General features: G+C 40.2%; 6 protein-coding genes and 1 long non-coding RNA gene across 29 annotated transcripts in view; 1 reads left to right on the plus strand and 6 right to left on the minus strand.

The window, feature by feature from the left end:
* LOC118495369 overlaps positions 1–1,830 on the plus strand; it is a 20,992-nt gene extending 19,162 nt beyond the window's left edge. Inside the window, exon 3 of the long non-coding RNA XR_004897748.1 lies at positions 1,741–1,830. This is a non-coding gene — a long non-coding RNA (uncharacterized LOC118495369). The remainder of the gene's footprint in view (positions 1–1,740) is intronic.
* A 55,169-nt stretch (positions 1,831–56,999) lies between these two features.
* On the minus strand, positions 57,000–61,879 carry arl8bb (ADP-ribosylation factor-like 8Bb). The gene is made up of 7 exons (XM_031279743.2): positions 61,637–61,879; positions 59,917–59,997; positions 59,689–59,762; positions 59,298–59,391; positions 58,783–58,850; positions 57,434–57,504; positions 57,000–57,346 (listed from the first exon to the last, which is right to left on the minus strand). Exons 1-7 carry the CDS (start codon positions 61,757–61,759, stop codon positions 57,297–57,299), a joined length of 561 nt encoding a protein of 186 aa, XP_031135603.1. The 5' UTR covers positions 61,760–61,879; the 3' UTR covers positions 57,000–57,296.
* A 3,514-nt stretch (positions 61,880–65,393) lies between these two features.
* LOC116036368 (N-acylethanolamine-hydrolyzing acid amidase) lies at positions 65,394–68,665 on the minus strand. Its single transcript, XM_031279909.2, has 11 exons — positions 68,413–68,665; positions 67,650–67,814; positions 67,388–67,511; positions 67,130–67,220; positions 66,933–67,018; positions 66,667–66,839; positions 66,507–66,569; positions 66,347–66,413; positions 66,188–66,216; positions 65,799–65,868; positions 65,394–65,669 (listed from the first exon to the last, which is right to left on the minus strand). Exons 1-11 carry the CDS (start codon positions 68,583–68,585, stop codon positions 65,652–65,654), a joined length of 1,059 nt encoding a protein of 352 aa, XP_031135769.1. The 5' UTR covers positions 68,586–68,665; the 3' UTR covers positions 65,394–65,651.
* Positions 68,666–72,855: 4,190 nt separating this feature from the next.
* bhlhe40 (basic helix-loop-helix family, member e40) lies at positions 72,856–76,268 on the minus strand. The gene is made up of 5 exons (XM_031279897.2): positions 75,855–76,268; positions 75,672–75,738; positions 75,473–75,580; positions 74,969–75,092; positions 72,856–74,814 (listed from the first exon to the last, which is right to left on the minus strand). Exons 1-5 carry the CDS (start codon positions 75,929–75,931, stop codon positions 73,976–73,978), a joined length of 1,215 nt encoding a protein of 404 aa, XP_031135757.1. The 5' UTR covers positions 75,932–76,268; the 3' UTR covers positions 72,856–73,975.
* Positions 76,269–79,605: 3,337 nt separating this feature from the next.
* itpr1b (inositol 1,4,5-trisphosphate receptor, type 1b) lies at positions 79,606–183,563 on the minus strand. Of its 23 annotated transcripts, none has more exons than XM_031279792.2 (64): positions 183,372–183,563; positions 181,113–181,226; positions 174,898–174,968; positions 167,414–167,529; positions 167,133–167,219; positions 166,380–166,538; positions 164,397–164,495; positions 164,147–164,230; positions 163,725–163,871; positions 163,359–163,463; positions 162,341–162,385; positions 162,199–162,228; positions 161,460–161,614; positions 157,377–157,476; positions 157,132–157,292; positions 156,808–156,949; positions 156,570–156,728; positions 156,310–156,482; positions 155,767–155,886; positions 155,491–155,682; positions 154,852–155,103; positions 154,615–154,756; positions 154,368–154,521; positions 152,554–152,750; positions 152,345–152,471; positions 151,880–151,934; positions 151,621–151,786; positions 151,349–151,516; positions 151,140–151,211; positions 150,916–151,053; positions 150,630–150,755; positions 150,266–150,466; positions 149,782–150,033; positions 149,212–149,337; positions 148,850–148,978; positions 148,640–148,657; positions 148,106–148,132; positions 147,601–147,721; positions 147,305–147,489; positions 140,637–140,785; positions 139,718–139,829; positions 137,933–137,968; positions 130,604–130,639; positions 129,428–129,475; positions 128,594–128,723; positions 125,426–125,610; positions 114,703–114,886; positions 113,615–113,877; positions 112,559–112,759; positions 111,287–111,397; positions 110,084–110,179; positions 109,878–110,012; positions 109,243–109,350; positions 108,536–108,728; positions 105,753–105,875; positions 99,473–99,648; positions 98,855–99,019; positions 98,324–98,513; positions 97,899–97,991; positions 96,480–96,628; positions 94,960–95,125; positions 93,790–93,950; positions 82,715–82,876; positions 79,606–80,839 (listed from the first exon to the last, which is right to left on the minus strand). In XM_031279792.2, the coding sequence occupies exons 2-64, from the start codon at positions 181,202–181,204 to the stop codon at positions 80,753–80,755; spliced, it is 8,352 nt and encodes a 2,783-aa protein (XP_031135652.1). In that variant the 5' UTR covers positions 181,205–181,226; positions 183,372–183,563; the 3' UTR covers positions 79,606–80,752. The 23 variants fall into 23 exon arrangements, with proteins under 23 accessions (XP_031135652.1, XP_031135614.1, XP_031135632.1 ...); XM_031279754.2 differs by having other exon boundaries at positions 108,497–108,728; XM_031279772.2 differs by lacking the exon at positions 162,199–162,228 and having other exon boundaries at positions 108,497–108,728.
* Positions 183,564–192,215: 8,652 nt separating this feature from the next.
* On the minus strand, positions 192,216–198,966 carry setmar (SET domain and mariner transposase fusion gene). The gene is made up of 2 exons (XM_031279911.2): positions 198,767–198,966; positions 192,216–194,416 (listed from the first exon to the last, which is right to left on the minus strand). Exons 1-2 carry the CDS (start codon positions 198,854–198,856, stop codon positions 193,619–193,621), a joined length of 888 nt encoding a protein of 295 aa, XP_031135771.1. The 5' UTR covers positions 198,857–198,966; the 3' UTR covers positions 192,216–193,618.
* Positions 198,967–216,786: 17,820 nt separating this feature from the next.
* Positions 216,787–231,036, minus strand: lrrn1 (leucine rich repeat neuronal 1). The gene is made up of 3 exons (XM_031279915.2): positions 230,613–231,036; positions 217,755–220,970; positions 216,787–216,880 (listed from the first exon to the last, which is right to left on the minus strand). Exon 2 carries the CDS (start codon positions 220,802–220,804, stop codon positions 218,651–218,653), a length of 2,154 nt encoding a protein of 717 aa, XP_031135775.1. The 5' UTR covers positions 220,805–220,970; positions 230,613–231,036; the 3' UTR covers positions 216,787–216,880; positions 217,755–218,650.
* Between the last annotated feature and the right edge of the window lie 55,787 nt (positions 231,037–286,823).

Raw genomic sequence — 286,823 nt, forward strand, 5'->3', positions numbered from 1 at the left:
TGTTCAACAAGACTAAATGCCTTGAGACTGTGCACCAACGACAAAAAGAACAACCGTGTAAGTTTATTGCATGTCACACTGTACAACATGGGTCTAATAAAATCTTGGTCACAATCTGGGTCAGACTGTAGTCTAGTGTGTCAGCATCTTAATACTAGGGGTTAGGGGTGGGAATCACCAGGGGCCTCACATTACGATATCATCACAAGCATTATGTCACAACATGATATTATTGCGATTTTAAACATATTGCAATATTCTGCGATATATTGCAATTTATTACCTTTTTTCCAGCTTCAAAATTTTCCCAATTTCAAATTATGTCCCCTAAAGGAAACTTTGTCAACATCTGTTTTATCTAAAAAGATACATTTCTCTGTTTGTTCATCTCACTTCAATTGTATTGCTGCAAAATGGGATTGTCAAGCAGACAAACTGACCAAAACATATATAATAATAGATTGCGTAACACTTTACAATAAGGGTACATTAATTAGCATCACTTAATGCATTAATAATCATGAATTAACCGTTAATTACAGTTAAATAAGGTGTCTAATACAAATTTATTAACAATGCTCATGTTTGTTCATGTTAACTAAGATAGTATTTGATGCATTATTTACCATTAGTTAATGCCTTAACTGATTGTTAATTACAGTTAACTCTTTAGTTATGGTTTAGTAATGCTTATTCAGTATTATTATACATTAATCAATTGATAGTTAATGTGCATATGTTCTCAACTTTCAATAAGGCTATCAAAGAGCATTAATAACTGTTTAGTTATGGTTTAGTAATGCTTACTCAGTATTAGTATACATTTATCAAGTGACCAGTTATGGTTAAGTGATGCTTATATAGCATGCACAATCATTTATATAGGTTGGGCTTTAAGTTAATGTCTACATGAAGACAAAGGAACAAGCAAACCTGTGCATGGAGACTATGGAGTCTTTTCACTGATCTCACCCTCTACCAAAAGTAAGTCATATGTTGGAGGATGGACAAATATAGTGGACAAAAGTATGTGGACAACCATAACCCGTAAATAAACAATAAAAACAGTTTTCTCATAATGAGATGGCTTGGCTATGAACCTTAAGACATACATGCTATCAAACTTCTTTATCAACCACCTAGTAATATTAGGACATACCTTAATTAACAAGTAAACCCTTAGTTGATGTTATCAAGAGATGTTTGTCAACATTTACCTAATGTTTAATATTGTATGATTAACTGTTAAGTGATGCTTATTACTGTAATAACTCATGTAAATAGCATCTTACAAACTAGTCAAAGCTTAAAATTGTATTTACTAATGGTAAAATAGACACCTTATTTAACCTTTTGCTAACAGTTGGTAAAGGCTTATTACTACATTAACTAATGTAAAAACACACCTTAGTTAACTTTTATTAACAGTTATTCAAGGATTAATATTGCATTAACTAATGATATAATAGACACCTTAATTAACTGTTATTAACAGTTAGTCAAGGCATTAACAAATGGTAAAATAGACACCTTAGTTAACTGTAATCAACAGTTAGTTAAGGCATTAAATAATGGTAAATAATACATCAATTAATACCTTAGTTAACATGAACAAACATGAGCATTGTTAATAAATGTGTATTAGACACCTTATTTAACTGTAATTAACAGTTATTTAATGCTTCTTAATGCATTAAGTAATGCTAATTAATTTACCCTTATTGTAAAGTGTTACCATAGATGGATACTTGGCGTCCGTGTGTCGATAAAGTATTGCCATGGAAAATATCGTGATACTATGCTGTATCGATTTTTCCCCCCACCACTACTTAATACCACCGTTTTGGATTGATTTTCAAAGATTTTATCAAGTTTCTCTCACAATGGTTAACTTTTCTCCCAGACAGCCCAAAATCGCACAATGTAAAGAAGCCTTAAAGGTTGAAATGAGAAGTTTGTATGACGTGCTGTATGGGCAATGCATAACACACATTTTCTTGCTGTCTGTCCTGGAAGACATCGTGTTACGCTCGGTTGTTCACATGAAAAGTTGTATCAAGAGTTAAAAAAAGGGAGATAGAAAGAGAAGTTAAAATCGCTCACCCCCTCATAGCTGACCAATCACAAAGCGAAGTGGGGGTGAATGTTAGATTGTCTGTTGCGGAAAGTTTTGCAGTTTTCTGCCCCCCAAATCTTCACATCATATGATCTTGGCGCTAGATGGAAAGTGAATGAATTGGTTATTTAATTGGTTGATTGGTATATGTACCAATTGTCATGGCAATCCATCCAACAGCAGAGTAACCACAAATCTTAACCTAATGGTGGTGCTAGAGGAAATGTCCAGGGACCACCAAAGATTCATCCCCTGGGGACCATGAATGTCTGTACAAAATAGCAATCCCTGTTAAATGGTTTGATATTTCACTAATAGCTAAATATATCAACCTCGTGGTGGTGCTAGAGGAAAAGTCTGGGAAACAAACTCCACAAAATTCAATATCAATCCACCCAATAGTTGTAGAGAAATGTCCATCTGGACCAAAGGTAAATAGTAGCTCTCACGTCATTTTTTGACCAACAACATGCTTTTCCCTCAAAACACTGTTTTATATCACAAAAAAATCTAGACCTGATAGTCTTAAAATAATATATCAGGTCACCCAAGTTTCATTCTTGTCATCAGATTTCATTTTTTAAAAGTCCATTTAAGGCCCCTTACAGCTATGTCATTGTTCCTGAGACTTGCAACATGTAGCCTTGATAACACAGTCCTGATAAATCCACCGCTGATTGAAAACAGTGAACCCTACACCTCTGGTTGTTGTCTGGAAATGGAGAGCCAGGGAGCTTGTTTGGCTGACCTTTCCCATCATTAATCAACCAGGCCAGGCACGACTCTGCGTGTGTCTGACATGCCGTCACAAACAACACCATGCTGCAGTTAAGCCTTCGAATACTACACAGATAATTTCTAATCAATGTTAGCATGCTAATGAGATATGCCATATGGGTGAGCCAAAAGGTCATTCCTGTACAGATTCTGGGTGACGGCTGGCTAACACAGCCTCTGTTTCAACTCTATGATCCATATTGTGTGATAGAAAACATTTTTTTGGAGGTAGGCTGCAATCTTCTCCCTTTAAAAACATATGTATGGTGCTTTGCTTTCTTTAATAAATAATGTCATCCTACATCAATGTTGGCTATGTACGTAGTTTTGATATTTAATTCACAGTTGAGAAGTCAACTACCTCTAAAATAGGACACAGATCATTTTAAAACTATAGCACATTTCTAAGATCAGTGCGTTCTGTCAACCAAAGTGTTAGTCTGATTCATATGTACGTGATCTGGTTGCATATTTTGAAACAGGTCCAGAAAGCACATAGAACAGGAAGGTTCACCAGAGGATCCCCTTTCTTTGGAGTATTTCCAAACTGCCATACTTGGAAAGTAACTGATGACCCCCCCCCCCTCCTTACAACTTCACGCAGTGCTTTGCATCTGCCCTTGGGCCATCATTGACAGAGAACCGGCCATTCCGTGTAACACGAGAGGTGGCGACTTGACCGCGGTAGAAAAGCTGGAGTGGTGAGCTATAAGAGGCGTCACACGTCACCTAACGGGGGACTTCATGCAGGGAACGACAGACAAGAGAGCGGGGAGACGCCATGAAGATCTGAAGGAAGATTCTGAAGGAGGAGCGGCCGGCTGCTGGCAAGGAGATTGGGTTTCCCAACAACTTGTTGCCTGGTACTAAATAAACGCTGGCATGTTGTGTGGAGACACCCGACACCCTGGCTGAAAGGGTTGCTCACCCCAAGTTGTTCACAGCACCCAATGTCTGATTCTCCCTGTGCCCTCTTAACCCCTTCATTCCCGTTTCTATTTGTGACCTATCATTCCTCTCTTGCCCATTGCTGCTCCTGTTATGTCTGACCTGCTAGAAAATTGCTTCCTAACTGGTAGGGCATAGTCGCCTGTCACTAACAAGGATGTAGTTTAGTAACAGTAATGTACTGTATATGTGCTAGTATGAGCATCTCAGTCTTGGTGATCAGGCATTAAAATGTAATACTTTTCAGAGAATTTAAAAATGTTAAAATGTTCTGCCTGTGCACAAGCAAACTGTTGACCATTATCCCTAAAGTGCTGCTTGGCCTTAAGACCCAAAACCAATTCCAGACAACACATCGAGAGGCGCCTCAGATTCTCCTGATTCAGAACTCCAAGGATATGCCCCAATATGTTTCTTTTGCCAAAACCATTTCACAGAGAAAAGGTCTGCCCAGTACTACAGACCTCACTAACTGGCTTCCGTAGCACAAAGGGAATTTATCATTAAAGAAGCACAATCAATATCTCTCACCCCCTGCATGGCAAAAGCAAAGCGAGGCCCTGATAGCGAAGCCTGGTGCTGAGCTAAGAGAGGGGAATGCGGGGTACCAGAGGAGCTAATTAGAGAGTGAATGTCGGCTATCTTGTTAGCCCACATCCAGCTGTGGGAATGGTGCTAATGAGGCGTGCTGTACCAACATAGACAGGCTGTTATTGCAACATGGAAGATCACTGCACTTCCTAATCCTGTATGCTTGTATAATCATTCAAATACTGCATAATTGATGCATTTATTCCCTTCTGGAGCTTCATGTTGGCAAGCAAAGGAATTCTGCCAGCTACATGGACACAACATGCAAGATCATGTCTGACACCATGTAGGCACTTCAGAAATGCTCCAAACATTCCTGAGGCATTCAGAAACAGCATGTAGGTCTATGCATATGAAAATACTTACAAGACATATTTTAAATGTGCTAAAATAGTTTGGTTTGTTCATTAACTTTTTGTTAAGCGTATCAAACGATGTTCCAATGTGTTTGCAGTCACCAACAATCTGAGTCCAGACACAGCAAGTATTTAATACTAAACTTCCACAAATTGAATAACCTGCGTTTGAGTGACTGCTTGAGAGGTACCTTCTCTGCTGAGTAATCTAGTAATTACCAATTAGCAGTGGTAATGGCTTGCATCCAGGCAAAATGCTGTTCAGCGTGCCTGTTTTATCTTCATTAGAAGGAAAGAGGGCTGTGAGGAGCGAAGCACATTTTGACCCCTCTCTCCTGGGATACAGCACTTGGCAGCAGGTCAGGCTTCATATCAGAGTAAAAGTCATTCCTTTTTATCCCTTCCTTTCCTTGTTCTTAAAGCACATGCTTCTTGCGTGCTCTCTTGGGAGAGGTTAAATAAAGGTTCTCCGAGATTTTCGTAAACCAAAATTAGCTGTTCAAATCAGCCAAATAAGGTTAATATGATAAAGTGTATCATCAATCAGTATATCTCAACCACACAAAGCTCATCAGGGAGCTGTAATGTGAAATAATTGCAGGGGCACTATAAAATACTTACCTGAATCATAGTACTCTATACTTTAACCCCTCCGGCTATGGGCTTCAGTTCATAACTGCCAGTTCTTGAACAACATCTAATGGCCGCCTCCTGTAGTTTGGGTTTAAACTTGCTCCAAGCCTTTTCTGTGAAATTACAATTGCAGCAGAGCTTTTTCAACACGACCTCTGAGATTGAAAACACAGAATAATTCTGAGGCCAATTTCTGCTGCTCCGTCAGCGTCGCCAGTTTCATAGGCTCCTCACCAGGATAAATATTTACAAATGTGCACTCAATAACATCTGCGGCGGTTTGGGCTCAGCAACATGGTTGGAGCAGGGGAGATGATGCACATCATGAACTCATGGGAACGTACATGGTTTTAGGTTCCATCCGCTCATCGGGAGGCTTCAAATGCCACAAACAACTGGTCCCAGATGTATGCCATGATGCAACACAGATGAATTAAAAGCTCAGGGATATCTTTGATTGTTTAGGGTAAGGAACAGATAAGTGGCAGTTGGTAAGATTATCGTAGTGTAATATAGATCAGCAGATGGGATTCATGTAAAACATCTGGGTAAACAAAGACATTTTTCTACTAATCTAACATATGAGGAATGAGTGTGGCAACTTAATTAAAGAAATTGAGCAGAACAAAGTCTTAATAAAATAATATAACAAGTTAAAGGGAAGTCCAAGTTATTATTTTTCCTAAAATATAAAACTGTTTGGCTCAATGACAGAGAATATGACACACATTAAATATCATTAAATATCATTAAATAATATTTTCTTACAACCATCAAAACTGTCTTTCTTTAATCTACAGATAAGCTTGGGATATTCATTTTCTTCCATGGCTAAGGCTTGAGGCTTGCTTGGATACTTATTAAAAATCTTGCAATGTAAAATGTTACAAATCTTTGAATTTGAATCTATGTATTTATCTATTTTATCTAAGTCCATGCAGCATGTTCTGTTTTCTACTTTAAAGACAGTTGTAGTACCAGTAATGCTTAAAGCAGGTGCAAAAACATCCAAGTCCTAAAAAAAATGTGTCCCAACATCAGTCTTGAACCTGTCTTGAACCTGTGCATTCAGCACATAATGCTTCAGTGTACACTGAACAGGTGCATGAACACACCCTGGTAAAGGCTTTTTCATGCTTTACCCTGGGAACCTAACAGTAACTGTGCACTTTCATGAGCACAGGGAAGCCCAGTCAAATGTTAAGCTTTGATGGAGTGAACATATGGGACATATGGGACTTCTGGAAGAAGAGACACCTGCTAGGATACCAGCTACTCTGTGTCCGTTCCAGCCATACCAATAAAAAGTATTCTTTCTCATATGAATCACTCCTTAAAGGAAAACTACAATTTTTTTCAACCTGGAACCTGTATTATTTACCTTCACAAAAGTGCTCGTTTTGCCACTGACAGGCTCAGATTAATATTCTAAGTGTCTAACAACATTATGGAAAGGATTTCTAAGGAGGTCGACCTTTCTGTTCAAGAGTAAGATCCTTTTTTTAAACAAAAATAGCTGCGAAATTGCGTTCGCTAAACCCACCAGACTCAATGTAAATAAACAGTAGGCCTAATTTTAGCATCGTAAAATACACTTTATTCAAAGTCGACAGAAACAAAATAAAACTATGAACAGCCGTTTTGGGTCATCAAGTTTCCACTTTTCCAACCATCACAACTCTAGTTTTGGTTAAAATAAGGACATAGTTTACCGATTTACATGTGAAAATATGTTACATGTTATACGCTAAAAGTATTGCTTTTTTAAATGGAGTCTGGTGGGTTTAGCGCTAGAGACCTCAGAGCTGTTTCTGGTTAAACAGAAAAGTCTCAAAGAGGTTTTAAAGGTCTATCTCTGAAGGGATCCTTTCCATAATGTTGTCAGACACTTAGAATATTAGTCCGAGCCTGTCAGTGGCGAAACAAGCACTTTTGTGAAGGTAAATACAAGCTGGACAATTGCTCTATTAACTTAAATTGAATCTTGCTTAATACTGGACCAATGTCAAAGATTGTTGTTCCCATCAGTCACTTAGACACAAAAACACAGGAAAATAGGTTCCAGGTTAAAAAAAAAAAAACTTCAAAAAGAGTGTAACACTTTTAAGTGGTATGTACATTCATGGGTAAAGAGACACATTTAAATAACATTATACATCCCCATTAAACTAAGAGATGCAAAATGGTGACAGATTTTCTCAGATTTGAAAAAAAAACTTTTGTCAGATATTGGATGTTACAAATCAAGCAAATATATCCACATTTTAATGTTTTTAATGCTTTTTAATGTATTACCTGTTCCAATTCCTGTTTCAGCTTCCTATTAATTCAGACAGTGAATCTTAGTTAATCATTTCTGCAGGATATACTGTAACTAAGGGTTAACAACTTCCAATGAAGCTTTCTGGAAAGAACTATGTCATTTTGGCAATAATTATAGGTAAAGAGAGATCGTGTCCATTTGACACGCGTCCGATTAATTTGTTCAGTTTGTCAGGCAAGCATATAATTCAGGAGAATAAAGTTTCCAAACAGGATAGTATTGGGAAGTAATGGACTCCGGCTGTAAAATACAGCATTGCCCAAATTTCCCTCTTTTAAATTATTTTTCTCTTACACACATTAACACACATTCAGTACACAGCATGAACCACCAATACATATCATGTGCTTTAACCATTAACTTCCAAACATTATTGCATTAACGTATTTGTATTTTTTTATTTATTATTTAGATGCTGTTAAAATATAGACAAAAGAGCCAAATTAGCCCTCACACCATCACAGACAGGGTGTGCATTGGGTTTGGAAAGATGGGTAAAAAAAAGGCTGTATGTAATCCACAATGTCACATAGCTGCAAAACAGCACACAGCTCTGCTAATGCAAGTTACTTAACATGCCTTCTTTATTGCCCTGTCCTCCTTTTAATCATTATTGTGCTGCTTGGATGATTATTCCTATTTCTTCAGCAGTGGAGAGAGCAGATACTTCTGACAGCAGAATATTTTATGCAGTTTCCGTACAAACATATTTACATTTTTATCTCACTCTGTGTTGCTTCCTCCAAAAAGCCAAAATGAACCAGAACCTGATGCTTATCTATCTATAATTTGAGGAATCTCTGTATGTGTGTCTCCACACATGCGCAGTACAACAGCACGCAGTACAGCAGCACTCAGCAGAGCAGCACGCAGTACAGCAGCGCAGTATAGCAGCACGCAGTACAGCAGCACGCAGTACAGCAGCGAGGGGCGGGGGTTTGCTACATCCCTACAAGGCTCATTGATTGCGGTGCACTGGCTACCGGTGTCAAAAAGGATGAAAATAGGGAACACGCTGACTCTCTGGATGTGCCGCAGCCTAGCCGCGACTGGTTGAGCCGTGCTGCATTATATGTTACAGGTTGGGGCTCTCCAGCACGTTGTTTTGTTGCCGGCGGTTGCGAACATTTCTCCAGCCGGTCTGCGCTCTACTGTGCCGGGTTCCCTGCTTTTACCGCCCGGGCCACGTCGCCTAAAAACTACCACGACGTGTGACTGCTACACGAAAAAAAGGGGACACGCAGAATCTCTCAATGAGCAGCAGTCGAACCGTGCCTGATTAAACTGTGCTGCAACAAGTGTTGCAGGTTGAGTTTTATAAAAAACTAATTACAAAAAACATGCATTCACAAGGTGCTTTACCTACGCCATATGGTAAAACCGCCTCTGACCGCACAGTACAAGTTCTGCTTTCAAATGTTTAGTTAAATTAAAAAGAGAGGCATTATCAGCCCAATGTACTTCAAGGTGGAGATTTTAAACTCTAATATAATGCTGGATAGTTTACTGCATCATATTTTAACTGTGATATTTTGTGAGTAGAATCTAAATCGGCAAAATTCTGTCAGGTAGGCTAAATGTTAGGGGTGCACGATTCAGAAAATGTCACGATTCAATATCGATTTTTAGGCTCACGATTCGATTCAAAATCAATTTTCAATTCAAAAACGATTCTCGATTCAAAAAACTATTCACAGTATGTAAATGTAGTTACTTTTCCCATGTGATTGCAGTAGACATACAATAAAAAAAATATGAATCGATTTTTGGAATTCTATGAATCGATTTTGAATCGGTAGAGCTTGAATCGTGATTCAAATTGATTTTTTTGCACACCCCTACTAAATGTAGTAGTACAATGTTTTCCTCTGAAGTACAAGTACACAGTAAGTCAGTAATATAGGCCCACAGTTGCTTTGGTCCCTTTGTAAGTTATTAAGGGGGGAAGACATGCAGCAAAGGGCTCAAGGTTGGAGTCGAACCCGCGGCCGCTGCGTTGGGGAGTCAACCTCTACTGTACATATGGGCGTGCACTCTAGCAGGTGAGCTACCCAGGTGCCCAAACAAGCAGGTATGTTTTAAACGGGCACTGCACTAATGATGCCAAATAAATGTTCAGTAGTCGTAGTGAAAATGTGGGTATGAGGTTGACATGCCTCAGGTCTGGTCACAGCTGAATCATTCACCGACTGAGGGATGATTCAGCGGCGGTCTGGAGCAAATCAACTGAGGCTCTAAGATGTGGATTTGTCAAGCACACTTATGTTGCTCATACCACAAACATACACTTACATCCTGGCTAAGTACATCCGATACGGGAGAGAGATGAGCAACAAGAGCTTACGATCAAGAAGGTCCAACAAGTACATAAATTACCGTCTTTGCTTAGGTTACTATTAACAGAGGTGTAGGAAGATGTGAGCTTTTGGTTGTGAGCAATATGTGGATATGGCCATTTTTATGTGTGTATATAAAAGGTCACAAAGGTCATGGTCTCTGAGGCTCCAGCCTCCACTCTCACTTTGGACAATGCACCATAAAAAAACTTCCACATAACCTGATGGTTAGCCTCCTTTCCCACGCTGGTGTGAGCTGGGGCCCCTGGCACCGAAGGCTTATAAAACGGAGCCCAGGTTGAACCCCTCCAGCAGCGTGACAGACAGGGCACCAAACTATTCTTACCACCCCCCATACACACCCCCAGCATAAATAATGCCTGTGTAAGTGAGCTGCGTCGCCCCCACAGCTGCTGTGACCATGTTTTTTTATGAGTCGTGGTATGACACTGTGCCCCATGTGAGCCGTAATGAGCCTTCCTACCACTGATCAGGTAAGGATGGGGATACTTTGTTTTAATGGGGTATGCTGTTTAGTGTTAAGTTACCCCATCATTAAAGTGATATATGGCAATTAAGGTGTGGATGGTGCAGGCTGTCTGCTACCATGCTGGCCTACTGCTGAGCAACGAGGAAATGAAAATTATTCCAATGTACAAGGCAGGATGGTGTTAGTAGTTATTTTACTAGATGACCTGTTTGTTTGTTTTTTTCACAAAATGTGCAAGCATGCATACTGTAGTTAGAGGTACAGCAAAGTAGAGGTAGACAGTAGGATCACATACATTACGTAACGCAATACCTATCATACAAAGCAGATATGGCAATATCAATTTTCTAATATATTTTCAGCTATGTGTGGAATTCAGCACCATCATAACTTGAATTTCTGTCAATGCTGGAATGTCTTTGGACACACATCGTGGAGGTCAGAGTTCAATTTAGTTGAACTTGAACGGGCAGAAAATTAGATCATTGTGTGCTATGCCTCGCCCCGGCACGAGTACCACTGCAAAATAATGGCAATGCTTAATGTTGCACTTACGCGATTGACGTGAAAGCAGATTAACAATCCTAAAACCACTTGGATATTTTTTTTTCTCCAGTGATACTGAATAGACCAATAGATCAGTGAAGAAGCGAAGAAGCATAATATAAAATCTATAAGAATTCTTTTTTTTTAAGATTATTTTTGGGCATTTTAGGCCTTTATTTGGATAGGACAGCTTAGCCTTGAAAGGGGAGAGAGAAGGGGAATGACACGCAGCAAGGGGCCGCAGGTCAGAGTCGAACCCACGGCCACAGCGTTGAAGAGTAAACCTCTATATATGGGTGCCTGCTCTACCAGGTGAGCTAACCAGGCACCCAAAGTTTATAAGAATTCTAATGAAATTTTCACTTATAATACTAATACTAATATAACATTAGGCCTAACTGTCTTTACCCTGGACTGACTTGTAGGGATATGTACCTATTGCATCAGTCTTTTTGCATAACATGATGTACAGTAGGCATCAAGTTCTTAAGACTCTTTTACAGGCTTAGACTCATTCACACAGCAGCGTAATGTGTTCACTTAAGAAAAAGATATTTGCATTAAGCTTCCGTACACTCTAGTGTATGAGTCAGTTGAAGGCAAAGTTTTAAACCAACGCTTGAAGCTAACATCAGTTAGCTAGCTATGGCTGATCAAATCTACCAGCGACACCCTGCTTTTATCTACCTCAGACGGAGGTAGATAAAGGAACCATTGTTTCAGAAATAATATCGAGTGGTAAATCTACCATCATTATCATTGTAAACTGCATATTTGCTTTGTGAGAATGGAAAGCTTGAGGCATAGCAACAGTAACTAATGGGATCAGGGCTAACGGTCAATTAAACTATTGTGGTATACATTAACCACATACCTCCATACTGCATGACAGACGATAAAGCAAGAAAACTGAGGCTACACAATATGTAAACCAATGAATGACCTGACAACTATAATCTATAAAAGTCATTGTTAATAGACACAGAGGGGAAATGTATGTCTTTTGTGAGGAAGGAAGGAAAATGTTTGAAATGACTTGTTAGCCAACACACTGGAGAACTGAAGGCTCGAAGGTGGAGGCTCCTCTCTCCCTCGTTTCCATTAAAGTCACACAAGCAGTTAATGCCCTCCAACTTGTGGTGTAGCATTACATTGAACCCCATGAAACTATCCTGGCTGTGCATTAACCAATGTCATATGTTTACTGCGCGATGGGCCGTTCTGCCCCGAGACGTCTTAAAACCCATTCATGAGTCTAAGACGGCAGGAGAGCTTTTAAATACTGATTCGAGGAGGCACCGAGAGACAGGTCATGTGAGTTTGAGAAGTTATTGTATGTCTTTGTCAATCTGAGGTGAGCCAATAGTAAAAGGTGCTCTATAAGGTGAAAGTCTAACCTTACGAGTGTTAACACAGGTAAGCATCTCGAGACACACTGTTCATCACTTTTATGAGGGTCAAGTGGCCATGGCTGTGCAGAGGAGACATAGTGGCTAATGACTCTATGTTTACTCAGGGACACACACAGCAAGACCATTGGCTCATTTTATACCCTGTTTGCACCACCCTAACCCTATGGCAACGAACAGGAACCATTTACAGTATATTTACTTAACGTAACGGACTATGTTACACATACGGGATGTTTATAATCGTGCTTCACTCCGCCCAAGACAAGACCCAAGCTAACTTTTAAAGGTCTTTGCTCAGCATTGTGCCTCTTAAAGTAATAACCTCTAAGATTTTCATTCAAATAAATGTCTGTTGAATCATTATCTATCTGCAGATGAGGTAACACAATGGTGATTGAGCCTATGGCCTACTGACGAATGCCCTTGCATTTGCAGTATTACGAACTAGGTGTCAGAGGCGACATTCCCAGGAAATATTACAAGCGGCGCACATTTAGTAACATTAGATTTGCTCTTCGACTAGCTTGTGTGTGAAGCGGCGTACTGCTTTTTTTCAGTCTCTGCTAACATTGCGAGTAAACAGCCCCGGTGCCAACTGCCAACTGATGGTTTGGATCTCTGGGAATTACCTGATATCGCCAAAGAGAACGCAAACAGAGATGTTCGAGATTTCAACTTTAACAGCTACTGGCCGTTTTGTGTTTGAGAAAAAATATGTTTTTAGGGCCAGCGTGCGTCATGTGATGAACGTGGAAAGTTACAATACCCAGTTTGGCCACTATGTCAAAATCGCTTTGCAGTACAGTTCCATTCCTGGGTGTTTAGGGGACATGTGCTAGTGAAGGTGTGTTTTTATATATGACTGTTAAATCCAAACAGCTTCAATAGCTGATGGTTTGAAAAGGCTATGGGGCCTGTTTTGTATTACACAGGTTACTTTGTCATGTGTCAAACTGAGAGAGGAAATGTTCATTTTGATAGACAGCAGACTCGTTCCTCCCATCCAGTTCATCTGTATGCCTTTGTAAATGAGCGACTGTTAAGTATTTAAAACATGCAGAGGGGGCCCCTTTGACAGACACACAAGTTGTAGGCAGGTTCTCTAAAGTCATTCTGAGTGACAATGTAAAGGGGTAGAGGTCAGCGGGGACTTGGTACCTTTGCCTCTTTCATTTCCTCCAGGGTGAAGCGCCGGTCCCCTCCTGCCTCCTCGTCTCAGGCCAAGAGACGCCTGATGAGACCCAGAGTGAGGTCAAGCCACATGCTCAGACACAGAAACCTCTGTACAAATTCTGCACATACCAAGCTCTGTTCGTCCATAACAGGACCAATGCACTCTGTCCCCTCTCTTCTCTCATGGGGCATAACACTAAAGGAATCAATAGACTGCACCAAGAAAGTGATACAGTACGTAATGTGCGGTCAGGTGCTGTTATTCTTTCCATGCTTAATCTGCAAGATGACAATGTGCGTACCGGAGCATAAAGATTATGCCAGGAAGTGTCCTGAAGCAGGAAGACTTAAGGAACATAAATGTTCACCGTCACAGCACAAATCCTATACAAGACGTCTTTACGCTACTCTCCCTCACTTTGTTCCTGTAAGGCTCAAGGATTTCCATCCTCACCAGCCCCTGAAAAGTATCAGTTCCAGGTCAACCAACCAGAATGTTCTGCCTGCGGCACCCAAACTTGTCCACTGAACTGTTGCTTCCTGTAATGAGAGATTTGTTGTGATTTTCATCATTGTCAGCAATGGCTCATTTACCACTCCGACAGATAATGACCTTCTTTTGGTGTCTGTCTCCTGTGAGGTGGGTGAAAGAGCAGGAGGAGAACAAAAAGGTGGAGAGCGAGTGAAGATGAATAAAGTTGTTTGTTCTGTGTGTGCTGGGTCATACAGTGTGTGTCTTTGTGTCTACCCGAGGGACTGCAGAGAGGTCAGGACACTGACAGACACGCAGGTGTGGCTGCACTTGATGAGCAGTGCTGCCAAGTCTGAACAGAGAGATAATACTTGACCTCTGAAGGGCTGACAACAGGAAAAGAGCAGAGGCAGACTTGTGATGTAGGAAACATGGACTATAAGTTTTGATAAAATTGATATGAAAGATATTTACTAAATTCACAAACTCTTGTGTGGTAATGCAAGCAGGTATGTCATGTGTTTATGTGTGGATACAGGCATCATGGAAAGTAATAAAAGATCCCATGTAGGGCTGGGCGATATGGAGAATATCACAATATTATTGACCAAATATGTCAATATTGCGACAATATTGTAGGGTTGACAATTGGTGCTTCAACAAAATAGTTTAACAATTATTTTTTAGATAAATTATCATCATTAATGTGGATATAATGACTAAGTGGTAAAGGCAAATAATAGAACAGCTAGAACAGTCTGGTAGGTTCATGTATATTACTCTTCCATGTGCATTCATTTGCCATTCTTAGAACACAATTTGTGTTCTCTCCAGTGAACTGGGACTATAATTTGAGAGAATTGTACAATCGTAAAAACCTATCCTAATTGCACAATCCTCCCAAATTATAGTCTTATTCACTGGACCAGTAACTATATAGATGAGGATGAGGGTAACTATGAAACAACAGGGAGAGGACATCTCAATGGTTTTAGACCTTATATTTAGCTGGGGGGGGAATAACTAGATGAATACTCTTTGTTACAGTCATGTTTACAGTGTGCATTGAGTTTATCACTTAATCTAGATTTTGGAGTCCAATTTTTCAGCGTCTTTCTTTTCTATGTCCATATATACGAGGAAGCAAAGCATATTTGGGAAGAAGCAAAATCGCTATAATAAAACAGCGAGAAAATGCGTGGCAGACAATAGCAAACGGACTAAATGATAATCTAAAAATATACATTTACGAACCACTTCTCTTAACTGAAACCATTCTGCTCACTTTTAATCCAAAATATACAACTGTTAATGTGTGCAAATGATTAGTAGCCTAACTCATTGAATGTTATAATTATGACGGTTACAGTTCAGAGTCGTGGTCACATAATGTCTATTTATAGACTACTTACACATTCAGTCGGTCCACGATTGTTTGCAACATTTTCTCTCGCCGTTTCATCACAGCAGCCGTGTTTCCGTATTCTCCACTGTTATGCAACACTGTGGGACATCGACTAAATGGAAGTTTTAATCATCATCATCATCATCATCAATTATCTTCTTTTGGGGCCAAAACTGTTTCAAATGTAAATAATGCATTTGGTGTCTAAATTATAATGTTTTAATCTTTGTTAAAATAGTCATTATTGAAGGAAAGAAGAAAAACATCAATACAACAGGTGATTCCAAACATTTCAACGGCAGTATGGTTGTATAATGACGTTTTTCCATGACATGGTACCTGCTCGACTCGCTTCGACTCTACTCACTGCCAACAGGTACTTTTTTTAGTACCACCTCCGTCGAGGTTCCAAGCGAGCTGAGGCGATACCAAAAGGTGACGTGAAAAGACTACTGATTGGTCGGAGAGAATCGTCATTAATCACTGCGTCATCATTGCTAGCGACAGACGGGGGTGTCCTGAACAAACCCGCCATTTTTAAATAGTTTAGCCAGCGGTGTTTTTTTTTCTTGCAGAGAGTAAAAAAACAACACACCTTCGACGTTCTGTGCGAGTGTCGCGTTAGGTCACGGCAGTTTCCTGCGGCATCGCTATGACGACCAGCCACGCTCGCCTCAGGCATGAGGGGGTACTAAATCTGCAATGGAATATGGGGCACCGCGGCCGAGTCAAGTCGAGTAGAGCTGGTACTAGCAGTAGGTAAGCGCCATAAGTTTCATGCAATTAGTGTCTAATGCAATGTCATGCAGAGCACAAATACTGTATGTTCTTATTATTAGTTTTAAAACATTAGTTAAATAGGCAATATTTAACTAATAACTAATATCGGGGGGAAAAAAAACAAAAAAAAACTATGTGAATCCACAAGAAATAACTTTGCAGTGTGTATCTCTCACTGCAACCCAGTCTCACGGCAGTTCGTGAAATAGTCACATTATTTAATCTATTGATTTGTGTTTACGGGGACGGTTTTCTCCTTTTTATTCGTGGTGGCCAGCACGAAAATGTAAAGTAATGTATTCCCGTTCTCCGTTGTTTTTTTCCTAAACCTAACCTCAGCCGTCCTGTTGTTGTCGCGTGTCCCCCAGAGACCGCGGATCGTGTCCCGGGGTGTGACGTTTGCTTTCCCCGGTAATCTTTTCCTAAACCCAACCTCCGTATGGATGGTTACCATTTCCTGCTGGCCACCACGAAAAAAAACGAGATAAACGCGTTGTTGTACACGAATCAATTGATTAAAAATAACATGACCATTTCATGAACTTCCGTGAGACCGTGTTGCTCAGAAACCGTGATAGTGAGACCATGTTAGTAGTTCAGTCTCTTGTAGCCAGTAAAACACTACATGGCCCTGATAGATCCAGAGGAGACTCATCACTTTGATCCATCCATCCATTCATTCATCCACCCATTCATCCATCCATTATTTAGACCATAACAGGCAGGTAGTGTTAAAACCTTTGATCTGTTTCTTTAAAGGAGAAGTTACTGTTACTGCTATACTGCTGCCATCCAGCTTCAGCCTATTAACACATCTGCAACTGTGGGCAAACCCATACAATCCCTTCATTGTGCTGGACCTTCAACCTGTCAAGACCTACTTTTGTTTTCAGTGTCCACACTACAGCTTCTACTGCCACATTCCCACAGCTCCACACAAAAACCCAGCCTTCTGCGGTCAGAGCTGCAGTAGAAAAACAAAACCCCATTGCCAGCTTCACATGAGAACACTGTGAGCTCCTCATGCGATATTGATGAAAGGCTCCACCCAGACGGGTTATAGATTTTTCTCTCCTTTGAAGAATATCAGAATCTCTTGTTTTTGTTCAGAGATTTATCAGGAATAGAGATGAAAACCTGTTCTCTGGGGACTGCTGCCGAGATCAGAGATATGTGCACTTCTGTCTCTCAAACATAGATGCACCCACGTGGTGAGGAGTCTTTCCAGGGTTAGCAAAAACTGCACGAAATGATCAAACAGAGCTGCAAACTCTGACTTGAGAGTGCTGTCCAGTTGTCCAAACTCCAAAGTCTGAATGAGAGGAAGGAGCCTTAGCTTTGTCTTGTATGCTCTCATCCTGGGGATGAATGACAGCTAAGTTGTCTCTGTCTGCATCATCCTTCATCATTGCCCAAAGGGCATATATAACAGTGAAGCAGTGGTGGAAGAAGTATTCAGATCCCTTATTAAAGTAAAGCCTGGTTCACACGGCAGGATTTTAGCCCCGATTCACCCCTTCCGACAAGCTTAAGGATGCTCCGATTATGGTAAAATAATCTGATCAGATATTCCTGCCATGTGTGGCGTGTTAAGACTGCTCTCGTCTGCTCGGAAGGACGTCGGGACCGCTCCGATCTCAAATCGGGGATATCCAACATGTTGGATTGTTTTGGCCCGATTTCTCCTCGTGTGTGGTGTCCCCGGGGACAAACGAGCACGCAGCCTGTGGACTGTGGCGTGTAGCCAATCAGAAAGCGAGGTGACGAGGCGGCGAGGAAAGCACCGGGAAACAAAATCAAAACAGCAGGTGGCATGGCGCACCAGAAAGTCCGGTGGATGTCGGAGATAAGTATAGCAAGTATAGTCCATGCTCGCATTGTCTCCACTTCTTTGACCATCGCCTTTTCTTTTGTTAACGTTTTTTTTCGGTTAAAAACAAACTACAAATTATCGCCACTGCATCCTCTTCGTCCGCCATGATTGTTTACTCTGAAGTCACGTTTGATCTCGAGGGATTTTGCGAGATTTCCCGTCTGACCTGGGAATGCTCGGGAGTCAAATCGGTTCGTGTGTGATGTGTTGATTTTGCCGTGTGCTGCGCACCACACGCTGTACGACTAAAACTGTTAGACCCGTGATTTTTTATCGCCGTGTGTGGGGTCTCTCAGGATTGGAAAATCGGCCGACAATTTTAAAATCGTCCCGTGTGAACCAGGCTTTAAAGTACTAATACCTAGGGTTGGGTATCGTTTGGGTTTTTTCCGATACCGGTGCTAAAACGATACTTTTAAAACGGTGCCTGAACCGGTGCTTATAATGGATATAATATAAAAAAAGGAGTCCAAAATGACAGTTGGCGACATTAAAGAACGGCTTGTTTATTGCTAAGGCCGTATGGTCAAAATTAAATGATTGATTAATAATGTAATAACAGTAACTTACAATGACTTATTTCACCAGTAAATTGCTGGTATACGACAAAAACAAGCACCAGATGGGAAAAGTGTATTTTACAATAACTTAAAATGCACCACGAGGCTGGCGAGTTTCAAGTGAACGCACCGTCTGTGTTGTTTTTCTGACAACGGCAGCTGCGGTCAGACTGTTACGTCCCGGTGTTGGAATCCTCTACAGGGAACTACAGTCACACTTTACACCGCTTAACGTAAGCTGTCAGCATTTTAACCATTGTTTTTAATCCAGCTACTAGCTAACGGTAACGTAGCGTCCCATGCAGCGATGCTTCTGAAAAAAAAAGTCAGGATGTTCTGTGTTTATTCGCCTAATCACTAAAACTGTAAATGTAGGCCTATATTTTTTTTTTTTTGGATAGTTTAATTTATAATAAAACATCATATTTTATAAACTACATGTGTTTTGTGTGCAAAAATCTTACTTTGTAAAGTAATGCTGTCAGATTAATGTAGTGGAGTTAAACGTATAATATTTCTCTCTGAAATGTAGCGGAGTAGAAGTAGAAAGTGGCATGAAAAGAAAAGACTTAAGTAAAGTACAAGTACCTCAAATTTGTACTTAAGTGCAGTACTTCAGTAAATGTACTTAGTTACATTCCACCGCTGCAGTGAAGACTGTTTTAAAGCGTGCTCAGCAAGACATCATACTCACTCTCAAAAAACTAATTTTTTTTATTTCTCATCCTAAATTAGTATCTTTACTGCTCCTTTCCTTTCCTCTCTGTACTGCCGTCTTTCTCTAACCACTCTGTCTGGTAGAGTTAACCATAAGTCTATCCTGTCACCCTGAATCTACAAACTCTCTTGGTGGCAGACCGTTCCTTGCGGCAGACCACAGGTACATATACTGAGGGCAGCCCATACTTTTCCAATTCAGAGGTTTTGGCTCCAAATTCATCAACTTATCAAGAACGTTTCCTTTTAAAAGTGTGAAGAGTTTGGATACTGACCATGCTTGGTCCCACTAACATCCCAAATAGCTAAACCTTGACCCCCATGATCACAGGCAGTGCCAGCATATATTGTACTAACACAAACACTTGAACACACAATTCTTATCTGCCTTCTATTTTAGTGAGGTCTTGGTACTGAATAGACAAGAGAGGCACTTGGACATAGAGCTGTAACATTTCCAAATTTTGCTGTAAAATTAATTGTCTCAGAAATCATTGTGATTAACAATATAATTGTCTCTTTCAGTCAAATTTTTAAAAATATGTGATTGCCATTATGAACGTGTATAGTGCCAACAACTAACAATTGAAATAATAATTAAAATATAAAGTCCAACCAATAATCACTTCTTTTTTTTAATTATAATTTGGCACATCTAAACAAAATCAACAATTAGCAGTCCTACACCTTAAGACCTTAGCTAATGTTAGCAATTAATTGCAGTTAAACAAAGAAACCGTGAAAATGTAAAAAATATTGACAATTAGACAATCATGTAATAATTGTTAGGCTAATGATTACACAAAGTGAAATCTTCAAACTCAAGACACGGAGATGTCATGTGCTTTGTTTGAGAGATTGTTTTTAATGAACCCAGAATGTCATTAGCACTGCAATGCAAATTCTAATTTTAAATTATTTTATTATGTTAATTTGTATATAAAACCATGCAGGGAGAGTGGTATGGACAACTATTATTTTGCGGCTACGTTTACATGAGTTGTTTCATCATGAAACAAGATATCATTAGCTTCTATTAAACATTAAAATGTTGGTTGTTCTATGTATATATATATATATATATATATTAAAAAAAAGGGTTAGTCTGTAATGTATGCATCAGCCTAAGAATGATCATTTTTAACCCATATTCTCTAGTGGGAAAAACCGTCAGCTGAGCCAGATGTCCTCAGGTCTGCCACACTACTTCTTAACTCAAGTCAAACATACACAGGTCAATAGATAGTGAAGTTCAATGAAATAGGTTTATTGTACTGTTAGCACAAATACAGCAAAAGTGAGGCCTGTTTACCCAGGAAAAGCTGCATCAAAAACCACGCCTTTTTAGGGAGTTGCAACCTATAGTTAAAAAAAACGTGCTCATATCATGAAGATGCTTCCAATTGAAAGACATTAGTTTGGAAACGTGCTGAGAGTCACGAGAAAAACGTGTCCGTGTACACAAATCAATAGTTTAAATTTCGTGACTATTTCACAAACTGCCGTGAGACTGGGTTGGGAGTTAACTCTGAGTCTGGCTGTCACAGCAAAAAGATTACCCATTATTTACTCATTATTTTCTCAACATCTGTGTAGAGTACCAAACATTTTTTTTAAAAGTCATTTTTAGTCAAGAGCTAAAGCCACAGACGTTCCTAAAGCCTTTGATGTCATTACACCACTAATGAGCTTATAGCCAGAGGATTTAACTTTTGGGGCATTTTTAATCATTTCGTAAGAGCATGTGCACAGGCACATATAGCACAAATTACTCATACCTACTTTAAAGATCTTCCAGCCAGGGTTAAGTATGTCATCTGTATGATTATGTGATATTTTATAAGTGGATTCTTAAGGTACAGTTCTTCAGTTTACAGCTGTCTGGGGTTGATGTCTTTTCTCTTCCTGTCCACATTTCCTTCTCTTTGAAAACTATAGGGTCTTGCCAATAGAGCATTCCCTTGAGGGAACACACATGAGGGATGTGACTGTGTCAGTGTTTTAACCACTGTATCTGTGCTGAGTGCTTCTCTTCACAGAGTCATCCACGTGCCTGACATCATCCGTCCCAGCAGCCACATCTGGAGGCCACATGTGTTCAGGGCCAGGGTGGACTGGAGCCAGGACCCAAAACAGCTCAGGGGGACATTTTATGCAAGGCTGGGATTGCTGGATTAACCTGGCTGCATGTCAATCATTTATAATTACCAGGACTGCTTATTGATGTGAGCTCCTTCACCGCATTTTGACTGAAAGTATTTAGTTAGTAGCAGGGGGTACAAACAGTACATGGCATTACCTCTGACCCGACTTGATTGAGCTCTACTTTAACAAATTAGGCTCCAATTGTTTAGTTTAGAGGGTATGACTTAGGTTTTGATTCATATGTATTCTCCATATCGGCCAAAGATGTTCCTGGTTGTCAGTGCTTTGGTTTGAGTTTAGTTCAATCATCAATCACCAAAGTATGGTTAACACTTGTCTACCATGTCATCTGCAATTGCTTTTATGCTTTTATCATTTCAAGTGTTCATTGTGAAAAGAAATGAACGGCAAATCTTTATACACCCAACACATTCACTGCTTTGCTGTGACCTTTTTATAATGCATTATCATTCCTGAAAATTAAGGGAATTCCCCAAATCCAAACACACTGCTCTGCAAACATGTAATGCATTTAATACTAACTTTCCTCTTTTTTTTATAGCTAGTACTATTTGTTTTGGGGACAGAGGAAGATGTAGTGCATTGAAAATCACTTTATCTTTTCTTAAAAGACCAAACCGGGGTTCTCGCATGTTTTAGCCATACATCACAAATCATTTTCCAAAGCACACCATATTGTTGTAAACTGTTGAACATGTTTTTTTATCTTCAAAAGAGCCATTGGTGCCCCTTTTATTTCCGTACGCAAATCAACTTGCAAATGCTTGAAACTTGCTTGAGCTAGGTAAAGTCTTACAGTAAATGTGTCATGTTTTATGTTTGTCTGACTTATGGTGCGTTTATGTCCTGGGAGAAGCTGCCTCCCTCCACTTGTAACCAAGAGAAATCATTTAGGTGTGTCACCAAATTGTTAGAAATACAAATGGTTATGTGTAATAGGCTCTGCTTTAAAAAATATTTCAGTGTTTACCCCTGAAGAGGCAGCACTTCCGTAGTAATAAAAGTCTCACTTCATGTCCTATGCTATTTAGAGCAACAAGCAGACAAATCGGCCAATGCATTTCGGGGAGTTCTATTTTTACAGGACACACAATACAATTATCAGGAAGGTGATGCCGTGATGGTGCAGTGGATATGACACATGCCTTTGGTGTGGGAGCTCTGGGTTCAATTCCCACTGTGATACATCAACCAGTGTGTCCCTGAGCAAGACCCTTAACCCATAGTTGCTCCAGAGGCGCGTTACCTCTGACATATATAGCAATTGTAAGTTGCTTTGGATAAAAGTGTCAGCTAAATGACATGTAATGGGAAGGAAACATTTTGTGGCATAAAGAATGGATGGAATGGATACAATGTGTCGTCATATATATATATATTTTTTTTTCAAGTAATGTGGACGTTTAATTGGCTGATGCTAGCCGTAGAAGAGTCATGATCTTCTGGCAAACGTCTGACTGTCATCACATCGGCCACACTTCCACATGTACAGCTACAAATAAAACGTTTTGCCCATGTTTCAACTCATCACTGTTTGACTCACAATCCCTGGATTGTCATGATTTTTGTTAAATGTTTGACTTGATATTGATCTCAGTGATGACAAAAATTACTTTTTTTAAGCCAACTTTTATAAAATACGGATGAATCGACTCGGGTTGTGTGACACAGGGTTCATAAACAGAGATCATTCAAAATCATTCCAAACAGTGACGAAACATCAGCCTGATGCACAAGCAACAAACAATGTTCTCTGCTTTTTGATCAATGTCAACTCTTCCCCTGGTGCTTGTGAGCACCACTTGTGTGTGTTGACATATTTACAACTGTTGTGGAAGTTATTTTTTTTCAAGTGTTCTTGGAAGTTGAAGACGAGATGAAGAGACAATGAGGAGTCTGTCAGCTGCCCCAAGTGGAAGCACAAATCAGTCGTTTTGCACTTTGACACTGATTTTGCTTGGTGTCATGTGGGAAGCTGATATCAACTGTAATCAGATAATAAGAACCAACATCCAATGTATTTAGTTTCTTGGCTGTATTGCATACAGCCTTTTTTTCACATGACACACACGACTAAAAACCTTAAATCTTACTGCTTCATTTGTAAATATGTACATATAAATCCCCACATGTACTCAAAGGTATTTCTAAAACTATTTTAATGACTTATTGGTGCTGTAAAATCAAAAACTATAGCGAAAACATTCACATTTGCCAATGCACTCATGCACATTGTGAGAATTTCCAAGAGTTCACCGACATGTAAGCTACATTACAGAAGAATATAACAGCCCTGTCCACTCAGTTGGAAAGAAATGGATGTACAGAGGGACCTGAAAAGCTTTTTGCAGCTAGCTGTTGGGTCTTGTAGCAGCTGGAGACTTTCAGTGTACATTAGTGTCAGCAGGTAACAGAGTGTGGAGCCCCTAACACTCCTGGGACTGGCATCTGCAGGCAGGACAACAGCAGGCAAGGAAACAGGAGGACTTGAGGGATGGAAAAAAATAGAGACACACAACAGGAAGAGTTGAAGAATCAGACAGTGGTAAAAGGCTATGAATACAGCTCGAGTTTAACACTTATAATGGTAGATTTGATCTTTTATCCACTAGGTAAAACCTAGATTGATTGTTAAAGCTGCAGTACGTTGGCCAAAGGACGGTAGCTAAAAAATGAAAATATATGTCAGAATTCCAGAAGAACTGTGGGCTACATTCCACTGTACCCTGATTTAAAACTGAAATGTGCAGAAACCCATGCAGATCCTAACAAGGTCTGAGGGCAGAAGGCCTGAGTCGATCCTGTCAATCACTCCTAGCCTATTAGACAGTCAGCGGGGGGCTGGGAGGAGTGGGAAGCGTATCATGTCTTGTGCTGGTTTGAATTTCTGGAAATTGAAATTCCTTTCCTCCCAAACATTCCTTAAGCAGCTTTGAGATGGAAAAAAAATCTATTAAAGGATCTAATCCAAGGTTTAAAGCTAGTGTTAAATCCATCCTTCCTTAATGGCAGGAGCTCTTTTTGTTCTATTATAGCAGCTATAATGCCATATAAATTGGAGCATGTCAGATTTGTTAAAAAAAAAAAAAAAAAAAGGCAAGAAAATGCTGGCATCCTTTCAAGTAATGTGTGTCGCTGGAACAGCTTGTCAGTTTGAAAAGGTTAAAGTGACTTTTTTGTATCTTGTATTTTTCAACTTAGAGTGACTGCGGTTTTTCGACAACCCTAATTAGGTTTTCAAAGAGAACAAAACTGCTTTGCAAAGTGCTTTGCAAACTGCTGCTCCTTGTGTTTATGCTTGCAACTATGTTTCAATGCACATACGGATCATATTTGCAAGTTTGTGCATGGGTACATGTGTGCATACTATGCGCAGACACTGAGCAAACTTCGTTAAATCACAGAGAGCTATACCATGCCTGGCACTGGTCCCACAATAAGAGGGAAATACAATCTTTAAAGCTTACTGTATTAGAGGAAAAGTGCAGTGCCCCTCTACGGAAAAGTCTTTATGAAAACAGGTCCTGTTCAGTGCCTCACTCTGGAGTGTGTAATCGCAGGTTACAGGGGAAAAACAAAATGACATTTCATACACACCCAGGTCCAAACAATTTTTTTCATCCTTGCTGTGTGGCACTACTCACTCAGACTCACTTCATGTTTTGTGGAGAGAAATATTTACTGTATGTCATCTATTGACACAAGTTTATAACCGTCAGTACACATCAAGTCTGTAAGACTAAGGGCCCTATCTTGTACCCGGCGCAGCACAAAGCCCGACGCAAGTGTCTTTGCTAGTTTAAGAATGATGCAGTTGTCAATTTCCCGTCCAGCGCACATGTCGTTTTAATAGCAAATGCATCCATCTTTGCGTCAATGGGCGTGCTGGTCTTACAGGGAGGTGTGTTCAGGTGCATTCTTGGCGTATTGCTATCTTGAGGCAGCGGGAAGTGATCACGCCAGTGACCAACAAAAACCTGGTCTAAAGTCAATAGCGCAGCATTTCATTGTTATTTTAACTGCAAATTAGTAAAATGCGCCTAGACTTATGCACAGCGCGCGCACACTATGCTTGTTACACATACACAGGGAAGCGCAGCAGTACACAAACATGTAAAAGATTACAAATAAAAATATTAAAGTGCAAAGCCGCCATCATAATAGCAATGCGCCAAGGTCCAAACGCGCCTGGCTTTTAAAGGGAATGAGAGATGACACTCTGATTGGTTTATTGCATGTTACGCCAAAAACCCACCTATGATTAATGAAGACACTAAGTACAACCCTGTTGAACCATGCGCCCGGCGCACAGACCCTTTTTTCTGCCGTCAAACTAGCAAGTGGATTTGGACACGCCCTAAACGGATGCGCCATGCACTTCACGCGGTGTGCTTAGATCGTTAAAATAGGGGCCTAAATGTTAGTGATGTTAGTCGAACATAATCTACTTGACACTCAAAATGAGAGAACTGGAGGACTTTTTTTGAATGTACACAGCTTTATGGATGGCAACATCGGTCAGTCAATCACTTTGGTCCAGATTGAAATATCTTAAAACTATCGGATTGATTGCCATTGCATTTTGTACAGACATTCATGGTTCCCAAACATGACTTTGATGATCCCCTGACTTTTCCTCTAGTGCCACCATGAGGCTGACATTCATGATTTTTAGTGAAATGTCTCTTTAACTTTGGATTGATTGCCATGAGATTTGGTACACACATCCATGAGCACCTCAGGATGACTAACAACTTTAGTGATCGTCTTTACTTTGACTGTAGCATCATATTCAGGTCAAAATGTAAATGTGTCCAATACTTTAATTTATGATCTAATATCTGTAAAAACTAACAACATTAATCAGCTTTAGCTGTACTTTGTGTTTAGGGCTAAATGTTAGCATGCTATAACGCTAAACTAAGAAGTACACATAGCAAACATTAAACCTGCTTAACTTTAACTTAGCATGCTGTTGTTAGCATTTAGCTCAAAGCACCATCGTGCCTAAAGACACAGAACAGCCAGCATGGCTCAATCTTGGTAATTAATATTTTATTGGTTTCAATGAAACCGTTTCATTATATTATTATTTTTACTTATTAGAATTACTTTATTTGTCAGAAGTATCATAATTTGAGATTACTATTACACTCCCTAGCTTTAATCATGTTTGGACAGCATGGCTGCCTCAACAAAATCTTCTCAAATTAGCCTCTGTGTGTATATACGTCTATTCAGGGATCTTCTTTCAGACATTTCAGCACATTTCTTAGTCCTTTTTATTTTACTGTGACTTTTATCTGTATCTTACGGTGGCCGACAGGGGCAGACGCCCTGCAGTTTAAGAAAACACACGCAAATAGACAAAACACAAGCAAATTAAGAAAACAACTTCATTAATTTGACAACAAATGTGCAGCATTCAGCAAACGCACTGCAAATACAACAACACAACCAAATACATAAACGCACTGCAAATATGAAACGATGCAAAAAGAAAAGCACGTAAGCCCAGAAAACAAATGCAACAAAAAAAACGCAGCATCCAGATTACACAACGGAAGTTCTCCAGACCTCTAGGGGGAGCAGCTAGTGGAACAGCTGGATTTTCGACCCCACGGGGAGAGAGGGAGAGAGAGAGAGAGAGAGAGAGAGAGAGAGAGAGAGAGAGAGAGAGAGAGAGAGAGAGAGAGAGAGAGAGAGAGAGAGAGAGAGAGAGAGCGTTCAATCTCAGAACGGTGTGCAACGGTGAGATCATAGACTGTAAATATGTTACAGTCTATGTTTGAGATCTGTTTTCTCTCGATTGGTGGGTGTGTCTCGGCTCAGGTCACAGGTGATACTCAGTCAGCAGAGACGTCTGTAACCTCGTGGTGATAAAACCCTTAAAACTGCATCAGCGTTTAACGTTGACGTTTGTTTAAGCCACATGAGAGGGTTTAATTTCGAGGTCCGAAATTACAGAAGTGTAGGCCTCCTCAAGTGTAATATTGTGATTATACAACAACGGTTACCAACAAAATAAGTGATCAATCTGTATTCATATTGTGGAGCAATTCGCTCTTGAAATACAAAAAACAGACAGGATTTCTAGTCCCTCCCTGTTAGTAAACCAGCCAATTTACCGTGGGATTTATCAATCTGAATAAATCCCGTTCGCACATATAAACACAAACTGCTTTGCTAACTCCAACGTGTAGTAAGTAAGACATCTGCTGAAAAAGTTATTGTATTCATTAGTATGATTGCCATTCTGTTTAGTTCACAAACATCCAACACACCAAAGTACAAAGACATAGCGGACCAGACGCGAGCTTTTATTTTGAAAAGCCGAAGCTCGGGGACGGCACCAGCCGGGATGGCATGAGACGGGAGCATAGACTGTATATTAATAATATATTATGTTATTAATAATAATAATAATAATAATATGAATTTAATATTGGTTAATAACGGTCGAAAATCCAGCTGTTCCACTAGCTGCTCCCCCTAGAGGTCTGGAGAACTTCCGTTGTGTAATCTGGATGCTGCGTTTTTTTGTTGCATTTGTTTTCTGGGTTTGCGTGCTTTTCTTTTTGCATCGTTTCATATTTGCAGTGCGTTTATGTATTTGGTTGTGTTGTTGTATTTGCAGTGCGTTTGCTGAATGCTGCGCATGTGTTGTCAAATTAATGAAGTTGTTTTTCTTTTTGCATCGCTTCTTTTTTCGGGGTTTGCGTGCTTTTCTTTTTGCATCGTTTTTTATTTGCAGTGCGTTTATGTATTTGGTTGTGTTGTGGTATTTGCAGTGCGTTTGCTGAATGCTGCACATATGTTGTCAAATGAATGAAGTTGTTTTCTTAATTTGCTTGTGTTTTGTCTATTTGCATGTGTTTTCTTAACTTGCAGGGCGTTTGCCCCTGTCGGCCACTGTAGTATCTACTCTAAAGTGGTTACACATTCAACCTGTTGTGAGGGTCTCAGATCCAGAGGACTAGACTAGGGGTGGAATGGTACATGTATTCGTATTGAACCGAAACAGTACGGGCGTCACGGTTCGGTGCATGAATTTACATGGAGAATACACAGTATAAAAATAAATAAAACTCGCATGCAAATTAATTAATGTAATGCGGAACTACGGTTAGATACACGGGTTCTTTAGGGACATCTAATCTGTAGCCCCGCTTTAGCTCTGAAGCTGATTGGCGCGCTGCCTATGTAGCCGATCTCTGCCTATGTATGCAGTTTTAGTGAGTCAGAGATAGCAGCACTAAGGACAAGTATGGTGAGTGGTGCCGACCCACAACAGTTAGAGGACCAGTCAGTTCCAGTAGTACAGGCGAGAGAGTGGTGGATAAGACTGCTGTTGCAGATTAGTGGTACTTTTCCAGCGTCGCGGCTCCGAAACGTAACGTGAGTTGGGACAGACGCCTTGTTTCTTTAGGCTAACTATATTAGCTTTAGCCAGGCAGGGAGCAGCTTTCTGCGGTGAAAAATGGCCGGGAGACGTCGTGAGAAAGTTGCATTAATTAGGTAATTTAGTTTGTCTTTGCAGAGAACAGAGATGCTGTATTTTATAGCTGATTGTCTTATTTTGTTTACAAGTTACAGATGGAGTCTGGAGATGATTTGGGGTACTTACTGTTTACATCTAACTTTACACACTTCAGGCTGTTGCAGCTAGCTCAGGGGAGAGACTGTATGACACTAGGTGGTACAGCCTGAGACATGCACAATAGAATAAGGTGACCAGATTTCTGAGACAAAATCCGGGGACATTTTCAGCTCAGAAGTGTAAATACCTCCAAAACAGGTAATGTTTTTATCTTTGTAAACTTAAAACGGGGACACTGCCCCAGGGGCGTCACTAGACCTAGAGCTGCACAGGGGCACAAGCCCCCCTAGGGGGGGTCCATGGGGATGCTCCCCTGTTAGAAAATGTTGTCTATTTTAACGTTTAAATGCCTCAATCTGGTGCACTTTGAAAAGAAATTCAGACAACAACCAGGAGGTGTTCTATGTGTGGAGTAGTTTTGGAGACATGCCTCTTTGTAATTATGACATATATATATATAAAAAAAAATGATGGCAAAAAATACTCCCCCAAATTATGCATATGCCTATTTTTGAAAAGTAAGTGATGTAGTATAACCAGCAGAATACTAAGTATATGTGAGGGAAGTTTAGAGACACAACTCTATTTAATTATTCAAATATTAAATGTTTTTGGCAAAAAAATATTGCCCAAAATTATGAAGATGCTTATTTTTTGAAAGGTAAGTGCTGTAGTACAACCAGCAGGGGGTCTTCTATGTGTGGAGTAGTTTTGGAGACATGACTCTGTAATTTTGACATATTACATTTTTTTGGCAAAAAATATTCCCCAAAATTAGGCATATGCCTATTTTTGAAAAGTAAGTGCTGTAGTACAACTAGCAGGAGACAAGTTATAATTGAGGTAAGTTTGGAGACACTACCTTATTTAATCATTAAATTAATAAATATTTTTGTTGTATCTCTTTTCGGTGTTGTAGTTTGTAGACCGACTTTGCAGACATTTCCGGGGACAGCTCCAGCCGGGGACAGGTCACCGAAACCGGGGACTGTCCCCGGAAACCAGGGACGTCTGGTCACCCTACAATAGAAGAAAAAAAAAATTGCCTTCTGCATTTTAGTTTTGCTTTTCCCTCCATTGTACCGAACTCGTACCAAACCGTGATGTCTGAACCGAGGTATGAACCGAACCGTGACTTCTGTGTACCGTTCCACCCCTAGACTAGACATCATCATATAACACACTCAACTGAAATGATACCAGGAGTAAAGGTTTAGATAAACAGACAAACACAAACACACTTAATCAGAGAGGGTGAAACTGTCCCACCACTACAGAGACCCTGCTGATTTTACAGACATCAGTGTCTGCTTCACATCAATCAAAAAGATGAAAGACAGGGTTCTCCCTCTTTGCAATCAAGATGCACACTAAGATTTAAAATATGTAACCTTTTTTTTGTCTCCAGGGGGAAACTGAACAAAGCAGAGAGGTTTAATCAGTTTGGACTGTGATGAGATCATGAGAAAAAGATACGTATCTTTTGTTTTGTCCTATCGTGATGAGAACAAACATTTTGAGTGAATGCATCAGACAAATGCTCAACTTGAATGGATGGCCCTGGGAGATGCTGGATCCAATTTAGTTGAAGTCTGTTTCTCACAATGGCACAATGAAAGTAGCAAGAGGCACATGAGCTGCTCAAAATCACCCAGATATATCACATATTACACAAGCTTAAATCAACTGAAATATTTGTATACTTGTGCTCGCATAATGCAGTTAGAAGATGCCACCATGATGACATTACAGTATACGTTGTCATGGTTGGCTTCCATGTGGTCAGTGACATAATGTGCCTACAATGTGACATTGTGCAGGGACAAAGAAATCATAGCTAGAACCATAATCTGATTACAGAGACACAGAAATACTGCTTAAAAGTTCAAAAGCTCCTCCTATAGAGCCTATTGAGTGGGTGGTCTTTTGGAACATAGCATCATAATGCAATGTTGAATAGTGTTCTTTTGTCTGCTTAAGGCCACATGTAGCATGAATGCTACAGTTACTGCTTGTACATGGTAGAAGGCCCAGTGGCACAAAAGGCCCCACATGTCACAAAGAAAAAGGCACCTTGAGCGTGTAATGCAACTCTGAAGTAGTAATGATCCCTTGCAGGCTGTATGGGAGGTACATGGATGTACAGTAAGCAGTCACATGCCAGCAAGAGGGTAGAAGTAATGCCCCAATGTCAGATCACCCACTTTCTTTCACCAACATCTACAGCTGAAATAGCTGGAACCTATTATAGTTATTGGTTCATATTTCAGATGCAGTAAAAGATCGTCAGCTTTATATCTGCTTTTTTTGTGTTGGAATTTTAAACTCCGGCCGATTTCTGAGGACTATGGTTAACTGCTCCTCAGATCTCTGCAGGGTAAATCCAGACAGCTAGCTAGACTATCTGTCCAATCTGAGTTTTCTGTTGCACGACTAAAACAACTTTTGAACGTACACATGTTCCACCAAAACAAGTTCCTTCCCGAGGCTATTTTTCAGCGGCACCGTGGCTCCGTGCAGCGCTTAGCGCCGCTCATGATGATTGTGATTGGTATAAAGTAGGGCTGTCAATCGATTAAAAAATGTAATCTAATTAATTACATACTCTGTGATTAATTAATCGAAATTAATCGCATACATAATTAACGGTGCTTGAACCGATACTTTTTAAGAAAGTAAAAAAAGAAAAGAAAAAAAAGGGTACTAAACAACAGTTGGTGACATTCAAGAACGGCTTGTTTATTGCTAAGGCCATATGGTCAAAATTATTTAATAATAATGTATAACAATAACATTAACTTAGTTCACTAGTAAATTGCTGTTGAACGACAAAAACAACAACCAGATAGGAAAAGGACATTTACAACAACTTCAAATGCACCACGAAGCTGTAGTTTACCGGTTTCATTGAACGCACCGTCTGTGTTGTTTTTCCGACGGCAGCTCGGCAGCTGCAGATTGTTACATACCGGTGTTGAATCCTCTACAGTAAAACACAGTCAAACTTTACACCGTTTAGCGTTACCTGTCAGCATTGTAACCTTGTTTAATCCAGCTACTAGCTAGCGGTAGGCTAACGTTAGCTGCTGTCGAGTGTAGTGTTAACTAGCTAGCGGTAGGCTAACATTAGCTGCTGTCGAGTATAGTGTTAACTAGCTAGCGGTAGGCTAATGTTAGCTGCTGTCGAGTATAGTGTTAACTAGCTAGCGGTAGGCAAACGTTAGCTGCTGTCGAGTATAGTGTTAACTAGCTAGCGGTAGGGCGTTTGTGTTGCCTGTAATGTCTGTTTCAGAGCATCAGAGAGAAGCGCAGACATATCAGTGGCACCAGATTTTCGTCTGTATGCAAACGTCAATATAGAATGGATTAATCTGCGTTAATTTTTTTAACGCGTTATTTTTTCTCAGGTTAATTAATCGAAATTAACGCGTTATTTTGACAGCCCTAGTTTAAAGAAATGCCAATAAACTAGAGCACGTATTTCTCCCATCCCAGAATGCTGTGTGGACTAGCCAGACCGTCCTCCACAGCGCTGTGAAGGAAGGTCTGGCAATGCAAGACTAATCTCAGGTAAAATGAAGGTGATTCATAAAAGCATATGCTATTACCTCCAAATAAAGTGATTTACTGTAGATACAGTAATATGGTTAAATTACTGGCTTGCTTTGCTGAGCACAATGTTATCATAACTGATAGAAATGATGGCCAAAAACATTTACATGTTAAATGTATAAAGTCTCCAGATAACATTTTTGTCTTTAAAGAATTAAATAAAATGCATTTTTATTTGCACATAAAAGGCAGAGTGGAAACAGCGGAGTGAAATGTCTTGGCAGAGGTGGAAAAGTTGGGCTATTATTAAAAAAATAAATCAACAACATGCAATGGAAACAGATCTTCTGGAAATTCAATTAAAATTTGTATTTCATTTAGAAGGAAACCTGACTTATTGGATAAAATCGGTTTTAAATATAGTTTAAGTTTCATGTTTTACCAGACACATCCATTTTGTCTGCTGTTTCTCTGTTGTGTATTTTGATCACTGTTGAATGTAGAACTAAAACAAACTAATGCCGACCTTACACCAAACAACTTTTTAAGCAACATGATATCATGACTTTGCGTAAACATACACGCCCACTTTCTTAAGCCAAATGGTTTGTTATCTGTACGCATTTTGAGCTATCTGCGTGTATGTCTACGCTATACAGCCGGCGTAAACATACACGCCACTTGGCGTGTTATCACGTAAACGTACACGCCACTTTTTTGTTATCTGTACGCATTTTGAGCACCGTATACAGCGGACAGTTGGGTTTAGGAAAAGAAGAACTGGTTGGGTTTAGGAAACGTGATACGCGGGTTGGGTTTAAGAAAAGAAGAAAGCGACGGTTGAGTCTAGGAAACGTGACACGCGGGACACGACACGAAGGAAACGTGACACGCGGGATACGATCCCCGCTCTCCTGGGTGAAAGTCTTGTGTTTCACCCTTTCATACTACTCGCTACGGCGTAACTTCACACGCAATCGCAAGGTAATGTAAGTCAATGGAGGCCAAACGGCGTTGATAAACACGCTAAAAAGCGAGTATGCGTCTTGATAACACGCCAAAAATGGCATACGAATTGGCGTGTCATACAAATGCCACTTCATGAGATCAGTCTGTTTTAAGCGATTCCAGTGTCGCAGACAAATGTTTTAAGTCTTGGTAGTTAAGTCTTTGCAAGACTAAGTCTCAGTGACATAAAAGATTGTCTTTAGATGTGAGATGGCGTCAGATTTTAGTCTTTTCAGTCAAGTCAAAGTCTTTTCAGAGTCTTCTAGTGTATGGTAGGTATAAGACACTTAGGTTGGGTTTCCCTGTTATGTGCATGCTTTGAATTTTTTTGTAACCTTTATTTATCCAGGTAAGTCGATTGAGAACAACTTCTCATTTGCAACGACGACCTGTCACATTCACACAGTTCCACATTCATACCTGGAAGCTGCCCAGTACAACCACAGTCTGATCTGCTGGCCACTGAGCAGCTCCACTGGAGCGGTTGGGGTTAAGGGCCTTGCTCAAGGGCACCTCAGTGTTGATAATGAGGGAGGGACAGGCGCTGCTCTTTCACTTTCCCCACCCAGATTTTATCCTGTCATTCTGGGGATTGATTGCCACCACTGCCCCAATATTGTAATAATTTCCATCCAATTTTATTTGTAGTATATTAAGTATAAATTGTACATCCTTCCTGTGAGGTATTTCAAATTGGAAAACTCTGCGAAACTGTTGTATAAGTACATTTATGTTAGACATTAGAATAAGGAGGGGAATACTAGAGTTTAGAAGAGTGACCTCTCATGACCAAGCTGACTGACCACATACAAACACATTTACACAAGTCCTTAGTTCATGCAGCCACAACATCCTCTGACCCCCTTCTCTATCTCCACCTCTGGACAATCTATTACTCACCTCTCCACCAGCACACATTCACTCCCACAGCTGACAGGCATCAGGGCCCCAGATCACAACCTCTGTGTAATTTATGCTCGACTGTGCTACGAGGCCACGTGCCTGTTCATGTTGTTTATGTGGAAGCTGCCGACACGGTTTTGACACTAAACTCTGAGGTCCTGCATGGTGCAAACCAAATTTTTTTCGAAAAAACAAACAGTTTTAAAGGTCTTCTAGGACTAGGCTAAGTCTATAATTTTAAGGTTCAGGACGGTTGTGTGCTACAGAGAGACAAACAGAGGCGATGTTACTGACATTTATTAGTGAGGGAGGCGAGGACCTGGAGCATTTAAAAAAATTTTAAAGGCTTGTTCCAGGGAGAAGTGGGGAGAACAGGTTTGGGGAAAATCAGCGAGGCGCTCTTACGCTGCACTATAACTAATGGATGCTAGTCATTCACGAGGCACATATCAAAACTGTCGTACGAAACTTTTAAATCTGACTTCAGGGGCCTCTGCTTTTTCTCATTTTCTGTCTCATTCTGTCTTTTCAAGAGCCCAAATTGCTCTCGACAGCTGCTGGGAAACTTGGAAGATAATCTCGGGGGAAAAAATCCTCTGTTTTGACATAATTACCTCTGTACAGAGAGCGACTCGGACCCCCTCTGAGACTACTTTCTACGCTTTCTGCACAAGTAAACAAGCTGTTTCTGAAAGTGCTGTGTGGAGGATTTTGGCACTCAGTTGCAACATTGAGGAATAAAAAAAAAAAAAAAGTGCGAAAAGAAAGTGACATCAACTTTTCAGTGAGTAATGTGAAAGGGGAGGATGGAAACTTAACAGAAGAAATAGATGTCCTGTCTGTGAAATGGCAATTAGCCTGTGATTTTTGTCACATATGATGGGCATGCAGAATAAAAATAAAATGAACACATTGGACTGTTTACTTCAACTTTTTAGTTTTGAATAAGGAAAACAAATTAAAATGCAGAGTATGACATAATCACGGTTGCACAGTACTTTTTTTTGGTAAGCTTTCTAACTCTTAGAAGTGACACACGGAGCTGGTGGTGACCACGAGGATCCATCACTACTCTCAATTTAGCACTGCGTCAAGCGCCACCCTCTGTCCTTACACACATACATAAAGAGTGATGATATTTTCATAACCCGGTTATGGTGAGGTAACAGGCTATAAAGGAAGGCCTCCACCAACAGCTGCAGTGAGGATGACATTGGCCCCAGACACTGGGATCTAAAATGAACTGCACCCTTTCCCTCACACCTAGGCCCTGAAATCCATTTCATTTACACAGAAACCACAGAACAGGAACAGAAGGAAAGGGTGCCACTCTGTAGCCAGCAGCTTGTCAGCAGTGGGAGGGGTGGAGTCGTCTTTAGAGGATTTCTACACAGGATAAATATCTATCATTTGTCATCAGTCTTTTAGGTGTAGTTTAGATCTAGTCTAGTGGGTGTAGTACCTGCTCAAATTATAAAAGGTGCAATGTCAAAAGCTGACTATTTAAAAAGGTGTGGTGGCTCAGAACATGTTTTCCTTTCCTCCTTAATCATACTTTCCAGAAAGACCCATACACAGAAAACAGCATTGATGACCGTAAAATGAAATACAGATTAAGTATTTATTTGACTTGTAAATGACTTTGAACTGGAAAAACAGCCGGAACAATTAGCCATTAATACATTCATAATTGAATTTGACAAACAGGGTAATGACACACTTAAAAGACTGAGATAATAAATAACGCTCAGGAAATCCTGCTTTAGTCGCGAGTCAGTCATCTAAATATACATTACTCACTGGCAACGGTATAATCAGCCATCATGCATAAAATAAACACGGTTCACCATCTTTATTTTGAAAAGTAAATGGAAACAATTAACTTGGAGCTGTATTGCCCAGAGGTTCAGCCAACATCTGTATGTTGTCGCAGCTGTCCACATGAAACACGATGAGCGCGTTTGTGTGTTTATGTGAGTGTGGAGGAGGAGGACGAGGAGGAGAAGGAGGAGGGTGGTGACACCAGCCATTCAGGTCATTTTAATCCACAGATAACAGAACTTTTCGAGAGGGTTAAATTGTTATCTGCTTTGGCCAAGGCAAGCATGGGTTTAATGAAAGGTAAATTGTGGCAAACTAATTTAAATGCTTTAGGTTTTTAATTAAATCAATAGGTTTTATCAATATTGATTTAGAAAATAGGTATCTTTTTGTGTACATCATGCAAATGGTTTTCTGTTGGAAGCCTGACTGACTGCACTAAGAATACTTATTTCGGGTGACCATCTACAAATTGAGGTATACTGTGGACCACAGCGGTGTGTTTGTTTAGCTTTGACATTCCTCTCAGTGTGTATCTGTGGTTGTGGTAGCCGTGGGGGTCCTTGGGGACAGTCGGGGCAGTCATCCCAGAGCAGAAGGGAACAGGTGGCTATTCCTGTAACCAGGCCTTTCCCTAATACCAGTGAGCAGAGTGAGCATGGTGTTAACACTTTTACAGCTCCCCTGGGCAACGTAAGACCCATGGCAGGCCTGTTTAAAAGCTTGTGGTGACAGGTCACCTTGGCAGAAGGTGGCACTGTCTGCCTGGGCGCTCCGCCAGGTCACACGGGTCAAATCGGTGGACAGACACGCAGCCTCAGAATCGAGATGCTGCGCACAAACAGGTAGTGTGTGTCTAGTGACGCTTTCCACTAAGGACTGTATTATCATTATATTAGTCTATATCCACGTTTCACTTCTGGGATTGCTCAGATGCCGCGGAAATTCCGCTGTATGTCCTTCTTTTCGGCCGGATGTCCGTCACCTTCCGCTTTCTCTGTGATGGAATTTTAAACGCCGGTGGATTTATGAGGACTATGGTTAACCTTTTCTCAGATCTCTGTAGGGTAAATCCAGACAGCTAGCTAGACTATCTGTCCAATCTGAGTTTTCTGTTGCACGACTAAAACAACCTTTGAACGTACACATTCCACCAAAACAAGTTCCTTCCCGAGGCTATTTTGCAGAGGCTATTTTGCAGAGGCGCTTAGCACCGCCCAAGACGATTGTGATTGCTTTAAAGAAATGCCAATAAACCAGAGCACGGTTTTCTCCCATCCCAGAATGCTGTGTGGACTAGCCAGACCCTCCTCCGCAGCGCTGTGAAGGAAGGTCTGGCAATGCGAGACTATCATTATACAGATTTCCTACTGTCAAAATGACTATATTTTTAATTACTTCACAATACAAATGTTGGAAGTTTGGTTCCTTGTTCAGAAAATATGGTATTTCATCTTGGCTCATTGACTGTCATTGTGATCAATATTGTGTCTCTGTAGGCTGAAGAAAGCAGAGAGCAACTAGCCATAACATAACCATAACTAGCCAGAGGGAAAGAGATATTTTGATCCCCTCAGTCGAGTCAATCTGTGGTTTGACCCAGGGAAAAATGCAATAGTAATCAATCAAGGCTGTATGTGATCCCTAGGGACATCCAAATAATATTAAAAGTATAACATTATATACTAGTGAATCAAGGTAAATTCACGGGGAGAAATTTTGGGCCTTCAGGCCACAGCGTCACACAAAAATATGTGTCTCTGCTTCTGAACATGCTGTTTTCATATAATTCATGTCTACACATTGGTACACTAGGGTGTTCTTTCACATACAACCATCAGATATAACCTGTTCTGAATACATGTGCACTTTGGAGGTACCCTTACCCCCAATCATTAACTATTTATTATCATTAAATTTTCTGCACATACAAATTTGTCTTAGTAATATGTTTTCCATGTGCATATCATCACACAGATTAAAACCTTAAATTAGACCAAGCATCAAACATGCCTTGACTGTAGGCCTACAGATGTTGTGTCGACATATTCGCGCACACACTTCTGCACTCTCAACAGGCAAGGGAGCAATCAAGTCCTTGACGATGGCATTTGCAGCATATAGTGCCCCAACCTGACTTGCAATTGCAGCACACAAGCTCCAACACGGATTGAAGAGCAGGGTCCTGGTTGAGATGGATGGGAATGAGGCATTAGTCTTCCATGAATTTCCCATCCATTCCTGAACCTGATGGTACACTCTGAAGCTGCAAAACATGGCAGACAAAGATGTTGGTGGTAAATTGTGAGGGTGGATAGCCTAATGCTCTCAGTTAAAAAACATTTCAGCCAGAGGGAGTTGAGAGAATCAGTTTTTCCACCTTTGTGGATTATTATCATTGCCCTTTCCCCTGCAGCAGCAATTTCATCCTTGGTAGCAGATTGTTCTTGAAAAATGCTGGCTTGTACTTGACTGTATGAGTGGCTTTTTCTAACCAGACGCAACTCCAAACGCACTGGATGTTGTATCACAGCCAAGCATGGCACGCTTGAATAAGATGTGTGTGCTGTTCACTAGTTTTATAATAAACCCACATCACAGCTCAATTAATAAAATATTCCAATAAAGTGCTCAGTGTTTATGGCCAAATAGAAACCTTAAGACATATGTTCGGGAGAAAGCTTATGAAGTACGTGTGACAAGTTTACAGTAACCTAAATACAAAAAAAGTATTACTGAGGAATACACTGAAATACACATCGCTGTGTACTTCATTGGGGCACAGACACTCACCAGTGGATTACTTTCCAGATTTATGTTTTTAAGTGTGTAGTTTGTAAAAGTGAATTTAAGTGGGCTAATTGTTCTATCAAGTACAAGTGACAGCACCATACTAGTACAGTGATTCCTCATACTATAGATACATACATCACATAGCTTCTTGCCCTTATCTTAGAACACCTGCAGCTACTTAAAAGCTTGACCTTAGCAACAGAATGAGGTAAATGAATTTCAGTTTAGCTACTTTCATCGTGTGGCTCCTTTATTTCAGCCATAAACGCATCACTTCAAGGTGATAGATATATGTCCTTCATCATGAGGCTTGCATTGGGTGAGACATCAAAGGCATTACAGCTTTAAAAATACTGTTGCCTATACCATTAATCTAATAACCTTTAAGCTCATCAGGACTGTGTTGCTTTCACAAGATAAAGCAATCTTTTGATTTATGTATCAGCTAGAATAAAGAAAGGCTAGGACTTCACAGGGAAACACTATTAAGGACGACTTAATGCTTAGAAGATCCTAGTTAATGTTAGAGGTCCAGCCTGCAGTGATGTATATGGGCTGTCGACTGACATTACAAGTAATATTCTCCTGGCTCAAAAGGCTGGCTTGGATTAGTATGTGAAGTGCTTCATTTGTATACTGAGAAAGCTGAGCCTAGCTTGATCAAAGAAAGATACTGCAGCAATGCTATACAGCCAAACAGAACTGCTAGCAAGCCTGTTGACTTTTAGTCTGCTTATGTAAGTTACATTTTTCAGTTTTTAGTTTGACTGTAACTGCAATTTAAGTGAGTTTTTGAAGGTAAATTAATTCCATATGTCTCATATCAATACATGAGATATATATTAAAGGATTTGTTACTCTCTTACATTTGGTCTTGATTTCCCAGAACTAATATGTCCAGTGCGCCCTGGGGCGGCTGTGACACAGCAGCTTATTGAGAAACTAGCCAGTCTATCAAAATTATGAGCAATATCGACCAACCGAAGGGAGATATCATACATCAACGGGGTGTATTTTTCTTTCATAAGTTCAACAAATGTGTATTGTCTCCAAACAAATTCCATCATCTAACACAATACCAAGTTTCACAGAACCATCACAGCAACAATTACAGGGAACAAATGGGTACAATACAGCTATTGAGAATGGTTATATAAGCTGCAGGCTCATAGCCAAACTGTCCACACTTTTTTTTTAACCTGCACAGTGATATTTATAATCTGAAGGTCTTGGGTAGTAAAAAAATAGGAAAGGAAGGATGAATAATAAGTTCACTTTAGAACCTTTCCTAAATACAGTATGTTTAGAGTAATGCAGGACTATAAGTGCCTTTGTTTGGAATGTTTCTCACACAAATGTACAGAAGGTTGATCATTTCTTCCCGCAGGAGCTTCTTCTCGCTCTTCCCAAATATCCCTGACCCTGACTCTAGAGGGGGAGGACATAAATCTCACCCTTTAAGAGATTACACACTATTAAAGGCATATGATCCAGGTTGGATGGAAAGCAGAGCTGTGGAGGGGGCTGCAGGAAAGACTCCAGTTTGCCTGGAATGACTCTTGCTGACACACTGGCCCCATTCTGTGCCTCATTCTCAGTTTTTACTGGAGTCCTGCCAGTATATTTGATTGCTGATGGTCAAAATCTAGTGTTGCATATCAAATTTCAGTGAAGGGTCATAGTGAATCTTTAAATGAATGATAATGTAATGGCCCAGTGACCCACATAGTCAAACAGCACTGGACATGAGGAACTTTTTGTATTTGTGCTCTCAGATATTCACAGATAGTAGTTAGATATATACGTCATTGTGCCAGTTGATAAAGCAGCAACACACAGGAATGGATGGATGGACAGATAACTGGACTAAACACAATTCAAGGGTGAAATCTTCAGTCAGATATTGTGACTCTTAAAACCTTGGCTCCCTGATCATCAGGAAAAAAGCAAACTATCAGCCTAGCTTTCTGTTATCATACTGCAAAAGTTAGTTATGACAATTCCAGCTCTGAAACAAAAACGAAGATGCTAGTCCAGCCTTGCCAATGCAACAAGCAAACAGACACAGCGTGTAGCATGCAGCTAAATACACAGGGTGATGTTAGTTTACCGGTAGCCTGCAGCTTGACTATTCCAGACACCATGACCACTGTCGGAGTTGGAGATGACGGAGAAACAACAGAAAATCCTCCTGCTTCCCTAAAGTCACCAGTGTGGCAACATTGTGTATTCCCCGTGTGAGTTATGTAAACAAACAACGAAGGTAAAAGTAAGTGGACTCTGACGGGACTCCATGATGCCTTCAGGTACAGTCACTAAAAAAAAACTGACAAACTCAAACTGTTGTTTCAAAGTACCCTAAAATGTTTAAATCGAAAATGGCATCGAATTGTGACCTTCAAAAATGAGATATATATATATATATATATATATATATATATATATATATATATATATATATATATATATCATGCTGATAATGTGATCAAAAAACACAGTTTTGCTTCATTTAATCTAATTACATGACTAAGACTGGTCTAGCCATAGGGCAGATACAATATTAACAATAGATTATTTATTTTTCATAGTTATTCATGGTTCCATCTTTAAAGTGTAATCCCCAGGATGTTGTATTGTCTTGACTAAGAGAGGAGTCAGACGTGAGATCTGGAGATGACAATCTCTATATAATCATCCTAAAAGCCATCCTGAGGTTAACCCTTTCAACTTAATAATAGACCTACTTCTTATTAGATACAGACTGACACATACACATTCAAAATCCCATAAGTTCTTGATTGATGATGGAAACAGTATGAACCACACGTCTAACTGTGTCTTTATAACCTCTGTAAAAAGTAAATCAAATAAATGCACATGCCGTGTGTTTGTGGTTACTAAACACACTCCGACACACTGTGAAGCGCTCCTTTTCTGACAGTTGAACAAAAGCTGCTCTGTTTGAAACAAAACATCAGAATGTGCAAGAGGCCCCAGACTTTACTTGGCTTCCCCCCAAGCTCTCCAATGGCTCATCAAAGTGAGAATAAGGAAGGAACTCCGCTGTGGTTTCATGGCAAGCTCAAACATGGGCTCAATCTTTGAAAAGATGTTTGAAAAATTGCCATCTTTTTCCTTTTTACCATTAAGGGAAGTGTAGTAGTAGTGTTAACACCAGATAAAGAAACATATCAGCATTGCTATTAAAAAGTGTTTGAAAATCACGTCTTTTGAGTATATCTAAAATGAGAATATCCATGCCTCATCTGGAGTTAATATCACTTGGCAAAAGAGAGGCACTTACAACAGACTGCCTAACACCCAAGGGTGGAGCTGATGAATCAAGACAAGTTTGTTAATGTATCTGTCCCTGGGTGGGAGGCAGGCGTCTGGCCAGTCAAGCAGAATGGCCAAGGTCCCTGGATGGCAACATGACAGACAGGAGGGGGGAATGGCTGGACAAGATGCCTGGGAACCTTGCTCTAAGAGGATGACAGCTCTATAAGTCAGGCCCTGATAAAGCAGTCAGGAGTGACAATCTCTGGGCCCCAGCCAACGCAGCGTCCGTCCTGCTCAGATAAAGTCAGACAGGCCATCCATCAGTCCGGAGACAGAGAGCTGGACCCATGCTCTCCCACCTCAATGGAAACAACTCAATGACCAGCCGCTGCTGGAATGCGCGGAGCCTCCTGCTCTCAAGAGGCAGCGATGGGAGGAACAAAGATGGCTGTGAACCCTCTCTGGAGAAATCATGCATAGCGATTAGTGGGAGTGTATGACGCCTAGCCTGTTAAAAGGTAGAGGTGCCACGTCTCTGGAAGAAAGGGTGAAGATGGTGGTTGACAATGGGGGGACATGGCACGTCTCCAGCTAAGAGGACCACCACGGCTGCAGACAGCAGGCCAACACTAGAGAACCTTCATACCATAATGAGAATGCAATAACCCATGGAAAACTAAAAATGTCACACAATACATTCCACACGTCAAGCCTGTGCAAAGGCTAACAAAGCCAGTGTCATGGTGAAATGAAATACAATACCATCTCCAAGTCCCTTCTGCAGATACAACGTGTTACACATTTTCAGACAGAGGAGATAAAAGTGATTGGATGCACAAAGAAAACTATTTTGAAACGTAAAATTGCCAAGAATCCTGTGAATACACACTACTGTAAATTTAATTATTCAATGCAAACATCTTCACCTGGAATAGCCTTTTCACTGCATCCTCTCTATGGACAACCTCTCTTGCTTTCTGCTCTGTCTATACCCACACAGCTTTGTATTGTGGTCTCAAGCCAGGAACTTGTCTGTCTATCGCTCCAAAGAAAACATAACCAATTTCACGGAAACAAACCATAATTTCCCTCTCCTGTTTACTGAGAATTAGCCTCTTAAGGTTGCACGTGACAGAAGTGGAGCAGGGGGTTTGCATTAGTGAAGGACCAAGCTAAATATGGTTTGATTCTTAAATTAATTTGCATGCTATAAAATATATTAAAATAAAGGCTACCAAAAGCCATCTATTACATGTGTTTTTGAACCCCTCCAATAAATGAGCTCATTGTTTGCCTCAGTGTTTACAATGGCTGGTTAATGTTTCTGAGAAGTTATGGAATGGGAGGTGTGTGGCTGTTGAAATGGCCCTGTCACTGGCATCCGGTGTATGTCTCTGGGACTGTTATTACACTGTTTCTGTATCAATTCTAACATATTAAGGGAATAGTTTCACATTTTGGGAGATATGTTATCACTTTCTTGATGATAATTACATGAGCCTTCTGGAAAAGGGTCCTATGTTCCCCGCAATCTATCAATCTTTACGGTAGGGTTAGGGTTAGGGTTAGGGTTAGCCATGGAATTTGGCAGTAATGGTGGAAAAAGTAACAGACCGGGGAACATAGGACCCTTTTTTGAAAAAGGGTAAAGGGTCCTATGTTCCCCAGTCTCATACAAAGATGGGAACATAGGACCCAGGGAACATAGGACCTGGGGAACATAGACACGCTCCCATATGAAGCTACAGCCAGCAGCTGGCTATCTTAGCTTAGCATGAAGACTGGAAGCACGAAGGAACATCTAACCTGGCAATATCCAAAGGTAACACTGTTTAATGTGTTTAATCCGTACAAAAACAAACATGTAAAAACGGCAAGTTGTGGTTAATTAAGGGGGTCAATGCCAGGTGAATTGATTTCCTCCCTTGTAAAACCACAAATTGTAATTTTTTACATTTTTGTTTCTATACTGAACGGAGATCAAACTTGTTAATTAATGAGAGGTGCCGGTAGCTGGATTTTGTTACATTTAGATAGAGTCAGGCTGTCAGGGTTTTGGTATTTTGTTGTAGACACTGGCCCAGCTGATTCGTCACCTGTCTCCAGCTCAGCTGACCCGTTGCCTGTCTCTAGCTCAGCTGACCCGTTGCCAGTCTCCAGCCCAGCTGACCCGTTGCCTGTCTCCAGCCCAGCTGAACCGTCACCTGTCTTCAGCCCAGCTGACCCTTCGCCTGCCCGGCCCACAGAGGGGTTTAGCCTTCGCTGGCCCGCCACGTCTCCCGAGGGATTCAGCCTTAGCCGTCCTGCTTGTCCGCCTGAGGGATGCTGCCTTCGCCACCGGCCTCCAGAGGGGTTACGCCTTCGCCACCGGCCTCCGGAGGAGTATCGCCTTCACGGACGGCCTCCAGAGGGGATTCGCCTTCGTGGATGGCCTGCTGATGGGTTTCGCCTTCGCAGCCGGCCTTCAGAGGGGTTTCGCCTTCGCGGACGGCCTCCAAAGGGGTTTCGCCTTCGCCTCCGGCCTTATGAGGGGATTCGCCTTCGCCGCCGGCCTTCAGAAGGGATTCGCCTTCGCCGCCGGTCTTCAGAAGGGATTCGCCCTCGCAGACGGCCTCCAGAGGGGTTTCGCCTTCGCCGCCGGCCTCCAGAAGGATTCTGCTTTCGCCGTCGCCCTCCAGAGGGGTTTCGCCTTCACGGACGTCCTTCAGAGGGGCTCTACCTTCGCCGACCTGTTCGGCCACCTGAAGGATTCAGCCTTCGCCGCCTGAAGGGTTCTGCCTTCGCTGCTGGCCCAGGTGCCCATGGTTCCCAGTTGCCGAGGCCTCTCTGTTCCCTGTGCCCCAGTGACTCTCTGTCCCCTGTTGTCGGGGCCTCTCTGTCCCCTGTTGCCGAGGCCTCTCTGTTCCCTGTTGCCGAGGTCTCTCTGTTCCCTGTTGCCGAGGCCTCTCTGTTCCCTGTTGCCGAGGCCTCTCTGTCCCTGTCCCGGGGCCTTCCTGTTCCCTGTCCCGGGGCCTTCCTGTTCGCTGTCCTGGGGCCTTCCTGTTCCCTGTCCCGAGTGGCCCCTCTCTGTTCCCTGTCCCGAGTGGCCTCTCCATTCCCTAGCCCCGTTTGACTTTTTTGTTAATCTGTTTGGCCCTCTTCCGGTCCCCCTCCGCCCTCCCTGGGTTGTCTTTTGTTCTGTTTTTGGGACATCTGGGATCTGTCCCTTGGGGGGGGGGGGGTACTGTCAGGGTTTTGGTATTTTGTTCTGTTTTATTGTGTAGTCTTGTTTCTCTGTTTTGCTTGGTTTCCTGTTTTATTTTGTAGTCTGTCTTGTCTCCCTTGTCTTGTCTAGCTTTCTTCCTGTCTTTGTTTGTTTCCCGCCTTTTTTGATTTGTTCCACCTGTTGTGTCACCTGCCTCTCGTTCCCTCGTTACCTTGTGTATTTAGCCTCTCTGTTTTCCCTTGTCTCTTGTCGGATCGTCTCGTCTTCTTTGCTGTGTGTTCTGTTTTGTTTCTGCATTCCCTGTCGTGGATTTCCCTGATGTATTGGATTATTGCTCCAGTAAGTTTTTGCTTATCTTTAAATAAAACTCTTTAAACTGCATTTGGGTCCTACCTTGCCTGCCTTCGCACCAGCTGTGACACAGGCTAGCTGTTTCTAGTCTTTATGCTAAGCTAAGTGTCTGTGGGTGGTTACTTCATATTCAACGGACAGTTATCAGAGTGGTATCAATCTTCTAATTTTTTGATTTATTATTTATTTACTAGGATAATGCACATTAATCAACATTTCTGTAAATGTGCCAGTATTAGCCAGTCAGCTAATTTTTAACTGTAGTCCTAGTGACCTAGAATGCATGTCTTTATGTATGGAGGAAACCGGAGCACCCGGAAGAAACCCACGCAAACACGGGGAGAACATGCAAACTCCACACAGAAAGGCCCTGCCCGGACCGGGGATCCAACTCTGCCTAGATCGGGGATCTGCAGTGTCTACTTGCTGTGAGGCAGCAGTGCTCACCGTGCCTTCGCCTACTCCGGCAAGAAAGCAAATAAGCGTATTTCACAAAATGTCAAATTATTCCTTTAACACTGATATCAAAGGGTATAAAATAGTGTGATAACCCTGCTGTAGTTGTGAACTTTCAGCAAGTCCTAACTTTTCTGTTAGAACTGCCATCAACACTTTCTGTTAAGTCCCAGCCTTGCAAATCCTAGGACACCAGGTTATTGTTTACCACCAAACTCTATTACGTGTCACCTTCAGAGGGGATTGTGCTCATTGTAGCCTGGCACAATGACTTGGAGTCGTACTCCACCAGAAATAGCAACTTGTCCTCATTTCAGAGTCAAATGCCAATGCAAGGAAACCGCATTCCTGTAAAACAATAGCATTCCAGTCTTGCTTCATCATGCTCCTTTACGGAAGGACTCTCTGCTCAAAGACATGCATATGCTGTGCTCAAATGTTGTTCTATAAGCAACCTTTAATCATGCTCTCAGAAATGCTTTTAACTCGGCAGCAGAGCGAGTGTGAAGGACATGCTACAGTATGTCAAAGAATGTAATTCTTTCTTCAGCTGTGATTGCCATGCCTCGTCTCCTTTCCTGTGTATCCAAACACTTTTCTTCATCAGATCGTGTTCAAACACTTCTTTAATTACAGCATAACACATAGAGGTGGTTGGGCTGGCAATCCACACAAAACACGGCAACTGAATTAATGACTGGAAAGTTTGCTTTGGAAATGTCTCAACAACAACATGCTAAAGCAAAACTGCCACTTGGAAACCATTGCAGGCAAGTCAGTGAAATTGAAATGGACAATCCATTAAACTCTCACACAGAGAATACAGTGTGGAAAACATGAACGTGTTATAGGAAGGAAAAAGGACGTCATAAGTTAAACGCTGTATCTAGTATGTATTAGTAAGACTTTGCTGTCATACAGCACACTTTCCTGTTTCTCTCGGCAGGCTGCTTGTAGCTGAACAGAGTGTATGTTCAGGCAGGTGGTTGAAAGTTGCCAAAGTGCTATTTTTCCTATTTCTGTGAATGAGGTAGCTTAGGCAACAGCTGTTTCTCATCAGCAAAGCTTCAGCCATATCGCAGTTTATAATGGAGCACAACCCCCAAAGGGAAGACTGTTGCTTTTACTGTATGAGCAATAGTAAATCATGTTGCTCAAGAGACAGTGTTGCAGATTTTTCCCTCATGTAATAAAAAAATCTGAGAAAAAAATGCTAACAAATGTAGCCAAGAGGATTAAGCCAGAAGAAGAGCAGCAGATCACGGCATGCCTCTCAAAATGACATCACATACTGGAGGCCTCTTCACAAATCACTTTTCATCTGGAGCTATGCTAACTAGCTATCATTGCTGCACATGCAATGTGATGCGTAGCCATGAGGAATGTATGATCATCCTGTGTCTGCTCTGAACCTGGGAAAGTTGCAGAAGGTGTCCTGGCAGGGGATCAGACAAAGGTAAAGGCTGTTCTTCCATCTGATGGGCTTCACGTTGTCTGCCAAGGCCAGCTACCTGCAGAGGAAAGGTTCTGCTAATATCAATGGCAGGTTACCTGGTCTGAATCCAGCTGTCACTGGGTTTCCAGTTTCTGGCCCAAGGGAACATCTGTCCCTCTCATTGAACTGAATCCAAAGTCTCATTAAGGCCTTATTTAGAGGTGGTGGGGATGGTGCTTAACTCATTCTGGCTTTAAAAACTGAGCTTATAGGTAGCTACACTGTTTGCACTACATTATTTTGCCTCTATTGTTTATCATCATTTTCCCAACATTCCAGCCTGCAGTGCACCATTTGTCCTGGTAGCCTCTCTATTCACAACATACAGGGTGTTCAACCATTGTCAACCTGAAACCCCAGTGACTGCAGGATAAAGGGCCCCGTAAAGTCCTCTTAAACACACTCACACCTGATGCTGCATGCAAACAAAGACCTGTAGATTCGTCATGCCTCCAGCCAGTGAAGCTGCGAGCGCACAGTTAGGGACATCCTTTGTAAGGATTTGGGCAACGTTTATCAGAAAAGACACATTGTAGATTGACATGTTGTTTCTTCCCCCTCATTTTACAATCCTCTTGTGTAGTTTAAAGACCTCTCAGGGTCCAGTATGTTAATGAATAATCCAGTCTAATTACATTGAGTTTGAGGCTCAGTTTTAGACAACAGTGATAGGGTCACACTGATAAATTGTCACTTTACGCAACATAAGGAGACACAATGAATACATGAGGAAATTAATACACAATCAGACCAATGCTGCCCTTTATGAGCAATGCTGTCATGTTACTGATTGGATATAAAGTGGACAAAAAATCTCAGCTTATCTGACATTATTGAGAAAAATATTAACTTTCTTGCCAAGAGCCAGGTGAGAAGATTGATATCAGTCCTAATATAGAGATGGGTATTGATCCTCTCCTTTAGACAGAAAATATTTTTACCATTTTCCCAAAATATTGAACTGTTCCTTTAACTGTGCTGACGGTAGTAATTATTTCTCTGGACTCTATGTGCTTGGCATCCCAGTGGAAGAGAGATTGTAGAGGGCCTCAGGGAATATGTGTGACTTGTGTGTTGTGGCTAATGATCTATGTCACTTCCATCTGCTTTTAGATCAGAATAAAGAAAGTGAAGATTGGTATTTTATAGCCTTAAGAGATACAGCTACTGAGAGTAGAGGTGCAAAGGACATTATACTGACCAAACTGACTTAACCACACCAAAGACACTTGAAGACTTAGAAGTTCAGTTGTTCACAGCCGCTGCATTACTATTCACCCCACATACCAAGTATACTCCCTTGTTCAAAGAATTACACTCCCAACATCAACTTTTCATTAAATATACATAAATCCAACATGGTTATAAAGTGGACGACAGTGAATCTGCCTTAAAATGCAGAATGATAAATACTCAATCTATATGTAAATATGCGGTACATTGGGAAAAAAATCAAAACGCAGGAAAAATGCATTAGCCGCCCTATTTGATCAGAGCCCCAGGACCTGAAGTTAGGATTTTTAATGGAATCTGAGGAGAGGAGAGTGTCAGAACCGAGGTAGGGAGGTGAGACTATGAAAGTGTTCACAGGGGAGCTGGCTATCTGAGAGGACGCCGGATAACAGAATGGACCTGAAAGATTACTTGCACTGAGTGGAAATGGATTTATTGCATTTGGAGGTCTCAGCAGCTTTTCTGCACTCCCACAATCACAAAAAAGATGAGAAAGTCATGGTTTACGTCAAACGGAAAGTAACTTCTCGTTTGACACTCAAACAGTGGTTTTCTGTTATGGCTCTCAAACGAAAACCTCAGTGTTCCTTGTGTATAAAACATAAGAAGATGGTTAAGTTTCAACCATTTTAGGATATTTATGGCGATCCAGACAATAGTTGTTAATGTATTTCAGGCTGGGTCCAAAATGACTCCCTGTTTACCATATAGTGCAGTATATTTGTATGCCAGCTCTATGTATGAATGTCTAAATTGTGAGTGTGAAAATGTATCAACTATAGTGCCCTCAAAAATTCCACAATTGAATGAAGAATGTGTAGTGTCCACGGCATGGACTTTCTGCTAACAATCCCACAATGCAATTCTCCACATTTTATAGAAGATAATTGTGACTCAACAGCTGTCAGTGATGTTGCAAAATGATAATGATTCAAGTGTCCGCAATTTCAATGTACCGGTCACTATTTAGTAAACTATTTAGGTACTGTTATATACAAAGTATATAGAATAAGTATAAATGAGCGAGGGAGTGGTTTCGAAAACAGACTCAGTCTGGAAGTGGTGGACCAACCAACAGACCTTCATTACCATCCATAATGTCATGTCGCTGACAGGGCTACTAATTATCTGCTGCTGCTCTAAGCAAAATTTCATATTGTTATTACTTGTCTTTAAAGTAAATGAAATAACTATCAAAATGTGATGAAAAAAATCATCAAATCAGATTATTTAAAAACAGCTGAACTGAAAATCACACTGGGTCAAACACACTAAATGGCCGTGGTCAACCCGCTAATTGAGGAATGTATTTGTCTATGGAGTCTTATAAAGAGTCTCATAAATGCTGTGTGTGCATGTCACCATCTGTCTTTTACAGGGTGTGGAGCAGTAAGGGATGGCGATATGTGCCATGTAGCTCTGTATGAATCATGTGACATTCCACACATAGTGATTAGTGCCAAATTATGGTCCACACTGGGAACCTGAATGAAGTGTTTGCAGATGCCTGCTGATGCTGGGGCTTCAAACCTCTAATCCCCAAACTATAGTTTAACAACTTTGGAACAACTTATTTACGTCTCATAAAACAGAGACTTTAAGATCCTGGGACAAATTACCCCACAGTTAGCTCAGCTAAAGACAGTGGTGCTCTGATGTCATCGCTGTCATATGAACAAAGAGGTCTTACTGGCAAACAGCAGTAAAAAAAAAAAACAACTGATGCCTGGGCCAATTTGAAATCACGTCTTAAATATTTTCATGTTGCACATATGTATTGAAAACTGAGCACCACATATTGTAGAAAGAGTAGCTCCAACCATGCTTCATTTCAGATTCCACCAAGTCAGGCTGCGTCGCTTTGTAATTCTCTGCTGAATTTTAGATTTAATATCTTGCTGTTTAAAACTCATTCTGATACAGGTGCTGTAAATCAGACATGAAAAGACCTTCACCTTGAGAACCACATGTTCACAGCTTGGGGATTTGGTGAGATGCTCTGTGGGTGCACTGAAAATGCTGTATATCATAAACATTATGATCTTAAAGTCTAAATGCTGGAAGTGAACTAAATATTGTTACAGGCCCGTCTGGAAGATAGATAAACAGTTTGTAATGACACAGGGAATTAGAGAGAGGAGGAAGGAAATGGGTATGCTTCAGTTTTGACAGGGATAGTACAGTAGTTAATGTGTCCAATCAGCATGCTAAATAAACCAAGATGCGCACACACAGACACACGTATAAATCATACGCCATCACAAAATCTTTGATTGGACAGATAATAAACATTTTCTCATTGTAAAAAATGTCCTAGTGACATACACAGATAACAAGGTGACCGCTCCTTTGCACATTTCTGCACATGATATGTAAAATAAATGATTATGAGGCTGCATAAACTAGGTGTGATGTGTTCGCTTGTTACAGCGATTAAGCAAAAGTAAAGCGCAGGCTTCCTGCAGTGACTGTTGAGTGAGACTGTCCAGGGCTGTTTGCTGGAAAGACAGGAGTGAACTAGTGTATGTAAGTGGCAGCAGCTTCAATCATGAACCGTTTATGTCCATTAGACAGGCAGGAATTATTTAGACAGGAAGCTGAATAGATACTTGTGATGTCAAATGGCTGTTTCATGTTGCAAACGTTCAAATATTAATTTAGGGTAAGCTAAAACGTTGACATTATTTGGACCGCAATGGATTGTAACACAGCGGACTACCCACAGTGCCATGTAGATGTGTTCCTGATTATATCATTACGAGCAGCCCTGTTGAAAGTTGGGTTACATCCTCATAATGTAAGACATCCATCAAGATTTTAGAGCGGATTTATTAAACTCTGAGTTGTAGTAATTAAGTAAAGTGAAAGCTATGAGGGAGTGAATCATGTCTGGACAAATACGTATTTCATAATTTACAGCAGCCCTTCAGGTGATGAATAGTCATTCACAGGACTGGCCAATGCATTTGGACATTTAAGAAATGCAAATAGCACAGTTGTGACATGTGGTAGGTGCAAAACAAGTTGTATACCTAATGGTAATGGAGTGTAACTACATTAATAGTATCTCACGCCTTTGGGTCTTCTCCGTGACCTCCTCACATAAATCTTTGTGGCATGTTTGTAACCACTACTTAATAACCTGCGGTCGTTGCAAATGCAAACCCCACACATACATACGAATGTGAAGTTCCCGTGCAGGCATACACGCCACGGTCTCCTCTGACCCATGGAATTCATCGGATAACACGTAGACCTGTCCACACGTTCTAACTGCCCTGGTATACAATAAATGGCAGCAGCTGTTCTTTAAAAGCTGTGTTTAACAAATGAGATTAATTAAAGTGTTCTTGCTTTAACAGCACAGGCCTCCTCTCCCCGACGGCTCTGTGCAGCGCCAGCTGCGGGAACGCGGCTTGCTTTATTGCCCCCTAGCTTGTGACACACTTCCTGTGCTCGTCTTAGCATTCTGCTTAGCACCGTGATAAATTCCTTCCTTCCTTCTGCCAAGAACCACTGAGAAGGTGTTAGACATCTATTATGGGATCTGTAAGCAACAATAGCTGCTTAATGGAAAATACAGAACCATATCTATCCACAAAGGTAGCACAAAGTTAAGTCTGCATATGGAAATTATCATGGGAATTGTGGGCGCAGGTATGCTGCCTGATGATCATCTCCTTATGAAATGTTTTGTGGGTAAAGGTGCTGTGAAGGTTCAAGTAAGAAACAGTGATATGTGAAAACTGAGCTGGAATCTGTCATCTCACTCTTAACTTCTACTTACACCTATACACTTCTCTTAAAGATCACCATTTGCCAGGCCTGCACTGAAACACTGCCCTACTATATATATATATATATATATATAAAAAAAAAAAGAAAAAAAAAGAGGAAAGCAGTATGATGCACCAAAGGAGAACTTCAGGTGAAACTGCAGTTTAAAAGCTAAAAGAGACTTTAACGCTCCCACCCTTTACTATTATCCCTCCAAAGTCCTCTGCTTCCATCTAGTGGTGACAAACTAAATTGACCACACTCCGAAGAATTTGGATGCCAAACTTAAAATCCTTAAAAATAAAAACAAATTTATTAGCAATCACAGGGAAAGAATGCATGACATCTACAGGAGCATTTGTTGAAATAAAAATGCTAATCTTATTTACAAAGTCTGCGATTGAATGTGTTCAGCACATGCACATACAAATTGCAAATAGGCTATATTATTACACCGGTAACAAAGCTTTTCCCCAAATAACCCACAGTCACCCAAATTTGACAGCCCCTCACTGCCGCAGTCCCAACAATCCGACATTTAGGATTACGAAGATCACCAACAGACGCAGAACATGTGAGATAATAGTGTGTGATGGATTTGTAGAAAACATTACAGTAAACTGCAGAAGCCACGTAGCCATACAGCATTGTAGCAGAAGGGATAACTCACCCAACACTCACACACACAAAAATACTTAAATTGATCACGAAGCACTGGCCAAGCAAGGGGCAGTTTAATATACAGTGATCAAACCATTGTCTTGTCGCTGACAGGAAATGATCAATACATCGCTTTTAGATGACACAGCGTTGTTCTTTGGGCTGCTAAGGCTTCTGCAAAAAGACATCAGGATTCAGAGGGTGTGGCAAGCCATGGATGACATTCAGCATCCGACGCTTTGAACTAATGGACTGTCGTCTGTTCTCCATAAGCTCAGTCATCATGACTAACAATGGCTTTCTGTTATCCAACCCGGACAAAATGGGGATTTTGAAAACACTTGGGCACACCCATACTGTGTTCAGACAATAAAAAAAAAAAAATAAAAAAAAAGAAATCCTTTAACAACCTGAGAACTGCAAGAAAAAGTTAGCCTACATTTCAAGCTTCATTAAAGTGTCACAGGCTTCACGTGAAACAGCATTCAATTTACCCACCAACCAAACCAAATGTAACATTTTCTCATTCACCTCACATCAACCATAACTTCATTTCTCTCTTTTTTTTTTTAGACATCATAATGCATTTATGAGATTACAAAACATAGAATGAGATTGTCGAGGGGTGGGGTTAAGTTGATGATGGGGGATGATCAAGGGAATTTATACTGCGCCGGAAAAAAGTGTTTATTTATAATAGTGGGTTAGAAGTTGCATTGGACAATCTGATTGGAACACACACTTAGCCGAAGGCACTTAAAACTCTGCTGACCTATCTTAGGATTTTGCCTCAGACAAAACCATTCACAGTCTTACCTTCTATTCATCTTCACGTTATGTGTAAACTTTGACTGTAGTCACTTAATAAAATATATACTTTCTCACGCCAGCAAATAAAATGCAGGCTATATTGCGAAGATTTAAATCAAGAATTAAAAAAAGGTATTAGCATAAGCTCATCATTTGGCAAATAACTGTTAAAAACTACAATCACAACTTAGTCACGTAAACACCACATGTTGACAAGCAACAGAACGGATGTTTAAATGTGGAGGAGGTCCATCCTAGACTGGGTAAACCCAGTCCGATCTGCCAGCGATTTGATTTCGTCCTGCAGCTCAGGCTGGAAACCTGTACATTATTCTATCCTGCTTCCGTTACAATTTTGCGGGGACCAATCACAAACTGGCTTATCCACCTGGCGCGCTATTGGCGGGTTTAACATGACAATAGAGAAGCGACCAAGCAGCTACTTGTTTACATTCAACATTGCGGCCACCGAAGCGCAGCAACCCGTTGATGCCGTCGTCGCTGCTACATCACTTGGATCGTTGGTCTGATTGGTTGAAGGACTATCCAATTGCGTACAGAGTCATTTGAACTATGCCCGTTGATCACGCCTCTTGTGCAGTAGAAAATACAGAGCAGACTCCCCAGACTAATGTTCAATCTTAAAAGATTGAGCTTGGTCTGGTGATATCCAGACTAGGTCCATCCTGGACCAGCTGGGGAACACCACACACTGTAACATCGTTAAACGTGCAGTATACTCGCCATTCCCGACCTGTTGCACGACAGTGTGATGTCATGGGAGCGCCGTAACTATTTATACTTGCGTGTGGCGGTCGCGACACTAGTTGCAGTCTTCTCCTGAACAGAGGTGTCGCAACTGAGGAAAGGCTACCGACGTTTGCCATTTCTATGGACTAGAAGAAGAAAAGGGTAAACAATGGCAGAACTGGCAGCAGCAGCATTGACGTCAATGTCAACAGTGGCTAAGATGATATTGGAGTCAATGGATGAGGAAGAACAGCTGCTTTTGAGCCTGCTTGCAAAGAAATGAAGAAAAAGAAGGTGGAATGTTCATCCTTTGAATAACGCCAGACATAAATATGGTGAGTTCAATATCCTCGTGAAACAAATGAGGATGATAGACGAAGGGAAGCACTTTGAATACTTCAGAATGTCTGCACAACGATTCGATGACCTACTTCGTCGGATCAACCTTTCATTCACCATAAAAGAACTCATCTTATAGCGTAACTCTCGCCAAAATGCAACCTAGGGTCTTTTTGTGAATGTACCCGAGTCAAACTTTTGTTTAAAAGCATATTTAGGACGGAATCACCACTTTTAAGATTTACCGTATTTTCGGTCAAATGGCCTTTTGAATGGGAGTGCTAGGGGCACTTTTATGCTAGCCTCAAAATAGCTATTTTTAAAACACTAAGAAGGCTCGACACAACATGAGACTTTGCTCAAAGTATTGCCAGGGGCTCTACACCTTAACGAAAGCATTGACAACATTGTTTGTGTACCCAGTTTACTAAAAAGAAAGGTTTTGAGCAACTCACTGTAGCTGTTGTTGTTTACGCTATCCAGCATCTTCCCAGTCAAAAATAGGCGATCTCCGAATGCGAATGAACGGACTCCATAGGAGGAAATGTCATTCTTATAATCAGGCTCCTTTTTCAGCTACAAGGTCAATATTGTGTTTCACTAACGACAAAACAACGAATTATCCGTGCATTTATAGGGAGCTAAGCTTTAGGAGCTTTCCATCTTTACTCTCCTCCCTCGACTATTTTTGACTGGCTTGATAGACGGCGACCGGGCGAACAACAGCTACAGTGAGTTGCTCAAAACCTTTGTTTTTAGTAAACTCTGTGTACACAAACAATGTTGTCAATGCTTTCGTTAAGGTGTAGAGCCCCTGGTGATACCTCGAGCAAAGTCTCATGTGTCGAGCCTTCTTAGTGTTTTAAAAATAGCTATTTTGAGGCTAGCATAAAAGTGCCCCTAGCACTCCCATTCAAAAGGCCATTTGAACGAAAATACTGTAAATCTTAAAAGTGGTGATTCCATCCTAAATATGCTTTTAAACGAAAGTTTGACTCGGGTCATTCACAAAAAGACCCTAGGTTGCATTTTGTCAAGAGTTACGCTTTAACCCAGTAAGTTTACAAGAGAGAACTCGTCCATGCTTCCTGTTTGCGCTTTGTCGTGCGCCGCTGAAAAAAAATAAGAGTGGTGCGCGACCTCTGGTCGCGCACTTTAAATGCTGGCGCGCCAGCGAGAGCTACGTCATTTTGTCACACTGTCGCGCGAGGTCGCAGGTCGGGAACGGTGACTGTAAAAAGGCCTTTAGACTCTTGTTTCGAAGGGAATAGAAGCAATTAAAAGAAATTTTAAAAAACTCAGACACGAAGCATGTCTGTAATGACTGGCAATAAGGCATGATGGGTAGACAATCCACCTTCTAGCACAGTACTGTAACAACTTTTCAAGACTCCAGATAGTTGGGGTGGGGGTAGTGCTGTACAGGGGGCTACACATGTATGGTAGTGTACTGGGTGGTGCAGGTGGTGACGGTAGTGAGCAGATAGCTGGAATTACTTCACAGAGGCAGTGGAAAGGATGGCTGTCGAGGTCCCATGACTATTAGGGGGCTGAGGCCAGAGCTGCAACTGGGGGGGGGGCGCTTCATTTTCAGCTTCTCCGTGACTTTGAATGCTGGATGAGCCACTGCAGCGTGATATCTGCAGAGGGGAGGATATTAATACATTTTATATCCTCAGCAGGCCCAAATAGATGTAGAACCATTTAAACACTGATCTGCACTTTACCTATATTGTCCTTCTCTTTGCAGGAGACAGAATAGCAGCAGATCTCTCGGTCCTGAATGGCAGACAGATTCCTGAAAAAAGGAAAGTAGGAAACATGAAACCTCTATGGGGAAATTAGAGTCTTATGTTGAAGTGGATAAAAAAAAAATAAAAATAAAAAATTCCCCAACAATAGAGACGTCCTGATCAAGATGATCCAATACCTCCATCAAAACATTTGTCATTTTAACCAGATAAAAAATGTAAAATGATATATATAAAAATGTGGTCGCAAGGGTGGCTATTCAAACATGGCAGGTTTTCGCAGGATGTCCAGGATGTCTCGTGTCGCGCAAGTTACAATTATAGTGACGGTTCTCTCTGACCAATCACTGGTGTGCAGTGTTTTAATTCCACATTTTAGTATCGGCTCAGCTCGCTTGGAACCTTGAGGGAGGTCATACCAAAGAAAGTACCAGGTACAATCCACCACTTTCGCCAAAAGAAACCCAAAAAAGAACATTTTCCAAGCCAGACGAGTTGAGCCGTGCCATACCATGCAGGGGAAATAAGGCAAATGATTCACCTACACCATATGGCCAGAAGTTTGTGTTCCGTGATTCCATTTAATTGTGCCAAAACTATGGTCATTAATATGCTGCTACAAACAGGCTCCATTCTTCTGGTAGGGCTTTTAGTTTAGTTTAGTTTAAATGTCGTGGACAATCCCCTTTAATTATTTGTATAGTAAAAGGAGCAGCTTTAGCCTCTATTGCTAATTTCCGGCTGTAGTCCCCGGCCAGTTGTCCTAAAATACAATGCGTGAGCTTAGAATTATAAGGTTCTATCTCCGTTTAGGGTAGTTGTGAGATATTGAGCATCAAAGTTTTTACATCCCAGCTGGCAAAACTGTTATGTAGTATTTTATTTTATTAATAACTAACTAAATATTTTTTTTTACAAAAATAACACCACATAGGCATTAATAAACACCTAATGGATCAGATTATGTCATAAACTCAATTTCGACCAAAAGTGGAGATAGAACCTTATAATTCTAAGCTGACGATTATGGTTAAAACATTTTTTATTTAAATTCACAATATTTATGTATTATTTAAGTATTTTTGATTTAACATAGTTATGTGGATACCCATGTCCACATTCTTTTGGTCAGACAGTATATAATTTAGTGTGTTGAAATGTCTGATTTTAGCATTTTTGGATCACCACTGGGAAAGACTCACATGGTACTCCTGACGATGATTTATCCTGCACTAGTTATGACTATAGGATACTTGACGTCTGAAGCAAGTCCTGACATTTGTGCAGGGTTATCAACAAAAATACTGTAGTCTTGAGTGCCTCACATTTTTTCAATCAGCTGCTTCTCATCAAGTGCGTTGGGTAGGTCTCGTTTGTTGCCCAGGACTAGAACCTGAAACATGGAAAGAAAAAAAAAAAAGAGAACGGGCTGATCAATATCCACCACAGCAATGTATCAGCATTATCTCACAGTGTGAGCAGTCAATTAAAGGATTTTTTTCAACCATGTGCTTCACCAATCACAGAATCCTTACTGTTAGGAAAAAAAGAACTGTGTGTGGTGTCAAGACACCACACACACTCTGCCAATTCAATTATCCTGTCATCTTAGATATTGAAAACTCATTAAAAAAAAAAATCCTGGCTTGGGCTCAAATGACCACTTAGTGTTTCATCAAGCCTGAGTCACTGCAACCCATTAGTCGCAGTGATTACTAATTATGAGTTTAATCCGTGTGTGTGACCAGAGTCACCAGACCCTCAGAAATCAATGTGATGAACTAAGGTGAGGCTGGAACATTATGAGCTTTTGGGCCAAAGACCACAAGTGTCCTCTTACGGGAATTCCTTGTAGCTGTGGTTTGTCTAAAAGGTTGTGCAGTTCATTTCTGGAAGCTTCTATCTTCTCTCGGTCTGCAGCATCCACCATGTAACTGCAAATGGGAGAAAATAAACACGACTTAGAGAGTTTGGTAACAATAAATACCAGTTTCACTAAATCAAAATTGAAAACCAAATATTTAAAACTCTTAATACGACAGGAATTTTGTAATGACAATTATATGGAGAGATACCAAGCCAAATGTAAACATATTGAATTAGTATTGTATTGCAGCAGTATGTATCATTTCCATTCAGTTTTCCAGGATTCCAGCGACCTTAGGAAGTCAAATAGTAAATGTGTGGTCATAAAGGCCACCTGCTCTACTTTGTACTGTCCACAAACTTACACTATAGCATTGACTCCTCGACAGTAGCGCTCCCACATGCTTCGGAAGCGAGGCTGTCCCCCTATGTCCCATATCTGAGGCGAGAAAGCACAAAATCTAAAATGCAGTCATAGGCAAGACAAAAGCCTTGTTCCAGGGTGCAGACCAGGCAGGGCTGGCACTGGTCCAGTGGAAAACAGAATTCAGAGTTTTTTTTTTCCAACAGTGACATTTTGCTTGTTAGCCTACCTTTATTGTCACATTGCCTTTAGTGACTTTCCGCATGTTGAAACCAACTGTGGGAATCATGTCTTCACTGAACTGGCCTGACTGCGCAAGAGAAATGGAAGACAAAAAGCAGCATGACATATTAAGTGTGATGAAATGGTATTAGAAATATTCATCTCATGAGCCTTTTTTCTATCTTGGTGCTATTTAATTACTACCATTTGTGTACTGACATTCATACAATGGCAGTGTCTTTCCATCAGTATCACCACATAAAAACGTTTCTACATGTAATTAAGTCATGTCAGTATGGTTTGTTTCATCTTATTTAGAAGTCACATGAAAAGTCGTGCGGAATTTCACAAGAAAGAAATTATTTGATTACAAGGGTAATTTTTTGCTGATTGAAGCCTCTAACTGAATTTAAACATTTGTCCTTTTACTCCATGAATCATGTTAGGATGATGGCATCTATGCATCAGCATACTTTAGCTTCCAGTCAAGCTTTCTGCAACCAACTAGTGCTTTGTAACCAAACATTCCAAAAGCTTAATGTGCCATACAAGGCATTTATCCTAAAAGCGGGGTCACCCGGTAACCTGCTTTGATATCAAATATGCCTGACAACTTTAATAGCCTTGGTTGTATAGCTCATATACAGCCTGGGTCCAGTCCAATAGTCTTGCAAAGTGAAGGAGAAGGCAGCTTTGTTCAAACCTACTTACAGATCACCTGATGTGACCACAACAGAGTCAGAAAAAATGTGTATTCATGAGATGAATCCAGAACACAGGGAGCCTACAGTACTGTGGCCTACAACTTGACTTAAGACTATAGTGTGGTCTATAGACCTTTTTCACAGCAGACCGGTTGACCTGTCATAGTAGGCAAAGCACAGGTGTATTCAAAGCCATTAATGATGACTGCGTTCCACTTAGGAGAGGCCCTGGTATTGGGCATGCTGACTCACTGAAATAGCTTACTGGGATACTTGATGGAACTGAGCCATCGTTAAGGTTATCATATTTCAGCTGTGTTTTTCCTACTATGACAAGTCAAAATGTCTGCTGTGAAAAAGGTCCATTACCTAGAAACAGAGACATAAACACTGGACTACAGAAAATAACCCTTATACCCCATATCCACCCAAGGTTGTGACAGGTTAAACAAGCTAGACATGAAAACAAACTGGTCAAACAAAGAAAGAAATATTTACAAGTTTTAACATTAACAGTGCTAGACCTAACAACAGAGGAATATCGTCTAATGCAATTCCCCTGAGGGGATCAATAAAGTGTTCCGATAGCTGGCATGCTGCGACTAGGTGACCCAGGCCGCTTCAATCCACCCTAGCTTGATGACGTAGCCAAGACAGACTGTTTACTAAGTTATAACGTGTGGCCCGTGTTGTCAACTTCACTCCGGCAGCTATCACAAAGCATTCCGTTCCCATGACCGGTTTCATAAGTATAAAGGCACAGTCATACCAAGAACTTCGTCACTCTAGCTAGCCAAACAACAACTGAGTGAAATACTTCACCACAGCAAGGCACCAACACTATCCAGTCATACAGCCATGACTCATGCCCGTGATTTTATTGGAACAATTAGATATAAATGTTGCAGCGATTAAAAATATTTTTTTAAGATTCAAAGAAACCTTCGTGCACAACCTCTCCCAGGTAGTAACGTTAGCCTGGGCCCAATACCGACAGTGCTTGTTTGCTAGCTAGCTACTTACTGCAATCACATTGACGAATGTGGTTTTCCCAGAGTACTGAAGTCCCACCAATGTAAGCTCCATCTCTTCTTTCCAAAAGAGGGACCTGAACCAGTCCAAAAGCCTGTTTATGAGGGCCAGCATCTTGGATGTTAAGGTAGTCGCAGTCTCTGTGGCAGTCTGGATGTGAACTGGCTAGCTGTCTACATAGGAAGTAGCTAGCTGCTTTGTCATATCATGTGATCTACTGACTGTTGCTAGTGCCTGCGCGTGCTACTGAGAAGCGCGTGAACCTCTCGGGAGCGCGCACGTTAAAAGGGGAGAAGAAGAAGTTTATGTTTTTACCATAGACTGTTTCAACACTGCTCTGTCATCAGAACTGGTCACAGATAAGTGGTTAAACAGGATTTCAAATCTATGGCAACTCAATGTCACCCCATTTGTGGTAGGGTGAATACAGATATACTGTATTCTGACAGACGTTATGAACATTCTGGTCTGTAACTACTTTTTTATTTTATTATTATTTTATGATATTACCATATTATAAACAAATCTGTATCATCTGCATTTCCTCTGTTTAATATAAAAGATGTGAGATACATATTATAAAAAGAGAAATATTATAGTTTTAGTGATTTCTTCTTATGTGATTATGTTAGTGATCTTACAATAACTCTGCTTTAGACACTTCAGATACTTTACACACTAGGCATTTATTTTTTTATGGCATTTTCCCATAACAGTCCACTAATGAGCTGTGTTAAAACTCTCAATGATACTCTGTCTCTTTGTGTGTGTGTGTGTGTGTGTGTGTGTGTGTGTGTGTGTGTGTGTGTGTGTGTGTGTGTGTGTGTGTGTGTGTGTGTGTTCTTTTTTCTGTGTGTCACAGAATTCTGCAGGACAAATCTATGTCTTTAAGGCATCACTGTTCTAGAACCTTATGTCACAGGCTGCAGTTGGTGAACACAGCCAGACACAGCTTCAGAGGTTAATTGCACTGGGACTGGACTGGACTTGGTTATCATTTAAGGAGAACAAATAATTCACACATTCAGCAGGATTGTTTTTTAGGAGTGTCTGCTGTGTACATGGGCAAGAGGAAACAACAGTGAAGCGTTCATGCTGTAAAAATGGACAATAGTTAACAACAAGAATGTCCAAATCACTGGTAATGTTTTCAAGTTAAGTCTATTTTTTATCATGACTTTGGAAGTCACATTTGCAGGTCTGTCACCTTCACAAATTACTATGCTGACTTCCAAAACCAATACCTTTCCTTCCAAAGTCAATATAGAAGATTTTCAGTTGTTGTGTAGCATGACATATAGATTTTGGAAGTTATTATATATCGGTATAACATACTTATTAGGAAACCTCTGTATGTATAAGTGGCAGTAATGTATTGGTTGTGGAAGTTAGCATATTTGTTTGGGAAGTTTTCATTATGATTTTTGAAGTCACATGTCCAGGTCTTTCACCTTCCCAATCTAAAATGCTGACTTTCATAACCTATATGAAAGTGTTCGTTGTTCATCATTTGCATATTGATCTGGGAAGTTATTATACACTCACCTAAAGGATTATTAGGAACACCCTACTAATACCGTGTTTGACCCCGTTTCGCCTTCAGAACTGCCTTAATTCTTCGTGGCATTGATTCAACAAGGTGCTGGAAGCATTCTCTAGAAATGTTGGCCCATATTGATAGGATAGCATCTTGCAGTTGATGGAGATTTGTGGGATGCACATCCTGGTTACGAAGCTCCCGTTCCACCACATCCCAAAGATGTTCTATTGGGTTGATATCTGGTGACTGTGGGGGCCATTTTAGTATGGTGAACTCATTGTCATGTTCAAGAAACCAATTTGAAATGATTCGAGCTTTGTGACATGGTGCATTATCCTGCTGGAAGTAGCCATCAGAGGATGGGTACATGGTGGTCATAAAGGGATGGACATGGTCAGAAACAATGCTTAGGTAGACTGTGGCATTTAAATGATGCCTAATTGGTACTAAGGGGCCTAAAGTGTGCCAAGAAAACATTCCCCACACCATTACACCACCACCACCAGCATGCACAGTGGTAACAAGGCATGACAGATTCATGTTCTCGTTCTGTTTACGCCAAATTCTGACTCTACCATCTGAATGTATCAACAGAAATCGAGACTCATCAGCCCAGGCAACATTTTTACAGTCTTCAACTGTCCAATTTTGATGCGCTCATGCAAATTGTAGCCTCATTTTCCTATTTTTAGTGGAGATGAGTGGTACCCGGTGGGGTCTTCTGCTGGTGTAGCCCATCCGCCTCAAGGTTGTTCGTGTTGTGGCTTCACAAATGCTTGGCTGCGTACCTCAGTTGTAACGAGTGATTATTTGAGTCAAAGTTGATCTTCTATCAGCTGGAATCAGTCGGCCCATTCTCCTCTGACCTCTAGCATCAACAAGGCATTTTCACCCCCCAGGACTGCCGCATACTGGATGTTTTTCCTTTTTCAGACCATTCTTTGTAAACCCTAGAAATGGTTGTGCATGAAAATCCCAGTAACTGAGCAGATTGTGAAATACTCAGACCAGCCCGTCTGGCACCAACAACCATGCCACGCTCAGAGTTGCTTAGATCACCTTTCTTTCCCATTCTGACATTCAGTTTGGAGTTCAGGAGATTGTCTAGACCTGGACAACACCCCTAAATGCATTGAAGCAGCTGCTGTGTGACTGGTTGATTAGATAACTGCATTAATGAGAAATCTTACAGGTGTTCCTAATAATCCTTTAGGTGAGTGTATATCAGTGTAACATACTTACTTGGAAATGTCTGTGTGTATAGGTGGCAATACCCTATTGGTTGTGAAAGTTGGCATATGACTTTGGGAAGTTTTCAGTGTGATTTTGGAAGTCACATTTCTAGATTTTTAACCTTTCCAAATTGTTATGCTAACCTTCAAAACCAATACTTTTACTTCAAAAATAATATATAATATGATTTTTTTTTTTTATTAATTGTATGTCTATTGCAATCACATGGGAAAAGTAACTACATTTACATACTGTGAATCGTGTTTTTGAATCGAGAATTGTTTTTGAATCGAAAATCGGTTTTGAATCGAATCTTGAGCCTAAAAAGCTATATCGAATCGTTACATTTTCTGAATCGTGCGCCCCTATATTATATATCACTGTAACATACTTGTTAAGAACCCTCTGTATGTATAAGTGGCAGTATCCTATTGGTTGTGAAAGTTGGCATATTACTTTAGGATGTTTTCAGTATGAATCTGGAAGTCACACTTCTAGGTTTTTCTCCTTCCCAAATTACTATACTAACTTTTAAAACCAATACTTTAACTTCAAAATGTAATATGAAACTTTTGCATTCATTGTGTAGCATGGCATATTGATTTTGGAAGTTATTAACATACTTATTAGGAAACCTCTGTGTCTATTGGTGGTGGAAGTTGGCATATGACTAAGTATGATTTTGAAAGTCACACTTCCAAGTCTTTCACCTTCCCATATTACTATGCTGACTTCCAAAACCAATACTTTTACTTCCAAAAGCAATATTAAAGTACAACTACACAAATCACAATCAGATCTGAATGATGTAAACAAAGAGGCAAATGTGAACAATGATAGTCAGTGACTAAAATAAGTTAACCAGAGAAGAAGAGGCAGAAAACTGGCACACCAGGTAGAAGGGATTTTCTATCCTTGTTCTGTATTTCAGGGTCTCTCAACCTTTCTTCAGCTGACTCTAGATGATCACAATCATTAAAGTAGCCAACATTTTGTTAAGCTTGACATATACATTGCAGGTACATAAGTTGACAAAAATGATCCTAACACATTTTCTTTTAGTAGAGGCAGAAAAACACTGTCACCTTAAAACTGCTTGAGTCCAATTTCCTTCTAATCTTATTGATTATATAATCTCCACATGATCATAAATCTGCATGAATCAATAACCATGCAACCACGCAAAGACGTTCTGCAGCAAAAATCCGTGCATTGTTGACTGCTCAAGGCCCGTCACTTCGGTTGGCAGCCCTTGAACACGATTGACAAAAAAGAGATGAGTGAGAGAGGGTCTTATTTTCAGTGACATATCACCCCTTCATTGCTTATTATTATAAATATATGCTTTTAAGATGTAGTTGTAAAAAATAATGTAATTACCTGTGGTCTGACAAGTGTATTGTACTTCTCGGGGGCTGCAGCACTCATTATTGTTGTGTAAATAGTACCTCTGGGGATTATCAACATAGACAATATATACTATCAAATGTCATGCAATGTATTTAACAAGCTGTGTAAAGGTTCCTTAGAAATATAAATTTAAATAATAACTTGCACTCAAAAGGTTATCATATGTTTTCACTGAAACTCAACTATTGCTGTTCTATATGCTACTTGCTATGTGCTGAAGCATGGTGTCAAACAAAGGCCTACTGACATTATTGCTGAGGTGGGGCAAAGGGAACAGAAACTGGTATGCACACAGCTGCCCCATCTCAGCAACATGAACATGTCACGTGATCATAATGAACAGATAACGTTCTACTTACCCATTACATACTGGAAACTGTGACAGAACCTGTGGGGCAAGCCTCTGTTAGAAATCAATTCATTGTCGCTGACTTTCAAATTGTGCAGTGTATCATCTCTCTCAGTATCACGTTTACATTGGTCCCCTGAAATTGATGGATTTATTAGTCCATGCTTGCCTGATACAATGTCTCCATGTTGATGTGATCTTGGCCAGTAGCATTTAGTGCTTTGTTGGCTGCGTCTCTACAAAATGAACACATAACAACAGCATTATAACATATTATAACAGTAACTGCAACAATTTTGTGGAAGTATAAATCACATAAGATGACTCACCTTCGATGATCCCAGGCTGGGGGAGGAAGCCAGTGGTCAAAGTTGGTCTCCACTCTGTACCATCTAAAACAGGAACACACAATTTTAGTTTGGGTTCACTTGTGCAGTCACACTTAACATACACCTTGACATATCAGATTCTCCTCAGATATTTGCCTACCCTCCATTTACAGGATCCAGTGGCCAGATATCAGCGGGGCCCACTCGGTCTCTGGTGATGACAGCCCCTTCCCCTGCTCGCACCCCGCCCACAATGTAATACACCCCAGTGATGATGGGTATCTTGGAGAGACGCATCACTGCATCTTGAAAGTTCTCTGCTTCCTCCAGTATCTGTTGGTCACACACAACCGGTCAAAGTTTCAGTTCTTCATTCTTCATTCATAGCAAACATCCTTATTATGCTGACTTCCGTAACATACTCACCTCCCTCACCAGCCAGCTGACTGGGGATCTCCGAAAAAGAAAAGCAGACACCACATTCTTCCACCAGTTCCACCAGTGTTCACTGCCTGATGAGCACAAACACGAATACAAACATGAAAACACAAAAGAAACAATAAAATCTGACAATTGCAACATTTCTGGACAATCACGACTGCTGGCAAAAAGAGTGGTCTTACCTCGCTGGTCGCCAGAGACAGTAAACTTGTTAGGACTCTGTCCCGTCCACAGGCCAACGTAGCCAGCAAATGAAGTTCCACTGTACGCCACCTTAATAGGTGTGTAAAAACTACAGAATTGCATCATTCTGCAAAGACTTTCATTTTGGACCTGATAAAACTTACTGACTGGTGATTCTGGATAAAATATTGTTGGGGTGTAGCTTGAGGAGGTACAACAGTTATTTAGTTTTTAAATGCTATGAATACATACTGTACCTTTCCATTCTTGAGGAAATTTACGTTGATAGTCATATTCCTCAGAACAGGATGTGGATAATCAAGATTCCTGCCGTGGTACACATGCCCATTTTTGTCCTGAGCTACGATGCTTGTGCAAAACCTGGGAATGCATAAAGTTTGTTTGCAGACATAAGAGGGCTTTCACCTTAACCCTGCATACTTGTTAGAAATTGTGTGCCTATGCATTGTATACAGGTTTCTATTATAAATGTGTAATTATATTTAAAATCATACATACGCAGATATTTCATAGGCAAAGTTGAGAATGATGACATCTGAAATGCTTCCTCCCAAGTGTGAAGCCATGCCACGGATCTCCCCCGCATAAGGCTGAGGAACGTACTTTTCCAAGGCCTTCACAATAGGTGTAACTGCATGATGCACCCATTTTGGAACTGTAGAGCTGACAACAACATAAAAAGAAGAAGAAAACATTTCTGTATCAGCACTACTGAAGAGATACTGAAGATAACACAGTTCTCATTAACCCAGAAGTAAGTTTAGCTGCTGATTCAAAGCTGGCATGATGTGTTAATATTAAGCACATTATATTAGTATGTTAGCTTTCTAACAGAATAATTTTTTTTGTAGCTATTTGAGGTTATGTGCCTTTGATACAGTTTACCCTCCTCTGTACCACCAATGTTGAATGTAATACAAACGGAAACCATACCATCTGTAGCCTGTTAGTTACCTTAGAAGTTTTCTATTTTTATTCTGACAATCCCATTTTTAATAGCCTATTTATAAATTACTAATAATATACTATTAAAATACCTTACCTATGCACTATTCATAACTAATGGATAACTTCTTAAACGCCTATAAGCATTACATGAAATGAAAAACGAAAGTACTTTCTAGAAACAAAAACTGTAACGTTAGTAATAGGCTAACTAACGTTACCTATATACAGTTATTGTTTCTAGAAAGTACTTCGAATTAAGTATTCGTCCTATTTAACAACATGGTATGCGAAAAAGAGCCTCTGGCAAACTTACTCAATGACCTCAGCAGCGGCTTTTTTCAGGTAGTCTACGTCAAAGACTTTAGTTAGAGGCATCCATCGCACTTCTGGGTCTTCATCCAGACTGATATTCAGTGTGGGTGGAGCGAACTGTGCTCGGCACGACACGACGAGTCCAAGCAGCAGCACCGCAGACCGCACCATCATGCCCGGTCCAGTCCGAGCCCGAGCCACCCGCAGGCTGACACTGACACCAGAGACGTGCCTGTGAATTGCAGGCAAGAACAGGAATGAGACTTCCGATCTGAGGTTTTCAAAATAAAAGCTGTAGTGCGCACTTGCTGGTATGTGTCTTGTCTGTGTGCATGGGTCTGTGTTGTCTGTCCCCGTCTGGTTCGGACCTGATCCGGGTTGGGTTGGGTTGCGGGTGGGTGGGTGGGTACGGGATTTGGGGGGAATTGACATGCTGTTTCAACTATGCCTCGTTCACCATTGCCTGTATGATGTATGACATTTATTCTGAAATTTAAATAAAAATAGTTGGAAGGAAAAAAAAATAAATAAATAAATAAATAAAGCTGGTCATACGGGCTTACTAAGTAACCAACCCTAACCCAAACCATTAAGTACGACTACAAAAAAAAAAGTATCAAAAGTGCAGAATGGCCCCTGTCAGTGTTATATTATTTGATCATTATTATTGATAACTGCTTCATTCTCTGTTGGGTAGTTTAATAACAATAACAATGCATATATTCTTTGAACTGATTGTGTTTTGTAAGTAAAATCTTCCTCTGAAAAGTACCTCACATCTGTACTTTACAGTACTTAAGGAAATGTACTCTCACCTCCCACCACTAAATAACTACTATACTACTACTACTACTACTACTACTACTACCACCACCAATAATAATAATAATAATAATAATAATAATAATAACAACAACAACAACAACAACAGCTCATCAATATTGTACTTTCCTTGCTTCAATTGTGGAACTTAATAGGTAATTTCATACAGGAAATGATACAGAAAGTCAATTTGAGGAATAAGGGTAACTGAGATTGACAGAGGAACTCTTTGGGTTGGTGTGAACTTATTGATACGCATATCACAGTTGTTGAGGCCCTGCCACTCATTTTCCTGCGAAGGTCTCATTATTAGATTGTACAGTATTTAATAATAATAATAATAATTTGTTGAGTTTTCCACAAGCACCTCACATACAGATGTCATAAGCTTCTCTACATGATGTTATATTTTACTAAATGTTAACTAATACAAAGTTTTGTGGTCCAGCTGCTGCTCCTCCTCATAAGGACACACACACACACACACACACACACACACACACACACACACACACACACACACACACACACACACACACACAGCTGAAAGTGTCATGTCATGTTAACTGATACTTTTGTCTTTGGTGACTGGAAAATTGTAATGCATTAAGATTCAAAACAATCTTGGAGGCACATTGCACACAAATGCATGAATATGTACTGTACTGTAATCCATTCATTAACTCATTTTGCATGTGCAATACGATGTTCAAATGTGCATGTTGTTTGACGGTAGATAACTATTTGCTGCTATTTGAGATTAATTAATTTAATACTTTTAGCATTACAGTAATCTTTTTTTCTCTGTTTTCAAATCAATAAATTCAGGAAGAAAAGCTCTTGGTAGCACAAGCTGTTTTTTACTTGATGTATGAAGTTGTAACGTAACCTGTAAACCTAACAAACCTAACAAAAATTCATCAAGGTACTGTGGACTCCATTGACCGAACCTGATGATCAGTAAAACTAATCTGCAATTGTGAATTGCAAACTGTTTTATTGTTTAAAAAAATAAATAAAAAGCAGTTGATAAGTCATACATTTATTATGCTTAATAAAACAGCACTATGCGAAGATTTTTTTTGGAGTAAGCTAACACCAGTGACGTTAACGTGGCCTACGGTCTCTGTACTGTCCCATTTGAAAGAGTTGTCGAGCTTCTTGACCTCAGCTAGTTCTCCATGTGCATGGCAGGATGAATGGAAGCTTTTTGGCTTTTCTCTTTGATGACTCACTAAGTGTTTTGAGCCTAATGAAAGATCAGCCTCTCAGCAATGCCAATTCTCCCCGCTGCCTCAGTCACAGTGCACACTCTGTTCTCAGCATAGATACCCACTGAGGCCATATCACAGTCATCCCAGCCGTTACGTCCTTTGTGACACAAAGTTTCAAAGTTAGCCAGCAGCTCAATAACAGAGTCTTCATTTCTATGTTTTTTGGAAGCCAGTCTTTATCTCGTGACGATTTTTTTTTTTCGCTGTCTCCTTAACACTGGGGTCAGTGTTTTCTGCAGGAGCCATAAGTGTTGCCACTTCATGCAGCGAGGCTCCAGGGAGGCCACATTTGGCCTCGGCTCAATCATGAATTCCCTTCCAGACAGTAGAAGGTACATTCAGATAGGATTGTGCACCAATTGAACTGCCCTTTGCATCATGAGAAGCTGTCTAGGCTCTTCTGTGGCTGTAGCTGCTTCATCCATCATGTTAGTTATCTTTGTGGGCTTTCAAAACCACATTAACTCATTTATAATTTATTTGGCCACTTGGAGGCAGCAGAAACAAGCTGTAAACATGAGTCATGTTTTTACTACTGTAAAGTTGATAGGATGAACTTGTAATAGCAAACAGTTGCTAATTTATACATTTAGCTTAAGCAACTTTAGCATTCATTTGGAGTTGAGTCTCTAGTTAATTGTTGAATACGTCCAATATTCACTCTCATTTAAGCTCTGGTCAGGTTATATCAACTCCTGGGAAAAATATATGGCTCATTAGCTGCTAAATGCTCCACTATGTTTACTAGCTCGCTGCTACTGTTAGGTATTTGGTGTTTGGCGCTGAGCAGGTAGTGTACAGTAAAGTTGCAGGCAGTACAACTAAAACAAAGAACTGAAAGACACTCCGTCTAGCTGAGAGGAACTACAGAATTCTCTGTGGTTCTCTGTGTTGTCACTAGTTCACCTGTGGTGTGTGTGTGTGTGTGTGTGTGTGTGTGTGTGTGTGTGTGTGTGTGTGTGTGTGTGTGTGTGTGTGTGTGTGTGTGTGTGTGTGTGTGTGTGTGTGTGTGTGCAACCTCTTTCGGATTACATGAAGTAGCCTGATTTGATCCATTGTTAATATATAAATGTTGTTCAGAGCTGCCATCCATGATTTTATCATTTTACACTGACAGTTAAATAGTTAAGGCTGCTTCTTCTAAATTGTTTGTGACATATTCTAAGTTGGGGTCCCTAAAGGCAGCATCATATCACTTGTGATCTAGCGCAGATACATTTCAGTGCAGTATGAGGCACTAATTCCACAAGGTGGTGCTAGTACTGCGTTTTGAGCACATCGGGACTTTCAACAGGCCTATGAAGAGTACTAAATCTCAAAATATTGTGTTGGAATTAATTCACTGATCTGCGGACCAAATTACAAAAATACCATTGTGATTACAAGAAAAGAAAAACAGCCATTTCCACATTTCTTAGTGAGGCATGGTGGGTGGTAAGCACATGATTTAGACCTTTTCATTTTCACTATTACTACAACTACAGCAGTGTTACCACCCAGAAAACAGCACCCAAACAAGCAGCAGAGGTCGGACCAGAACGGTATTCCAAATTGTTACATATGAAAGTAAATCAAAGACATAAAGTCCTTTCTCCCACAACCTCAAATGTCATTTTCATCCACTGTTGGTGTTCTCAAGTTGCCAGACACATTTTCTGCTTCTACTCTGCACACTTTTAGTACAGTGGCTGTTATATGCTGCATGGTAGGCCTACCTATGGTATATAAACCATATGGACTGTAAAGGGGCTGAAATTACTAAACCACAAAAGTAAAATTAAGTTAATTCAGTGAATTTGTAGTTAACATTTACATTTTTACCAAAAAACATTTTTACAATTTTTTATTTTTTTTTTATTTAGTTTTGAAACTAATAGTGTAGATTGCATTATAAGTGGTTATTAGTGTATAATATTCATGATGGTATTCAGTAAGCACCACGATTATCCCATTTGTGATAAGCTCAACGTTGCACTGTTAAAGTCAGTAACATAGATATATAAATGTAAAATAAAATTCATTGACATCCTACAGACAATTTCTTAGAAATGCTTTTGAGTTTGAAATGTTTACAGCCTGTAATCTAAAACATGCTATTGATTTACAGAAGCTGTGCTGCTTTAGGGGTTATGTAAGTGTTATGTAAGTATGCGTTGTTATGAGGAGCTGTCAGGTTGTCTGGCTGCAACACATTTAAGCCATCCGGCAGTGAAACACAAATTTCACAGGGGAAAAAAAGCTTTATTAATATTTTAATATATATCAATAATACTTTATATACAAAATATGTACAACAAACAACTTTTGTTACATTTCAAAATAGAAATCCGAAGTACCTCTTTTTTTTAATACAAAACTATTATTTTTGTTTGAACTTTACATTCGCGCTCTTTGCAACGGACACAATTTAAAGCAAAATACATTTAAACACCTGCCATCGTTGTGTCTGCGTTATATGAGTAAAGGCAACAGCATGAGCTAAGATCAGGCCTTAACTTGACTGGGAATTTGTGGGCAAGATGCAAATCTGGTTGAGCACAATGCTATATACTGTACACGGTCTCTAGGCATACAGCAAATGACTACCTCAACCTTCCTCTGGTAGTGATGCAGGTACACTCAATGGGTCACGTATCAAAAATAGATATATGAGTAGTATAAACAAAAATAATTGCAAGACATCACTTCACAGGAACTCCATCTAGATGCAAATATAGTCATGAGTCACAAATGAAATCATAAAAGCAGGTATGGCCACATCACTTTTAAACTGACATGAGTGACACACCTTGTACAGTGACAACACCCTGAATTCTTTGAACACGGTGAACATTGTGTTCATTTAGCTGCAAGTTAATTGAAGGATCTAAGGAACAAAGTCTTTTGTGACATTTTTCTTTTTTTGGTAACATTCCAGTCTAATCAATGGTTTGTTGTAGTTACAGGAACACAAACACTAAAGGTAGATCCTCCATTCACAGATCTACAGTAGGTAATAATAATTCAAGCAGCATCTACAAGGGACTTTTGTTCAATCTTTACATTCATTACAGAGTGGTGTGTGCAAAAAGTAGGTCCAAATCATTTTGGGTGGGCTTATCTGTGCCTTACATTCTATGTTTGCCTCCAACATTCAACACTGAGTAGATAAACCTTACTAAAAAAAAAACCTCTCGCAATCTCTTGTGCACTCATCGTCTCTACACTGATCTTCACAGTGTTTCAGAGCTATGCAACAGGTGATCTATGAGCTTTCAGGTGGGCACTCCAGGTTGCCCCTAAAAGTCCTGTTTCAGTGTGTGAGGAGCTGATGATAGACGACAGTGACCATTGGGGGTCTTTGTTGGGGTCAATGTTCTGATGGGCCAAACAACGGCAGTGGTTTGAACGGATACCGGTGCATTTGTTTACCCTCTTTTCAACCCCATCAACATTCAGAGGCCAAGATTCCAACAGAAACACATCTGTTCAGTCTTTAGATTCCAAGTTTAATGAGGGGACCTGCTTTAAAGCTTTGTGAAGAGCAGGGGAGTCCATGCGGTGCTGGTAGGATACTGGAGACCCTGTCCTTGGGGACATCACCAGAGATGAGGGAAGTGTCTCTGTAGAGCCGCTCATGCCTGGGTACATAACCGGCATGTTCCCGGGGTACCAGCATTTCTCCAGCATGGGCAGATAGGCTGCCGCTGCAGGGGGGATGAGGTAGAAGGGGAGACAAAACGGGGGCTGGTTGGGGGAGAAACTCATATAGCTGCCAGGGCCTCCTGCCATGTGACCAGAGAGAATGTCATCTTCTGAGGATTCAGACCTTGATTTCTTGGCCCGAGGCTCATCATCCTCCTGCTTGATGACACTGGGCGTCCTCTCAGACGTGACGTACTTGTGCTCCCCCTCCTTTGCATGGCTCTCTGACCACTGGGCTTTGGGGTCACGCTTGTCAGGTTCTCCACCATAGCCGCTGTCAGTGTCTGTGTCGCTGCCGCTCTGCTCCCCCGTTGCATGCGGGTTAGTCCTTTGAATGACAGGAACACAGTTCTTAGCTGATCCCTCATGCGCCCTTTGAGGCTCTCCAGCGGGTTTCTTCAGTTTCTCCGAAGATTGAGGGATGGACTCGTCTGGGTGTCGGCTGCTTTGATGATGCAGGACTTCAGCTGCTACCTTTTGGATGTGGCTGATGACATGGGATGGAGTCAAGTCAGTGCTGCTTTCTTGGCTGGCCAGATAGTGGAGGACCTCTTTTGCACACAAGTGAAAGCCGGAGCGGAACATCTCCTCACTGCTCTCTGCACTGTCACCTCCATGATCACCTGGTCGATTGGAACCACAAGGTTAAAAATAATCTTCACGTCACAACTTTCTTTGAAGTAGTTCTGATAGATGCAACAGATCGCAGAGCTGTTGGTGCTTAATGAATAACACCTGTATGGAATTTACGTATACACATCACAGCATCAAACTTACATATTTGCAGGTCGTTCTGTAGCGCGATAATTTTCTGCTGTTGCTGCTCCAGGACACCACTCAGGGCTTTCACATGCTTGAGAGTGAGTTCCAGCACCACGGCTTTCTCCAAATGACCCAGCGTCTAAAACAGGAAGACCTTCGATAAGCATGTTGATCTTTCTTATGTAACACATTCTGCAGCTGAACAGAGGACAAGCATCAAACACCCGGGAAGTCATGTAATCCACGTACACACAAAATTCTCAACAACAAATTAAAATCTAAAACATTGTTAGCATTTAGAGAATACAATTTCAAAATTCTATTTAAAAAAAAAAAATCTTTATTTGTTCATCTCTGCTTTCCTCTTAAAATGCTACAAACTTGTATTGTTTTGACACTCCAAAAACTGAATCCAAAAGCAGGAGCAAACAACTGCTAGCAACTGCTCAGCAGAACCATGTGGCGTGTCAGATTCCCTGGCTGTTAGCAGACATGCCATATGTAGAAGATAATACTCACTGTAAGCTTAAGATGTTCTGGCAACAAATCCTTCAGCTGGGCAATGCATTCGTTGATTCTGTCACGTCTTTTCTTTTCGATCAGTCGGTGTGGCAACTTGTATGTCTCCTGAAGGGTTGAAATGTTGTCAGTGAAATCCAGGCTGCTCAGTTTTTAACCGATAATGGCAGGAATATTAAGTATTTTATCTTGAATTTACCTTGCTCTCATCCACACGCTTCATGCCCCTCCTGGGTTTGTACACATTATACATGGGAAAATCGATTCTTTGGAGACGAGATAAAAAATAGTTAGGTTTTAGTTTGGTAAGGGTTCAGTTCAAAGTGCTTTATATATGTTAGTATGATAGAATAAAACAGAATAAAATATAAATTCCTCTTACCCTTGCATGTCAGCTATATCCAGCGGTGGGTGTCTTGGCACACAGGGAGGTGGTTGTGCGCTGGTAATTCTCTCCATATTACTTAACTGTGAAACCCGAAGAAATAACTTCAAAAAGCTTTAAAATGTCCCAAATGTATATCTGCAGTCGCTGTTCAAAACGAGAAAACAAAATGAGAAAAATCATACAAATAAATAAAGAAAAAAGTGTCCAGTTATCCAGTGTGTGTGTGTGTTCCCGCTGTGAGCTGGAGTCGGGCACTGCGCAGTGTTGTCACTGAGGTCCGGACTCGGTAGTAGCCGTCTAGGGAAGCTCCACGCCCGGCTGAATGTGTGAGCTGGGAGGGTTTTGACTACGTGTTAAATAAACCCTGTGACTGCAGGCACGTCTCTCGGCTTGAGACAGACTCGACACCGTCACATGAGCCTCACGTGTTGGACGAAGCTTTCAACTCCTCACCCCCCCCCCCCCCACACACGCACGCACGTACGCACGTACGCACACACACACACACACACACACACACACACACACACACACACACCACATACCTCCTCCCCCCGTCCTGCTGCTGTAGTAGGCTCCTCCACTGGGGCCGAGTCCCATGTAAAAGCTACCACTATAACGCTCCGGCTCTCGGGGCAAACCGTGTTTGCAGAACTGACCGTGTTTACAAAAACAGAAAGTAGAGCAAGAGTTAAAGAATCGGTGAAATATTATTACTGCAAATACGGCAGCCTTTAGGCTATATTAGGGCTATCATTGTGAAAATAATTACTGAAAACATAGCCTCTGGAATGACGTACGGCAATAACAAAACGACTTGTTTTAGCATATTAACCATTATAAAGCCCTGTGCCTGGTTATTACTGTAAATGCACTCATTCCAGCAGAAGTGTGATAAGGCCACAATAAATAATGATTGTTAGATGGGATGTTAGACCACACGATATAAGTTGTCTTAATAAGAACAACTAGCCCATACAACAACAATAATAATAATATTAATAATAATAATAATAGTAATAATAAGCTAATCTTAGACTGTTTGCAATGGTTTAGTCAGTTATGAACACTGGACTTAAAATGGATTTGATAACTTTTTAAGGGCTATATTTTATTATATTTGTGTATGTATGTGTGTGTGTGTGTGTGTGTGTGTGTGTGTGTGTGTGTGTGTGTGTATATATATATATATATATATATATATATATATATATATATATATATATATATATATACAAATACGACCTATTTATTTTGAAATATATGGGCTTTAGTACAGACGTGACAATCATAATAAATAAATTATAAAATCTTAATAATATGAGCAATTATAACATGAGTGGTGCCTTCTAATACATGTTAGTGTTTCATTGCGGCCAACAGGGCAATCATTTCTACTTTTCATATTTAATAGACTGGCATGTGTCACGCGCTCAGCTACTGTACCCACTTATCCCGCTTGCTGTGTGGCACGTGCACCTGCGACGAGATGACACTGTTGCTGCGCTTGGTTTTCTTTTTTTCTCCACCTGCTGCTGTACTATAGCATTAAACCTGACCGTACCCTGTGGGTTGTCACGTTGATCTCCACATGGCCCGAAGAGAGCCGAGGAGCAGATCCCTGCCCATGACATCACACGCGCAGACAACCGAGAGTTCCCGAGTGGTCGCTCGGTTCCACCCGACGGCGTCCCGAAACAGCCAGATACTATAGATAGAAACAGATCCAAAACAACGGAGCGCCAGGGCGGAAACGAGGGAGCGGGGAAAAGGGGCTTGTTTTAACGTTTGTTCTAAATCCTGACAAGACCTTGAAGAACATTAAACAGGGGTCTCCGACACATCCTTTTTGATTTTGTTGTTCTGTGGAAAGAAACAAGGGAGAAAAAAAGAATGTCAATGAGGCAGGGGCGTAACACAACATTCTGGACCCTGTATGGATTCTCTATGGGCCCCTCCCCGCATCCACGGCTATTCATTTTAATATCTTTGTGGGCCCTGCTCATATAAACTCCCACCCCACCCCCCAGTATGATGCCCTGGTTCTCCCCACGTTTTTATCATTTAGCCTATATAGGAATGATAGCCTTCCTACACATGAATGTAACATTTTGACCTAAATTTGCTGTTGCTGCACTTTTCTAAGCTGTGCCAATGTCATTGTCCATCAGGCCAGAGCATCTAAAAAGATAGTGTCCCCAATATTCAGCGGGGGAGCGGGGGGTGGAGGGGGTGGAGATGTATTCAAGTCATTTACTTAAGTAAAAGTAATAATACCACACAAAAAATGAATACTCCATTACAATAAAAATAGAAGTCCTGCATTCTAGGACTGTAGTTAAAAACTAAAAGTCCGAAATGGCCCCCAGTTGTCAGGCATATATTAATATCACATTTTTTAATGATTATTTATTATTATGTAAACTGTACTGTGTTGTAGTTGGTCGAGGTGAGGTGGAGCTAATGTTACCTAATTAATAAACTGTTGGGTAGTTTAATGTATAACCATGCATCATTTTATAAAAGTATAATTTTTGTGTATGTTAAATCTTAATCTGAAAAGTAACTAAATGCAAATGTACTGGAGTAACAATAATAATAAATAATTAACAAAACATTTCCTCTGAAAGGTAATAGCATAAAATGGGAATACTCAAGTAAAGTACCCCATTGTACTTAAGTACAGTACTAGAGTAAATGTGCTCAGTTAGTTTCCACAACTGTGTATACTTATATTTATATATAAGTGTCACAGCACTCATTTTCTAAAGAATACGTAAAAGATTGAAATGGAGACACTGTTAGCTCAATGAAATGTTCTCTGTGCACTAGTAATAACTGATAATCAATGTTACCCTATTGCTAATTCTGCTGAAGCCCAACTCATGAGTCCTTGGGTGGAGCTCAGTTGTTGCACTGATGCACCCTCCATTTCAAGCTGCAATAAGGACATTATATTGTGAAGGACATTATAGTTGGCAATAATCTACATAATGGTAGGTACCCTATATTATGAGCAGATTTGATCTGATTTAGTGTTTGATGTTTTTTACACATTGCACTGTTTAAATGAAACCCTGTTTTTTGGTGACACACTGATTAGCAGCATACGCATACTATTACTTCAGTTTTAGTTTGACTCAACACAAAACAGTGTCTTGACTCCGGAGTATGAAACTAAATACGACAGTGTCATTTACAAGGCATCATTTTTTGCTGGACACATGGTAAAAGACTGAAAGGCAGATAAACATCAGCTCATCTGGAGATGAGTAGAGCTTGATAAATACTTGGCATGCAGAGAATTTTTCAAGAAAGCCCCTGATTAATGAGGATATAAGCAATTTTAGATCCACCCGATTACAGACATTCCACTCAAACTGCCAACATTTGCTGGTTTCAGAGATGCACGTTTCCAGTTGACAGAGATATAGTTTCTCTGAAAGCTGAAAGATTAATTCAGGGCATGATCTAGTTTAAGTTCTGAAGTGGCTGAAATTCCTGTATTTTACTTGTGGAATATATTGTATATTGTCAATGTGTGGCATTTATAGTTGCACCTGAAACATTATTTACATTGTGCATATGGAATTGAAATTTGAGTGATAATGTATGTGGGTGTATAAAAAGACTTTGAGGCAACCAGATTACAAAAAACTAAAAAGCACATTACTGATTTACTTTATATGGATATTTTCTAATAATAATCCTATAATATCACCTTAACAATAAACACAACATACAGTAAAGGATAATTACATCAATTTTATTAAATAATTCTACTTTAATATACAAATTGACAGTGCTTAGATTTTTAGTTAATCTTAACATTCAGGAGGAACAGTTTCATTCTCCATCTCATTTTTCTATACAAAAGCAATGATAAGCAACAAACCTTATGTACACATAGTAGTCCAAAAAAGAGATTTTGTTAGTGACTCCGCACAAGCAGCAAACGTGTCAGACTTTAAAGACAAAAACAGGCACAAATGGAACATTTTTGCTGCCAAACAAGAAATTATGCTAAAGACGCTTATTACAGTAAAATCCTCCTGAGCATGAGTGATACTAAACACATTACACAGTATATTTGACCGACAAGTCAAACATTCTAAATGTCCTTTAGAACCCAATTAAATAAGAAATCAATCAAATCAAAATTTGATTTACACAGGTGAAAGAAAACTATCTGTATATGTTGCTCTCACACAATATACTATCTCTATTGAGTGCACTTGACACTCAAGAATTATGCACATTTTCAAGAAAAAAAGAAAAAAAATGAAAATAGAGTAAACCAGCTTATTCAATATTATCTCTATATTTATGTAAGTAAAGACAACCAACTACTCCCTATTTTATCCAGAGACAATAAGTACAAACAAAAAATTGGCCCACGCTTTTAAATAAGATTGACGGAACTTAAATCCACACACCAATTAGGTTGCATATTTAAGTTAATATATTGCACAACATACAAAAATAAGACATGTAATACTGCTTGTTATGCTAGAAATATAAATAGAAAACATTAAAATAAAATAATAAATAAACAAATGGGACTAATTCCTCCTGTCCAGTCAGCTATACCGTGTTTCAAGTTCAACCAGTAAAGGCCATGTGAGAAAATCCAATTTATTTCTAAACAGAAAACATTTGGCACCAATTCCAACTGGACTGAACAGAACGAGGTGGGTTAGTGTTACTGTTTGGAGTAACACATGCGTGGGGTAGAGCTACACATCGCCTTATGACTACCTACTGTATGTTACAGTATTTCCCTACACTCACACTTAGTGCAGTATACATTATGTGCATTCGCTGAGTGGGAAATGCACACTCTGTCCAGACACAGCCGATGCTAAGCTGCTTCATGGCCGTGTCACTTGACCTTATGCAGGCTGCTGGGGGTTGACGTTCATGTGCTGAGGGTGTCCCAACAAGCCAATCCGCTGCTTCTGCTTCCTCTGTTCGGTCATCTGAAGAGCACAGAAAAGACAGATTTAAAAAAAAAAAAATCATTCCACCTGTACCTCTGTTGGCACGCACATCCTCTTCCAGTGAATATGCTGGCAGCCTCCCTGTTCTATAGGCTTCATCGATTCATTCTTTCACATCCCTTTACAGAAACTAACAAACGCTGCACAAACTCTGCACACTGCTGAACTGAAACGGATTCTTTTGAAATTCTGCCAGCCTCGTCATCCACATTGCTGTGTCCTCTGACGAAAGCAGTAGAATACAAACTACTAATACTGAAACTCAGTCAAAATAAATTTCAGAGATCAAGCAAAGCGCATGAGTCATAACACAGGTGCTAACCTTTATACCAGCAGGAACAAGAGTCGCCTTTCTGCCAAGAATTGACTTTATTTAACATAAAGAAGTGATTTGTACCTCAGCACTGAAACACAACAATATCCAAAGTGAGAAGATAAAGTGGTCTTGTAATGAGTGTTACAGGAGACATAATTCTGCATAGAGTGACGTGTTAGAGAACATATTATTAAAACACATCAAGTGGACAGTCTAAACTCAGTTAGCATTAGAATGCTGGCTTTCTTTTTTTTTACACTATAATTGTCCCATTAAGCCAATTTTACAGAGAACGCCTGCAGCACAAGTTTCCTGTTTGTGGTCTACTCTAAATGAATGCCAGTTTCTTCCTGAGTAAAATTTAAATCAAGTTGCTGACACTTTTATATGCCTGCACAATCATTCTTATTTGAATTGTTTCTTAATAAAATTAGTCAAAACAGGCTTTACACATGTGGAATTTGGACTGCAATGTGGCCGATGCTACATTGCCCTTAGCAGCTTGCAGCAACCCAATAATCATTTCCCCCTGTCTGGGTCAAAATGTCTCATTGACATTCACTTCCTCACAGATAGTTCTCATTTCAAGTGTAAAGACATTTTTACTATTCTGTTACTAGAAACGGTGGATTGCAGCAATTGTGCAATTTGAGCCTCATTTGCCTTTATACACAATATCAGCAGAATGTATTCTTACACAACATAGAAGCACTCAAGTCTAAGGGGATGTTTAAAAAAAAAAAAAAAGTCTTTTAAAATGATTCTCACATTATCACTGTACTGTCCCACTAACCAGTCTAATGAAAAACAATTATTTTGAAGGAAATCCCTTTCATAATTCTGTGCTTGTCTAAATATTGAGAAAGGCTTAATCCAGTACATAAATCAATGAATAAAAAGACAACCAATACAAACTAACCAATTAGGTGAGCAGCTGCATCACAGGCGCTAAGCAGAAAGGCCTGGAGGAACTTTATCAGAAGCAGATGCTAAGAAGGGTTGAATCTATCCTGTCAGATAGTTCTCATCCCTTACAGGCTGAATTTCAGATGTTGCCATCTGGATCACGCTCCCAAAATTCAGAACCAACAGATATAAACACTCTTTTGTACCTGCAGCCATTCTACTTCTTAATTCTATAAAGAACCATAGATAACTTAATGACTTACTATTGATTGTTTACTGTTTTTATTGTTTTTAACTATGCCTGCAAGGTAGGCAATCTCTGTACAGTGTGTGATTGTGTGTGATTTGGACTATACTATCTGCTGCACAACAAATTGCCCCATTGGGGGACAATAAAGGAACTTGAACTTGAATTAAAATCAGATTGAGAGCCTCATGAGCTGTGATGTGAATTATGACTCACCACCTTTGCATCTAAAGGGCAAAGAGTGACAAACAAACAAACCTCGAGCAACGTCTGCTGTCCACATCTTAAGAGAAACTTGTCTCTCAATCATCAAAGTTACCCCATGATGAAGTCAGAGACGTCAAAGTCTTCGCGTCTGTCAGCGTTTCACTTTAGTTTAACCAACCTGTTCTTTGAGCTCTGTTAGCTGGCCGGACAGGTTGGACACCAGTTTCATGGTGGACTCCAGTTTCTCCTGCAGGTTTCTGATCTCGTTCTGCTCCCCGTCTGCATCGCTGCTGACCAAAGACATGGCCCTCATCCGTGGGAACCAGTCCAAGTTGTGCTCCTGGTAAACACAAATCTGAATGGTCTTAGCAAGTACATCAACACAGTGAAACTTACGTATCAAATTCTTTACTTTCTGAAAATCGGCTGTACAAGTGATTTTTTTTTTGTTCTTTCTAAATTTAATTTCTGCAATTAAACTGATGTAATTTCAACTTCTCAGTGTAACTGAAAATGCTTCACACATTGCAACACAAATGGTTCAAGTGTGAACAAATGCCAAGCCCTATTTGATTAGCGTTTTTCACTGTTTTGTCTCCTTGGCTGTGGGAAGTGATTTCAAGCACTCTAAAAGCAGAATCAAACTAATCATACATTTAAGGGACTTTCCATATTACAATCTCATGGGATATGAGGGCATTCTTGAAATGACTGGGAACAGGCTGTTCACTTATCGGTGATATGTTTCCATCACGTCTAGTCCTACCATACACACAACAAAACTTACAAAAGGCTGTAAATCAAGACGGAGAAAGAAACATCCTCATTTGATTATACATCGCCTCACATGCAGCGCTGGCATAGACACACAGCTCTTGAATGCTCCTGTGAGCCACAGACAAGAACTGCCATACGCTGTTTCACCAAGTGCTGAAATCAAGTATACGAGCCACAGTAGCTGGACCAACAGAGCTGGTGTTTTAGTTGGAGTTTCTGCAGTTATGTGTGTAATGCTGAGGTTTTTCAAAGTGTTGGGCAGAGAATTACATTTGTTTAACTTAAGAGTACACTATTGAAATATTGGCTGTAGCAGTGATTTCTACTGAGAAGAAGTTACTGAACAATATTTCCTGGCACGAATGACACCTCTGATGAAGTAATACTGGCACACTGGTGTCAGCAGAAACCAAAAAAAACATCCAAGTGAAATGTATAGATTCAATCAGTTACTTTCATAACTCAAAAAAAGTAACGAGAGCTATTAACTGCCAGAGAATGCTGACTGAAAGTTGAGGTGTTAAAGTTTGGCATACTGTACTGTGAGCACGAATGGTTGGAATATGGCTGATGTTGTAAACTGATTGTAACAGTTAAGAACAAAAAGGCAGCTTTACATAGTGGAAGGTGTTAGTACCAGTTGGAATTTCAATTAATGTCTATATATGATGAAATACTGAAGCAAAAACAAGTTATAATCATTCATTTTATAAAATCAGACCCTGTTTTTGATACTGTATATGGTCGGCATTTTTTTCAGCAATAGCCATTTAATCTATTTACATATATCTATCTAACTATCCAATTATAAATTGAGAACTCTGTGTGTGTGTGTGTGTGTGTGTGTGTGTGTGTGTGTGTGTGTGTGTGTGTGTGTGTGTGTGTGTGTGTGTGTGTGTCTCCCGCATGCGCAGTACAGCAGCGGGGGCGGGGAGTTTCTACATCCCTAGACGGCTCATTGCTAGTCTTGCATTGTCAGACCTTCCTCCTCCACAGCGCTGCGGAGGAGGGTCTGGCTAGTCCACATCCGGCCGAAAAGAAGGACATCTGGCGGAATTTCCGGCAGCACCGGAGCAATTCCGGAAGTGGAACGTTGTGGCTATAGACTAGCTCATTGCTAATTCTAACCTAACATTTCTCACTGCTTCTGCGTCACATTAAAAGCATTCAATTAATGAAATACAGGGTGGGGTTTATTGTGACACATACACTGGAAACACAATGTATTCGTCAAAGAGGTTAGCACGATCCTTTATCAAAAAGCTGCTCAACGAGTGTTTGCGGCCCCCAGAATTCTCTGGGACCTGTAGTATTAAACCCCACTTGCTGATACCACCAGTAACCACTGGGGAGTCTCCAAATTAACTGGGACTGAAATCTTTAGGGAAAGTAATAGCATTTTGTTATATTCTTCACTGTTTCATGTTACTAGATATAACAATGATAACCCGGACTACGACGGGTTATTAACCGTTTATTGGCCCAACAGCGTGTCTTTGCAGCAGCATGGCTAAATTTCCCATAATCCATCAGGTGTATCTCACTACGGATCTGATAGTAGCCCAAAATACACAACACATTTTCTTTTTAAATATTAGAAAATAAAACTAGTACAGATTAATCAAAATAATATAAAGTATTAAGATATGGAAAAGTCTACTTTATTGTAGCTTTAACGCACTTTACCTACTAAAAATGGACCCAAGAAAGAAAGAAACCCAGCAGCTATCTCAGGGGTTGCCGAGTTCAAACAGGGCTGAGGGCCACTCGGCTGCATTCTTTCACACTTCTGTCTCCTCCGGCACTTGACCAACACATGCCATTGTTATTGAGTGCTGTCTGAACCTGCTTCCAAATAAGCCACAGTCATGGGAGCGCATTTATGTTTAATTCTTCACAACATAAACACACTCTCCAGGCCATGTCTCTATCATGTGTCCTCAATCAGCATAACCATCAAGGCCTAATGCAGCATGAATGAAAAGCGAGGATGCTGCATAGACCGCTGAGGTCAAAACAGCGCAGTGCAGAAGAACTGGTCTGGAAAAGTCCCGTAAGGTTTCAGTGGTTGATATGGAGGCGTAGGGGCAAGTGAGGTGGCCGTCAGAACCACAAACCAGTCCTGGGTCAGGCAGCAGCCTGAGGGGAATCACATAACACTAAGATAATGAGCAGCACACACTCATTCTGAGAGGAGGAGAGTTCCACGTTGTGAATGCAAAGAGACAGAGGCTGTGTTTACCTGGTTAGTCTATTAGAAAATAAACAATTACAGATTTAATACTTAAAAAAAAATAAATCTGTATTTTCTTTCTGTATTTCATACACACAAACAGTTCTGCCCATATGCTTATTTCCCCATTTTGGGTCCTGTCTGCCGGCCAAAGGCCCACGTGTGTTTGTTTGACGACAATTGTCACCAGCAGCTCAGCCCTCTTTCCATCCCCAGTATTTACAAATGAAAGCAATTCCAGTAAACTGAGAAGTGAAGCCACTGCTAAACACTCTACATCACGATGGTTCAATGGAAATGACGGAAGTACATTTTTCATTATCAAAACCACATGGGCATGAGAAAGAAACAGGATGCTGTGTGGTTAAAACAGCAACAGAAAACGTCACAGTCACGCCACAAGCCACCTGACAGCCCACTCAATCAACACATATGCAAATAAATGCCCCCAGAAATGTCACATATCCGAACAGACAGATATTGTTTCAGCATATTTTGCTGTACTCTGATGTTTTGAATGTCTGCGGCTATGGGTGTTTCAAATCAGCTCGTGAAGCATCCTGCAGTGTTGAACGCATTAAGAATGAGAGAAATGAGTTTGAGCCAAGCATCATCTTTTTACACCTTAGATGTGACACTTCACTCAGAGCCCTCCGTCATTGACGTCAGTCCCAGTCATTGTCAGAGTGATCTGACTTCTACACCCCCCTTCAGTCCTTACTTCCCCTTCCAAGTTACTGCAGCATCAAATACATCGAAATACGATGGGCAAGATGCAATACAGATTAAAGGAATTGGGCCTATTAATCATGTTGTATAAATAGTGTGGGATAAAGCTGTAATAGGTTGCAAAAATTACAACAGCAAGATATATATATATATATATATTTGTTTTTAGATCTTGCTGGATTTGATGTGTGTGTGTGTGTGTGTGTGTGTGTGTATATATATATATATATATATATGTGTATATATATATATATATGTGTATATATATATATATGTGTATATATATATATATATATATGTATATATATATATATATATATATGTATATATATATATATATATATATATATATATATATATATATATATATATATATATATATATATACAGTGCTACTCATAAGTATTCATACCCATGCTAAAGTTGACTAAAAAAAGGAATAAAAAAATCATCTTTTGGAAAATTATCTTAATGCCTTAATTAAAAAAATGAGGAAAAATCCGACCTTTTAAGGACACCAATTTGTTTTGTGAATGAATAATGTATTGTAAATAAATAAATGTTCTTCCTTAAAATACCCCTATGTTAAATTCCTATAGAGGAAGGCAGATGTTTATTTTTAAAGGCCAGTTATTTCATGGATCCAGGATACTATGCATCCTGATAAAGTTCCCTTGGCCTTTGGAATTAAAATAGCCTCACATCATCACATACCCTTCACCATACCTAGAGATTGGCATGGTTTTATTTCAGTTAGCCTAATAGCTAACTGAGATAAGATCCATATCAATGCAAATCAAACCAGCTATTAGGCTAACTGAAATAAAACCATGCCAATCTCTAGGTATGGTGAAGGGTATGTGATGATGTGGGGCTATTTTAATTCCAAAGGCCAAGGGAACTTTATCAGGATGCATAGTATCCTGGATCCATGAAATAACTGGCCTTTAAAAATAAAAATCTGCCTTCCTCTATGGGAATTTAACATAGGGGTGTACTTGCTTATACCCCCTGTATTTTAAGGAAGAACATTTATTTATTTACAATACATTATTCATTCACAAAGAAAATTGGTGTCCTTAAAGGTTGGATTTTTCCTCATTTCTTTTAATTAAGGCATTAAGATCAATTTCCAAAAGATGATTTTTCTATTCCTCTTTTTAGTCAACTTTAGCATGGGTTCAGTAATTTGAACACAACACAATACAAATAGTAATTAATCCTCCCCAAGTGTTCTGCATTTTATTTCCAGATATCTACATTTATAATGCTGTATGAACATTTGTATGGTTATATCACTACGGTATTACTCAACACTATAATACAAATAGTGTGGGTCAAATAAAATGTAAATATATACGTTATAAGTTCAATAAGTAAAATACAACTAAATCTATATAACCACAAAATAGAAGACAGTACTGTATGTCAACTTCAAATGTGAGAAATAATAGAGAAAATGTATGGCCTAGTAACACAAAGAGCTTGGCTAAAGTTTGTCACAAATGCTACTGCTTAATCAGATTAGAAATGTGTGTTAGAAACGTCTTGACAGACAGCAAGATAGGTATACGTCTGCAAACCTACTGAATCCTAAATTAAATTATTTAGACATTGTGCTTTGTATTTTTGCATGCATAAATACCTCTTGCATCTTGTCCCTCCCTGTCCTGTCTGTAACTCTGCTATCACCATCAAATAACAACAAAAAATAATCTTAGAATCAAAAATCTTTGTAGACAACTCAGACAATAAGACATGGAGGTCCTGCATCAAAAACCTGCATGTTAATCTGAGAGTTAATGTTAAGGATGACTGAGTCAGCTGATGGGTCATTGGGGTCTTTTGCACCATGTGTGCCTTTTCTGCTCTGCCTGCCCCTGGTCAGGACGCAAGATTAACAAACTAATTTTGGCTCAGTGGGGTGTAAGGTTAATGGGAGAGAGGATGGGGGTTAATCCCAAATCAGGTGGTTCCTCACAAGGCTGAGTGTAGCAGATCAAGGCAAAAGGCAGCGGCGTGTGTAAAATGGTATCTAATGAGAAACTGTGTCAGAAACTGACAGCAGCACAAGTGCGTCAGGGAAGCAACCACTTCAGAAGAAGGGGTTTTCCTCTGGCAGTTAAAAAAAAGCTTTCTAATTGCTCACAGTCTAGGAGTATGATGCAATAATCAAAACAATCAATTTAGTTTTTTTTTGTTTTTCAAATGAAAAAATTCCAGAGTTGGCTTGGTTGAATCAATTGTGACATAAAAAGCCGGATTTGATGTGTGTGTGTGTGTGTGTGTGTGTGTGTGTGTGTGTGTATATCATTTTATGATAATATAACATTTGCTAGAACTTGCACCAGTTTTGGATTTCATTTAGAATTTTTTCAGTTTAAATTGCACTGTTTTAAAGCACTGTTTTTGTTTTGATATCAGCATGGGAAAAAATAAACTACAAAGAAAACATATAAAAAAAGAAGTATAATACACACATCATAACATATATCAACTCTACTCACTTTATTAGGTACACATTGTTAGTACTGGGTTGGACAAAGTGCTGAAAATGTTCTTTTAGATATTTTGGTCCATATTGACATGACAGCATCACGCAGTTGCTGCTGATTTGTTGACTGCACATCAATGATGCAAATCTCCCCTTCCACCATATCCCAAAGGTGCTCTATTAGATTGAGATCTGGTGACTCCGGAGGCCATTTGAGTACAGTAAACTCACTTTTAAGAAACCAGTTTGAGATGATTGGAGCCTTGTGACATGGCTGGGTATACTGCTGGAAGTAGCCATTAGAAAATGGGTACACTTTGGTCATAAAGGGATGGACATGATACATCAATACTCAGGCATGCTGTGACGTTTAATCAATGCTCAACTGGTACTAAGGGGCCCAAAGTGTGGCGAGGAAATATCCCTCACACCATTACACCACCACCACCAGCCTACACCGTTGATACAAGGTAGGATGAATGCATGCTTTCCTGTTGTTTACTCCAAATGCTGATCCTACCATCTGATAAACAGGCATGAAAACGGGTCAGGGGTGAAAAAGGTGAGAAGGATATTACCCCTCTAGGGGGGTCCGGGGGCATGCTCCCCCAGAAGAAAATTTTAAATATTCCATATTTTAGAGCATCAATCTGATGCATTTTGACATGCATTTTTTGCCAACCTGGGGAGAGCTGGAGAAACTTAACTTCAGGCATGAGCAGGGCTTAAAGTAAAAAAAATCCTGAGCCTGAAACTTTTTAAAGTTAATTTGACTGGCAAAACAGTTAAAGTCCTTCTGACATTACACAATAATAAAAGTCATAATTTTTAAAAACTAAAAAGTTTTGGATCAATTTTTACTTCTTCCAACCATATGTTGACTCTTAATTTACAGAGTCAATGTAGATTTACATATTGCAATAATATCATAATCCTACAATGAATCATTGTGAAAACAAAACTTTCTAGATGTTGTGTTACTTTGGCCCGGTCATCATTAAAAAAGCGAATTAGTACATTCATGATTTTGTCCATGTTAGCTGCTTTATTTACATTTATTAAAAACTTTGCATTGTCTAGCTTTTCATATAGGTCAGGGGTCACCAACCTTTTTGAAACTGAGAGCTACTTCATGGGTACTGAGTCATACGAAGGGCTACCAGTTTGATACACTCTTCTGAAATAACAAATTTGCTCAGTTTCCCTTTAGTTATATATGATTATTAATGATTAATGATAGTCATCTATGTGAAGACACTGATCACGTTAATGATTTTTCACAATAATTATCAACAATGACTTAACAAGGTGGGAAACAGATAATATCAATATTCAATTTTCATTTTTAGAACAGGCCTGAGGGCTACTCATGTGGTCCTTGGGGGCTACCTGGTTCCCGCGGGCACCGTGTTGGTGACCCCTGATATAGGTAGACGTCTAAACTCTGGGACAAGGCCGTTATGTTTAAATAACTGCCATGCTAATTCCAAACAGACAGCTTTGTCAAGGCAGTTTGGGCTTCAATAGTAATAGTTTAATAGCTTTTACACAGTGGCCATCGTTAATGACAAATCATGTTCCGCTATGAACGTGCACACACATATTGTTTGTATCACGGTCGGTCAGTGAAGGCGCAGTCGCAGTGGTAGCGGTAGCTGTCGTTGCCTTACTAACTAACTACTACCAAAGCCCGTCTACGGAAAGCCGTTCCACTCCCTATTAAGCCCCATTGTACCTACTTTGGTTGCAGTTCCACCAGAGTTCCACTGGGGGTGATCACGGTCCAGTGCAAAATGAATGGGACCCTATGGAGCTAGACGGCTAAATTTGTCTCTTTCGCCTGATTGTCGATGAGAAATCTCAGATTTGATTGTAGTTTTTGCAAGTTCAACATGGATTATAGGTCGAAAGTTGAATGAACGAGTACTTATGCCCTTTCGATTTGTTACAGGTTGAGTCGTTGTTGCCCATAACACGCTAGCATTCTGCTAATGAATGCTGATTGGTCAGTGAAGGACTGATTACGATCGGAGATCCCGCTTGACGGCATCCGAAGCAGAACCAGAATGCCAGAGTGAATATTTCGGCGTGGTCTTTAAAACATTAGCAAACCTCTTTCTAGTGTATTGACAGGGAGAGTCTAACCCAGGGGTGGCCAACCAGTTCAGCATAAAGAGCCACAAAAAAACCTGCACCATAGCAAAAAGCCACACAACACATGCACGTCCACACTACAACAGCAACAACAGTGACTTCCAGGTCTGATGACAGTCATAATACATAGCAGTTTTCATAGTTTTTTTTTCTTACTTAGATTGACTCAGTGGGAAATCTGACAGTCTTTGTTATCCACAATCCTTTTCAGGTCTTGCTAGAACTCGGTTGTGCCACTCGAAGCGACTCTTTCACTCGTTTGTCACTAGAGGGGCTTTCAAACAATCTGATTCAGCAGTGAAAGGGTTAATGAGGAAAGTGATCTGTGGCAGCTTTTTTTTTCCTCGGGTTGCAGAATTTGTCCTCAAAACTCTGCTGCATTATTTTTTATTTTAAAATAATTGGCAAATGTATTGGCAAGTGCATTCCATTTTTTTGTACTTATCTGAAATGTTTCAAAAAGTTAAAAAAAAAATTAAAATAAATCCACCAATAACACAGCTCCCAGCCACACAGTAAGAGCCTCAAAGGAGCAGGCAAAGAGCCGCATACAGCTCAAGAGCCACAGGTTCGCCACCCCTGGTCTAACCTGTCAGCTGTGTTGTCGATGCTTCGAGAGAACAAAGGAAGTGACTCAGAGCTTGCCGTAAAGCAGAATCTCTGGCCGTATATGTGTATGACGTCATTGACATTTTAAAAGGCTTTTTAGAACAAAAAAGCCACAAAATACACAGCAGCAGTGTGTATTTTCTTAGCCTCCCCTTTCAAATGCAACATTCAAATTACTAGACAAAAAATTATATCCTGAGAAAAGTGGATTTTGAGGGGTATAGCTCCATAGAGTCCCATTCATTCTGCACTGGCCTGTGAGCGCCCCCTATTTGGAACTCTGGTGGAACTGCAACCAGTTCAGAAGCCGGAAGTAACGAGAGAGTGGAACTTCTTCCCATATTAGAAATTCTTTGCTACTACTAACTTACTGGTATGACAGAGTGCACGGACCGAAGCTTTGTGACTAGCATCTAATGACTAGCAAGCACTCTCTTACCGCTGCTGCCGTACAGTATCTTCCTTCAACATGTGCTGCAGAACTGCACCCGGCTCCCTCAATTTGAGGCAAAGTGCTAAACGGCTTCCCGTCTCCACCCTTTTCCTCTTGTCCTCTATTCGTGCCCAGCGCCATTTGTTTTTAACTACTTTCAACTAAAGCTGTATCTACATGCTCCAAGTTTGATAAACTTTGCCTCCATTTTTTTTAGCCTCGTTACCACGGAGACCACACCGGCACCGCACTCTCACATTTCGGCAAAGACCCGCCCTGCTTTGCATCTGATTGGCTAGAACTCGTTTCATTGGTAGGTGGAAGTTCGATGATTGGTTAAATCCAGCACCCTTCTGGCACGCGTACCTGTTTGCAGTTCACTGATTCCTACCCCCCCCAAACATTTTCTCATCGAATCTACACGATTCACGTAGGTCACCTATTTTGGTTTCAAAACGGCGAATTTCGCCGAAAGATGATCGATTTTCATGTATGGATAAAGCAGCAAAAATCGAGACTCATCAGACCAGGCAAAGTTTTTCCAATCTTCCATTGTCCAATTTTGGACAATCTGCGACACAATTGTAGCCTCACTTTCCTGTTTTTAGCTGACAGGAGTCAGTAGACCATCTGTTTCAAGGTACAACGTGCGTTCAGAGATGCTCTTCTGCATATCTCGGTTGAAACGAGTGGTTATTTGAGTTACTGTTGCCTTTCAATCATCTCAAACCAGTCTGGCCATTCTCATTTAACTTTTGCCATCAACCAGGCATTTTCACACCGAGAACTGCTGCTCACTGGATATGTTCTCTTTTGGACCATTCTCTGTAAAATCTAGAGATGGTTGTGCGTAAAAATCCCAGGAGATACTCAAACCAACAACCATGGCACCAACAACCATGCCACAAAGTCACCTTTCTTTCCCATTCTGATGCTTGGTTTGAACAGCAGATCATCTTGACCATGTCTACATGCCTAAATGCATTGAGTTGCTGCCACGTAATTAACAAGCAGTTGAACAGTAACAAGTCGCTGGTGAGTGTATATCATAATATAAAAAAAAGCAGAAAGATTGTTGTACGTTTTTTGACAGTTCAATAACTGTTGACTTTCTTATTTTTTATTTAAAAGGAGTTATCCTCACACTGCTGATAAACAAAAACCACGAGGCTATGTCCTGGGTTGCCTATCATGAGGTTATATGCAGTGTAAGACCAGTGTTTTTAATAATTAAAGCAAGGCATTGCTGCTTCAGGGGATTAACACATTTTGTGCCGATGGCAGACTGTCTGAATGTTAATTCTCCATTCACAAAGCTGACTGATGCATTAATACTTTGAAAGCATTCAAGGTCACGGAGGCAGGGATTACAAAATGCAGTCCTGGGACTCTGGGATAGATGAGGTAAAAACCATCGCTGGTGCAGAGAAACAAAAAGGCTGCAGTAATCAACCCTGTCCAAACCTATATAAACCTGGAGTCACAGCACTAACTGTGCGTATTTTTTTTGGAGTGAAGGTTAACCTCAGTAAAGACCACAACGGTAGCGGATACAGTGTTGCACAGTACTTCTGCATGTGTAGTCTCTAAAGCGCACAAATTGTTACCAGCAGTAGCAAACAAATGGGGACATGGGGGCTTAATTTTTTAAAAGAGGGGAGCTTGAAGAATTGAGGATTTGTTCACAGCAAGTATATTTTATTTATGACCCTCTCTCAGTTTACCTATCATAAGCCCTGCTGCGTATATTGGAAAGTTTTCATTATAGGTAGGACTTTTAAACAAAAAAAAAAGCTAAATGCATGTGCATGACGACATTCTTACCCTGATCATCTCGGCCACGTAGCTCTCAGGGCCAGTGTACTCTGTGGAATCCTTCACCTTCACCAGGACGATGAAGAACAAGTAGTGCCACATGTTGTGCTCAACTTTGATGTGTTCTTCAAAGGTAACCGTCTTATTGTCAAACTTGTCTCTCTCCAAACCTAGAAATTAAAAGCACAACCCCAAATGCACCACACACACACACACACACACACACACACACACACACACACACACACACACACACACAAATAAACATCTCATTTCTTTGGAAGAGTGAAGAAATATACTTTGTGTGGAAACATGACATAATCATTCTTGTGACCTAAATGAGAGTGACTAACTGAAAAAAAAACAAGAGGAAATGGGGTCACAAGGCAATGGCCAGACAAAACAGGTCAGCTGAGATCTGCTAAAAATGTTCATTTATTTATTTATTTTTTGTTACACCATATCTCTGTAATCCATTTACATTCTTGCATTTGCAAAAGACAAATAACCCTTAATACTGCTGCCCAACACAAAGCAGTAAAATGACCAGAACTGACCAATGATTGTTCAGAAGTGACTGTTTAGTGACAGATGAAGCCAGTGTCTGAGTGAGTGTACAGTCTAACATGGTCAAGACCCATATGGCAACAGGAAGAAACACTCCTCCACAGCAGCACCTGCCATGACTAACCATTCATTCTGGGAAGAGGAGGCGTTTCGTTGTTTATACTACTCAGAAAAAACAGCCCCCATTTTGCACGGAGGCCTGATGGGAAGTTGCAACACGGCAATCGCACTCTCATACAAAAGCAAGCTCAGAGCAGACCACTGGTTTGATTTGTTTTGATTTCATCATCATCTGCAAAGCTTGGCATTCACACCTGCTGATTGTACTGCACGATTGTACGGCTATACAGCAGTGTTTTAAGTATCGCTTGCAGCTTCGACTCAAATGGAACTGCAAAGCATTTCCGCCTTATTTATTCTAAGAAGGGAGTACGACAGTATACAGTGATGCTGGGAAAAAGACAGGAAAGGTGTTTAAGGTCTTGAGTCACATTCTCCATGTTAGACGAACAATAGTGCGTTTCTATAACTGCTGAGTATACAGAATGCCTTTAATGGGGGGGGAAAAAAGTGACTAAGACATTGAAAATGCATCTTCATTCGTTTCCTCACCGCAAATAAAACATGTTGTCTTCAGGATTTCCTCTTTTTTCTGCTTCTCACTCCTCAGGTCAGCAAATGTGTCGATGATGACACCAAAGATGAGGTTGAGGACAATGATGATGACCATGAAGAAGAAGAGCATGTCGTAGATAACCCTGGCTGCAAAAAGGGGCTCCTGTTGCAGCCAAAGAGGAGACAACTTGTAAGAGCAAGCATTATCAGCTGGTGTCACACTGGGAATGCCATTGTCACAGTGGGAATATGGGCCTAGTTTAGAAATGCAATGTACAGTAGGTTGCAGAGAGCTTGACTCACCATCCTATTGAACTATTACTCAAATATTTAAGTTTGCGTTTCCTAATGGTCAGAATTTTGACTAAGAACCACTTATCGTATTTATTTTCTCATTAAAGACTTTGAGCAAAATGGATTTAACTCATATGCAGATATGCCAACAAGGCTGCATGTTGACCGTATTCATAAAAAAAAAAAAAAGAAGTTATATCTCCAACTGGCATTATAAAAAAAGACAGAGATTTAGATGTTGATGTCATTTTTTGTTGAGCAGATGACATCCGCTAAATAAATATTAAGTTGGTAATATTAGACATATTTATTTATTAGTAATATGTATTCAAGAATTTAGCTTACAGTGAATGCTCATCATTTATGTAGACACTGATCTGTTGAGTAATATTTAAAACTGAGAACAGAATTTAAGAAACTATTCTGCAGTTTGTAAATCTAACATTCAATCGGTGAAATGAGTTTAATTGCTAAAATAAATCATATGTCAAGGAAAAAGGTATGTTTATGGAAATATGGAGCCTATTTATATCACATTCCACTGCTGTCACTGGTGTGACTCATAATGCCCTCTTTGCATACAGGATACTATGCATGAGCCATCCTTGTGTATCAAACACAACCTGACACAACTGAAAACAGTACAGAGAATTCACATGGCTGATAAGCTAACTGAGGTTTACATTAGCTTGTTTGAGTCATGCCCTCGTTCTATGGGTCAAGCTGCAGATGTTAGAGAGCGTACATGCTGGACAAGTGTCATTAATGCTTATTTCTGGCATGTTTAATGTTATGAAAATCCTACGCAACCTCTGACCTTTCTCTGACGAAGAGTCTTATTAGACATATTGTAGCCTTCACTGCACTTCCTACAAAGCACCTTATCCTTTGGCTATAGAATTAGCCAACCACCTTTTTTTTGCTTATTGGTTCAAACATGTTATGTACAATCCTTTTTGTTAAGTTATTGTTAATACGAAACAAAATCATCATTAAAATGTTCACTATTAAAGATCTAATATCACATTTTCTCCATCCACTTTAATTTAATTCAACTTAAATTAATTTGTGTGTGTTATAAGGCATGTGATGTTTGAATTTTGTTATTGAGTGGTAAGATGTCCAAGTTCTCTATAATCTAATAGCGTGTGGACTGAAATTGTAATCTAAACTCAACTTGGGTGTGATTTCTTTCTTATTGTTTGTGTTTTGGTGCTTCGTACCTCTTTGGATGGCTTCCGCAGGACGTCCCCAACACCTCCTCCACTCCTGAGGCCGTGACTTAATACTGTGACAATGCACATGAGCAGGGAGTCACATGATCGCTCCTTGTCCTCAATCACCACCGCTGACGGCTGGATGGCAAGGGAAGCTATGGAGACACAACCAATATGGTCAGATAGTCATTTCTTGTTTAGGCTGAATGCAAAGCGTTGTCTGCTCCATCAGCTGCATTGCTACAACTAGTCAACGATGCCTTTAACCATAAATCCATAAAGAATAGAGGCCATTAAGACTTTAGATCCAATATACAATCAACACTATATATGCATCTGAACCCTCACATACGGGGTCTGAGGGGGGGTCAGTGAGTTCTTAACAAGTCTGGGAATGTTCTCAACTATCTACAAAAAAAAAGTCACCAGACCATTAATTAGATAGCGTGGTGGTGATGGATAGGGAAGCTAAGCAGTCACGCACACTGCACAACATATCTTTTTTTTTTTTACCGTTATCGCGATATCAACTTGAACACACAATGAACACATCGCAAAAGGCTGCAACATATCGCGAAAAGACCCTCAGAGATGTTTTGAGTTAGTTGAAAGAGAGTATCAGAATGTAACTGTCATTCTTTTTTAGTGCTGCATTTTATGTTCAATTCAATGTTCAATTTGTTCAATAAAATGTTGAAAATTATTTTTTTCTTGCTTTTTTAAAATTCAACAAGCAATTTGCTGTATTTTAGCAGAATACTGAAAGCAGCATAAACACAGAACTGAGTACACGTTAATATCTGTTTATTTATCGCAAGTAATATCGTTATCGCAATATTCAACAACGTTATCGCATATTTTCCTCATATCGTGCAGCTCTAGTGCATGTGCTCATCTTTGATTGGAGGCTTTTCTTATCAAGGTCAGTAGGTTTGCAAGAACTTGTTTGCTGTGAGCAGCTCTCTGCGCCATCACTGGGTGACCCATTGACCTGCTTGTACATGGTGCTAATTAATCCCTGACCTTTCAACCCTGGGCCCCTGTCCCCTGAGACGCACAATGAGCCTAAACTCCTGGTGTTTGACACAGCTCCCTGAAAGCCCCCATTTGGCTCAACCGGGTTTAATCCCATGACCACCAGGCCACCCAGACTTACAGCTCAGTGGGACGAATCTCCTCTGGCTGAGTCAGTCGTCTGCGAGGACATAAAAACCTTCACATACTCATACAAGCTTGCCCTTACACATATAGACAGACAGACATAAGGACACAGTCACACACTTGGGAATCTCTTGAGAGTCATGCATGCACAAACACGTGGAGTCAAATCTAAAAGAACCTTTGATCCTGACGCCCAGTCAGTCACTCACACACACACACACACACACACACACACACAGTATCCTTTCATTTTTGTCAACCTACCATCCATCACGGCCTCTGCCGAACAGTTCTCCCCATTCTCTTTTTGGCACACTCCACCAGAGAAGAACTCTCCCACCATACTGGCTCCATGCTCTATTTAATTGGGAAAACAAGACATTATGCAACTGTACAATTTGTATTTACAATTTGTACAATTATTTTTTTTCCCAATGCAAATTAATGTTGAAATCCTTCATATGCACTTATTGGTGATGCTAAAAGCAAGATAGGTATGGTCATAAAAGGAAATGCATGTGCATTAAACTGGACACAAACTTTTTGTATTCACACCCAACCAGTGTGTGTGTGTGTTTGTGCTGCAGAAAAACAGTCCATGTTTTACGTTGACTGTCTTGGTCAGGGAGGGCAAGTACTTTATGTTCAGCCTGGTAAAGGAGTGAGAACAAATCTGTATTTCAACATACCTAGTGTTTTGTTGGGTATCCTGTCGACAGCCAAAATGAAATCGTCTTTGAAGAAGATATAGCCCACAATGGAGAAGAGGTAGACGAGGATAAGAGCCAGCACAGCTGTCAGAACAATGGAGCGCCCATTGCGGGTCACACTCTTTATTACGTTCAGCAAGGTCTCTTCTCGGTAAACCAGATCAAAGAGCTGAAAGAGGAAGGATTCAGAGATAAAATGGGTACACATTATTTGTTTGGATCATTGCCTTTATTTAAATCTCCTTGCCAACATCTCGTGGTTAAATGATGTTGGCGGAGAATATGTGAACCTTTATGACCAATCAAATGGCATCTAAACCCCATTTTTATCTCATGTTTCTCTGTGTTACAGCGGAAATTAACAGCGAAAACGTCTTTATTTCTAATCAGGATAGGTTAGGTACATTGCACTGTTAGTATACCAATATCTAGGAAAGGGCGTCTAAGTCGGTACATATGCATATAAGGTTAGTAATGGTAAGATTATGTGTTGTGTGTGCGCTCACGTACTAGCAGACTGTAAAAGAAGACATGAACGAAGACCCCCAGGCTACAGATAATCAGGTAGAGCAGGTGGTACAGGAACTCCACGTCCATGATCATGGCTATGTAGCCACGTGTGAAGGTTCCACGGTTCCCAACGAAGCTCGTAAGGAAGATCACCTTATTACATAACTGGAGAACAATGGAGAACACAGAGAACACAGAGATGACATGTAGAGAAAGAAGCCATGTTATGATATGCACAGAATGTTCAAACTGAGAAGGGGAAGGTTCACATATCAGGAATAATATATTTGGGTAGGATTTGGCTTATTGTTCAGACCACTAAAAATGCGTGACATTTCTATTAGCAGCAGTAATGCTACCTCAACTGTTAAACCAGTGTGTCCACTTGAACGTGAAATCTGGCTGAATGCTTGAGTTGCCTCGGTCCTGCACTGTGCTGTGCACACGCAAGTCCTGTATCAATAATTTTATTGTTTAGTTAATGTTTGGCATGGGACTGCGCCGGTTGCCAATTTCAGTCAACCGTCTACCGGGCAACAAAGCATATCTAATTGCAATACTGCACGTGAGTTCTGTACAAATGCTAACTACTTTCTGAACACACTGTTACACACTTACATTGAAACCCCCCAGCAGGAGCAATGTGGGCTCCAGGCCTACAGAGAAGATCAGGCGCAGGATGGTTGAAGCAATGAGTGCCCGGATACCGTGAGGCTGAGGCAAGATGATGACAATAGCCAGAGAAACCAGCATGGCCATCCACAGCAGGGCAGACAGATGGGGCTCCAGGGTACCTGACGATGAAGGAGGTCACATTAGGGAGAGGTCTGACTCTTTCCATTCAATCATTAATTATGCAGCCAACTATTCTTAGTAAAATAAGTGTATTGTTCTCTTTTTACCATGTCAACAAGAGGCCAAATCAGTTACTCCCTGAGTAACTGATCCACTCATCTGCAATTCTACAACACACTTAAAAACAGCTTAGATCATTAATGGAAAAAATGGGTTTATCTGAAATCTAACTTTATTTTCGACAGCTTTACTCCAATTTATCTTTTCTGCATATTTAGAAAGAGTTGTGACATGTATGCTATGTTTTATAGTTGCAGTAAAAGTATGGTGAGTGGTATATTCTAATAAGCCAGCATGTGACACAGAAAGGGAAGCCAAATCTTTATGGCTTGTTGAATCCCATGTTTTCTGATCTAGGCAGCCCACAAAAACTGACTGGGTTGTCTTATTTCACAGTTTGTGGGTTGGTAGGCACTCCAGATACCCAAATATATGTGCACAAGCACTGAAAAGGTGAGTTTTTCTTTTTTCCCTTTAACACCCAAATGCATTTATCAAGTTAAAAAGGTCAGACAGGTTTTCTTTTCACTGAGACACAAATAACGCTACTCTGAACATCTCTGCTGAGGCCTCGTTCTTCACGTCTCTCTATGTACAGATCACATGACAGGTACTTGTTACATAACCCCCCGGTTGGCTAAAAATACACCTGGCTCCAGCTAAATTCATCGAGATGGTCCTGGGCACTGCATCGTAACATGCTGCCTGGGCGCTTGGACTTGGCAGCCAACCTAGACAGAGCAGTTTGGACGTCACACACCTCCAGTCTAAGACCATTCATCTCTCTTACTTGCTTACTCTGCAGCTATAAGAAGATAGAGACAGAGACTGGCCGTTACACTAAACCACTTACACTTCAGTAAATTCTACATTCAGCCTGATGTTTGCTACATGATGAAAATTGAGATTTTACTCTGCATATCTAAGTTTCCCTTATTGTTGACAAGTATCTGAGCTATAGCTCCAGTGTCTACTTGCACGGTCACATTCGAGCAGAGCCTGTCACAGGGTGGAGACTGGCACTTTGACTACTACTGGTCAAGGGTTACCCGACTAGTCTTTACTGGGATTCTGAGATTGCTCCGGTGTTACCGGAAATTCCGCGGGATGCACCTCTTTACGGCCCGATGTCCGTTTCTTTCCGCTTTCTTTGTGTTTGAATTTTAAACTCTGGTGGATTTGTGAGGACTATGGTTAACTGCTCCTCAGATCTCTGCAGGGTAAATCCAGACAGCTAGCTAGACTATCTGTCCAATCTGAGTTTTCTGTTGCACGACTAAAAGAGCCTTTGAACGTACACATCTTCCACCAAAACAATTTCCTTCCCGAGGCTATTTTGCAACGGCACCGGGGCTCCATCTGGCGCTTAGCGCCGCCCAAGACGATTGTGATTGGTTTAAAGAAATGCCAATAAACCAGAGCTGTGGATGAAGGTCTGGCAAAATACATCCACCTGACTTGAACATCGGCATTAACCTACAGAAGGTGTACAGAGGACTTATTCAAGGTGTTTGTTTCGAGTACATCTGCACTACTGGCCACTACAGGGAAAAGGTCCCAATCACAGTTTCTTTTTAATCAAACCACCTAGAGAAAACATCCACTTACGGATGTGAGTAGCCGTTTTCCATTCAATTGTCAAAGAAATTTTAGGCAAACTTTTGAGACGTCACAAAACAAGAAATGCTAATAAGGATGTGTTTCAAAACAAATCTCCTTGGCCATTTACGATAACAAATAAGAGAAGTCTTTGGTTCAATTTAGCAAGTTTTAATTGTTCTTTCATGTCTGCGAGTATTGGCCATGTTTCATGCTGTCCGGGGAGCTTTATGGAAATATCCAGAAAGACAACGACAGCGGAGACAGGTGATCAGCCTAGCAAATCCAGTTGAATTTGCTTATCAGAGAACTACCATGACTTGGATGACTGAGAACCTTTACAGACATACTTCACTGGAGTAGTTTGGTTAATTCAAGTTTTACAAGCAGTTGGCTTGCCTATTAACAGGAGACTTGCATCCAGGACACAGTGTGAGTATGTGTGTGTAGACATTAAATATTCACTATTGAGCAACTTAACAGTGGCTGAACTTTTTTATTTTCACATGAAATGGCTTCAGTTTGGACCCAACATTGGCGTGTCCTGGAATGAACTGTTAAGCTCCCCAAAGACCTTTAACACTGAAGACCACATGAGGTTTCTAGAGCTAAGCTAACAACCTTCTTTTTTTTGTCTCTTCTAAACCGCTGTGAGGAAGTTCAAACAAAAGGGACCTCGCCGTTTGACCCCAGACAGAACAATTGGAAGTTTATGCGAATCACAATGTGCATCTTCTCTCTGCTACTCTGCAATGGAACAATGCAGGCCTTAATGGCTGCGGCTTTTCACATCCCCACAAATACTGCCCTCAAGGAGAACTGAGAAAAAAAGGAAAGGAATAAGAGACAGCAAAACAAACAGAAAACTGAAACTGCACGTAAAAATTCAGGTCTGTCACCACATTCCTTTGGTTTGTGAAAAACCTCCTGTCATGCAGGAAGTGGTATCTTAGACATAACCCTTTGAATGGATATTGTATCTCTAAAGTAATCTTAACACTTAATTAGTGATGCAACACCAGACTTTTCCAGATTTTCCCAACCTAAATGTGGAAATTTAGGCCACATGACCGAGCGTGACTGATCAGGGGTTAATATGGCAACAAGGTCAAATATGTAGATCCCACAAAGGAACTGAATTACCTTTGGTTTTTGTAATTTATGGTTAAATAGCCAATTTACTTTGTTTTTGTTTTTCCTACACCCTGAAGAATGCTGCTTTGTGCCGATACGCGTGGGTTGCTGCCAAGTTCTAAGATTTCAATATGAAATATCCATCTAAATAAAAGTTTTCACAAAAAGAGTGCCTTGGACCTTTTTTTTGCTCTTTGAAGTTTTTGTTCCCTTTTCAAAGAGCACCTTCATCATTTGTTTTGAACTTCTGAGCCCTTTTTTTCCCTTAGTTTGTTTTCTATTGTCCACACTTAGTGTGGGAGAATGGTTTAGTTCCATGTTCTTTATGCATATTCATTGAACTATATCTGAGTTTACAATGAAATCTAAAATATTTCAGGGTTGGCAAATTAATGAAAATGTTTTGTGATAAAAATATATATATAGTATGATGAAATCTAAATTTGATTGATATTTCAGAGCTGACCACAGCCAATAGTCTAACCAATTAAACACATTGTTACAGCTCGGGTCCACGTTTAGTTGTCAGCAATTGCTACTTGCAAACACAACAACTATGTGACAGTGACAGAAAGATTTAAATACTGCAGTTGAGCAGTTTAAGTTTTATTTGAATATATGTTATGCTATATTATTACAAAAGCCTGTTTAGTAAATGTTTGTTTTTTATTCTGTATTTTCTTCCTCAGAAACATGTCAAACTTTGAGGATATTAGAATTCTGGTGTTGTCTCTCAGTGGTGGCCACTTCTTTTTTTGTATTATGACCAGGGCTTTTAAATTGACACCCGCCAAATGCGGAGAAAATGTAACTTTGGCGGGTAACATTATAAAGTACAGGCTGGTGATGAATGAAGCAAATAACACTGCGTCTGAATCGGCAGGCTGCAGAAACGACACGACGTGTCCGTGTTTTCCGGCAAGAAATTTGGGCGGTTGTGTGTATGTTTGGCTTGGAAACATAATCTTTATCTGGCAACACTGCTACTACCACAAATCCTACATTTCCCATGAACACTATGTCGTGACGTGTCATGCAACCGATGGCTACATGCCTAGTGTGTGTGGTATCAATAACGAGCTACGCTGAAACGGAGAAGACGAACAGAACGGCGCAAAATTAAAGTAAATTTAGGTAGGAAAAACAAAGCAAACATGTGGAGATATTTTTCGGGAGTTAAGAAACGAGAAGAGCCAAAGAGGAAGGCTGCAGTCACAGGGGACCAAGATGATGAAAGAGGAAGGAATATATCTGCCATCAACCCAAATAAAACAATTTAAAGAAACATGGATGCTTAAATGTATTCAGTGGCACTCATAATCTGGTTTATTTTCCCTGGAAAAAAATGTGGCTAGCCGCTAGTGGAAAGTCTGATTGGCTGGTTACTTTCTACTACGAAATCTACTAGCCACATTGGCTGGTGATCAAAAAAGTTAATTTAAAGCCCTGGTTATGACACGGACCTATCCTTCTCCTGCACCAATACAACAGGCAAACAACTCTGATCTATTAAGAACATTTAAGTTTAAACCTGTGAAATGATTTATAGCAGCTTTGACACAGATTAACAGATAAATTATAGTATTTAATGTTGTGGATTAACTGAGAGTGTATGTAGGACGTCTGACTTTTCCCTGTATGTAAATCTATCTCTTATCAGGTAGGTGTCACTTTCAGTGGTATATTCAACAGTCAGTAGCATGGTATTGTTTCCTGCTAGAGTTTCTGGCCTCATTGGGAGACCACAGTATTAACGTAAGTCTGTATACAAAACACACAGAAACACACCTTATTATCAGAAGATTACTCAAACTGAGACCAGAGAATAAGACAAGAAACCTAATAACATGTTACGGCTTGTGTTGGTCAAGCTCAGAAAAGGTAAAAGGCACTGCAGTTCAATATTAAAACTGTGCTAGATTTTTATTCTCATCACAACTCCACTTGTGGTGAAACTCACTTTGAGAGGTGTAAGGCTACACCTAAACCACAGTCACGAGAACACAGAGTGTTCTGTAAATTCCTGTACATACGTAACACTAATAATGCATCTAAGGTACATGTTGTGATGCCAGGTCGCTGTTGCAAATGAGAACCTGTTCTCAACGGCCTACCTGGTTAAATAAAGGTTAAATAAAAAATAAAAAAACATCCCAACTGCTATAAATACATATTCTGTATTATTGCAAATGCTGGGATGTGACTGCTCAAGCTACATCAGGTTAATTAAGGTACCATGTGTCCAGGGGAAATCAAATGTTCTCATGACTGCACTCCATCTTCTGTAGATTGAATCTGTAGATTTTGAGGTTGTTGTTTTTTTTAAAGCTGGCTTAAAGCAGATCTGAAGCTTGTTGTCAGAGCAAAGAGTCCTTAAATGAGTACCCCACAGATTTGGCATTGAATGCATATACCATTGATTGATTCAAGATATTTTTTATACCACACATAATCTTCTTTGGCAAAACCTGACCTACATTTTTAGGGTGTGTTCGGGTATTTCGGGGTATGTTAGTAGCAGCTAATATCGCCTTAGCCACTAGCCTCAAGCAGAAATGAGAAACATCAGATTTTACACAGCTCCCTCTGGAGCCATAAAAGGCCTTATAAAACTTTTCTCTCATATGCGGTACAACTCCCCAACACCTGTAAACAGACTTTGATTTGTAAAATAGGTGGAGTTACCCTTTAGGCTCAAATCTGAAAAAGTGCAAGCCCTTTTTAGGTTAATTGTCAGTTTCCGACATGGACAGAGGAGAAATTGACTGTGGCAGGACTACGCTCATTTTCAATTACTGTGGAAATTGGTTGTGTCCGTCAAAATATTGGTTTTAGAAACCCAAAACTTAGAAAGAAGTTTTCAGACTAATCCGAACAGAACCTCTGAAAGATCATATTGGCCTTAACTTTACAGTTGACCTGGGGTAGTTGAGTACAACCTCCTCTTAAACACACTAAGCCACCAAATGTTTTTTACCTGGCAGCAAGGAGCTGCACCTGGAGGGCGTCAACGTCCAAGCCTTGACCCAATTTCCGTTAATCTTTGCCATACAGGTTGTACGTGTTGTTTTGTACAATATGCCTCCTGCCCCACCCCTGGCCTTGCACATTTAATGTTTGTGCCACTCACTCCCATTTCTTGAGTTGTAATAGTCACACTTATCGTGTTAACCACAGCGCGCACACACACACACACACACACACACACACACACACACACACACACACAAGATCACAACAACCTGCTCCAAGTGTTAAAGCGCTAAAAAAAAAGAGAAAGTTTAAAAAGTGAAGAATGTAGCAGACTGACCTCCACGGACACCCTCCAGCGGGTAGAAGAAGGCCACAAGCAGGTTCATGAGCACAGCCAGGTTGAAGGAGATGCTGCTCCAGAACGACATGTTCCTGGAGCACCAGTACAGGATGGGCTGAGCTGGAGGGCAGGGTATTGAATTTCACACAGGTCATTGTACTGCAGTGAGATTGCGCAGACATCTCTATATTAACAGTACAATACGCCAAGCACAATATATCCAAGAATTTCACTGAACACTTTTACAGTAAAAGTAAAACACAAAATGACTGATCAGTGTTTCACATCAAGGAGGAGCAAAACGCATAGAATGTCTGCTACTAATTAATTTCCAATTAATTGCAGTCAAAGCTAAGAAAGTTGGGGATGATTTCCTATGTAATGTAGATACCCCATGTTGATGAATTTGTTTTGTGTTTGGCGTGAAATAAATCATCGTGGTGGCAAATTTCTTTCATATTTTTCCACTGCAACACAACGTTTTTGCCACGTTTTATGATCTACACTTGAATCACTCAAAAGTTGAATGAGGAGTAATTTCAGTGATTTTAAAAATGTATTGAATTTAGGGTGAAACATTATCAGTGGTACAGAATTAGAAGGGATCTATGTGGTGTCATTATCAGCACCAAATCTGTAAACAAAGGATTCACTTTGAACGGTAAAATTAAGCAAAACTTAAATCTATTTAAGTAAACAAAACCAACTGTCATGCACATTTCACACACACTACACAATTTGCACACACACACACACACACACACACACACACACACAGTCAGGAGATCAGTATCGTGCCAATGCTATTCTGAGCCAGACTGTTCATTAGAAAAGAAGAACTGCAGGTGGGGACTTCTAGCAAAAGAAGTCACTATGACAAGTGATTAGCACCAGCGGAACAATATGATCTCCTCCTGATTCATTCAGATAGGAGAGAGGTGGTTGTCGTCACGTGTTATCACATTATAGACAAACCATCCTCCTTCAGGCCTGACCATGAGACAGGCCACAACATGCTCCTAAACCAGTCACTTCACTGCAGTAGCTGATAGAATCACCCAGGGGGTCAACAGGGACCTGCCCTGCTAAAAGGGAAACTCAACATAGTGTTCAGGCCTGCACGACTATGGCATTTAAGATTAGCGAAAAACAAATGCTTAGTTTAAAATAAAGAATGTCTTATGAGATTCCTCGTCAAAAAAAATCACACATTATCTTTTCTTGATCGCCTGTGAAGAGCTTCTCCTATCTTGGCTTGCTGTTCCTGATCTCCCACCTGGTGATTCGGGAGCTATGCTGTGTCCACTACCCTGCCTTGTTTTTTCTCAGTAAGGTTGGGCCATTTCAGAAGTGAAAAATGCGTGACTGAGCATGACCTCAGACTGGCAGGTAGATGACCCGTTAATCCCATTAAGATGGGACACTCTTGGAGCATCCTGCTAGCTCAGTTGAATAAAAGGCAATATGAAATCACAACATCCTGAGTGTGAATCCAGTCAAGGATCTTTATCACGTTATATCTATTTTACTGCCATCTTTCATGTCTCTGTTTACTGTCCTAATTTTGCTTATAATAAAGCAGGAATACCAAAGAAAGAACTTATTAAATCAAAGACTGGCAGCAGGCTTCACGCTCCATCCATAAGCTTTCTCCCTCCAGACAAAACACAACATTCTACACTGTGATCTCTTAACCCCCAGCTGATCCATCGTTCACAGTTTTAGCTCTAAAATCCCTATTCGCAGTGGCACGAGACAAAAAGGAGGGCTGGTGTAAAGGTTAATATTCTGTACTACTAAATCCTGCCAGGACATTTTTGTTTGCCTTCACCTCCATGTTTTCTGTTTCTAGAAAGACTAGATACAGGAACCCTACACAGTAATCTCCTTACAAAATGGATGGACAAACAGAATACAGGAACCATATGCAATTTCCCAAGTTAAGACATTTTTGTGAATTTTGCGTACTGACCACAACTGTTGTGTTTATCATTCACTACATCACTCTCTCCTGGCTGGAAAACATCAATTTACATCTTTATAGAACACATTTCCTTTACCTCATCTTACCCTTAATTAACTTATATTGTTACTATTGTAACTATATTGTACTTTAAATAAGTTGATAAGTTGCTTATTAAGGTTTACATGCTCTCTCCACTTCCATTCCTCCAGGTTTCAGAGTTGAGTGAACAGAGTAAAGCCCCTTTCACATACAGTATGGAACCTACAACATTGCTGAGTTGAATTATTAGCGTGAGTAAGTGGTCTTTGTTTTTGTTTTTTTGTGGTATTATATAAACAATATGTGTTGAGATTGTTTGCAGATACTGTATGTATGATCATTACAGATAGATTAGGGTTTATTCTACTTTCTACTTCTATTTGTTGTCTATTTGGAGTACCTGGAGAGGCATGTGAGGCTGTTTTTAGAGCGTGATCTTTATCACAGCTGGTTGTCCATGGTGCTTTCCAGTGTTGCCAACATGTTAGACAACACAGAGATAGAAAAATAATTTCTTGCCCTACCATTTTTAATAATGGCGTCTCCATTGTAACATCAGAAAAATTGCTTTCTGTGGTGGCTGAGGCCTTTTTGGCTTTGAACGTGTATATGTGAAAGAGGTTTTAGCATCTGTGTTCTATTTGGGGGGGGGGGGTCCTCAGGGGCCGGGAGGGATGCAAAAGGACAGCGTGTAAACAAGGAACTAGGTTACAAGGAGTTGAGGAAAAAGACGCACAGGGAACCGTGTTTGTGTCACCAGCAGCCTCTTGAGTACCTCGCAGCTTCTTCTGCCAATTCATCTCATTGAAGAGGTCCTCAGAGCGCAGGAAGAAGTCATTGATCTTACTGCCTTGCTCATCCCGCTCCGTGGTGTAGTAGACACGCAGCTTGGACTCTTGGGTGAGGAACTCGCAGATGTTAGGCACAGGGAAGACTATCTGCTCCATGGTACGATCCAGCCGTACAATCTGTACACAACCACAGAAGCAGCCACCAATCAGTCACTGTGGCAGGCAAACAAGTCTTAAGCCTGTACTATCTTCTTTAAAGCCAAGTGTTTACAGATCAATCATTCATTCAAATGGTCTGACTGGTTATTGTCACAAACTGTACTGTACTTTGCAATACAAATAAAAGGGTAGTTTTCTTAAGACAGGGGAAATTTGCATACAGGAAACAATCAGTGTTGCTTCTTGCCAAACATGCCAAAGATGTTTGTCACTCTGTCAAAGTACACACTGTCACTCAAAAGCAGGCCAAGAAAAACATCAAGTGCCTCAAGTCAATTGAGATACCAAAACATGTCCTCAGTCTCTGTAGCAACACAGATGTCTTATTATAGATGTCAGAAAGTGGGCAGACAAAAGGGACATTTGGGAATATTTCTCAGTAAATCTTCAAAATTAAAAATACAAATACAAAAATGACAGAAGTAGCTCCAAAATGGCACAGTTTAGATGGAACATGGCCCTAACCACTGACCTCAATCTGAGCTGTGTGTTTGGCATAGAATTCCAGGGCCTCATCACCCTCTCCATATGTCCCCCCTGGCTTCAACATAGCCTGCAGTTCCTTGTTGTGACGTGCTAACTGAAATGACAACACCATGTGACAATGACAAGCAGATCAATGACTCATCACAAAGACTGTTTCTATTATCATCAGAAATATTTGCATAAAAGTATACGCATGTTAACTTGGCATGCGCTGCATTTCTGAGCCAACATTGCTGGTACTTAACAGCTAGGTACAGTACATACTATTTATTCTTCCTTTGAACACACAGACTGTTCTGTTCATTCAACCACAAGGCCTTAGGGTATGTATTGACAGTGGATGTTGATTGATTATAATTGTAGACATTACTAAATAATGTTTTAATCAGACTAGACAGGTTATTGAGCAGGTTGTAGGAGATGCTGCGCTATTGAGCAAAAAGATAGCGTAGAATGGTGGGTAATATGTCTTTAGCAGCCCCAGAAAATGACACAGACGTACAGTAAGAGTAAGTAATTGACTATGTCATGAACTACACTATGTGGCTGTGCATGTGCTACAGCATTTGCACATGGGTGTGTCCGTGTCCACGCTGATTTTACGGACAGTTGTTGGCTCACCTGATGTGCCAAGATGTAGATATTATGACCAACATTGCGTGGAGATGCAGAGTGCTCCTCCTCTCCATCTTCACCCTCCTGTGGCTCCTCCACCTCTATCTCACCCTGCATGTAGGCCTTTTTGATCACTTCCACCTACAAGAATATAGACTGTCACATAACATCCACCTAATACTGTTAGATGATTTGCATGATGTCACACGCACCAGCTCTTTAGGCCTCATGTTGTACAGTATCCTCTCAGCGTTCTCGCTGTCATGGCGACTCTCCATAATTGCAAGAAGAAGCTTTGAGGCATTATTCTATGAAAGGATGAGAGTACAGACAACAGCAAGCAGAATCAACTCAGGTTCATTTTTTTGTATGATGATCAGCATTCCAAACTGTACACAGGGAGTAAATCATTAAAGAGGAAATCCAACTATAAAAATGATTACTTTGCCATGTGTCTTTGTTATATACAGTAATTCATGATGGAGTACTTAATGATAATGTGCTGTCATAACTAGTGCTGCAGTTAAACGCGTTATTAACGGCGTTAACGCAAACCCATTTTAACGGCGTCAATTTCTTTTTATCGCGAGATTAATGTTCTTTTTGGCCTAGCAAACTTTGTAGTTTTTTTCACATGTTGTTGCAACAACTAGTAACGTTAGAAAAACTACAACACCACACCGGATCTAGCTAGACTGGAAACAGAACAACAGGCACACACTTGTTTGGGCTTGCGAGCTGGCCAAAGAGTAGTAGGCTAACGTTATGTTTGAGTGGATGGCGAGCACGAGACGCCGGAATGGATGCCAATAAGATTCTGAATGGAAAGTTTACTTTTAAAAAGTTGCCAAATGGTTCCTTTGACAAGACCAAAGTGATCTGTGTGTTTAGTCGTTGTGAACTGAGCTATCATCGCAGCACGTCCAGTCTGAAATACCACTTGATGGCCAAGCACACAGCTGATGCCAATTCTCCGCCCCCCCTCGTCAAAGCCAGAGGACAAAAGCACAAAGCAAGCCGATCCACTTTTCCATGTTGATAAGAGCATTAAAATGAGAAAAAAATAATTGGACAAAAAGAAATCTAGGGACATTTAGAATAGGTAAAAATGTGTGATTAATTGTGAGTTAACTATGACATTAATGCGATTAATCGCGATTAAATATTTTAATCGTTTGACAGCACTAGTCATAATGTATTTTAGCATACCTTATTTAAATCAACACTGTTTTTGAGATTTTCTTCAGTCAGAGATTTTCTGTAATGATTTGAAAATCTCTAGAGAATGATGTCAATGTGAGTTTTCCACAGAAGAAGAAGAAACATATACCTTCCAGCAGCAAATCAAACACTAGCACACCTGTTACGTAAAACCTAATGTGTTTTCCCACTTCCTCTTATTAATAATCACTCACTTTGAGTTCCAGCACCAGATCCATCCTCTTCTTGCCAAGGGGGTTGATGTCATTGAGGATGAGAGCGATGATGATGTCAATACCATTGCATTCATGAGTGGCAATGCAGTTCTGAGGAACAAATGAAATGAACGTAGTTGAAAGTGTAGACCGGAACAGGAGAGCTACAGGCTAGCAGTAAGCAGTAGCAACATTATTATTAAAAGGTAGAATTCTAATAAACGGGACCTTTATGCAAACAGGCTAAAACTCAACAACAATTAAATATATAATATTTCATGTTTTCTGATGCTGCTGGAGTTTTGTTGACATCCTAAATAACACAGAAGTACACCAGTCCAGTATTGCCAGTTATGATCCGATAACAAACACAATCTGTAATCTATTAATGTAGAGGTCAAAATCTTTGATTTCACAGCCTTCAAGATCTGTATTGTCTGTCAATCAACAATTCAATATTTAATAAACAGGCCTTTTCCCTTCTATTACCTCAGGTTCAACAGCCCTGGCACAGTCAGGTGCTAATGAAATGGGCCACCTTTATATTGGGCAAGTCTTGGCTTTGTACTCACAAGCTACAGTTTATTTTGTGCCACACCGCAAATTAATTAATAAAACTAATAAATGGCTTGTGGCAGCCAAATGGTTTGGAGAAAGTATTTTATACCATTTAACAAAGATAATTAATCCCACACAAACAACAATAATTCCAGCATCTGTCTTTTTCCTCTCAGTAGATATGAACTAGTCACCCTTCTAGTGCTGTTAAAGGGAACTGAAATCAGTGACTGCATTTAGCCAGTTGCTTGTTTAGCTCATGCCAGTTTCACACTTGCCATAAAATGACCCCACGGCTGCTTGAACAGAGGATGCCATCACCATCACGTGACAAGACCAAGCAATGTTTATTCATACCAAAGAACAAACACAGGCAGGTTGCCCAGAGTCGGCTGTTGTGTTATACTGTTGAAGAAAGACGAGCGACTGCATAGGTTTATTGTGGCAGCCGAGTGCTGGCCATGAAAAGGGAAATGCTCAGATCTATTTACAGTACTACCCAAATAAAATCACCAGCATGAAAACTAAAATAAAAAGTTCCCTCCGACGTAAGATGAGGATAATATGATCAAGTAGTTGATTAGAAAACCACATTTGAACATCTAAATGAAACAAAAAGGCTCTATGTTGTTACAAACTGCAGACTAAAATATGGTTAAAAGTACATCTTAAGTGTGCGCTTGTATACTCATGCTCTGTGTGTACATGTATCACCTGGTTCTCATGACAGGGACCTTGGCAATACTCAGTCAGGCTCTCCACAGTCTGGTTGATGAGTCCTACGTTCTTCTCATTTATGTAGAGTCCCAGCAGCCCCAGTCCGCCTGTGGTGCTGCCACAGATACAGTCCAGGAACTGAAGTGTCTCACACACAAGATTATAGTTGTTCTTGTTATTCTGGTTACGCAGAAAGTTCTGGAGATGGATGGAGATAAAGTATACATTAACTAGGCATAACCTTCGTTCTCAGGACCCACGTTATCCCCTAGATTTGGGCAGTGTGATATACAGTATCTTTGTCATCAAGACAGTGTCTCACTTTAAACTACAAATACGAAAGCCAAAACTGTGAGAATTGATGTCGAGGAAATGTCCAACAGAGTTAAAGCAAGCTGATCAGTCATGGTCAAACACTCCTTTAAGCTTCTACTCAGGGAATATGAAACCATTTTACCCCCCAACATTTTCTATCTTTCTCTGAAGTGAGAAATATATATATATATATATATATATAAAGTTAAGAGTCATGAGGCTCATCCTACTGTTAACTTCTTTTTAAGCATGTCAGCCTTTACACCAGCCAGACAATTACTCCACGTCTTTGTAGGAACAGAAACATCTCACTGAATTGATCATCTGTGCTGCATGGCTAGCAGTAAATCAATATCTTTCACCCACGCTGGGTCAGGATGGACGAGACGGAGTGATTCAGCATTGAGCCAACTATCGTTTAATGAAGGCATGCCTTGGTTTGGGGTGCAAACTGAATCAGTGCAAGAAGGAAGTCTTCTGTCTGGGCTGCTGGAGCTAGCCATTACTAAACACCAACACACACACATCATAGCGAAACCAGACCAAGACATACCAGATATGGAAACAGCTGCATCAGGAAGTTCTGCAAATGGTGCCTATTTTCTACATGGTTTCGTTTCTGTATAACCGAGTGTGGTGATAGACATTCAGAACACAGGTCAGGCATGTCATGAGAGGGGCGACGGGGGGGGGTTTAGGTCAAACAAAAAGTAACAACAAAGTGGAGTAATCGCTGACCTGCAGATCTCGATTGTGGTTCTCACAGAGAAGCTGCATGAGGCGCAAGATGGGCTGCATGATGGTGATGATGACGCTCATCTCGCCTTCCTCCTGGCTCTTATCAGCAGTCGGGACGGGAGTGCCGTCGGCGGCCGCTTGGTGCTCTTCGGCTTCGACCTCGCGGCGGTAGGTGGTGAAGGCCTTCTTGGTGACAACGGAGGCCTCAACTAGCTGCTCCTTCACCTCCTCAGTCACCAACGCCACCACCGGCATGTCTTTGACTAACCATAGTTATAGGAGGGTTAAACACAGACCATTGGAGATATTAAACTGTGTTATAAAGCAGGGGTCTTCAATGTTTTTTAAACCAAGGACCCCTTAACTGAAAGCGAGACGTGTAGGGGGGCCTAAAGCCTTCATACATACCTTTCTAGTGCATAGAATACTAAGCTATTAAAATAATAATTGTCGGCATGATTTTATAAATCATCTTTTAATGTTACGCATAATGTACATGTGGCACAGTGAATCCTTAGGATTAACTGTATCTGTAGATGGCTACCTTAGTGATTACCTTACCTATTGGCCAGTAAGCCAGTAAGCCTATCATCAGTGGGGATTTATATTTGCTAATAATATGTTGGATTCATGTTAAGACATTTTAATTTGGAGGCCCCCCTGCAGTGACTCTGATGACGCCCTAGGGGCCCCGGACCCCCTGTTGAAGATCTCTGTTATGAAGAATGTTCATTTAGTCACGTAATCATGTACTGATTCATACCATAATCATTTACAGTACATGCATGTCTTAATTTAAGAAAACCAAGGCTTTATCACTTAATACTGTCAGACATTCCTAAAATGAATTACTACAGAATGCACAAGAATAAATAAATTATGCAATTTTTGTTTTAATACATAGGATTTTTTATTTATTTATTTATTTTTACCTTTATTTATTCAGGGAAGGTTCACTGAGAGGGAACCTCTCTTTTGCAGGAACGCCCACATTCACATTTAGAGATAACGGATGTTGATTTTGCCAAGTTTGATCAAGAATATGATCATATATTTCCAGTTAGTGACCTAAACTCCTGACCCTTCACCTTTCTTGCGTGCTGGCGTGTCTTTGTCTGCTGGCTCCTCATCCTTCTTCTTGCTGCCCAGGTCACTAGTATTGACCGTCACAGTGGCTTTGATCTCCTGCTGGGCCAGCTTCATGCGCTCATAAAACACCTTGAAGAATTTTTCCGACTTGTTGTCCCCAGTTAAACGTTGGTAGAATGACCGCTGGAGAAAAATACGAAAGAAGAGGACAACACATGTTATTCGGACTCCACTTTTTTCTGTCTTACACTTCTCTGTTTTAAAGAACCGTTACTGGTCGGCTGCTCCAATTGGAGTAGTTTACACACCACTTTCTGCCCTCTTCTTCTTTTCTTTTTTTTTAAACCTAATGTTATGTCAAAATGCTGTTTCAAGGTGGTTGACTTTCAACACCAACATGTTACCAGCAATGTTTCCATTCCAAGTTATCCTTGATCAGAGAACAAGGTTTTTGAGGTCAGAGCACTTTTTTTTTTCTCACAATTTTTTTATTAAGGAGAATTCCGTTCAATTTCAACACGTAGCTCTGTTTGTAAATTTGGAGTGCTGTCAGTAGCGAGAAAAACGAAAACAATCAGTGCTGCCTACACCGTGTTATCCTCCTGCTACAGTTTGCACCCAGGAGGCTGAAACAGGGCAAGTTTTAAATGTGCTTTTAGCCTCTTAACATGTTCAAAATGTCATTACAAGTGTCTACCCATGTGAAGTGATTCCTTCCGAGTGAACACAGTGTATCTGACTGCAGTAGATGTTAAAGAAATGCATAAAAGTTGTGCTAATTCAGCTCTGTTTAGCTCCGGTGTTGAGACGGCAAGACTTAGGGACCGTCTACAAACTACAACACCGAAAAGAGATACAACAAAAATTTCTTAATTTAATGATTAAATAAGGTAGTGTCTCCAAACTTACCTCAATTATAACTTGTCTCCTGCTAGTTGTACAACTGCACTTACGTTTAAAAAATAAGCATATGCCTATTTTTGAAAATATTTTTGTATCTCTTTTCGGTGTTGACGGTCCCGAAGCACTCGTCTTGCCGTCTCAACATCAGAACTAAACAGAGCTGAATTAGCATAACTTTTATGCATTTCTTTCACATCTACTCAGTCCCTCCAGAAAAACGTGATTATGCGATCGCATAATTCAATGCATGATCAGCCAAAGTCCGCATATTTATGCGGGGGGCGCATTTTTTCAAATACGCCGCACTTTCGCCGCATAAATTGCCGATTTCCGCGCAAAATATGCGGGGCTTGCATTATTTTATAATCCCCGCATTTTCGTTGCAAAAAAGTCACACATATCTTAGCAGAAAGTTGAAAAATGTTGAGTTTACTTCACACAAGAGCAGCCATGTTCCCGTTGCCATGGGAACGTTATGAAGTGACGTAATTACGCGACGTGAACATCATCGAAAAGCTGCAAACCCCGCGATGAAGCCATGATGAAACCGCAATTTTTTGCAAGTTCCCGCAATTTCATCTCATAAATATCCTGCATATTCCATCACATTTTTTAAGAAAACGTGCCACATAATCAATGATTTTTTGCCCGCAACTATTACAAAAAAACTCTTTTTCTGGAAAGACTGTCTACTGCAGTCAGATACACTGTGTTCACTCGGAAGGAATCACTTCACATGGGTAGGCACTTGTAATGACATTTCGAACATGTTAAGAGGCTAAAAGCACGTTTAAAACTTGTTGTTTCCTGTTTCAGCCTCCTGGGTGCAAACTGTAGCAGGAGGATAACACGGTGTAGGCAGCACCGATTGTTGTCGTTTTTCTCGCTACTGACAGCACTCCAAATTTACAAACGACAGAGCTACATGTTGAAATCGACCGGAATTCTCCTTTAAGTAACCGCCACTTCTTATCATTGTCTCTCTGAGAGTTTCTACAGTGCTGACAGCCAGAGGTTCTGTTAGAAGCAGTTACATAAGCCTCCTCTCAATGTGCAAGACATGCTGCAAGGCCTCACCGTGCTCACCTGATTCCAAACCATCTGCTCTCTGCCCCCTTCTACATAACACGTTTCTGGCACCCTGAGGACTACGCTGGGCGTTAACACTTAAACAACAGGCGAGCAACAGCAAAAACGAGACAAGATTTGGGGATTTTCACATGCAGCCAAACTCAAATACATGCACACACATAGACACAGCTACACACCCTGCTGAGGACACACTACTGTACATGTGTCTACTTTACAAGCGTGCACGTGCAAACACACAAAGGCATGCCAACACAAACCAAGCAGGTAAACACACGCTGCTGTAGACATGTTCATAGAAGGTGCCTCACTTGCGGTGCAATAAAAAGTACATTTGTGTGATTGCACAAGACCACAAAGGTTTTTACGAGTTTTTCAACTATGCAGCAGTAAAAGTTTGATTCAGCATGAGCAAGATGTTTGTGAAGTCAAGGTGAGTTTCTGCTGAACTAAACAAAGGGCAATCTTGTCTGAAAGCCTTGTACGCATGGAGTTGTTGTTGTTTTTTTGCAACTGGCTCATATGCTCTGTCCCATTCCTCTCCACAATCCCTCCTTACATAAGACCTGTAATCAGCTCAGTGGTTACAGTGAGGGCACAGTGAGCGCCTCAGCTCAAACACTGTTACATCAGCCCACAGAGGGCGAGCAGTGGAGAGAGGGAGAGGAGAAGGGAGAGAGGAAAAAAGGGAGAGAGGAAAACCCTGTCCTACTTTAACAGTGCCAGAACGGCACGAAGTGAACGTGTGGTGTGAGAACGAGGAGGGAGGGTCTGAAAATAGAGGCGGGAGGGGGGAGTTTTCACATACATAGATTCTGGGGCAGTTTTGAAAGCCTGTTACATAAGAATCTTTTCAGGTTTAGCTCAACTCAGATACAATTCTGAAAGAGGGGAAATACATTCAGTGAAACAACATGCAAGTGCAGTAACATATGAAACCTATGTAGTGAGAATCTTTGCAGAATCACCTGATTCAAGTCCTAAGGGAGGCAGAACACTTAATGCATTAAGAACATCATGTTGATAAAGAGTTGTTGTCCTCTCTTTTATGCTTGTTTTTCAAGCTGTTAACATCATGTTGTTGACAAGATAGGGTCATTCGTTGATAGTGATCTGATTAGGAGTCAGCAGGCCGACTTCTCCAGACAGACACAACAGCTCTGGGATAGCAGCTTTACAAGATTACCATATTAAATAGACCTCATGACTGTGGCCATAAAAATCCAATTTCTTCACTGATGTGAAGGGGATCATTTTGTCAACACGTCTGTCATATATGCCGTGGGCAAAAGACACACAATGCAACAACTGTTGCCCCGTGCTCTGCCAGCAGAGCGAGTTAAACTATGGCTGGGGATGAAATGTTTTGGTACCAATCCAAACAGAGCACAGAGTATCAAAAACTGTCAAATACTAAAAGTTGGCATCACATGCCTGCTTAGTTATTTTGTCTGCTGTCTGGTACTCCTTTTCTTTTTGAAAATTATATTTATTGGGTTTTTCAGAAATGACAAAACAGATACACATACACAGAAAAACTGACAAAAAAACCCAAAACAAAACAAAAAACAGCAATTCTTATGTAGCTGTTATGCTGAATAATATTACATTATCTTACTGTATTACAACATTCTCTTTTTTGATGTACTCAGCAGACATATACAGCAGTTGCAAACACAGCAGACAGATATTAAATAAATTGTCCCCATATTTAAAAAGATTCTTTCAATGGCTAAACAAGTGGAAAGGCTTTAAAATTGGTACACTTTTAACAGGTTTAAATCACAATCAAACCGACTGTATTTCATTATTATTACATGCAACCTTTTAGAAGTTTGACTACTGTACTTTTGTTTAATGTAAAAAGGGTTGTTATGTATAAAGACATTTTAATTTCTCAGTAATGGACTGAAAAAAGTTTAATATCTGCACTGAATGTGATAAGACAGGATTTAAATATGTAAGATAGTGATCTTACATAAGGATCCTCAATGACTGCAGTCATTCATTAAATAAAATGGTCCATCAGCCAATCAGCCTTAGCTTTTCCCGCTGAGGTGGCTTAGCCCTCTACTGTACGTGTCCCACTACAGAGCCATTAAGCCTCCTGGGAGCTCTGCTGATCAGTCTTGTTCAGCACAGCAGGGTTAGGTTGACTCATAATTCACTCTCCTATTCTACAGAGTCAACATGGTGGCACAGTGGGGCTAGCCTGGTCCTACCAGACTCTGGTACATTTTTATTTGTACAGAGAGTCTGGCCACTCTCCATTGACAAGTGTTAACTTCCTTGAAGGCTGGTACTTTATTGAAGTTTAAAACTATTGGATATGCCCAGAGCCACTGTGGATCTGCCATAACCAATGGCTAACGTTTGGTCGTGACGTATGTCATGCGCATGTGCAACAAGAGGGGAGACCGACAAGGCTTCCTTAGCGTTAGCACAGCTAGCGTTAGCCTTAGCCAACTCCTTCACCACTAATGGAGCGAGCTGGAAAATCAAACTTTTCCCGAACCCTGTGGGGAGGAAGGCCACAACATCATGGCCACCAACAAAACTCAGCAAAGATCGTTCTTGCTCGGACTTTAACTTCTGGATATTGATATATGGCTTTGCTTGCATCTTTCTCCGCTGCAACTCTAGCCCACGGCCTCAACGTCATCGTTCTCAGCCACTCCCTTCGCTGCACCGCCAAAAATTTTAAAATTGAGCGTGAGTACGTAGAAGGGCGGAGCCAGGCTACAGTGGGGCCTCCTTTCTGATGCTTCTGTGCTCCTACTTATCTCTCTATTCCATGTCAGCTGCCACCTCGGCTCCTGGCATCAACACGGGCCAGTTATGTAAGGTCTGTTTATACCACCAGCTCTCTCTCTCTTTTTCCATCTTCTGCCTTTCCAGCCTGACACCTTGGTTAGTGACAAAGCTATCTCTGTGCATATTGGAGGGTCTTCGATGGCGTACTCTACACCGCCCAGCTGGTAACCACAGAGATCTGCTCTTTGAAGCTACGAAAAGACAGGAGGTTGAAATGAAAGTGTGTGGGTTTTCAAGTTCTCTGTGCAGGCAACAAGCCAAGCAAAGTATAAAATGTAGCCAGTGACTTCAACAACAAACAAAAATGCACTGATTAGACTGAAAAGCTGCACCGGGCAGGATTGAAATAATTCAACTTCTATAAACTACAAACTGAGTTTCAAAGGAGAATCCCCTGCCCACTCTGTAGTTAGAGAGAGAGCTGTTATGTTGATGACGCTGATGCCTGGAAACTCACTTTGCAGAAGCTTTTTAAAGCTTTCCAAGAGGTAGCTGTAAAGTGAACATGAACCGTGCAGAGGTGGGGGGAGTCACCACCCTTTGAAGGGGCTGAGGGTATTGGCGTGCCACAACAAGCCTTTTGAGTAAGAGTGGTGGCACCTGTTTGGTCCTGTGACAGTTCAACTTCTGAGATCATGAAGACAGTGTTGAGTAGATGGATGGTGGGCTGGGAGGAGCAGAGCTACACTTCTTATATAACACACAAAAACACAAGGGCTGTTTTTGGAATAAACTTCGTGACCTCCAAGTATATCCAGGAGTGTGTGTCTGTGTGTCTGTGTGTGTGTGTGTGTGTGTGTGTGTGTGTGTGTGTGTGTGTTCTAATGGGGTGCACAGATGAGTATGCAATAGGTTAGTTTTATGAGAAGACACAGTCACTGTGCTTCATGTCTGCTTGCGTTTCACTATTGGTGTCACAGTATTTGCTGCTCGTCACTGAACAACCTGGAGGGTGTGAATACGTATTAAACATGTTCACTTATTCATGATAATCTACTGTACGCAGGCTTGGTGATTAAATAAAATAAAGGATGAAATAAAGGATATCACCAACATCCCAACAAATTAAATTTGGATTTAATAAAAGGATAAATAGGAATATGGGCTAAATCCCGCAACTCAGTTCATGAGCCTTTAATATCCTTCACCTAATGTTCCACCGTGTGGCATCAGGGCGAAGTGTCATAAACATCTCTGTGGAGGGAAGTAGTAGTGGCCTGTTTAGTATGCAATTCTTACACATCATGCAGGGGGGAAGATGGGAAAAGGCTGGTAGAACTGTGCCCTGACCCAATTCTTTTTGTAGTTAACTAATACACTTACCCTGTCCCTCTGGGCTGCCATATCAAGTCCAGCTATAAAACAGTTTGTATAAAAACACTTCATTAAAAGGATATGAGGATGAAGAGAGATGATTGTGAGGGTGGGTTATTAACATACTGACTGTAGTGGGGGTGATTATAGGGTGATGAGTTGTTCGGTGCAAAATGTAAAAAATGTTTGGTAGGTGTTTAAAATTACTGTATATTTGTTATCTTGCTATGAATATATAATATAAAACATATAATGATACAAATATATATAAAAAATACAATATCTACTAGGGGTGGCACGGTTCATGAAAAAACATCCAAACCGTTCGGTTCGCTTGTTTCGGTTCGGCGCGTGTGTGCGTCGCACGGTTCGACGGTTCATGGCATGCACAATGTAGCCTCCTGCCCATATGTGACCTCAGACCAAGCCCCCAGGAACAGTGCCATGTCTTAAAGCAACCATGGGCTTAGCAGCCAACGGTGGAATTGCACCCCTCTGGCCCAGAAAGACTTTTCCCATTGACTTTGCATGGCGAAATAATTTTTTTCAGGGGTACATTAACTTACCAGCCCGAACACTTAAAAGGGTCCTTATTTAAAACGTCACGTTTTTAACATTTTTAACTTTCACTAGTAGCCGAATCCAGAGTTATTAAACTAGGCATGATGAATGCGGATAATGGACGCGAGCAGACCCGCCCTGCACTGCGCATGCTCATATGACTGTTCTCCCGAGGTCCTGTAGCTGTAATAATGGATATAGCTAATGGTTGTAATTCACCATGTGTTCTATTAGTACATCCATGGTATTATGTTATAATACATCCGAAGGATGTATGCTGTAAAGCCTGTAACGTGGATGAGAGATGAAGCCATGGATGTATTAAGAGAAGCTCTGTTCACAAAACTGCAGGCTAATCTTAGTAGCTAGCGCTAGCTAGTATCTAGCTAGTAGCACGACACAATAGGTGTGGAATGGTACATGTATTCGTATTGAACCGAAACGGTATGGGCGTCATGGTTCGGTTCATGAATTTACACGGAGAATACACGGTATAAAAATAAATGTAATGCGGAACTAATGTAATGCGGAACTATGTTTAGATACGCGGGTTCCTTAGGGACATCTAATCTGTAGCCCCGCCTTAGCTCTGAAGCTGATTGGCGCGCTGCCTATGTAGCCGATCTCTGCCTATGTATGCAGTTTTAGTGAGTCAGAGATAGCAGCACTAAGGACAAGTATGGCGAGTGGTGCCGACCCACAACAGTTAGAGGACCAGTCAGTTCCAGTAGTACAGGCGAGAGAGTGGTGGATAAGACTGCTGTTGCAGATTAGTGGTACTTTTCCAGCGTTGCGGCTCCGAACCGTAACGTGAGTTGGGACAGACGCCTTGTTTCTTTAGGCTAACTATATTAGCTTTAGCCAGGCAGGGAGCAGCTTTCTGCGGTGAAAAATGGCCGGGAGACGTCGTGAGAAAGTTGCATTAATCAGGTAATTTAGTTTGTCTTTGCAGAGAACAGAGATGCTGTATTTTATAGCCGATTGTCTTATTTTGTTTACAAGTTACAGATGGGGTCTGGAGATGATGTGGGGTACTTACTGTTTACATCTAACTTTACACACTTCAGGCTGTTGCAGCTAGCTCAGGGGAGAGACTGTATGACACTAGGTGGTAGAGCCTGAGACATGCACAATAGAAGAAAAAAAAAATTGCCTTCTGCATTTTTGTTTCGCTTTTCCCTCCATTGTACCGAACTCGTACCGAACAGTGATGTCTGAACCGAGGTATGATCCCAACCGTGACTTCTGTGTACCGTTCCACCCCTACGACATAATGATTACATCTCCTTGGTTGTCTAAATATATCCATTGTTTATTTAGATAAGCATGTAAACGATCAGGAGCAACGAAAACACAACGTTTAACGTTAGTGAATATTTTAAACAATGAAACGGCGAGTTCATGAGTTCGCCACGTATACCACGGATGTATTAAGAGAACGAACTATACTTGTAAGAGACATGAGAGAGAAGCTCATGAACGCGCATGTTGCTACCGGTTGCTACGACAACACAAATAAATGAAAAGCATGTTGTAATTATTAATGTCTTCCCTCTTGCTGTATCAAAATCTCACCTAGCTTTCCTCAGAGATGGTCCCAATAGTGTGCCAAGTCAAATTCAGTTTGTGCATGATTACATGATATAACTATTTTTTAATACTGTATCATAAATTGTGGATAATTCAGTCATATATCATATGCTAAAGTATAGTTCTGGAGTGTTAAAGATTAAAAGAAAAAATAACAACAAGAACCGTACAGAACCGAAAACCGTGACCCTAAAACCGTGACACGAACCGAACCGTGGGTTTTATGAACTGTGCCACCCCTAATATCTACTAATAAGGGGTGGTAAAAATAACAAGAGTGATTTTGTCCCGCTCCTTTTCAGACATATTAAACATATTGTTTGTAACACTTTATAGATATAGCTTTCCTTTTGGTGCGTTGTTATGCACTAATTGTGTTTGATTTTATTGTTATTTTTTGTTGGAAATAAAAATAAAGAAAGAAGTCATTCTGAAGCTAACTAACAGCTCTCCATCTTTCTCTCTTATGTACACTTTTCCCTAGAAATTTTGTTGGCTAGATACGACTTTGGATAACCTCAGAAACAAATAAACAGACTGCTTGGAGAAATCTGTGGGCATGTTTTTGTCCTGCTTTTCATTTAGACAACAAGAACCCTTCTGTCCTAAAAAGGGGCCGGCAACCCATCGTTATGCAACACAGGAAAATGTGGTGCATCTGCTGATATGTTGTGAATTCACTCTGGACCATACATGATCCTTCAACAAAGCTCACTTGTCCCTGGACCATGCCAAATAAGGACATACTTAAATTCTGAAACAAGAAGCTTCTTTATAATTGTGTCTCCTCATGTTTAAGGTAAGGTAAGTAGGAAAACTGCCTTGTTGCAGTCGGCGTCAGAGGTAGAAATGTTGACATTTACAGTAGATTCTCTGTAATTTATGCAAATGACTTGGTGCTATTTCCCTAGATAGTACAATTACTGTGTAACAGGATTACATTCACTCCAACAAGACAAAGAACTTTTCAAACATTTACGATGGCCTGAGGTCCACGCCCAGTTGAAAGTGCATGCCAGAGGCTACTTCCAGCAGTGGACACTGAGCTTCTGACCTAAATCAGGTCAGTCAGCACATGAAATGATGGCTACAGTAAGTCAAGGGAGTGGCTTTTCCTCAGGTAGCACCATAGAGCTACTGATACTGAAATCTCAGGAGGCCCCTGAGGGTTTATGCCTTTTATTGCCCTCTTTTCACCAGCAAAGCATGACCCAGTTAAGTGTCCGGTTGGAATGTTAGGGGAACTGGGGATCTGGCTGTCATTCACCCAGGCAGAGAGGTAGGCAGCAGCTTATGTAACATGAGTCATGCTAGTGCCTTTGTGTACATTGTGTGTACAGAGAAATTTAACCAGTGAAGGTGTGAAATTACACTTTCAATTCATTATTCTCATACAAACATAGGACTGCAACATGCTTCCAAATTAAAGCAGTTAACTTGTGCAGTTAATGCAGTTAAAAGCTGCCTTCTCACACTTTTCTCTGCATTTTCCTGTTCAATCAGTAAGGAACCGTTATAAATACCTGTTAGCTTAACGGCCAGTTATGTTTCATATAACATTTCATTGGGGACAGCAAGAAACGGAATTAAATCAATTAGGTGGATACCCAAAGATTCCCGTCCCTTGTGTCAACACTATGCAAATAGGAGCCTATTATGTAAGATGCCTGTTTATGCAAGAGAACACAAAGGAGCAGACATACACAGACCACAAAACCAGAATGCACTGTAAGACGGCTTGCAAGCACCACGCATTCACACACTTGGTCACAAATACATGCATACACTTATTCTACTCCACGTATGCGCGGACGCGTGGAGACACACACACACACACACACACACACACACACACACACACACACACACACACACACAAAAGCTGAAATAATGTAGTTGCAAACACAGCAGCTCTCTCCCCTCCCTACCTGCTTGATGTGAGATTCGCAGAGTTAGCGTTGCCTTAGCAACCACTGGCTGGCTGTGGGGAGGTGATAACGTGTCTGGCTGCACAGCTTTGACCTCTCCCAGCAGACTACTGTTCCTCTTCCTTTCTGACTTCCCTTTCTCCTCTACATGGCCCAAACTGACTTTCCCTTTTTTTTCACAACTCAAAATGCCTATAAGTTCAAATGTTTCAGGATGTGTTCTGCACACGACTCTGAAGTCTAGTTGTGTGCCCAGGTTGCTACAATGACAACTAAGTACCTTTCCTTTTTGCCATTTGAGCTGCAAGGGGATAACTTAAATTCTCCACGCCAAAGCTTTCAACCCTTGAGATAACATCTCCTTGTTGAGATTCTGCTCATGCCTCTCTGAAGGGAATGCTTTTACTAGTCCCATTTAATTGCAGGCTCGACACGTGAGTGTTGGACCTCATTAACACTTCACATCCACCCTCCTCTGCACTGTTTGTGCTTTGTAGTCTTGAACCCAGTAAGTCTCACTTACCTGGATGACTGTGTTTCCACCCTCCAGCAGAGCGATGGCCAAAAGTATGCTCTCCTGGAAGATCCGGTCACTGGTAGCATTCATGATGAGATCAATGACCAGATCAGAAGCGCCTTCTTTGTCCAGGTGACACTGGACCTCCGCCAAACTCAGTTCTCCTCGACCTCCGACCCCAGAACTGACAACTATGGACACAGTAGTGAAAATGATTATCATCATCATGTATTCAATATTTAGAGAGGTTACATACAAGAACATGGGTCACAATATGTTATATTTGAGTTTGACCGTTTTCATTATATTGCTGGTTTTTGCAGTTTGATGGATGCCTTTATCCAGAACCTAAGTCTAAGCATTCCTATTTAAGAAATGAAGGTAGTGTTGTTGTTAGTTGTAGCCTACTAATAACAATAAATACATGTAATATATGAGTATTTCAATTTGAGGAGAATGCTAAGCTAGTTCAGCTAACAAAGAGAGTAGGATACTGAACATAATGCCAGTGATTACTGACATCATTAGTTATTCAGATTATAAAAGCAAAGGCAAATGCAAACCAGATCTTGCTTGCCTGGTTCCGGACATATGAATCACCGTCCTTACGTCAATCAACCAATTAAAGTTAAAGCAGGATGAAGAATCGGGACGACAATTTTCTACATTTAAAAGTGTAAAACTGTGGATGAGAAAGACGCAGCTGTACAACGTGCATAAATAACAACTATTAAAAAGGTACAATATGCTACTTTTGGGTTGATGTTTGTAAAACACAGCGTTCAAAGATGGCCCCTCCTCACGGGGCTCAACGAGCCAGAGTGGGAGAGCAGCGGTGGTAGAGCGAGCTAGAGAGTGAATGAAGAGAGGGCGCGCCGTTGGCGAGAACAAAGACGCGAATCAGAGGAATAAAACTTTTTTTTCTGATTGTTTTTAAGGCGGTTACGTTCTAAAGCACAAACATGCCTTTTATGTGCCTCAGTGTTGCCCCTGCTCCAAGTCTCTCTCTTCTACTGTGAGGAGCTGCTGTGCTCTAAAGCTTCGGTTATATTCGTGCGCGCCATCTACGGGGGGCGGCGCCACAATGTCGCACGTACCACGGAACATTAAATGTCTCTACTCTAATCATTAACGTGTCTGCCGTTTATCTCCAAATCGAAACTACTGTCTGTCTGTAACACTGTTAAGAACAAGTTTTCCATGAAGCCGTTTTTTTAGCTTTGAGAAAGCGATCTCTCATGTTTTTCCACACTCTCCAGCAAAATGTTTTTTCTTTATCCAGTGTGGTGTCTCTCTCTGACCACATATTTAAGGCTGGTTGACTCTCCATGGTCTGTACATGAAAAATCATACAGATGTTTGGCGTTTGCAGTCTTCCCAGCCGACTGTGTTGAACTAAAAGCGCAGCCCGTGCCGAGTTACAAAAATTCTGAGGTGCATGACCACGTGCCGCATTAACTTGGGAGCCTTTGGGCTGGAAACAACAGCCGTGGTGACGTCATTTTATGCTTGTGCACCTCGCTCTGGGAACACCGTGTGCATCGGTATCAGATGCCAAAGGGCATGACAAAGCAGTGGTATTGGAAATGAGAATGGGCAGCACACTCTGCACAGTGTTATTGGCTGGGGGTTACACACCCACTTGGGGCCCAAAGGCTCTTTGCTGACGCCCATAAACGTTCCGCACACAGCAAAATATTAAGAGGAAAATACAGGCACAGGGCATGGTCTCTGTAGATACAGACACCGCCACACACTTTTAGTGGGTCATAAGTGATGATTGACAGGGATTATTTTTGTATTAGTCTATACATTGTTAATATATAAAATACTGCATTCTATACATATTTCTTTGATCAATGCAAAAACAATAAATTAGCTTTTGAGGGTATAAAAGACAACTAATCAAATGAGCAGTGTAAGGAACGGAAAGGTAACTGTAGTAGACAGCAATACAAGCTGCCTCTTCCCCTCCACGGATCCTACCTGATGAAACTGAGATGAACTGCATAGACCACATGAACTTTCACCAGTATTATTTCATTCACAAAGCAAAACCATCAGAATAATCAGATAAATGCTTATCACATAAAAAGCTACATATAGTGGCTTTAATAAAGCGTCCGGAGGCTGTTTAAAAAAGGTTTAGTTCTAGGTCTTGTTTTTATCCATTCAGCCATAGCACACAAATAACACCAGATGTGTTTGCAACCCATGGAAGTCCTTAACTCCTACTGCTACTACAGCCAGCCAGGAAAGCAGTGGTGAGATAACAGCACCCATCAGAGCCATCTCTGGCTGGGCGAGCCACTGAATCAACAACACATCCCATTCTAGACAGAGCTTGGCTCTCTGGTCGCCTGGCAACAACACGGCCCACGTTATGCTGAGGCCACTATGCTCAGTAGCAGAGCCGAGGTCCAAGGGCTTAAAGGAGTACAAGACCATGGCTGTGAATAATTTTTGTTTTGTCTCTAAAGCATTAGATGAATCATAGCTGTGATGAGACATGTACTCACTAGAATGGATAAATGTCAGTTATGAACAATCTATTTCATCTGACAATGTCAGCATTGACTGAGCAAAGATTGAGAGACGTATGGATGAAAAGAACGCTTTACTGCCATAATAACAATCTCTGTATATGCAGTATGTATGGCCTTCTGCAAATGTGTTGTTGGGAACCCAATGCAGATATACACAAAAAATCTGTCTGTCTGTCTGTCTGTCTGTGTTTACAAACTGTGGGTGATACCTCCTACATAGTATACCTTTGAGTAGATTCCACATTAGCAAGGTTCATAAGATTTCCTGGACATAAGCAATTCTGAAAGATTCCAAAGCTTTATAAAACACCTTTTGTGAAGTTTGTTTCCTGGCTGTCGTAACCATATAAATATAATAACATTTTAGGCGGGCCGTTCTTTTACTTTTTTAGTTGCGTGACTAAAGCTGAAAGGGTTTATGTTATTCTTTATTTATAACTAAACTAATCTGTCCCTGACATATTGCAGCTGGCATTTATAAACTCAACTATTTTCATGTTTGATTCAATTCTTTTGTGCAGTGTTAAGCTTGTTGCAGCGCGGACCCAGTTTCAAAATAATCTCATCTTATCTTTATGAGCATAACCATACAGACACACAGATACTGTATTGTTACACACACACACACCTGTAGGTGATTTCCCCTGCGCTCCAGGAGAGAGTGGACCGTTGCTGAAGGTTGTTAGGCTCTCTCTCCTCGGGCCAGGTTTGACGTTCCCATAGTATCGATTGACCAAGATCTGCCGCAGAGCTTCGCCCTATTAGTGAAAATGTATGTTAGGAGATAAAGTCTAATTAAGGTTACCTTGTGACAGAAATGGAGCTGGAACCCAAGGGCAGTGTGGCTTTGCTAATGTAGCAGTACAAGACCAGAAAATGAATGCAAGAATACACTTATAGTTGGAAGTCCAAAAGCCAACAAAATAAAAAGTTACAATGTTACATGAACACCTGTGGTAAAATGGATTTTTGAATTAATTTTAGAGATGCTCAAGGCAATTAAATTAAAAAGAAATACTGCAGTTGTAGAGAAATGTTGTATAAATAGAAATAAAATAAAGCAAATACATCAACTTAATTACACAAAAAAGAAGAGGAAGTTTGCCATAGCATTGAGGGCTAATCTTAATAAGATATTCAACACACAGCATATTCGTATTTCATTGTGTCCTCTCCGATCTCATCATATGCTGACTGTCACTGTCCTCATATTGGTTTGATGTAAATCAGCTCAGTGCAATCACCTACACATGCCACAAGACGTCAAAGAAGAGATGAACACCCAAAGTTAATGCCCATCCGTTGATGTGCCACACGTTACATATAGTATAACTGACAGGGGAGTGAGTGAGTGCCATGCTGTGGAAGCAGTGTGACTGTGAGGGCATCACAACAGTCAGTCAGTTGTCAACCATCAATGGAGGTCTGGACCAGACCACAGCAAACCAAACTCAGTACCTACCCTCCTTTGATCCTCCAGTTGCTTCTGTGGCTGGTTGGGATCAAGCTCCTTAAAAGGTGAGGTGAGTTAGCAGAAAGCAATAAAATATAAATTAAAAATTAAAAAAAAGGTCGGAAAGGAAATTTTGGAAAGAAATTAGAAAAAAATAGGGTGTTAATACAGTGCAAATTAGTTACTTTAATAGCATGCAGGAAACTGGGTGCAAATGAGATCATGCAGTTAAGAGGGAAGTGGTTGTGTCAGGGAAGATGTTGGGTCAAAGTCATGCAAGGCTTAATGCAAGGAAGGACTGATATTCATTCAAACACAGCATATACCTACATAACCTTTTCACTACAGTGGACAGCTATTCAAACGCCATTTCCGTGCATATGCATGATGGTTTAATTGCACATCAGCCATTTTAACATCAAGTAACACCTAATGAGTAATACAGTTGTGAAATTTTCCAAGTATTGTTTGTCTGCTGGGAGGAAATTATTACTGTCCTGCGTTTCCAGCTATGTTTCAACTACAATTAATACTATTAAAGTGACTTTGTTTTCTTGAAAATAATTATCTGCAGTATCTGTTTTGGCAGACTCAGATGCCCACTCTTGACAGTCCAGTGTGGGAAATTTCAAACATTTTAGTCTTTGTCCTGCAGTGCCACCCTAATTATTTTACACTCACAGATGCAAAAAAGCCCAAATTATTTACATAACAGAGAATGACAAGCTGTTAGAGGGGGAGAAACACAAGCCATGAGAATGAGGAGAAAAAAATAAAAAAAATAAAGCTCTGTCCAGGTTACATAATGGAGCTGTGAGCTACTGGCACACACTGCAAGCACCAATCTGGCATGGAAAAACACCTCACCCATGACTTCAACCCCCCCAACCCCCACTGAGAGAAGGTTAGGAAACTGGATTTCGCTCAAAAACCAAGAGGTGGAAGGAAAGATGAATGAAAGGCAGGAGGGAGAGAGGGAAGAACGGATGAGTGGACAAGCGGGAGCACATACAAGGGCCGATATATGCAGCACAGAGGTAGCGATAATGGGGGTCCTCAAAAGAGGAGATGTAACAATTGGGATGAGATGTGACTCTTATCTATTTAGATAAAGAGATGTTTGAGACTGAACACAAGATTAATGGGATGAAGTTCGTATATAAATATGAGGGGTCTTAAACACACCTCTGCAGGGACTTCAGGCTCGGGCGGAGGTGCCAGCTGATTGGAAATAAAAGGATGTTAGTCAGAGTTTGAAGATGTTGAATTAGTTATGTTGCTTCTGTATCCAAAGAGTAGCTCCCGACTCGATCTCTTGTCCCTAAAGGACTCCTGCATCTATCTATATTTGGCCTTGTACTGCTCACTAAGATTGCTAGTCACATGCACAACTGCATATCATAAATGTGCGTGACTAAAAGAGCCAGGGGCAGAGAGAAAGCAGACAAAAACATGTTGCTCTCTGAGACCTTGGTGATAATGGATTGCTTACAGTATGTAGGAGTCATTGTATTTCAGCGTGTCGTGCTATGTGTTTTAGGCGGCTAATAGGACTGTGTGGATGAAAAGCAGCATTAACCTATAGCAGCAAGAAAGCAGAGATCTGTTTTGTACTTCATCACACTGCTACACTGTGGTATGTTTAGTATTGTGTGATTCACTGTTAACCTACTACCTAGTGTTGCTGCCTGCACTCTACATGTCAAGAAAGGCAGGGGCCAATAAAAGCAAAAATATGCACACTCATCTGTGTGCCAATATGTACATTCATCTCAGTTTGCTTATTGGTTGCTATAAAGTTCACGTGAGAATCATTTGTGATCCAGCAGATTTTTGACATGGTGGTACCGCACCGGGGAATACAGTTCAGTTTGACTACTGACATATTTGACAAGGACATATTGGAAAGTCTGTTTTAACAAAAGACAAAATTGACAACAGTAGTAAAAATAAAAGTAAATGACCTCATCACCAAATGTCACTTTTTTCCTTGAATCTGATTAAGACGAACAACTTATCCTTGAACAATAAATACTGGCTTGTATGGCAAGAGTTGCATGGGTTATAAAAACAACACATTTTTAGTAGATTTGCCAAACTACTGGAACCAACAAAACAGGTCCCTAAATTCATAAAATTTAATTTAAAATGAAATAAAATAATTAAATTAAATTTCATGATAACCTACAAAGCATACAGACATTCATTTTCCAATTGTTCAGGAAAGTAAACAACTTAAAGTTTATAACAAATACGTATATACATACACACACTAAAAAAACTCACTGCAGAGAGGGCAGCGGATGTCAGAAACTAAATAACAATCATGCAACCTAACAATATGTCTCCCTCTGTAACCTAGTCATGCTGGTTTATGCTGATTCATTATGCAACTGGACAGGAATTTCCCTATATCAATCCCCCTTTTACGCCAACACATTGATTTCCACAGTAAAATGGTGATGCATCACGCATGCAAAACAAGCTATAGTCAACACTATCACCCCCCGTCTTCTACTTCAGTTCGAAATTTAACTGCTGATGGAACATGATAACCATCATATGTGTAATCTGACCTAATTTCCTATGGTAACCACTGTCAACAGCTCGCCTGTAATCTTTTTGCATGCATAAAAATATGCATCAACTGGACTGCTTGATCCCATAATTGTCAGCATCAGTTCCACTTGTTATGTGTGATAAAACCTCCATAGACAAATAAACACAATGAGATTCAGGGCATTTGCAGTAAGATATGCAGTTAAGTTTATATGATCTTACTGATCAGAAAAATCTGTATAATTCTCTGGGAACATGCACCTTCCGCGAGGGCTGCTAGTCAAACAATCCCTCTGTTTACAATAACATAACTACAATAAGGGCCTCCCCATATTACGAAGCAGCCAGACACAATGAGCACAGCATAACCTCACCTCAATGGGAAGTCATAATCATAGAAAACAAGTCTTCAGGGAAAAGGCCAGAAGCACCGTTTTGTATAGCACTCTGCTGACAATATAAAATTGGCCTGTAACAGAGGCAGACCTCAAACAGTTAACATGTGTTATGCTGGCTGAAATGCACACTCACCACCCAAAGTAAATCCCCAACTTTCCCATGCCTCCCCCTCCCCACCCGTCTACCCTACCCTGCCAGCCTACATGTAGGTCGAGGTGCATCATTGCCACAGTCTCCAGGAAGATATCTCTGCTGCACTTTTATTACTAATTACCACTGAAAGTCACACATGAGTGGAGAGCTGAAAATTCCAGGAAAACTGAGGAAAAAAGGGAAAGAAAATTGTTGGCTCTTATGTAACTGCTTCCTGAGAGCTGGCTGGAGCTCAACAATCGTGCAGCATTAAGTTACTGGCAAAGCGCTGTGGGCTGCTGAGGCACGTATGCAGCTCCCCCTGTTGACCAAGAAAAAAAACAAAAAACAGCCCAGTGTCTCCTGACTTCACCCACAGTAACAGGCAGGAGGATAAACCAGGACAAGCAGAGTCTATCTGAGGGCAGTTTGGCAGAGTTAGTGATGGGAGTGGCAGCAGGAGAAGTTGCACACTGGCAAAGTAAGACAAGACAAGACAGTAGATAAGAAAAAAGCATGGCTGAGAAAGTGAAAGTAAAATAGACAAAAACAATAATATCTGTCAAAGGGGTGGCCAGAAGAATGCATGAGGTAAAAAGAGAAAACAGTAATCTAGGAATCTCTAGCTAAACAAATAGTAAATGGTCAGAATGATGAGGAGAAAAACACAGACAGACGGAGAGCTTGAGAAACACACACATCACAGCAAAGATATGGTCCCTTATATAATCCATACTACATGTGTGGGTTACATGCCAACCGTATTACATCACCAGAATAAGACAGAGACACCATCTCCATCTGACCTCTTCAACCTCCCACAGTCTCACTAACAAAGAAGTTCACATGCATGTGAAGGAAAGAGAAACACATGCAGTGAATGATATGATTGGATATGACAATGCGGGTGGCAGGCCGGTTATGTCTTGTTTTCCCCGGGCTCGCATTTTATCACATTTCTATTTCGGGAAGAATGAGATAACCTCAGCTAATGGGTGAAACGTCACTCTGCTTTATCTTGCTCTCTCATCTCACACACACACACACACACACACACACACACACACACACACACACACGGTCTGTCGAACAGTAGTGAAAGTAACAGCTGCACTCATTCGGAGAGACCTTTGAGTGGGAATTGGGTGTTATGGTTAAGGTCAGAGAGCAGCAGCAGGCTAAACACTGGGGTTACATAACAGCTACCATGGCAGTTTATCTTGCTCCTACTAAGAGGAAGTTGGGGTTTTGGCCTGTCATCCATCTGAATGATTTCAATACACATGCTGTCAGCTGACAGAGCCAGGGCACTGTATGCTGTTGTGGTTTATATAAGTGTCTGCATGAATGAGTGACATACAGCATATGCCTGGGAGTGAGGGAGTATGCGTACATTCTTAAGATGCATAGGAGTTGATGAGACAAAGGAACAGCCCTGTTTTGTGAGAGGGTTAGGGGATTTCCATTGCTACAGCACCAAGCGCCATGTATAAGGAGGGAGGGAAGGAGGGAAAATAAGACAGAGACATAACAGAGCAACTGAGAGCATATCACTTCCTGGCAACTCTGGAAAGACCCTTTCCGACAATTTCTCCATTTCCCAACTAACATCATGTTCACTTCCCTTGCACTCACCGCACTCTTGATTAAGTGACTAGTGTCGTAACGTTTTCAGTGTTATTTTCCTGCTGGCACAGATTATCCTGCTCTGACAATGTGTGCTTTCAGTTTTGAAAAATGTACTGATTTCAAGAGAAGCTGTCAAGAAGAATATACACATTAATATGTGCTGTGCAAAATAAAGTAAGTAAAACAATCCCAACACAAGGTCCACTTACTTTTCTCCAGAGCATTCAACCACATTAGACAGTCCTCATCACTGAATGGAGTTTGCTCAGTTGTCATGGAGATTACTCTGTCGATATGCGAGTTTACCAGCCGCTATGATTTTCCCATTAGCACCTTTAGGACTTCTTATCTAAAAAGCTTAAGAAAAAAGCTAGCAAGTGGACTTTTAACTTGTGACTTGTGACAAACTACCAGTTCCAGGGTCAAAAAAGGACTTTGATACTTAACTTTAAGCCAACATGGACAAGATGTCCTTAATGTACCATGAATTAAATTATAACAGCTACTGAGCTTACATGTCAGCTCAATCTGCTGATGAATACCTTGTGATACTATTGAAAGCTCCAGAAAAAATTGTAGCGGACCTTGAATTAGTACAGTTTAGGAATTATAAACAAAGTAACTAAGTAAGTGCTTTACAATAAAAACATCAATTTAAAGAGCAGAGCAAAATAAATATAAAATACTCCTAATATAAAAAACAGAACACAGTAGAAGCAATAAAAGCAAAGTAAAAAAGAAGAAGAGTGAAATGGCAAAAGGACCTGATCAAACTATAAAAAAAGACCTCACGTAAGTGTGAGTTTTAAGAACAGATTTTAAAAAAGGGCACTAAGTTGGTTACACTTCAGGCAACACGTTTTAACACTGACAGGCCCAGAATGAAAAGGTTTGGCCACCCCTGGCAACCATTAGTAGTTGAAACAACTAAAAGACTTCATGTGTATCATGTGTTCTTGTCTTCTAGAAATGCTCAAAAGATCAGTGGCTATCTTGAGTAAGCTAAAGAAGAGTGGATTGACTTCTGGTCTGAATAAAAAGAATGGCAGCGGTCCACATGAGAGGTAACTGAAGCATGGACTACTTTCTCAAGATCACTGGGTGTTAAAAAGGATTTGGGCCTATGGTTATCACAGTACCCTATAACTTAGACAAAGTCTACTGGTAGTTGTTAGAATTTTTAAAAAATAAATATAAATTTAAAAAATATCACTTCAAACTGAAAAAAAAACTAATATCTTAACTAAATGTTTCTGAATCAAACATCCTACAAACTATGAATAGATTTGTGTAGGATAGGTCCCATCCCATATTAGTCACCAGTGACATGTGAGATATGGTTCCTCTGTAGTCGCACCCATAATCCCCGTGACATCTACCCCCTGTCACAAACAGAAAGGAGAACCCTGTTTTTTTTTCACTACTTTAAGGCCACAGGTCAACGCCACACACATATTTTTTGCAATGACATGCACATCACTCCACACACAGTCCAGCCCCCTATGCTATGAACTGATCTGTTAGATGGAGTATCCCCAGCTATATATACACACACTCACACCTGCTCCTGTAACGGTGGCAAAGGGCTTAGAATATGCTCTCTCACCACTATACATCATAAGGGGTCTGTGCGGCATGCAGATTAAGCGATCAGAAAATAGAAACATCTCATTGATGTTGCTTAATAATAATAATAATAATAATAATAAAGATTATAAACTCAAGATTACAGCACCAAATGCATGCTCTTGTGCATCAGTGTGGTCTAGACCTACTCTATCTATTAAGTGTCCTAAGATAACGCTACGGATCCACTTTTGCGACACAACTGAAGCGTGGTGTTGCTAAAGTTTCCTGAGTATTTTCGTAGGACGTCTAGAACAAAGGACCTGTGAGAGACTTCCCCCCCAGTCTCCCCTGTGCTCTACTTCTGTTGGATAGTCACGTCGCGTTCAATGGATTAATTTGCATAAAGATGGGCATCGGCCAGCTTTTTGATGCGCAGCATTTTTTCAAATGCAGCGCCGCCTTCCTGGGATGCTTTGCGGGGCGTGTTAAAGTCGCTCGATGTCACCCATAGGAATAAAGTGGAGCGTGGTGCGACAGAAATGTTGCACGGCCAGGTGGATCTGCAGCGTAACTTAGTCCATGTGTCAAAGCCTATATAAACATTTTCCAAAAGTGCCATTATCAGGTTATTGACTCCATTATGCATGGTGATGCACCCCTGGTTGTCTCATGTCGCACAACTATCTGACTCTTTAACAATCTGCAAATAATGAGGCTGACCGGTTCACTGGTACCCTGGAAATCCAGAGTTCTCGCGAGAGAACAATTTGAATTTGCTCAGCGAGTCACTCTGGCATTGAGTAATGATGCTCATTAACTATGCCCTTGTAGCCAAGCTGCACCAATCACATCGGTGTATCTGATATAGGTGGGCCAGAGGCGAGCTAAACAGATGACGAAAGTTTAAGCTCCGCTGGTTGCTAAGCGTATGGGGCTCTGGATATGTCACCCCGTGTATTGTTGTGATTGGTCGTAGTGTTATCCAATTGCGTGCAGTGAGATTTTCAAATGCATGCTTGGTGCCGACCCTTGAGCTGGGCCATTTACATTACTCAGTGCCAGACCCTTAATCTTTTGGATTTGGGTCTGGATTTCCAGGCTAGTTCACTGGAGAATCTACAGGTAAATACTCAAGATGTCCTATAAACTCTTCCCACCTGCACATGTATTTTGTTACTCTTTATTTTCTTCTGTTTGACCTTTCTTTTAAAATGTGCAAATAAACATTAACATATTGCTGATTCACCGTCTTTTTCAGCTGAGCGCCATGAGGACAGTTGGCAGCGAGTGACATGGACTAGATCATTGGAGCCGCAGGCTTTATGCTTTTCTATTAAACCTTCCACCTATGCAGCCCATGTACAACATGTAAAAAATGACAAATAATTACTATGATCTTAATATACAAATATACTATATTATTACAGCTTCTACACCAGAGCCATCACTGAACTGAACTCCACAAAACAATGTCCCCTGACCAACATCCTCCTCAACATAATGTCATATCTTTGTATTACTTATTCATTTTTTTATTATTATTTTATGTTTCATATTTTAGGCTTTTCTCTAATCTTGTCTTCTTAATGGGACAGGCGTATGAAGAAAGAAGATTCCAAATGGTTGTTACAATGTGAACAAAGTATGTGACTGTGTTCTGATCAAAAGAAAGAAAGAAAAAAAGATCACCCTCTGTCCCATCACGGAAATCCCAGGGCCCAAAAGTCCCACACAATTTGTGATGAGCAATCTTAGCTGCATATAAGTGCTGTAATAGGCAATCTGTAGAATTGTTCTGTTACAAACAGACTTAATAAAGCCGTTGAAATAGATTTTCAATAGTACATCTAAAAATTGGTTGGTAAAATGCAACAATGTTGTATGCCTGCATTGTCCAGAATGTATAGTAAAACAGTATTCTTCTAAAAAGGAGTGCCTTTCTTCCTAAAAGAGTGCACTCCAATACAGTAAGTAAGTACACGGCCATATACAGACACAACAGACAAGCATAAGGTGAGCTAGACATGCTACCAGTATGCTACACTTTAACATGGAGATCGGGAGCAACTCTTACAGGCACAAAACAGGAAGGGATGGACAGAGCTACCGACAGGTGTCACAGATGAGAATGTGATGCTAGAAAGTCTACTTGCAGCACAAGCATGTCTATGTTGTTAGTGGGGGACAAATCAAATGTACATCACAATAGTAAGTAAAATGATCAACCTCAGCCACATCCATTTCATCATCAAAGGCAATCAGCTGTAAGAGAAAAAGTATAGGGGGCAGAGTTAGTAGAGCTATGTTAGTGAGTTAAAGCTCCATCACGTGTGTGCAAATGTAAAGCCTGTCACAAACACACACACACACACGCAGCATGTCAAGTTACGTAGTGAAAACTCGTCATGAGAATAAACCTTAGGGCTGATCTTGTTTTTAATGTGTTTTCCTACACACACTCATCTGTACATGAGCCCTATAGCCAACATGCAGAAGTCACAAGGGCATGCCCCCTCACTGGATCCCCACCTGTCACCACTGCCAATTACAGTACATTAGAAAAATGAACATGGCTCTCTGCAGTGGTGAGCAAGTCTTTTATTTCCCTGTGACACCTGGTACACTATGTTGCAAACACAGCTTTGGATTCTGTAATGGCTAAAAATAGATCTACAGATTTAAAAGCTTTGCAAAAATGTGTGATCATGTTGTTCTGCCTTTGCTTACATGCGCATATGCTAATGCATACAGGGCAACTCCTGTCTTACTATCTGTCGTCTATATCATATCTGTATTTATCTTTCAACACAGTATATTATTGAGCTCTAATTTTGTCTTTGAATTCTGTTTGACTTGGCTGTCAGTGCTGGTCATCTTTATAACATAAAAGGGCGTATGTTTTTCAATTATGTTTATGTTCAGCATGCTTGTAGATTTAATAGAGCTCTGTGGTTTATGTGCTAAGGAGTGACTCATAAAGCAAGGCTGATCTTAAAGGTACCCTGTGAAGTTTTTTGTTGTTGTTGTAAAAAAAACAGTTACTGTGTATTTCCATACAGTGTTTCTTACCAAAACACATTGTGTTTAGACTGTGAACAAACATGTTAAATGCTTTTCCCTCCTCGTCTAAATTTGCAACGCTTTTTGTAAATCATTGAAACCTGCCCAGTTAACAACCATGTTTACTATAGCAGTCTTCTTCTTCCCTTTCTTTTGCCTTTTCCCATCACCGAACGTTTGGCAGTGCCTTTTGCAGATGCATGAGATAAAAAACAGAGCAGGGACTTGCTCATAAAGACATGCTCCATAGCGCTATAGTGGTCAGAAATTCCACAGAGTACCTTTAAAATATACAACTGTACCAGCCATTGAATCAAAATATGAAAATAATGCTTTCAATTTCATGTATCAAAAAGCTAAATTCCAGTGGTCGGTTGACTTTGTTTCAACCAGTGAAGACATACTGCTATTGTTGTTAAAACAAGCTGAAAGAGTTGAAGCAATCAATTAAAGATTAGTTTCATTAGTAGCCAATGATGTCATTAGTAACTGATGGATGTTGTGTAAAATGTTTGAGTGAGAGTGTGGAACCATGTGTGATGTTAATAGTATTAATGTTAATATTCGTTACTCCAATCATTTGGCTCTATTGTTTGATAAGGTACTAAGGGAAGAAGGCAAAAAGGTAATCAATTTTGTATTTAATATGTGCCAGTGTTTGCCAAACATAAAACGAGACGTGACACAGAGCATTCATAAACTGCCTAGCTGCAGCCAGGGATTTGAAATAAAAGACTTGATGACTTGATTTCCAGCGTGCTATACAGGCTCTAGAGGAAACTAAGGAGAGCTCAGCCTGTTTTATTTTATGTTATGTCTTCCAGTACGTTTGCTGCAGTGGGACAGGGACAATGTATCCTGAGTCAGTAAAGTGTTTTATCTCATGTGTTGGTGAATCTTGGGCATGACTACAATCAGATCATGAAAAACAGGAACACACAGAGTATGTACCTTCTCCCCATAGCCCCGGTCTTTTGTCATCATTTCCCTCAGCGTCTGCAGTACTTTGATGCACAGACGCTCCTCATTCTCCTCCAGCAACTGCTTGGTGTGTTTGATCAATCTGGTCAGGAAAAGAGAAGGAAAATGAGTACAATCCATACAAATGGATTGATGAAAGCCGCAGTTTTCCAACCACCTAACTCTGAACACTGAACACACCTCAACTCCTATGACCACACAACATATTATTTTGGTCAATTGCTATTATACAATATACCTCCTTGTAACCCAAAATAACAGATTTGGAGGATAAGGACCTGACAGCACACTTAAATGAATGAAATTGACAGAAAAATTCAAAGTGCATTAGGAAAACCTCTCAATACCAGGGAGATGTTTTTTGAGCCCTCAGAGACCTATAGAGAGCCTAGTGATTAACATAGCTAATGAGGGTTGACACATATTTCCACAAACTACTGTACTCCAGCCAAGTAGTGGGATAATCCCTACAAAAACAACAAAAACTCTATGAGTCCCACCAGGTTCCTGTAATCCAATCTGAGTTTATGGTTAAAAGGAAATTGAATGTATCCACTACAGTGAACGTGTTGCTTAAATCCTTTTTTGGGTCAAAATTACTTTACTATTGGGCAATTTGGTTTGAAAAGTCACCAGGATTTCTGGTGCACTCATAGCAGAAATCTCAATGTCCAGGACCTCTAAGTTGCATGCAAAACAGAAATGAATTAGAAAATAGTTTTGTTGTCAAATGAAACCCAAAGAACAAACAAAAAACTAATCCAAATATGGGTGCTGGCTGGCCCAGTTCAGCATCTCAGTTAGCACTTCCTCCGAGAATGTCCCACCCCAAATTAAACTGGCAGAATAAAACTCCACCAGTGGGCCTAATTCCAACCTTTAGACTTACTTTGATATGAATCCTCCACTTTCACATTTCTTGCGAGCTTCTGTGTTCTCAGGGAAGAGAAGCTCTGGACGATGCAGGACATCCACCAGCACTGAGTGCTCAGCTTGGACTAGCGGCCTCAGTCGGTCCTCCAGCGCTGACACTATGTCCTACAAAGCATAGGGACATACAGAGCTTAGACATCACCTGAAGCTGCTGTTTCACCACAACACTGTTGACATGACAGCCTTAATATGCAGCTTCTATAAATGATTTATGACATAATAATGTATAAATCAAGGGACTCATGACTGACTGAGGGTGCATAACGCCACGCACTGTTTTAACCACACCCTCGACCTTGTGCTAGAATATGGCATCAAAATTGACGATTTAATAGTATTTCCGCAGAATCCTTTATTATCAGACCATTTTTTAATAACTTTCGAATTCCTACTACCAGACTATACGAAATTAAATAAAAGTTTCTACACTAGATGCTTATCTGACAGTGCTATAGCTAAATTTAAGGAAGCTATTCCAACAGCACTTAACTCAATGTCATGCCTTAATATAACAGAGGACTGTTATGTTAACTCTAGTCCCTCCCAACTTGATAACTTTGTAGACGCTGCTACGGCCTGCCTACGGACTACTTTAGACTCGGTTGCTCCTCTCAAAAAGAAGATGATGAAGGAAAGGAAACTAGCACCTTGGTATAACTCCCAAACTCGCAAATTAAAACAAATCTCACGAAAACTTGAAAGTAAATGGCGTTCCACCAAACTGGAAGAATCTCGTGTGGATTGGCAAGATAGTCTAAAAAATTATAGGAGGGCCCTCAGAAATGCCAGATCAGACTATTACTCAACACTAATAGAAGAAAATAAGAACAACCCAAGGTTTCTTTTCAGCACTGTAGCCAGGCTGACAGATAGTCACAGCTCTATTGAGCCATCTATTCCTATAGCTCTGAGCAGTGATGACTTCATGACCTTTTTTAATGATAAAATTATAACAATTAGAGAAAAAATTCATCACCTTCTGCCCACAGCTTCCAACGACTCACCATTGGGCGCAGGAGGGCTAGAGAGAACGATAAGACCTGATACTTATTTAGACGGCTTTTATCCTTTAGACCTCCAACAATTAATGTTAAGGGTCTCTTCAGCTAAGCCAACTACCTGTCTCTTAGACCCCATTCCAACGAAGCTACTTAAAGAAGCACTACCCGTGGTCAACACCACATTACTAGATACGATCAATATGTCCTTATTAACGGGTCACGTACCGCAGTCTTTTAAAGTAGCTGTGATAAAACCTATTCTGAAAAAACCCACCCTCGACCCTGAGGTCTTAGCCAACTATAGACCTATATCTAACCTCCCGTTTCTCTCCAAAATCCTTGAGAAGGTAGTCGCTAATCAATTGTGTGACTTTCTGCATAGAAATAGTCTATTTGAAGACTTTCAGTCAGGATTTAGAATGCATCATAGCACAGAGACGGCACTGGTGAAAATCACTAACGACCTTCTAACTGCTGCTGACAAAGGACTTGTCTCCGTACTTGTCTTATTAGATCTTAGTGCTGCATTCAACACTATTGACCATACCATCCTCTTACAGAGACTGGAACATTTAGTTGGCATTAAAGGAATCGCACTAAGCTGGTTTAAGTCCTATTTTTCTGAGCGATCCCAATTTGTTAATATTAACGATAAACCATCCAAATACGCTAAAGTTAGCCATGGCGTTCCTCAAGGCTCAGTGCTTGGACCAATTCTATTCTCTTTATATATGCTTCCTCTAGGCAATATTATTAGGAAACACTCAATTAACTTTCACTGTTACGCAGACGACACCCAATTATATCTGTCAATCAAGCCAGACGAAAGCGGTCAGTTAGCTAAACTTCAAGCGTGCATTAAAGATATAAAATCCTGGATGACCCACAATTTTCTGATGTTGAACTCAAACAAAACGGAAGTTATTGTGCTGGGACCCAAGCACCACCGAACTTCATTATCTAAATATATAGCTACCCTAGATGGTATTGCCCTGGCCTCCAGCACTACTGTCAGAAATCTAGGAGTCATTTTTGACCAGGATCTATCCTTTAACGCCCACTTAAAACAAACCTCAAGAACAGCCTTTTTCCATCTTCGTAACATTGCCAAAATCAGGAACATCCTGTCTCAAAACGATGCTGAAAAACTAGTCCATGCATTCGTAACTTCCCGGCTGGACTACTGTAATTCTTTACTATCAGGCTGCTCAAATAAGTCCCTCAAGACCCTCCAGCTGATCCAGAATGCTGCAGCACGTGTTCTGACAAGAACTAACAAAAGAGATCACATTTCTCCTGTATTAGCTTCTCTGCATTGGCTTCCAGTAAAATCCAGGATTGAATTTAAAATCCTTCTCCTGACCTACAAAGCACTAAATGGTCAAGCACCATCATACATAGAAGAGCTTTTAGTACCTTATTGTCCCACTAGAGCACTGCGCTCCCAGAACTCAGAGCTACTTGTGGTTCCTAGAGTCTCTAAAAGTAGAATCGGAGCCAGAGCCTTCAGCTACCAGGCTCCTCTCCTGTGGAACCAGCTCCCAACTTGGGTTCGGGGGGCTGACACCGTCGCCACATTTAAGAATAAACTGAAAACCATCATCTTTGATAAAGCTTATAGTTAGGGAGTGAGGAGTTGCAGCATAGTAGAGTAGAGTAGAGGGAGGCAGGAAGTACAAGCCCGTTCCGGCAGGGGAGAGTACGAGCCCGGTCCAGGGCCCCTCTCTTTAGCCTGCCTCTCTTAGTTATGCTATTATAACTCTAGACTGCTGTGGGAAGCTCCTTCCAAGGACACAATGAGCCGCTCCCTCTTCTCTCTTTTCACTTGTCTCCTTTTGTGTGCATCTTAGTCCCAGAAATGCCTGTTACTAACCTAGCTCTGGGGAGTTTTCTCCCCGGAGTCCCTTTGCTTCTTCTTCACCCAGAACATCGCCTTGGAATTGGGTGGCACCTACACCGGGGTCCTGGGTGCAGCTGACGCTATGGACTTACTACACCCTGCTACGCTCTGCGTTTCCCCGCAGTGTCCGACTGCGTCCTGCCGCGTCCAACCGCGTCCACCCAGGCTGCTGTGCCACACTACACCCCGTAACGCCCTGCTGTGCCCTACTATGACATGAACTACTATGACTACCATTGTGATCACTGCTTCACTATCTTTATTATGACTATTATTGCCACCATTCACCACTCCCCCAACTGGTGCCGTCAGACACCGCCTACCAAGAGTCTGGGTCTGTCCGAGGTTTCTTCCTAACAAAAAAAGGGAGTTTTTCCTTGCCACTGTCGCAATAGCTACTGCTAATGCTTGCTCTTGAGGCAACCACTGTAATAGTTGGGGCTTCGTAAAGTACAGAGTTTGGTCTAGACCTACTCTATCTGTAAAGTGTCTCGAGATAACTCTTGTTATGATTTGATACTATAAATAAAATTGAATTGAATTGAATTGAATCCATGGAGGTGATAAAGGAAATAAAAAGCTAATTTTTCTTACGTATTATTTAGGACATACATATATCACATATTTTAAAATGTATTACATTTATACTAGCTAGTCTGTTGTGCAGAGTTAAAGGATTAGTCCTACAACAGTTTAGCCTCTGACTTACATCTCTCAACATCTTCTGTATTGCATCCACATCAGATATTTTATCCAAGAAATCCAGGTCATAAACCTCAAAATATCTGTGAGATTGCTTTATGAATTAATACAAGAGTAACAGGGGGTGACATATACAGTACACTATGTACTGTACTGTCACTATACACTTCATGTCACGATTAGTGTGAAAATAGGCAAATAAGTGAAGGTGCATCATGAAGACTGCTGGTCTGGTGGTGATTTTAGTACTGTGTCAACTTCCAAGTGAGTGGCAAACAAAAAGGCTATTAGGAAGTGAAAAAACTGACGCATTGAAGCATACTTTCTAAGAAATGCTGTTCCCTAAATAAAGGCAAGACAGAAATGGGAAGGAAAACATCGTGGGAACCACATTACTCTTTGTCTGGGAATGGATTGGTAAAAAACCCCAAACAACTTAAGAAACTATGAAAATATTATGACTAGGTTGGTCTCATAATTAGAAAGCTATGCTCACCCCAATACCACCATCATAATCAGAATCAGGTTTATTGCCAAAGTAAGTTACACGTACACGGAATTTGCCATGTTGGTTGGTGCATCCATAAACAAACAAACATATTAAACATTAATATGAACTAAACAATAAATGCAGAAACAAATACAAAATAGCTGTTTAGCATAAGAAAAAGGAGGCTGAATAGATTGAGTGCACCTTTGCAGGTCTCATAATTGGATTTTTTTATTTAATTAAAAATAAAGTGTAGTTTTCAGTCACTCCCTTAGGATATATCCTGTTGTATATAGAGAACAGTTGAACTGAACCAGACAGGTCAAAGATCTTTCAGACTTCCAATGAATACTGAGTCATGTGTTACAAGAAATTAGGGTGTAGCAGCTTGGCCTATGACTAAAAAAACAGGACGCAACTAGAAAATGCATTTCCTGCAGAAAATGCATGGGAATGCTGAATAGCTGAATTGCTAAAGCTAAACTGGATGAATAGCTTAAATCCGTAAGAAGAAGTTGAAGTAGTGAGAATAGTTGAAAAAGTGGAAATCGTTTTGCCGCTGACACGCTCAGATTAATATTCTAAGTGTCTGACAACATTATGGAAAGAATTTCTAAGGAGGTCGATCTTTCTGTTAAAGAGTAAGATCCTTTTTTAAAACAAAAAAAAGTGTGTGTGTGTGTGTGTGTGTGTGTGTGTGTGTGTGTGTGTGTGTGGCTATGTGTGTACGTGTGTTCGGGTGTGTGTGTGTGTGTGTGTGTCTTTGTGTGTGTGCGTGTGCGCGCGCGTGTGTGTGTCTCTGAATGGCTGTGTGTGTGTGTCTGCATATATATATGTGTGTGTGTGTGTGTGTGTGTGTGTGTGTGTGTTTGCATGTGTGTGTGTGTGTGTGTGTGTGTGTGTGTCTGCGTATGTGTGTTAGTGTGTGTGTGTGTGTGACCGCATATGTGTGTGTTTGTGTGTGTGTGGGTGTGTGTGTGCATGTGTTTGTATGTGCGACTGTGTGTGTGTGTGTGTGTGTGTGTGTGTGTGTGTGTGTGTGTGTGTGTGTGTGTGTGTGTGCGTGTCTGTGTGAGTGTGTGTGTGTGTGTGTGTGTGTGTGAGTGTGTGTGTGTGTGTCTTTGTGTGTGTGCGTATGTGTGTGTGTGTGTGCGCGCGCGTGTGTGTGTGTGTCTCTGAATGGCTGTGTGTGTGTGTCTGCATATATATATGTGTGTGTGTGTGTGTGTGTGTGTGTGTGTGTGTGTGTGTGTGTGTGTGTGTTTGCATGTGTGTGTGTGTGTGTGTGTGTGTGTGTGTGTGTGTGTGTGTGTGTGTCTGCGTATGTGTGTTAGTGTGTGTGTGTGTGTGTGTGACCGCATATGTGTGTGTTTGTGTGTGTGGTTGGGTGTGTGTGTGCATGTGTTTGTATGTGCGACTGTGTGTGTGTGTGTGTGTGTGTGTGTGTCTGTGTGTGTGTCCGTGTGTGTGTGAGATGTTCTGTTATGTTCATATTGAACTGTCTGCAGTTCAGTCTGTCAAGGTTACTAATGTCATGGTTACCATGTTTGTGAACACAGTATGGAACGCTTTGATCTATGTATTGAGATTCCTTTGATCTTTAATCAGCTAATGATCGTAGCACCTGCTGTTAATTTGTCACCTGTGGCACGCTGCAGCTATTCAGAGACACTGAGAGTGAGCTCTCAAATAAAGGCTCAGACTGCAAAAACAATAAGGGGTATCAGTGAAATAACGTAATCGTGACGGATGGAGAAAGAAAGAAAGATTTGGGACTCTTGTCATTTGGAAGCTCACCGAGCCAAAAGTATAAGTCATATCGCATAACTGAGCACATTGGCTGTCACTAGACAAAAATACCTACGTTTTGATATATAAATTGTGCATGACAAGTAAATATTGTGGGTGTGAGAGCAATTTACAAAGAAGGGACAAAGATAATTTTTTAAGGGTCTGCACTCTAATGGATGACATCACCCACTGTAAGTCACACAATACACACCCATTTTAAACGCCAAAAAATCCTGAAATGAACACTAAACTTAAACAGCTTTTTCACAAAAACTGTAAAATATATCAAACTGAAAAGATATAGCCTAATACCTGAAGTTTTTGTGAATGGTTTAAAGTTTGAATCACGTCTGTAGGTGAAATAATGTAGGAGGAGATACATTTTGAAGCAGAAGAGGATTTGAAGGATTTGAAGCATGCTCTCATTGAGTTTAATGTTAAAATAAAATGTTTAAAAGCTTAATAATTACAAAAGTATAAATAGTAGAAAAAAACATTAGCTGAAAGAGCTGAACATTTTAAAAGTTGAATGGTTTTAATAGCTGAACGAATGCAGAAGTTACGGAGAGCCAAAAAACGTACTTTGATTGCATTTTTGGCATTTTACCAACAATCACACACACCATTTTTTATATGGTAGTATGGATACATTATTAAATAAATTAAAATGAAAGGGAAAAAAGAATTAACTACTCATACTGAAATTTTAAGAAAGTAGTACAGCGTGTTATGCTACCGACCTGTAGCCTCTCAATGATGTTTCTGTAGTCTTTAGACGAAGTCAGGCAGGAGTCTCGTCTGGTGGTGTTCTTGGCAGATAGTCTCCAGCTGAGGATGCTCTTCTGCACAACATTATTGGACTTGACAAACAAGTTGTTCACCTGACTGTCCAAGTCCACTGGGATGGCAATGGCTCTGCTTTTAGCTGGGTGGAGTTAAGAATGTAGATATTTCTTTTTATTGCTTTTATCACGTGTCACAATGCTCTTTTCGAAATGTATAACAGTGATTGGTTTTTGTTAGCCCAGTATCTTACCCACGTCTGATAGTACTTTAATGCAAGCCTCCACTGAGGCCTTCTGAACAGGGTTAAGCCAGTTACAGTGGTACACCCTGAAAACTCCCTGGAGCAGTTGCACAAATACTGGCTGACGAGTCTGTAAGACAGAGAAAGCAAATTATAAGAAAAAACACAACGAGAGCGAGAAGAAACTAAAACAAAGAACATACTGAATAGAATAGACAGAGGAGAAAAGAGAGAAAACTGTAAACAAGAATTTAATAACAAAGTGACTAATGTGTTCCCTGACTAGGCTGAACTCATAACCCAATTTGTGCTAGAGACGTTAATGTGAGGATACTATAGCACCTACGGTGGAAGGTTCTACAGCTTTGGGTCCGGTAGGCCACCTGTTTATGATCATATGCAGTCCCAACACACCACACCAAACCAGTGTTTAGCAGAGAGTACAACTGGTTTCTACCGCCATGATGAAAGAGTAATCTATCAGCTGGCCACAGCCCTAGAGTACAATAAATACCTCAGTTATCTTTCCAAGAATGGCAGCCTGTTGTGAGAGAAAGGAGGTTTGGACGTCATCATGTATAGGTAAACCTTAGCAAGCATAATTCTCAGAATGTGCGAAGGCTTACATAACAGTAAATCAAGCATTACCAGGGCCAACTTAGAACAAAACAATTCCGCATAACAGGAAAACAGGGTGTCAAGTGAGCAACTGTACGTAACACAACACCACGTTACAGTTCCGAGGGATTTGGGATTTGATCTATGAAGGGTAATGTCATGTTTTACTGGGAAAGTTGTGGGCGGAAGGACACCGAAACATCAAGGTCTAAGAAAAGGAGTAACCACGTTGAGTGACTGCATCATCTGAATCATATCCCAGTTAAACCTTTTGCAACACACCTACAGATCTGGGAAAAACAGAGTCTGTGTGCTGACTAAGCTTTGAGAATGTGAAAAACCACAGTGAATATATTTCTTAAAATTCAGTGCCTGTTGATAAACACCCAAGGGTTGGGAAACAATGTGTGGGAGAGTTACCATTACTTACATACAAACGGCGAGCCATCTATGCAGAGGGAAGAATCATATTTTATAGTATATATACATATATATTTATATAGGTATGCGAGCAGGGTTTCTTTCTATCAAACAACAAAATTCAAGCATATACAGTACATGATGTATGAACTTTAAATGGCAATTGCAACACTGCTTGTATGTATGTATTTCAAATGTTATACTCCACAATCTACATTACCTGCAGGCTTGTGCTCTGGTCAGAGAAAGGAGAGCTAAAGAAACATGTGACAATGCTCATGACTGTCTCCGTTACATAACGCTCCAGCATGGTATCTGCATGCTTCCTGTCACTGGTGTTGTTGCACACCTAGGCAAGGACAGAAAAGATATTAGCATGACGCACAGCCACTGGATCACACTTCCTGCACATGGGTGGGTAATGGGTAATATTATGTTTATAGCATGCTGTGTTGACATAATCAACCAAACCCACGACATAATATGAAGCAGAATAGCACTCTCCCACTATACTATACACTCACATTGTCTGACTGATAACAGTTGGTCTCACTTTGAGATGTCAAATACATTGTGGCTTACCCTACAGATGTCCACCAGGAAGTTCTCAAACAGCTTCCACATATGGTTGGAGGTATAAATTTCCTTCATCTCCACCTCTGTGTCGACATAGCAGTGGTTCAGGAAGTTGATGTAGGCAATCTTCACCTATTAGGGTCCCAAAAAAACTAAATTCAATAAGACATATTTGTGATGGGTGGACTGGTGATCCATGAACAGAAACTATCCCTCAAACATACAACATGTGTTAGTTCCTCAGGATTTTAAACAGGGGCAGAACCTACAAAATAGCAAGACACTTCAGTGAGCTAAAGTACACACACAAACACACACACACACACACACACACACACACACACACACACACACACACACACACACTACTATCAGTTTGTTTCAGTGCACAAAGATTCTGAATACTAAATAAGACACATTTTACCTATAAAATAAATAAAACTCGAGGCGCCCTGGTAGCGCATGTCATCCCCCTCTCTCTCCCACTTCCCGTCTTAAGCTGTTCTATCCAGTAAAGGCAATACAAGCCCCAAAAAAATCTTTAGAAAATCAATTAATAAAACTCATTATTCATACCTCAGGGATACAGTCTTCGTGGGTGACGACCCGTACAATATCATCCAGGGGGAGCAGGGAGTTACACTTGATCTCAGTGTAGACGTTCTTGCCCTCAGTGCAGACCGCCAGCAGTTCCACCAAGTGAATGTGGTACATTAGAGGGCTGTTTTCATCCATGCGGTCCCGCTCTGAACGCATCATCTGGACTAGGGTCTGGAAGGAGGCACGGTCGTTGTAGAAGACGAGTACGTCCTCGCCAGAGTTCACCAGCTAAGTGAGGGAGATTCACAGTACACATTACCAAGAGATTACAGTACATCTGTCAGATACCATTTCTGCCAGCATCACAAAACCTTAAAAAAACATATTCAATTAGTACTCTATCACCAACCTTTTTATTAATATTACTTTCTGCTTTATTTTGAATCACTATCTCCTCTTTAGTAGGTGTTACTAGCATTACAAATGTTCTATCTTCTGGTATTAAGATCATAGAACTGACCTCAGCCATGACAATGTCCTGACACTTCTTGATGAACTTATTCTCGGCCTTTACAATGGTCTGCAGGAACTTGAGATATTGGACATGTCGACCGTGAGTCTCAGTACAGTGGACAAAGTGCTGAACCACTCGTTCGTTGATCTCACTGCACAGCTGGAAGTTATTCATGAAGATGTGCTGCATGGTGACTGCCTCGAGAATCTGAGAGGGTCGGAAAAAGGGGACGAAAAGGACAGTCCGTAAAAATGAATAATGTGAAGTGTGAATTTCAGATTTGTTTTTCTAAAAGATAGTATTTCGGAAACTAAAAACTCGACCAACAAACCATCCCCCGTTTGAGTAAACCTGAGACTGCACTACTCACCCCTGGGTTGAGAAACAGGTTAATATGCTTGTGGAGAAGGGTCTGATTCGGCTGATTCCCTGCACAGAAATTCTGCAGGAACTCGTGAGCCAGTTTCATGATCTCCTCCATCTGGATATCCTCACCCTAATGCAGATAACACAACAAAGTATGGCTTCCTTTTTATTTAATTATTATTATATTATTATTAATGGGGAATTGCAATGGAAAGTGTAAAAACTATCAAACACTTCAAAGCTTCCTAATTATTATGCATGTGATACAATATTCAGCTGCAGTGTTGCACCTTCTCATAGGGGATCTGTAGGAGCTCCAGCACTACGCTGTGAGCTCCCATGTTCCTCAGGAGCCTCTGCTGCTGTTTCTTACTCTTCTTCCCTGAACTCCCCTCCTTGACACACAGCTTACTGAGACGCAGCAGAATCTAAACACACACAGCAGGAGGATTGTAATTGCAGGCAAACCCATCACAAACATGATTTTTTTTTTAAAATGTACAAATTAGCATACCTCTTTTACAACCCTGTAGTTGTAACTGCTGGTGCTTTCTGACTTCTTCTTGTCTGAACCAGGTGAGTCTCCCTGTTAAACAAGCAATAAAGAGATGAAGTCCTTTAAGTTATATAGCCTTCCTCTAATATAATCTATATTGGGGCACATTAGGCTTTTAATGATCTCTCTGTCTTCGTCGGTTCAACAAATGTTCTCGTACACTGTACCTTATTTTTGTTTTCAGACTCTGAAGGTCCATCTCCATCCATCCCATCTTCTCCTTGCCTCTTATAAACCCACAGTTCAGACTTCTCTACAATAGAACGCAGCTGGTCCAGATCGGACTTGATCTGCTTGTAGTTATCTACATCTTGACTGGTCACCAGCAGCTGGACCTGCATTAAGGTGAAGAGTGTCAACAAGATTTGCATCAACTTAAACTTAATTTCAGAAATCCTTACATTTCCCAATTATCAGTTTTGCACTTAATAAGGCCTACTTGTTTGAAGGCCATGAGGACCTCCTGCCTCTGGCTGAAGTGTCTGAAGAGCAGGTGAAGTGCTCCAGACACGAGAGGAGGGTAATCATGCATGGTCAGGTGCAGCAGGACCCTTAGGAATGTACGACCACCGTGGTCATCCAGGTCCAGTGGAGTGTTCTCCTCACTAAAGAGTCATAGGAACGGAAATTACACAAAGTTTATCTTGTTTTATCTTATCTCAAAATAACTCAGGAAAGACTAGCAAGCTATGGATTACCTTCCTCCAAAAATCCCCTCTGCCTGCTCTTCAATGTTCTCAAAGTCAAGATTTCCTAGGAGTTATTAAAAAAATAATAAAAAAATCAAAATTTCAAAGAAATTAATTTCAACATTTATAGGAGACAAAACATTAAATTACGATAAAATTGATATAGCAGGAAAAGCAAAGGTGAAACAAATGTCATTAATGACTGCTCTGTTCTATTAAGTGAACCATGACAGTGAGCCAGCATGCTCAATGTAATCCAAAGCAAAATTCCTCGTATGTGTCCTCATACCTGGCAAATAAAGCTGATTCTGATTCTGATTCAATACTAAGACCCTAGAACAGGCTCACCTCAATGCAATGCACTCATTATTTATGGTACTAATCACACCTGTGCTTTTACCGCTACGAAAAGCCACAGTGTCTGCTGTAAAAAAGAAAAGAAAAAAAAGCCTATTAAATCAAGTGGCATCTTACCTGTGACATTATTAGATCCGTTCTGACTGGCAGTGTTGTCTGCTTGTGGGTTATTCTCATCAAACTCCCGTTTGAAAATACAAAGCAGGCAGGAGATCCTGTAGTCTAGCCGTTCATTCAAAATGAACTGAAGGAAAAGACAAAAAAGTTACAACAAAGAGAAGAAACAAGAACCATGAGGAACCAGAACCAGTTTCCTGATGTCCCACCTGTAGTATCTCAATGACTTTGAGCTTTGTGTCCATGACCATGATGTCTTCTCTCTCTGGTTCAATCTGTGTTTTAACCACATCTCCCTCAGGCTGATGATGAGTTGGTGTGGTGGGCAATAAGCCGCCTCCTCGCAGCACTACCTGGGTCATCAACTCCCCGACTCCATGAATGGACTTCATCACATTACTGCCAGCTACAGTATATGCAGAAACAGATAATAACACTCAAATCCACATAAATTACGAATATTTGTGTGGATTGATCTTACTTGTTTTTAGTTTGGATATAAAAAGTCAGAGTGAATTAACAACAAACAAATGAAAATGTATTTGAAGAGAATAATACTTGTAGTATGGTTAAAAGGTCACTTTTAAAATGTATTAAAAAAAATGTATTCACTAACCCACTTTAAACCCCTAGGGCCCTACCTTGCAACCAGCGCAGCACAGCGCAAAGCTAAGTGTCTTTGCTAGTTTAAGACCGACGCAGTTGTCAATTTACCGTCCAGCGCCTGCGTTGTTTAAATAGCAAATGCACCTGCGCCTATCTTTGGGCCCATGGGCGCGCTGGTCTTACAGGGATGTGTGTTCAGGTGAATTCTTGGCGTATTGCTATCTTGAGGCAGTGGGACGTGATCGCACCAGTGACCAACAAAAACCTGGTCTAAAGTCAATAGCGCAGCATTTCATTGTTATTTTAACAGCGAATTAGTAAAATGCGCCTAAGCTCGTGCACAGCGCGCGCACACTATGCTTGTTACACACACACACACACACACACACACACACAAACATGCAAAAGATTACAAATAAAAATATTACGGTGCAAATCCGCCATCATAACAGCAATGCGCCAAGGTACAAACACGCCTGGCTTTTAAAGGGAATGGGAGATGATCTCTGATTGGTTTATTGCATGTTACGTCCAAAACACACCTATGAATTAATGAAGACACTAAGTACAACCCTTTTGAACCATGCGCCTGGCGCATAGACCATTTTGTCTGCCGTCAAACTAGCAAAAGTGGATTTGGACACGCCCTAAACGCACCTGCGCCATGCGCTTAGATCGTTAAAATTAGAGATGTTCCGATACTGCCTAAAACGCTGGCATTGGTATCGGGAAGTACTGGAGTTTATGCACCGATCCGATACCACGTAATAAAGCCCAAAGAAAATCTACGTTAAAGTAGTTCATTTATGTTCTTTTTCCATTATAACTGACTGTCAAACTGGATAATAAAAGAAAGTTCTGTGGCATTCATTGTTTGTGTTTGTTCATGTTTCACAAAGAGTTTAACCTGAGCCAGACCGACAACAAAGAAACAAAAAAATTATATCACATCCATACAGGAATAGTAGTATACAGTTGTTAGAACATAATAAAATATATGACACACTGGTATTGGATCAGTACTCGGTATCGGCCGATACGCAAGTTCAGGTATCAGAATCGGTATCGGGAAGCAAAAAATGGTATCGGGCCATCTCTAGTTAAAATAGGGCCCATAGTGCCACATATCAATGGCACATCATTTTCTTTAATACGCATTTATGAAGATTTAGTTGTGATCTATCTTTAAATTACTTGCAGGAATTGTTTCAGTACATACAAAATGAGCCCTTGACCAGTACTTAAATGAATTAATCAGTCCTTGAATTCTTTGACACTAAGGGAAAGAAACTGAAAATTACTAATGGCAATCTTGACTTTCTTTGTATGTTGATACAACATCCAAGGTAGTAAAGAAAAACATTCTTCAACAATGTACAGTAAAGCGAGTTAAGCATAAAAGGAGCTGGATTTTTACCTTTGCTTTCCTCTCCCTTCTCAATCTTGTCGATGGGGTAAATGGTGCTGACATGGACACAGTCTAAAATGTTCAGTAAGATCTTTGTCAGTCGAAGCAGGTCGCTAAAGTTGTAGAAACCAAAGTATATGAGGTTCCTAGCCAGGTTCACTACCTATGGACAAGAAAATTCAGACCCATGATTTATAATTTAATGAAACCAATGTGACTTCTCATCTGCTCACACCACCAAACAAAGAGGCAGTACCTCAAAGGTAAGCTTGTTTTTCTCCTTGTCAGTGAAGGGGATGTTCTGTGACACCACCTCTCTCAGGTAGTTCTCCACAAAATCCATTGTGAGGCAGAAGCGCTCTTTGATCTCATCTCTGGTGGTTCCATCATTGTCATAGCTGGGTAATTCAAGGAGAAATACATCTAAGAGATGCTGGGACATCTTTGGAATTGTAGTACAAGTCAATTTAAAGTATTCCTGGGATATACTCACTCATCAATAGCAATCTTCGAGGGAATCTCAGACCAAAGACGGGCATATTTGACAGGTGTGACCTGCTCCTGAGGGTCACGGTCCACATGCATGTGCAGCATCAGGCGGCAGAAAGACGCCCGCAAGTCAAAGGGCAGGTCCTCATCAGACATACAGCGCAGGATCAAATCCACATCCAGCTGACCAGAAATCTTGTTGATAGCCAGGTACTGGCGGTCCAGACACATCCGGGCAAAGAGGTTGAGCTGGCACCTGTAAGGAAATATTATGTGAGTTTGGAATTATTACAGTAGCTTTGTGTCATTTAAAAAAAAAAAAAATAAATAAATCAGAATTGAGTAACTGTCATATTCAAAATCCTTGAATATTATGTTGTGCCTGTGTGGTGGTGTTGTTTTTCTGGGAAGAAAATGTCAGTTAAATATTTAAAAGGAAAGGCAGAAGATCTTGGTTTGAAAACAATATTTTAAAATTGACACTTCAAACTTAAAATTCTCTTCTTCTGTTTTGGATTCTACTGCACTACTGAATATTACCTTACTTTGACAAATACTCCCTTCAGATTCATGTTTGAATGAATCTAACAGGATTTTACAACAGTGTATATGTTTTATATGTGTATAATCAAATAAATTTCACCTGTAGTAGCTGACCACCTCCTGGTCATCCTTCTGACCCTCCTTTGCATCCTGAGCCAACTCCCGGACACTCTTACTCCGGATCTCCTTACAATTGTCTTTCCAGAACAGCCAGACCTCCTCTTCATCCTCTGCCTCCACTGGACTATCTTCAATTGTCGTTGTCTCAATCTCAAACCTCGACAGGACCAATCTGGTGAACAGCATAAATGTTATTTCTAAAAGCTCATTTCAGTTTAGCAAAAATTCTAATAATGAAGAAAAATGAGAAGCTAACTTGGTTTCGATGAGAATGTCAGCATTGGTAGAGTCCAGTACTGCGTTGCAGATGAGCTCCTGTGTCACAGGGATGGACTTTTGCATTGAAACGCAGAGATCTGAGAGGTAGTCCAGAAACCTGGGTGCATATTACAATAAATTACATTTTTCACTTATTCTTCCTAGGTATTGGGGAAGGTTAAGAGATATGCATGGTCAATTCAGATTATATTACAGCCTTATGTCAGGACCTAGGGTAAATACTAATGCCTTTTTTTTTGCTCTCAGCACAATAACAGTTCAAACTGTGAGGCCGTCCTTTGTCCAAACTTCTGAATCAGCCTGATTCACATATCATTAACAGCACTTGACAGGACTCAACACAAGCACACACTGTCAGCAAATGACTTGCGGTGCCAAGGTCATGCACAAGCAGTTCCACTCATACTCCTCTGCATACATTTAAATACATTTACATAGATTTACATTCCTCAGGAACTGCCACTTTTTCTATGCCAGTTTAGGATACCAGCCAGGGCCTGCCCCTTCCTGTGAGCCTCACCTCGGCTCCCGGTTCTTCCTCACTAGAGTCACAAATGTGTCTATCTCGGCAGCAGTGATATGTTTCTCCAGCAGCTTCCGGTTGTTATGGAGCAGAGCTGTTATTGTGTCTTCTGCCAGCACATCATATCCTATCTGCTTCTGCATGAAGCGGAATTGTTTGGCTATGTATTCCTGTAAAGACGAGGACAGAGGGGATGATTACTGCAAAGAAAAGGCCAAAGTATTAGGGGTCAGAGTGAAGTTGTTGGGTCCACCTACCTGGTTCTTCCTGTAATCCTGCTGGGAATGGCGTAACACTCTGTAGCAAAGCCTGCAAATATGTCTAAATGGAGCGTGGCGCTGGTCTCCAAGCTCTTCCAGTCGCAGCATGGGACCATCACCACTGTCTGTGAAGGGGGCTTGGAGGAGTTTGAAAATCTGAAAAGGAAATGGAGAATTGTAACACCTGAAAATGTAGTTGATCATAAACTTTAAATCAGTGCAGTAAAAGACAAACCTGCTTCAGGATATTTTGCTCTCTCATGAGTTTCTGTCTTTCTCTGTTGGGTTTGTTAACCATGATCTCCAAAACATCCTGCCCACTGTTGGGGATGTCCACCACAAAGAAAACTAGATCCTCCAGCAGCTTGGTGACAAACCTGAAGAGTGTACACATGCAAGTGTACAAGTCAAACACAAAACCCTAAAACATTACAGACCTTTTTATAAAAACTGAATTTGTTTTAGAACTATAGCAGCTACTTTAGTGATATCTGGCAATCTTTTGATCAGAGATTTCCAAATGTATACTACATAGTAACACTATATTTTCCCCACTTACCTTCTTTCATTTTGTGTAATGGTGCCCTTTTCAAGCTTGCCAGCGATGGATGCCAGCACTTTACTCGCGTCATTGGCAAAGTCTAAATCACGCACTTCTGCTGGTGGCACTGGTACAATGGCAAAAGCTTCCTTGTCCTCTTTTACTGCTGATGTTCCAATCTGGAAAAAATAATTGTTTTTAGTGTATCGGTTTACAAAACCTCAGCCGTGCAGTACGTGTTGACCTAGGCGTCAGCTACTCACCCTCAACATAACAGGTTTCTCCTCCTCTTTGTCAATGGGGTTGTTGGTGCTGTGAACCCACGTGTTGGTGCACAAGTGTCTTAGCCTCACATAGGAGCTCCTAAAAGTGAAAGAGGAAATTTTCTGAGATTATAAAAAAAACGAAGGGCAAAAGAACACGGTGTCATACTGCTTGGAAAATCTGACTGAAGTTACATGTTTGATCCCTGAAAGAACCTGATTGGCCATTAACAGCTACTAGTCCTATCAAAGTGTACTTTTGTTTAAAGGTGCTCTAAACGATGTGACGCGTTGTGGGTTAGGCTACAACATTTTTTGTTACATACAGCAAACATCTCCTCACTATCCGCTAGCTGCCTGTCCACTGAACACACTGTAAAAAAACGCTGTCTCTGTAGACAGCCCAGGCTCCAAAAAAGGCAACAAAAACAAATTGGCCAACCTGCACCACCAAACATAACAAACTGTGTTCCAGCCAATAACTGACAAGAAGGATTTGGGGGTGGGGGCTGGGGGGTTAGTGCCATGGATGTATTAGTGCGCGGAAAGGAGGGGGAGGAGACGGGATGAGGAGGAAGGAGGGGCGAGCTTGTTTGACAATACTTCGTACGTCAACAAGAAGTAACGTCACCCAACATCACTTAGAGCACCTTTAACTTTTGACTACTGGATATGCCTTGACTAGGATGGCCAATAATCTATAGTGTCCTTTAATGAGTCACTGATTTCTTAGATGTTCTTATTGGAGCATTGTTTTAGCACCATTTACACCTGTGTTTGTGTGGGACTAATCAGAAGACAAATGTTAGGAGGTTTGACAGGCTCATTAAGCAGGGTTGCTCCATTGTAGGGTTGATATTGGATTTTCTTAAGGGCACGCTGCATAAGATACAAAATACATTTACAGAGCACATTCATGCTCCAGATGAACCCTTTTCATTTTAGACAGACCATGAGCTTTCCTCTAGAGCCACTCTAATGCCAAAATATAAACCAAGCACACAAGATATCTTACAATCTAACAGGCAATTAAACATTTTGATTGTTTTGATCCAATGGGCTTTTCTCCAGCACCATAGTTGGAACAAATAAATGTGTACAGTATAAAAGTAGAGAGGAAGAAAACTTGAACTACTACTAGAAGAAATACTTGTAGTAGTGTGTGTTTTGAGGAGACTGATGAGGATATACGTTGATTGGAACGGTCGATTACAGCCGGGGACATGTGTTGCGTGCCATTTCCCTCACCATCTTGTGTCTACTGTGACCTATCTAATAAAGCCAAAATGCCCCCAAAACCTGTCAACTATGCTGCTTTCTTAAAGTGCCCATATTATGAAAAAATCACTTTTTTCTGGGATTTAGGGTGTTCTTTTGTGTCTCTGGTGCTTCCACACACATACAAACTTTGAAAAAAATCCATCCATGCTGTTTAGAGTGAGATACAGTTTCTGAATGTGTCCTGACTTCAGTCTCTGGGTGAGCTGTTCAAAATCGGCACGGCTTGTGACGTCACAAGCCGAAACGAGCAGGCTAACCGCAACCATTAGCTCGTTAGCATGCTAATGCTAACGCTAGCATGCTACCTCGTTCTCAATAGCAAAGCACTGCTACAACACACACAAGTTCACCATAATCTACAAAAGAACTACTTACATGTGCGCCCTCATTTAGAAGTCTCCCAGCTAATCCTGCCTTGTAACTGACCAAAGTTGTAGAAACAGCCTTTCTTTTACTGTCTATGGAGCTAGCTAGCTGACATGATCTACATCTGAGCTACTGAGCATGTGCAGTGCAATCAAAGATAGTACAGAAGAAGAAGAAGAAAAGAGGTCTCACTCTGTAGCTAAAACAGAGACCAGGTGAAAAGAGGATCTGCAGCAGTGAGATAGAGCACTGCAGTACAACACAAATATGGTGTTTTTTGAAAATTAAACCATGTAAACCTATTCTGGTACAACCTTAAAATACAATTATGAACCTGAAAATGAGCATAATATGGCTGCTTTAAAATCTCCATTAAGACAATAGTATTATTTAGATTTCAGGTCCATTGAACCAGCTGCTGGTTTTCAAACATTAATGTAACACCGATGTCTGTGTATCTGTACTGTGTGTGTGTGTGTGTGTGTGTGTGTGTGTGTCTCAAAGGTCAGCAGCTACAAGTATTGATCGGATTGATTGTATAGAGTACCGCAAAGACATGCAGTAATAGTTGGTCGAAACGTAATGTCCATTTGTCTTCACCTAGTGGTTTAAACAGCCGATTTTGCCATTTGCTGTATTTTCTACACCAATACAGTAACTAGAACACGATATATCCTATTTACATTCATGAAGGAGACACAATATTTTTAACACAGTCCAAAACTCCACCACCATTTTCTAGGGTCTCATAAATGATAACAGTATGATCACAAATCAACACCTCTCTGAAACAGTGCCAATAAAAACAGAAGATTATGATCTCAAAGATAGGATTTATTTCACATTGCATTAGATATGTGCACCTAATAACGTGTTAAGGTGGTACAGTGTATGTTTGTATATCAGTTTCTATCCTTGCTACTCAGAACACAGGAGCATGGTATGTAAACAAACTTCCATAGTAGGCAAGAGACTGCTTACAATGGCTTCCTCAGCACAGTGTGTGGCATTACGGATTAGCCAGCAGTGACACTTACAGTATCATCTCAACTCCATTAAGCACTTAACCTTCACACATTGTAAAGTCTGAGCCAACTACGTCTTTCATACCCGCTGCACGTGTGTAAGAGTAGGTGTATGTATGTGTGTGTGTGTGTGTGTGTGTGTGTGTGTGTGTGTGTAACTTGTTAGGCATTCAGGAAACACGGCAGCAATAGCCATATTCTTGGCAGGCATTATGTAAACGCCTACTGAAGCTAACAGGCTTACCTTTATGCACCGGTTCTGCGAGAGATTAATTAGTCCCCTGGCTAAAGTTTGAGGGACAGGGTTATTTCAGGTAGGAGAGGGAGGAGCTAAAAGTAGTAGCGTGCAGCATGCAGGCACGCATGTGCCTATGGGACACAATGAAGGCTTTGACACGAGGTGGAGAGCCTCTGTTTTTATCTGATGTGTGGTGACACAGACAAGAGTACCATTGTAATTTTAGAACTATACATTCCCTCAAACACAATACTGTCAACTAGAATAAAGGAACAAAACAGAGTCATATTACAAATGTACAGTCAGTCACCCTATAAATACAGGTACACAGGTCAGCCGACACATCATGACAAAGAACCTGCTTTTATCCACAAGTACATGAAATATCACATCATTTTCATACTAAATACAACTGTGAGTTTTACCATTGGCAAATATTTTGCTACGTCAAATATATAATTTAGTATGACACTATTTTGAACTAACCTGAGAGTAAAGAGCAGATTTCTGATTAAACATTTTGCCAGATATTGTGTTTGTGGTTTTAGCTCAGACATGTAACAAGGATCTTAAATAGGATTTTGAAATGTAGTTTTTTCCCCTCTTGTACCCACTATCCAACTTTTTTTTTTGTCGTTTTCTGTACATTGACATTCACGCACACTGAGACACACACACACACACACACACACACACACACACACACACACACACACACACACAAAATCTGCCCAATGAAACCCCACAGAAGAATCTCTTATTTGAATGTCAAGTCAATAAGTGACCAAAACAAACAGCTGGTAACCCAGGCATTGCAGACCATACGTAACAAAGTGTCCTTGTCTGTAGTTGCAAAACCAAACAAACTCATCACCTCAGAAACTGCCTTTCTAATAATGCTCGAAATTCCCCTTCAACTCTACAGTCAACTCTTTACTGATGCCACTTTGATTTTGCTGTAGTCTTGACATCACATGTGGTACACAAACAAACCAACATGTTTTCCCCTCTGTAGTAGTAGTAGAGGTATAGGAGAGAAGATTATCATGTTTGTATCCTTAGATGTCATGCTCTTCCTCTGCATTATCTGAATGTTATGCCAATTTTAAATTAATCTATGCCCTCCAGAAGAAATACTGTATGTTTGCTGTGTGGATATACTGTATATTGTACCTGGGCACCATGGAGTCTCCGCCTCTTAGAGTGGTAGGGTCCAGCTCAAAGATGGAGGAGATGTCCATGCCGTCCGGAACTGGCACCAACGTATACATGATCTTCTCCTGTGGAGCTCGCAGACGACCTCGTAAAGCTTCATTATCTGCATCCAGCTAGAGAAAGAAAACATGCAGTGAGAGAGAGCAAAGCACTGGCTACAAACCTCAGTGTGAAGTTCACAACATATATAAAGTCACGCTATCAATCCTCAACCATGATGAGGCCAAGGTGTATGCATTTTTTTCACCTTAACCTATTTGTCACCTCTGAAGCTGATTTCAAACATTAGCTCTCACTCTTGACTGAAGTAGTGCAAACCAGTGAAATATACTTCAGCCATCACTACAGACTGTTGGGCCCCTGTTGGCACATAGTTGAGAACTACAGGTACACACAACATCTCTGTTAGTGTCAGAATGGTTTGTACAACTCTGCCGCCTAGTTGTGGTTTTCACTGAGACATGTATCAGCTGAGATGATGCCATGGTGACACCCTGTGGTGATCTACTGCTACTAAAACAAAGGCACGCACAACCTAGATGCAAGTTGACAAATTTGATAAGAAGAAAAGAGTTGTTGATAATTGAGGGCGCCGAGAGAGAAATTGGACAACAAAGCAGCAAAGACGGTATGTGCAGACATGACAATGATTTTTGTGCTAGGTTGCTGCAGCCAAATAAAGATTATATGACAGTACCTGGAAATTAAAGGGTGTAAAGTCCACCACCTAGAGTAGAGAGCAAAGATCCAGCACATAATTGAACAGATTAGATCAAATAGAGGTAGGGCAACCAGCGTGACGTTGCTAAGCACTAAGAGGAGAAGAGATCATGTCTTACCGAGGACCGCTGCTCAGCACTCTCCTCCTCAAAGTCTGGATTCACCTGGGAAAAACACTCCCATGTCAAATATCTATTTTAAAATTGTGGTCTCTGCACCGGGGCATCCAATTAACCTGTATGTCTACACAGTCACCACATGGCTCTCTAGACCAACCATGTCAGATTACTCATAGCACTGCTGACTAAAGGCCTGTCCACACCAAGACCGATAACTACTGTATAACCATAACTATAACGATGTGAGCATCCACACTGCTGAACGATAACGTTCTGCAAAACAGCGATGTTAAACACGCACTGCACGCTGCAGCTCATAATAATTCATCATACACTGATACAGCAGACGTTGCAACGTAAGATTACAGGAATATCTGTAGTTATATCGTACATATTCGTGAATTTGGGTGCCGGTGGTCCCTGGGACGCCGACACCGCTGCCTTCTCCAGGAAACAGCGGGCGCACAGAGCTCCATAGTGCCGAGGATGAGAGGAGGGCGGGTGGTGTCAAGTCTGTGCAGAGCACCGGGACAATAACACCGACAGTATGATAATAACATCTAAAAACACAAGATTCACTCTTAGTGGTTTCTGTGACATGAGAAATACTTTAAAAGTACTGATGTTAAAAATACACAGATCTAAGATCGTAGCCCCGCCGAGGGGCACGTCACCGACCACCGGTGTGAAACAAATCTCTCCGCCACGTCATGTTGTAAACTCAGATGGATTCCGATTGTCTGTCAGTGTTTCTATCCTTCATCAAATCGCTCTGAAAGTGATCCCAACGATATCGTTCTCCACTGTCGTTGTCGTTATAGTTGTGGTGTGGATTCCCGCCATCCACTGGAGTTAGAACGATTTTTAAAACTACAGATTTATAGTTATCGTTATAGTTATGGTTCTTGGTCGTTATGCTATTATGTCAGATACACACTCTATGAAAGGCAATTAAAAGTATGCATAGGTACAGCATTTCAACAGTGTGAGATAAAAAGGTAAAGAAGTTGACACACACCTCACCCATCTCAGCAGCCAAATACCACCCTGTGGCCAAGTGTTTAAACCTGAACAGGCTGTTCCAGTAGCCTGCACCTCCCCTACATGGGTCATGGTGGACCACCTGGCAATGGCAAATGACATGGTAAAGAAGGCATAAATAAGCCTTATGTCAAACTGATACAAGGCTGCACAATTTGGGTTATCTTAGTATTGATTATTACTATTGCACTAAAGCAACATAAAGAACTGTGTGCTATATCTCTACCATGGTGGTAGGTTTTTTATTTATTTTTTAAAAACAAGACATTTAGTCATCTAGTTGATAAAAGGACAATGACAGAAATACACCAAAGCTTTTATCTGGAGAACGTGTTACACTAACCTCTACTTCCCACAGCGCTTTGCTGCTGGTGGCAGAAGTGGCAGACTGCCGGCCGGTTGTTCTAAGAAAAACATACTGCTTCTTTCTGTGGTCGTCACAAGTGAGGAACTTCTCCTGCTCAGCATGGAACAACCGGACTACATCACCCTGCCATTACATACACACACACAAACAAACACACGCACACAAAGACACATACATGCACAGTGTGTAACGGATAAAAAGAACAATTTTTCACACATATTTTATGTTGTTTCTATTATCTTGCAGATTTTGATTCAATGTATCTTAAATACTGTGTTTTAAATGTTTAAACATGTTCTAATGTCTGCTTTGTAGCCAGTTAATGAAGGTGTGTTTCACAAAGCTATTTTTTGAAAATACTATAAGCTGATGTCATACAAAAACTTGAGGGTACCTACCCCTTTGAGTATTGTTTCCTTGTTGTCACTCCATTTCATGAACAGAACAACTTTCCAACTCGTGTTGCAATTTACAGAATTGACCTGACAGGCAGAGGGGAGAAGTGTGTGAACAAACCAGAAAAATGTACATCTTATTATACAGTATAATGCAGGCTTTTCATATTCCACTTTGATGAAGCAAATGTGCAATCTATCTTGTTACTTATTTACTGTACACCACTGTATGGCAAGCGTTCATGTACAGTACCTCATTGCATCCTGGGTTGTCAACTAGCTGGTGGCTGCTAGCATGTAGAGGCTGACCCGCATTTACAGGGTTAAGGACCACTTTATCTCCAATCACCACCTTCAGAAGCAATAGAAATACACAGAACATACTGTACTGCATTCAAATGAGTTTTTAGTTTAGCTACATTCAATAAAATCCAAAGGAATCCGTTACTGGTACTCAATAACTAGACGTGATACCATAACGCAATATGGACTAGAATGTATGTGTCCTTTTCAATCAACATGTTTAATTACAGAATTCAGTGAAGGGCAATAGAAATTCTTGAAACAAGATGAAACACTACTGCTCTGAGGGCCTCTGTGTGGGATTGAGCACTCCATTTATATCCAAACCAAAAGTATGTCAGGTCCCAAGATATTAGCCATCATTCTTCAATTCCCTTTTTCCACAAGGTTAACATAACATGCAGCTATTACATTGATTCATACTTAGTCTTGCTTTGCCAGACCTTCCTCCACAGCGGTGCGGAGGAGGGTCTGGCTAGTCCACACAGCATTCTGAGATGGGAGAAAAACGTGCTCTGGTTTATTGGCATTTCTTTAAACAAATCACAATCGTCATGGGCGGTGCTAAGCACTGGGAAAAGCCTCTGCAAAATAGCCTTGGGAAGGTACTTGTTTTGATGGAACATGTGTACGTTCAAAAATTGTTTTAGTTGTGCAACAGAAAACTCAGATTGGACAGATAGTCTAGCTAGCTGTCTGGATTTACCCTGCAGAGATCTGAGGAGCAGTTAACCATAGTCCTCACAAATCCACCGGAGTTTAAAATTCCAACACAAACAGAACGGAAGGTAACGGACATCCGGCTGAAAAGAGTGAAATCTGGCAGAATTTCCGACGGCAACGGAGCAATCTCGGAAGTGGAACGTCGTGGATATAGACTAATTCATACTAGCCTCCAGATAAGCACTAGGGGGAGATGTGCACCATATTGTGTGTGAAAGGACCTGATCAGATAGAGAATCTGGTGTAGCCCTGCCCCTAAAGATCACTCACTAACTACAAACTAATTTGTCAGCAGCAAGCATCAATAAAAAAGTTTTGGTCGAATCATCAGTAACTTACAGTATTTGCTCACACCAGAGTGCACACACTTTAAGATTACCTCTTTAAAGCGATCCAGTTGAGTGCTGGCAACCAACTGAAAATATATACTGTACTACTTTCTATTGATGAGAGAAAAAGTTTTAAACTAAACACTTATTTTAGTCCAGTGACCTGATCGATTAATGTGCATGTGAGGCAATAATAACCAATAGGCATTCTGTGAAATTATTCCATCTAAGAAGTGCACATTTGGACCTCTAATGGAAACTGTTATGTATTTACAAAATTAATACATAGCAAGTAGCCTCTCTCTCCATTGAATCTTAACCAAGACAATGGCCTCAAAACTGGAGTCGGTCCCCGGCTCGTGTACATTGAATGCCTCAATTACAGGTGACACATTTCCCCAAAGAGATTAATAAAGTGTAACCAATTACACTTTAATAACTTGATCAACTTCCATCAGCCACTAGCAGGAAATGCAGCATAATCAGCAAAGGTTTAGTCCATGTGGTGCATGCTATATCTGTAGTACCATATCTCACATCCTTAAAAGACTATCCCACCAATTCAACATTGCACTCCTATAGCATTGTCAGATTCACAATCAATATTTTAGTTTTTCAAGGGTTCACATCAATGCAGCAGAACCACAGATTTCGTCTTTTTTATTCCATGTAAACAAAAGGAAGGGCACATTGCAGCCAGACCTGATACTCAGATTCGGCTAATTGTCTTCTAATCTTTAATCTTTAAAACAAAACAAAAAAACAAGCCACATGGAAGTTCATGTGACTTGTTTTCAAACCCTGTGAAAAGTCTGAAAATACATCCTTAATTTCACCTACTAATCATAATTAACTTAAATCCCACACCCCGCTCTACCCACACTGTCTCCCAGGGATCGCAGCTTGTAGAAGGGCTGGATGTAGAACCAGGATCCCTCATTTCCCGCTGAGTCCAGAGTCACTCTCATGGCATTCTTCTCCAACAGTGCAGGGAGGCGCTTGTTCACTGTCAGGTATTTATTGCTTTTCAAGTGCAGCAACTGTTGGCAAAACCAGAAACAGTGTTACATAATTAAGAAGTAAGTAAGAATCATATAAAATATAAACTGCATATTTTTAGGGGCCCACAACCAACTTAAAACAATCATACAACACGACATATGATGTTAGAACCAGTACGTTTGCACTGCAGAGTAGACTCAAAGCATGCAAGATGCAAAAGTGCACCTCTCTGTATTAGTTAGTATTGTTAAAAATAATTTTCTATGGCAAACCAGGAAACAGTTAGTGCTCACAATTACTAAAATAGCAGTTTGTTGCAACTAGGACATTCTGCACTAGAACATCCTATACTTTCTCACGCGTGTATGTCAGAGGGCAGGAATGCATGACCATTCGTAGTTTCAGGTGATCTCATACCTGTGTGCAAACCATTTCTGGGCAATGAGCAAAGCAAGATATAACATTACAACTGACAACTTTATAGCACACCTTTGTTCTGTAGCAATTATTTAAAACTCTTCTCTGATTAAAACAGAATCATAGTCAATATTATCAAGCACACTGTGTCGTATAAAGAGCTAAATGTTGCTGCAGATGAGTTAACCAAAACACCTTATCTGATAAGTTCACACCTGAATGACATTTCCATACTGGATGACTGATCCCAGCAGCTTGCGGTTTTCAGACTCATTCTGTTTCTTCTCTAGGTCAGCAGCATGCTAAAACACAGAAAAGGGAACACAAATGCTCAAGGAAACAGAAGGCATTTAATACTATTTCTGGAAAGAATCATCCTACATACACATTTCACATAAATACAGGGCTGTATTTTTTGTCACTAATACACTAATCTATTATTTTTACCATGACTAAAGTCAAAGAGCAGAGAAGTTAATGTGAAAAGGACACTTACATGGAGTTTGGTGAGGAGGACTGTGTCAGTGGTGCTGTTGCCTCCAGGTTTTGCTGCCTTCCAGAACTGTTTCTGTGCTGAGTATCTGTTCATTGGACACAGTTTGAAAAGGCAGTCTGGGGAAAGAAGACAAGAAGAGTAAGGTAAAGAGCCAAACGTTATCATTTAGTATTAGTTTTTCTCAACAAATACTAGACTGCCTGACCTCATCTTAAAGAGGTGCAACTCAAAAGACAACAGCAACATTTTGTGATATTGTTCCACTGGTAATTCAAGTAACGGGAAAATACACATAAAAATCATCAGCCAGTTTTGACAACTACTACAACTATGTTGCGTCAAGTCACGCTGCTATGAATTTGGCTGTGGATGGATATACAGAGTAAACCCATGTTTCCATGTCTTCCTCTAGCTTCACTACTAGGCAAACATGTCCAGTTGTACACACGAAATGTCAAAATAGTAGAGTCATTGCATTGAAACTTGCTGAGCATATTCATGCTCTCCAGAGCATAAACCTTTGTAATTTTGAACCCTCTGATCTCTCCTCTTGTGCTTATTTCTGGCCAAAACGTTGTGAAATACATCATTTTACTCATCCCTTTGATGTGAAAATAGGGCATGAAATGGTACAGATCTGGTGGTGTGGCCATCAAAGGGCATCAAGGATAGATTACCCACCGGGCAGAGCAGATGTCTGCTCTTTGGGGGCCAAGGAGCTCAAACAGGCAGCTAGCAGCTTCTGGCCATGAAGGGCAATGGGGGACAATTAAAGCTGAAACTGATTTCTGCAACTCATCATTTTCACATGGGTTAAATAATGAATTTCATAAATGTATTCATTAATGTGTAAATATTTTCCCAAATCAATGATTTAATACATTATTATATTCTTAATAATTTGATACCAAATAAATGAATACATAATTTAATATTAAAGATGGCAACATCTTTGATTGAGTTCAGCTACTCAACAACACCAAAAAAATACTTTGTAGATTAACCGGGACAGATACTGGGTCACCTCATTTGCACTGTTGATGCTTTCAGACATCCCACCCACAGTCGGTCCAAAACGTTTCCTGCCGAAACGTAACACCCCATCTCACACATGCACATTTTAACAATCAAGACTCACTCAAGACATTTAGTCTTCCTGGTTTACTTGCTCAGCTGCATAATAATAATAATAATAATAATAATAATAATAATAATAATAATAATAATAATAATAATAATAATAATAATAATAATAATAAACAGTTTTAAACCAACAATATCTTCCAGTAAGACTGAAATATGCCAATTTGTCCTTGTTGTGCATCTCTTCATCCTCTGTTTAAACTGGAAGAAAATGCTGTAAGGAACAGTGCTACTAATAATTACGACATTGGATATATTTGTTTAAAAATGTTTAATTAATAGTAGTCAATGTTTTCATACACATACAGTATAACTGTAAGCTAACTTGTACTGAACAGGGGACCCGATGAGCTAAAACCACGGTATAAATAGCCACTGTGGCTGCCTCTATCTGAAATGCGGCCAACACAATCTCCAGGGGTTGGCAATCATGGGCATGGGGTGGAGGACAAGAATAGAGGAGGCCAAGGACCAATGGAGAAAATGGGGCACTGGGAGAACATCTGCCTGCCAGAAATGAGCAATTGGAATAATTGAGAAAAATAGAAAAAAAAACTGGGACGTATGTGAATGTAATGGGCAGGGAGGTATTTGGTAAAGGGTAAGTTTACAGCCTAAAGCTCTAAAATGGCGTTGTTCTCTCATCACTTAATGAATGTACTTGTACAACTGTTTGTTACAACACTCAAAAGTGACAAATGCAGTTCTTTTTTCAATCAATTTTTGCTGCAGTAGTCTATAGTATTACTTGTTTTAAACTGCTAAACAAAATTTACAAGGACATACAAGCCCTGTAGTCATTGCAACATACCTGGTACACATCTAAGTGAGCAGACCATCTAGCGGGTAGTCAAGGGCTGTGACTAAAATCACTCCCTATTTAATATATAGCACACTATATTTACCTCTATATTGTGACTTTTTCCACCATGGAGTGAAAAAAGTAGAGTCCATGGTATGTACACTACTTTCTGCTTACAATCCACAATATATTGTGTCGCATTGTATGGATGTGAAAAATACAGCAGTGTGACTCTAGACCTGTCATTGATGACCGGTGTATTATATTTGGAGTAGTGAATGAGTAAACAATGGAGTGATTTCAGACGCAGTTTCTAACTTGTTTTTGTATCTTGTTGTTTGCACATTATGTTCATTCTTTTGTTTTGCACAGGGGACCAGGGAAACACAATTTTGTTCCTCTATGTACTGTACTCTTATCATTAATGGTACAAATTACACCTATGTTTGACAAGTCTAATTGTCCTTTGTGAAAAAGGTCTGGTACAGTATGAGAATTTTTATTATTCTGTCAGAACAGAAACTGTCACACAAATAACAAATAAAACTCTTCTCCAGCTCAGATGATGATTGTAGTCATGTAGTTGATTGTAGTTTGACTGACCACCAACAGTAGTCTTAAAAGACAGTTTAAAGCTTGTGGTTTGCTCTTTTACAGTTTGCTATCTCAGTCTTGTAGTTGACTGTTGTAGTTTACTGACTGGCTCCCATGCATCTCACTGTAATAAAATAAAACATTAATTTCATGGTAGCTAGTTTTTCCCCATGTGATCTACTTTTCATTTACAGTACTTTATTTTTTATTAAATTTGCTATGGTAAACTTCACATCAGCCATGATCTGTCTTGTTTCTAAGAAGCAAATATTACATTACATTTATTAGCGGCAATGTGTACAAAACTAGACACATGACTGATCTGATAATAGATCTAGCCTTGTAACTGGTCAGCTGCAGTCCAAGGTGATGCATAAAGCTGTAGCGAGTGAAGTTCACGGCTGCTTTTGTTTTAAGCATTCCTTGCACAAAAGGTTATCTCTTGCAAAACTGATCTGCCAAAGTTCATCAACAAGAAATTACAGAGAACAAAAAATATTCTCAAAGAAAAAGTATTTAGTCTGTTGGGAAGCTCATTTTGGTTTCACTTGATAAGTAGAAATTCTCTTTGTTGATACAAGAATGGGATGCACTTTGTTTTAAGTGCCCTGCATTAGAGTTGGGTCGATATTATTTGGTGTTGCATACAGTATCTAACAAGTTCTACTTTACATTTGCATTTGCATGGGTTGACTTAAGGTGGCAATAGCACACTTAGTTTATCACTGGTTACTCTGCTGTTACTGCCATTTTATGGTGTGAAACCACAACTTTAAATATGATATGATTATGATTGATATGATTTGAATAGCTCAGTTAGAAACCGACAAGTAAAGTTGTTTATTTGCATCCCCAAATTAAAAGGCAGGGTCGTGTTTAAATCCATACAGCAGTATTACCTATCTGCTGTTCATCCGAACTAAAGAACTCTTCCTGGTACAGAAAACTGGCACATAGGCTACAGTACAGTACAGCTAGCAGCAGATAACAGTGAGTAACAGCTTGCATTTGCACCTTTAGTGCATCAATCCTGGTAAAGAATATATGACATGGACATCCTGGAAATGGATTAGCAACACATCTGGAACCTGAGTCAAATAGTTTTTGATTTAAGGGGAAATTAAAACATTAAAATGTATTCATATTTAATCCATATCTCAATTTCTGCATAAGCACTCACATAAATTATGATTTGAATAACAGCTAGCATGCCTCTTTCTCAAAGGTTCAGACCAGGATGTCATGTTTATTGTGTGTTTATTAAACACACGAAAAGTAAAATACACTCTTTTCAGTCAAGACTATAATTTTAGTAGCATGAGCCATTTCTAGTGGATGCCTTCCACTAAGTGCATGGAAGATTTTAAAAGACCACTCAATGTACAGTACATATCCGGTTACTGAACACAGCTAATGTGATTCACTGTTTGACGTAATTTCTTGTTTTATTTTAAGTCTGTTGTTTGTTCTTGTATGTGAAAGTCTTTATGCTGCTGTCTTGGCCAGGACTCCCTAAAAAAGTGGATTTGGAAATACACATGTGCATGAAACCTTATGTGACTCAGTTACTTCAAAGGTAAAGAGAGATTTTGTTTGTGTGCGTCATCTACCCCGCACTGCTCCACAGTGTATTACCTTCATTTTTCCTGATTTAATCTGTTGGCTTAGTTAAAAAATAAACGTGTTATGCGTATCAAATTCTGTGAGATAGATCATCAATTTGACTGAAAAAAAACTCCCCTAATGATAATATAATATTGTTTACAACTCTATTGATCATGCATTGATCATGGTCCAGCAGGGCACACTGTGCTGTTCAAACACAAAGGTTGTCTTTTGGTCTGGCAGCCATGGTAGTGTCCAAAAAACAGCCATACCCTGCACCTGCTGTGAACCAACGAGCAGTGCATACTCCCTGGAACCGCAAAATCATATGGACAGGGCACACGCTGACAAACTGTCACAACAGACCAATTCATACAACAACTGCCTCAGACGAATCACCAATTCCAGATATACATGGAGTGCAGTACAGTCAGTTCTGTGATATGCGTTGAGTCTGTATTTTGAAGTGTTATATTAAAAAAGTGTATTTTAAACACCTTAAAATATGCTGCGATCCAATTAAAACCCTACAAAAATACTAAATACAGCCTCAACAATTACCATTCAGTTCAGCACTTTTCTGCTACAGTCTCAACAACAGTTATCTGTTGCTATCCTCCCCTTCACCTATGCTAAGGCAGTGTCCACTGTACATGGAACATTCAACATTCAACAGAGAGTGGCAAAGAATGACACCTGCGTGCCAAAACGAAGCAGGAAGGCTGCAAGGCTTGAGGGCATACACGCTCTCACAGTAACTCTGCTCTAGAAGTTGATTTCTGCTTGCGGGAATGGACCAGATTTTTGACAATTTGGGGGCGGAAACCATGGGAGGCATACAGTATATCCCAACAACTGAACGGACGAGGGAAATTTATACATTTCTTATTTAGCCTTATTTTGCGCTTTTAGTGGACGTGCATGGACGGTGCGCCTTTGACCTATAGGATGACATTGCAACCCAGTTCGCGGCTGCAGGTTACAGTGTTCTCGCTCAATACTGGAACAATTTCCAAGATTTTTGTTCACATTAGTCACTTAGACACAATTGCATGGCGAAACAGGGTCCAGGTCGCCGGTTCAATCCCCAGACCGACAGGATAAAATCTGGGTGGGGAAAGTGAAAGAGCAGCGCCTGTCCCTCCCTCATTACCACCACTGAGGTGCCCTTGAGCAAGGCCCTTAACCTCAACCGCTCCAGTGGAGCTGCTCAGTGGCCAGCAGATCAGACTGTGGTTGTACTGGGCAGCTTCCAGGTATGAATGTGGAACTGTGTGAATGTGACAGGTCGTCGTTCTCAATCGACTTACCTGGATAAATAAAGGTAAAAAAAAACAACTAAAAAATTCATTTTCAGTTGCATAGAATTAGCAGAATGCTGATTCAGAGATTTCATTTAAGTTGTGACCAAAATGAGTCAACAGTCTTTATCACGTTTTAAAAAAATAAACCAATAAATAATAAACTGTAAAGAAATGTTAGATCATATCAAACTATATACAAATGTATCTATGAATCAATGTTGTGGTACAATGTTCTTAGAGAATACAGTCCTCCACAGTCAGTGAGTGCATTATCCTCTTCTTGGTTATGATTATCACTCATGGATGACATTGAAGAGACCATCAGTTATGAAGGGGGCATGTTAAATAAGGTTGTGCAAGGGTTTCTATGTATAGAAAGGTACATTTAATTTAATTAAATTGCAAAGTGCACTGTTCCAAGTAAATGAAAATGACATTGGCAGTTGTGTCATTTCACTCTTAACTAATTTACTAAAGACATCCTCAGGAAACCTACCAAAATGTATAAAAATGTATTTCCTCTGAAGTGGCAGCCAATTTGATACACTTAGCTACACCTGTTGTCACCTGGTCAGATGATCATTCATTTCTGTAGTGACTGGTGACAGGGACAGGACGGCTGTTGGTCGCATAATGGTGTGCCAAATGTTTTCTTAGGCCCTTTCTTTCCAAGTCAGCATATCCGAAGGCAACAGCGCTCAGTGCCATTGCTGCTAACCAAGTGATCATACAGTCAACCCCTTTTTTTCCAAGTTCATGTGTCCAACTAGATAATATGCAAATATAACCATTACCATCTCCACATGGTTTCAGGAACACAAAAGAGACTTTATTTCAATCCAGTGGCCTGCCTCTAATGTTTACACAGTGAAGCACCTTGCATTAATTCACAGCATTAATGCATGGTCTAAAATCGCTACAGAATTTCCAAACATTCTGTGAACAAAACATGTCTCAAAGAATTCAAGCAGTTCTCACCCAGAATCACAGCCACTTACTCTACTATTACTTTTTTTAGTAAAGATCTAACAGCCCGAAAAACGTATAAGGAGACAATTATGAATACATTTACATTACACAAACTGCAACACAAATGTCTCAAACAACTTACCACAGAATCATCCAAATAACCCAAAAGTAGGGTTGCACGATATTGACAAAATGTGATATTGGGATATCGATTATGAATATTGCGATATCAATATTAATTTAGATATTTTTAAACATATGTAAAATTACAAAAGTTACAGGAAAATGCATCAAAACAGATTTATAACAAATTAAACAAGTTTTCTTACAACACAAGGTTTATTTCAAATGACATATTGGACTGGTACAACATGAATAAGTAAATAAGGACCATGTCTACAGAACAGGACATGTTTTACTGGTTGGACAGTATAAAATATATAAATAATGAGAACAGGACACAACTTTTCTTTCGCTTTTCTGATTCGTTCCGTTTTGTTGTCTCTATCAATTTCTTCACTTACACTGTCACTCTGTCGAAATATGCACATATGTGGTACGCTACATAGAGTTTGTCACGTAGTGGACCCGTGCGCTGACGTGCACTAACATGTGCAAGTGGCACAGTAACTGGCCAATGAAACACGATCATGATCAGTGTTTCAAGCGGGCTCTAAATCAAACACAACTAAGCCCCACAGCCAACGGACGGGACGCAGCACTCCACAAAATGAACAAAATATTGCATACTTATTGTGACACTTTCGATATATATTGCGATAACTATACTGAGTCGATAGATCTTGCACCCCTAGATATAACACTGAGCAACGTGATGTTGCGATAACGATATGGAGTTGCACCCCTACCCGAAAGTAATGCATCATCTACAACATGTGCAGCCAAATTAAAAAGTACACAAAACAAATCCCAAGACACATAACTGCATACTTAAAAGACTGGCACAAGCCATATATTACACTTAAATTACTGAACATCCTGACTTATACCATGCAGTAGACATGAAGATATCATCAAGTGAGAAGCAAGTGATTTTAAGGCCTTACCTCTGAATTTCTTGGGTGGGTTGTTGAGGTCGCCTGTGTCTGGTTGTACCACACAGCGGTCATCCACAAGCCTGGGGGCACAGCCATCATGATGATGAGTCAATGATTCAAATTACACAAAACACATGCAACTTAAATAGACTAAAACTCAATACACCCTCAAAAATCATTCAACATTCTCAGAAATGGTATTTTCTTAGGATAAACCCATTGAGATGTATCATCTCGTTTTCAAGGGGTCCCAAACACCAACAACCAACCAGCAAACAATTACAAAAACTAAATAGAGAAAGGAACAAAATGAAGAGTCACTGTATAAACTTAGACTACACACAATTAACAGATAAAGAATGATTAATCTATAAATAAAGGAACAGTTATAGCATTACTGAAAATATAGGCTAATTGTTTTAAAGTGCTCCTATTATGCTAATTTTCAGGTTCATACTTGTATTTAGAGGTTGTACCAGAATAGGTTTACATGGTTTAACTTTCAAAAAACACCATATTTTTGTTGTACTGCACATTGCTGCAGCTCCTCTTTTCACCCTGTGTGTTGAGCTCTCTGTTTTAGCTACAGAGTGAGACATCTCACTTCTGTTCCATCTTTGTTGAGGGTCGCACATGCGCAGTAAGTACTGCTAGCCAGTCAGAAGCAGAGTATGAGGGCGTGCCACGCTAGCAGCTAGGCAAGCATTATAACGTGTTACAAAGTTATAATTTATTATTTATATAGCGCTTTTCATGGTACTCAAAGACACTTTACAGTAAAAACCAGCACATATAGCACATTAAAAACAGACAAGCAATAAAACTAACACATAAAACAAGCATATTAAAAGCAATTAAAAACAATAAAACCAGTAGCTATCAGGTGAGAAATGTAAGACTATTGTATGTGGAAAGCTAATCTGAAGAGGTGTGTTTTGAATGTGTCCAGGTCCGTACAATCACGGATGTGTATGGGTAGGGAGTTCCAGAGGGAGGGGGCTGCAATGGTGAAAGCTCTGTCACCCCAGGTACGCTGCGTGGTCCTGAGTGGTAAAGGCTGGACTACAATAGAGCTGTTTGGAGAACAGTGTTTTCTCTAGAAGATGGTAAGTCCCTTTGGGCTTTTTCACTGTGTAAACCTATAACGTGCACAAGAAGATATACAATACAATAAAGGAAAGGGGAAAAGCCAAAAAGCATAATATGAGCACTTTAAGATGCGAAAACAAAACATTTTAAAATAAGCGAAATGATGACAAAGAACGGATATTTAAGGTAACTTATTACAATCAGAAGGAGCCCTAAATGTAACCTTTTTTTTACCAACTTCCTTAGACACAACAGAGACCATGAAGAGGACCTGATCAGAGTGTCTTAGTGAATAATTAGACATATAAGGGACAAAGAATTGTTTTAGTGAAGTTGTACTGTTTAGAAATTGCATGCATTTAAAAATAAATGTATACCAGGGAAACTTACATCTTATATCTAGAGGGAGCCAACTGACCGTGTACCATAACATTGTGCAAGAGCAATCTAGTATAAATCTGCAGTCTATTATATAGAACATTGAGGGGACGAAGATCAGTTTTAGAAGCATTCTGGTGTCACTGTAGTTCATCTTTGGCCGTATAAATTGTCCTACTTTCTGGAGGGATCTACCATCATTACAAGTTAAAACCAAAAACTTGAATCTGGAGTTGAGGTTCTGCTTCACACTAAGTAACATTGAATAGGTATTTGTTTTATCAAGCAGTAATTTGTTACAGCTGACAACCAAGTTTGTAGAATATTAAAATCAAATTGCAGGGCCTCTTGAATTTCTGATACAGAAGCTTTTGATGTTTATATAATAGTATCATCTAGTTGTGCAACAATCGGAAAAAAGAACGAGATCATTAATAAAAAATAGAGAAAAGAATTAATGGCTGCATTCCAATTAAATGGGTCAGCTCCAGGGTCCTGGGTTAATGGGACAATGGAATGGAACAGAGCCATTGTTAACAGTATTACTAACAACTGCGTTTTTTCTGCTATGTCAAGTCAAAATGTCTGCTGTGAAAAAGTCCCAACTGGACATAGAAACTCCGTGATTTAATCAGTCAGCTCATTCGTAACACATGTGTTATGGTTGTGTATGTGTTTCAGTTTCCTGTTTTATTTTGTAGTCTGTTTTCTCCCTTGTCATGTCTTGTTTTACTTCCTGTCTTTTGGTTTTCCCGCCTTTGTGATTGTCTGATGTCTTTCACCTGTTTCCCAGCCCTTGTGTCACCTGTCCCTTGTTAACCCTCGTTTACTTGTGTATTTAGTCTGTGTTTTCTTTGTCTGTTGTCAGATCGTTGTATTTCTGTTCTGGATTGTGCGTTTGTGATTCTACCCGTTTTGCCTCCGTATTCTGGTTTTCTGTATTCCTGTTTGGACTTCTACTTCATTTTGGATTACTTTTTGCCTGCTTTGTTTATTTTATTTGATTAGGACAATGCACATTAATGAACATTTCTGTAAATGCGCCAGTTTACATTTATCCAGGTCTCCTTTTTTTCGTTATTAAATCCTCAAACTATTCCACTGCCTACCGTCTCTGCTTTTGGGTCTGCCATTCTCTGAAGTCGTAACAACATGAAATGCAGATTTAAAACATATTTCATTGTGTTGACAATAAACATCCGGTTGGAGACACAGGGAAGCTCTCATGTTCAATATTAATGTTTGGAAGTAACTGTCCATGATGTGGAGTTCAGTATGTTGAACAAAACTGTCTTAAACGTGAATTATACTAGACGCATCCAAGGTGGCGCGCGCCATCGTTACGTCAAAATGACGTAATATCCTGCCGGCGCGCCCGATTTATGGCGATCAAGCAGAGGTCGCGCACGGCTCTTTTTTTTTTTCAGCGGCGCGCGACAAAGCGGAAACGGGAGGCCTGAACGAGTTTGCCGACAACCGGATGCCAGGACTCTCAGAGTGACTGCAAGTCTCTCTTGTAAACTTACTGGGTTAAGATGAGTTCTTTTATGGTGAATGAAAGGCTTGATCCGACGAAGTAGGTCATCGAATCAAATCGAAGCATTGACGTCAATGCTGCTGCCAGTTCTGCCGTTTACTTTTTTCTTCTTCTTCTAGTCAGTAGAAAGAGCAACGTCTGTAGCCTTTGCTCATTAGCGAAACCGCTGTTCAGGAGAAGACTGCAACTAGTGTCGTGAGCACCAGCGCGGGTATAAATAGTCATGGCGATCCCATGACATCACATTTGTACGCGCCACCTTGGATGCGTCTACTGTAAAACACGCTTTAATCTCTGCAACCCACTGAAAGAGTGCAAACCACGACACAAAAAGGCTCTCTGAAGCTTAAAATGAACGGAGCAAGGGTAACAGGTTTCCTTTGCATTTCGGCCTGGAAATTAATATACCGAGTATTATGAAAGGAAATATGCATCATGGGAGAAGCTGTCAACCAAGGACTGAGAGGATGAGGATAAAGATTTCTGAACATGGGGCACAAGTAGACAAGATTGTAATATCTGTACCAAGAGAAGAGCCTGGGCTTTTTTCTTAAAGAATGCCATAATCTACTGTTGGAGGCTTTGTTTTTTGTTTGGTTTATTATCACATTTGTGACATGTATATATCCAGTTTTGTTTTTGATCACTGGGTGGAGCACTGTCACCGGAAAGTAGGCCTGGAAAATTAGAATCGCAATTGTATCGAAATCGCAATATGGACTAGTGCAATATCCAAATCGCAGGGGGGCGCAATATTTGTTAATGGCAAAATATGTGTCAAACCATTCTGAATTAAGTATTGTGGTGCTGCAGAGACATCCCAGCCTACAAATCGTATCCTACAGACTAAAGAAAAAAAATCTTTGTTTGGTACAGATCCTCGCAAAAATCACACTATAATCATTTTAATTTCTTTCAATGTTAATATTTTTCAATGAGAATAATGATGCAAAAACGATCATTCCCTCCAATATCGTGAATCATATCGCAATCGCAATATCAGTCAAAATAATCGCAATTAGATATTTTCCTCATATCGTGCAGCCCTACCGGAAAGCATATAGCTAATCAACAGCCAGAGGTACACAGGTGTGTGTGTGTGTGTGTGTGTGTGTGTGTGTGTGTGTGTGTGTGTGTGTGTGTGTGTGTGTGTAAGGGGAAAGCAAACAGCTTTTCCCCGTGTCAGCGTGGCTTGTCAGTGGTATTGTTTTATTAGTGTTTAACTGGAAAGCAGAACGAAACGTACCTGAAATGAAATGGACAAAATGAAATATACCTGTGCTACGGTGAGCATGAAATAAAAGGGTCACCGCACTGAAAGATATTTAATGTATGGACATTGATTTATTAGCAGACCAGAACACGTGTCCAAACAAGTTCTCCCTTTGTCTCACCGCATTGGCCTCATGTAGGTCTGGTTAAAAGACTCAACATCTACTTTAGCACCATTATTCCACCTTGTCTTTCCAAATAATATACTAAATATTTTGGTAAAACACGTTTTTTTTTTGTTTTTTTTAAATGAATAGCTCCATCATACCTAGGAATTCTGGGGAAACCCCTGGGAATACCATCAGGTAGCAGAGCAGCACAAATAATACAATTCAGTAGGATGCTCTAGCCAGTCTAGTCCGTTACATCTTTTTATAGCTCATGCAGTATACTCTGCACTGCAGGAGCACTGTGATGATGAAGGAAGAAGGCACATGGTGTGAGAGTCCTCTACAGGAAGGAAGAGCCATAGCCTTGATCACACTGATGGCTCGATGGTGTTATAAGCCTCCAATGTTGCCTTCCAGGCAGCTAACCCTAACCCTAAACATAACCATTGCCGCGCTGCCTGGAAGGCAACGTTGGGGGCTTAAAACACCAAACACCGCACTGATGAGCCAAGGTCCAAAAAAGAACGGGGATTTCAAGGGTCATCTAAGTTCAAGAAGAAACCTCATTGCATTGTGGAATACAGCATCATGGCTGTATCCCATCTTTCTAGCATCAGGCCATTGGGTGCTATCCTCTCTGAGCAAGCAGCAGTGGTCCAGGTGGCTGCAGCCATCTCTCAGGGGTCACATTCAGTATGCTGACAGCAAATGAAACGCCGTATACAAGAATGCTATTTATAGTAAGCATTCTTGTCCTCTAAGCTCTTCTCTTTAACAGTGAGCCCTCACAGCAGCGGTGGGGAGAAATGATTACTAGGCATACAGTAACAACACTAGATGGGAAATTTGACAAACAAGCTCGGTCATTGTGGCAGTCTTAAAAGCTGTGCACACATTTGTTGCCATGGTGGGTGACGCATGACACTGAACTGTGAAAGAGCATGGTTTCTGAGAGCTGGCAAGGAGGAGTGCTCTGCACTGCCTGTGGTGATTGGCAAATAGAATTGTGACATGGCAAGAGGAAGATTGCAGCACTTAAAATGAGAGGGAGGAGATGACAACAACAATGCTGTGCTCATTTCCACCTAGGGACAAGAAAAACAAACACCCAGGGGGAGAAAATAGCAAGGGAAAAAAAAGGCAAGAGACAGGCTTGGTGCAAGAAAATGAAGTCTGGAAAATGGAGCCTGACATGTTGGATATGCTGTCAGATATGCTGAACGGGGACATTCACATCAATGATCACCCTCTCTCTTCTATTATCTTCTTATAGTCTTTTGTTAATTCTGTGACTGTCAAGCACATAATGAGATACACTTTTAACTTGTTGCCTAGAATTAGGGAGGAGGAAAGACGTCAAGTACTTAAATAAATGGTGCTCAGCATGTAGCAGGAAGAGACAGGGTAATTTGAGGCCAGAGTACCAACTGAGCACAGGATATCAAGGAAATAAAATGAGAGCAATGACTATAGCAGGATCTACCACTTCTCAAATAAGATAACTTTATTCTTAACACATTAAACATTTTTTATTTGGCGCCAGCGTATCGACTGTCGATCGCACGAAGAAGGACAACGATATATTGCCGTACTGATATTTTGACCTACCCCTACTTAACACCGTCTCTGCCGGTCATCCAGGATTCACAGAACCGTAGTTGCATTTGTAACTTTCATATGTTTTGTAACCTGTTCTATTTTATAATTGTGTATTCTGCACAGTGGGACAATGTTGTCTGAAACTCTGTCCCTCCATCAAGCACACCTGGAATCCTGCAGCAGGGGAGTGGAGGTAGAGAAAGGGTCATGACAACACACATAAAAACAAGCAGACTTACCCTAAAGTGCTGATAAATCCACTGGTGGAGCCCTCTGCATACAGGGAACAAACGTCCCCAATATGGAGGAAACTGGACATCTTGTCCGACATGGTTCCTCAGGGTTGACTACACCTGCAAAAGACTGACACCAAAGGTCTTTAAAGCCATCACTACATATAGCGGAGCTCAATCAAATCACACGCTTGGAGCCACTATAAAAGATATTTCACTCACTCAATCAACTGAAAATGAACCACTGACAATTTAAATAATCAATTAGTTGTTTAAGTCCTTTAGTAGGTACAAATACTACATTTCCTTATACTAATTCAGTCCTGTGTCCCAGTCCAGGGACTGTCAGTGAAGATTATAAAGTACACTTTGTTAAAAGACAATCCCAGTACCGGAGACAGACCGTCTTCTCTCACCTACTTGACTCTCATGTAATACATATTCAATTGCTGTATATTGGTCATAATTTATTTAGCCATAATAACACTGTATAGTTGCAAGATACCTTGTTGTGCATACATACATACATAGTATTCTATTTATTTTTCTAATTTAAAGCAAAATTGCGTAACTTTTTTGCCTTAAAATGACAGCATCAAAATCATTTTGATGCTATTTTGACTTGTACGTAAAAGGGAGAATGGGGCCTCTATCCCCCCCTCTGTGCCCCAAACGCCTGTTCTTGCACTATGTAACTTTGGGGAGCGAGTACGAATTCTATGCTAATGCTGCTAATGTCATGTGTTGTTGCACTTGCTTGATGTTTGGCTGTGTTAGCAAAGTTGTCAACTCGCTAGTTTTAGATCATAAGTAATGTGGTCATAACAAATGCACGTGTACAGCTGTTCATATTTACGACAACAGCGTTTAAGTGAGTTACACTAAAACTGTAGGGGTGCTAAATCACAAAAAAATAGTACACAATGTTGGTTTAAATGCCCTCTTTTTCTGTTTCCGAGTGATATATGTAGTACTCATTTTTTGTGTTTTTGAGTGATATATGTAATAACAAGGTGCTGAAAACCAAAGTCAAATTCTCATTTCCAATGTCCCATTCCCAACATTTGCTTGTTACAGCTCCATGTTCCACACAAATAGGTTGTCCATAACTGATAAAGTTCAGAAGAACTTGTAAACAACAACAGTTATGAAAATTGTGGGGATCCATCATTACTTTTATGACATTGCCTTTTCTTCTGCTGGGGTTTGTGGACAGTAGGGTGCAGACCATCTGAAATGTGTTTAGCCCATCCTCAGAGCACCACCTACTGTAAGATCATGAGTAACAATTGCAAGAACAGCAATAGTCTAAAAGCAATATAATTTACATTAAGCATTAATAATAATAATAATATGAATAATAATAATAATAATAATAATAATAATAATAATAATAATAATAATAATAAGAAGAAGAAGAAGAAGAAGAAGAAGATATTTGCCCTTCTATAAATTTGGTCTGTGTATTTTGTTAATATGGGTTTGGCCTTCAATTTAAAGCATGCATTTAAAAGGCAAATACATTGAAAGATAGTAGTTGATAAACTGCTTAATTAGTTTATTCAAGATGGACACATTTGTGTATGTTTTACTTTATAATTATTATGAAATTAAATGCAATGAAAAATACATGCCAAGAAAACTAAAGTTTTACTGTGCACTGTGCTATTGTTAGCTGTGTGAAAACCAATACATGTAGCCTACATCTTACATTTAGGTCACCATTCTTTAGTCTGTGTCAGGTTGAGAACAAGTGGTTAGCTTTTTCTGTTGACAAGGAACAAACACTACATTTTACCATCGTTTCAGCTTGAAATTTGACATAAACTCACAGTTTGCAGCACTATGATCAAACAAAGAGGTCTCAATCGAGGAGAGCAGAACATATGAACATTTTCATTATTAAATTTACGATTATTTCTATAATATCGATGGGCCGTATTAAGCTAAAGGTCATATTTACCCAGATTCAGATGTTCCACACCGACTGTGACTACACAGAGTTTGTATTTTGTTTAGTAGAGCGTTTTGTGACACATTTGAACTGTTTTCTGAGATGCCAAATGGGACACAAACATTTCTGCTAGCTAAATTAATTATTAATAAATTAATTGTCAAGTCGCCTCATTTTCTGTCGCACGAGCTACAGCAAAAACAGCAACAAATGAACGCGTGGGCTACTTCCTTGACAGGGATGCTCACAGCTTATTGACAAAATGAACAATGCCCTATAGCTGGAAAACTACAGATAGATAAGGACTTTACCTGGCACAAATGAAAGAAGGCGTCAAAGATAGAGATAGAAAGAAACGTGTGAAGAAGTGGGTCAGCACAGGATAATTTCCACAGCGCTATCCTCGGTTAAGTCCATGGTAGTGAAACTCCAGGTAAGAGCAGGCTGAGCGGCGGTTATCTCTGACAGCAGAATGCGTCCTCGGCAACAATCCGCTTCTTACCTCCTCCACATGTCACTGAGGAAACGCCCCTTTCGTTACTATTTATACTGCAGCACAGCTTTCTGGGTAATATAGTTTTTTAGGCATATAAACTGCTGTCACGTAAAACGCTCTTAACTAATACTAAAATTGTTGACTTGATAGGAATTTAACAAGCCTGTTTATTTCATACATTTTTTTAGATATAAGGTGGCCTTATTGAATTCAGTTTAATTCAATTATTTATTAATCCACAGCAGAGCATACATCTCAATAAAACACATAGAACAACGTTATAGCCTACAATGCAAATTATGTATATTTATATATATATATATATATATATATATATATATTTTTGGGGTTTTGCAAAAGAGCAATATAGTAATTGTGAAACCTGGAGTTTTTATTAACCATTGTTGACTACTGCATTGATAGACAAATATATTTGTACAACTATTGGATGGATTGCTATGAAATTGTTTACAGATATTTATACTCCCCAGAGGATGAGTCCTAATGTATATATCTAATGACTGAGATATGCTAACCTTTCCTCTAACACCACCAGAAGGACACAAGTTTCACTTATCCTGTGAAATATGCATCTCCTAGACTGATTGGCACAACATTCATCATCATATGATCCCTAACTTTTCCATTAGTGCCAATATCAGTTCAAGTTTCCATTGATTTATGAGCAAACACTTGCAAAATTAATGGCATTCCCATGAGCCTCAACTGCACTTTGTGTTTAGTGCTAATTAGCAAATGTTAGCATGTTAAAAGATGGTGTGGTGAGCACACAAACTGAGATGGTGTGGTGAGCACACAAACTGAGATGGTGTACATGGTAAACATACCCTTCACATGTTGTGGACTGTAGTCAAAATGTCTCTGACAGCTCAAATCCATGTGATGTGGGCTTTTGTCAGTGACTACATTATTTCATATATATAATGTCAAAAACAGAAGCACACATACTGCCTTACAAAGAGGTGGTCATGCTGTGATTGTCGAAGTGTGAAAGGACATCAGCAACAACAACAAAAGACATCAGTTGTGTGTGCAGTCTCCTGTCAGAAACACTGATCTGGCCACTGGCAGTCAGATTTCCAGGTCTGTTTAGTTTAGTCCATGTTTGTATGTTTTTTGTTTCTTGTTTTTGTTTTTTTTCCACAAATGTTAAATATTGCAGGGTCTATATGTGCCATACTTGTATACAGATAGGTTGCATCTTTTGGTTTTGCTCATGACATGGACCACCAGGATTCCAAGTTTGTAATGTAAGCTTTGGAAACCTCAGTCTCACAACTTTGAGTGATCTGGTTCATTTGCAGTTGACCCATTAAAATCACGCTGTGACATTTTTAGCTACTGGAATTGGAACAGACTCTTGTACTGAAATATTCAGAAGCATTGTGTATTACTGAACTCACAAATAACTTGCCATATGAATAAAATCAAGTGTAGGCAGTCCTCACAGAGAGGCTCACCTTTCAATTTCTCCAGCCTGCGTACGGGAAATGGTTACATTTGAAAATGTGTAAAAGCTTGATTGTTCCTAATTATTCCTAATTGCAACATGAATGATATAAAGTGAGGCACAGGAAGAGAAAGAGCACTTATATCCCTAGAATGGACTCAGTGGTATTAACCAAACCCATTGCTGAGTTGCTAATTTGGTTTCTCAGCCACAGAATCTATAGAGGGTTGATAAGAGTGGAGTTTACTTTACCATAAAAGTGCTTGTCTTCTTTTTCTACATTCCATATCCGCTTGTCACTGGGCACAGTGAGGTCTTTGAGATGTAAATTACTGCAGATTGCTATGTTGTACAGTACTAAGAGGCCAAAAAAAACATCTACACTGTGATTCATGTGTTAATGCACTGCATTCCTGGTGACGATATAAAACACAGCTCTGGTATGATGCAGTGGGGGAAAAAAATACTCTCCAATTTCTGCGCTGCCAGATATACTCCCCTCCTTACTGGTTATGCAGTCATTTATCATTGTCAACTTATATCACAAAGTATATCAAAAGTTCATTCAAATCCATTTGTGTAAAAAAACAGACTATGCTACTCTCTTTGTTGGATCATAATCAATGTAAAAGGAAGGATGAAAGATAAGTGTTTTGTCTCAGAGCATCATTGTCTTAGTCTAAATGCATTGATGTCAAAATCATGACATCACAATATCTAAGAGACTAACTTTTATTCTACTGAAAGTATTTCCAGGCTTTGGTTAAATTTGACATCAAGTGAAGTTGAATATAGATCACTGAGTACTCAGTTGTCATGGATACAGTGTATAGACGACTGCCTTCCATTCTACCACAGAACAAAAAAAATGGTTTGTATAAGTATAAATCTGGACACAACTGCGGGTGTGTTTTTTGAATTGCAGCATGTCAGACATGGTTTAATTTGTAGCTTGATAAACCCAATGCTTTCTTTATTCTCTGGATATTTTGGTTATTATAGTACCCTTCCTGAACCTAAAGAGGTTGTCTGCTGCTAGAAGGGTTCCCCACACAATGCATGCCTGCAACAAACTGTTTTTCAAAACAACTGTAAGGGTCGTGAAAAAGCGTGCATTTGGTGGGAGGCAGCAATGATTCATCTCGACTGGTGGTCTGACTTGTAGCTGACTAGAGACATGGGCCGTTTTTTCTAATGATTAACACATGACTACAAATTAGTGAATGCAGCATCTGCATGCTTGGAATGCATCAGGGATGGGAGATGACAACATACAGCGACCATCTGTGTGGCGGCACAGATTGTGAGATTCATCATTGTGCATGTGTTCGAGTGAGTATTCTCATGTGCAGATTCAGGCCTTCCCTAAGCAGCGATGTGTGGGCACAATGGTTGGTAGTTTTCTTGTCTGAGGCTCCGATAGTCCTTTGTGTGGGCCACGCCTGCAAACTAATGCTGGCATTCATCAGAAATGTCAGAATAGAGCTAAATATATTAGAAACAAAGAGTCTCTTGTGTTTTCATTATTCCTCTTGAAAGGAATATTCAATCTTGATTTCATATCAAAGATAAAATCCATATCATCTATAGCCTTGCTCAAAGGAGAGATGGAGGGCTCTGTAACTCTTTAACTCTATAAACAATATAGTGGCCCCTAACAGCTGTTCTGGATCTGGGACAATGAACCACTGAAGACATTATGCCGCTGGGAGCAAAACCCATAGATAATAGCTTATTAGTGATTTCAAGCTAAATGTAGAATACTAATAGAACTTATTTTAACTTCAGCACTGACACTCACAGTTTTATATTCTGTACAGATTGTTCCATCTGACAATTTAAACTCTATTATCGGAGCTCTGACAATTGGAACAGTGAGTCAAGGCTTTTCTCAGGATCAGTATGTAACATGCACAACTGGAGGCTGTGTGAACAAGTGTGGCATAAAAACAAACTTTGACGTTACACACTGAGCACACAACCTTCCAGTGTAATATGAAAGACAGGTTTTCCAAAAGTATTCTATTATCCTCTCTTTGTCTGCCAAACCTGTTGAGTATGTGACCTATGCCAACTGTTAATGGCATCATGTTCCTGGAGAGTCGAGTCAGTTGCACAGTCAAAGCTTAAAGGGGTGCTATGCAGTCTTGGCAATTTCTTCGCCGTTTTCTCGCTTTTTGCTCGCAGGTTTCTCTATAGAGCTCCCCCTACAGCTTTGGAATAGATATTTGGCAACACTGTAAAAACTCACTCGGTCAGTCTGCCGTTTCCTCTTTCTCTGTTCCTCCGACAATGCTTTCCTAGCTTTCTGCTTCTTTTTTGCCAGCTCAGCCATGACGATAGTGTGAAAAACTCCATCGCTACCAGCCGGTTCCTGGATGGGGGTGTGTATGTGTGCGGTGTTACAAGCAAGCAATTTGTTACATCGCAAGACCTGATATCACGCAATATTTCCTGACGCTGAGGCTGGCGACTCACCGGCCAAAAGTTGCAAGGGTGGTTTTTCCACTCACAGGCACTAGGGGAAAGCGAGACGACCACCATTCAACCCGAAAAAAAGTCATGTAACCATTCCAATGACTCCGAAGCTGTTCAGTTAAGGTAAATTAAGCTAAAAAAAACTGCATAGTTCCCCTTTTTTTTTAGTTCCCCTTTGTTTACCGTAACTCAGTTTACTCGGATCATGGCAAAAGTATTGCCAAGAAACCATGTTGGTCAAAGAAGAGTATTCTTCTTTTAATGCAGACCACAGGCAACCATTGAGCAAGAAGTGGGATAGCAAGTGGAATAGGAGAACATAGCAGTGAACCAGCAGGCACAAGATAATAATACACTGAAGCCTTTTAGTTGATATTCATTCTGATGCTTGCTTATAAAAGAGAGGTCCCTCCTCCTAACTTGCCTGCAAGACAACAGGTATTGGTACAGCACCCTCGTATTAGGTAGAGATCTACCTCACTAAAAATAAAAGACAATTATGCTGGCATAATGGCCTGCATATTCCCAATGGAAATAGTCTGATTAGACCAGCTGCAGAGATATTCTAATTAGGCCTTGTGATTTTGTGGTATACCTTGTTCCCGATGTAGGAAAAATTAGTTTTACATTCTGTGTTGCGACCATTCATTTGGACCTTGTACTGTATGTCAATCTGCATGAAGTAGTGTATTGGTGATAATGTAATAATGATTAAAAAAAAAAATTCAAATACTCATTTTATGTCAGGCTCTTACAACAAGCTTTCCAGCTACATTTGGCTAGTGCCCCCTTCACAGAGAGGAGGATCACTTCAACACATCCCCTTGGTTACAGCATAATCAATATGGCAGATCATACACATATGCCTAGGGAAATTATCTGCCAGCTGTTTGATTTGTGGAGACAGATACCAGTAGAATTTTTCCAACTGTTGTTACTTAAACACTTTCCTGTTTGAGCTAATCCTGCTGGAGGAGAGCAATATCCAAGGAGGCGATGGTCTGATTTCACCTATTTAACCTGCAGAACATGTTCTGTAAGCTGCTTTAACTGCAGGTAATCCATTAGGATCAGTAGGGTTAGAGGATTCCTAGCCTCACTTTCACTGCATTTCATAACCTACCTAGTTTTCTAAATCAGTCTGTTTTAAATTGAATTAAATTACATTGTTCATAGAATATATGAAATAATCCATACATGCAAAAAAGTGTTTTGACTTAGATCCATGCATCCATTGCACCTTTAATTATGAAATCTAATATAATGAAATGCTCAGACAACAAAAACTTATAACAATAATATAGTGCATACTTCCAGAATGAACACAAAGTCTGTGCTGGATGCTGCAATGGGGAGACAGGACTGTGGGGACTGGGTCACTGCTTAATAAACTTGGGATAGACTATTATATATATATATATATATATATATATAATAGTCTATATATATATATATATATATATATATATATATATATATATATATATATATATATATATTATAACTTTTAATCTGTTTTTAAATGTTTTTTATTATTGTTTGTCTACCTTTTTTAATTTTGTCTTTGGAACTTTGTTTTGAAAAGTGCTGTATAACTAAAGTTTATTTTTTCCTTCTTATCAGTGAGCTTTTGCTTTTAGGTTTAAAAATGAAATGTGAGCCACACATGATTAATGTCAGCCTGATAATGCACAGTAAATCAACCACCAATCATGTAGACTCAGAGGGATCATTTGAGGTAAGATTGTGATTGCAGTGGGACATAATGACAGATATGTTAGGATGGCATTTCAGATTCTTAAGAAACAAATACCTTACCTTTGTTTCCCTTTTATTTACATTTTCTAAATTCCACTTGGCCACCTTAAAGGACAAATCCGGCGCAAAATGAACCTAGGGGTTAATAATATGTGTACCGAGTCGACCATTCTCTGGGATATGTTTTCATGCTAATCGAATGTCACCAGTTTTAGCACAAACTGCTAATTAGCTTATAACGCTAGTCGTCGGGGCACGGGTAAAGTAAAAATGAAATCACTATTTCTATACCAATAACAAGGCTCAAAATATCACCACACTTCAACGGTAGCATAATGAGGGTCCGTACATGCAAAACGAAGCATTGAGAACTTTATAAGTGTACAGACAGTTTATTCGACTGGTCATGACTGTTTTCCCAAGATGGCTCCCGCTTGTATACACGAACGTTACTGTCTTTCTAAACTATCTTTTTAATAAACTGTCTATACACTTACTAAGTTCTCAATGCTTCGGTTTACATGTACGGACCCTCATTATGCTACCGTGGAAGTGTGGTGCTATTTTGAGCCTTGTTAGTGGTATAGAAATAGTGATTTCTTTTTACTTTACCTGTGCCCCGACGACTAGCGTTATAAGCTAATTATCGGTTTGCGCTAAAACTGGGCACATTCGATTAGCATGAAAACAAATCCCAGAGAACGGTCGACTTGGTACACGTGTTATTAACCCCTAGGTTCATTTTGCGCCAGATTTGTACTTTAATCATACTGAAGACTGGAGATGTGCACTCAAAAAGTGCTTAGTCAAGAATGTATGCACTGAGTAGGTGTAGTTAAGATATGTATGTATGTGTAGGTCTGATGATCAGTGGTGAAAGCAGCTGGGGAGGCGGGTGCTTTTTGGGCTCCAGAACTTCCTGCTGTGCATGCTGCAGGTGTTCTAGGCTAGGCCAAATATAACGTAACATCTGTGATGGGAGGAACCAATTTGATAAACCCCATTGACATCTCTTTCTGCTAACACTAAAGTAAAGCTGCAAAATACAACCTACTCCATTAGTCGGAACAGGACAGGGTATAATAAAGAATCATTTCTAGTGTGCTGGTAAGTGAAGAGCCACACACATTTCTAAAAACCTTCTTCAAATTCTATTTTGAAGAACATTATTAAGCACTTGTCTTGACTGAGTTAACTTTGATGGTGAAGCAGTTTGAGTATTTTCTGGCTGCTGATTAATTTAGTGACCCAGGTTCAAAGACAAATTCATTACACGCTGTTTGAGCTGTTGATATCTAGTCAATACAAAAGTAACACGAACAGATAATTGAAAATGTGCAGCACCATGTGTTTCAAAGAAACAAGCAATTTACATTCACAACAAAGTCAAGCGTTGAAAGAAATGTTTCAAATTGGACTTCGGAATGCCTTTGCCAGCTGAGGCCCAGCAGATAGCTGCCATGAAAAAAAATCTTGACTTGGCTGCAGGATTCAAGGCAAGGACATCTGCTTCCTCATCAGAGTGGTGCTCTATTTTTGAACCAAATGGACTGTCAGTTGTAATTTCTCCACTGGTCACTCATCCTGAGTGTTTCGCTCCTCTATCAACATGATGCATGGCTCTCATAAGTATAAAGTGTATCTTTGTGTGTTTTGTTCTTTGAAGCTACACTTGACAAGACATTAGGTAAAAGTCTTATTAGCCTAGATCAAAGTGGGGCTGTTTTTGTAAGGCTTAAACAAACAATATCAATAAGTCAATGTGTGAGCTTTAAAGGTGCTGATACTCATAATGTGTCACCTTTGGACATAGTCTGGCTAGCTGTTATGCGATAAGCTAAACAAATGCTGGCTGTAGACTTAAATTTGAATTTATCATCTAACTCTCCACAAGAAAGCGGATAAGCATATTCCCCAAAATGTTGAACTGTTGCTTTAAACATGTCATCATTAGGCAACCTAACTGAGAGCAAGTGGAATGAGACCACAAGCAGTACACTATGCCTCAAGAGAGAACAGTCATTAAGTCCCGGAACTGATTAACTAATCGCAGTTAGGCAGGAATTGCTTGAAAATGCTTGTACAAACTAGAAGTGACGAAACTTAAACATAAAGGTGAAATACATATTTAAATCAGATCTCTCATTGAAATGGTTAAAACTCAATAATCTCCATATTTCTGGGTGCTTCAACTTGCTGCGTTTGCAAGCCAAGTATACCTCCAATACCATTCAGACATAGTCTTCTAAAACCAGTTATTTTCCTTTAGGAGAATTATTTTCTGAGATGCAAGATCAAGTCAAGTCAACTTTATTGTGAATTCTGCAATATGTGCCAGACATACAGAGCAATTGAAAATATGTTTCTCTCCGACCCACGGTGCAATAAGGACACGTACAACAAGTACAATAAAAAAAATAAAAAAATAAAAATAAAATCCTGTTGTTACTCTCAAAATACAGTGCTCCTGCATTAGAAGGCATGCTTGACACGTTTGTTTTTGTATGGAGGGGGTGTGTAGCGGGTTTGGTGGGGAAGTTCACCTCATGTGATTAATGGTGGTTGCTAGGTGACCATCCTGGAAATGAGCCATTCATTTGCAGCCCAGCTCTTCAACAGTCAGGCTTCGAGAGCAGCCTTCGTGCACCTCCGAACCAGCCACTGCAGACATCTGACTGCAGAGAGATTGTTTTTTCTTATATTTGTAGATTTGTTGTAAGGACAGTAGTCTCGCATTGCCAGATCTATCTCTCAAGGACAGCCGCACTGACTGTTCTTTCTCTCAGACAGAGGGTGTGTATCATACACCTTGCAGATGTCAAACTTTTATTTGTTGTTGTATTATACTACTGCCGTGTGCATCCGATCACATTCAACTGCAGTATGAGTTCATGATAGTTCGACATTTTGGTAAATATGTTTTTATGAACAGAGCCGTTTTCAGTCTTAGTGCTAAGCTAACCTGCTGCTGGTCGTAGCTTAATACTTACCATACAAACATGAGATTGGTATCAGTGACTCTTGGCAAGACAGTAAATAAGCGTATTTCCTAAAATGTTAAACTATTCCTTTCATTTGAGTTTTTAATTCTTGAGCGTATAGATCAGATCAGGTACTATGCAAACAATAGCCCATTTTGAAAAAAAAAAATCTCAGGTAACCCTCACAGAGGAGAAAATACAGGTTGAAATAACAACATCCTGTGCCTTTCACCTCTCCACTGGGTGACACAAAAACTAATCAACTTGGCACAAGTCTCCGATCAGCAGAGGGCTTCCATCTCCCCCCACCATTAAGTCTCTCTTTAAGGCCTAGTGTGGTTGGAGCACTAGTCCCATTTCTGGATGAAACCCGGTCTCTATCCTAATTAACCCAGATGTGGATATTAATAAGATGAAAGCAGGTCTAGACTAGAAACGGGGCAGATTGAACAGAGAAGGTCCTGATTTCAGAATGGTCACACTGAAGTGGGACACCTTCGCCCCTCCTTTGACAGGGGAATAGTCTGTTTCTATATAAAAATACCCCCTGGCCTTTTTTAATTGGTCCCACCTCTCTTGAGGTTTGAGAGGAATGAGAAGCTGAGAATATCTACAAGGGAAGGCTTCATTGTATGAAGACAGAAAAGAAATGTCAAGTTGATGGAAACATATGACAGCTATTACTTTAACTGAGCATTTTGGTGTTTTGTTTTTGACTGACATGACAACTTCCTAATGCAAAAAGCTTTCTATATTCAAACACAATGCTTTCAATACTCACTTCAATTCTGTAGCCTATGTGGCTATTAAAAGAAAAATATTGAACAGCATTCCTCCCATCACTGTCAGTGCAAAGTATGACTTAAATGTGCCAGGACAAGATGACAGCTGCAAGCCTGTAAATCTGGTGGGAAACGTCCTATACAAAACAAGCATATCCCCTGATAGATGAAAGGGAGTGTACATGTCAAAGGACAGGAATGTCAACAAGTTTACTCCCTCAGAAAAAAACCCTGTTTTTTCTAGCTTTGAGATTTAGTATTCATTGAATCATCTTACATTGAGTGGGAGACAGTGGCAGATCAGGAGACACCGGTTGAACCAAACAGGAAACAATGACGGGCACCGACATGACTCATCCAGCTGATTGCATTCATGGAGCCATCACGTTGCATTGTTTCGTTATAATGAGTGGTTGAACTGACCAAGATTTCAGGGAAACTGAAAATAGACCAAGACACAACTAAGTTGTTTTTTCTTTTTTTAATCAGGAGAAAAAGGACAAAAATCTTTTCTCCATCATTTGGAAAAACAAATCCATCTCTTGACATTCAGATAAAAACAAATGTGATAGAAATATTAATTTAAACAATTTCAGTTGATAATAGATAAATCCAATGGAAGGAACTGAACACAGTGGTTGGCACCACAGTGGCACTCTTTCCTCTGGAGTCCATCTGCCCTACTGGCCTGTATGGCAGCGTCACTTTGTGTGGACAGCAGCTCTACAGGAGGTTGGTTACTGTATCCTCCTGAGTAGTCAAACGTCAGCTCCTCTTGTGCATCAATGTTCCGTCCAGCAAACAGCGCCAGCCTAGGAACCAAAGAGTGCACACGGACTGGCTGCATAAACAGATTGGGCTGGCAGGCGTGGTTGAGAAAACGGCCTACGTTTCCCACCATGGCAGGGTCCACAAATGTCTCAGTGACGGAGCCTGTACCTGCATGCTCCCTTACACCAATTATGTAGTTATTTTCCTCAGATCTCTGGGCAAGCTGTCTGCGTCTGGCCTCCTCAAAACTGATCACCTCTCCTGCATACTCGCACACAAATGTCCCATGTGGAATTGCCTCTAGTGTCCTCACTCCCCAGCCCCTCTTCTCGGTGCTGTAAACCTCCAACCTGAGTCTTAGCCCTCTCTGCACCACCCGGTTAGAGCAGGCATCACTGCAGGTGCAAAGGGCATTACACTCAAACAGAGGTGAGCAGTAACCAGACTTCGTTTTGCTAAGGTTCAGCCGTGTGCCGGTGGTGTCGTACGCCTGCCCATGTGTCTGCAGGCAGGAGCAGTTCTCAGGGAAGCAGGAGCGGGAAAGGCAGGAGCATCCAGGAAGGGTGACTTCACTGGGGTCAATAGTGCATCCTGGTCCCTGAATATTATCTGGGGAATACTGAAAAATGACAACAAAGACCAGTTTTAGTTAAAGTTTAAGTTTTAAAATGTAAATAACAGAAACACAAAACAAATAAACAAAAACTGTTGAAAAGATATGAGGCCAAAATCCCCATAATTCCTGCAAATATTCAATTTACAGCTGAAACAAATAATTGATTTTAGGTCGATGGACATAAGAGTAGTGTGCAACTATTTGAATTATTAAAGTGCTCATATTATGTTCATTTTCAGGTTCATAATTTTATTTAGAGGTTATATCAGAATAGGTTTACATGGTTTAATTTTCAAAAAACACCATATATTTGTTGTACTGCACATTGCTGCAGCTCCTCTTTTCACCCTGTGTGTTGAGCTCTCTGTTTTAGCTACAGAGTGAGGCATCGCACTTCTGTTCCATCTTTGTTGGGAGTCGCACATGCGCAGTAGCTAGGTAAGGACTACTAACCAGTCAGAAGTATGAGGGCGTGCCACGCTAGCAGCTAGGTGAACATTATAACGTGTGTTACAAAGTGACGCACGTTCGTCACGGAAGTAAAGGCTGGACTACAGTATATATAACATATAAAACATATAAACATTAGCTCACTAAGAACCTGTGAACCACAATCCCAAACTGGCAGTTTGATTTTCTGTGTACTGAATTGTTACCTAAAGTAAACTTCTTTGACTTTTATGCACATCGTGTCTTTTTTTAAATATTAGTTTTTCTAAAATTATACTTTAAAAAAATCCCAATATATCGCCTTACACACAGTATCGAAATATATTGCAATATATTGAATCGTGACCCGTGTATCGTGATACGTATCGTATCGCCAGATTCTTGCACAATACACAGCCCTAGTGTTTTCTGTTGGAGATGGTAAGTCCCTTTGGGGTGGACTTTGGGCTTTTTCACTTTGTAAACCTATAACGTGTACATCTAAAAAGATATATAACACAATAAAGGAAAGGGAAAAAGCCAAAAAACATAACATGAGCACTTTAACAAATTATTTCAGTCAAAATATTAGTCAACAGTCACAGGTCCCAGCTTCTAAATTGTGAGGTTTTTCTGCTTGTCTTTGTCAAATGTGATAGTAAACTGCATAATTTTGAGTTTAGGGCTGTTGATCAGGAAAAACAAGACATTTGAAAATGCCACTTTGAGCTTTGGGAAATTGTGACATTGTGTCATTATATAGACAAAAAGATTGATGAAGAAAAGAATCTGCAGATAATTCATTCATAAAAATAATAGTAGCAGTAAAGCACAGGTCTGAATGCTTTGCAACTGCCAATGTGAAACCCATCAACCTACTTAAACAACCACATAACCACATACAATAGTTTCCCCACATTCAGCGATAATGATGACTTACATGACCATAGAATGTTTTTTTTTTTTTTAAACTGTTTACGTCATAATTGGAGCATTGTGAGCAATGAGTGTTTTTTTTTTTTTAAACTGTTTACGTCATAATTGGAGCATTGTGAGCAATGAGTATTAACTAGGGCAACTCCTTTGGTTCAATATAGGCAGTTATTTTTGATTCTATGTGTTGTAGTCAGAGGCTATGTCTGTAGCCTTTAATGATTTGCTGTCATCTGCTGGTAAAACAATGTATTTCATTTGATAGAGTTGATCACCATCAGCTTTTTGATTTAGGTTTGGCACCGTAAATAAAATGCATTACAATTACTATGTTGTTTATTACCATTATCTAATGTTTTCCAAAAACATGTGAACATAGTCTTTGATTGCAGTGTATTTCTGGCATCCCTAAATCTTTGGTATACAGTTTCTTGCTATTTTAGTGAAAATAAATTTGGAAAGCACATATATATTACAGTTTTTTACGATTGTTTACACACTAAAATAAAAATGTCCACAAAATTTGCAAAATTCTACTCCAATGAGCAAAACACCTCCACAGATTTGCACAACATTACACACAATGTCTGCTTCACCCTTTTTGCAAAACATTACACATAGTGATTTGTAAAACTCTACACACATTTTCACACCTTAGACACAGATAAGGATTGTGAGGTTACTTCCTTGTCATTACAAAGCCCCGGATTGCCAATGACCACACTAATGAATAGTTACAGTATTCTTGTTGCTTTTACAGTAGTTTTTCTTCAGTCAAAGTGTATGTACTTCATGCAGTAATTTTTATTTGTCTACAGATTTTATTTGTTTCATTGATTTCAGTGTTGGTTGATTACTGTAACTGATTATGGTAAGAAATACTGTAAGTATTGAAATAAATACTTGAAATATTCAGTCTGCAGCATCAGTGTTGTGCAGTGCTTGGTAAGTTTATAGTAGGCCTATTTGTGTACATTCTCCCTATGAAGAATGAAGAATGTTGTGGGTTTGTCACTATTTTTTTGTCATCTAAATTATCCCTTACATAACAATGTCTGGCCAAAAATCTAGCACATGCTATTTCCTAAAATTTGTTTTTTTACAAATGTGTTTTTTATTTATCACAGCAGTGTGAAACTGGCTGCAATAGTGTCAGATCATTGAGGACTGTGTTGGTTAAATGAAAACTAATAGCGTTTTCACAAATATGTGTATATGTTTTGACTGAAGTGTGTCATTTTACAAACAATCTAGGAATTATGCAAATTGAGTGTGGTGTTTGGATAATTGTGATTATATTTTGAAAAAAAGAACCCGGTTTTCAAAATTGCGTGTAAACAATTGAAAAAAACTGTAAAGCCAGACAGTATATCAGCCGCTACTAACTTACTGCATATAAAATGTGCTGTCTGATAAATAACAAAGATATGTTTGAGGTAGAAACATTGTTGCCTTTACAAAGTCTGTCCATCAGAGAGCACAGTTTTATTTTTCAAAATTCATTCATTTTTACAAAATGTTTATCTCAGTAAAAACACGTATAGCCTGTTAACATAGTTAGTTTTGATTGGTGGACTCAGGATGTGTTGTGTTGTCATGTACAGTATCTCACTAAAGTGAGTACACCCCTCACATTTTAGTAAATATTTCATTATATCTTTTAATGGGACAACACTGAAGAAATTACACTTTGCTACAATGTAAAGTATTAAGTGTACAGCTTGTATAACAGTGTAAATGTGCTGTCCCCTCAAAATAACTCAACACACAGCCATTAATGTCTAAACCGCTGGCAACAAAAGTGAGTACACCCCTGTGTTAAATTCCCAAAGAGGCAGGCAGATTTTTATTTTTAAAGGCCAGTTATTTCATGGATCCAGGATACTATGCATCCTGATAAAGTTCCCTTGGCCTTTGGAATTAAAATAGCCCCACATCATCACATACCGTTCACCATACCTAGAGATTGGCATGGGGTACTTTACATAATATCATCTCTCAATGCAAATCAAACCAGCTATTAGGCTAACTGAAATAAAACCATGCCAATTTCTAGGTATGGTGAAGGGTATGGGGTGGGGCTACTTTAATTCCAAAGGCCAAGGGAACTTTATCAGGATGCATAGTATCCTGGATCCATAACTGGCCTTTAAAAATAAAAATCTGCCTGCCTCTTTGGGAATTTAACATAGGGGTGTACTCACTTTTGTTGCCAGCGGTTTAGACATTAATGGCTGTGTGTTGAGTTATTTTGAGGGGACAGCACATTTACACTGTTATACAGGCTGTGCACTTAAAACTTTACATTGTAGCAAAGTGTAATTTCTTCAGTGTTGTCCCATTAAAAGATATAATGAAATACTTACTAAAATGTGAGGGGTGTACTCACTTTTGTGAGATACTGTATGTTTATTCTCTGGCTTATAGCAGATACAGATGGGATGAGGTGGCACTGTCAGCTGGCATATCAATACTGTGTACTGCACAGTAAAACGTCACCAAGTGACCAAGAATAAGCCTTTATTTATAGCAGACATTTTGACATGTCACAGTAGGGAAAAATGCAGGTAAATAATACAATGAATGATGGCTGAATTCCCTGTATCTGCTAAAGTTTCAGGGTCCTAGGGTTGTACATGCTGTCTCACTGTCAGTCTTCTGGACACTTGAATACAACAGAGCCATAACACCATTATGACAAGTCTGCTGTGTAAAAAGGCCTTGTTGCAGAGACAAGTACAAACAGTTACTGTATTGTTGCGATTTTTTAATTTGTAACTTCCAAAATGTAGGTTCTTATCTAATTGACGTATTAGTTAGCTGAATAGATGTAGCTAAAATAACATCACATTGTATCTCACGCTAGACAACGTTACAACACTCCTCTCGCAAAATAACGGGGGAAAAACTACTAAATGTATAAGGTGGAAGGGCTAAATGTGTTTAACTACGGAGAAAGAAATGCTACGTACGTACGTAATGTAACGTTACCTGAAATTCAGGAAACGTCATACTCCACTCAATTAAAACAGGAACATCCTCGAGGCCGTTGCTCAAATCCACACGTCTGTCAATACTCATATCCGAAGTTTTAAATGATATAAAGGCAGATCAGCTGGATGTACAACAACCATAGACAGTTAGACAACAACTCAAACCTAAAATGTGTGATTTCCGGTAGTTTAATTACAGGCCAGCTCCCTCCAGTGGCGTATTTGTATTATTACATCACTGTCTGTAATAATAAACCGTGTGTGGCTTGACCATCTGGCCATGTAGGCCATAGCCTACTCAAGACAAAGTGGGCAGCAGCAGCTTATTAAGGACATATACAGCACAGGCACAGCATGAGATAATTGTTTTATCTAAACTACTGTGAGGGTGAGCATTAGAAATGATAAATCGGTTCTCACAGTGCCGCACCTATTTATTCTGTTCTATTCAAAGTCTATCCCATTTGTTCAAAAATGCTCTTCTTACTTTACTCGATGGCAGTAGTGTATAACAGTTTTTCTCAATTGCTAAAACACTAAAACCCATTGGCTGAACAAAGTCCTCAGTTGCCTGAACTCATTTAGCTAATTGTGCAGTCTGTTGTCAATACCTTAAACCATTTCACATGGTAAAACACAATTTGCAGATCTCACTTAGACTTTTCCGCAAAAGTCTAAACACATTATCATTCTCAAAACATACGAGTGCGTATGCGTGGAGGCTTCTTCCCCCGTTGCCTCAGGAGGGACAATATTGCTTGTGATGTCGACTAAGTGCTCTGACCTGACCCAGCCCAAAGACAAGAAGAAGCACATTGATCACATGTTTACTCCTTTGATTTTTGTCCCTTTTAGTATTGTATACTGTAGTACAGTGCATTGTAGGCTGTATACTGTACAATGAACAAATTGTATGGCCCTGAACATTGTGCTTTCCATTTGTTAACAGTACTGACTGCTCAATAGATTTTGACTGGTTGCCGGTTCATATCAACAAAGAACAAGAATTACAGTATCACAGAGACAAAGGACAAGTTTGTGAGATGCAGGGTACAGTACTGTAAAAATAGGGGTACAAGGAGGAGGAAGAACAAAAACAATTGCAAAGAGCAAAGCAGAGTAGTAATTTCTGATCAATTTTGAGCTACTATGATAGAACATGTTTTCGTTCATCTAAAGACAATGATGGAAAAATGTGAAATTTGTTTTGAGATTAAAAATGTACTTCTCCCTGAGAACTATATGTTTTGAACAATGTGTTTTCTATTTGTTGGTGTATTGCTTACTGACTGCTTGATAGTGTATATCATTTTGATCACTTTGTTTATGATTTGAGAGCAGTGTTTGATTGATGCGAAAGTTTAATTTTGCGAGAGGAGTCAGAGGTTTTGTAAATAGTGCTTGAAGATGAGGTTTTGTGTTTAATGTTCTCAGAAAATGGAGCAAGGTTTCAGAAATAGTGTTTTAGCAATTGAGAAAAACTGTATTCAGACAGCTGTAGTAATATAATATGGCCTGCAGATGGCAGGACTAGATAGGCAAAGTACTAGTATTCATATGCATCATGAATCCACAACTGAACATCTGCATAGTGAGCAAGTGAAATGAAGATAATTGGATGATTGAACATTAGAAGGAATAGATTAAAACATGTGCCAAACACTCAAAATTGCATTCATAATGGTTAAAAAAGGTTATCCTCTTCAAAGGCTATACCAGAGTCTTAATGATTAGGCACTCTTTTACACTCTTCATCATCTGCTCCCTTTCTCAAGATAAAGTACATTTAATGCCAAAGAGCATATTCTTACTACTCACATGAGCAAACAAAACCATGGCCATGTGAGTATGCCTGTGGGACCCTGTGGGTTCATAGCAGCCCAGACAAACAGACCACATAGGTGGTTAAGGCCTGAGAGAAGATCTAATAATTCAAGGACTTTTATCACTGAAGTTCAGTTACACAATTCAGCTGTGTTTGTCAGCTCTGGTGTCTACTGTCAGATGATTACAGACTATTGCACAATTAATTTTTTGCCCATGACTCCAGAGTGGAGAATAAATAGTCATTTTGTTTGAATGTTGTTCTTTTTTTCAGTAGACACAGAAAGTTATGTAGAGTGTCCATGCCTAACCTTTCTATGGTGTTGCAATGTTGCCATGTGTATTTCATATGCAGTGGTTTATTCTCTGGTGGCAATCTGAGGCAGATGGGGATGTGATAAATATTGGACAAATACAAATTTTGACCTAAGGTCGCGCTAGATGGAAAGTCAGGAACACAAAATTATTATAATTTAATTTAATCATAATTCCTGAAGAGGACATGAACATTTGTGTAATTTCATGGCAATCCATCCAATGCTTGTCAAGATATTTCATTCAAACCCACAGATGTCAACCTCCTGTTGGTGCTAGAGGAAAAGTCAGGGAATCACCGAATTCTTTGGGATTCATCCCCTGGGGACCATTAAATGTATGAACAAAATAATTTCCCAATCCATCATAGATGCTGAGATTTTTCACAGGAAGTAAAAACCCTAACCCTTGACCAGTTGGTGGTGCTACAGGAAAAGTCAGGGTATGAACAACTAGGATTTATCCACTGGGGACCATGAATGTGTGTACAACATTTCATGGCAATCCATACAGTGATTGCTGAGACCAAAGTGGTGGACAGACTGACTGATGCCAATATTGCCATCCAAAGAATAAAAATGTTCAAAAAAAAGTTTCAAGGATGTGCCTGTCAAGATGGAAGTAAAAAGGTGTCAGACTGTAGTTCAAAATTGTTTAATGTTAAATATTTAGAAATACATCAACAATTGATATGATAATTCATCTAATTTCCAACTTTTTTTGTGAAAGCGAAATGGTAATATAAAAACGATTTGTTTGAAATTGGACTAGCGGCATGATACCATTCCTCCCACATATTCTTTTGTTCTTTCATGTCTTTGGGCCTTAATTAAGGCCTGAATACCAATTCTGATGACTGCATTTTTAAGTATTTGGTGAAAAGGTAATTTGCTTCATGTAATAGTATCTTAGAGCAGCAATATACTGGATTTTCCATTGTTCAATCTAAACATTTATGGTGTGATTTTTAACAGCATTTTGATGATTTCAGGTTAATTTGTGGTGTGTCCATTAATTGAATAATTTAACACATTTGTACACATCATTTGTTCTCTTGTCTTCTTTATGGTGGCCTTTTGTGGAGTATGACTTGACATTGTGGTTCTCATTCTGTGGCTGAAACAGGGTTAGGGTTAGACCCCACACACCACACCACACACACACACACACACACACACACACACACACACACGCACACACACGCACACACACACACACACACACACACACACACACACACACACACACACACACACACACACACAGGAGCAGAACTTGTATTGGCTGGACTACAATTGGTTGAGGAGTTAATGAACCAAAGGCATGAAAGAGCATGCTCTCTGGGGAGATTATCAACAACAGTCCAGCACTCCCTCTGCTACTGTGCTGATTGACTTGGCCTCAAATTGGCTGTGATGTTTCTCCCAGCTTGTGAGGAGAGCTGCGCCGTGGATACACTCTTGTCTGATCTGACAGTGGAGAACAAAAGAAATTTCAAAGGTTTCCCTCATCTGCCTTTGTCAGCCTGAGTAGGCATGATTATAATGAGTTTACCCCAGAGGCTTCAATGAAGCTTTATCTGGCTACTCCACTAAGTTCATCAAAGGCAGTGAAACAAACAGGAGGGCAGACATGCAGAGATTAGCCACAGAGAGGATTGGAAAACTAAGGGATTGTATTTTAAAATCAAGGTGAAAAACACAAGAAAGATTCAAGTACACAAACAAACAAACTAAATGTCACTGCATTCAACCTTTTGACTAAAAACAGGATTCACGGGAAGATGACTTCAGCCCGCATTCGCACCCCCTGCAGCAGTCATCCTACGAGACTCCTGGTTGGCTTCCTCTGCTGCCAGGCAACTGCAGTGATAGTGTGATTTACTCACATGACAAGATTTTGCAAAGCAATTAAGTGAGGACTCAAGGGGGTTCATCAGCCTCCTGAGGCAAGCAACATATTTAGCTATTCACTCCGAGTTTAAAGAATGAATGAAGTTTGATATAAATTTACAAAGAGACAAGTGTTTGTCAAGATCTGTATCCCCTCTGTAAACCCGTGCCAACAAGAATCTATGTGATTATGTGTACAGTGGAAAAGAGTTCTGCAAGGAACATTAAATTGACAACATCCTCAAACCTTGAATGTGGCAGACATAAATTTATACCAATGTCGAAGTGGCAGTAACTTTCTACAGGAAATGTTAATTTGACGTTATTAGAATGTGGTAGCCCATCATATTCTGTGAAATCTGTAAATTAAACCTTACAAATGTATCCAGTAATTTCACAGATTAACATAAGCATCCAAAGAAACCAACATGGAATGTGTAAAATGGTAAACTTATTTATTTTTAAGATAATATTTTGGCCTTTATTTCATAGGAAGACAGGAAAGGAGGGGGGATGACATGCAGCAAAGGGTGACTTGTCAGACTCAAACCCGGGACACTGCAGTGAGGGCTGAGCCCAGTAAAGTCATTTATAAAAAGTTATAGGTATTATTATATTATATTATATTATATTAAGTATACAGCATGATCAAATCAAATGACTAGCACAAAATGACAAACAAGATTACAAATGTTTGTTTTTTTTAGATAAATTTTTTATTAGCACCATTTATCATTCAGAAATACAGAACAAATTCCACAATATGTGCCAGGTAATATCAGACAGTGCACAGAACAGAGAAACACAAATTGAACAAGAACAAAAACCCTCTTCCACCCCCCACCCTCTGCGGTCTCGAGGAAAACAAACAAACAAACAAACAGAAATCACACCTTGCCTAGTCACTCTCCTCTATGATAGCGTTGAGTGATGTTGACCCAGTTCTTCTCCCTCCTCTGGGTCAAGAAGAGGCAGATTTAGCTCTTTTAGGAACTCCTGGCACTGTGTCGGATCTGAGTTGCAGGAGGACTCATACATCCATCCATCTTCTTCCGCTTATCCGGTAACGGGTCGCGGGGGTAGCAGCTCCAGCAGGGGACCCCAAACTTCCCTTTCCCGAGCCACATTAACCAGCTCCGACTGGGGGATCCCGAGGCGTTCCCAGGCCAGGTTGGAGATATAATCCCTCCACCTAGTCCTGGGTCTTCCCCGAGGCCTCCTCCCAGCTGGACGTGCCTGGAAAACCTCCCTAGGGAGGCGCCCAGGGGGCATCCTTACCAGATGCCCGAACCACCTCAACTGGCTCCTTTCGACGCGAAGGAGCAGCGGCTCTACTCCGAGCTCCTCACGGATGACTGAGCTTCTCACCCTATCTCTAAGGGAGACGCCAGCCACCCTCCTGAGGAAACCCATTTTGGCCGCTTGTACCCTGGATCTCGTTCTTTCGGTCATGACCCAGCCTTCATGACCATAGGTGAGGGTAGGAACGAAAACTGACCGGTAGATTGAGAGCTTTGCCTTCTGGCTCAGCTCTCTTTTCGTCACAACGGTGCGATAAATTGAGTGTAATACCGCACCCGCTGCGCCGATTCTCCGACCAATCTCCCGCTCCATTGTTCCCTCACTCGCGAACAAGACTCCAAGGTACTTGAACTCCTTCACTTGGGGTAAAGACTCATTCCCTACCTGGAGAAGGCACTCCATCGGTTTCCTGCTGAGAACCATGGCCTCAGATTTAGAGGTGCTGATCCTCATCCCAGCCGCTTCACACTCGGCTGCGAACCGATCCAGTGAGTGCTGAAGGTCACAGCCCGACGATGCCATCAGGACCACATCATCTGCAAAAAGCAGCGATGAGATCCCCAGCTCACCAAACTGCAACCCCTCTCCACCCCGACTACGCCTCGATATCCTGTCCATAAATACTACAAACAGGATTGGTGACAAAGCGCAGCCCTGGCGGAGGCCAACTCTCACCTGAAACGAGTCCGACTTACTGCCGAGAACCCGGACACAGCTCTCGCTTTGGTCGTACAGAGATTGGATGGCCCTGAGAAGGGACCCCCTCACCCCATACTCCCGCAGCACCTCCCACAGTGTCTCCCGGGGGACCCGGTCATACGCCTTCTCCAGATCCACAAAGCACATGTAGACCGGTTGGGCATACTCCCAGGCTCCCTCCAGGATCCTTGCGAGAGTAAAGATCTGGTCCGTTGTTCCACGACCAGGACGGAATCCGCATTGTTCCTCTTCAACCTGAGGTTCGACTATCGACCGAACCCTCCTTTCCAGCACCTTGGAGTAGACTTTACCGGGGAGGCTGAGAAGTGTGATACCCCTGTAATTGGCACACACCCTCTGGTCCCCCTTTTTGAAAAGGGGAACCACCACCCCGGTCTGCCACTCCTTAGGCACCGTCCCAGACTTCCACGCAATGTTGAAGAGGCGTGTCAACCAAGACAACCCCTCCACACCCAGAGCTTTAAGCATTTCTGGACGGATCTCATCAATCCCTGGGGCTTTTCCACTGTGGAGTTGTTTAACTACCTCAGCAACTTCCACCAGGGAAATTGACGACAATCCCCCATCATCCTCCAGCTCTGCCTCTACCATAGAGGGCGTATTAGTCGGATTTAGGAGTTCCTCAAAGTGCTCCTTCCACCGCCCTATTAGCTCCTCAGTTGAGGTCAGCAGCGTCCCATCCTTACTGTACACAGCTTGGATGGTTCCCCGCTTCCCCCTCCTGAGGTGGCGAACGGTTTTCCAGAAGCACCTTGGTGCCGACCGAAAGTCCTTCTCCATGTCTTCTCCGAACTTCTCCCACACCCGCTGCTTTGCCTCTTTCACAGCAGAGGCTGCAGCCCTTCGGGCCCTTCGGTACCTTGCAACTGCCTCCGGAGTCCCCTGGGATAACATATCCCAGAAAGACTGTGGAACATTGCCCTAAACTCAATGTGGGAGTGAGTGAGGTGACGTGCGGAAAAAAGGTGTAAATGCATCCTCCATACATCTGTAAGATGGTGGGACTCCACAACTGCTCTAAACATGTCTGATGTGTGTTTTTGGGCCTTTGTGTGGTTGCCCCCCCCGATCTATCCTGAAATCTAGCACTGCATTCATGTCCCCCCCCTATAATTAGTGAATATTCGTTGAGAGAGTGCAATTCATTGGTTAGACGTGGGAAAAAGCTTACGCCATATGTAGACGGTGCATATACCGAAACAAAGGCTATTTTCCTACTCCTTATTGTGGTGCTTATATATAAGATATCCTGCCTGATAGATCTTTACTACTTTGATCTACGGTGAGTGTGCATTTCCGTGACAGTAACACAATGGATCCCTTGGTTTTGGTGTCGTCACTAGATGAAGCAGCAATCTTGTAGTATTTATTTTGTAGGCGATTTACATCTCTTTTACGAAGATGTGACTCTTGTATAAGCGATACATCTATATTCTTTCTTCTTAAGTAGTCCAGGAATTTAGCTCGTTTGATCGGCCCGTTTAGCCCCCTGATGTTGACTGAAAGGATTGAAAGTTCAGCCATCTTCAAAATATACATGCATACATTCTCGTGTACCCTACTGGAATTCGCTGATAAATTTGTAGCAAAGGGTGAACTGTTAGATCTAAACAAAGTGTAGTAAAAACATTAAAAATAAAATAAATCCTCTAACCCTCTGAGACCGCAGACCCCATCCCCTATCTGTAAGATACGTGGCCACATCAAACGCAGCTCGCGCAAACTGAAAACAGAAAACGTCCACATCCTTGGCTGTAGTGAAGGTGAGCACTCTCCCTCCGTGAGTCACTCTCAGAGTAGCCGGGTAGATAAGGAAGTTTGGGATGCCTTTAGCATGTAGCTTATGTTGTGCTCCTATAAACTCTTGGCTCCGCTGGACAGTGAATGCGCTGTAATCAGACTTAAAGCGTAGCGTTGCTTTGGAATCACGAATCGGCCCTTTCTGCTGTACTTGTCTCACCCCCTGGAGGATTGCTTGGTGGTCCTGATATCGCAAACACCTGAAAATCAGAGTACGTGTCGTTGCACCTTTGCCGTACATTCTGTGTGCTCTGTCAATTTCTATGATAGCCCTGTTCTGTAAGGAGGGGATCCAGACCGGTAACTGATCTTGCAGGAACCCAACTGGGTCATTCTTTGCGTACATTGTTGCGTCGGGATCTGTCTTCCATTTCGGCTAGCTTATGCTCAAATTTCTTCTGGTCGTTAATACAGGCCCTCACAGGTTTCTCATCTGCCTGTTATCCCCCTGTGTCTTGTCCATTCGTTGCATCAGCTCCCTGTCTCTCTCTGTCCTGATGTGTTGCAGCAAGGTATTCATTTCTGCTAGCACTCCCCTCACTATGCAGTGGACCACCGATTCAAGCACACTTCGTTGCCCCTCCAAGACCTTGGCTACAATGTTCTCCACGTTTAGGTCTGCGCTAGCATCATTAGCCTTGTTAGCCACCGCCATGTTGGCAGATTTCCGTGTCTGGGTAAATGACTCCGACGACAACGAGACCTGCTTTCTTGCGCCTGCAGGCATTTCACTGAGTCACTATGGTAACAAATACAACGATTGACGTCGAAAAAGAAGGAATAGACCTGGTTTTTCAATGAAAATACGGAGGTAGGTGAGGAGCTCTAGCACTGAGCAACCATTGCGGTTGATGGTCACGTGACCTCCCCCACAAGATTACAAATGTTAAGGTCCAGCACAGCAGTGCATAATGTCCAGCAATCAATGCACAGCTTTCACAAATGAAGTCAGCCAGGCATGTCTTGAGGTTCTGTTCTTTCAATCCAATCAATACCCTTTGTCTGTTTCCACTTAGCTAGCTATGGGTCAGTGTCTATGTCTGAAATGAGGTGTAATAATCAGTGAAGACTTTCTCGGCAGGACCCGTTGTACTGTGGAAAGACAAAAGAGTCTCTCACCTCAGACAATCTGTTTGCATTTAGCTTTGTTTAAAAGACATGTTTGCTGTGTTGAATTCAAGCTGGAACCTACATTAAATCAGTGTTAAACAGCATTCTCATTTAAATCTTGCTGGTCAGTTCAGGTCCAGTGTGGCAGTAGGACAACCTGTCAGCCATTGGTTATGAACAGCACAAGATACCCCTGGATCCCTGAGGTACAATGGCACAGGTTTCACATTATCTGTAACTGTCGGCAGTGGTAACAGGAAACAGTGTACTCACTGTTCACTGCTCGTTTTAAGCCAATCATCAGTAATGATCATGCAACTAAACTGAATCCATATTTCTCCGAGCTGTCACTACGTTCTGCCTCCAGTACGCACACAGGCATGAAATGGGCTGTCTATAAGAAGTCCATTTGCGCCAGTCACAGTGGAGAATGATTACAACACACAACAATGGAAACCATTTAATGTGGTGTCATTATCATGGAAAATGGAAAAAGGTTTTGAACAATGGAAGACAACTTGTTTTTGTTCCTCGCATAAAAATGTAACCTAGATAATGTGATCCTTTGTGCAAATATTTGCTATCGGCTGGGGCAAGAAATAGTTGGTAGTCAGAAAGAAGATACTGTTATAATGAAGACAGCCACAGTCTCTAATTTGGTTAAGTAGTTTTACTGTTCTTTATACTTCTTAAATCCACATTTAAGATATTTGTCTTTGAAGTTAAACTGAATGGTTGCATGCTCCTCTTCAAGTAAACTAAACAAAAGTCTAAAGCCATGCTGGGTCTGAGGCTGTACTTAAGCACAGTGGTGCTTTGAACTAAATGCTTATATCGAAATGAAATGTTGAGTTAATGATGGTGCTAGATGTAGAGGATCTCCATTAACGTTATCACAATTCATCCTGAGGGGGACATAAATGTCTGAACCAAATGTCACTAGTAATCCATTCAATTGTTGTTAAGACATCTCACTCAAAGCCACAAATGTCAACCTCATGGTAGTGCCACAGAAAAGGTCTGGGCATCACCAAAGTCATTAGGATTCATCATCTGGGCACGATTAATGTTTGTACAGTTGTTTACGCCATTCCTTCCATTAGACGTTGATACATTTTCCTGGGTAAGTGAAAACCTTGACCAGCTGGTGGCACTGGAGAGAAACTCATTGGATCACCAAAGTCATGAGGATTCACCTAGGCAACATGTGTGTCCATACCAAATGTAAGTTCAATCAGTCCAATAGTTGTTGAGATACTTCAGACCAAAATGATGGACTAACCAACTAAGAGATCAACATTGTCATCCCTAGGCCTCATTGCTAACATGGCTAATAAAAAAAATGTTCTAAACCTGACCAATCCATTTATAACTCTGAGCTCGGAAATGCCTGATGAGTAAAATCATGGCCTTTTGTCTCAGCTCCTGAGAAAATGATACTTTATCATATCATAAAAGATACACACTGTCTACCTAATAAAATAAAGCAGTGAGAAAGTTCACTGTCTCTCATGTTCTAATGTAAATAAGGAGCTTCATAAAGGGAAGACCAATTTGGATTTTGTTAGTCAACAGATGGTCGACCTTTTCTGACCTGCCTTCTAATGTCACCATTGTGCTGAAGGGAAAGTCAGAAGCAGCATAAGGTCAGGCCAAAATATGTTGGAAATATTGCTATACAAGGCCAACATCTGCTGGCTTTCATTTGTTGTAACGCTAATGCAAAAAATGCAAACAAAGAGCACATGCATGTGTGTGGCCACTTACTGTTTGCACACACACACACACACACACACACACACACACACACACACACACACACACACACACACACACACACACACACACACACACACACACACACAAACACATGCACATATAGGTGAACATTTTGTACTATTTTGATGACCAGGCAATCAATAGAGTAATTAAGTGAGGCCACCTCTGATTGTATTGTCCCATTATTATTTCACCTTCATGACAGTCAAAGCAGAGCGTTGGCTGTAAAATTGTTTTCCCAGTGAAACAAGAATGTGTGTGCTTATTAAAATAGTCTTTTGTTTATTCTGTAGGCTTATTCTGTTTCTGAAATTAGACTATTTTTAACCATGGATTGTGACTTTCATTACTACAGAGCTTTGTACATGCCTGTTTGAATAGAATAAAGACAGCCGTGACAGAAGGAGCTATGTCTAAAAGGATGGAAATGAGCAACCAAGCCTCTATGTCAGCAGTAAGACTTACACACATTCATACTTACAGTATGCTGCAGGCAAAAAGCGAAGCTGTTTAATTGGGCCCTGGGAGAATACACCAGAACAATCCATCCAACAATTCATTATGCATTTAACAGATGATTAACATTACCAAAATGCTTTGTTTCCACACTTCTATTGTGATTTTTCCCACAGTACGCCTCCATGAGTACTGTAAGATAGCAAAGAAGCAATAATCTCATCACAATACAATCGAGATACACAACAAAAACAAGTGAAACTAAATTTCTCTCCTTGTGATTGTATTCCACACTACCCCAAACAATTAAAAATAAACAATGTCAGCTTCAAATCTGGATCAGATTCTCCAGGCTGTATGGCCCACCACTCATAAATGAGAGATTTCCTGTTTTGTTGACACTGTTGGAACTCACCTCATTGCCCCTATAATGCAGAGACTGCATTTGTTTTACCACCATTTTCATAATTGTTTTGGCTGTTCAGTGACGATTCCTGAAACAGGCTGTTTGCATTGCGATAAAAAACTAATGTAAGATGTGGAAGGCACACTCTGCACATATCTTTGTATACCGTAGATTGGTGTTTACAGGAAAGGGTTTCCATGCTTTCAAACTGTGCCAGGAAAATTCAACTCCCAGAAACATGGTGGTAACACAATGGTCGGCACCAATGCTGAAAACCCATGTAAACATAATTCATCAAGACCAAACGTCTACAGCCTCTGTACCAGCATTTTGAGGCTGTACTATGGCACAGTGGAGCTTTGGCTTAAAGCTTTAGTGCATAACGTTTTGATATTATTGAACGTCTGTTACATTCAAGCCATTGCCAAATGAGTTGCTACAAAGCTAATTATAAGCTCCACACAACTCTCTCTGTATTTCTCAATATGACTATGTTCAGAAGACTGTATTGTCCAGCGACTTTCGCGTGCAGAAACTCAAGAGAAGAAATTTACCTCTTCTGAAGAATCTGTCATGTTTTTCTAATCCTCCGTGTCCTGCTTGGCTACTAGCAACTGCGTGGGGGAGGGGTGGTGGCAGTGCGCGATCACGGAAGGCTTGTATCATGTGGGCGCACCGACAGTTTTGTTGTCATTACTTAGAATTCCTTATGGGGGCGACAGAAACTACGCACTATAGCTTTAAATGGAAAAAAAGGTTAATTATTTAGCACTAGACTTAAAGTAGGCTACAATTGAGGCTGATGCATGTCATTAGTTTTGTATAATTTTGTAAGTATTTGGTAACCAAAGTATTGGACAAATTAAAATTTTGACCTGCACTTACTGTAATAAAAAGCAAGATAAAAAAAAGTGACTGTGAATATCTGTACATCATTTTGTGCCAACCCATCTAATTGATGTTGAGATATTTTACTGGATAAGTGAAAACTTTGACCTGCTGGTGACTCTAGACAAGAAGTCAGGGGATCCCCCAAAATCTTTAGGATACATCATCTGGGGACTGTGAATGTGTAATGGCAATACATCCAATAGCTGTTGAGATATTTTAATCAGGATCAAAGTGGTGGACTGACAATGTCATAGAGCCACCGTGTAAAGCAGTAATGCTCTAATTCTAGGTTTGAAAAATGAGAAACAGAAGGTCTTTGATAATCATACACATTTTTTCCAAAGCTGACGTTTTTCCACATACAAATTAAAATAAAAGTACCATAAAAATTGCTGGAGTTCAGGCAAAACCAAGCGTTCAACTATACCACCTGCACAGCATCATTCATGAAATGCTTGCTGGGTAATAGCTTTCCGAGTAGTTAGATTTACCTTTGTAAGTGTGAGATTTTTTGCCTAGAAATCTAGACGCACCCTAGCGGCAGCAAATACAATTTGCAGCCAGGGTCAGTCTAACAACTCTCCGTTGGCTTGCGAGCTGGAAAATCCAAATTCTGGTCAGGCCAATCACATCGTGTATAGAGTCGGTGGGCGGGCTTAACATAATGACGGCAGTGTTGCGACGGTTCCATGTGAATTCCCTGCTACTTGAAAACAAAGAAGAATGGCTGCTGCTGCTGGCGAACAGCGGTCTTTCGAATCGGCTTTGGCCGCGACTCTGGAAGACTTGGAGTTAAGCACTGAAGTCATTCTTAAAAAAAGGAAGATGTGTTCGGAGTTTTGCCGACCGGATACGGCAAAAGTTTAATCTATCAACTAGCGTTGCTCTGGTTGGCTATGAGTGCAGAGGGAATTTGAAAGACAACTGTTTATCCCGCCCCTCAGATTGAGCCCTGCCAATGGTGAGTTCCCAGACCCAACATCTGGATGTGGGTCTGGCTTGTCAGGCTATGAGATTTTGGGAATAATAAGAGAATAACCTCACAGGTGCTGTCTCTGCAGGGCAGCCAGTTTGCTCTCAGTAAGAGGTGTGAAGTCACACCCACACTCTCTCCACAACAAAATAACCGAGGCAGGGCCAGTGTGATCGCGAGCCTACACCCAACAAGAAGCCATGATGACTTTGGTTATGCATGTCTCCTCATTCAGTCTTGGATAATCAATTTATGTGAGATGACCTTCTGTTGAACCCTGTTGATGATCATCACTTATCATCACATTGTCCAAATACAGGTAGCAAGGAGCCAGGGCACTCTGAGCCATCACAAGCTGAGTGCTGTGTGGATTACCAAAGGCAGTGAAATGCCGTCGGCTTTTCTCACTTCAGTTTCATGTACTTAGCTGCCTATGACTGCACTCAGCTTTGGGGGAGGCTCTTGTATTTTATTTAAAATAGAATTACAATTTCAATCTCACAGGGTAAACTGGAACTATTCGTGCAAGGGTGCACTGTGCTGAAGAAATACATATACAACAATGTTTTCTTCACAGTAACTGTGAACCTCCGCAGGAGCAATTGGTTAAGATATTTAACCTTAAACAAAACAGATACATTGCGAGAACAGAACAGCATAATTTCAGTTGTAAAAAGAGCTAATCTGTCCACGCCATATACTTGAAATCTCCTCAATGCCAAGAGAAGAAAGAGTGGTGTCACATCATCACTTCACCTTCTGCCCTGTCCCATCGGAGGGTGATCTTGCCTGAGAGAAAAAGCAACTGTCAATTAGGAAGAGGAAACTGTCCCAAGCTTTACTGTCAAAAGTGACCTTGTGTGGGGTGAACCTGGTGATGCATGTCATTGGTGGAATCAGAATTTGGATGTTTAAAAGCTAATACACATTTCATATTCCCTCTCCAGTGAGTAGGAGGAGTCATGTCAAGGGGCTACTTATGTTTCACCTACAGTAGCTGGTAGGAATTTAGATATCAGGATTTAGTTGTACAAGCTTATTCCAGCCTGTGCAGCTGCTGCTCATGAGAAGCTAGATCTTCAACAGGGGGTCCAGGAACCCTAGGGGGCCCTCAGAGTCAATGCAGGGGGGCCTCCAAATTATTGTTAATTAAAAAAAAAAATAAAAAAAAATAAAAGTCTAAACATGAATCCAACATATTATTAGCAAATATAAATCCCCACTGCTTTCTGGCATATAGGTAAGGTAGTCACTGAGGTAGCCATCCACAGTTCATCCTAAAGATGTACTGTTTGTAACATTAAAACATGATTTATAAAATCATGCCAACAATTGTTAGGCTAATTGAATTGCTTAGTATTCTATGCAAAACAGGTATGTATAAAGGCCTTAGGCCACCCTACAAGTTATTGTAGGCCCAGATTAATATGCAACTTCATTTTATACAATATGTAGTAGGGGGTACCTGCTCCATCTCTCTGTCAGTTCAGGGGTCCTTGGTTTAAAACACGTTGAAGATCTCTGAGTGATATCAAAGTTGACAGGCTTATGAACAACTTCATTATTATTATTTTTTTTAATAAAAACATTTATTTAAAAAAAAAATCTATGTCTGTGAATCTAATATCCAAACAGCGGATTGTCTGCAGTGTAATGTACCGCATAGTTTTGGGGCAAGTGAATAAAAAATTGCGTTCGCTATTGACTAACCATCAATTAATCAATTGACTATTAAAACATGGCGGGTTTGTGCAGGATGTCCCATGTCGCGCTACGATTCTCTCTGACTAATCAGTGGTCTGCAGTGTTTTAAGTCCACCTTCTAGTATGGGCTCACCTCGACCCAGGTAGTAGGTCCTATCTGTGAAGGTAAATATGATGCAAAATGCGAGAGCCTGTAGACTTGATGTGAGCACTGGTAGAATACAATGTGAGAACTTGTAGAACAAAAATCTAAACTCGTATGTTAAGATTTTCACTTGTATAAAATATTCACACACGTGAGCTGAATTTGAAGTCGCTGAAATATATTCACAAATGTGTAGATAGATATTTACATAAATACAATGACAGCTGCAAACTTGTAATGCAACATTTAATCATATTAATTTTTTTTTTTTTACATGGGTCCATTTTCCAGTACAACCACAGCTCAGTGAATACAACCTCTCAAATCAGTCTAATGATCTTTCTAATTCCATCAAGCTTTCATGCTACACTAAATGAGCTGGACAAAGTTGTCGCTCAGAGCTCCACAGCATATGTCCACAGCTACAAATTTGTTTTGCACCACAAGAAATGTTGCAAAAGTCAGGAAAATTGTATTTATGTAAATATCAATCTACACATTTGTGACATATGTTTTTTGTGACTTCAAATTCAGAACACAGGTGTGTGACTATTTTCTACAAGCTTTCATGTGTTTTTTTTATTATTTCTGTGACTTTAAATTCAGCTTACATGTGTGTGAATATTTGTACAAGTGAAAATTTTATAATACAAGTTCAGATTTTTGTTCTACAAGTTCGCACATCGTATTCTACAAGTGCTCACATAAAGCCTACTAGCTCTCACATTTTACATCATATCTATCCACAAACAGCCAAGTTGAGTTGTTGAATAGAGTGTTCTGGGCTACTGTAGAAATGCCATGGAAGAGAACCTGCTTCATAATGTAGATATAAACGGCTCATTCCAAGGCAGTGAAAACACAAAAAGTGTTATTTCTAGGTGTTTATCCTCACATGAAAACATAGGTATTTATAAGTATTATATTCAATTTTTGCCTATCGATCACCCTAAATCCTACAAACAAGACCTTTATGACGGATGAAAAAGAGGCATGAAGCCCAGCTGAGGAGCACTCTGTGCCATTCTACTTCACCTTCAGCTTTTCTCGCTCCACACCTTTGAAAGCGGACATGATGTTTTAGTGGTTTCCCACCTGCGGGGGTGTCGACCTTGTCAGTGGTATTTCAGGCTCTGGGGACTTCTCTCACTTGGCTGCCAGCACCCGCAGGTTGATGGAAGGAGGGGTTGTCATGGAAACAGGCCACTGGGATGGGACACAGTGCAGGCTCTAGGACTCACTTTGAAAAGCTTTCATTGATAGCTGTCCCAATGAGCTGATTTCTGGTCTTTTACTAGGCTACCCACTGAGACGGTATAAAGGCTCGTCCGTTCTGTGCAGATAAAAGGACGACAGTGGATGTTTCAGAGTAGCAGTTTGTATGTGCAGGTTTAACAAATGCCAGATTACTGTTCACCCTCCTCTGCCCACCATTCTCAGCACAGGACACAGGTCTCCCTAAAGGGTCCATGACATTCACTGACATTTTTCATGCAGCATCTCCTGACATCTCTATACACAAAGAAAACCAATAGTATGAGACAGTGTTTAAACCATTTCTTCATCAGCATTTCTTGATGCACACAAAGCCAAGTCCGTTACTGACAATAGTGTGACATTAAGAGTCAAGGGACTTTATCTGGGGTATATAATGTGTATTAGTAACACTTTATTTGAACACCCTAATTAGCATTTATAAGCAATGTATAAGCATTTATAGAGAATTAATACATTTTAAAAACACTTTAATGTAGCGCAGATATTAAGAATATTTAAATGTTTATAATTTGTCAATACAGTTTTGGGTTTGGGTCATAGATTTGGTGTTTATTAATGTGTAGGCTTATGTGACAAAAAAAACTTCACTCAAGGTCCCCCTTCTCGATTTCTTCCAGAGCAATTATCTTCCTCTCATGGTCTTTATCAGCATTTGGAGTTTGTTTAGTTATCATGAGCGTGAAGAAGTGTTTAAATAAATACATACTATTAACAGAAATAAAGATATGATACAAAGGGTGCCATATTATATGTGTGAAATTATATTGCTAGTGAACTGTTTATACAGTAGTTATGGATGCTTCACAGGAAAGAGCATGGATGAGAATGAGCATGTTGTCAGGGGAGACTAACCGGAGATTGTTTGATTGCACCACAAAGCCCAGACCTGTCAGTCAACATCTGGGCTCCCACTGGAGATCCACTTTCCTAGGCAGTGAGCCACAGAGATTTGGATTTGCATTGTAGTGGACTCTACATATTACTTTCGTACAGATATTGCAGGGAAAACAGATGGTTGTTTCATGTCATTTTACTAAACGAGATGACGATAATACTCACCATCTCCTTCGATCTTGTCTCAGCTGAATTATACTCCCCATGTTACTCTCTAAAGCTTTGGAGATACAGAGGTAGTCTGGTATAAAAAAGAAACATCGTCTTGGTTTTGAATAACAAATTTTGTTGTTTTTGAAGTTACTGTATCTACTCCAAGGCATATTGTGCAGTAATTATATTGTACCGGGACTAGAATCTCATTATTATTCTCTAATAATTGCTTTGCAGTGTGGGTTTGAGGCAAACACACTGCAATCTGCACCTTCCATTCTCTCTCTCTCTCAACACTGATGTTGTAACCAAACACCTAGAGCTACGCTCATCACACTGAAATTAAAAATATGAATATGAGTATGATGATTTTTTTCCCTGCAACAACAATTTAAGCTTTTCAAACTTTACTTTCAACCTGTAAATGTCTGTTTCTCCAAAGCATATTTATTTAAAGGTCCTATGATATGCTGCTTTTTGAATGCTTTTGTATAGACCTTAGTGGTCCCCTCATACTGTATCTGAAGTCTCTTTTGTATAGGCCTTAGTGGTCCCCTCATACTGTATCTGAAGTCTCTTTTATATAGACCTTAGTGGTCCCCTAATACTGTATCTGAAGTCTCTTTTATATAGGCCTTAGTGGTCCCCTAATACTGTATCTGAAGTCTCTTTTATATAGGCCTTAGTGGTCCCCTAATACTGTATCTGAAGTCTCTTTTGTATAGGCCTTAGTGGTCCCCTCATACTGTATCTGAAGTCTCTTTTATATAGACCTTAGTGGTCCCCTAATACTGTATCTGAAGTCTCTTTTATATAGGCCTTAGTGGTCCCCTAATACTGTATCTGAAGTCTCTTTTATATAGGCCTTAGTGGTCCCCTAATACTGTATCTGAAGTCTCTTTCCCGAAATTCAGCCTTGGTGCAGAATTCCAGCCACTAGAGCCAGTCCCACAATGAGCTTTCCTTAGGATGTGCCATTTCTGTGTCTGTAGCTTTAAATGCTATTGAGGAGGAGAGAGGGGGGGGCAAGGTGGAGGGTGGGGGTGTGGCCTTGACCAACTACCATGCTTCGCTCGTTTGCAACCCATGATGTCTCTCTCATGGGTGGGCCAAGTTCTCATGAGCGGGTAAAGCAGAGAAAGGGGAGGTAACTTTTCCCCTTATGATTTCATAAAGGGAAGATTCCATTCCATCTGAGCTTTCATTTTCTCAAAGGCAGAGCAGGATACCCAGGGCTCGGTTTACATCTGTCGCCATTTCTAGCCACTGGGGGACCATAGGCAGGCTAGCTAATCATATTAATGCTAAAAAACCTCATGAAGTGAAATTTTCATGCCATGGTACCTTTAATATATGTACTGTTTTCTAAAAATGACACTTAGTGTTAAAATCATGGTTTAAAAAATATGAGGAAAGAAGATTTTATTTAACTTGCTCCTCAATAAACAACATGTTTGTGTGTGTAAACCACAACAAAACCAGTGATTGTAGACATATTCTAGCAAAATAAGAAAAGAAATATTTAAGAAATTTAAAAAGCCTTACATCTATTTACCTAGTTCATAACATTCATATTTCTATTGCTGGTTTACAGTAACTGCTCTGCAAACTGAAAGTCTAAATCAAACATACTTATTATGTTATTATAATTAGTTAATGTACAAAAAGTAATTTAAGTCATAGCTGATACAACATTACAGAGGAATTGCTAACAATATTTAATAGACAGTATATCAAGTCTAAACATACTTTGTCAGCTTATATTTGTGTTGATAGACAAATTAGTATATATATTTCAGTGCACAACAGTCAACAGTGAAACTGTTTTACAAGAGAAAGAAAGATGGCAGTCTCTAACAGTTCTGCCATAGTAACATGTCAAAAACAGGTTTGATTTTAACTTTTCCTTTGCTTGTGTACTGAATCTGTGACAATGCTCATGCTGTGTTCATTAAAACAAGTACTAAAAATAAAGCACAGTGACTACTAAGTCCAGGAAGCTAAACAAAGCTGCCATATTGTGTGTCAAAATGGGCGAAAAGGTAAAAAGGCAATATGCTAAACTAAAGATCTGAAAATCTTGGTTCGTCATTTGCTTTAAAGAGCAAGTTTGAGAGAACTAATAAAACAAACAGAAAACATGAAAGCAAAAATGACTTAGTTCCCTTACACAAAGAAGCAAGTATGTATATTTGTGCTCCTGAAAGAAACATGTCTCTATATCTCCCACTGGAGAGTTCTCACCACATGTAATAGCTGCGTGTGGTGTCCACCTGACTGGGTTTGGTCTCGGATGAGCCCTCTTTCTCCTTTTCACTGTCTGCTTCCCACAAGTTGATAAGAGGAGGGTACAACTCGTTTAGCGGTATTGACGAGGTTTTCTGCATGTACTTTTTCAGAGAATGGTGATAGTTTTTCCTCTTCCATCTCTTGGCAATATACACTCCTAAAGAGGCCAGACTGATGATTGCAAACATTGTTCCCATGACTGCTGCAAGAGCAGTGTTAGTCCCTTGGTCAGATATTTCCACAGCGAAGGTTGCCTGCTTTGTCGTCACATTCACGCATGACTTCTGTGTTTGTTGGTGGATGTTGGAGACACTGAGGCACACCTCGTACTCAGTTGCTGGTTGTAAATGCGTAAGGTTGTACTCATGGACATCAACAGGTACCCTGGCAGTGTAAGTAATATGTGGGTTGTCTATTTTCATGGTGGCAGATGACCACTTGAGGTTAGAGGTCATTACATTGGAGTTTATTTTCCAGGAGACCAGGATAGAGTGAGATTCTGTTTGTTTGACGTAGATCTTCATTAGCTGAGTGCTGTCTAACAGAGTGCCATTCACCCGTATAGCTGTCACTCTTGTGTCAGCTCCCTCTGAATTTTGAGCCACACAGGTGTATCTGCCAGAGTCTTCTACTTGGATATGAGAAATTCTCAATGTCCCTTCACTGCTAAGGCTGTACTTGTCAGATAGGGTGTCCATCATTACCTTGTTCCCCATTGGTGTCACCCAGTAGATTTCAGGCTCAGGCTGGGACATGGCTCTGCAGTCCAAGTCCAAGGTCATGCCAATGTCAAGGTTGAGGTGGCTTGGGAAAGTATCATGGGAAATCAGGGGCAGGCACTGGTTTGCTAAATTATTCTGCAGCACCTCCCGCACATGCAAACCCCTTACTTCTGCTGGCATGGCACAAAACATGGATGGAGGTTCCATGAAACGGACACTGGTTTTGTTGGAGCTCATCCACTGTATGACACAGTCACAACGCAGAGGATTGCTGTGGATGCTAATCTCACGCAAGTTGGGCAGAGAGTCCACCGTGGACTGATACAGGGCATTCAGGGCGTTGTTGTTCAGCATTAGACTCTCCAAGGCTGGGACATCACGAAAGGCCTGACGGTTGATGTAAGAGAACTTGGGGTTGTTTGTAGCCTCCAGCTTTGTGAGCTCAGGCAGATTGTCCAGAGCGTACTGGTCAATAGAAACCAGCTCTCCCATGTTGTTTATACCCAGCTCCTTCAGTCTCAGCATGTTCTTGAAATCTCCTGTCTGAATCTTGTGCACCGGGTTTTTGTTCAAATCCAAGAACTTTAGGTTAGGCAGTTTCTGAAAGGCTCTCTGAGGAACTCGGACCAGCTTATTGTCATAGAAAGAGAGGCTCTCAAGATTGTCAAGTCCCACAAAGGCATTTCCAGGGATGTCTGTCAAATCCATCCCAGCCAAAACCAGGCTTCTAAGGTTGCCCAGTGGCTTGAAATTAAAGTCCATTATTCCAACAATGGGGTTCTCCCCAATCATGAGGATCTCTAGGTTGGGCGTAGATTCAAACCACTGGCTGGTGATGGTCTTGAGCTTGTTGGAGTTTAGGTGAAGCCTGAGCAGGTCGTGGAGACCAAAGAAGGCATTGGCAGAGATAGTGTTGAGCTGATTGTGGTTGATGTAGAGCTCCTGCAGGTTGCTGAGGTCCTGCAGACAGTAATCTGGCATTTCCATGATCTGATTCTCCTCCAGATGAAGTGTGGTGAGCTGGGACATATTGGTAAGGCCAACATCTCGAATGCTACTGAAGTTGTTCTGGGACAAGTCTAGCTCAGTCAGGTTGAAAAGCTGCTCCAGCTCGTCATCGGTCTTGGCAATGTAGTTGCTCTGTAGGAGGAGAACCTGAGTGTCACTGGAGAGGTTTCCTGGGATGCGTGTTAAGCGAAGGTCATTGCAGTCCACAGTGATGGCTTCTCTGTAGGTGGACTGAGGGGTAAACCATGGCCGGATCTCGCATACACACAGCTGAGGGCACTCATTGCTCTGGACGAAGGATAGTCCTATCGATACCAGCATCAGGCCAGCATATACCTGGCCTAGAGGTAAGCCGTCTAACCTCCGTCTAGCCATGCTGGTGTAGGACAGGAGGAGGGGCAGATGATTTGGGGAGAGAGTGTGTTACAGTCATCAACCAGACTTTCCGCTGATTACTGTAGGTCTTCCAGTCCAGTGAAATGGTCAGGAGTTGAAGCAGAGGGTAGAATTTTACATCAAGATCTTGGAGCCCCAGAGTAATCTGGAAAAGAAAAACAAAACATATATGTCATTATACAGACAACAGTTTCAACCCCATGTTTAAAAGGGTATATAATGCATAATTACCAACTATTGGATGGATTGACACCACATTTTGTACAGACATTCATGAGAGGATAAATCCTCATGACTTTGGAGATCCCACTACTTTTTCTCTTGTGAGCTTGAGGTTGACATTTGTGGTTTTGAGTGAAATATCTCAGGCACAGAGCAACTAGCATGACTGCAGACTAGTCTTTTTGTAACAATTACTGGATTATCACATAACCTTCCATGTTCTTGAAAATGAAGCAATTACTTAAGACAACAGACTGAGTTAGAACAACTGCTCCCCCACTATCCTTGTGAAACAGAGTTATGTGCAACATCAACAGTTTTGAGAAAATGCAAGTTCAGCTCATTACAATGCCTGCACAAAACACTGCTCTGAAGTACTTGGAAACAGATCAATTTCCATTGAGGGCTTTCATCTATCCAACAGGCCCATAAGGACTCGATCATTAGTTTCTCCGAACATCATTAAACACTATGAGATATTAGTATGTGCCATGCCTCAAAGAAAGCAAAAAAAGATTTGCTTCTTAATTTTTAATGCAACGTCTTCAGCATTCTGAATTTAGGGCAAACATGAAGAAAAAAAAGTTTTCAGCAGACCTAAGATTTTTTTCTGGAAGACAGAAGGAAGATTGTAAACTTTGAGGAGTATTCTTTAACTCTAAGACTACAGGAGAGGGTTGTGTGTGAGACTCTGATCTAGCTTCATCGCTTGGTCCAGCGAATGTGAGCTCCAGTGAGGTACAATGGGCATCTGCTTACCCATATGGCAGTAACACTTACTCCAATGAATTGGAAGATAAAGCATTAATTCTGGCAATCAAAAGACAGCCTCTACTCGATACCAGTGCTACATTTTAAAGCTCTTACTGTCTAAATACATGGGCATTACAGCATATAATATTTTATGTATGGATGGCAATGTAGGTCAGTCAGTCAGTCCACCACTTTGGTCCAGACTGAAATATCTCAACAACTACTGAATGGATTGCCATGACATATTGTCAAGACATCCATGGCTGTTTCCTGTCATTTAACTTACAACTGTTTTGATATATTTGGGATAAGTTTTGGTATACTATTGTTGTCTATGCACTCCCACGCTTTGGGATTGATGTGTTTTTGAGAGGGTTTTAATTGTGTACTTGAATTGTTAATTGTTTTGAGATGTTTATCACCCTGGGTGGGTTGGATAGCTAACCACATCTGCCATCATAGTGGCTATGGTATGCATATGCATGTAGTGATCATTTTTAAACACTTTGATCTGATGAAATTCTGACTTGGATTTAAACATACATTTGTGGTTTGGAGTTTGCAGCTTTTACTCTCTACGACGATGAAGCCTCCTGACTTGCCCTCTAATGCTACATTTTGTGGTTTTGAGTAAAATTCCTGAACATCCACTTAATGGATGTCATTCAATTAGCTACAGATAGTCATATTCAGATATTCAACACTCAATTGTAAAAGCTTTGGCAATTATTTAACTTTTTAGTGTTTAGTGCTAATTCGCTAATGTTGGCATGCTAACATGATAAACTAGGATGGTGAACATGGTAACCATACCTGCTGAACATGTTAGCATTGTTGGTGAGATTAGCATTTAGCTTAAAGCACCACTGTGACAAACACCTTGATATTTGGGGCCTCACTCTTAGTCTGGTTAATGAGTTGGATTAAACCATGCCTTTTTATATACCTTTTATCTCATTTACATGAAATATGTGTCTCACTCACTCAATAATTCTGTTCACATGCAAATACTGTAGATTTTCTATGCACTGGTTTTATCCCTCACCATTGTTTATTAACAGGATTAGGTAGCCAGCACGTCTTTAACAAGCCTGTGTGCTATCCTATAGCAACAGAGATCCCAATACTTAGTTAGATCTGTTTACCAAAGGTGGCACCCCATCCAGTGCAGAGCCATTCGGCAGCACCACAGTACCACGGCCTTCTCCACCACACAGCTTTATGGTCAACACCAGCTTAAGAAGACAGCACTTAAGAGGCTTTCAAACAAGAGAGCTGACTAATTCATCTGAATGCAAACTGCCTGGCAACAGCACCAGGGAAACAAGAACACGTCTCTTCCCTTTGGGACAGGGCGGAGCATGGGTGAAACAGGGATAGTACAGTATAATGTCTTTAAGATAAAGCAATGTATATTGTGACGATTGCTGCGCCAGTCAGGATTAGTGGATGGAGATACTGAAGAGGGGATTGAGGCAGTGTAATAGATTCAAACCCAGAGGAGAGAAACAGGTCACTAAGCACTTAAATTAAAAGCAATGTATCAGTGGACACATACAGCAAAGAGAAGTGAGTGTTCCACTGTATAACAATAGTGTTAATTCATTGGTGATCTCATTAAGAAAATAATTATTGATTGTAATTTTGTCAATTATTAAATATTCTGTCCCTTAAAAAAGAAATTTCAGAAAAATGGGGACATTTTTCAAAACACCATACAGAAAACATACAGTTTTTCATTGATAATAATTTACCATTTTTTTAGCTGACTAAAATCAAACAAAAAGGCAGATTCGGAAAGTAAATACTTGACATATTTACATCAATATACTGTAAAATGTTTTAATTGCAAAGGATTACAACTGTGAATAAATGTAATTGTGCACCTTTGACCCACTGTTAAATTGTTAGCATCAGATTACAATCTTGCATCTCTATGACATAAAATTAGTGTTGGAGAGGCAAAAGCAAAAAGCAAGATATCAAGAACTGGACCCAGGTATATAAATGCATAATTTTCTGCTCTCACATTCTTCCTCATCCACAGTATTCTCCACAAATGGGGTTAATCTTAGATTCTCCCCATTTGATAAATGCTTTGTCTGTGTTCCCCTTTATGCAATGTAAGATTAAAAAGTTTCTGAACACAAAGAAATGAAAAACAAATATGACACTATGTCACTTGTCAAAGTGAAAAGTAGGTTAACTGAAAAAAAATGCTGTTGTGATGTAACTATGAGCACTTTAAAGACTGAAAAAAAAAATCGGTGTCAACATCCTGTTGGTTTTCAACAACAACTAAAAGCTGTCTAGGACATCCTGATGCAGGCTTCACAGGTCCATTGTGATCAGAGTCCCAAAGCCACAGGAAAGCTTAAAACACACAGCAGGTGGAAGAACACTCAACACAACACCAAAGGCAGGAAGGCAGGAAACGGAAAAACCCAGAGGTTGTAACCACGGCCACCTTTGAACCTGTGAATGGGATACTTGAAATAAATACCAACAGCTTCAGACATAAACTGCTTTGTTACGTGGGGTGTTACTGTAGTACAGCTTTTATTGATCAAAGACACAGAACTCACAAGTGGGACAGGTGTTTTAACACTAACCCCACAGAAATGACTGATTATGTAAATTTATCATCCTTTAGACAAGGTGACCCGGTTATTTTCAATTAGTATACTTTTCAGCCACCTCGTCTTTGAGTTGATCCCATTTTTTAAATTTTTTTTATTATTATTTATTTTATTCCCTCACCCGTACCTACATCCTCTATCTACCCTAATCTACCGGTAATATTGATACATATTTACATGAGAATGTCCTACTTATCAAATGTTTCAAATGTATCAAATGTGTTAAGCGCGCTAGGTTCTGCTGGTGATCGTCATCAGTGGGTTAGTGCATTGATGCAGGTTACCATTACAAAGTTAATGGAGCAGAAGCAGCACTGATTACCAAAGTTGGTCTTATGTTAAACACTAAACAGTAGGTCTTAATGACAGACAAACGTATTACTGCTGATCTTGGCAGTACTCCTTTAATGTTGAATTACCTGTGGTTGAATAAAGTGCATTAAGTTCATCTCATGGTAAAGCAGTACTTTCCATGGTGTCAAAGGAAATGAAGTGAATGAGAATTTTAATTTATAAAGGGTGGGTTTCTAACAGAAATGAAGGCTGTCGGAAATGTTGAGATCTATAAAAGATCTGATGGAAAACAATATTTGTGAAATATAAAGTTTACATGGGGGGGGTTAAAAAATACAACAGGATGTCACACAAATAGGCCATTTGGTGGCTCGATGGTGTTTTAAGCCCCCACCGTCGACTTCAAGGCAGCGCTGCAACTGTCGACTTCAAAGCACCTAACCCTAATCGTAACCCTTGCCTAACCCTAGTGCCTTCCATGCAGCGCTGCCTGGAAGACGATGTTGGGGGCTTAAAACATCCATTTGATGCCACTCACGGATTTCTGGACCGACTGATCTAGTGTGAATGAACCCTAATTTAATGGGTTACCTCCAAACTGGGAACCTTTTCATGGTATTTTTGTGGTTCCTAGCTGGTACCCCCTCCATATATAAATATATGACCTGGCGACGGCTGACTGATGCCCTATGACCTAGGTATCAGACAGATTCCCCTAATTTACATTACAAACATTAGGTTAAGGCCTGCTTAAGGAACCTAAGTATGACTGGAGATAACCAGCTTGGTTATACCTCTTATTTCAGACCACCGTGTCCTACTACTTTTTTGTGGCCTGTCTCATCTCTTTGCCCCTCGCTATTTTCTCTCTCTTTCTTCATTTTGCAATCCGCGCCGCCTTCATCACGTCACCTGTACACAGCCCGTGAGCGTGTTGTGTGACAGTAGTAATCATCTATGCAAAACACAGTGGGCTGTGTAACAAAGCTGATCGTCGACGCAAAGAATTTGTTGATGATTTTTAGTTAACAAACTACTCAAGTTACTCAAGGAATCGTTTCAGCCCTAGCAATGGCCGATAACAGTGTCCCAGGTCCAAACTGCTGAAGTTACAAGCAAAGTTCACTGGAAACAGAGTTCAGAGGCTGTCAAAGTTGAGACAGAGTTCTTAGGTAAGATCCTTTCTTTGTTGTTTGATTCATTATCCATTTTCTGTATCTGTTCAGAGAGGCATGCAGGGGTTAGCCCTGGCCATTTTTCACATTGCTGGATCTTTCAACAGTAAAGTATCAATGGTTAAATTTAATATGATCATATACAGAAGATCATTAACTGCATGCCATGAAAGTAGATCCCTGTCATGTCAGTAGAGAAACTGTCACAGTGATCTAACTTGTTAATTGGCATCCTGATGTAAGTTCAAAGATGTCACTTCTGAAAGACCTAAAAATATCCAAACAGCTCTGTAAAAAACAGTAAAAAAAACATTTTCTCATTACTTGCCAGCACTACTGTAGTTGAGCCCCATTTTACCTATAAAGTTGTAATGAACTAACGTGCCAATGTATGTATGATAATGACAGTCACTAAACTCATCCTGGTTAGCCAAGTTCTCAGAATCTCAATTTTTAAACAGAATGAGAGGCATTGAACATTTTTGAATAGTTTTCTTCTGAACTGTAGAAAAGATGTCCGTGAAGTGTACTGATGAGAGGAAATTAATAATTTTCATCTATGTATCAAACTTTAAAGAATCCAGGTTGATGACGATGAGTGAGCCCTTTCTTAGATAAAGTCTCCCTCTGACCCACTCTGACTGATTAAGCCCAAGGCTCAGTTAGGACTCTGAGGACACTCAAGCTCATCTAGAAATCAAGAAAATCCTTCCTTGAATATGATGAGAATTGAGAGTGACATGAGAAAATGAAAATGTGATTTCAACTGGATAACAAGAGTCTTGCATTAGGGCTCTCTTGGGAAAAACACACATATATCCCCACTGGCCCAGGTTTGCTTTTGAGCTTTAGTTCACTAAAATCATCCGCACACACATAAAAAAAGGGAAAACAAATTAGAGGTGGTGCAAGTGAGATGAACAAACCCCAGGGAGCCTATAAACACATCTTGTTAGTAACTGAATAAAAAAGAAGTGACAAAAACACTCCTGAATTAGATGACAGAACCTGAGTGACAAGGAGACTCAACAAGGGGGAGTATTATATAGAACAGACTGGTGCTGTCACAAGAAGACATATGAAGAGAAAAAACACCTAATATATGAAGTGAAAACTCAAATGTCTCTTTTTTTGTTACCCGTCTCATCTTCAACACCAGAATAAATAGAGATAAACACATTTTTCAGCCTATTGGGAAACACGTGTCCAAGCAGCAGACACATCAACAGTTACACCTCCCTTGGAGACTATATAGTCATGTAAACCACATCTTCTTCCTAGGATGATGAGGGATTCAGGACTTCAATGTGCCCAAAATGGGTTGTCGTGATCCTTTCGCTCGTGCTCACACCTGCCTCTAACCCTCTAAGAATTTAATATAATACCTAGGACTGCGCAATAAATCGTTTATTTTATCGTCATTGCAATATACACATTGCAAAAGGCTGCAACATATTGCAATAGACACTCAGGAGATTTTGTTGTGTTAGTATAAAGGAAATATCAGCAGAAAACTGCACATTAAAATGCAATTTTAATTAATAATTATATATAAATAATTCTTTTTTATGGTGCTTTTTATGTTCAATTCAATGTTCAATTTGTTCAATAGAAGAATGTTGGAAATGATTTCCTTTTATTTGTTTTAAATTCAACAAGCAATTTGTTGTATGTTAGCAGAATATTGAAAGCAGCACAAATGCAGAACTGAGTACACAGTTTATTTATCGCATGTAACATTGTTATCGCGATATTCAACAACTTTATCGCATATGGCATATTTTCCTCATATCGTGCAGCCCTAATAAGCCCCTCCGTTTCCTACCAGGAGTCTCAAATAAGCAGGACATTTTTTTAAAACAATGCTTGTAGCAGGCGGTTTCCTGTAGAACTGTGTTCGCCTATCCAGAGCACAAAAGAGAGGAAACAATGGCGCATTTGTGTGTACATTATAACTGTGTGGATTGCTTCCCCTGACATGCACAAAAAAATGTGTTAAGCAACACACATTATGACAAATATTATGACCATTTAAAGAGGTGAGAGTAAGTGTGAGTGTGCCTGCGTACATGCTGGCTGGTTTCACATTAGACGATTCATGTTAGGTCTCCCCTGGTTGGAGACAACTTCGTCATCATCAACACTCGTGGTATTGATTTTACAGCTGCTTGATTGCTGCACCTTTCAAACTGGTTCACCTTCAACCAGGAAGCGTAAGTGTCAAGGGACACTTGTGTGGAAATCCTCAGCCTCTCTCTGAATTATACAACAATGTCTTGGTGGAACAGCTGCTAGTAAGGTATTACGGTAAGAAGAGCAAACTGCAGTGTAAATGTATTTGAACAGGAGTGGAACCTGCTATCACTCCAAAAATCTTAAAAACAGGTCTTTAAAATCACAAAGTAACAACAACATTTAATTTATTTGTCATAAAGTTCATCATTAGGCTATTAAGTTTGAATAGAGAGAGCCATAAAATGAGTTTCTCTACCAGAAAAAAGGTTAACTGAGCAAGATTAAACGGAAAAGGGTAGGGCAGCTTTTTGTTTTTAAGCGTTGTGATTTTACATTAAAATAATTATAATATATGGGGATTGAACCACCAACAACTACCTACCATCTGATCTAAAGCCACCTCCTCTTACAGTGAAGTCAGACCAGATTTTGCTTTCCATAAATGCAGCCTCCATCCAACCTATAGGTTTGCCAGTCTGCCTTGTTAGCCTTTCAGGTTCAAACTAGCCACTGTAGCCTAAGCTCGTAAACTAACCTGCTGATCTTATAGTATTTTTAATGTGATGGTCACGATTGCTTTTATTGCATATGAATGTTGTGTTTGTGAGGCTAAAGTCCTTAAGGGTTAGAGGCAGGCAGCTGGGCCTGATCCAGTCTTCTCTGCCAGGCACGTGACCTGACTGGGTGAAAAGGACCACAAAGGGCCACCCACAAGGGGCTCCTGTTGTCCCAACCACACCTCTGTTCCCCAGAGCCAAGGGGCAGCACAGGTGTGTTTCTGAATGTCTGTCTCTGAAACTTTAACACATGCACACGTCCATGCCATGTCATAACTGCTGTACTTGCTGCAGAAGACACATTGATGTCAGGGAGAGCAGGGTGAGCAGAGCTGTGTCTGTTGCCTCTGAGACCTGTAGTCCACAGAGAACAAAGGGTTAATGCCTCAGCCCTTCTTATAGGAATAATGGTGGAGGCCTGAGCTCAATAACCCACCCACCCCCTCCTCACCATGCCTTATACCCCTGGGACCTAAATGTTGGTGTGGGGGAGAAGCCCTCTACCCCTTCCCATGAGCCCTGCTGTCTCCGAACAAACACCCCCCACCACACACACACACACACACACACACACACACACACACACACACACACCCCTGCCTGGAACACAAACGCCCTATTGTGACACTATATCGTCATAATCAAGTTTAAAAGAACATCTTAAGTGTGTGCCTATGCAGCATGATGTGTGTGTGTGTGTGTGTGTGTGTGTGTGTGTTTTGTCCATGTGAGGCAGGATGCCCCATTCAGGGGAGAGAAAAAAAAACCAAATCAATCAGGTGATCCTGTTCATTCAATTTTAAGAAATGATATAGTCTTTTGCTCGCTTGGAAAAGCGGCAGTGCAGCACCAACCAAGACAAAGTTTGCAAAAATTAAACAGCTTTTGTTCCAATGTGACATGTCAAGACCAGGATAGACAACAGCGGTTTGGCTCAAAACCTCAAAAAAGTATTTATAGGATACTCAAATATAATGAGCAACTGCTCACAAGGAGACTGAGCTGTTTACTTTAGTTGTCTATTGTACTGCAAAGTCTTTTATTTGCCCCAGAGGTCCACAGAGAAAAGAGGGCTAACAGCAGTTTGTTGTTAAAAGAGGTAATTAATAGAGTCATATGAGCAGAAACTGAGTAGGACAAGTAAATCCCGCACACTAAAAAAAAAAATCCCTTTATCATCCTTAACCTTCCTACATTTTGTCCCTCTGCCTAAAGTTAAATGATGATAGTCAGCAGTCTCCATCACAAAAGCGCAACAGCTGCGGCGTTGGTGAACCACAATAGACCCCCTGCCAATGCAACCCCATTCTCACCACAGCATCTTTTCCAGAGGGCCTTGTCTGTCTCAAGACTCAGCGGACTTATTGCTTTAGAACGAGGAATCGAGACATCTGCCGACATACTTTAACATTAATATGCAAATCACATGTAGGCTACACAACGTTAGGCACGCCGCACGCAGCTCCTGCTGGCACGGCAAGTAGGCTACCGCAACGAGATCAAAGTTTGTTTTCTGTGCTATCATTTGACGCATTGTAACGGGTTACCTGCTGTAAGGTCCGATGTTCATATGTGTATTCTAAACTGATTCCAAGCCTGAAGTAAAACCAGACTGCATTTATATTTAAAAAAAAAAAAAAAGATCATGCCCTTGAGTGTGTCTACATCCTAAATAAAGTCGCTGCATCGCCCTTGCAGGGAAACATGTTGTGAATTAAAACATATTCACAAAGTATGCATGGTTTTACACATAAAAACAAATGTCTACGACTAAAACGTTTGATTGAGGGTTTAAATTATGTGGCTGCCAACCGCATCACTAAACACATATTGTTTCCTCCCAAAATGCAGCTTATAAAGAAACAGACTACAGCAGTGGAAACCCTGTCTTTCCTTTCCTGAGGGGTCTCACCTTGTTGGCATTCCAGTCCGATGTTTCCAAGCGCACAGGTCCTTTATCCAGATATACGCGTCAATACACAACAATAAATAAGATCAATGCTATAATGCAAAGTGAACGGTCTTATCAAATAGCGTAAGAACACATATTCCTGTATCCTAAGGGGTTCAGCTGGCGGACGTTTACAACGATTTGTCGCTTGTGTATCCGATCAGTCACAGGGCGCCTCGGAAAGAGGCATGGTGCGGTCTGCACAGAGATCTCCAACCTGCTGCCTACAACCCACCACCGTCCGGTTTGTCGCCCTGATATTCCTCCGCTGTGCCGCTGCTGCTGCCGCCGCCTGCTCCTCCTACGGATGGAGAAGGAAAATTATTAAAAAAAATAATAAAAAAGAAAAAACACCTGGCGCTGTCCAGACCAGTCAGCTGATTCCCTAGCAGGCTATTGGCTGAGAGCGCCTGCCTGTCACTGGCGGCCAAGCAAAGCAGAGCACCATCTGCTCGGGGCTTGTTGTGATGAGAACAAAGGCAGGAGAGGGCGGCGGGGCATGGGGCGAAGGGGGGGTGTGTGGGTGGGGAGAGGGGGGTGGTACATGGCATTAATGCTGAAAACAAGCCTCCTCCTCTATACATAATCCTTGATGATGATAATACTCTATATACATAAATGTGTTACTTTGTGTCACTAAAAGATCACAGACGAGACTTATGTGATCTCAGAATATTTTTCTTATCCGTATTATCTTTCTCTTTAATCTTAGTGGAACATTGAGCTCAAAAGCAGTATAATCCACATTTGCTGTTCCCCTTTCAACATAGTTTTAGCAAACTCTGCCTTACAGTTTACAAAGAATCTCTCATTTGAGGTTTAGCCTATACGTGCATGCCCAACACCCCAACATGTATGTTCATTGTTGACAACCACAAGCCCACAACCCCCTAAGGTCTAACAAGCAGCAAAACTTATTTTTAAATTCTAGTGAACGTTCCAAAGTTTCCAAAAGAGTGTAAACATGTTGAGCTGAATTACAGGGAAATGTGTAGGCTATAAAATGATGGAACACCTAGAATATTTCCATTTGATGGAATGAAGCCATAAAAATCAGTCATGCTGATTGCTCATTAATAATTTAAAGGAGACGTATCATGCTAATTTTTACTCGAACATGTTTACATGATTTAATGTTAAAAAAACAAACATTATTTTTGTCATACTGTCTGTCTGAATACATCTATATTCACCCTCTGTCTGAAACGCCTTTAACCCCCCCCCTCCCAAAAAAGCCCAGTGTGCTCTGATAAAATTGCGAGAAAAATATGGTACACCTTTGTAAAGGTAGTTCTCAAGCTGTGGGTGGAGACACCTAGATGGGGGCGGGCTGTGTATTCTAATGAGCCTGTATGCAACATAGATAGAGGAGCCAAATCAGAATGGCTTGTTGAATCCAAGCGACAACCTCCGGTGCTGAAAAATGAAGCCAACACAAAGTGCCAAAAACTGCAGTTCCTTGAATGTTAAAATGCCCAACCTTACAGCAGAAATAAACATGTGTACAGCCCGGTACAAAAAGCAGTTTTGGTCTCTATAGCTTATTTCCCCCTTTATGACAACTGTACGTGGGGTGAATTTATGAATTAATCCCCTTTAGTATTGTATTAGGTATCAATGTATCAATAGAAAAATATTAGCAAATATCACCACTATGTCCTTGTTAAAAGCTACAGGTAACATGCACAATTAATGCCATCTTCATTAAACCACTCATTTATTTTACACGTGAAATAATTAAATGGCAGCATAATCAAACACAAGAACACACGAAAAATATGCACAGGTCATTAAAGTAAGTAATATCATGCAGTGGCCTTTAAATCTAAACTAAGATGAATACAGGATCCCATTAAACTGGAGCTCAGGCTGAAAAGCATCCTGGCACCATAAGCATTTGTGCGACCACGTATGATGACATCTGTAAAGAATTAGCGCGATTTGAAGAATCTATTTGTCACGGTTGCGGCGAGACTATGAACCCGGTGTTGCCATACGTGCAGCAGCTGAATGTGCTGCAACTGCTCCTGTTGCCTGTTGCCATGTCCCAAAGTGCATGGCAACTGCAGCAAAGCAAAAATGAAATGTGAAGGGGTTGAAGTAGAGGCCCTGAATAAATAATTGCGCTTCAGTCCACAGCCTCAAAACCTAATCCTCCTTTCCAATCCACCTTCCATTGAACCTCCCGTTTTAAAAAATCATGTAGCCTAAACCTTCTTGTAAACATTTGTCTATTTGTATTCAAAAACAGGTCTTTCTCAGTGAATGCCTGCTCTTTCTTGGTGCAGCCCTGTTGAAAAGCTGCATGCACTGGCCTCTAGAATCAATTTGTATCATGAGTGCCCTTCACTTTGAAGCACCACCGTCTTAATGCACTCCTTCACATGAAAGAGCTGCGTGTTCATGGAATCTTGAGAAGTCAACTGCAAACACTTATTTCAGGCACTAATTTCACACATATTGCTGATTTGAAAATGCAGAGGAACACAATAGCCAAATGCCAATTACCATGCCATGCAGGTAGACAACATCCAACAGCATATAGTGCAGAAAGTGCTTTGTTGGGTTGGGTCTACCAGGAGGTATATATTGCAGGCTTCAATGCCACCCTTGATGAGGTGAAGAGAAAGGTGTGTGGGTAGGAGGCAGGTGGGGAGAATATCTCTTATCTGTACACCATGTCTCTGGTTCTCGTCCATAGAGAGAGATGAAGACAGATGGCTCGCTCTGGCCCCGTCGTAGCCACGAGGCTGTGGATACAGACCCTCACACCCTACGGACACAGAGCCTCAAGCATATTGAGGTAAATCTAGTCAGAAGTGATACAGCTCCCAATCACTACTAATGCTTTTACAGCAAGCTCGAAAATGCAGTTTTCCCCAAATAATTAAGGATGGCATGTTAGTAAACAGGGAAAGTCATCTTTAGTTTTAGTGATAGATCAGACTTTTGGTTTTGTGATTTCAAGACCTCCTCGTGTTTGCAGAGTAAAGTGTTTTTCTCAGACCACACCATTTCAGCAGCTAGTTCAGCACCATGGACAGCACACATACAGTGGCTCACCTGTGGCAGTGTCACCACACAGTGCTGCAAAAGTGAACTTTGCAGTGCAAATGCATCATAGCTTTCTTCTCCTTTTTCTTCATGGCACACAATGTTTAGATTTGGAAACGCTAAGACATTCCTCCACCACATCCTTGAACATGGAGCACAGAAAAAAAATCTGACCACTATATTCAGAAATCCACAATCTGATTCCAAGAATAAATTGATCCTACTAAGAGGTATTGTCTGTGTAAATGTAGTTTATTTTGAGTCAATTCCACAGACACCAAATGTGTATTAACACACTGTACAAGATAGAAACAAAGCACTATTTATTCCTGTTACTGTGCTAAAAACTACAGTACCCAGCTGCTTTAGGAAATTTCTTCAACCTTTTTAAAAATGAAACTATGTGTTTGTGACCAGTTTCAAAAAATGAATGTCTTGTACAGTAATAATAAATGGGCTCTGGGAAGTAACCTTGTTGGTTTTGGTCTTTTCGAGAGATTTGTTGGCAATAAGACAAATAAATGATAAAATCAGCTTATCTTTTAAGAAACTGTCAACAACATCTCTTTCACCTGCTTCATGCAGGTTTCTAGCACACCTTCTACAAAAAGTCATAGCCTAGAGGACATACAGTAGCTACTTTTGAATGATCAAACAAAAGCGTGAATTCAAACTTGAATGTGCATATTTTGGCTAATAGCTCACAGAAGGCAGAACACAGAACAAAGCCTCTACAACCTGGAGATCTATTACTAGACTTTTTCTCACTCAGTCAAGCAATGCAATATTATGTGTAATGTTACTTACGAGACTCAATTAAATATAAAGGTATTTATTGATTCACGTTGTCAACATACACAGTGGCCAATGGCAGTAAGATTCTTGTTGACTTGTCATAGTTTGCTTTTTGTATCTTCTGTAGAAGCTTTTGTTCCTGTTTCACTTTATTCTTCTTTCGTTCTGGGATGTACGGAATTGTGGTGTGTAGCCTACATCCCATAAGAAGTTCAGCAGGAGACACTCCATGTTCAAGCGGCGATGCTCGGTAACTCAACAGAGCTAGGTATGGATCGGAGTTAATTGGAATGTTTAATCTTCTTTCTATCTCTCATACGCTCTTTAACAGATGTTTGGTCTTTGCTTAAGCTTTCACTTGATTTATTCATGATGTGAAATCTGGCCATTAGCCTACTCAGTCTGGCTGTGCTCATTTTATGTTGCGTCTTCTTTGTCCCTTTTTGAAGTTCGAGAACGACAACAACAAAAAGAAATCTTTTTGGGAGAGTATTTCAACAACTTTGATTCAGCTGTGCATGAATATCCTACTGTATGTTGTGTTTTTCTTTTTCCGTTGGAGAGTGTAACTGGTTTGGTTTGTTGGTTGAGGCCAACAGTATAACACACCACTATCTCTCTTGTTATTACTGTTCATTATCAGGCCTGCATGAGGGACATGGGTGGGCTAGCAATGTCTGTGTCCTCATCCATTCATTATGTTTAGGTGGTGGCTTGTCTGATCAAGAGCCAGACAGGATTATGGGATATGTTGAAATTCATTTTTAGTTTGAAAAGCCATTTGTTTTCTTTCTTGTCACCTTATAATCACACTTTTTTTTTTATTAAGATGTCCCCTCCCATCACCCTAGGTGATCCTTATAGGATGAGACACCGTACATGCTAAGCTTTAAAGAAGGCTCTGAATACCAGCAACATACACATTTTTTGTTGTGTGTGTGTGTGTGTCTATGTTTCCAGCAAACTTTAATCTCTCAGGAGCTGGATTGAACAAAGAGTTTTTGCTGGTATGACTGCCAGGTGCAATCAAATTATAGCTTTGTTTCATGGCAATTTAGAGATAAGCGATGAGGAGAAATATCAATGAAATTAGCCTCTGTGATAGGAATGCTTATGCATGCTGTACAAGTTCTTGCTTCAAGGCGTATAACAAATATGGATAATCTCCCAGTGTAGGCAGTGTGTGAAATAATGGCAGTATATTGTTTAATTTTAGCTTTTCCAATCTCCAACACTTTAGCAACAAGCTAGTCTTCACAGCCTACACAGCAGAAGCAGAGAGGGCTATAAATAGAGAGAAACAAACAAATAGTTCTCTTTTTCAGGTAGTGTCAAGTGGAAATGGAGGAGGGAGGGTGGTGTTAGAGGTGGATGTGGGTGTGAAAATGATTGAGGGCCGGACCTGGGCGAAGCAGAGCCCGATGTGATTTGGCATTTGGCTGGCGAGCCTCTGGGAGGTCAGACTGTCAGAAGAACTGATAGTCAGCTAACCATGAGCCTGGTGATGCTGCTGGGAGGAGGCAGGAGCAGACTAAGATGCTCGCTAGCTGGCTGGCTGGTTGGAGCCTCAGCGAACTACACTCCCAATTCTCATTTAGCGCCCAGTTGCACCCAGTTGAGAAAGTCAAATTTTAAGCATATTTTTAGCCCACAGTTAAAGGTACAATATGTAACATTTCTGCATTAAAATGTCTAAAAACGACCATACCTATGTTATATTTTTTGAGTTGTGTAGTTACACTATCCCAAATGTTTCCACCAAATGTAAAACCCAGAGAAACCTTTCACCCTCTAGTTACTCGTAACTTCCGTCAAAACACGGCACCCAGATGATACGTTTGAGTGTAATTGTAAATCATACAATGTCACAGAAAAAATACTCCTAACCGTAATAATGCTTTTTCTGCCACAAGGCATCATTTTGTGATTAATTACATGTCACTTTGCAACACAGTAATACAGCAGATATCTTATTTATTGATACATATCAATATCGATCCAGCTTAACATTACTACAATGTGATGGTTGACAGGTAGCTAACGTTAATGCTAATGCTTGGTGGATAACATTGTTTTCACCACGGATAAAAGCAGCATCCCGGCCGGAGATTCCCCCGACAATCCCCACCCACACCCGTCTCTCAGCCTCGTTGAGTAGCTAGCTTAGCTTACAACAAAGGGTTAAAACAAACCCCGTCCGCCCAGTGTTGAAACCATCCAAAAGGTGACATTGACATGTGAAATATATTGTGATAATCACTGTGGTTTTAGCTGCTGGCTAATGTTAGCTTGCTGGCTCACTAGCTAACTGGTCAGCGACCAATACAGATCGAATCAAGAAAAACGTAATTATGTTGGGGAAAATGCAGCTATTTTATTAGTATGACATGAATCAACGTTACTAAACGTAACATGAATAAACTTATATGGGTAAACTCGTCCGTGAACAGCTGCATTCTAACCAGCGAAGGTGTTTAACAATAAAAATTCCCATAATTCCACGCAACTTCCCAACGTCATCAAAGTCCATGTTTACAATCCATTGTTTTGGTTGAGAGACCCCTAGCGGCAGAAAGTTACATATTGTACGTTTAAGTGCTTGCATTTTGCCCTGTAGGGGAGTACCAAACCTTTCGTCAACAAAGTTCCTGAGACGATGATCTCTTCATCTGCTGCCCAGCTCTGCCTCACTCTCCGTTCTGTTTATCTCCAGTTAGCCTCAGAGCTCACGTTGCTATTTCCTCCGGCAAGCCAAGCTATCCTCACAGGGCTTATTCAAGTGTCTGCTTTTCTGCTTAGCATGGATTTCTCCTTCACAATGCACCAACAAAGAGCTTAAAATGCACCTCACTGACTGCTGAAAGGTTTTGTTTTTTTCTGATTTGATTTTCAGAGGACAGACATGGTAGTTAGACAGAACTCGGAAGGCAGAGCCACTACAGCATGCAGGGACCAATTTGTCCTTTTAATCTGTTACCTGAAGCTGTACTGGTGCAAATCACAGCTCTAAGCACTAATAACAGGGTAAGTTGTCCTGCCTCTCACATGTTGGTGAGAGATGTCAAGCAAGCGCAAAGTGTACACATCCACATAGTCTTGAGAAGAGGCCTAATTAGGCAACATAAGTGAAAACACCTGTGTGGGTGGACTATGGGAGTGCAAAAATGAAATAAAAGACATCTTCATATGTAGTGAGTATGGCTTTTCTGTTTGCAAAGTTAGCCCCTCCTCCGCTAGAGAGTGAATAAAGAGAGGGAGCGCCGTACAAAGCAAAAATCTGAGGAATAAAAGGCTCTTCTCTCATTGTTTAGCAGCGAACATCTTCTAAAGCACAAATAAACACACCAACCCATTGTCAGATTATGAGTGAATGATTTAAGCATTGATATGAATGCTGAGGGGCAAAGCGGCAATTGGGAATGAAAACAGGCTGCACTCCCTGCGCATTGTAATTGGCTGGGGGTTACACACCCATGTGGGGCTCAAAGACTCTTTGACCGCGCCCAGAAATGTCCCACACACAGGCAAATAAAAATAAAAGAGAGAATGCAGGCAGAGGACCGATCTCTGCAGATACAGACACCACCACACAGTTCTAGTGGGTCATAAGTGATGATTATGAGGGATTACTTTTGTATTAGTCCATACATTGTTTTTTGAGGAAAGCATTACATATTATACCTTTAATTACACATCTTGTTTGATGGATAAGTGCAATGCATACAACTCCAGAAATAAAACAATTCACATATAAACATGACATATTATGAGTTAAAAATGAATGATAAATGGACAGTTGATGTTGATGAAGTTGATGTTCAAAAAACAGTGAAGTGGTCTACAAGTCCACAACTATTTCTGTGCATAGATCTGGCTTTGTACTCATTAGTACCTGTATTAGCAGTATCACCCTGGATTGGCCGAAACAATGACTATACATTTGTAATTTCATAGCGAACATCTAAACAAATCATGTAACATATCATCTTGATATAATAATTCACACATATACAATGGTATAACATTAGATTACTGGCAACAGTTTATCATACAGTAAGTATTATGCGGCAATATCCAGTTTTAGTAAAAAAAAAGTAAATAAATAAATAAACAAAAGGTGTTAGCAATATTACCTTTACCATTAATGGATATCTTAGCCAATTGGTTGAGCACTTTAAAAAAAAAAACACATATTCAATTTATTTTTTATTTTTTATAATAATTCATTAACATAATCATGTTGACTAAACCCTCCGAAACTCAACTAATAAAAATATATGAATTATTTTGAAAAGTAACCATAGGCATATACTGCCCAAGTTATTTACAGAGCACTAACTTCCTGTTAAAGGTTGGTTCTGACAACTGCAGTGCATTTTGAAAAAGACTTTCAGATATAGTAGCAGGAGAAGTACTAGGCAAGTGGTAATATTTTAAATATACCCATTGTGCCAGAAATCACTAAATGTTCTAGTAACAGTCCACATCCAACTTTTCTTTATAAACCCCTCTTAAATCAGGTGTGTGTGTGTGTGTGTGTGTGTGTGTGTGTGTGTGTGTGTGTGTGTGTGTGTGTGTGTGTGCGTGTGTGTGTGTGTGCGTGCGTGCGTGCGTGTGTGTGTGTGTGTGTGTGTGTGTGTGTGTGTGTGTGTGTGTGACATACTGGAGGTCATTTAATAATCTATTTATCTGCTCATGTCATAGGAGCCCTCTCCCCATGTAACAGATTTGAGAGGTGTTTCATTACTCAGTCACTTCCCTCACTTCCCTCACTGGCTTCAGTAATGCATCCCAGCAACAAGGCATGCATATGAACCTTCCAGACCTACATGCAAATACTAATTCAGACCTCTAGATAGCATACTGTTGAAAAACACTACCAAATATGCCCCAAAAAGCTGAAGAGTATCTTACTGCATCTGCTTGAGGGTTGTGGGCTTTGTAATATGAATAAGCAAACACATAGTAAGAGGGTTTCTCTGTACTCTGTCAACTGTGTGACAATAGCAAAAGTACAATCCTGAATCCGAAAGAGTCTTCCATCTTATCCCAAGAGAGCGTGTAGCCTTTGCACCACTGAAGAAGTGAATTTACACCACAACAAGCACAAGAACGCTGTCTTTAAATATTAATAACATCTGCCTAGTAACCAAACAGCGACCAATAAAGACATGTCAAGCTTTAGAGAGAGGTCAGCTGTTGACTCAAATGGATGGATTTATGGAGGGGAAATCAAGAGGTGGAGAAATAGAGAAAAACCACCACCAATGAAATTCATATATTCCCACATGGAGACCCAAATACAGATCAAAAGCTAATTTATAATCTGCTCTTGCCTTCTTTGCTTCAGCCCCCATCTCTTGATACATACAGTAGTGGATATCCTCCTGTGGTCACTGAGCATCTGCAGGGTAAGGTTGGTAGTAAAACTGATGTGTGAATGGATGGTCCATTTTCTGGGACTCTCTGGTGTTCCCTTGGCCTTTGGAATTAAAATAGCCCCACATCATCACATACCCTTCACCATACCTAGAGATTAACATGGTTTTATTTCAGTTAGCCTAATAGCTGGTTTGATTTGCATTGATATGGATCTTATCTCAGTTAGCTATTAGGCTAACTGAAATAAAACCATGCCAATCTCTAGGTATGGTGAAGGGTATGTGATGATGTGGGGCTATTTTAATTCCAAAGGCCAAGGGAACTTTATTAGGATGCATAGTATCCTGGATCCATGAAATAACTGGCCTTTAAAAATAAAAATCTGCCTTCCTCTATGGGAATTTAACATAGGGGTATGTATAATTATGGCCCCTGTATTTTAAGGAAGAACATTTATTTATTTACGATACATTATTCATTCACAAAACAAATTGGTGTCCTCAAAAGGTCGGATTTTTCCTCATTTTTTTAATTAAGGCAATAAGATCAATTTCCAAAAGATGATTTTTTTATTCCTTTTTTTAGTCAACTTTAGCATGGGTATGAATACTTATGAGCAGCACTGTATATATTTATGGATCTTTTTTTGAATCTCAAATTAAATTAAATCTTTTTCACTTTGATGTGCAGCACATTCTGGAGCAACACTTATTCTGCAAAAGGCAAAGCCACAGCTATAATTATATGTTTATATATTACTGCATATATTATATATATATATATATATATATTGCATGTGTAAAAGAAAAATGCAGTTATATCCAAATATATATATATATATATATATATATATATATATATATATATAGCCAAATATCGTGCCAACACGTCCTTAATCCAAATAATCTGATCAGTGTGATATCATGTCTGCTCAGACATTGCTTTGTTTGACATTATTGTGTCACTGCCCTTCTGCTTTGTTGTTGAACCTGAGAATAGGATTCAGCAAAAAAAAAAAAAAAACAATTTTGGATGCTGATTTCAAGACTGATCTACTTCAATTAACACTCAATAATCTGCAGCGACTGCAATTTGAGCCATACAGAATCTACTCAAGTCAATACAATGACTTACTTCTGTCAAAGTCTGATTTTGATGTTCCATATTGTGGACATTATTCCATAGACCTCTTAATTTCTCATTACATCAGCTGCTCCAGTAGGGAGTAATTTGAAAGTCATTAAAGTGGCTATAATCAATATTATAATGTTACAATTTATTACTGTAAGTCTTTAAGTTTATATACTGCTTAAAGTGGCTATATGTAACTTTCAGTTTGTGTTGATTCTAGCGGTCGCTTTGGACAAAAGTGGTAGTGTTTTTACCACACCTGCTGTCGTAAAGGTCTTTTCTTTACGGTGCTGTTGAGATTTCTCTTGGCACAGCTATCAGAAGACTTACAACTTTCAGACAGGTTGCTCACGTCACATCTACGTTGTCTCTCTCAGTTGGAGGCTGCGCAGTAACGCTCAGCCATCACCGGAAAAGTGCTTCTAATATCCTTCACTGGTGAATTTAGTGGTGAAATAGCAGACGAAAAATGTTAAAAGTTTCCAGTTGTTGGCTGCTGCTACTACAGCAAACTCCCAATCTAGATTCTAGAATCGATTGCTTTTTTACAATTTTCGTCTGCTATTTGGTCATTACAGGATCACTACTGTGATTGAAAGTTTTTTGTAAAGACAAGACAGAATTGTTTAGGCCGAAATACCACCAAAGAATCCAATCTCATGACTAAGTGTCTTTACTCCTCCCTACCTCCACCTACCAAAACAAAGAAAAACTTAATGTCATCTATCAGCTGGATCTAATATGAAAAAAGTAAGCATGCTCAGCCATGTGTGGGACCAGGGAGCTGTTCAAAAAAGTCTGAGGTTGCATATTGTATTCAATAAATAAACTACTGCTGCCATTAGGCAGGCTGTAAAGGCTACACAAAAGTGGTAATTACACCTGCTGGTCCTCTGTGGGGAGGGCACAATGCAGCTCTTTTAAACACATTTGCAAAATAGGATTGTGGATGTGTTCAGCCCCCTCTCATGACTGGCACAGACAGGAGGAGCTTAAAGGTTGACCTCATGTGGATCAAACATAGAGTCAGCGGTCCAAGTGACAGCCTGGCTAACAGCATGAGATCTCACCATAGGCGCAGAGATTTGCTCCCTCACCCAACAGGCCATTAAACTGCTCTTCAATAACAATAAAGTCGTACTGCTCTCAAATAGACACCATCTCTTTTTTCTGCTCTTTTTTTTGGCTATGTACATAATGTTTGTTGCCCATATTTTATTAGACAGATGACCTGCTATTAATGTTGTGATGGAGCAGTTACATGTGCATAACAATATATAACTTATATGCTGTATAAATAACAATTTTTGGGCTGTAATTAAATCCTTAAAGGGCTTGTTAACATTCTAATTATGTGAATGGATAGCTAAGAAATCATCAATTGACAATCAGGAAATTAGTAATGACTTCCGTAGCTGAGCTAAAAGGTAGAATATTGTTGCACAAAACTTCTGTTTTTGACACTTTTTTTTTTTTTCAAGTAGTATTTTATCTGGCAATATTTTCCATTTATTCTTGTTAAGAATGGCTCCTCTTGATGTTGAGTCTTGGCTCTTTATATTGTGTTAAACAATCGATTTGAAAAAGAAACACAAAAAACACCATATATGCATCAGTGAACTTGATGTAGTTTGTTCTTCTTACCTCGCTACCATAGCTAACAGGCTAAAGCCATGCTAGCCGGCTAACATGCTGATGTTTAATAGATACGTTTAACATGTTCAGCATCTGAGTTGTGTGTTAGCAAGCTTAATTTTTACATTTTATACCTGATGGTGGCGCCAGAGCGAAATCAGAAAATCATTATAGTTGTTGCAATTCGTCCTTTGGGGGACATGGATATGTGTACCAGATGTAATGAGCAATCCATCCAATAGTTAAGACATCTCACTCAAAACCAGTCAGCCTGCTGGTGGCGCTAGAGGAAAGGTGCGTAGGATTCGTCCTCTGGGGGCCATGAATGTCTGTATGAAATTTCATGGCATTCCATCCAATAGTTGTTTTTCAGTATGGAACAAACTCATATTGACAAACCGCCCCAAAAAAGCAAAACATTGTACACACAAAAAAAATCTGCTAAGCTCAAAAGTGCAGTTATAGAGGGACTGAGTCATACTTTGACTGTAAACCAATATATAAATCCTTTACTGACCTGTACAGTTGTTATCCTGAATAAATCTAGCAATATCAGCATACAAATGATGTAGTTTTGCTATAATTTTCAGAGATGACAATAAATCAGGCAGGGAAGTAAGTAAGAGTCAGCTGTGGTGGAGCTGGGGGGTTGGGTTGGGGACTTTGTGCAGCAATGACTTGCATTTCTATAATGGTTTTGCATGAATCGTCAACAAGTGGAACTGATGACATGTTAGGTCTGGCAGGGTTGCCCTTTGAGGCAGAAAAAAGAGAGCAGAGAAAGAGGCTTGGGTATTTGCATTCTGCAGAGGAACAGATGGAGCGTCTGTCATCCATATGCATGAGGCAGGCGGCTGCCAGCCTACCACCTTGACCCTTGCTATTGGACTGTGACCTTAGACTCAATGGAAGAGAATGGGACCAGTCTAAGCTGTGCAGTTAAGGCTTTATCCTGGGGCTGGGAAACGTGGCTGAGCCTCGTGATGCCAGAATTCCAGGCTGTGATTGAGACTGTGGAGGAATGCCGCTCTGCTCTCCAACACCTGCCTGGTCATATGCAATTCATGTTAGTAAATGATGGATGGAGGGGAGGAGACATGAGAAAAGGTCACAAAGACACTTCTGTATATGATGCAGATGCCTTGGAAAGAAGCACAGCTTTCAGAGAAGGATAGAGGGTACAAAATAACTAGAATTATCTGTTTAAAAAAAGATGTGTTGAGAAGAAATAACACTTGGTAAACATACTAAAGTTCATCCTACTGTAAAAACAGATACTATTTATAAAATATATTCATATATGCTACGTTATCTTTACAGTCTTTACCTACATCGTTGATATTATTTCCGATCATTTTGGTTCCCTCCTGACATGCTGACAAAAGTAAAGGCAGTAACAGCCACTTAATTATACAATTAACCTTTACACTGTTCCAGGGAAACTAAAAACAATCAAGGTGAAAAATGCAACAGAAATGACTGCAATCCATAATTAAATGAACTTTTCACAGGGCTGTCTCTGCCTTGTTTGGTCCCTTCTGTGGAAACAGATTTCTCTAACAGTGATGGGAGTTTCATTTCCACTCTTCAAAGGTCCTTCTGCCTCAGAATGCCAATGGAGGTGACCTTTGCAAAAACAAGATGGAGGCACAGTCACATGCCATTTTGGAACGACATGATGGAGGAATAAATGATATATATCAACAAATCACCAAACCATACAACCACATAGATCACTTGTTCCAAACCTCAAATACTACCCAAAAGAGCGTAGCGGTGGCAGGAAATACAACCCACAGGAGCATTTTCCATCCTTATATCTAAACATAACGATCATGGTTTTTACACACGATGTTAACATTGTGAAACGGTCAGTTTGGTTACATTTAGGCACAAAAACTACTTGGTTTCAGTTAAAATAAGTACATTTGTCACATCACTTACGGGCATAAGGACATACGTACGTATACGTACACACGTAATTACGCGTGTGACACAGAATGTGATGTAATTCCATATGTTCCATAAAGTTAAAATTACTCCATTTTGATTTTCAAATGGAACACAAAATCCAGTCTTCTGGATGAAAGTCCTGTGTTTGTTTGACCCATCCACCACCGCATACTTTGTTACATAGAGTTTGGCGCTCTTATACTTTTGTCACCCGACTTCCTGATATGCTCCCATGATAAATAATATGGCCACTAGAGGGCGTTGCTTAACAATAAACAATAAACTATAAATAAATATGGGTCGTAATTACTACTTGTACAAAAGCCCTATGGGGTCTTTTGCATTCCCACTTATCAAATATCCAATCATGCTAACCTAGCTGACGTTATTAGGTCATTTAGCAAAACATTAGTATTATATTTTGTAATTCAAGGTATGTTTTGTTATTAATGTGAAATGTCATTTAAAAACAGTATTTTAGTGTAAGGTCAGCTACAGCCCATCAACCATATATCATATTATCTCTTTTACCCTATACTCTAAATGGGTCACATAAGCAAGCTAATGTTTTGTCAGTTTGCTACACAGCAATTACACCTGGGAGTTACTGGGTGTAAATATTTAGTAGCATCTAATCTTTATGTAAGAACTAGCTTGAGTGGTGCAACCCGTTTTAATTTAGTTATGTGTAAATCTCCACTTACTCAATAATTATGTACAGAAGGGGTAAAGCTTTAATTTATGAAGAGCTGATGTAACTCACTAATCTCTAACTAGACCTCTAATTCTTCAGACCTATACAGAACTGAAGCTATAGCTGCTAAAGTGAAATAAACACCCAATAAGACTCACGTCCATGAGCATTATTGTACATATTCTTTACATAGTACTCCAGAGATCTGTAGGGATTAATGAAGACTTATAGCTTACCTGAGAGAGAATGATATGGGATATAAGCTCCCTTTCTGATTCCTACAGTTAACATTTTTTAACTGCTGCAGTATATCATTTTTTTGACGGCACCATATTTGTCAGTATTCCCAGTGCAGACACCAACAACACATTAGTCACTGTAGGGATTCCCATGTGGAACGCGGGAGTATTTCGGCTCAGACGGTATGTGTTCTTGCATCCTTCTGCGGAGGAAAGCTGGCTGTAAAAATGAGGGCATGGTGCCATTGTGATGCACAGCAAAACAAGAAGTTTGCCTCACAGCCAGAGCGGGGGAAAGTTCATTGTGGAGAGAGCTGGAGTGTGTCTCCTTGAAAACTCACGTTGCTGAGGCAAGCAGAACAAAGTGACAGCAAACACAAGCTGGGAGATGACACTGAGCATTGTGTGTCACTGTGTGTGTGTGTGTGTGTGTGTGTGTGTGTGTGTGGGGTTGCTTGCATGAGAACAAAGAAAGCATAGTACATGCCGTTTAAACACCTGATAGGATCAACCTTGTAGAGCACTTCTGCCTGGTACATATTAGTCTTGAGGTTTATCCTAACTGGTGACAGGCGATGCTTTTTTCCACTATTAATGTAGCTGGTGATATTCAGTACTGTACTGGGATCCCAAATACCAATTCATTCCTGGAATTGCCACCACATTGTTTACTGTAATCATCTAATTCAATTTTCTACCAGCACAAGCCTTATTAATTTAAGTCCCCACACAATTCTGTGACAAATAGGATTTTCAATGTCTGAGTGCTGTGGGGGTGGGGGGTGGGCGGGGGTGTTTGCTTGACTCTCTCAACACAGTCAGGGGTTCCTGATGAGGCATCATGCTTCTTTAGTCACCACACCCCACACAAGTCTGGCTTGTGTTGCTCATCTCTCGCCACTATATCAGGTGTCTCCATTAAAATATTATAGTGTAAATGAGAAAAGTAAAAGGGATATATCAGTATTTTTCCCTTACTGGCATAATTGAATCATTAAAAGGTGCTCCCTGTCAAAAATTTAATTTAAAAGACTAATCAAATTAAACTATTATGACAGTAATCTTGAGATGGTAACACATCTGCTGACATTAAGTATTAAGCTAATGACACCAAAGCTTAGAAACGGTTTCTACCAGTGTCTGCAGTACATTTTATATATTGTGTAAACATAAAGTCATGTAAATATAAATAGTAGATTTGGCAGGGAATTACATAAATAAAGGGAGATTCCAAATGGTAAACCAAAATAATGAAATGCAGATAAAAATGTTTAACCCTCTTCAGCAATGCTCTTGGAAAACAGTGAGGTATGTGGGTTATCCAGAGTAAGTGGGACATGGTTTCTACAAAGACACATTGCTGACGTCTAATTGTAGAAATTCTAATTTCCAAATATTACGAGCACCACAAATCCTTCAACTCCAATGCATTGGGGTGCAAACTAAGGTCGCTATCAAACCTACCTCGTTTGGTCCGTTTTAACCGAACCCTGGAGCGCTTGGTCAGATAGTCCTTTTCGTTTGGGGCAGTGTGAAAGCTCATTCGTACGGAGCGCAGGCCAAACAAACGAACTCTGGTCCGCTTAAAAACAGCGATCTCGGTTCACTTGCAAGTGAACTAGAGTTTGGTTCACTTCAGGTGAGAATGTGATCCGACCCAAATACAGAAAGTGACCCCAAAACAGTGCATTTACTAGCCTACAATTTTAACCTTGCACACAATTTATAGACTCATATATGATTTAAGGGACAATGACGTCCAGGCCCATAAGCTATTCTGAGCACACATCGCTGATCATCTGTGTGACAACACATCACCATCTCTCATCAGGGCTGCCCTCTCCTTCACTCGCGGTCTATCAGCTGCTCATATTGTTCGCCTTATTCTATAAGATATAAGCAATATAATATTAGAAACACTAAAGCAAAACAAGAAAACCTAAGCAAGACGTTATAAATTTGTGTTGCTCCATTATTTGTGTCGGCAACTCACTTGGATTTTTGTCCAATAAACAAGCGACCGTTTTGACCATGTGACATTTGTTTACAAAGTTTGGTGCATTTGACAAAGTGCAGTGTGAAAGCTAACCGAACCAAATGAAAAATGCAACAACGTTGCATCTTCACCCCTGAATCGCACCAAGTCTATCGAACGATAGGTGTGAATTTGTGTAAACTGACCATTCCAATAGACTTTGGTCTATGGTGTGGACTTATATAAGGATTGACCTGCTGTTCATTTTTACATTCAGGTATGTGAGCAGTAATTGTTTGCTCTCATCATATCTGGGTCATGATGTCACACACACAAACACACACACACCAACCCGGTCTCACACCAGTTCGTAAATAGTCACGTTATTTTTATGTATTAATTCGTTTACAGGTCACGATTTTCGAACGTTACAATTTCACGAACTGCCATGACACTGGGCTGCTCTGGGGGACACAACAACGGGGAAATTAAACGCCACAACGGGGAAATTAAACGCCACACGCCGGCTACAACAACAGGACAGACCGTCACGCGCAGCCACAACGGGGAAATGAAATGCCACACGCCGGCGACAACGGGACGGACTGCCACACGGGGACGCGATCCCCGGGCGCAGGGACACGATCCACGGTTTCTGTGGCACGCAACAACGGGGACATGAAACGCCACAACAACGGGACGGTTGTGGTTAGGAAGAGAATAAAGCGGAAAGGAACTGCAACACGCCGGACGTGATCCCCGGTCTCCTGGGTGAAAGTCCTGTATTGTTTGACCCATCCAGCACCCCGACCAACCTCCCTACGCGTATTTTCTGCTTTTCATACTACTCTCTACCGTTGCCGTGCTGTGATCACGAAAAATGCTTCCCATTTAAATACATTAAATTAAAATTCGTAATCACCACACGAAAAAAAACGACATAATCATGTCCTGTTCACAAATCGATAGATTCAATAACGTGACCATTTCACGAACTGCCATGAGACTGGGCTGCACACACACACACACACACACACACACACACACACACACACACACACACACACACACACACATAGCATATAGTATAAAAAGACAGCAGTGTCCCGACTGGAGAGCTGCATTAGCACAAAGGATAGCAATCACTCCGTCACAGAGACAAGCTTGGTAAGCTCAATGATAATCAATACTATCACTGTCAGCTCCTCCTTACCTGGGGGAAGGACATAGCCTTCTGTAACTGCATCCTGTCCTACTTTACACGTCCAAAGTCACTTACTTTTCCCTGTAGCAAGAACGGTTGTGTTGTAGTTTTTAAGAGACTGGACGAGCAAACTGAAATCTCCAGTGAACTGAAGTAAGGATTAGAACAGTTGAATATTACAGTTTCTTTCGATTGCTAAACGACAGCACAACTGAAGCCACATGTGCAAAACTCTATCTACAGTCTGCACAGCAGCAGCTCATGTGGACCAAACTCTAGTTTGTTTTTTCATTGTTTGAACACAGTTTTCAAAACTCTACACACTTATTGCATTACTTTAACCACAACGTGCACAACACTGTGGACTTACAGCACTTTGTTCAAATGCTAACACACTGCTGTCAAAACTGTTAACCACGCATTCAAAACAGAATAGATTTCTGGTGCCTATCAAACACTGCTGATTGCAATTTTAGATGAAAGCCTAAGCAGGTGTCTTGTTTTAGACTAGTTAGTGAACATATACGGTATTTATACAGAGAAAGCTCAGAAAGCCTTTTTTTGTACACAAACGCCAAATAAGAATGAAACAATTATACACTGTACCGTTTGAGAGAAACAAGTAAAAGAGCAAAGATACCAACATGTCCAGGTAAGATGTCTGAGGTTACTGTCAATACACAGCTATAAAAAAAACACTACCTTTACTATAGTAAAACTGTGGACTTCCTGTTTTTCAGAAAGTAATAGAGGTGAAAGCAATGCAAACACCACATTCATTTTTATTTAGAGATGATGCAGACATCCAATGATTGTTGGATTGTTGATTGTTGGTAGTGCAACAGTAGCCTATAGGTTCTTTCCTCCTTTAGGTCATATTCATTTGCTTCATTTTTCATTCTCAGCAAGGGGCAGGCTATTGACTGACAAGCCCCATGCAGTTCCCACTTCCCTTTTCTCACACTGTTTGAGCAGTCACAGGTGTTAAATATCTCCAGGTCACGTTCCGCAGCAATCACACAAATAATGGGCATAGGAAATGCAAATAGCATCCATCAGTACAGGTGGCCTTGGAGAGATACAGCGTGTCCAAAGGAAACAAATGATGAGAGCAAAAATACCATCTAATTAGCCTGGTGCAGACCTGAGCGGATGCCCTTTATATTTTCTCTTTCAAGGAACAAAGAGGATTTTCAGAGAGTGAAACCACCAACCAGATCCACATCTCTCCAAGTGAACACTCGCTGTTCATGCAACTTGGTGCCCTTCACCTGCCACACATTTTCTTTAGTATGACTCTATTTGGATTAAAAAAATACACCACAAACGGTGAGAGCTGAGCATAGGGGACTGTCTTTATTCTGCTGAAGACAGCACAGAAAGCTTCATCTGGTAACTGACCAAACAAAGGCCATCATTTCCTACTTTCTATTCTTACTATTTCATTTTTTAGAAAAAAGGAAAATTTTGGACCTAAAATAGCTTACACATAGCATGTTATAGACTATCACTGTTAAAGCCTAGTTTCATCTCCCAATGACCTGAGGCCTTATATTTCCCAGGAGACCTAAATCCACCTCACAACCAGGGATTTGCTTCCACCATTCACATCCTCCTAGCAACTGAACAAATGAAATGCTGATGTTACATTATCTACTTTAAAAGGACACCACTATGTATCTATTCACAACCCAAATAGCATAAATTAATAAATCTGCATTCAACATGTAATAAGAAACCAGCCTTTTTAAATTTTAATATGAAAGAGGTGGCCATTTGCATATGAATTGATGGTGTTTCTACTACTGATATCAAAGATGAATGAAGCCCACCTCTCTCCATATTAATCACAACCTGCACTGTGACTGTATTGCAGTATAAAGACACTACCACACCGGATGCTGTAGTAAAATTGCTTCGAATTTTACATAGTCAGTCAGTCCTGAACAGGGTTGCATTAGAATGTTTAGCAAACCTCTGAAGGAAAAAAGTTATGACAGTTCAAATATGAGAGAAAAAAAAATTCGAAAAATGTCAGCAAATTTCTGAAGGAAACTATGTATTTATGTAATTTAATCTTTTTTATTGACTCACGGAACAGAAATAGACAAAAGATACAAAAGATACAAAAGTAGTAGTAGTAAAGTACTTCTTCCACAACTGGAGGTTCAGAAATGTGTAGGTTGTTTTTATTCTTAGTTGAAAATTGTTACATTTCATCATAGTTTATATTTTGTTTTTATATGCTTTTCATTATTTTTTGTTTTATTATCAAAAATGTAGAAACATTGTGAACACATATTTTCCATCATAGGTTTTGTTAAAGAAATTGTCTGGATATTTTATATGAGCTTGGGAGGCCATATTCAGGCATGTTTAATTTGTGTTTCAACTCTATTTTTAGGCTTGGCATTCTCTGGTTGGCTCTTTTGATGTGTCTTTGATTCCTGTAAAGGTGGCTCTTTACCCAGCCCAAAAAATAACGGTGGCCAATCAGCAGCAGACTGTGGTTGGCCACTGGTTCCACTCTCTGATGTCTGTGGAGGGATATAATGAAGATAAATGGCAGTACAAGGGGATACACATGACGCAAATCTAGTTCTAGGTCTGGGCTGGTGTTGGTTCAACTTGCAAACCTCACTCAGAACCAGCATATCATCCACCATCGCCTTAAGCATTGCTGTTCACGACCTCGGCACTCCTGTCTGTTGCCAAGGACTGAATTAAGTATATTAAAATGGGAATTTCTCTGGGGACGACTATTGCGGAAGCTATTGCCCAAGGTCCTTCTTTTGGTAACTGTAATAAATTTTCAGTTTCTTGAGTTTTTTTGGTCCCTGTACTGATTTTTCAGTTACTTGAGTTGTTGTTTATTTGTTGGATGTTTCTGTCTTAACCCGTTGTAGCTGTATTGTTCAAACACCGGTTTTGTTCTTGAAGCTCCCTCGAGTTTATTCAGAACTTCTGTCGAGGACTACAATGCAAGAAGAAAGTTTGTCTCCTCCACGGACCACTGCTGCTTCGATTTCACGTCCATAAAGAAGCTCTGTTTTTTTTTGTTTGAAATGGCGGCCACAAAATTTTAGTTGGTATTGTTAGTCATAATAATCCTGCCCCCAGCCCCTGATGTAAGCTGTTTTTGGTTCTACACCAGCGAAGTGTTAGTGCCGCTCAGGAACCAGTTTTCCTGGCCGAGAGCCGGTTCTTTGGATTTTGAAACGCAAAGAACACGGTTCGCGATTAGGCACCATCTCCGAACCGGCCCTCAAACTGGCTTGGTGGAAAGGGATAACAGTGCTGCAGACTGATAGTGCTGGATCGAAGGTAGTGGCTCTGTGGATCTTTGTGGCCTGATAGAGCACAACACAGCTGCTACTTGTGCTGCTTTCTGGCCTCTGGCCTGCCACCGTCTCTGATAAGCATTTAGTATTCAGATGGGGCTAATGGACTGCTGCCCATAAATAGAGAAGCACTCAGAAGCAAAGTCTGCTCCCTGATTACTTGCACCATACATGAAATGGAATATTCATCATATTTTTTTAATCTACCTTGGCTCTCAATATCAAAAGGTTATGCAGCTGTTAAAGATCCTTTCCCTTACTGACAGGTGTGGTGTGAAAAAAGTCATCTTAAAAGCAGACACCAAGATTTATATGTGAAATGGGAAGTCCCCTCACGTCCGCAGTGTTATGATTCTTGAAATACTGCTTTTAAAGTCACCAGGGTGGAGATGTTAAGAGATGAAATGGTGATGCTTCTAAAATGATTATCTGCTCTACCCCAGATGGGTGCAGGACGCTGTGCAAGTTGGATGAGTTACAGCTTTGAGAGAGTGAAAAGTTCATTGAAATTAAGCAGTACATTAGATTTAGGATGCGATGGTGAGGGCTGCAATGAGGAGGAACTTATTGCTTACATAATACCAGGTTGTCTGAATTATCAGCAGCTGTTCATTCCTCCCTACCCCCCACCAAGAGATCTCCCCGGGCAGGCTGGTGTTATCAGTGCTGAATGATCACCCCAATAACTGCGTCCTCATTAACATCGACAGAGAAAGGGGGGTTTACAAAGTTGAAATTGGAAGGGAAAAAAGTGATTGAGACATACTGACAGGGCCTTGGCTGTGATGGAGAGACCCCATCACTCCTTTTCACCATCTTGTCACGCACTCCTCCCAACATTGCAGGACTTGCAGTCAGGAGCAGAGTGGGGCATTGTGGGTGAGCGATGGGTGCTGTGTCATTCCTCCCCTCCCCTGGTCTTGTAGAATGATTCCCCTGACATGAGGCCTCCCAGAAGTAGAAAGAGAAAATGATGAGACGGATACAAACTATGTGTCTCAGCAACTTTGCTTTCAACTGAAAGAACAAAAGTCAGTTCAGACTTGGAGAGATATCCACAAGGTAAACAGGCTGTAGTCAGAATATGTTCCCAAATATTTACATGTATGTTTTACACTTGTTGGGGTGAGTACCTAAAGAGTCTGAAGCTCTACATTTGACATTTAGAAAACACCAACGCACGCATAATTTGTAACATACTTGAAAGGTAAAGATGGTTGAAGATGGGATTGAGCGCGCTTCACGACTTAGAGCTGTAAATACATTTTGAGGCTGTTACACATTGGTTATAAAAGTACACAACAGAGAACTGAATTCTAAATAGCGTAGTCTGTGTGCTGCTCTGTTTTTGTTCCACAGGATGTTCTTGTTTTATTAAAATGTGACAACATCACAGCAGCAATGGAAGTGCAGTTACAAACTCACAATTTCACCACACTAAACTCGGAGAAACAACTAATTAGAATGGAGTGTAGAATTAAACACTAATTATACAAGCAAATAATGTGCAGCACACCTAAATTTGTAATTTTTACTCACTTCCGTGTATCAAACTGCTATATATTAATGTTATTTGTCATATAAGTGTGTTTAAAAGATTTTAGCAAACATTTTAAAGTTAACCTGACGATGACTGAGCCTCAATGCACTTCAAATAAAGTGCTTGATGTACTGTCTAACCACTTACCCATGCCACCATCTTAGAACAGAATGGAAATGCTTTCATATTTAAACATATTATTATATACTTAAACATCCAAAACACCAAAGTACGAAGACATAGCGGACCAGAAGCAAACTTTTATTTTGTAAAGTAGAAGCCAGACGGCACCAGACGGGAGGCTCCAGGCTGCAGCCGTACAGTCTTGCATATTTTTGTCAAACTAGTGTGAGACACCAGTGTTGCTGCATTTTTTTCTTTTTTCCAGCCTCCCAAATCGGCCCAAGAGTGCATCGGCCTTTCTGGCATCGCATTTGCCAGAACTGCCAGATTGCCAGTCCGCCTATGCTTGTAGAGTAGGGCTGTAGTGGCATGAGCAGATGCTTGTGGCCACTAAAACAAAATATTAAACTATATGCTCATCATCTGGACCAAAGTCCAAACCTGCAGATGAAGATCTGGCAGGTGATGAGGACATCTGATATCAATAGTCTACACACAGGACTCTTCTCCAAGAGGGACTGGTGATACTAGAAGCTATAAATGCTTTTTTATGGTATCATTTGGTGCACAGAGCCCACAGCAGTCCATAAAGTCTGCATTGTCTCCATGGAGATGTAATGGGGTGCCTGTAAATCATAGTGAGTAAAAATGGAAGCTGATTCACATTAGTGATGGCTAATTAGCTCATAGCAATGACGGCTGGAAGCTGTCTGCTGCTCGCTGGGGCCGTATGTCTCTCGAACAGGACCTCTGGAGGCTCAGGAGAAGCTCCAGCTTTGTGTTGTCATGGGTCATTTTACATTCCCCCGGGGTGCACTGAAAATGACACAGTTTAAGATCTGTTTTTTACAAAACAGAAGAAATACACTGATGTGAGTGAAAAGCACAAATGAGAACAAGATGGCCTCATGCTGTTTGTCCCATAAAAACACTTGCTTGGTTCTTGTCAAAAAGGCAGCTAGAAGGGTGGGAGGATTTCAGCTCTTTTATCAAGTCTGGCTACGGCTTCCTGCTCTCTCAAACCACCTCCTCGGCTGTTCGCCTTGCTGGCAAAGGAAGCAGCATCCAGGAGGACTCTCAGCGTGGATGATTAATTCCGAAGGCACTTTTTCCTGTCGTCAAGAGGACCTTTACTCGGCTGATAGAGGCAATGTGTTCTGTCAGGCCTTTGAAATTCAAATGATGTCTTCCACTTTGTGTCCCACTGACGGCTTTGAAAGCTCCTATAAAAGGAGAGCAACAGAGACGGGACCGACATGAGCTGAAGGAGAACAGAAAGACAAAATCTAATTCATCCCAAAAATAGATGACAGCGCCAAACCGAAAAAGACGCAAATAGATAATCAAAAAGCAACTTGACTAAAGCGTGTCTAAGGTTTTGAAATGTATATGAACATGGCTATTTTTGTGCTGGCGCTGCCATTTTTAACATACAAGATTGTCTACCACCTGCCTATTTTACAGTACTGAAAAAACGTTTATGCTCGCCTCACACATCATAAACTCCTGATGGACATGATTTTTCTGCATTTCATTTCAAAGTGAGACACATGATGTATGATACAGAATGCACTGCTGCAGCACTAAATACTGTCTTTGAGGACAAAAGAGGCACCAGTGAGTCCATGCGATGTTTGACAACACACACAACTACTCAAAAAGCGATATTACAAAATTTCATTTTAGACATTTATTTACTATTTTATACATATATTATGCTACTTTTGTGAACCCAAGACTTTCATAAACTCATTTCAAGCACCAAAACAATTCAGTGTTTGTTTTCACAAGACATTTGAGAAATATCTCCTCTTTAGGGCCAAATTATCTCTTTATACATTGCTTTGGAACAATTTCTGGCATCACTATACAGAAAGCTGAGTTTGTTCTGAACATTTTGATATGATACACATGGGGATCAGGTTATATGCAAATACCCTTAAAAGGACAATTCAGGAAGATATCTAAAAATGCCCTCAGACCTGTGAGGGTTAATTAATTAGTTCAGGAAGTCTAAATAAAGCCTCAATATGAATTTATGTTTAATCTTTGCAGTTTGGTTGATAAGCTATTTGTCATTCATCAAGTCTTGATTAAGTTGTTCAAAAAGTCTTTGTAGTCACCTGCTAATATATGCATAGCAGAGGCAACTAAATGCAGTCAGTGAGCTAGAACATGAAGATACATATCCAAAACACTGAGCCGCTAATGGCTTCACTTCATCATCACGGCTTCTGGGAACAACCATTCTGTGTGTGTGATCATCTGCACATGGAGATATCTACTGTAAATTCAATTCAATTTTATTTTTGGTAATATAATACACAGACAAGCAGGGAGAAACTGTCATGTACACTCTGTCTGGTGCTCTTTATTTTGTGTTTGTTTTTGTTTACAGTGAAATGATGGCAGCTCGATGATGTAAGTAGAAGATGTTGATGAGTACAGAGGGAGGGAGACAGCATGTGTCTTAAGAGCTCCCTCATGGTGCCTGGTAATGGTGCATAGTTTGTCAAATAGACCAAATGGCCATATTCCTGGAAAAGCTTAAATAGCCCTTTTAGAATACACTTGGGTAGCTTTAGAAGCCATTAAAATCAAAAAGAAGAAAACATTAGACCAAGCACAATTCATATGCCTCCTGCAGAATACAGCCCCACTGAGCAATGAACACATACTGAAGAGGCCTTCTTCATATCAGTTGAGCTGTGAGAGAAAGGCAGGATGAAGCCTCAGATCTGTAAAAAGAGAACTGAATGATAGCCTTTGTGCTAACAAATTCCACCAAACAATCCAGTGGCTTTAAAGTGGCCATATTATGCTCATTTTCAGGTTCATAAATATATTTTTAGGTTGTACCAGAATAGGTTTACATGGTTTCATTTTCAAAAAACACTTTTTGTTGTACTGCACATTGCTGCAGCTCCTCTTTTCACCCTGTGTTCAGCTCTCTGTTTTAGCTACAGAGTGAGACCTCTCACTGCTGTAACATCTTTGTTGAAAGTCGCACATGAGCAGTAGCTAGGTAAGATCACATCATCTAGCTAGCTGTTTGTTTCTACAACTTCAGTTAGTACAAGGCAGGATTAGCCGGGAGACTTCTTCTAACGAGGGCACACTTCCAACTTTGCGTGGAATACTTAGACTTAGACTTAGACTTAGACTTCTCTTCATTGATCCTTTTGGGATGACTCCCGCAAGGAAATTAGATTTCCAGCAGCAGATTTTAGCAGCTTACAAAACACTCTTTAAATAAAGAAGTATAAAAAATACAGTAGATAAAAACTATAGTATAAGAATAACAATAACAATAAGCAATTTTAACAATTTTAGCTAAATATTTTTTACAAAAAGTAAACAAACAGTAAACAACAATAAACTACAGATAAATAAAGATAAATATATAGATATATAGGACTGTGTATGGTATTGTGTTATTATACAGTTAATAAATAAAAGACATATAGCATAAATTAGCATTTAAGAGCAGTTAGAGTGTCCAGGTATGTATACCTGCAGAATAGGGACACATAAGTAGTTCTTTTGTAGATTATGGTGAACTAGTGTGTGTTGTAGCAGTGTTTTGCCATTTAGAACGAGCTAGCATGCTAGCGCTAGCATGCTACGGTTAGCCACCTCGTTTCCGGTTAGCCACCTCGTTTCCTCATTTTGAACAGCTCACCCGGAGGCTGAAGGCAGGACACATTCAGAAACCAGTATCTCACTCAAAACAGCATGAATGGTTTTTTTTCCAAGTTTGTATGTGTGTGGAAGCACCAGAGACACAAAATAACACCCCAAATCCCAGAAAAAGGTTTTTTTTTCATAATATGGCCACTTTAAACACTCCGCAAGCCATATGCGCTTTTCAAGAGCCTTGCGGAAATATTGACAGCTTTTACACACATCACAAAGAACACAAAGATTGCCATTTGTTTGGTGTGTTTGGTTTCAGCTCTGCATTGATCTTTGCTCATTAATACAGTTTATAACAAGGCTCATCCTCCAGCGGGTTTCATTGTAGAGAAGGACATAACTGCAACAGTGATCTCACTTACAGTTTCATAAGCACAAACAGCTCTGATGTAGTAAAAGAAGCCATGTTAGGTGTTTCACATTTTAGCACAATTTGGAAATTTAAATTCAACATCTCAATATTCCTTCATGAATGTGTCACATGCGCCATAATCTTTGACAAAATTATGACAAAATGTTTTCTCCCCAAACTCCACATGGTTCTGTACCTGTTCTAATGTAAAGTTTTTCTGATCACGTGTAATTTAATAGTGTCCTATTCCAATCTACCAGTCTGCTGCATAGTCATGTAAATAAATAATTGATTTACAATAGTAATAAATTAAATCTGACAAAGCAAAATCAAAGGCCATTTTTCCTGGAATCTAAGAAAACATAGATGCGACAGGATTAGGAGGATATGTATACACACAATTACACCTGGCAACTGTCCTGTTAACTCTCTGTCACTGCTGACTACAGAACAGCAACAGCGTGAGAATTGAAACAAAGAGTACTAATCATCTTGTGTTTCTGGAATGTTCACTGGTGGTTTAGCGAGTACTTTGGCATCCACACGATTAGATTTACGCCTCTGCGTTAAGCGTGGGGGCGTCGGACTGGGACTGGGACTTTCTACAGGGCCCATCATTTTGTGCTACGCCCCTGCTTCTGCGTTAAATCTACGCTGTGGCTACGTACGTAAGTAAGTGGAGACACTTTGTTTCTTTCTCCCACTATGACTCTAGAGTCGGTACTCGGTGAAGCTAATCACTGTCACTCTCTCACTCGCTCTACCACACACTCCCCACGCACACACAAACAAACACACACACACACACACACACACACACACACACACACACACAGGCAATAATAGCAACATAGACTGTAAAAAATAATGGATGTAGCAGCATCACCCATTGGCTGGTTGACTACCGTTTTGAAGCCTCGAGTTTGGCAGTTTGTCTGTCGCTATCTTGGTTTTTTGAAATCGGACGTGATTTTCGGACTCGAGGGTGGAGTGTGGGAGGTTGATGCAGCTAAGCGCTAATGGGGACCTCCGGGCACTGGCGCCATCCATCTGCATGTACGGCAGTACACAGAAAGTCAGCAAACTTTCCCTTTAGTTACCTAAAGCTTACCCTGCTTTATCATCAATCTTAAATTAAATTGCACCATCATTTACAAAATGAACATCATGCTGTATTGAAGAATACTTGAAACTAGCAATTGAGATATAGCCATAAACTCATTATAATTTCTTTTACAGTGGCTGGGTTAGATCAGTTGGTAGAGCAGGCACGCATATATAGAGGTTTACTCCTTGAACCCAGCGGCTGCGGGTTCGACTCCAACCTGTGGCCCTTGGCTGCATGTCATTCCCCCTCTCTCTCCCCTTTCATGTCTCAATCTGTCCTGTGAAAATAAAGGCCTAGAAATGCCCAAAAATAATGATCTTTAAAAAAAAGTTTACAGAGTTTTTAAAAAATCAGTTAAAACAGATATTTGTAAAACCTTGAGATTGTGGTTTTAACAAAGCTCTATCTTTATTAGTTCTGAGCAGGTGATGAAGTGATCGTTTCACTGCTGTTTGCTGCCAGTCAGATTAGCCTTTTAAAGTGTGCAATTCAATTATTTCCACAAAGTGATCCAATGCATTTCAAAGATCATTGGACAACAGTTCCCCCAGTCTCTGACACAGATACATCGTGGAAGTGATTGGATTGTTGGATGTGGGTAAATTGGTTTGGCTGCGAGTGTTGTGGCCTCAGAGCAGACAGGCACTGAGGGAAGGAGATAACGGACAATGGCACCTGATGAAGATGATGGCTAAAGGGGAAGTCTTGGGATAGAGCACAACATGTTATGTTTGTCGTCTCAAGACCACAGCTAATCCGATTACAGTCTTCATGCACTGTGGGATGTCATTTGGGCTGGGTGCAATAACAAAAGCACGTGACTCAGGCTTAGGGCTGTGTTTTGATGCCCATTGTATGTGAGTTGCTTGGAGCGTTGTGGTTATTATTTTGCTGCAAGGTAGGAAGAGACCCACAACGTTGTTTCATTCTTAAAGGAAAATTCTCAAAATGGAGGCTAAAAAACTTTCCCTTTAAGAAATGCAACCGGAACTAGTCTCAAGTACTGTCCTGCATTCAAGTGTAGTGTGTATAATACAACCATATGGCTTGCTTGGGATCTTTACAGCTTATTATCCAGTTTATTTAGTTCATTTGTTGTATGTTTGAAATGACAGATTCACAACAGAAAAGAATTCCCAAGTCAACGACTTCCCTGCGTATGCACAAACAGCGAAGCTTAAGAAAGTGACAAAACAGACAAACTAAAGCAGCGCTATGATGCTTACACTTTTGGGAAGTTGACATTTATATTTGTGCACTGTCGTTTATTTGACTGGCTGTCCAAAGCATTACCTTTATTTGGCAACAACTAACATTAAAATTAAAATGTTTTTTTGTGATTCCTGAGTTGTGCAGAGATGTATCAGATGTCCTGGCACTTATTCAAACATGAAGAAGAACTATAAAAACCCTTGGTAGATTGATATTAAAGAGTCTAATAAAGAGTGGTTTCTTAAGTTTGCAGTTTTACTAAATGAGTCACAGAGGGTAAGAACAGTGTATAACACCATGTAGGCTATATACCACTTCTAATTATAGAAAGGATGGTGTTTAATTTTCACTTATTTTCACATCTTTGAAGAGAGAAATGCAGGTCTCTTAAGACCTACTGTACGTCAAATATCTGTTTTTAAATAGCATTCACAAGATCAAGTTACAAGTTATTTTTAGCTGTTGAAGACTGAGTATGAAGTGTTTCTTACTCCAAGTCGAATCCACATGACTGTATCAAGATGCGATTTCAAAACAACACAGTCAAATCTCATTACCACTTTTAACAAAATGCTCTCACACTTCAACGGCTCAGCACCTAGCAAAGATGAAAACTTCCAACATGGATCACGTCTGCTGAATTTATAAATCATCTTTATCTGTTTATGGATGTTGCCACTATTCTCATATTGAGATGAATATGAATAAGGAAATCAGACGCAGAACATTAACTGTCTTGGTAAAGAACATCTGCTAGAAACCTTATAATAAAACCTCCAAAATGTACATCCTTCAAATTTCCATTAGGTCTTTACTTCAATGGACACAGAAAAATGCAAAGCGGGTCAGAGTGTTGTCTTGTCTTGGAGAAAAGGCTATTTGTTTTTACACATTATGATCGGACACCACTAAAGTTTTGGTTTATGTAAAGAACATTTTGGTTAGGTTTAAGGCCTCAGTTGACTGCCCACAGGATGGCAGGCATTTTCCTTCCCTTGGGTTGTCCCTTCCGCTATGTCCGCTTTCTATTTTGCCAGGATCCAGCAACCTCAGTGGTAAAAAATGAAGCCAATGTGAAAGTGCCACTCAAGGCCGGCTCCAAAACGAAGTCAATCCCCATAGAACCCCTATGTTAAAATGCCCAACTTTACAGTAGAAATAAACCTGTTTACAGAATGGAACAAATACTTAGATACTTAAATATACTTAACTTAGACTTAAAGTTGTGCATAATTAAGTGCGTTTCACTTTGATGAAGGTGGGCTGCCATCACAGGAGGCGAGCATAGACTGTGGGCTTCATTCAGCCCGTCTCAGCTCCATCCTCCTCCTTGCCCATTTTTTGAATTGGCCGACGTCAGGCACTGCCAAGATGGCGACAGCCAGAACTTTGAGCTTCATTTTGGCTCCTCAGAAACCTATGGGTGACGCCACAGAGACTACGTCCATATTTTATACAGTATAGAGCAGAGTGATGAAAATGTTTAGTGAACTAACATATGACTTTGCTCAAATACACATACAGCACACACGCAAAAAACAGTGTGTGTGTAGGCACTCATACACACATGTAACACACACACCAACAGGTACTGCAAGACGCAGCTCTTTTCATGAAGCCCCAGCTGACAGCTTCTCCAATTACTACTGCAGAAACACTCGTTACAAGGGAGTCAACTCAGAAATTGCCTGGTGTGATTCAATGTGGCCCATGCGACGTGGAAAAATTGACAGTGTGAGTTCTGACAGGGCTCCCAGCAGAGATTATCTCTCACAGGACGCTGCTGTTTCAGAGCACTGGGCTATGTGCCAGACGAGGAAGAAGGTGAATGTTGTACAGTGTTGAAGGCTGTTGAAATCTCCAGTGAAAGCCTCTTAAAAGCAGAGTGAGGGATCGTTATGAAAGTAATTATGTTAGAGATTGTAAACAGTGTGCAGTCTTAAATGTGGCTGGGGTATTTGTGATTGATATAGTTTATACTGTTTGTCTGTTTAATGCACATGTGGTTATTTGTCTAACACTTCATTTCACACATTTAAGGGAAGCTAAGACCATTCTGCAGCAATTGTGGTTATTTGGTTACACAGTAATTTAATAACACATTATGTCGTCACACTGTGCCTGTTAAAGAATCTTTATTTTTTGTAATGTGCATAAATGTCCTCTTGTTTGTCAACTTACCAGGTAAAAGCAGTCCTTATCTGCCAGCTTCCACTCAGTGGGGAATATTATCGTGTATATACTATGTTATGTATACTACATCACCTCAACATCCCCCCAACCTTCATCCACTGGATCCATAACTTCCTCATCAACAGACCACAGACTGTGAGAATTGGCTCAACAACATCATCAACCATCATCACCAACACTGGAGCCCCCCAGGGTTGTGTTCTCAGTCCCTTCCTCTACACCCTGTACACCAACGACTGCAAAAGCCCATCACCCGTCACTACCTACTACAAATACGCTGATAACACTGCCATAGTTGGATTACTCTACAACAACAACTCCATCACAATTGCTTCAACTAAACATAGACAAAACAAAGCTGGTCATCTACACATCCAAATCACCACCTGGACTGAACCATACCCACATCCACGGCCAACCAGTTGAACAGGTCAGCACTTTTAAATATCTGGGAATGAATGAATGAAGAATGAATGAAGAAATGTATTTCAGACATATTAAAAATAAACCAAATAAGTATCAAAGAAATATGCTAATAAGTCAAATAAGCAAAACATTCAAAAAACAAGTAACATTGGCCAACTTAGACATGTCTGAAAAGGAGTAGTCACTAACATCCAGAAACGCGCACAACAAAGACTAAATGTCATACGCAAACTGAAAGCCCTTTCTGTCCCCCCCCCACACCCTGCTGTACTGCTCACCCTGTTTTTACACAATGCTAACCACCACCTGCAAAAACAAACTCATTAAAATCCCACATATTGCCTCTAAGATAATCAGTCTCCCCACACCCAGCCTATCAGACATGAATGACACAGCCATCACACGCCTAGCACGTACAATAGCAGCTGACACAGACCATCCCCTGAATCAATTCTTCACACTACTTCCATCCGGCCGCAGACACAGAGCACTAAAATGGACTAAAGCCTATTTAAAAAAAAAGTTTTGTCCCCACCGCCATCACAATGCTGAACAAACTATAATACTGCCACCACCACCTGAGTTGTCTTAATGTGATGTGTTTTGTATATGTGTTACATGTTTTATGTGTTCTATATGTGGTGTTGTGCTATGGAAAGAAGATGTGTGGAAATGATTATCCCTATGAGACTAAAAGACTATCTATCTATCTATCTATCTATCTATCTATCTATCTATCTATCTATCTATCTATAATGGATGTGCTAGTTATGAACAGGGCTTTTTTGTTACCTGTAACCCCACAAATTAATATAGTTAGCTAATGATGTAGTCCTTGGTCTTGTAAGCAATGCTCAGTTGATACTGTACAGTAGGCTAGGCTAGTTAGCAGGACGTTAATTGAAGCTTACATGACAGTGCAGATACACTTTCCATGTTTTTGGTTCTGGAAAGGCTAAAACAGACTTCTCTCAACAAAACCTTTGTATACCAAATACCTCTTACGACAGCTGCATGTGCACCGTTTTGGTGTAGAGAAATCCAAAGCTTGACAAGGTAATCGTTAAGGTTGCTTATATGATTGGACAATCACTGTTAGGCCACATCCACACAACATGTTTGTTAAAAAATGCATATCTTTATATGTTTACGCCTCATCAGTTTCTGAGCCTCTGATACAGACACATTTGGAAACACTGCTGACCCTAATAAAGTTTGACTTTGCTCCTAGGTTGCGTTGTAGTCTAGATGGGCAGAAATGGAGACCTTTGGAAACGACGACGCAGACATCTAATCCGTTAGGTAGGCTTACATAAGAGTCCCACCTCGTCGTCGGTCCATGCAAATAAATCCCTGGTCTTACTTTTTGCCATTGTTGTTCTTTCTCCAAAGTTTTGTCTGTATTTTCAATTTATAATTCATGATCCATAAATACACTACAACTTTAAAACAATTGGCAGTTAATTTTGTACTTAGACTATGTCCATTTTACACATATATATGTACAGTAAAAAAATGTCCCAAGTTTAATTTGGTATTGTTTGGTATATAAAGTATGGTATATTGTTAAGTAGGGATGTCCAGATCCGATCACGTGATCAGAAATCGGGCCCGATCACGTGGTTTCAGACTCGATCGGAATCGGACGTTACCTCCCGATCAGGACTCAGATATATATGTATATATATTCTCATTATTTTTTAACACATCTATAGTTATGCGGTGGCACAGTGTTAGACCCTTTTGACTCCACACAGAAACAGCAACGCGTGCAGCATGACATCACTTTGTTGCAGAGACGCTATTGGTTAAATGCCGACAAAGTAGAACACGGAAGCAGCTTGAAGCGGAAAGCGCGAGTATGTCTGCGGTCTGGAGGTATTATAAAGTTGAATTATTATAGAAGTATCGGATCGGGACTCGGTATCGGTAGATTCTCAAAATCAAATGACTCGGACTCGGACTCGAGGGCAAAAAACCTGATCGGGATATCCCTATTGTTAAGTATTGCATAGTTTTGTCTATTTGTCTTGTATATATTTTTTACATTTTTATATCTTTGCTTATAATACTCTACTTTAGAAAGCTAAAGAACAGACAAATGAGAAATGACACTGTTATGAAATGACATGATTGAACTTCTGCAAGCTTCTCTTAAATGTATGAGTTGCTGTTTCCGCACGCCTAAACTTCTTTCTTCTTTGGTAATAAATAGAGAATGTGGCTTTCTGTGAAGTTGACATGGAGTGGGGCACAACTTACTTGAAAAGGCACTTTTTTTTGCCTTTGTCAAAGTCCCAGTTGCCAAGCAGAATTTTCATCAGTTTGCCTCAAATCTAACGCCCCTTTTGATGTGCCTGAAGCTACACTGATTTGCTGAGAATATCTTTTCCCATTAGAAATTCCTTAAACTCACAGCCCCAAATCACATTAGCCGAGCATGGCAGAATTCCTGGTGATGCAACCTCACACAGTTACTGTATGAGTGCACCTACTGCGCACATGGGGAAGAGCTATTTATCACTACACACCCTTAGGAAACAAACAAGAAAGTGCGCTCGGGAAGTTGTTTTCGTCTCGTCTGTTTACCCTCTCAAGGTCAGGAGAGTCAGACATGCATATTGATGATGGAGATAGATATCCCATGCGCTTGATCTGCCCCCGAGCAAGTGGTAATCAATGCGGGGAAGAAAACAAATTAGCTTGACAAAATGTGTGGCAAATGAAGCCATTCAAAATTTGAACACGCACACTCATTTACACATCAAACACTTGACCCCTCTAAAACTATCTCTGCAAACCTGAGGGTCATTCAAAGAAATACAAGTGCAGTAGCTGCAGGTTTTTCTTGTTTTTGTCAGACAAACATGGGAAAAAAAGTCCCAATAAATGTTCCAGCTTGCCAAGTCAATAATGCATGTAGCTGGGTTAATAATTGATCACATGCTTCATATGCATTCAGTCCTTCTCTGTGTTGAATAATTGAGGGGGAGAATTGTTATCTTCTGAGGTACCTCAGGGTTCCTGCTTCCCTGCCTAAGGAGTAGATTTTCAAGTGCCAAAACAAGGAGCCCAGTGTTTGGGATTACAGGCCACCTCCCAGCTGGGCAGAGTTATACATGCTGCTGCTGCAGCCACAACAGGCATGATCGCTGCATGAGACCGGGTCAAATAAGGTAATGTCACATATTTTACCCACTGATAGAAGTATTTATCACATTCATCATTTTTTTTGGCAGTTCACCTTACATGTTGACAATATTGTTTCAGTGCTCAATTTTATAGTTAGATTGTGACATGGGATGCAATGTAAACATACCCATTCACATTAAAGTTGATGTAATGTATGACTGACTATGACTTCAGTTTGAGTGAAGCACAATTTACTATTGCACATACTCTATACATACTGTATCTTGAATTTTAGATGGAAAAAGCCAATTGTCAGCCAACTGTTTGGTCAAATAAAACCATCACTGGCTACATGTTGCACATGCTAATACAATTAACTTTGTATGTTGCAAATTGATAAATGTGGGACCCACAAGCATCAAGTAATGGACAATGAAAATGATTAACATCAAAATATATAGCACCTTAAAAGGTTGATAAATGTGTTAACCTTTTTAACAGCTAGCATAATGTTTGCACACCGTGGCAGCCCCGTTTTTAGTACAACGTTATCATTGTTATCATCGAGGGGTTGTGATGGACTAAAGACTAATACAAACATTCTCACCCTGCACTCAACTTTCATCCTCTTTAAATTATCTGACCCAACACACCTTTTAATTTGGCATCTATCTACCTATCTATCTATCTATCTATCTATCTATCTATCTATCTATCTATCTATCTATCTTGATCCTGATCCTGTTGTTTGAATTCAGTTCAGAACCCTGACAAGTCTGATCAGCTAAATGAAGCAATCCCTCCACCCATTTGACAGCTGCTTGTGAACATGGCACACTATGTTGTGATGTTGCTGGAGCCCCTGCTGTCTCTCTGTGTGTCAGTGAGACAGGGTGTTGTTCCCTGACCTCAACTCCCTTTGCTTCCATCACTGTGCCTCCTGAATCAGCGACACCACCATGGTACATCTAATCATACAAAAAAGATGAGGCCACAACAACATGCTATCAAAAACCTTGACTGTACAGCAACCAGTCCTAGTCAGTTTTACACATATGTTGATCCAAATGGTACTGACCGACGTAAAGCAAACCACACACAGCAAGAGTCTAAACCGTCAATAACGTACATCTGAATTTTAGATCTGAGGGGAACTGCAGAAGTGGGTGATGATTATCTGGGGGTTCATTCCTACGAGCGAACCCTTTTACATAACTCACAGTCATGTCATCCATTTATATTTACTGTATTTATTTAGCTTAGTTCCACTCTAAAGCTTACACTGGGAACTTGTCCCAGACAGCTTCATCAAACTGACTTTAATACCATTAAACAAATTTCCCAAAGATCCATTTAGACCCTCTAAATTATGAACAAACTCATGTAATTAAATTGACTACCTAAGAGTTCACTGTTTTGACAAGCAAATGTATCAATAAATAATCCCCATTGTTCTTAAAACAAACAAAAAAAATTAGCTCTGCTCACAAATCTGCACGTGTCACATCATCCCTCGCCCTAGAATATAAATGCACATGCTAAAGCAATAAAATTGTATTCTGAGTCAGAAATCAAATCAGATTATCAGCTCAGGTATTTGGCTATAACAATAGTACACAATTATTAAGAATGGTTACGCTGGCTAATGTTGACACAAATGTGTGCATCTGTGTTAATGTATAGGAGGGAGGGCAACATCGTTTATTCATGAATAAACAAGTCTAATCTGAGCTCTGAGGCAGATTGTTACACAGCCACTTTGAAAATCCTGGAAATCAGTTTATTTATGCGGCTTCGCAGCAGGGAGGGATGCTTGACATGTTCACTGGAGGACAGCAAAACTTCTGAGATATTTTTTATCTGTTCAGCTTTGTTGTGGTAAAACCCCTGTAATTGATGACAGAGACATGTTCTCTCTGGCAAATCAGTTTAAAAGGAGATGACGGATGGAGACAGAGATTGCTGGGAAAAAAGCAGCTCATCAGTCTTCCCTCTGCCAGGGTGACGGGGGCATGAAGCTGTCATTTTCATTCGCTCTGCTACTTGCTCTTCTCCTCCATTTACAACTCAATCCACACCAGCCTGCCAACTCCTCTGTAATGCTGGATTTGTGTCCTGATCTGCAGTTTTGAAATTCATATTATATGTATGTGATTCCTGCACTGCAATCCTATCTATTGATAGTTTGAAAATTTTGTTTTTTAATATTTATTTATGCTGTGAGACCATTGTCATGTCCCTATGGTATATATGAAGCTGCTGGCAGTTAGCAGTTTTTCTTTTGGAGTTAAACAATACAATTTCAATTCAATTTGATTTATAGTATCAAATCATAACAAGAGTTATCTCAAGACAATGTACAGATAGAGTAGGTCTAGACCACACTCTATAATTTACAAAGACCCAACAATTCCAGTAATTCCCCCAAGAGCAAGCAGTGGCGAGGAAATACTTCCTATTAGGGAGAAACCTCGGGTGGTGAGGAAAACTTCCTTTTAGGGAGAAACCTCGGACAGACCCAGGCTCTTGGTAGGCGGTGTCTGACTATGCTGGGCAATTATAGTCACAATAAAGATAATGGAACTATGACTAGAAATAGTAGTTGTAGTAGTTCATGGGGTAGCAGGGCACTGCAGGGCGTTACAGGGTGTAGCAGAGCGTAGCAGGGCATAGCAGGGCGTAGCAGGACGTAGCAGGGCACTGCAGGGCATAGCAGGGCATAGCAGGACGTAGCAGGGCACTGCAGGGCATAGCAGGGCATAGCAGGACGTAGCATTACACAGCATTACATTACATTTCAGAACCCTGCATTTCACAAGCACCACCAAGTTTTGCAACAATATGTCTGCTGTTTATGCTTTCAAACCAATTCACATTTTTTTCTGTTCCTCCAACCTGTTTTTGTCTCTACAGGTTCTACAACACCATGCTGCTGAAGCATCCGTGCTCCCCTCCCGCTCTCACTTGCCTTCTAGGCTTTACAAGCTTTCTGTGGCTGGGGAATAGTATTAATAATATGTTGATATTAGGCCATTTAGCTTGATAAGAACTTAATGCTTCTGGACTGGACCCATGCTTGGTTTTTATGGGAGTTTATTAGAAGAGTGTTGCAGTTAAAAAGTGATGTAAACCTTGCAGTATCTGCCTCAACACTCTTGCCTGCATGTTAGTGGAGAAAGATTAACATTTGTCTTAAGGTCAGTGGTAAAGTGACAGTGATTGACAGTTTGATTGAGGATGTGATGGGGATGCACCTCCATGAAGACAAACATGTGTCATTCACATACACAAGTGTTGCAGGATGCAGACAATGAATTGAAATATAAAGACCAGGAAGTAGGCAACCACAGTATACATCCACACACATATGTCATATCTGTATTTTACAGCCATACATTTACAGCATGACTATAGTGACAGTACAAGCAGCTTCATCAGGCTCTTTGTCGCTGTGCTGCAGGGTGGTTGGGAGAACACGAGAGGTTAGAAGAACTGTGAAACTCCTGGACACCTAAGTCATGTAGTGCCATACCTGTCAAGTTTTGGATTTGAAAATAAGGGAAATTTTCCGGTGCCCACAGCGAGCAGTCCCACCACCCCAACCAAGCTCCAGTATCCCTTACATTTTGAGGGTTTTGGTTTTTTGGCAGGAGTGCCTTCGTCGTAGCGTCCATCATCCGTCTCTGTTTTTTTTTTCTTTTTTTTCCCGCGTTGTCACTCATCATCAACTGTCACCTACAGTACCTGTAGTAGGCTACTGCAGGTGGCAGTTATCGCGAGGCTAGTGACAGAGCTCAGATTGGGAATGTTTTTGTTTTTTTTACTCCGCCCGGGCCCGGGGTATTATTATTTTTTAATAACGCAGGTTAAAATACGGGAGATTTACGGGAAAATACTAATACGGGAGGACGGCGGGAAAGAAGGGTAAAATACGGGACATTCCTGGCCAAAACGGGATACTTGACAGGTATGTGTAGTGCATCTGTCTGTGGCCAGTGATGTCCGTATAACTCTTCTCTTCCATAAAAATAGAACTATATCAAATTATTTCTTCACAAAACCCAGATTTCTTTATATTTGTATAAGGTCTAGTTGTTGGCATGTGACAAAAAAACAACAAATAAAACCACAATCGGTGGCATATTAATTCTCCAAACAGAATCACTTAATGACTGCTGAATAATATGCTTTTCTTTACTGGCTTTGTCTGCATGTATTGTGAATTTGGCTTGGTCAGCAAAGGATCAGCACACGTTTCTTTACTCGCATCTGTGGCTGGCTGAATGCAGCCCTGTGAATAATCTGGGTAAATAATGTACACTAAGTGGCAGCCCCTGCCTGCCAGCTGCAGCAGATCCTTCTCTGCATCCATCAAAAGAGCTGATTATTCTGGGCCTCTGTATCCTGGTCCACTGTCCGACATACCGGCTAAGATAATAATATAGCGTTGCTTTTAAATACACTTCTTTATCTGTCAGCTCCAGTATATCACTGCAGATGGATAAATATACATCTGATAGAGACACACTGGTGGTGATGCCTGTTGACAAAGTGCTGAATCATGTGTGGTATTGACAACCTGGGCTCTAACCTTGGGAAGTGCCTACCGCTGCCTGATTGATGGCAGATAGATGCCAAGCATAACAAAGATAGAGTGATCGATCTGGCCAGGACTCACCGAGCCCTTACTGATCTCTGCTGAGGCCCAAACCCACTGAACTGTCACAGTAAAGAGGACGTTTTATATCACATTAGCTTGTCTCACACATCACAATGTGTTTGTATTTTGCTCTTACTAGAGGTCCAAGATCAAGTACTACAAAGGTGCAATTACGAAGTGCAGTGACTTTACAAAGCCTGACAAAGGTGGAAGATTGATATTAAACAGAAGTTGTCCAGTTGTTCCTGTATGCTTTGTTGTTATCAAAATCATGTTGAAATCTCAATAGGGGAGATTATCTTACTTACTGATTCATTGTACAGACAATTATCCATGGCTCCCATTCAAATGCTCATCAATCCTCATCACCATGCAATTCATAATAGTACCTTGCTTGTGTTTCCTTCTTCTAAATGACAGTGCTGACATCTCCTGGATAAAGAGCAACATGCAAGAGTGAAAAAAAACAATATACACAGCTATCTTCTTTTTATTCATATTTATACATTTGTATGCAATCAGATTTAAATCTGTTGCCCTGTCAAGCTCCATCTCCAGGATAATTATTCAATATTTTAACCATCCATTGCTGCAGAAACTCATTTGAAAAGAACTTTGCTGACTGTTTGAGCTGTTCTAATGTAGATGTGTTGAAAAGCAATTTCCCCTAGAGGGCACTCTTAATGCATTTTCAAACTGTTAAAGCTGCCTCTCCCACTTCATTTATTTACAGCAGGAAGATTGTCATCAGGGACTTGGAGTATCACTCAGTGATAACACAGCTGTGACAGCAGATTTATTAAAAACTCCTGCACTGTAGTAACACAGTATCTTTGGTATAAAGATACTGTGGTTTTTTTTTTCTTTTGGTAAAAATAATAATAATAATAATAATAATATATATATATATATATATATATATATATATATATATATATATATATATATATATTATTATAATTTATTTTGTGAATGAATAATGTATTGTAAATAAATAAATGTTCTTCCTTAAAATACACATACCCTTCACCATACCTAGAGATTGGCATGGTTTTATTTCAGTTAGCCTAATAGCTAACTGAGATAAGATCCATATCAATGCAAATCAAACCAGCTATTAGGCTAACTGAAATAAAACCATGCCAATCTCTAGGTATGGTGAACAGTATGTGATGATGTGGGGCTACTTTAATTCCAAAGGCCAAGGGAACTTTATCAGGATGCATAGTATCCTGGATCCATGAAATAACTGGTCTTATCTGCCTTCTTCTATGGGAATTTAACATAGGGGTATGTATAATTATGGCCCCTGTATTTTAAGGAAGAACATTTATTTATTTACGATACATTATTCATTCACAAAATAAATTGGTGTCCTTAAAAGATTGGATTTTTCCTCATTTTTTTAATTAAGGTATTAAGATCAATTTCCAAAAGATGATTTTTTTATTCCTCTTTTTAGTCAACTTTAGCATGGGTATGACTACTTATGAGCAGAACTGTATATATATATATATATATATATATATATATATATATATATATATATATATATATATATAAATCCCCATCTCTCTTTTTTGTGTAAATGTCTCCTGTGCTGTCCAGCTTCACCAGCTGGACCAGCCATCCTCACTGGTTTAATACTCTATTACACTGCCTTCTTTCACCTCTGGCAGTCTGCTTTCACCATATGTATATGCAATATACTGTATATCATATCATTTAAAAGGTCTCCAATACATATATATATATATATATATATATATATATATACAGTATATGCTTTCATGCATCACATGGGGCCAGTGGTCAAATGTAACTAAGTACATTTACTCAAGTACTGCACTTAAGTACAAATTTGAGGTACTTGTACTTTACTTGAGTCTTTTTTTTCATGTCACTTTCTACTTCTATTCCCCTACATTTCAGAGGGAAATATTGTACTTTTTACTAAGCTGACTGCTTTAGGTACTAGTTACTTTACAAATTATATTTTTGCTCACAAAACACATGCAGTTTATAAAATACAATGTGTTATTATAAATTAAACTACCCACCAATATATAGGCTTATGATTAGCTGAATAAATACTATGTTGATTGATTGAACTGTTTGGATCATTTCCAGTTTCTAAATGTGAGGATTTTTCTGCATTGTGTACTTTTGCTTTAAATACTTTAAGTACATGTTCCTGGTGATACTTACATACTTATTTATACTTAAGGAACATTTTCAATGCAGGACTTTTACTTGTAACAGAGTATTTTTTACAGTGTGGTAGTACGTTTACTTAAGTAAAGGATCTAAATACTATACAGTGTGTTTTTCTGCTTTCTTTTGTTCCTGAAATGTGTTTGCTTGCTTTCATTCAAAATCAATTGGCAAAAAAATCAAACTGTCTAAAAACAATTAACAAATAATTTATGTATGTGTTATGGAACATTTATGTTGCATTTGAAGAAAGAGCAACATCACATTTTTTTAAATAAGTGGTGGTGGTATAGCTTACCGGGTAGGGTGCGTACCATTAAGGCTCAGTCCTAACCGCAGCGGCCAGGGTTTGAGCACAGCCCTATCTTTGAAAATAAAGTTATTCTTAAATACCAAGTTTGTATAGATCAAAACGACTTGTAAGGCAAAGTGTCCCCTGGGGGGTAGGGCCCCACATTAGCTCTTGAAACGGGGCCCCCAGATGCTTAAAGGCTCTTATACACTAGACGCAGCCCAGCTGGCGCGTGCAAATGTGACGTCATGGGATCGCCGTGACTATTTATACCAAGGGGGTAAGCTTCGCTTCAGAGCTCGAACCTCCTATGGCGCCATTTTGATGCTACAAAACGATCACCCGACGTTAGCATTCCATTGACTGCCATTCATTTTTACGTCACTTTGACAGCGAATAACTTTACATCTGAAGCGTTTAAAGACTTTATTTGTCAATTGTTTAAACACAACAATGTACAAAAGGCTCCATTACCTTGTACCTCACGTTACGGCTACGATTTTGTCCAGTGCTTAATTTGTAAAGTGGGAGGTCCCGGAGTGCAGAGGGGGGGTGGATCCGGCGACTCAAAATGGGGGTTGGAGGTAACAGATCAAAAAAAAACTAAACAACGCTGTGTGTACATCAGGGCAATGTTTATTTTAATTTCAGAACATGCACTGCATGGGTACGAAATCTAATGTCTCCACTTTCTTGATCGGCAGAAAAGTTTTTTGCTTGTTTGGGATCTGACTGGCCAGCGTATTTGAAAAAGTTAAGCAAACTTTGTTGTCTTTTTGACATTTTTCCCCTGAGTGAAACGAGGCTAACAGCAATCTCAACCAGCACAAGTGCATGTGTCATTGAAGTGCCTCCCCTCCCTCCGTCTTACCCAGAAAATTCACCTAGAGGGGAATAAGGACTAACAAGACAGATAACAACATTAAAACACTACACAAACAGTAATTTATTTTTTTCATTTAGGCGATTCAAAAGGTTCCGGACATGTTCCGGGGTGTTCCGGCTCAAATTAAGCCCTGATTGTGTCATAACCACACGACTTACTGTTGCATAGTAGAGGAATTACCGTATAGTACAGGAGAAGCTCGCAGGCAGTTTGGACTTACATTAGCTGTTTAAGTTTAATTACTAATTTTAACTAGCATTTTAGTTAGCAATAATTAGCCTGTGCCCATGTTATCTCCTTACATATACCTACGCTAGACTGGGAATGATTGAGATTTCTCTTGGCACAGCTACCAGAAGACTTGCTCACGTCACATTTACGTCGTCTCTCTCAGTTGGAGGCTGCACAGTAACGCTCGGCGCTCACCGGAAAAGTGCTTCTAATGGCCTTCACTGGTCTCCGTCCAGAGCAACGGGATCTGTTGGTCCATTCGTATATACTGTCTATGATTGTAACACAGAAAAATCCAAGCGTGCAGGAGAGATCCGAGAGGAGAATATTTGCAAGCGCGCAGAATCAGGCTGAGTGCGAGGAGAAGGGCCAAAGCTGAGAGCAAGAAATCTGTCCACAGAACAACATATCTGAGTCCAAGCACAAAGTTTGAGCACAAGCAGAGCAAATCAAAGCACGAGCAGTGACTATTTGAGTGTGAGAGCAAGGTTTTGAGGGAAATTATTACAAAATCTGAACGTAATATCAGTGAGAAATGCTCTAAAATTGAAAGAATGCGCTCTTGAATAAAGATAGGAATATAACTCCATAACAAGCTGACATGCAAAAATGTCCATGTTATAAAATGCAAAAATTGACCTTTCCTTATATGTCAATAATGTGTTGTTACACATTAATACCTGCATTCAATCTGTACATGCCAGGACACAGATGGCCTAGCAGCTATGACCCATTTCATCCCTGACTGATTCCCATCATGTATGAGACTCATCAGTTACACAACATCATTTTAGTAAAGCACCTACTTTTAATTTGAACCTTTACTTACAAACAGACCACACTGAGTAGCCTACTGAGGCCTATAGTATGCTCATTAGTTATGCAAAGAACTAACAATGTTTTATTATTTTGATTTTGATTTTAATTTGAATTTAAATTTTTACACAAGGACTAGTCTGGATCATCGGATGTACATTCCTAGGATAAGCCTAATGTCCGGCTTTGTCCCTTCACAACAAGAACAACCTCTGAGCTACCAAGCTAACAATACACACTGAAAATGGCAAATTTTAGGAAACATTTTTATCGTGCAATAAGGCAGACAGGCCTGCTTGGTTCTTTCGATGAATGATTGTTAAGAATTACAAATTACATGTTTACGGCATTTACTATATAACTGGGATGTTTTAGGACCGATTTGCGGGGATTTCTGTGGACGGTGATACACTGGTAAGAGCCAATTACGTTTAACCATGTACACTGCGAATTTAAATGGCTCACATTACAGTATTGTGTGAACAGTTACCTTCATTGAACATTTTATGTGCCGTTCTCTTTTATGGGGTGCAAATGTTCCACCAAAACAAGTTCCTTTCCCAGAGACAGCAAAAAAGAAATAAGTGGAACTTAGCACCGCCCAAGATAATTGTGATTGGTTTAAAGAAATGTAAACAACCCAAAGCGTTTCTTCCTCCTATCCCGGAATATATCAATGGTGTAGCTAGACCTTACTCAACAGCGCTGTGCAGACATTTCTGGCAATGCGAGATCACACAAGGACAAAAGGGCAAACATACATACAGACGACTTGACTTCCCCATCAAGGTAGATGTCAGGCAGTGGACATGGTAACCATTTCAGCACAATGAATGATAAACACCTGGAAATTGATTTAAATACTGGAATTCTGTATAGGAAAGTCCAGCAATACCCTTTTTTGCTTAAGAAAACATGCTGAATTCCAGGGTGATAAGGCTCCGACGCAGCTTTTAGTGAGTCTCCAGTCGACGAAAGAGAAGACTGCCCTTGCTAAGATTGCGAAGAGTACAGGAGTACAATGCAGTAGTTTAAATCACATATTCAACAGGCAGGTGCTTAAAAAAGCAAAGGCCACCTGTCAGAAAGTGCCCATTCCCTTCATTCAGAGTACAAGTTGTTACCATTTTGGCATACACTTCGCTATTGCCACGAAAAACAGGAAATCCTTCATCCCTGTCTCCATTCAAGCCTTGAATGCTGATGGCAAGGAGGTAACTGCTACTGTTGTTGACAAGTCAATTACCTTAGTGATGATGATGATGATGATGATGATGATGATGATTCAGTGACAATTATGATTTTTTTAATATGGAGGTATTGTATATTATATTCGGAGAGATGATCTTGCGTGGTGATGCAGATGTTCAGAATTACATATGAGTCAAGTCCGTTGATGGTGACGTATATTGCATTTGTAATGGTGATGTTGATGTTGACAATATTATTTACAGCCCCTGTGGGGTTATGGTGGACACTCAAGCCTTCTCCAAAAGAGCTTTAATGACTATGTTTTGCTATGTGTTTTTATGCTTGCAGCAGCACTCATTGCCTACTTGGGACAAATAACATATCGACTTGATTGACACTAAACACAAGGTACGCTGTCTATCTATCTATGTATATCCATCCATCCATACATCCATCCATCCATCCATCCGGGATCAGTGCAACACTATCCCTGAAGTATTATGTCAGCTTATGTTCAATAACGTGACAAACGTGGCCTGGAGCAAGAGACAAAAGTCACATAAGTTGCCTGTGAGTAAAAGCTCAAAATGAAATAAAATATTTATTTGCGCCAAGATTTTAATAATTTTACTGTAAGAGTGTGTTACATCAGGGTTATCAGTCATGATTGTAATGTGTGCATGTGTGTTATGTGAAATGTGTGTGAAGATAAAAAAAAAACAAAAAAAAAACATGACAGTACCACAGTATGTAAAGCAGTGCTTTGAGTTTAATCCAAATGTGTTGTCAACATGCCAACGTGCCAACAATGCTAACATTGATGTTTATAAGGTATACCATGTGTCAGCTGAGGCTGATGGGAAAGTCATAAGTTAACATGACTGACACTCTTGACTGTCACCTAGGGTGCTTTCCATAACATGCCTTCTCTCACTTTCTACTCCACTTTCACCTTCTAACAGAGATGCAGGAGAGAGATGAAAGAAAGGAAGTCAAGGAGTTCAAGGAGAATGGCACATCTTTGCAACGTGAGAGACCAGCCAATTACCTCCACATGTCTTCTGACTCCTTCTGGCGGTGTGTGTTGTTGAGGAACAGTAATGATGGACCTCAATCACTTTCCAGCACCGATGATGCAAAGCTCTTTAGGCTCAGTCGGGGTTTGACTCTTATTTTCTAAATATAGTTTCCTTCCATACATAATTACAGAAGTGAAAATAAGTTATGAATATTGCCCCTTATACTCAAGGACTGTCAACTGAACTGTCTACTGTGGGCTGCTGCCATTCATTTTCCCTAAAGAGCTGTATGCATTTTATTGAACTGTATGCACTTTACCTTATGGACCGCTGATGCCCTGAAATACTTGTCGCTTTGATTGTTTTTAAAGAACTGATTTTATTTCTTATCCTATTTATTCAATATTTAAATTTATTTTGTTAATCATAGGCTAATGAATTACTGCCACTGTCATGTTGCTGGTCCTGAGAGCGAATTTCGTTCTCTGTGTGTCTAACATGCTGAATGACAATAAATAAATATAATATAATATATATATATAAATAAATTGAAATTGAAATTGAAATTGAAATTGAAATTGAAATTGAAATTGAAATTTAATTGAATAATAATAATAATAATAATAATAATAATACATTTTATTTATGGGCCCCTTGTATAGCACTCAAGGACACCTTACAGTTAAATGAAAGCAAAAATACAGTTAAAAAGGCAAATAATATGAAATAATTAAAACAAACACATTTAAAAATTGTGATAGAAAATTAAAAGAAATATATATATACCTGAATTTGATGTGAGAGTGGAGTAATGTGGGGTAGGAGTTTTGAGGGAGGTTTTAAAGGTAAGGAGAGACTCTATGGTACGGATGGGTAGAGGGAGGGAGTTCCAAAGGCGAGGAGCAGAATGGCTGAAGGCTCTGAAGCCCATTGTGTACAGGCGGGCAGAAGGAGTGGAAAGCATCGAGGAAGAGGAGGATCTGAGTTCGGGATGGAGTGTAGGGCTGAAGGAGTTAAGCTTATGAAGGTGAGCAGAAAAATCAAGAAAAAAAAGAAAAATCAAAGTCAATACGGTATTGGACAGGAAGCCAGTGCAGGTACAAGAGGGAACAATCCAATGTGCAATGAACCACTAAAAGATCAGATTACTAAAGAAAAGGGGTCGCAAATGAACATGTAGCAGAAAGGATTTTACTTTATAATCACCTTAATACGTTACATTCTAGACATTTGTCAATCAATTAATCAATTAATTAAATGTTCATTGTGTTCAGCGGAGCGTAGTGTCGTAGTTGCTGTCATCCTGCAGGTTAGATGATGATGTCGGTTGAAAGTCAGGCATTATTCATATAACATTCACAGGACTGCATAAACATTTGAGGTGAAAAGACTTTATCTTTAACTTTAATTTATCATCTCACATATAGAGACAATTTTGGGAAATTGCTGCATCAAGACCAAAAACTTTGCAAAGAATCCCATTCAATAAGAACACACATGCGACCATTAGTGACCATTCTTCTCATGTCTAAATAAACATATTAATCCAGGGTATGGTCAGGATTTCCTATGATGTGTAGAAAATGTAGTTAAATTTGGTAGATTTGTCTGCTGCTCAATATGGATTATATCTATTGCTGGTGTCACATACTATAGCTGAAGTAATTCAATTAAATTCAAAACACTTCATTCGTCCCTCCCACGGCCAATTTCAAGGCAAGCAGGCATTCAACAGAAAAATACACTTAGACAAATTGAAAAAAACAGCACATACTGTACATAAAAGATATAAATGCTCCACATGTAATTCTTTTGTGAGAGGCTGTATGTACAATGGCAGTTTGCTGACAGTTATAGAAAAAAACTCTTACATAAATATTGCCTCCTTTTGACAGGGAAAAGGAGAGACCCATAATGCCGCCAGTCTGCCTCGTCTAGCTGCTGTGTCTATCTCAGCGGTTTGCAGGAGTTTGACTGTCTGCGGGCGGATGATACGTGAGGGTGTTCTGAAGCTGACAATTACATCTGCCAGTTGAGTCAGTTGTCCGAGCACATGCACGTCTCTGCTTACCATTTAATTGGCAAGATATAGAGTCCCTGTCAGGCATCTTGGAGGAATCATTTGGTGACATGTGTGATGTAACTGGTGATGACAAAACACAATAAAGACACAATAAAAATCCTGGTTTACAAAATGAAACAAAGGCATAATCTCAATCCTTATATGATCTGGAAAAAGTCATCCATGCCTTCATCACCTCCCGCCTAGACTATTGTAACTCACTCTACTTTGGTCTCCCTCTGACTCTGGTGGCACAGCTTCAGATGGTTCAAAATTCAGCGGCTAGGCTGCTCACGAACACAAAAAAGCGTGAACACATTACACCTGTCCTAGCCTCCTTGCACTGGCTTCCAGTCCAGTCTAGGATACAATTTAAAATACTGTTGTTGGTTTTTAAAGCTCTTCACGCCCTGGCCCCCAGCTACATAGCAGATATCATTCATCCCCACGTAGCTCCCAGGTCCCTCAGATCCTCCACCTCACATTAGAAATGCCCCTTCTATTGTGATATTCAAAGCCAGGCTCAAAACTCACCTTTTTACATTGGCCTTTCCAGCAATTGTCTTACTCTGCTATGTTTGTAATTAAGTGTTTGTCTTTTTATGTCGTTTTAGCCTAAACTACTGATTTGTAAGTGTATTTTATTTTTATTTTATTACCCTGTGGCTAATGCGCTATGTACAGCACTTTGGTCAGCGCGAGCTGTTTTTAAATGTGCTATAGAAATAAACTTAACTTACTTACTTACTACTATCTGTAGAAATCGGTAACCTGTCATTGCAACCTTACTAAATCCCAGGCTTGATGGAATCGACTATCTTGTAAGTAATTTTAGCTGAAGGACTTCATAAGAACAGTAGGGGAGAGTGGGGTGATTCGTGCCAGGGGGGAAGTAGATCCACCCCTTGTTTCTGGAAAACCAGAGAAGAAATTGGTCATGTGACCACATCATTTTGAAAAGCCATCCATTTTACTCATCCTCCAAAGAAAAGAGACACATGGCATGAGAGGTAAGCACATTTTAGCTCAAAAAACTGTTTTTTTCCTTTCAAAGTAAAATTTCTATGATTAAGGTTTTTTGATTGTAGTGTCTGAACAATTATAGACAAGTTTGAAAACATTTCACACATGTTTTAGTGCTTTAGCAGGCTACACAATGAGTCTATAGAGTTAGCATGATGTTAGCTTTTAACTGCTGGATCATGCTAGTTTTTCAAACTTGTGGGTCTGGGGTGATTTGTGCCAAAGGGCCTGGGATAAGTTGTGCCAGTGATGAAGGAGTCATCCCTAGAGGTGATGTGCTCAAGAAACTACCCACACCCCAAAAACTTGGTGGTACAGCCAGAAGGGAGCAGACGTTTTCTATTCCCCTGCAGCCTTGACAAGTGGGATGTTAACTAGTAGGCCAGATCCAGACCACCTAGACCTACCTACCTACTCAATCTGGAGAAGTGAGGAGATGGGCATGCCTCATCAGTGTTTGATTTAGGCCTACCTGCCATTTGTTTAATTTAGCTAACACTGATTTCAGTTTTGAGTTTGCACTATGTTATTAAAGAGAAGTTTTATTAAGTTTTGAAGTGGCCTAAGTCACAATAGGATGTTTAGAAATTAGCCTAGTCACTTTATTCTTATATGTTACATAATTGACAGACAGCGTTCTATGTATGTCAACAGGCATCTATTGCCAAAGCCTTTTTGCCTGAAATGATTCACAAATATCATATATTGTGTATTTAAGTTTTTTGTGTTTTCCCAAAACCTACAAAATATGACTTATTCCAACAGTTTAATAGGGTGACAATATCTAAATAAACCTTAAATTAGTAATTTTGTATTGAATTTGTCTTGCTTTCATATAGCATTACAGTTCATAACATTAAAATGTTCTGTTTTACTTCAGAAATCACTGGCACAATTTACCCCAACATATTCCCCCAAAGGCACAACCTACCCCGCACCAGGGGCAAGTTGTGCCACGGGACCACTTTTTTCCCAAAAGCTATATTTCTGAAACAATTTATTTCAGATCCAAAGTTATTGTTCTCAGGGATGCACCACATCCTGAAATATATGTACATCCTTAAGTTAAAGGCATTACTGTCATGGCCTCACTTTAAAGTCACTTTGAGTAAAAACTGGCACAACTCACCCCACTTTCCCCTACAGTGCAGTGTCCTTCAACACTATATCAGCCTTTACTGCATTATTTAGATATTGGCATCCTGCTCTGACATGGTACCTTTGACACAAGTTGTATTTTTTTGTTTTTGAACACATCAAGGCATTGCCACTGTGGATTCTTTTTTTCATTTACACAGCTCTAATTTCTGCCAGGCTTTTTCATCTCCTGGACTGTTAGATCACTGTCCACCAGGGATTAGTCAAGAGATGAATCACCACTGGTTGAAAAGTCTGTTTTTTTCCTTCTCTTTGACCACATAGATCTGCTGATACCATGAGGTAATTTGAGCTGATCAAACATTTTCTAAGTCCAACGATATTAATTGAAACGTCAAGCAATTTTGCTGAGAAGTACCGCAGCATACACGAAAAGGAAGAAGAATTATGACCAAGAAAGTCATACAAAATCATGTCCAGGCACTCAAGGTTGGTTACAAAAAGTGATAAAAAAAGGCCTGTAATTAATAGGGCAAGACATTATAAATACACCAACGTGTGCCAGCTTGAGCCTTCCTCAGGGTGTGTCACTTCCTTCTTCTTCTTCCTTTTTGTGAATTGAATTCCCTTGCCCATGAGCACCAATGATTAAAAGGATACCAGAAACGCTCCTGCCACTTCTCTCTTTTATAAATAAGTACCACAGCATGCTTGATATTGTTGCTTATCAGAAAACCAGAAATGTTCCTTGATTTTGTATAGAAATGTGTTACAGAGCTTCTGTAAACTTATTTCAAGTTAGTATGCAAGAGTGCAGCTTACACTCAGGCTTGGGCGATAACATCCAATAATGTTTAACTAATGATAAACAACCACCTGCCGAACTGTTACTTCTCTAGCCACAGAGCTCTGGTATGTGCATTTTATTCAGTAGCCATGCCAATCACATGCATCTAGGTTTGTGCCTTTCAGAGTAAATGACATGGAATAGTAAGCAGCACAATCCCAAGAGGCACATAATGAAGTTGCTTGAATGTACTAATACACCAATGAATGCACACGTTTTGTATAATGTTGAGAGTTGTATAAGGTTGATGTTTGGCTTGGTTTTACACAAGCACTTAATCACACATGCGCTAATGAACCTGTGCTCTGCAAGAAACAAGTACACTCAAGTGCGGTTTAACATCCAAAAGCTGTTCTTGTATTGATCATCTATTTTCTTTTGTGCTCTGCCAAGATCAACATCAATATCGTCTCACTCTCACACACTTAGGCTACATTAGACAGTGGCTAATCCAGTTAGTTTGACAAGTCATCAAACAGTATAATAGATGAAGCTTGTGTTTGATCCAGATCACTGCATGTAACATATATGTAATGGGATCTTGATCTCTGATATACATAAAAAATGTTTAATACCTATTTAATTTGAAACTCGTTATTCCTTCTAGGTTTTTTTTATGTCATCTAATTATTTATGTTTATTTTATTTAATGGCAAAATCTCTGACGAAAAACTGCAGCTTGTAAACGTGCTACTGACCATAGCTCTTTAATGTAAGTCCTGACATTTTTCTTTTCATCCCCGACTCATGTGGCTGTCTCATCTTGCCTGCAGTCAAGGCAGCAAATAATCTCCCAGTCAATCTACCTCTGGACCTACCTCCTACTGCGTTTACGTGTACATCTGCTGGCACTTACATTACATTACATTACATGTCATTTAGCTGACACTTTTATCCAAAGCGACTTACAATTAAGTGCTTTCAACTGTGAAGGTTCAAACTCCAGACCACAAGTAGTAAGTGCAAATACAGTAGCTTTAAATAGGCAAAGCTACAAAGAGACAAATGAAAGTGCAGGTTCGAAAGTGCAAGTTCAAGAATTTTTTATTTATTTTTTATTTTTTTTTATCCGAGGTGTTACATTTCTCTAAACATTGGCTCTTATCTCCGAGTGTACTACACAGAGCACAGACCTCCATTCCAAACAAGTGAACCCAACAGGTGTAGGAGCTGCTGATGTTTGACCCCTGTGGTTCTGGCTAGTTAGAGTTACAAGGACTTGAAGCGAGCTCTGTTTCCACCAACACTGAAGCAAATGCCCATAAAATGTATATAACCTGCATGGACTTCACATTGTAATTTTGTAAAACACTCAGTCACATTGAATTTTTACCGATTGAAAAATATCTTCTAAATTATGTAAAAATGTAGGAAAAAGATAATTGATTACATAGGTATCCACCTCAATCAATAGTCGATATGCAGAAGGGGTACCTTTACAAAGAAGTGGACAGGTCTGTAGCATCTTTTTTTCTCATTATTCTTTGCAAGCTGCTAAAGCTCTGTCAAACTGAGCCGGGATCGTAAGGATATCACAATTTTGAAGTCCTGCCACGGATGTTCGAGTGAATTGAGGTCTGGACTCCAGGACATTAATTGTTGTTTAGAAGCAATTTTGGTTTCCAAGTTCAACTTTATTGGCTTTATGTTTGAGGTTGATGTCTTGTTGGAAGAAAATATGTTCCCAAGTCACAAGTTCTTCTGCAGAATGCAGGTGGTTTTCCTCCAGATTGATCCTTTTTTTTGCTGCAGTCATTTTACCCTTCAACAAGCATTCCACTAAACATAACATTGCTATTTAAATAGAACCGCCTTCCATTTAATTTCATTTCACTAAACAAGAACTGTAGATTTTGTCCCCACATCTTGAAATCACTTAGAAAGGGATCCTTTTGAGGCCAGAAATAATTACAGTAAACAATTTCTCGCCATTTTCAATGCACATTCTGTATAGGCATGTGCATATTTTTTCAAGACACACTTGAAAAAGAATGTGAACCTGTCCTTTCTTATCCTATCCTCCAGTTGTTTTAAATGCAAACATTCTGAATATGTCTCAGATGCAGGAAATAAACATGTGTAGCATGTGAATGCCCATAGAGCGCGGATTTTGATTATTAGCCGTAACATCTAAACCATCCAAGGCAGACTTACCACGAGCTACGAAGTTGTGAAACAAAGGTTTATGCTCCTGTAGAAGCCACAAGTCCGTATGATATCAACCTTATTTTAAGAAAAACACGTTTTATCCACAATGTCATGGAGAAGTACTACACTACCCACAATCCTAAGCGTAACAGCGACGTCTCTGATTGTTGGGGTTCGCTGTTACCAATGTTAGGTTATTGGTAAGAAAAATTTTTACTTAGCGAAATTTTAGTGGTTTTAAGGTATGTAACGTTACTGGTGCAGGAGTCTATATCCACGACGTTCCACTTCCGGATTTCACTCATTTAGGTCGGATATCCGATACCTTGGGCTTCCTTTGTGTTGGCATTTTAAACTCCAGTCGATTTATGATGACTATACCTTTTCTCAGATCTCTGCAGGGTAACTCCAGACAGCTAGCTAGACTATCTGTCCAATCGGAGTTTTCTGTTGCACAACTAAAACAACTTTTGAACGTATACATGTTCCACCAAAACAAGTTCCTTCCCGAGGCTATTTTACAGCAGCCCTCTGTCTTCTTTCCGGTGCCTAGCACTGCCCATGACGATTGTGATTAGTTTAAAGAAATGCCAATAAACCAGAGCACGTTTTTCTCCCATCCCGGACTAGCCAGACCCTCCTCCGCAGCGCTGTGGAGGAAGGACTGGCAAAGCAAGATAACTGGTGCAGCAATAAGTCAGGAGTCAGGGAAAATCACTGTAAATGGCTATTGTTTAAACCAGGAGTCTCCAACCTTTCTTCATCTAAGGGCTACTTTAAAATAACAAAAGTGGCCAGGAGCTACTTGCATCACATCGCTTACATGTATTTACATAACACACATAAGCTGAATGAAGCTACTTTTTGCTGAAATTGCAATACTCAAAGCTTATGAAAAATCAAGGTTCATGACTATTTTCTACTGCTTGTAGCCCACATAGTTAGCTCCATCACTGAAAATATCCCCATCAGGGTCCAAGAAAAATTGACCACTTTACACATCTATGGCCCACAAAGTTAGCTACCTCACTTTTAATATCGTGGTAATTTTGTGTCACAGTTTGTCAACCCATTGGCGAGCTACTGGAAACCTGCAGCTACTTGTTGGAGACCCCTGGTTTAAACAGTCTGAGCAATAAAATATAACACATCTTCTTTGTAGTATCCATTTTTTTTTTTACCACGTTACATCTTAAAGCTCATGAACACACCATAGTCGGAAGGACTTCTCAAGTCGGGAAATGGGACCATCCGAGGAGCACATGAATGCAGCAATACAGTCAGAGCCCACGCTTTGACTTCCTTCCTTCCCTCAAACCTGAGTACAAATATCTCACAGCCACTATCTATCTGGGCCTAGCAGCTCTGATTAATGGACACATCCCTCAGGCCCGGCAGTAAATGAGGAGTCAGACCTATTCCTGGGACTTGCAGCCATCACAACCCTGTTTCATTTTAATTAAGATGAGGTAAGGAAGCATAAATAATACAGTGCTTTATTCATCTTTGCACCCTCTAAATCTTTCATGAAAAACTCATGTTTGCATGATATCCTCATGTTTTCCTCTCTTATTGAATATGTGTCTGTATGAGTATAAATAATCCAATAACCCATTATGTGAACTATGCATTACTTTAAGAAAATGTGTTTGAAATGTGTCATGTTTCATAATCATTTCAATACACATCTGTTTGACTCATGACATGCCAATGCATGCTTCCTCTGCATGACATACACAGCTTACATTTCCAGACATTTATCAACATGTGTTTGTTCTGTTTATTGACTTCAGTATGAAGTCCAGCATGAATGGCAGCAAGGTCATTCATCATAACCTTACAAGCGATTTTTATTTCTATTAAAATGCAGATTACACACGCAGAGGACCCTGCTATGTTTTACAATTAAGTGTTTGAAACAACTGCAGAGTTAAAGACGTGACACATTTGTACACACAAATCAAATACATACATGCACAAGTATTACAAATCAAGGTTCTGCAGAACATTAGATGCAAATGAGTATGGTGTTATGAAAACATTTCTGGTTCATAGCCTATGTTCTCCTCTCAGAGGTTATTCCATTAAACATGAAGAGCCACAAGAGCATCTTCTTAATCAAGAGACATTTTTGACCACTGAAGTATAGGAGCTATACCTGCTGGTCATTTGATTTGAGAGATTCCGATTATATTCATCTTTACATATCGATAACATTTTGAACCTTTACAAGAAAACATTTATTTTGGTAGTCAATTCAACAGCCATGACATTTTGCTCATGTCTTAAACAATAAGGCTGATGATATTTTATCTTTTTATCCACTAATTAATTCTATTACAACAAAAACAATGAATTCATCCTACCATCTAATTGTGTCTGTATAGTCACAGACTTGTATTGCTCATGTGTCTGTCCAAAACCTATTCAAAACCAATAAAATAAGAATAACTGTCCAGTGAAAATTATTTTCTTTAACATGAGAATATAAACTTGTTTG

This window comes from Sander lucioperca, chromosome 6, assembly GCF_008315115.2.
Source record: "Sander lucioperca isolate FBNREF2018 chromosome 6, SLUC_FBN_1.2, whole genome shotgun sequence".
Classification (NCBI taxonomy): Eukaryota; Metazoa; Chordata; class Actinopteri; order Perciformes; family Percidae; genus Sander; species Sander lucioperca.

Excerpts from the sequence above, each read along its gene's own strand:
- itpr1b (XM_031279754.2), bottom strand. The coding sequence starts at position 181,204 with ATGTCGGACAAGATGTCCAGTTTCCTCCATATTGGGGACGTTTGTTCC. Across the intron at positions 155,683-155,766 it reads GACATTCTCATCGAAACCAA|ATTGGTCCTGTCGAGGTTTG; the intron begins GTTAGCTTCTCA and ends GCTGTTCACCAG. Across the intron at positions 149,338-149,781 it reads ACGAAGACTGTATCCCTGAG|GTGAAGATTGCCTACATCAA; the intron begins GTATGAATAATG and ends GGACCCTAATAG.
- lrrn1 (XM_031279915.2), bottom strand. The coding sequence starts at position 220,804 with ATGGCTAGACGGAGGTTAGACGGCTTACCTCTAGGCCAGGTATATGCT.
- LOC116036368 (XM_031279909.2), bottom strand. The coding sequence starts at position 68,585 with ATGATGGTGCGGTCTGCGGTGCTGCTGCTTGGACTCGTCGTGTCGTGC. Across the intron at positions 67,221-67,387 it reads ATTTCCTCAAGAATGGAAAG|GTGGCGTACAGTGGAACTTC; the intron begins GTACAGTATGTA and ends ACACCTATTAAG. Across the intron at positions 67,019-67,129 it reads TGTCTCTGGCGACCAGCGAG|GCAGTGAACACTGGTGGAAC; the intron begins GTAAGACCACTC and ends TGTGCTCATCAG.
- bhlhe40 (XM_031279897.2), bottom strand. The coding sequence starts at position 75,931 with ATGGAGAGAATTACCAGCGCACAACCACCTCCCTGTGTGCCAAGACAC. Across the intron at positions 75,581-75,671 it reads AGCGTGTGGATGAGAGCAAG|GAGACATACAAGTTGCCACA; the intron begins GTAAATTCAAGA and ends TCAACCCTTCAG. Across the intron at positions 74,815-74,968 it reads ACAGAACGACCTGCAAATAT|GTGATCATGGAGGTGACAGT; the intron begins GTAAGTTTGATG and ends CCAATCGACCAG.
- arl8bb (XM_031279743.2), bottom strand. The coding sequence starts at position 61,759 with ATGCTGGCCCTCATAAACAGGCTTTTGGACTGGTTCAGGTCCCTCTTT. Across the intron at positions 59,392-59,688 it reads CGAGGAGTCAATGCTATAGT|TTACATGGTGGATGCTGCAG; the intron begins GTAAGTTTGTGG and ends TCCCATTTGCAG. Across the intron at positions 57,347-57,433 it reads CAAAGAGAAGGACAATATAG|ATATCACGCTGCAGTGGCTC; the intron begins GTAAAGTGCAGA and ends TCCCCTCTGCAG.
- setmar (XM_031279911.2), bottom strand. The coding sequence starts at position 198,856 with ATGAGTATTGACAGACGTGTGGATTTGAGCAACGGCCTCGAGGATGTT. Across the intron at positions 194,417-198,766 it reads TGACGTTTCCTGAATTTCAG|TATTCCCCAGATAATATTCA; the intron begins GTAACGTTACAT and ends GTCATTTTTCAG.